General features: G+C 38.7%; 6 protein-coding genes and 1 long non-coding RNA gene across 11 annotated transcripts; 3 read left to right on the forward strand and 4 right to left on the reverse strand.

Moving 5' to 3' along the window:
* Positions 1-975: 975 nt before the first annotated feature.
* On the forward strand, positions 976-77,869 carry MYBPC1 (myosin binding protein C1). 2 transcript variants are annotated; one of them, XM_069859341.1, is made up of 30 exons: positions 976-1,084; positions 21,373-21,411; positions 24,378-24,419; positions 34,808-34,912; positions 35,822-35,970; positions 36,329-36,446; positions 37,742-37,793; positions 39,334-39,390; positions 42,870-43,036; positions 45,240-45,372; positions 46,933-47,057; positions 48,267-48,372; positions 48,678-48,844; positions 50,401-50,563; positions 51,793-51,899; positions 53,168-53,301; positions 54,370-54,526; positions 55,160-55,264; positions 55,796-55,984; positions 57,220-57,354; positions 57,427-57,507; positions 60,884-60,952; positions 62,026-62,193; positions 62,659-62,747; positions 64,122-64,317; positions 65,076-65,215; positions 66,567-66,726; positions 68,278-68,414; positions 69,287-69,473; positions 77,134-77,869. In XM_069859341.1, the coding sequence occupies exons 1-30, from the start codon at positions 1,060-1,062 to the stop codon at positions 77,232-77,234; spliced, it is 3,603 nt and encodes a 1,200-aa protein (XP_069715442.1). In that variant the 5' UTR covers positions 976-1,059; the 3' UTR covers positions 77,235-77,869. The 2 variants fall into 2 exon arrangements, with proteins under 2 accessions (XP_069715442.1, XP_069715452.1); XM_069859351.1 differs by lacking the exons at positions 976-1,084; positions 21,373-21,411; positions 24,378-24,419 and adding exons at positions 30,898-30,929; positions 32,211-32,246.
* A 5,159-nt stretch (positions 77,870-83,028) lies between these two features.
* On the forward strand, positions 83,029-110,473 carry CHPT1 (choline phosphotransferase 1). Of its 2 annotated transcripts, XM_069859380.1 has the most exons (9): positions 83,029-83,282; positions 92,690-92,837; positions 93,761-93,902; positions 104,565-104,649; positions 106,092-106,223; positions 106,612-106,770; positions 108,930-109,055; positions 109,519-109,624; positions 110,300-110,473. In XM_069859380.1, the coding sequence occupies exons 1-9, from the start codon at positions 83,040-83,042 to the stop codon at positions 110,332-110,334; spliced, it is 1,176 nt and encodes a 391-aa protein (XP_069715481.1). In that variant the 5' UTR covers positions 83,029-83,039; the 3' UTR covers positions 110,335-110,473. The 2 variants fall into 2 exon arrangements, with proteins under 2 accessions (XP_069715481.1, XP_069715491.1); XM_069859390.1 differs by lacking the exon at positions 106,092-106,223.
* Positions 110,326-120,371, reverse strand: SYCP3 (synaptonemal complex protein 3). Its single transcript, XM_069859457.1, has 8 exons — positions 119,371-120,371; positions 119,045-119,120; positions 117,529-117,563; positions 115,083-115,200; positions 114,012-114,111; positions 113,114-113,212; positions 110,522-110,626; positions 110,326-110,379 (listed from the first exon to the last, which is right to left on the reverse strand). Exons 1-8 carry the CDS (start codon positions 119,498-119,500, stop codon positions 110,326-110,328), a joined length of 717 nt encoding a protein of 238 aa, XP_069715558.1. The 5' UTR covers positions 119,501-120,371.
* Positions 120,372-124,392: 4,021 nt separating this feature from the next.
* Positions 124,393-167,732, reverse strand: GNPTAB (N-acetylglucosamine-1-phosphate transferase subunits alpha and beta). Of its 3 annotated transcripts, XM_069859325.1 has the most exons (22): positions 167,581-167,732; positions 163,298-163,383; positions 158,847-158,966; positions 157,181-157,222; positions 156,224-156,429; positions 155,469-155,533; positions 155,076-155,210; positions 148,059-148,220; positions 146,156-146,335; positions 144,942-145,112; positions 143,148-143,271; positions 142,218-142,421; positions 140,102-141,207; positions 138,914-139,113; positions 138,419-138,638; positions 137,265-137,378; positions 133,654-133,739; positions 131,972-132,070; positions 128,251-128,418; positions 126,781-126,871; positions 126,126-126,183; positions 124,393-125,600 (listed from the first exon to the last, which is right to left on the reverse strand). In XM_069859325.1, the coding sequence occupies exons 1-21, from the start codon at positions 167,695-167,697 to the stop codon at positions 126,136-126,138; spliced, it is 3,744 nt and encodes a 1,247-aa protein (XP_069715426.1). In that variant the 5' UTR covers positions 167,698-167,732; the 3' UTR covers positions 124,393-125,600; positions 126,126-126,135. The 3 variants fall into 3 exon arrangements, 2 of the variants coding, with proteins under 2 accessions (XP_069715426.1, XP_069715418.1); XM_069859317.1 differs by lacking the exon at positions 126,126-126,183; XR_011337625.1 differs by lacking the exons at positions 124,393-125,600; positions 126,126-126,183; positions 126,781-126,871 and adding an exon at positions 130,439-130,634 and having other exon boundaries at positions 128,284-128,418.
* A 24,224-nt stretch (positions 167,733-191,956) lies between these two features.
* DRAM1 (DNA damage regulated autophagy modulator 1) lies at positions 191,957-209,803 on the forward strand. Its single transcript, XM_069859297.1, has 7 exons — positions 191,957-192,181; positions 197,597-197,664; positions 198,991-199,133; positions 203,562-203,739; positions 204,800-204,858; positions 206,219-206,311; positions 208,513-209,803. Exons 1-7 carry the CDS (start codon positions 192,051-192,053, stop codon positions 208,558-208,560), a joined length of 720 nt encoding a protein of 239 aa, XP_069715398.1. The 5' UTR covers positions 191,957-192,050; the 3' UTR covers positions 208,561-209,803.
* On the reverse strand, positions 195,692-203,192 carry LOC138721835 (uncharacterized). The gene is made up of 3 exons (XR_011337623.1): positions 202,449-203,192; positions 200,667-200,723; positions 195,692-195,982 (listed from the first exon to the last, which is right to left on the reverse strand). It is a non-coding gene; the product is annotated as an uncharacterized lncRNA (long non-coding RNA).
* Positions 209,804-238,542: 28,739 nt separating the features above from the next.
* Positions 238,543-254,559, reverse strand: WASHC3 (WASH complex subunit 3). The gene is made up of 7 exons (XM_069859417.1): positions 254,440-254,559; positions 252,213-252,311; positions 249,946-250,011; positions 248,379-248,507; positions 246,372-246,479; positions 243,530-243,594; positions 238,543-240,341 (listed from the first exon to the last, which is right to left on the reverse strand). The coding sequence occupies exons 1-7, from the start codon at positions 254,488-254,490 to the stop codon at positions 240,257-240,259; spliced, it is 603 nt and encodes a 200-aa protein (XP_069715518.1). The 5' UTR covers positions 254,491-254,559; the 3' UTR covers positions 238,543-240,256.
* Between the last annotated feature and the right edge of the window lie 2,247 nt (positions 254,560-256,806).

Genomic DNA, 256,806 nt, shown 5'->3' on the forward strand with positions numbered 1-256,806 from the left:
GTTTTAATAGCATGAAACCATTGAGGACTCCTTCATCAATTGAACTAATCACTACAGTTTTCTCTCAAAATCCTAAAAGGACATAAGAAAATAAATCCTAGTACCCCTTGATTAACTCGGCCTGCATTTGTATTACCTATGTATTTGTAGTTTAAGAAGGAGTTTAAGAGGAGGGCAGCCCAGTGGCTTAGTTTAGTGGCTCAGTGCATGTGCTACAGACTTCCAGTCTGGTTTCCTGGTATGGCAAAGGCAGAGTGTTGCATCTTCTGGATGAGTGGAAAAGAGAATATCTCATCTCTCAGCAGTGACCTCTCCAGTTAATGACGTAGCAGTGCTGAAAGGAACTGCATAGTCTCTACCAAAGCAAAATTAGGATGGTTACAGAGAAGAAACCTAATATGGTATAGCATGTATAAAGAGAAGAGAGATATGGAGTGTCTGTACTGCTCCAAGCAAGAACACAATAATCCTTTTTTTCTTCGTTAACGGTGCAAATTACTTCTCACGTCATCTTTGCATAACAATTTCTTTTAAAGGAAGAAAATAAAGTTTAACTCCAGGCATTCTGACTATAATTATTTGTCTCTTTCATGTTGTGGAAAAAGGCGTAAATGCATATAAGTAGTTCCTATAGGCTCTGCAGGCAGGAGGGGTTCTTTAATAACATGGCAGTCACTTTTTCTCTATCTGCGTGAGCATGTGTCTGCATGTTACAGAGAGAGCTGCAGAGAGCAAGCAGTGCAGCTCAATTTAGAAAGTTATAGATGTTCTCATCAGCCCCATGCAATGCAGCAGAGATTCCTTCCAAAAGCCAAGGGAGCAGACACTGCAGACAACAGATGTGAGAGGGGTTCCCATAACTGTCAATTTTCAAAGTGTGTGCATTGAAAAGAGAGGAGGTGCTATTTTGATTGATATTTCAGTCGCAGTATATAAAGCAGAGGAATTCATCTTAGCCTCTGCTTGTCATACCGATCTGCACACTCTCTCAGCTGGACTTGGGGCTACTACTGCATCTGAAAGGCTGAAACTCACTGGGAATAAAGAATTCCTGTAACAATGCCGGAACCCACCAAGAAAGATGGTAAGAATAACAAATATTACCGGGACATTTCTTAATTACAAGATTATGAGTATGCACACACACAAAACCACTAGACCATCTTGCACATTTCAGCAGCAAATATCTAAGAGTGATAGCTCTGCAATATCCATTATATCATTACAGATCATCGGTCCTTTTAAACTAAGAAATTACTTTTTAGGTAGGGGTATAGTACAAAACTGTTTGGCCTCCAGCTATTTTAGACAATAAACTATGGCTTTGCAGAGATATTGGGAAACTACTTGATTGAGCAAATGCCATATTCACTTTTTAAAGCCTACAGGATTTTTGTAGGGCAACTAGTGATTTCTCTATAGGTAACATACCTAGACTCTGGAAAACAGGCAATAAGCATTTCTTATGGTTTAAAAAGTCAGCATATTGATATGTTATTCAGAAAGTTTTATAAGTTATTGAATAGAAATGGTGTGTTCATGAAACAGTGTTAAGGCACTGATGAGAATATATTCTATTTATCTAATGCTTAATTGAAGAACGTAGTAAGCTTTTCTGGCCAGGTCAGATTGAAATGATACATTTTGCCACACTAGAGAAATTATTATTAAATATTTCAGAAGTATAGTTAAAATCAATAGTATTGGCCACTTTTGTGATACTTTGAAGTTCATAGCAAAGAAACTGAGTAATAGTCTACTAGCAAGATACAGAATTGTCCACTGGAGGCTGCCCAAAAAGACTTAAAATGTTCACGGTCCATTAATTCATAAATTTTTAAAAGCTAGAATTTGCTTGTTATATTTTGAAAATCTAAGCTAATCAAGTTTTTTATATTTTCAGTATTCCTATAGCCCTTCTTTTATTCTTCTTTCAAATTTAAAAATTTTAGTAACAATTTGTGATAATTATTATTTTGCACTGACAATACACGTATCTACTTCAAAGTCATAAGTGTGCAAACTGTATATGCTTTGCAAGTACTGGCAAACAAGGAGTATACAGACAGGTTCCGTAATGCATTCCCAAATGCAATCCTGAGTTTAATCTTAAAGATAATCTTACGGAAAATATAGAAGTCATTAAATAGCATTTATTTCTCACCAGCTGTGGAAGATCTGATAGGCTCATTTGTGTTGTTTGAATGAGTACATTTAATTTAACAATGACCTTGAATAGTATTTGCTTTATTTTAAAAGTCTTTGAAATATTTTCTGGTTTTGTGGAAGACGAGCAGAGCACTAGGCAGTTTCAACACCTTGTCGGGTTGAGGGATATGAAAACTAAACTTTTTGCACGACTGAGTCTTAAGCAAGTAGTGTTGACAGACCGATGTGATCATTTTACTTAGTGGCCCTCCTTAGTGCTCGAGGACAATGATGGATGAAGTATCCTTCTGAAAATAGCTACACCAAGTGCACATATTAATACAAGAGCCTAATCCTCTCTATCAAACCTAGAGCCAAGCCTCTTCTAGAGTGTCTTATTTGTAATTCAAATGATTTACACATGTATTAAGTGTCCTTTTTATTTGATCTGTTATTTGACTGGATATTACACAGTTTAATCAGAATGCATTCTGTGACTGCCAAAAAAATACCCCTAAAATGTTTCTAAAATATATCATAAGATATGTGCTTTGGAGAAAATTTGTTAGGAAGCTGATGTTTCTAAAGGTTATTATTCTGTTAAAGAGTAGGATGTTTCAAAGGTGTTCTTACAATGCAGTTGATTACAAATGCAGTTCTGTGGTTGTATTACAAAATAAGTTTAGCAACCCTCAACAACATTATATTAAGAGTAGAATAAATTTGGTTTTTGATGAGTCAATATTCAAAAACATTAAAAATATTGGAGTCTTCTGTCCTGATAGAGTTGGAGTTCACAACAAGTATTGAGCTCTGGAAAAGTGATGCATACAGGTTGTAAGCTGGTTGTTCCTTATTGCACCCACCTTATTTGCAGTCAGTATCAGGGTGATAACAGGTTTATCTTATTGTACTTAAGAGATCAGCTGCTTCTTAAAGATTTTTTGTTAATCAAGAACACACCTGACCTGGTGCAGTACTTGTATAGTAGGTTCAAGTACTTACTAAATTAATGGCAGGAGTATTTGGTATCAACAATAGTGCAATAGCACTGCTGCTACTGGTACTAGCTCTACCATTAAGAATTCAAAACCTCATATGCAAATTAAATGCCTGCTCTTGAGGTAATCTCAAGGTGTGAAGGATTGAGAGTAATTAATTAGTGAAGATGAACCTTGGACCGACTGCGTTCTGGAAAATACCACTGGAAGGACTTTCTGAGAAACCTTTGGAGAATTTGTTGTCTGACTACAACAGAAAGCAAAAGGAAAAAAAAAAAAGATGGCTTAAGGCTTCTGCATCACATGGGCACCTAAGAAATATTTTTCTGGCATTTCCAAAAGAAGCAATCTATGTGAATGATCCCATACTCCTTATTCCCATTGGTCCTGCCAAATAAAAAAAACACAAGAGCAAGCAGCTGAGAAATCAGAAACTGGCTAACACTTGAATGTTAAGAAAATCTCAGCTTTGCATATTTTTGTGACTGCAGTCTCTGAAGTACATAGCTAGACTTTTCAGAGGCAGTGCTATAGGAACCTCTCATGCTTTTTTTAAGGCCAAATGTTCTTTGAGCTATTTTAAGATTATTAGATTACCAAAGTGAGAATTTTCCTGACTTGGTGAGAGCGCAGCCTCTCGATGTGCTTTTAACAAATAGGATCACCAAATTAAAGGCACTCATCTTAAAGAAAGTTGCTGGTGCACTTCAGCCTAATGGAATTTGTCACTGTGGAAACAGACTACTGCAACCACTGATTTAAAGCTTTTATTTTATGCCTAAAAAGTTGAAGTCCTATATATTACACTGGCTGCGTCTTCCTTGGAGTGCATGTTCATGTCGTTGTAAGACAGTTTGTCTTGGCCAGTTTAAAATTTCATTTTCACAAGGTTTTTAAAATTTCATTTTCACTACATCCAGGGGTTAACCAATCCCAGCAGATGACTAAGAAAGGACTGTGATGCTGGAGACCTTTACCAGTGCATTGAAAGTTAACGGCCTTTAGTTTTCCTGGTGACTAAAAAAATAATCCTCCCTCATATAATTACTTCCTTTAATTTACTGTAATCACTTAGTTATTCATTCCTCTCCCCTCTTTCCTTTAACCAATAATCATAATAAGAGTTGCCCATTAATTACGTGTCCTCTTAAACTGTCACAGGCCATGGCATTTGGACATGTTTTTGTATAAGTGCCAAGTCCCTCAAGAGCAACAGTTTCAAACTATTTGTGGGCAGCATCCCACAAGGACAGGTGCAAGTCAATCTCCAGTAGGCAGCTCTGTAAATTTGCCTTATTCATTCTCCCCAATCTAGGAAATAACTCATGGCCATGAGTTAAGTGACAATTCCATATTTTAAGCCAAAGCATTTATCAACTGTCTGCCAGCTCCATTTTTCTAAGGGTTTGCAAGATCTGCCTGAATACTGCCTGGAGCACCCATATACTGACAAGGAATAAAAATTTAAAATCAATATGTCTCCTATAGACAGTGTTTCAGTAAAACTTTTTTTTATCTATAAACAGCATAGATATAAAAGTTGTGAAGCAAACTGTGTGCATATATTGTTTTATTAGAAGGACAATCTCTAAAACACGAAAAAATTTGTAAAAGGAAGTGAACAGAGAAGAAGCTGCTTCAGAGATACAATGAGACTTTTCTCTAAAGAAGCCTAGTAGAAACAGCGATTACTTTTGTCAGCTTTTAAACATGACTGGTTTTGTTTCATTGTACTATTCTAGAAGTATATTTGCATTATATTTGTAATATTTAAATTTATTTCACAGTCTGGTATATCAAGATAATAGGCGTTGTCAAACAAGTTTTATCACAGCTACTCATATAAAAGATATAAGCAGACATGTAGAGCAACATTTCAGTAGGAAATCTATCAAGGCTGGATAAAAGATAATTCAAGTAAGAGTTCTTTTCATATTATGTTTTCAAGGCTAGACAATTTCAGGTGTGAAAAAGATGCTAAATGGAAATTCTGCTTTGGTATCTGAATTTGGCTTGTGTCAAAATTAATGGTGCTGATAGAAAATTTTCCTGAAAATTCAGGAACGTTGTATAGGACTTCCCACGCAGAAGACTAGACATATACAATCATTTGGTTATGGCACCAAACTGGGTAGTGCTGTCCTTGCTGCATAGGTACATGCTTCAGACAGGCAAAAGAGAAGCATATGGGCATCCGTCTTCTGGCATCATCATTGTCCCTCTGCAGGACTGACTGTAAAATGCATTCCAATTATTTCTAACTTCCTTCAGTCTTGGAGCCGAATCGCACTCAAAGTCAGGATGATATGTATCATTTACAAGCACTGTATTCAAGTCACAGGTGAATGAGTTTTGATGGGTGAGGGAAGGAGGAAACCCTAACCCTTTATCTTATTTTCCCCCTTCAATTCTTTAGAAAGTGTATCTTCCTCACCTCTAGCTAACAAATTTGAAGCCCTCACACACAGAAAGGAAACTTACACCAAACTGTTGCAATTAAATCCATTAGGGTGGGCCCTGCTCCTGTCCCTAGCCCTACAGAGCATCCTCCTGCAGAGATCTTGTTGCACACTGGGAACTGAGTTGTTCTTAGACTGTCTCTGCCTTCCCAGACCTGATTTCCAAGTGTTGTTCCCACACTTCCTTCTGAGATACCAGAGCATCTCAGATTTATTCTTTGATCTTCTACCTCCACTGCTCCTAAGTTTAAGACTACTTTTCCAATGAGATTTATTTGATTGGAAAAATACTACATTGGCCAAAAGAAATTCCCAAACATGATTTATTTTGGTATTCTTATATTTTGTTTTGTTTTAGTATGATGTAAACTGAAGAAACTGTATTGGTATTTTTTGTCTTATGCAATGCATTGATTTTATTTCAACACTAGTGGAGATGCATAATGCAAGATTGACCTGGTTTACCCTCATTCTTACTTGAGCTGAAAATTTCCTCCTCTCTGTCCAAAAAGTAGCACATCTATGCACAGGAAAAGTATTTAATATGGTCACACTAAAATAAAATGTTTATTTTGTTTAGGAGTAAAGCAGGGAACGGTCTATCAGAAGACCAGAGAGTGCTTTGTACTTGGCAAAACTGAAATTAGCAAATGCTGCCTTTGTGCCTCCCTATGCTGCACCTGTTGGGAAGATAAATAAAGGGCTGCCCAGTTCTTTCCCCTCATACCTCCTAAATATATACTTTAAGAGAGCTTTTTTAAAAAATAGCAATGCTACAGTACCCTTCTGTTCCACAAAACACTGGATGAGTTTCTTCATACTCATTTCAGGGTTCTACCAAGAGATCTGTTATCAAAACATTAGTAGCTGCCACACACATTAACAGTCCTTCAAAACTACATTGAATGAAATATTTCATGTTTTGTGAGGGGACATTCAGAAGTTTCCTTTCAAAACAAGTTTGAAAATAAATTACCTGGGGATATTTCCCTTGGGATAAGGCTAAGTAGTAGAGTTCTCATTTGGGAAAAATGCAGAGATGCCACTGTATTAATGGTCTTAATTTAATAATTGCTCTAGAGTGAGGGAAAATGGTTGTTCTCATCCAGACACTAATATGGCTTCTGTAAAATAAAGGAAAAAGCAAATTATTAGAATCAATAACTTCAGTCGATTACTGTTTTCTCAGTCCCAAGGTAAGCAGCTTTGTTTCTTGAGTGTGAGGGACTGTGTGGCTGAAAACAGTCCCTTCTTTTCCCATTGAGGTCTTCTCTCAGTCACAAATTAAATGCTTCTTCTGAGGACTCAAAGAAAACATTTATCTTTTCCACTGCTGTTAAAGAACCAATATTTGAAGTCATTTTTCTATCATTCACCAGGGGACTTCGATGCACTTTATGACCACTGAGAGATTTTATTCTTTTGCTTTGAAGAGTTGTTGGTGTTTTAAGAGTTAGAGAAGAGAGGACTGATCTGACATGTTCATTTTGATATGTTCAAAGCCATATAAAGATCCTGATGGTCTTTACGCTGCCACAAAAGATCTCTGGGTTAAGAACCAGATACCCAAATGGAGGTGTACGCAAGCAAACTAGGTTTCCCTGCTCCCACTGGAGTCATGGACAGCAGATCATGACAGTCAGTGGAGTCCAGACTGCTGCTCAGCTGACCAGCCAGCAGTTACCTAAACATAGGTGCCTACTGCCACTTGAGACACTGTAGGTTACACAGAATACCCCTTTTGGGCTGGCAGATATGACTCAGGACATATGGGAGATCTGCAACACTGTGGAGTAGCAGCTAGAAACCAGAAGGGTGTGCTAACAGCATCTGAAAGTCATTGACAACCTTTGTTTAGGAAAATCAATTGAGACATAAGCAGTTATTCTATGGTGAATAAAATCTAATCCCATTGATTACAATGGTAGCTCGGACTCCCAGCTCACACCGTAGACACATTCATGTATCTGCCTTTTTTCTGAGTACCTTAACAATAAGGCTACAGAGTCATTCTCCATAATTTGTTCAGTTAGTGTTTAAGAATTTTCCGCAATTAGTAGTTCTATAAGAAGACAAGGAGAGCATGCCACTCCTGCACCATTTACATGTGATATTCAGGTGCTCTCTCTCAATAAGTGAGGGATTATTTGGGTCCCAGATTCCCTTGAATGGAAGAGAGTGCACCCTTCTATAATCTGCTGGATGCACTGATAAAAATAAAAAAAATGCAAAAAAAAAGGTGCTACTGCCTGTTTGTTTTTTTAATTGAGATATCCATATTGTTTTACACACTTTATTTTTTATAAGAAGGAGTCATTATATTTTATTCCATGGCTAAGCTGAGCATTGAAATCAACCCTAAATTAAACTTCTTCTTTTTTGCATCAATGAGAAGAAAGAGAAAGTTTAATTTCTGTTCAAATCAATATTGATTCCCCTTCTTCTCTGCTCCAGCTTACTCTCACTTCCTCCAACAGCTTTATGCTGTTAGATGAATGACTGGTTAAATCAAGGATATTTGTAGCATTTCTGAATATTCTACAATGTGTTCAACAAAGCGCATACAGATTTAGGAATTTCCATGGATTCCTGTTTCTGGAATTTACTCTCTCTGCTTTGTCAGGAGTGGTTTTATCTCCTAGAGCTCACTGAACTAGTGGGTGGTTCAGCCTAGATGAAGATGCTTGCAGAAGAGAGGGAATTACAATGAAAATCCAGTTCTGTGTCAACCAGATTTTATATCCTAGAGAGCCCTTCTAGAAAGCATGTTTTGGTAAAACCTTCAGTTAATCTTCACAACTTCCTGAGCTGTTCTAGGGACAGAAAGAAGTTTACTATGGATTCAATACATATGAAGGTAGATTTCTGCTCTGAGACCTCTCAGAACCTTGAATTGCAGTAATTTTCTCTGGCTTGATTCCTATTCCTCCATTACTTATTTCTGCATTGCTAATGGTATCACCACAGAACAGTCAGTGGGACCTAGCTAAGCAATGCATGATGTCTGACATCCACACGGCTTAGAACTGCCTCTTTTGAAGAAGACCAAACACACCCACAATCCTGTAGTGCTTGACCAAGTATCTTTATATATACTTTCAGTTGAAAGTGCCAAAATAACCTCTGGCCTCTGCTGCAGTTAACCATCGTAGTATTAAGTGTCATAATACTGAGATGCAGCATGTCCTACTCTCTGTTAGTGCTAGATGAGGGTTAATTTACGACATCAGACCTGCTGGAGTAGTGTTGAAAGTTTGTTGAACAGGAAGTCAAATATGGCACTGTCTTGGAAAAGCTCCAAAATTTAAAAAAACTTGCTTTAGGCAAGACCCTCACAAATACGACAACTTATAGGTCAGTCACTTCTTGTGACTCCCATGCAGTGGCAGAGCTGCAGGATGTGGGACGTGGCTGCATGATTCATTCCACTGTTTATACCCATCCCACCTCTCTCCATGTCCCCACGTTCCCAAAAGTGTACAGACACTGCAGCAAGAAGGGAGTCCTACTGTATCTTGCAGTGATGGAACATAGTTCAGAGAGTTATTGCTCTCCCTTCCCTGGAGATTAGGAAATATTTCTTACATAGCTTGCTATCCCCTGGCCGTACTACTAATTGAAAATAACATGTGATCTACCTCTTAGAACAGTTGTCCTTATATGTGATGGCTCCAGCAAGTTATTTTGATCAGGTGATTATTACAAAAAAGCTCTGTTCTAATTTAATTCTCCGTAGGATCAAATGGTGTTTTTAGTGAGCATCTGAAAGTGTTGTTCAGTAGTGCCATGATGCTTCCTGAGTAGGATTCATATTAAAATACACACTCATCACTTTGCAGGCTCAGAATAACTTCCTAATTTTGGTTATAAATGCCAAGAGTAGGCTGCAGTCATACATAGACACAAATGATTATTCCCTTCTCATACAGATTTCTCTTTATAAATCTTAGCTCTCTGTGCATAGAAATAAATTGCAGGCATTTGCTCCTTTTGTTGTTGAACTGAATGGATGGAACACATTAGGTAGGTGTTGAGCAAAAGCAACTCACAAACCAGCAAAAACAGTTACTTTTTTTCTTCAATGGGAGACACGCTTTGCTCAGCTAGCATGCAAACCCAGTCTGAAAGCCTAGTCCAGATTTTGCTTTCTCTCACAGCCCTGATGTGATGAAGTCAAACTGGATACAGATGCAGCTGTAACTGAGAGATTCTAAATGAAAAGCGTACTGGTTCAGTCAGTAGCATAGGTCTTACTCCTTGATAATCACCAACTCCAGTGTGCTAATGGACTAGAAAGACCGGTAAGACACAGTTGTTGAACAGTTGTTGAATTCTGGATATTTTCGTGTTCATTTTAATAACTTTCAGCCACAAGATCTTTTCTATGCAAGAGAAATGTACAATTTATTGTCCCTAGCACCAGTTCCAACTGATCCAGAAGGAAGAAAATCTTCCTTTCATCATTCTGAGCTGATTGTACTTGTGTGGTCAGGCCTTACAGTGTTTTCTCACCTGAAATGAATCATTTCAAACTATCTGCACACCTGAATGTAGGGAGCAATAGATTTCTGTCCTTTTCCAAGAGTTTCATTAATTTCCAGTACCATGAAAGCATTGTTCCTAGCAAAAAATACAGAAAACACTCATCTTTGGTGATGTGGAGAATATCTGTGGCTAGAGATATCTAGGAACAGTCACACAAGACATGCCATGCAGATGGAGTAATTCACTGGCTAATAGCTTCTGGGTCCCGTGCTGTGATATTCATGTAGACAGGGATATACATACACACACTGTAGAACATTCGGTATCTTCTGTTTTTATAAGAACATAGTATCTAGGCCAAACCCCTTATTTTAGACCCAAAGAGGAGCGTAATACCAATGGAGACTATGACTGCCACTCCTCCACAGATGCAGACTCGAGTGAAGGCACAGAGGGTCAGATGCCTGATGACATTTTTTCCATGGCATTCCCTCCAGCCTTACTAATCTTTCATCTAAGCTTTCCTTAGCCCTATTTTTAAAGGGGAAATCTGACCTCTGTCCTCTGCCCCTTTTTCTTTGCCCTTGTTTTGCATTTACTTGTTTTGCAATGAAGGTTTGTCTCTTACCCAACTGCTCTTTTAGCTAGAGAGAAAGTACAGTCAGTAAGCTGTGACTGTTATTCACAATAGCATCTCAAATATATTTTGCTATCATGCTTCATAACAGCTTTCTGTTATGCATATTGCTCACTGATTTACTGATACAAACCCTCACAGTGTGTCTTACCTGCAAACATCCTGCTGTGGTGTTTTTCCTAAAGGCAAAGTTAAGTGATTTTTTTTTTTAAGTGAAGGCTTTTAACTCTCACAATTATCTTCACTGCTGCAGAATGAGATTGAGAGGTATAAAATGTAACAGTATTATTAACACAGAGGGTTGCATGTAATTTTGTATGCCTAAAAGCCACGAAGGGACATATATGACTTTCATGTACATAAATACCCCTGCATGATCTACCAAAGATTTGCCCAGTGCCTTAGGTTTCTGGGACCTTAGCTATCCTAAATTTTTATCTAACAAAAAAGACCACTCTCTCTACACGTGCAAAAAACTTCTAAATGTTTTTCAATGTAATGTTGAATTTCAGATCCGAGCAATAGTAAGTATTTATATGCAAACAAGTTTACAAAAAAATAAAATTCCAAATTCTGTAGACAGAATTCTCATTAAACAAGTTTGTGAGTTTTAAGGTTAACTTCTGATACTTTCAGTGTTTCATATCAGCAATACTGCAACTCTGTTACAAACCCTTCCTGCATTGCCAGTTATGTTTGCAGTTTCCTTAACTCTTCTACAGACTTAATTACAAATCATCTTTGGTTGTCATGTAGTGGAACATCAGCACTCACAAAAAGTAGCAGCCCTGCATTTTGTAGCTAAGAAGTATGAGTTACCCTTAGCAAACTAAGAAAGTTGATGCTACTACCCTCTTTTTTATCTTGAGTGGGTTATTTTCCACAAGCCTGATGACTGAAAATTAGCATTGGGTGAAAGATTCAGGTTGACATAAGTAATGGATCATCAGTAATTACGTACTTCAAATGATCTCTAATCACCTACACGCCTGACAGTCCTGTATCAGGGTTTGTCATTGCAATCCCATTCTGTAAGAAATTATCTCTCAAGAAGAGGCTGAATACTGAAGTACAGGTGACAAGAGAGTGCTTTTAACTGAATGAAGCCTGAGAAGACTCTTCCTTCTTCAAAAGATTACAGAGTATCAAATTATCTGTCACCCACTGTCAAGCAGACTTGAAGCAAATGCTTTTCTTATTTGGCATTTGGACACAGTCATGATAGTGTTTAGACACAGTTGCAGTACATCTTACTTTGACAAAAAGATGATAACAAGCCGATAAATTCAGACCTTGGAAAATCCCAACATGTACACATTTCGTTTTGTCTTGACCTTCAAATTAAAGTTGACGTTTTAAAAACTATGGAATGGAAGTGCCTTTTTCGTTTTAAATTGTTCAAAAGTTTAGTCTAAAATTTAGTTAAAATGAAACCTACTAGTACATCTCAAATCCTTCCTTGAATATGTTAGACTGCATAAATTCACATCACTGCAGCTTTATGCCAACACATTCAGTTTCTCCTAAGAGTCAAGCTCTCTAAATGGAATTATTTCCTGCTATCTCACATACTCACAAGGCTCTCAGCACTAATCTGAATGCACTAAACAGCAGAAGGTGTAGTCTTTTGTGGGAGCTCCCTCCAGTTATGCAGAGAGTATGGTCTATAATCTATTTTCCATAAAACAATACTGCAACTAATTTCCCTGATTCAGAGTTAAATATTTAAGACTATCTCAGCAAAATAGTGTTGTGATGTGGGTTGAGCAATAGTGAAGACATTTTTCTAAACTAAGAAAATGCTTCCTCAGCTGCTCTGGAAATTATCTGGACAACCTGAAAGGAAGTTCTTCACTTGTTAAGCATTCATCTCTTGAAATAACTGCCGTTCCAAATTTATTGTTGACTTTTATTCTATAATTAGAAGTTCAACTGTCTTTGAAAATATGTTGCTAAATTTAAGGAATAAACTACTGTCATTCCTGAGTAGCAGTTCTTTGTTTGATGAAGTTTTTAACCCAATAACCTGGTCAACTTCATTATGTTTGTAGCTTTCAGAAAGGAAGTTAGCATTACTCTGTGTACTGCTGTCTCTGGTATCATGCTGTGGTGTCTTTATCTTTCATTCTTCCAAGGGGAATATATTGAACTAAATGAAAATATTTACTTCCAGAGAAAAATTATTAACAAACTATTGCAAGGAAGGACAGGAAAATGAGAATTAGGTCTACTGTCATTTTTTTTTTGAGAGTCATGCTTTTCTCATGAATGAATTGATTTATTTCAGTAAATACATTAAAAAGATTAATTAGATTCATTTTTTTTTTTTAAAACAAGAATTTCACTTGGCTGGGCTAAGGCATTTTGAAAGTTTGATTTCTTATTAGCACCTGCTGCCAAAACCCCATATTATTTTACAGGCAATTTCACACATTAAAATGTGTCGCAGTATTTAATGAACCTAAGAATGTATGAACTGTGCTATGTGTATATATCTCGTGTTTATGCAGAAAAGACAGTCTCCTGAACATTGGAATTAACGAAACCTGGCTCTCGACTGCAGTAGAGTCTTTTGTCCCTGTAAATACTAAAATACAGATCACTGAATTTTGACTTGTGAGCCAGATCACTAATTTTTAACACGAAGACAAGAATCAGACCTGCTCTGGATCCTTCCCTCTCTCTGGAAATCTGTTATACCCGAGGCTGGGAAGCCAGAGAGCAAATGGGGAATCCGGACAATACTGTTAGCCAGCAGCGCCCCTTGTGGGTCATTATCAAGTGTAGTTTTAGTTGGAAAGCATGAATTTGTTCACAGACCTCAAAGGGACCTATTAAACATATACTATTAAAAAAGGAAGATTGAATACTCACAGCTGAACTATACTATATCGGGAGTGATTCTGCAGAGCTTCCACCACACCTACAGCCCTTTTTAAGACAGTAGAAACCAGAAATCTGTGCTAACATCCAAGACTAAGCAAAGCTAAGGCTTTCCAGATGAAACTGTACATAATACAGAAAAGTTTAAGACTATAATTGAGCTACTATTTGTAGGAAGAAGCTGACTCAGGGTGGAATTTCTGTAGTTTTCACTATGCAAATACTATGGGGAAAATATCTACTAAGAATTTTTTCAGTAACATTTTATTATAAGTTTTGCAATGACAGTACAAATTAAAATGTTGTTTCCAGACATGGAATTAAAACCTAACACATCAAGATAAACAAAACAAAAGATAAATCAATACAGCCACAAACAGTTTCAGGCCTGGAGAATTTTTTGATAGCTTTGCAGCTATAGCTGTGCTGAAAACCTCTTCTAATAAAGGTACAGTTATGGTGGCAAATTGAACTACCTTATCAACAGAAGTCACTTCGGTAAACACAATAAACACATTTCAGCAAAATCCTTCTGCCATATAGATGGTCTAACCAGCAAAACTTTGCCTACAAGATTTTGTAGGATAGATCAGATCCCAAATTTCACTTCTGGAAGTTAATTATTATTTTTAATTATGGACTAAGTTAGAAAACTTCAGCTGCAAAATGCTCAGTGAAAGAAAATTTAGTAAGAAAATTCTAATTATGCGTGGTCCTCAAATAGTAGCCTCCTGCTACAGTCACTGTCTGTTATCTATAAGACACAAGCATGAATAATATTGTTTCTCTCAGATGCACAAGTGCTCAGGAATGAATTTTTATTAATTTATTTGATTTAAAGCAAGATAAGAGAGATGTACTGGAACTAGAAATGGAACTTATTTACTCCACATTGGTGCCTTGTAGTCTGTATAGGTTAAAAATGAGTTTGAGAATGCATGGGAACTTGATAACTAGACTAAAGCTACCAACTTTAGCTTTATTTATCTCTTTTAAATACTGTCAACGCTTGGCAGCCTTCTAGTTACAGTTACAGTATATATACAACTCCAAGACTGCCAAGGAAGTCTTGCACCATCTGATGAGGGTGTTGACTGCTGATGGCTGCCTCCTATCTAACAGAAATTAAATATGGGGAGGTTTAATGCATGGACGACAGTTCTTTACTGGGCAGTCTACTGGCACAAATTTAAGAGAATATGGATATGTAACAACACATTTTACTAAAGAAATTACTTTTAACAGAGGTCATAATTACATTTCTCTTTAGAGATTAATTCCTACATGAAAGTAAAGTTCCCAAAGGAAACGAGAAAGTTGTGGAAGATTACATATGATCAGATTTGCTTTAATAGTATTATTTCAGGAAAATGGGAACTGCAAGGAAAGCACACTAAACAAGCGATAGTTGTTTTATGGACTTTTATAATTATGGATGGCAATGAAGGCAAAATTTGGAGTCACTAATTACACTGCAGCTCCTCAAGAGAATCCATAAATTAATTCTTTAATGTCTAATCTGCCCCACAGAGTTCACTATTACAAGTCTTTTTTTCCTACTGTTCGTTCAGTTTTTCCGTCCTTAAGTAAGTGAGTCCAGAGAAGAGCAACAAAGCTGGTGAAGGGGCTGGAGAACAGGTCTTACGAGGAGCGGCTGAGAGAGCTGGGATTGTTTAGCCTTAAGAAGAGGAGGCTGAGGGGAGACCTCATTGCTCTCTATAACTACCTGAAAGGAGGTTATAGAGAGGAGGGTGCTGGCCTCTTCTCCCAAGTGACGGGGGACAGGACAAGAGGGAATGGCCTCAAGCTCCGCCAGGGGAGACTTAGGATGGACATTAGGAAAAAATTCTTCACAGAAAGGGTCATTGGGCACTGGAACAGGCTGCCCAGGGAGGTGGTTGAGTCACCTTCCCTGGAGGTGTTTAAGACATGGGTGGACGAGGTGCTGAGGGACATGGTTTAGTGTTTGATAGGAATGGTTGGACTCGATGATCTGGTGGGTCTCTTCCAACCTGGTTATTCTATGATTCTATGATTCTATGATTCTGCATTTATCATACAATGGTTTGATCAAATTCTGTAATGCCTAAAATCCTCTGTTATTTGAAGTATTTAGATTATTCCAGAAACAAGAGTATTGTAGGAGAGATTATATGCTAGGAAAAAATATTATCCTTGCTTTTGTTTTTTTTTTTCCTACAAGCAGAAATTAATTATGAATATTTTTGAAATTTAATCATGCACAAAACTAAATTTTTAAGCATATTCTTTATTTCTTCTCTAGTCTCTACCTGAAGATGCATCACTGGATTATGATGCTTTTAATTATTGAATATAAAAATAATATCAGCTTCGGTGATCATGCTGATCTGTTCATTTGTTACAGTAAGAGACAGTATTTAACGTAAGATTGCTATTTTCATCTAAGCAGAAACAGTCACAGTGAGCTAAAACAGGCAGGCTCATCTCTTTCCAACGACATTACAAGTGAAAATAGAAAATACAAATGCATTAGTAAATTTATCAGTCTGGATCCGCAACACTGCTGTCCACAATAATAACCAGCTAGGCAGCCACCAGAGCACCACTGCTTATTCACTTCAGCCCTTTAGAATGACTTTTGATCTCAGGAAGACTTCTAGTCTTAGAACACTTTGTGTAGCATAGGAAATGTTCATGGATAGACATTAAAAACTGGTAATAATTTCATCTGGTATTATAGCTTCCCGCTTCCACTCAGGTTAGGAAATGTCCATGGAAGTTGCACACAAATCACATTATTTCTCAGTGGAGAACTGAGACTCCCCGAGGCAGAGGGCTGACTCTGTCTACAAGACTGTGCTTAGGTTTTGCAGAGTGATGAATATTCTGCTCTTTATTGGTAAGAATAGTAATTACTTCAATTTAAGCACAGCTGAACACATTAAGAGCACTTTTATAATTACAAATTACTTTGAATCAAGCCCTCTGTTTCCCAGCTAATTCCATCTGGGGTCTGCTAATAGTATTGTTTCCCAATAAAATGCTCATCGTGCTCTGGTAATCTCTATAGTTTGTTGAGCAAGTTCTTTTCTTCCAAAAGATGAAGCTATAGCTTAAATTGCATCTCTGATGTCTCTGCGACTCTGTACGGGCCTGGATGAAGTGACCCATAAAAAATGGTTGAAAAATTTGAGCCATTTCTCTTCTTCAGAGCACTTTTTTTGCAGGGAATGTAAGTAACACTGAAAGGAAGAAGCTTTACTGCTTTTCTCTGCTGATGATCTGGGCATGAAGTCCCTCAAGCAACAGTCTCACACTCTTGGTCCTTCCCTGCCTACCTATTTCAGTGGAACATCTACTCCAGGAGAAAACCATGTGCCACAACGGCAGTTCTCACGTATTATAGGGGCCAAGCTCAGGGAAAAATCCTTACACACGACAACTGCACAAGGGCTAGGGTGAGCCATGTTCTCTCCCCAAACTAGCATTTTGTCTATTTTCGTCTGACTAGCAGAGTCAGCACTTCAGGAATGTCTACGTAATAGTTATATTTGTCTGATCCCTTGAGGCTATGTCCGCAAGCTTAATCCACCTACTTAAATTTGACACAAGTTGACAGATCTTTGTGACAAAAAGCATTAAGTGACCATCCTCGTGCTCTTTGACATATGAAAGTCACTTTAGTCCGCTGCTGTTAAGAGACAGATATCATACCTTTATCAATGATGATGCAGCTATAGTCCCGGTTTCCCTTTCAGGTAAATAGGAGTAAGACCTCTAGTCAGACTGGGTGAGATCCTGAATCACTTGGCTGTTCAGATCTGAGTCTTTGCTGGATTGCAGTCAATCTATATCTAACTTCAGGGAGAAATTAGTGCGGGAGACTTTCCTCCTCCCTCTTGTGAATGATCCAGCCCAGTGATGGTGAAATGCTATCTTTAGACTTCGTGCAAGCACTGATTTAATGCTCGAGGTCATTTCCTTCACCAAGGCGGGGGGGAAACCAACAAACCACTCCTCATTGTCCAATATCATTAAAAGTTCCTAAGCCTACCCAAAACAAACCTGGTCATACAAGATGAGAAGTGTTATCCAGCTAGATTTCTTTCCCAGTATGCTTGCTGATAACCTGCAGCTCTCTAATAGTGATCAGAATACTTTGCTCCCAGCACAGTAGTAAAGTAGGACCTGGAGACTGTTTTAGAACTGTCAGCATGACTTGTCATGTTTATGCTCCAATGTGAAAAGCAATATATATGATGTCAGGGAGTTTCTATGCTTGTTCCTGTCACAGGAGCCAGTGAAGTGGGAAACCAGAGCCCTTGAAAACTGGCAACTCCGTAAGCACCCTGACAGTTCCCTGCCAAAGCTTCTTGTAATTATTGCCAGTTGGATGTCAATGCAGCTAGACCTAAAATGGAATCGAATTTTAAATGATGATAGCCCCACTTTAACATGGTTCTTAAGGATTTCCATAACTTTAGCACATCGGTAATCTCAAGGAACTTTTTAAAGCTTAGTTATCTACATGCATAGCAAAAGATTTTAAGTTTTATTTTATCTGAAAAATCTGGAACAGCGATGGAAAACTGTTGGTAATGGGTCAAGTTGCATCTCCTGCTGATTTTCAAGAGTGTATGTGTGCATGTATAATTATAAATCACAAATAAAAATGTCTTGGCTCTAAGTGGTCATATCCTATGTCAAACTGGATCCTGGATGCATCTCATGACATGGCTGAGGCATTAAAGCATTTCTGGAGATGTTATCTAAGTGACAGTTGTGCTTTCACTTTATTTGCTAACTATACTTCTTAATATACTATCCTTTCTGAACAGACATGTAGAAAGAACTGCTAAGTTGGTTTCTTTTCCTGCTGTAGTATTACATATAGCCAGTTGTTTTACAATTTTCACATCCAATGAACAACCTACTGAAATGCAACACTCTTAGCTTCTTAAACAAAGAACTGCAAAGAAGACACCATTACCCTTTGTCTTAGAAACTGAGACAGAAATTAACTTTAGTTGCTTAGTAGAAGGTCCAGTTGACGTTATGGTATCAATCCAGTGGTACCTGAACCTTCAATAGCCTCTTTCCCCTGTAGCTCAAGAGGCAATATTACAAGACACTGAAGAACAGCTCTTTCCCAAGTGCTGGAGGCACCACTTTCTCCACTACCAGCACCCCTGATAATGCCTCAACAGAGCACCATATTAGGCAACGGGGCTGTTGAGAATGGCATCTGGGGACTCCATGAGCATGCCTCCTAGGGAAGAAGCACAACAGTAAGACACTGGTTGAGTGCACGGAGCCCTGCCCTGGCTGACCAGCCTGTTGCAGAGGTCAGCCAGAGAGGGCTATCATTCTTTGGGGAGGTGGAAACTACTCAGTGCTATTAATGGGTTTTTTTCCTGGCTGTCCTCAGGAATGGAGCTGTAAGCCAGGCATGACCATGAAAGGGGTTACACATGGCTGAAAGATTACGTTGAAGTATCTCCCACATCTCTGCCACCTCCGGTGTCTGGAACTCTCCCCCTTCCTTTTTTGCCTTCCACTTTGCTCTTCAGATCTCTACCTTGAGATCTGTTCTTGCCTCAGTTTTTCTAGCAATAGCCCAAATAGCCTTGAATCATGGCTTAGGAAAGAAACTACTGACTTGTTGGTCTGGCTTGTCATCATCCCATCACAGAATTGCAAAATAGTTGAGTCTGGAAAGGACTTCTGGAGACTGTCAAGTCCAACCTCGCTACTCAGAATTGGGTCAGCTAGAGTAGGTCGCCCATGACAGTGCTCAGGTTTTGAATAACTACTTGCATGTCTACATGTATGAGATGAAGTTTAAATACTAAAGGTCTAGTCTTTGCTGTAGATTTTGGCTAACATCTGTGCCTATTGTTATGTAAGCCAAGACTAGAAAGATCTGTGATTTCTGACCAAAACTACTGTGTGATAAAGCATGAAATACCACTAAAAAAAAAACCAAACTAAAGGCAAGTCTATCAAAAGGCTGATAACCCTTTTATCTGAGCCTGAAAAGTCCTTAGTTTGGTAAGCTTTTTTATAAATTTGAGGCTTTTGCTGATGAGCCAGGGACAATTTTCTAATTCAGTGTTGGCAAGAATACTCCTTGTTTCTAGCTATTAAATTTCAAAAAGACAAATATACAGTCAATAATTTCCTGCCACTACTTTTCTTTGCAAGAAATAGACTTTCATGTCACAGAAATGTCATTTTATTCTCAGTGGGAACAGTGAAAATTTCATGGTAGTGAAGGGGGTATGTTCCAAGATGTCCTTTTCATGGTGGAATAAATTGCTATGAAACTAAGTAAAGCTAGTTTATTATAGTCAGTCTCTGTGTCAGTTGGCCTTCCAAACACATTCTCCTTTTTATGTCACATGATGGGTATTGTGACCGGAACGTACAGCACCGAACTCTTTTCCCTACAGCAAGGGATTCTCTTTGGACGTCCTACAAGTATGTGCTATGGCATCCGTGTATGTGGCTGAAAGTTCCTAAACCATATCAAATGCACACACTTGGCTTCAAATGATATTTGTACTAAAAGTATTCCTCCCTTTCAAAAAATCAGTGGATTTGTTAAGAATGGGAAACATGTTTTAGTTGTATTTAGACTTGAATGCAAAGGATTAACCTTACCATCCTTTCTGTGTGACAGAAATTTAAACTTCATTTCCTGAATATGACCTGAGATGGGGTCCCAAATGTTAATATCCATAACATCACAAAGGTTATTAAGAGCCATCTGCTGTTACAGTTAAGGATTTCAACTTTTTCAATATTTGCTTGTTGCAAGTAGTTGAGTTGTAAGTCAATGCACTATCTCTAATAAATATCGCTGTTTCCAAACAGTCTGTAGAGTCCTAAGGATTTCACAGGTTGTCATTAAGTTTGCTTTAATATTTTGAAGATAAACTTTACTTAGTTAATTTTTTCTTATGTTTTCAGATCAGTGTACGTATCATTCCAAAATGATAACATTTAAATAGGATAAAAAGCCTGGTTTCTGTATCACAAATCTGAAAGGAAGTAATTTAGATTCAAAACCACTACTGAAAGAAAAAAAATCCCAAATATACTGTAGGTTCTACACAGAGCAGTCAGGTGGATTTTTTTTTTTTATTTTCTGCTTGCACTGAACACTGAACTTTAGATCTAATGATGTGGTGAAAATGAGACAAGGGTCTCTGGATTCTGAATGCATGATCCTCCTCAGTTAATGTATCCATTACACTTCACAATTAAAAATGCAGCAGATATTATTCCTGTCAATAGAAAGTTTGCTCAAACATGAAATACCTGACAAAAGTGTATTTGTCATGATGCTGATTTGTTAAGTTTTGCACTTAAGCATTGACTCAAGACCAACTGACTTAAATCAAGCCCAAACTTGAAATTCAGATTGGGTTCCCTGATATTCAAGAACTGTCTAAACTGGTGTTGCCAAAATGTCCTGAAATGTACTAAGGCCCATCCGTATAAATTAATGAAAATACATGTGGGTAGATGAGTATTATAGCTCTCCCTTCTGAGCAAGTTCAGTGCCCTCTCTTCATAAAGCATAAGCTTTGTGACTCTCACCACACCACCATGAAGATGCCATGTGTTGGATCTGTAAAGCAAATATAATTTGAGAACAGCATTAAAATATTAAATGAACTCAAACTGTGTTCAAATTCAACAAATATATACCAAATGTGTGAAAAATATTTTATTTTCTTGAAGGTCAATAACTGTTTTCCTCATTTTTCAGAGACTGAAACTGAAAGTGCACCACCACCACCACCACCAGGTTAGTGGAAAGTGCTAATTTGTGCTGTAACACTAACAACAACTGCATGAGACTAAGATACTGCATAGCCATAGCACGGTGTGTGCTCATTATCTTTTTGAAAGTGAGGAGAAAGTAAGAAATGTAAGAAAGCCTGCCCAAATAAGTTATTTTCACTTCACTTTGCCTGAATGCTGGTTTTTCAGACTCAGTTTTTGGTTGTAAGAGGCTTGATGTTTGCATAATGATGCAGATGTCCTTCAGGTCACAGGAAAATGGCAGCCACTTAAATTGTGTGGCTAAATTATTCTATATTCTTCAATGAGCAGTATCTAATTACCAAAATAGTTCCTTTCATTTCTTCCTAAAGGCACATCCCGAGTAAAGTTGACAGAATCAACATGGGATACATTTCACTTAAATTTAGCCATCTGAAAACTAGGTATCTTGTCTAAGTCGTTCAACAGGACTCCAGCTATAACCAGTGGAGCAGATCTTGGGTCATACATGATCAGATGAGCATTTCCTGGGCAATCTATCTAAAATGTCATTGAATGTATATGTACAGGAAATTACCCTGAGAGGTCTGCTTGGCTGAATAGGAGTGGGCAAATAACTTTCAAGATGCCAAAGTTAGGTGGGGTGAAATTAATTTATTAAGGAGTATCCCTTTGGGTAAAGTTGAAGCTCTGTGCAAAGTGGTTACCTTTTTTTTTTAGTGGAAGCTGGAAAGGCAGGTAAGCCTTTGCCTTTCGGGTTTTGATTTGCATTGAGTAACTTGAGTTACAGTCTCAGATGATGGTTAATACAATTATTCATTATGCATGTCTAATTTAACCATTTGATGAGCTCTATTCTCTGTGTGGCCACCTAATCAGCAATACCAAATAGAATAAATACTCTCCAAGTATTAAAACTTCATTTACTTACAGTCTTGCAAACTGACATTTAACAAGGCTGCTCAGTAATTTTTGCTTGAATGATGTACACTTTCATTAAAAAATGTCAAAGTCTGAAGACAATAATATCCTTTGTCACAATATATTATTTTTATGTAAAGATTAACTCATATTGCATATATTTGTAAGGGAAGTTAATTTATATTTCGTTCATAACAGTTGTGTTTTATTTAACTGCAAAATTTGTACAGTTGATATTAAGTAAATTATTTCAAAATACTCATGTAGAGTTTCTTATCTGATGTACCTCGTAGTTAAATTCATGTTCTTCATAAATTTCAACTTTTAAGTAGAACTGAAATAAGAAACTGCTTTTTGTAGAAAGGAAGGAATAGCATCTTTGAAGCATTATATTAAAAATATTTATTAACATTTTCAAATATATGACATCTTCTTTGTTTCTATTTTAATAAGCAGGGTTAAATATGAAATCAATCTTATAAGCTCCTCTTTTTTCCCCATACGTATAGTACTTCTGTAAAACAAGTAAGGTGTCAGTAGGCCTTTATGGTTAGGCACAGCCAAAACTGGGATATTTTTCAGCTGGAAGAGCTAGTTACTTCTCTTAGCTTCCAGCCAGTCACTTCTCCTAACTTCCCTCTGCCTGACTCAAGATGCTGTCATCTTGGATTAACAAGTGCTATCACACAAAGAGGGAACTTGCTTGTTCAAGAATTCAAATGTTACAACATATAAATAGTTTATTGGATGTAATCAGCATCTTAAACTATACCACTAAATTTTTGGGAAGCCATTGTAAGAGCTTCTTCTAGATCTCAACGTCAAGCACTCATGTTGGTACATGATAAGGTTTTCAAAATGGGATTTAGACATCCTACCACCTGCCAAGAACAGTCAATTCTCCCAATCTTAGATCCTAGCAGGAAAGGAGAATTACAGTGGTGAAACTCGCTTTAAAAAGGAACAGGTTTGACCATCTGGCCAAGATGGACAACCTAACAACTGGAGCCTTGAAATTTAAAGAATCCAGACAAAGACATCTGGGAGCCTCTCATGCTTCAAGAATATAGACTTGTCTTCCAAATTTCAAGTTTTCTATTCATAGTCACCATGGCTATGCACATCTGAACAAGAAATCAGGATAATCATTATATCCACTGGCTGCTGCAGCTATTTCCTCCATGGTACAAAAGTTATCTTAGCTTCATCTTGACAAAGTTAATCCATTGACCTTCTATGTCGTAGTTGACAGGTAAGTTTGCCACTGAAAGTAATTTTTCACAGGCAATAGACTATTGAGCGTTTACACCTTTAAGACAGGACAATTCATATAATTTTACAAGTTTCTAACTGGCCTTGTGTGCAAACTGAATGAGATACGAAACCAAAGAGAACAGGAATCCTATCAAATACTGAAACAGAGAAAGCACATAAATTTTTATTTTGTTGAAAATACAGTCCAAGTATTTTTGTACATGTGATGTCAAAGATAAGTCACATTCACTTTTCCTGGAGTAGAGGACAAGCTGGCAAATCTTCTGATGAAGAAAACTAAAACCAAATAGCCTAGAAAAGATGATGATGATAAAGAATTAAGAACACCCTCAATACACCGTCTTCGTGCTGTACCTCTTCTGAAGGATAAGTTGATCAGAGTGACAGAGCTCTGGACATCATCAATATTTGGCAGTCTCTCATGGCTGATCTGAGTTCATTCAAATTACAGTTCCATGTAATCCATTTCAAAGTCTTTTGTAAGAAAACACAAGAACAAAAGACTAGCAATTCCTACTTATAAAACCCTGTTATTTTTCTTCTACTGATTACAGTAACATCAAGCTTATACGACTCCTTCAAAACACAGAAAATGCATTGATATGCAAAGAGCTGTAAAATGTTTTGTGGGGTTACAACTGTATATTATATATACGTGTATGCCAATAATTCTTTGATTTTGGTTTTTCACTACTAGCAGAACCTATAATATTGCTTAATTTTTTAATTCTGTGTAAGTTTTTCTTTTTACTTTAAGATCCTCTCAAAACTATACTTGTACTTCCTACACAGAACAAAAACCAGCACAGGACGGTGAAACTGGGAAGGGTAAAGGTGAGTCTGGAATCATATTTTTAAAATGGGCATTAAAAAGAACATTTGTAAATGCTGTTCTGATGCTGGATTGCTTGAGCTTTAACACAGAATTTTCGTGCCAAGTATCTGAAGTGTGATGTGAATCTTCCTGAATACTTTTTATGCATGACTTATCCAGCATAAGGAAATTATTATAACATACAAGTATTTTCAAAAATTCTGCAAACTAGACTGACACTTGAGCAACAGTATTTATACAGACTGCTTAATTAATTGATCAAATTTCAAGTGATTTGCATGAGCAGAAAGCCATGTTTAAGAGAGCCTGGATGTGGACAATGATCAAGCTTGCTAAAACACTATGCACATTGATATTTTTTAGATAAAGCAGACAATCTCCTGTCATTCTAATATGTTTCCATTTTACCCTTGAAACTTGATGTTGCATGTTTTACCTTTCAGCAAAGTCCAATAGATTTTTTGTCTGAACAAAGAAATCACGTATTCATCTTTCTGTCCTCATTGGGCGTTCAGCAGCTGAGCTCATTATCAGTTCTGAAAAATGTCTTTAAGGACAGTATGCTGTGAACAAACACATAACTGTTCCACTAGAAGTGCATGTAAAATTCAGCTCCATTTTTAATATACATTTTTGAGCTGCTGATATTAGAGTCCAGCTCTGTTGGTAATTCTTCCTGTTACTAAGATATGTTTTGAAGTAACTGGGCCACATTCTGCTCCCTGCCAAAGTGGAATACAAAGAGCTCATCACTTATTTTGAAATTAATAATCTTTTTTTGTTGTTTCTCCGTCTGATAAAAGGCTTAAAAAGACCAAAATATACTTACAACTGATGCAATGCTTGCTTTTCATTCAGCATGGTTTCGCTTTTTCATGGCAAATCAAGAATGGCTTGCTGGAATATGTATTCTGTCTTTCAGCCTCTTACAGACAAACTCTTGCCTTTTAGACAGACTGAATGCATATTTGACACTCACAGATTTATTTGACAAAGATGTGCATGACTTTTTCTCAGCAAAGTCAAAATATAAACACTGAGAGTGTGTAATTCAAGTAGTATTTTGAAAATAAAAATGCCGAACCAGGATTCAGTGCACTTTATTTTGCACTGAGCAATTATTTTGACACGCAAAATTTCATATGAGCAATCAAATCTGTCATCTTGGTAATGGAAACACAATTCAGGAATAATTTACATGACTAATGATAGCAAAAAATACGCAGGTCTTGTCTGAAGCTATTCCAGTAGGTAGTTCCGCTTGATTTAATCTTGATAAGAGAGAATTGTTTGTTCCCAAACTACATGAATGGTGTTTTCCCCACTGCTTACAAGTCTACAATTTACTCAATAAAAAAAGAAAATGTGGTAGGTATCTTATAAAATCCTTCTATTATCTTTGTATATATTACGTTTCTATTTTGAATTTGGTGAAGAGCACAGGTGTTTCCTAAAGGGAAAAATGCTTTGGTGCGTATGTTGTCTAGGAGGGTTTTGCTACCAAAAACATTGTTTGAGATCCTAGCATGGAAAGTGTTTCCAGTTTCAGTTCATGATGGGAGCAGCTATGTCAGTAACAATTCAAGTGGAAGTCTGGATACCAGCATGTAGAAAGAATGACCTTCTGCCATGTTCCAGTGAAACTGTCTCTTCTGCAAAGCAATGAAGATGTCACTGCCAGACACTCAGTAGTAATTTTTTTTTTTTATTTGTGTAGTGCAATTGTTCCTATCGGGTTCTGGTTTGCTACAGAATATCACCAAGTAAGGGAAAGTATATTTTCTGAGAGTGATTCCTTCATGTTTGTTTACCAGAAGAAAGAGTTTATAATCATGAGAATAATTCACAAGATGGGAAAAGGTTCCATTTTTCCAATTTGTCCAAAATCATTTACACTAGAAAATGAGCAGTTTAACAAGAAAATAAGAACACAAACAGCCTTAAGTGGTTAGGTTTTGTATAAACTATTTATAAAACTGTTTCTGTAGCTTTAAAAGTAACTGATTTGGGTACTTCCCTGGATGGGGAAGAGGTGTAAAAGATTTTATATCTGAATTCCATAGCAATTCTACAATCAATACCTATATGCTAGCACTTGTGACCTCTTTACTGATAATTTATAAGAAAGAGCACACTGTAGGAATTTGGGACATCTCTCTGCAGCACAGTCAGGCTCTACTGGAACCTAGCACGCAGGAAAGAAAGCTGGGGCCATAACTACAGAACAGGTGGTCTGTAACGTTCACCTAATTTCTAAGATAAAGTTAACAGCAGAAGTTAGGAAGATAACATATACTTATCTGTGTGTCTGTTTTACTGTTCTATTTCTCTTTAGTAGTGATTTGTCTGTGTGAAATTCTACATTTGTGTTCCTTTATGTTCACTGTAAAGTTAAGTAATATGGACAATGTGATATGTTCTTTGTTATTTTTCTATCATTTTCTGTAAATTAGTAGCTAAAAGCGGCAAAAATAAAATTTTCTTGCATAGAATAATCTTTAATAGCATTTCTAGCTTCAAAAATATCTTAAATTATGCAAAAAGATTACCTGTTTTATTTTCAGCGGAAAAAATGACTCAGCAGAAATCCCACCAAATTTATTATGTTATCCTCTATTTATGCAATTTAAATTCTTCTGCTTTTGTTCATAATTTTAGCATTATCTTACAGATTTAATATTGTGATAAATGTGTTCCAACTTGCTGAAATAATGATTGAAGTTTAATACCAATTTGCTCATTCCTTCTCTAGGTCACATCCAGCCATTCAGAGAGCTATTAAAATTTCTGCATGTTTTACTGATACTTTATTCTCTAGGTTCCATCCAACCATCTACTAAAATGTTTGCAAGTTACATGCCTGTATTTTTCCAGGTTTCACTTATCCATTCATCTCTCTACTAAAACTTCCACTGCTGTATGTATGTAATTCATTTACCATTTCCAAAGGGTCAAGTCCCGTTGCTGGATACTTATCAGATGGGTAATTGAAGGTAATTAAATGTTAAATTCTCAGACAGGTTAAACTCTGCTCAGTAATTTCAGCATAATCCGAAATGATTCAGGCAGTCGGTTAAGTTACTCTGTATTTATTCATGATCCATGAAGACAAGAGTTCACTCTTTGTGGTGTTTATCTGCCTCCTGTCCTAGTCCTGGCCACGTGTTCCAGCGTGTGGTAGCACAGATAAATATTAAGACACTCTGAAGTCACCTGCAGCTGCAAAACAGTGTCCTTCCTCTGCACACCATTCTGTCTGTTTTATCTCTCATGCCAGCTCCCATGGACTTCAGTAAGTGAGAGCAAGCAACAAAGTCAAAGAAAGATTAATTAGTTTACCAGCTCTGTTAGCTGATTAAATCAAGTTTGAGACGCTGCTCCAGTGGAGTCAATTCCAAAATTCCCCTATTCAGTTGTGTAGCACCAGGCTTTTGACATTGACACACGGCTTGCAAGTTTTCTTTTAAACCAGTAAAAACCAGAAAAGTAAAAGTATAAATTAATACAATTTGGCACTTCTGCAAAACATTAAGTTTACCAGCAATGTGAATGATGGCAAAACAGCAGCTTCTGGTTTTGTGTGGTAGATTTAAAATAAAGAGAAATCAAGGGAAAGTAGAAAATAACAGCGGTTCATATAATATATATTCAGAAGTGCATATTATATACATTCATATAATAAATAAATATACATTCATATAATCAGTAGGTATTATTTGTATTTTGACTGATTTTTCTACATTTTTGCTATATCAGCATTCAGAAATTTTAATGCTGAGGTTACACTAACTGAGCTTTAAGAATTTTTACATTAGGTATTTCTGAGATATGGTGCGCTATTTCCTCCTACAATACTCTACTCCTTATGGAGTTCCAAGAAACTTCACCCTCACTTGATGTGATTATTTAGATATAAGAAAATAAGCATAAATATCCTATTTGTTAATGAAAATGTGCCGCAGATGAATAGAAGCCAAAGAATCAAATTCTCTATAGAGTAATCCATCCTATCAATCTACTGTCAATGAATGAATTGATTTCTTCATACCTAAATATTGCCATGCAACAGATTGCTACTCCAGTAAAAGTTTAGTTGCAGAAGGTAAGAACAGTGAACTAATGACCATAGTTCTATTTCCAGGTCTGATTTTTTTATTTATTTTTGTTATCTTTAGTATTTATTCCTAACATAAACAATCATTCATCACTTATCACAATAACATATTATTACAATAACAAATCAGTTACTGCTGTTGAATCATTTTTCATATTTGTTCAATGATCAGTTCATTTCATCCTGGAATCCTGAGATATAAGGAATGATTAATTCATAATTACCCATTTGTCAAAATAATACTACTTGTATATTTTGATTTCATACACTTTACATTTACAGCACAGTCAACTGTGCTTTCGTTCGGAAACTTCTAAAATGTTTGGTTTGATTTTTTTTTGTTTTGATGCTAACATTTTGTTTTAAAAATTATAGATTACCCTGGAGAAACCTCAGTGATCCCTCTGCAAAACTAATAACATCTTTTTGTGTTTTAGTTTTTCAAATGTTTAAAGAGAATATAAGTCAGGTAGAATGATCCTTTAATAATGTGTTTATCAGACATCATCACACAGGGCACATCTCATCAAATGTTTTACACTGATTGATCTTAATAATTTTTTTCTGGCCAGAGAGAATATTCTGTACCTCTTCAAGCCATCATCAACCACAACAGTGAACATATGGACAAAAAGAAATGAAAATACACTTCGTACTTCCATTAAATATGGAGAAAGATTTGCAGTGAAATGACATAGTCTTGCATTCATTTAGTTGTTAGCACAATATTTTAAAACATCTGACATGACTTTATCATTACTCTGTTTTCACTGAAAATCAACATCTTCAACATCTCCTTATGCCATTGGATGATGCAATTGGTGAGAACTCTTCCACTAAACAAATTATTTTTTGCTATGAGTAAGAAATCAGTTTTATAACACATAAACCCTTCATGTGTATGCCTACCCTTTACAACTGGCATCCTCTACTAAAGGGATTGTTAAAAAGAAATGTGATGGATCACTGAAAAGGAATGAATAAAATCCAGTGGCTGAGTAGTTAAATTCTACTAACAGATTTTCACTTACAATCCATTGGTTAAGCAACCATAAAAAATTAATATGACCAGTATTTTAAAAAATGCAACTGTATTTGTATGTGGGTTTGTCATAGTTACTACATTTATACTTGAGAAAATGCAGACAAACTATAGCTTTAAGGTCAAAATCAAAGGATAACTTCAGAATTAAAATTTTATTCTAGAAGTACAAATTTAAAATCTGAAAAAAATCTCTTTAAAAATGTGGGTTAATATATTTCCAAAGTTGTTGTTCTTCAACTGTTATTTCCTCCACTTTGGAATGTTCTCCAGATGATTTTCTGATGATGTATAAAGAAAACATTTTATCTTTAAATCACATACATATTAAATCCTAATTATATCCAGTTTAATGTATCCTTTCAAATGCAAAATTGGTAATTTATTTTTTTTTTACATTTAGCCTTTTAAGATACTAAGGCTTTTTGCATATTTTTATAAGAAACTGGTATCTCTAAGGTTTCTAGTCAACACCTAAACTTCAAATAGATGTAGAAGACACTGGTGAAGATGATCTTTGCCTTACTCTGATTTTCTAATAATCATGACTACAGTATTTCAGGTTTAACATCAGTTTCCTGTGTTTTCAGGCTTTGGATTTGTGTGAATACATAGTTCAATAAACATCATGAGATTAATCATTTTAAAGTACCTGGATAATAACTGATCATAGTGATTGAATACCTGATGATTGTCAACTTTTAGTGTGATTAGATGGAAAATCCAGTGTGATTATAATGATTCTGTCCTTATTTTAGATTATTCTTCTATAATATGGGAAAAATGAATTGTTTATTCCTTGCTATTTAAATTGTCATACTAATACAGAAATTACAAAGTAGAAATACAGGTGACTATTTTTAACTATTGCTTATCATGATTTAATGATGCTGAATGCATATATGGTACACATTTTAATTGCAGGCACGGACATCAGAGAAATGGCATCTTCCTCAGGTCAGATATGTGATTGACCTTGATTTCATTGTGGCTTTTTGTATTTATTGTGGATTACATCTCTAACAAATAGAACCACTCAGCAGCTTTCATATAAACTCATGATTTAATAATAGATCACAGTCCACATCTCATTTTTCTTTTACTTGCTTGAAACATTAAGGTTTACCATTTCAGCTACTGAATTATGCAAAGCTTTCTTCATCAGTTTGAAGCTTCCATTGTGAATGCTCCTGACTATTATGATTTCTTTCCCTTTCTTTCGCAGGTTTTACATTTTCACATAGTTGTTTTAAAGCAGATGATCGTCTTTGGTTTCATTTTCTTTATGTGCTTTTTTATTTGTATATCTTTCCGCAGATGAAGATGACACTTCAGTTAGTACTCCACCAGCAGGTTAGGACTGTCATAGTGCTTTGTGTGTGTATGTATGTATGTATTTTTCTCTTGACTATTAATGAAGAAAGAATCGAACCATTGAACTGAACTCAAAGCTTACTAATCAGAGATGAAGTTTTTTTAAATGCCCTGCATTAAATAAATCTCTATTCAGAAGACCTTAATACCAGATAAGTTCCTTTGCAGTCCTGCCTTTTGGTCTTTGGTAGAGCTGTAAATGTAAGATTGTAAGGTAAAATATTGGTTAGCAGCTCCGACAGCAGCTCCCAACATCTTTTCCTATCAATAAACACAGAATGCATTTTCACTAGTTGTCTTGAGAGCAAATTCCAGAATTACAAATAAAACAGATGCTTTATTAGTTCAAAACAGGCTTATCTACGTAATTCTGTCACCTTACCCTAGGCCATATGACCTACAAAGTAGTTTGAATATACTACTCCAAGCCATTGCTGCCAAGCTGGCAGACAAAACACCTTTGTTACTGGCAGTAAAAAAAGCAACAGCACAGGGGTCCATCATGACAGATGTGACATGGCCAAAATTTCTCCATTGCTTCCTTAATATGTATTTTTAAAATGTGAATGAAATAGGCTTTGAACACTAGAAAATTTTTTGTTGTGTGCCAAATGAAAATTGTGCTCTTAATTATCTTCACTGCTCTACATGATTGTATTTTCTTAATTTCTCCCAAAAGAATTTGTATTATTAACTCTGGGCTGAATGCTATCTGTAAAGTCAGTAGCAGTACATTGATTTAGAGTAATAGAGGAACACATTGTTAAAAGTTCAACGTATAAACAAAATTCCCTAAAAAATAAAATAGCCTAAAAATTAAAGCCTAAAATTTAATTTTAACTATTTGTCATTATTTTGCTCAACCAAGATAAATAAATAGGCTATTTAATTACTTCAAGTACTGTCCCCTAAGGTAAATATTAAACAACACAAATTCATCTGTTATCTGCACAAATCATGAAGAAAAGAACCATTTCACAGAATCCTTCTAAATATGAACTATAAAAAGAAAATCTTGAATGGGAACCAAACTAAACTAATTTAAGTTTTCAGGAGAAAGGAGGTAAGGTTTCTGATTTTTTTTTCTCAGCTGTCCCTTCCTTTTTCTGCTATTCAAGTAGTTCATCATGAGATATAGTCGCAACTATCTAGTCTAATCTTCTTGCATGAAGGATCAGTGTTCCTGAAGTCCCAAATATATGAGGTCAGTTAAGCTGTGATCTCTGAGCTGGTGCCATCTAAATTGCTCTTCCCTTTCAGATGGGATGTCTAAGCCAGCGGAAAGAAAAGATTCAGGTGAGACACCCTGAAGAACATGATGAAACACACCAAAATTTAAATAATAATATTATCATTAATACTTTATTTCTTAAAGATAATATTAGACCTTATTTTCATGGTTTACACAGTATCAAATTGTAACTGTTGAAATGCTTTTAATTACCTGAGCAAATAGGTTTCTAGCAGCTAAATCAGGAGTAAGAGAAGGCTCTGCTGCACAAGACAAGGCGTGTATCAGTATTTTACACATACATACATACCTATCTATCTATACCTATTTCTATATAGATAGATACACAGCTATTCCCTTCCTCCTCAGTCTACAGGGTGACAGTGGCTTACCTGAATCTCACACACCGACCCCAGGAAACTGTAGGAGAATGGCTTCTTCTCACAGCTCAAAGGACAGTGGGGAAAACTTAGCAAAGTCATAACCTCTTTCTTCCTACCCTGGCAGGTAACGCATACTACACCCACTTTTGTGGTTTCAGGATTTGCAGCCTCTGGAACAAAATGAGCAGCAAGTACTTCAACCATGGTTATTGACCTGGCATAGCCGTCTATGCCAGCCCCTGAGCCAACATCAAACCCACATTTTGTTCTGTTTGTTTAATAAACAGGAAAATATTAATATCTAAAGGTGATGATAATATTAAGGTGTTGGTTTATGTGATACTGAATTAATGACTCTATGTAAGCTTCTTCCATTTATTAATATCCTTTTTCCATTTCATCCTGTGGTGTGTTGGGTTTGTTACTACATGTGACTAGGTCCTGTACCAAGCATTGTTACATCATCCTGTTCACACTAGTAACTGTCACTTGTTCTTACGTGGTTTCCATATACTGGCGTGTTATACTGGCATAATCTAAACACCTAGAACATACAGAGAGTATATATAGATGTGTATCTATATATATATATTTGTATTCATGTGTGTCTGTATAAATGTTTTTATATATGTGTATATACATGTGTGTATATACATGAAAGTCTTTACCTGTAAGAAATATTGTACAAGCAGACATTTACAGAGGTGTCAGGCATACCATCCATAATTCACTGAAAGATCGAAAGGCAAAGATCTTATTGAAAAGCTATCTAGCATTTTTACACAATTTAAAAATTTCTAACAGACTTTAGGGCAGTAAAAACAGTTTGGTTGCATTTTCCCAATGAGTTATGCTGCATTAGTGAGCAACAGAAACTTTCATAAGTTAAAAAGATTCCCATAGCAGTCATCTCTACATCTTCTGATGTCTGGCAAATGAGTTTATGCAGAAAACACTGAGCAGGGAAAGGAACTTTTAATTTCAAGGCCAGGGTTTGACCAAGTGAGAATTGTTGTGTGACTGGTTCCTCATTTGTGCTAGTCATGAAACCAAAACTGAAAGAGCATTGGATACACTATAAAAAGCTACCATCCCTTCTGAACAAGGGAGGTGCAGCTCTGATTTGAAAGCAACAGATGGCTTTGTTAATTATAGCTCTACGCTTCCACATTTGCACTGCACTTCAGTATTCAGTAAAGCACTGGCGTTACTCAATTTCCTTTATGCACTGGCGATAATGCCTCAAAAATGGAGATGTGGCAGTTGGACTCTGCAAGCTCTCACTTGGAATATGCCTTATATTCCATATGCCTCATATTCTGCTTTGTCTCTCTGCAGAATGGGAGTGGGCAACAGAGAAATGCTTACTGGCTTTCTCTCCTAGTCTTTTCCATTGGGAGTCAGCTTTGACTGTACTTTTGCATGTATTTACCCAAGATGCGACTGTACAGCACAAAGCCAGGGCTGTTGAGATGAGCAGAAAAGTGAGAAATGTACAGCTGTGCTGGTACAATTCTCTGCCCTGGGGAGACTGCTCCCTTGCTGCTTCTCTCAGTACCGTTGTTCCTTTTCAGTTCTGAAACCCCAATTTCCAGAAGAGAAGGTGCTGTGTCTGAGCATATGACACAATCATTTCCATCTGACACACTATTTTCTGTAAAATATCAGCCAATGTACATGGCAGGACGTGGTAGTGACTGATCCCCAAACTCTCTACTTCTATCATAGTAGAAGAGAACAAAGTTCAAAAGTAAGCTTCATCCTTGCTGTATTTGTCAAAGAGGTAAAACTAGCTTGTACAATTGACTGAGTTTGGCTTGAGAAAGAAAATTATGCATCATGTGTTTCGTTTGTGCTCATAGCTGTTTGTGTTTTCAGAACATCTATCTCTTCTGAAAAACAAAGAGCTGACCTTTGTGCATTGCCTCTGTGAAGCACTCATGGTTGAATGCTGGTGCCATTCAAGTTGCTCAGAACCTGGACCTGGCTGATCAGGTTCCCCACTCTTTCTCCCTGATAGTTTCATTTTCTGTCACCACAGAAGTAGTGTTCTTGCAGGAATTGTAAAATAATGAGACAGGCAAGCAATGGATGTCAGCATGAATAAAAATGTACAACTCTTTCAGGACATCTGAAGAGAGAGGTAATAGGGCTAGAGGGTTTAGTAAGTTCAGGTAAGTGTATTTTGGAGGGAGTAAAACACACTTGGATGATTGACATCTCCCTATCTTTCTGCATCTCAGTATGGTCTCTTGGAGAAGGAGCTCCAGAAGAGGGCGAAAAACGTGATGACTCCCAAAGATCTACTTTATTCGTCGAAAAACCTCAGAGTGGTTCAGTGAGTGTTGGTAAGTGCTTAGAAAAAAAAAAGAAAAGCCACTCCCAGAGATACAGAGACTGAGGCAGAGCCAGGATAGGTACGTGCAGCCCCTTGACTCTTGGCTTCTGCCTTCAGCTGAAAGTACTTCAACTGAGTTTATTTGTATGTGAACAATTAGGAGGTTCACTTCCAAACTGCACTGCTAAGCCAAACTATCATGATAGTTTGTACCTTAAGCAGGGTAGCAGCAATGATGAGATGTTCAGTGCAAACTACTTAATGTGTCTGTTGTGCACTTGGATACGCTAAGATGTGGTCAGATTTTATTTTTTTTAATGCACACTTATTCTCATTTTCTGAGTAGAAAAGAGCATTTTGCAGGGATTTGTTTGGAAAATAAATATAAGGAGTTACATGTATTCCCCTCTGGGGCCCATGAATGTTAGGATGGAAACTCTGCAGGGTGTTCTGAAAATTGAGCTAACTTTACTATTCTCAAATTACTATTTAAAGAAGACTTTTTCCTTGCTTCTTGGATGAAAGAATTGATAATAGAAATGCATGTAGAGCTCCAGGCTTTCTTTCCCAGACTACTACAGGCTACTTTCCTGGTAGCCTGTGCTTGTTGTGAGCAAGAAAATTCAAGTATTGGGAACAATTTGCCCATGACAACACAGAGTTTTGCCTCAACTAATTTATCCTGCTTCTCAGTGTCTCAAGCTCCACACTGAGACTGGCAGAAGGCTTCCAGACCCAAATTCATTAACTTCTGTAACACTGCAGTACTTTCATGTCCTGTGTTACTCCATCTGATTCTTAATGTCATGGCAGAGCCATCATGTGGCGGCTGGAAGGAGCAGTAGTAAAAGAAACTTTGTGCAGATGTGACTGACCAGCCACGTTCCTCAATGACTGCATTCTTGTTTCTTTTTAAAAGGTGGGAATATTACATTCATAGCCAAAGTAGAAGCCAAAGATCTTCTCCGAAAGCCAAATGTTAAGTGGTTTAAAGGAAAATGGATGGACCTGGCCAGTAAAGCGGGGAAGCACCTGCAGCTGAAAGAATCCTTTGAGCGTCACACTAAGGTGTGTCTTTGCTTTTCCTAATTACAGGGGCAAAGCTCCAAAGAGATCTTAAAATCAGTTTAAGACAACAGGTAGAAATTCAAGAGCAGAAGATTCTAATCTTGGCTTCCCCACACATATTTCGATGACTATCTCTGACTCTGCACAGAAGTAGAGTTTCCTGCTCTCCCAGAGGAGGACAAGTGCTGGTGGGGAAATTAAAGATTTCCGTTGTGATTTCTGTGTTCCAACCTCTTTCTAGAGTCCTTTATTTGAGTTATTCCTTGCTCCTGGTTTAGGTCTGAAAGACTAATCTTTTAACTTCAGCTTTATGCAAAGGTATCCCCCACATTAATGAACAATTCTGTTCGATTTTCAGATTCACACGTTTGAGATGCATATCATTCAAGCTAAAGAAAACTATGCAGGGAACTATCGCTGTGAAGTATCTTATAAGGACAAGTTTGATAGTTGTTCTTTTGACCTTGAAGTCACAGGTAATATTCCACTTGTGTCTGTAAGGCTTTATAAAGATTTTTCTTTTTTTTACCTTAAATGACACCTAATTTCTTCTGAAACTTTAAATTAAGTAACGCTTGAAGTGAATATTTCTAGCACAGGGCTCAAAGAATTTGCTTAAGTATCTGTAATTTATTGTTTAAATTAACATCTGTATAGATAGGATTTGAGACATTTATACAAAAATTAGAAAACCTGGCAGCTGAAATTAATATTGAATTCAAATCAGGCTCTGGCACACAAGAGAGAGAGCTGGGCTTAGGGCTGCTCAGAGAGCCAGGCTTCATCTGGCAGCCTCTGAGCAGAGGGACATGGAGTGGTCATGGCTTGTCAGTGCTTCGCACCTTGATGAGGCATAGTCTGATCATACTCCAGAAAGCTATTTCTTGCAGTCTTCATCAAAATAAAAAATAGCACAATATGGAGAGCTCTGGAGTATCATGCCTTTGTCTATTTCTGTGTTATAAAAGGCCCTAACTCTGGCAAATGTTAACCCAGAGGCTTATCTTTTCCTTTGGGAGCAGTTCTGCCAGCAAACCAGCACACACATACCTGCACAACCAGACTGAGAAAGACGAATGTCTTCTGAAATGCCAGGGCCAGCAAACTGTGGACAAAATAGTTCTTCATCCTCATTAAAGCACATCTACTGAACGGCCCAGACCAGACTTCATTCACTAGTCAGGGTAGCCAAGTCCCAGTTAAGGGGACATTTAACACCTGACTGACACTCCGAGGGCCATAGGTAGATATGTGTGTTTGGAAGTCAGCAAGGGGCCAGCCTGGCTGCATATATTCACCATTTGTGGATCAGAACCAATCAATCTGATTCAGACTGGCACAACTGGGTGATTCACACAAGGAGGATTTATCCTTGCACAAAGAATCAACATTAAGTCTTTCACTGCAGAGAAGAATAACTTTTTCCTCTGATGCTGAGCATACCAAGAAAGTGCAAGATGCAAGCAGGAGAGAAAGCATAGGGAATGGGAAGACAAAAAGACCGAGGCCTGAGTATAGGCAGGAAGGAGATCAGAGAAAACATCACAGAGACAGTTCTCCTGTGCAGGACTGCAGAGAGTAGTTCAGAGAAATGCATTAAGTAAACTTAGCTTAGCACTGAACAGCCAGAATTCAGTGCCAAAGGAACAGCACAAACTATGGTTACTAAGCAGAAAACTGAACAGATTTTGTATGTCAAAACACACTGATTACATATATTACATTAATTTCAAATTACATGTTTAATTCCTGTACCACTGTTATTTCATAGAATCTTCCCAAGCTGCTCCATCCATTGACATCAGATCTGCTTTCAAAAGAAGGTAACTTCAAGCGGTGATCCTATGAAGCTCCTCAGCAAAGGATGCTGGTAGCACGTACAGAACCTGCATCAATCTTGTCAGACAATTGTATCAAGTATTTTATAAAAATGTTTTTATAAATACAGGTTAAAGAAGTGAGATTTGAGATAGTTGGTAGTGGGTAGGACGAAATAGTTACAACACAGCCATAGTACATATTATATTAAATACTCTACTGTGAAATTAGTTTAATTGATTTAAGAGAAGATGGAATATTTAAGGAAATTAACTATCTGTTTCTTCAAAGGTTTTTAAAATCATATTTTAATTCCCTAAGATATTGTACTATGTGTTTCCTGAAAATTATTAGTTACATTATGTTAGTTGACAGTAAAAAAGTGTCTTAAGGCCATTGTTACAAAAAGACTGCACCTATTAAATTGCACAGGCAGTAAGATGTGTCAGAAAACTTTTCCTTTGTCAGTTAGCATGGTAATAAAATAGCAATTCAATCTAGTATAGATTTTGATAAAACAGTAATTTAAACCGGTATAAATGTAATCTTTACTGTTCATCAATAAAATTGTCGTAGAAGGACAAGAATTCAGAATGAAAATGTTTTATAAACAGAAAATTAATGCAGTTTGTTAATTTAGACATACAAAAAATAGTTGTAACTTAGAAATACTTGTTTTTATTTAGAAAGATTTGATTTAAAGAGTAAATGCAAACAATGACATTCAAGGTGCACTGCTTTCTTGGGCATATGTTTTAAAATGGCAATATCTATTGTGCCCAAGCAAATAAAGATCTGAATATGTTCTGATTTTCAAAGTAATATCTCACATGCAAAGTCTAGGATGAAATATTGGCATCATTTGACTTAACATTTGCAGGAATTTGCCCTTTTTACTAATATTAAGGGCATTTCTTTTGTCTATCTGTGCTTTATAATAACGTATTAGTCCTTAAGGTCATGTTATAGAAAGAACTGCACCATCGCAGGTCTGTGATTCTATCTGTAAAATGTACAATGTGCTGTTTCTTCTTTTTTTAACTGATTTCTCCCCTTGTTTAAAGAGAGGTTAAATCTTAAGTGTAACTCTTTGCAATCAGTATTTGTCACAGCTATGCATTGTTAAAAGCACCACCCAGCAACGCAAATCTTTGTTCCACATTCATAGCAAAAGATCAGCACAAGCCCTTTGTTTTTATACACACACACTATGGAAATGAAAAACAAAGCTGCTTGTGTTGACTAGTTTACATTTATTTGTGTTACTGAAATCTAACACAAATTTTGGCAAATTTATGTATGCAGTTACAAAAATTTGTCATCAAAGTATTATAACAAGCAATACAAACCTTTGTGTTATTTTTCACAAGTGCCTAAGGAAACATTAATTTGTGTGAAAAAGAATACAAGTTTGTGTTGATTTTATACCATTATTTGTGTGTCCACACAGTATTGAGTGTATGAGATATGTAGAGCGTTTGCAATGTGTGTTGTCTAAGTCTTCCTGTATTAAACAAAGATTTGATCTTTTTCTATTAATAACAGCGGTGATGGACAAGACGATGCAGGAGAACTTGACTTTAGTGGTCTCCTGAAACGTAGGTGAGAACCAAGTGATGCAGTGAGCAGGTGTGGATTGCAAATCATTAGGTTAGCACACAGAAAGAATCAGGTCTAGCATTAATAACATCTTAAGAATATTCTGATTTCTCTTTTTTTTTTTCACTGTTTCTAACTATTATTCTCATAGTATAATAGGCAAATGTTCAGCTAATTGTATATTTAAGTGTGCAGAAGAGAAACCTCAGATCTGAGCACGCTGGGAAAAAAGTGAACCACAACCTAAAGAGGCCAATAACATTTAATTTATTTGCTTTTTCTTTTGTGTTTGCATGGAGGGTAGAGGGGGACAACTTCCTACACAGGGATGAGCAGTTCAGAAAATTGAGTCTGGTGCCACAGGCAAACCCAGAAAGGGTTAAATTTACCTCTTTGGATGTATCTTAATTTGATTTTATAAGCATCCTGATATAAAAACTTATATATCATGCTTTCAAATCATAGGTATTCATATTCATTGTCAGTAACTTTCTGTTTCAAAATATTCACACAAACATTAAATGCTGTTTCATTCAACTTAAACATTCAGAGAAAAGCTTGGGCACATGTTTCTCTGGTTTACCTTGGAAATCTTGGTTATGATAGATATGCCTCTAGCTATTTCTGATCTTAAACCCAGCTTAGTCTTTTAACACACAAAGACAAGATAGTTAGTAATTTTTCTTACATTTATCACAGAAATTCTAGATGCCATGGAGATCAATAGCAACTAACCAGAGAAAACTGGAAAAGGAAATAGATCCTTTATCTCATCTATCACTTACTCTGAAAGAGGAAAATCCAAAATGTGCATTAATTACATAAAAAGATCACAATGAGTTCAGGGTGAGGATAGAATACAAGCAACCAAAGCAAACAGGCCAGGCTAGAGGCCAAAGTAGGCAGTAAAGGAATTACTTAAACAAATTCAAACCCACCAGGTCTTTGGTTTTTTAATCTTCTCATCCCTAATTAGGATCTTCAGTGTGGCTTTTTATCATACTAACACAACTTATCATGACAGTTCTCATGATTGCCTGTGGGGTGTTTGATTAGCAGTGTGACAGTTGCATGTAAGAGGTCTTGGTGTTTTTGTGGAAAGAGAATTGTGATTTAAGAGTCATTATCACTTCATTAACAAGTAACTCACCTGTTTTATAATATAAATGCTGTAGAGCCATATGTGTGGTTAATGGGCAAAGCAAACTTTTAGTTTTTAAACACCATTATTTGATTTTAGTAAAATCAGTTCATCACCTCCTTTCTTCAGACACTGAAATGAAACTTTATACTTCTGAGCTTAATTGAGTAAGATTGCTACTTAAGCTCCAGCGTGGATATTAATCTCTGTTTTTATCATGACAAATACATGTTTTCTTTTCAATTTTTTTCAAGAGGCAATATTGCAGGTGCATTCCTTATTTTTTGTATTACCAAGGAATGAGCTGGAACTTTTCACCTGTGGTGCATATACTTGAAATATGTTTTTTAAAAAAACCTAAATGCATAGAATCTATGTACTGCCTATTTTCTAATTTCGTGCTGGTCTTGCAGGAAGACAGACCAGTTCTAATCTCAGTAAGTCACTCTGTGACTGGTTATGCTTCATCAATGCAATGATCAGTAATGGCACGAAATTCTAAAAGGCACAAGAACTCAAAACCACTCAAACATTTAGGTCTTTTTTTTAAAAAATACATCTTTCAATGAAATGCACATTTTTGGGGAAAAGATCTGGAAGTGATTTTGTGGAGATGTCACTCTGCTTAGGCAATACCAAGCATTGTTTGCCCACTACCTACAGTTGTGGTCTCAAAACAAAGTTGGTTTGCTCCAAGTGTTTATTCTCCAGTTACTCAAAAAGGAAAATAAAATCTGCAATTAATTACTTCAAGCTGGTTGAAAATCAGGATACTCTAACTATCCTCATTCTCAACTACCACCTGATAAAGGGGTATATTATTTCAATTCCTACGAGGTTTACTCTCCTTAGCACAAACAGGCATTGCATAGCCAGAGGTCAGCCCTGAGAGAGGGAAATGCCACCCCATGGGGTATGTTTGCAAGCTGATTTCAACTTGCCACCATGCAGAAGGGATGTCACTGAAATGCCAGTGTTCACTGTACATACTCATCCTCCACAAAACATGAGCACAGATAAAAGCAAAAGGAATTAAACGTAAAAGTACATACCTGAGATTATCTAACGATAATTCCAAGATAACAATATAAGTATTTCAAAGACTGCTCAGTAAGAAGATTTCTTCCTTTTTTAAAATAAGACTGGCTATTTGTGAAAATAAATAAATCTCATGCATTAAATAGCAAAGTGCTTTTCCATAATTTCTCATCAAACCATGCAGAGATTCTCAGGGACCCTCAGTGCCATTTCTGTATATATTAAATAAAATTCTCTATCAGACTTGATAGAGCTCAGCTCTAACAGTGTCTCACTCCAAAGCTCAGTCTTTTTTACTTCACAAATGTTTGTTTTCTCACTCTGTTCTCAAAAATACTGATTTTATTAGGCCATCAAGATAAAATGAGAATTATCCTGGGCTAATCTTAATGAATTTACTGGAAAAAAAAGTGTTTAGATTTCTGATTCCAATTCCTGGATTGTTCTAGCAGTTCACTTTTTTGAGCTAAGCTTTCAATCTCAAAAATTATAATTTTGCTTATGATGTTTCCATTGCTCTCTCCTTTAATGGCTTCCATTGTGAAAATAATTATAGTTCTCTTTATTGGTTGTCTTAGCTTGGAGTTGCAGATAACAAATACAGTCTTGAAACTTCCGTTCAAAGGTGATGCTAGTCACGCAGGCCTCTGAAAACACTTCTTGCTCTTAAGACTGAAATAAACATGGAAGCCAACAGATACATCTTGCAAGTCCAAGCTGGTGTGGAAATCTTCAGTTCCTATGCAACTTTAAGTATCTCTGAGAAGCACTAGTGTAACTATAAACAGATCCAAATGTCCTTAGTTTTCAGTGTTCTTTTATTGGTCACCCCTAGTAGCAGTTACAGGGACTCAGGATTTGAAAGCATTTTTACATAGTTATGAAATGTATGGATTAGATCTAGATCTCAGTGGTGCCATCATAAATAGTAACTGATTCCACTCAGACTCCAACAGATAAAACTGATTTAAGTGGGATTAGCCCATGTGTCATTGAAGTACTACACTTACAAATTGTATTTTTTTTAAAAAATAATGAGGCAATATAAAAGCTGCCGTAACTGATTACATCAGAAAAGGCCAAATTAAAACTTATATGCAAATTCTACCCTGAAGAAATGTAAAATAAGGTGTGAATGTCATTCTGAGGTATTCCTCTTGTATTGAGTGAAATAAGTTATAAGGGCCTTCAAATTTTTATCCAAACATTTCTAAACTCATCACAGATTCAGCTTCATACTTTTTTTATGATGTGATAAAGCTTCACTAACTCTTCTCCCATAATTGTATTTTGCTGCTGTTAGGGAAGTTAAACAGCAAGAGGAAGAACCTGAGGTAGATGTGTGGGAGCTCCTGAAGAACGCGAATCCCAGTGAATATGAGAAGATTGCTTTTCAGTATGGTATCACTGACTTGAGAGGCATGTTAAAGCGCCTGAAGCGCATGCGCAGGGAAGTGAAGAAGAGCGCAGGTATGGATAAGCCAGAATATTCTTATGTTTGACAGTCAAACATAAGCGTCTACCCCAAAACCCCAAACTTGTTTCCTTTCCATGTAAGGAGATTTGCACACTACAACTCAAGCCTTATTACCACAAGGAGTTAATCAGAAGGCGGCTCTGGCCCACTGTGATTAGCAGCCTACCCCACTCAGCATTTACCAAGAGCATCCCTCTTGGGAACAGTAGTTACAACTGGAGCAAAGTCCCTTGGAAAGGTGTTACGTAACCAAAGAGTATGAAATTAGACCTTGTGCTATCATTAATATTTTCTCCTCTAAAATAGAGTCACTCCAGATCCATTGTTTACTCTTTGTAATTTCATTTTGCACCTAATCTGACATTCCTCTGAAATTCCACCTTTACAAGAAACCCTCCACCCTGTGCTGGGTGAAGACATTCAGTCCTGTCTTTCCCCACGTATCCTACTAAATAGTATGAATGATGTAATACATAAATAAATGTAGATATGTTTATAAGTATGTGTGTATATAAAATATATGTATATGTTGCATAATACATATTCACTCATACAGACACACACCTAAATACAACACTCTATCCATTATACTGTTGTGGCATTTGTTTGTTCCTGGACAGCACTTCATAACTGGATGAAATATATACATCTGCTGTTCCACTTGTTTCCTGGAGGAGTTCCCTTGGTGTAGGTAAAACCCTCCACAAATCCAGCTGTAATCCAGCTGCCTGATATACCCTCTGGCCTCATCGTTACCTCACATTATAACTTGTGTTATGTTGCTACACATTAACTTTTTTGTTTAATTTTCATTTGCTGGTATATCTTATTCTGGCCACAGTTGAAGGTGGAAACAATGGAGTCAATGGGCTTTGGCTAAGCCACTGGGGCAATTTCTGTATCCAGTGGGGCACTTTAAGGGTTCTAAGCCCAAGGAAACTCCCCACCTTCTTCCAGGAGTCTGGTGTAGGTCCGGAAGCTGGGGTAGGAATTGCATAAATGGCAGGAGGAGCTGATCCCTGCCCAGGTGCATCACATGGGAGGGCATGAATGTTTTACTGGGAAAGGGGCATCTCTCAGCACCTGGGACCGTTTTTTCTGGTCTCTCTCCCAAGTTCTCTCTTGAGTAGCACGGAGCTGCCAGTCATATCAGGATTTATCAGTGGACAGGGTTTTCCTTATAGGAGGGGATCAAGATGTTAGGAAAAATGTCTATGGTAGTGACAGGATGAGAGTAGGGTGTTCTTTCTTTCACATTACCTTTATTATAATTTGGAAACTTTTATACTGCAACAAAACACACAAAAAGTCTTTTTCAGATTTAATAACTCTACTTTTACTGTGTCAACATATTCAGTCTCCTGCAAACAGACATATGCATGATATAAAACCTAGCAGAAATTAATTACTTAGCTGTAGGCAATTTGTTTGAGGCACCATTTCTTTATTGATTTTTTGAGCTACACATACCTAATCCCCTGGTCTAGCTCTTGTGGACAGCAATAACTAAACGTTTATGTTGAAGTATTTTGAAACGTCTGAGTTTCACCTGGCCTTACTTTGCCCAGAAAAACTTGGCCTACTTTTGCACATGTCAAAGAACCTTTTTGAAAGCCCCATTAGGATTCACAGACTGACAACTTTTGCCTGGTTTCAAATGGGTTTTTTTTTGCAAATGTTTTGCAGCTGTAATATTTATCACAAGTGGAACTGTAATGTACACCTTGCAACGTACAGAAGGAATTAGGAAAGCTAGTTTGGCTTTTAGACAAACCAATGTGTTTATTCTGATAGTGGAAAGCTCAGTAAGAAATTTAGCTTAAAATTCCCTGTTAGCTTGAGTGGCAGTACTAATAGAGAAGCCCTTTGTAACTGATTCATTATAAAGGATTCCAAAGCACTAGCTATATACCATTTTATTCTGATGGCACTTCTCAACAAGCTGTCAGATCTACATCTACCCAATCCACTTAGAATATAGTCACACTGCAAAGTCATTAAGACATACTAGCTTAAATTTGGTCAGAAAAATCAGATCCACATAGTTTTGCAATTATTCTAATGTATAGAGGGATACACAGCATTGTGTGCATGCATTCTGAAAGCTTTGATGAGATTATGAAATGTCATTTCAGGATTCATATTCCTACTTTTTTTCTGATCTTCTTTTATAATTACACTTGGCTTCCACAACAGCTTTTGCCAAAGGTCTTGATCCTGCATATCAGGTGGACAAAGGAGGTAAAGTAAGATTCATGGTGGAGCTAGCAGATCCAACAGTGGAACTCAAGTGGTATAAAAATGGCCAAGAAATACGACCAAGTGCAAAGTAAGTGGTTTTATTGTATATAAGCAATAAAATGGGTACACATGTACTTCCTTGACAAGTGTGTTGCGTAGATCTATCTCTGTTCAGGTTACACCTATTTTACTTCTGAATTTCATTATACATGAAAAGTATTCAAACGATGCTTTATTGCTCATGACCCAGAAAAGTCCACTGTATGCTAACTGTTCATGCAGTAGCTTTTAAAAATTAGGAAGCACTGTGAGTAAATAAATTTGTTGTCCTCAGTACTATGTCTGAAGGAGGTCAGAATCTTTCTACAGTAGTTGGGTGATAAGAAGAGAGATGTTCAACATCATGCACTTGCCCATCCAGCTCATAAACCGCATGAGGAAAGGGGAGTGAGGTTCGTCTCACCTTCCAGTACACAGTTAATGCTTACACTGAAATCAGCTCAAAGTGATTTCAGTGGTGTGCAATCGATCTAGTGTATCCAACCATCTTCGTTATCAGTATCACCTGCAAATTGGTTTACTATCTGGCTTTATCTAGACGCAGTGGCTTTTCAGGTGCAGACACTTGAGTACAGGTAGAGCAATGGCTGGAAGTGGAGCCCGGTCCCTAGTGTGGGCACAACCAGCTCTTACAGCCTGGTGTGGAAAATCCCATTCCACAGTCAGACACAGCTAGGAATAATGCAATGCAACTAGTAATTCACAGCAATGTAATGTCCCTCAAACGTTTCTCAGAAGCACAAAATCCTAGCAATTTTTTCCTTTAGCCCTGTGAAAAAACAATAATTGGCAAAAGCCCTCTTGCAGAGAAGGAGACTTCGTTCTGTTGCTGCAAAGGTCAATGAAAAATGTTGATTAATATTCCTAGTTGACAAAAAAATGCAAAAAATAGAAAAGAGGGTACCTTTTCTTTAGTCCTTTTAACTGCCATGAGAATTTCAGAACTGTTTTGCAGGCATCTAAGTGGATACCTCTCCAGTAGAAGGACGCAGATTAAATGTTCCAGTGCATTTCTTCCAGGCTGCTGAGGCAGCTGTCAAATGCTAATGAGCTTTGGTTATTACCAACCTGGAGCAGATCTAAACTGGTGATGTAAAGGGGAAAGGTTCCATATCCCATTACCAAAACCCCATATCCCATTACTGATCTCTTGTGCCATCTGGCCTACCAATAATGTTAACTTCTTAACCTTGGCTATTATTTTACTTCACAAAAATGTTAAGACTGTTGGAATGAGGATGGTGTCCTGTTGCTGGTTATTTTCATCTTTACTCTTCTAGAGTTTCAGACCCCAAGTTTATTTACCATCCTTCAAGGACTGCTTTTTTTTATGGGTTTTTTTTTTCATATCACTCAAGCCTAGGATTCTGGAACAAGCCAGAAGATGATGTTTCTTGTCCCCGTAAATAATAGCTCTTTTTGCTAAAAGTCTATGAATGTTCTGTTGAATCTCAGAAACTTCTTCCCAGGACTACTTTTCCAGTTCTAAGTAAACACCCAAACTTTCACCTCTAATAATCTTCTACATAAAACAAATGAGGTCCAATCGTTTTGCTAATGTATCTTTGCTGTATTTGTGTTCAAACAGATACATTTTTGAGCACAAAGGTAACCAGCGAATTTTATTCATCAATAATTGCAACATGGCAGATGACGCTCGCTATTACGTAACAGCTGGTGATGAGAAATGCTCCACAGAATTGTTTGTGAGAGGTAACTCTGTCAGCTTGCTTCTGTTTCACCTGCTTTAAATTGATGTATCTTTTGACTACAACAGAAACTAACAGGGAGGATATTGTTGAGCACATTTTTATATTTGATCCTGAGCAGGCCTCAGGATCGCTTTGCATTGCTGTGATCCCTGACCATCTTTTTTTCCCTCATCCTATATTTAGTAATTTAGCAAAAACACTGAAATAGTGATATGGTTGATTTCATCCTGTTCTATCTAGTAGGGCTGTGGCCTCCTTCATAGTTTTAAAGCCATTTGAAGGCTTATTTGTCATAGCATTTGCTTTCTCTAACACTACACTCGTGTACCTGATGACTCTGATAATCTTGGTCCAATGGACTTGTTTCGAGTACCGGCATTCTAGCAGTTAGTGTTCATTCCATCTGCACAGATCTAAGGGAAGATTCTATCAAAAGCTATGAATGGGTAGCTATTTCTTCACCCTCTTTGCTGCCACAGATAGGCTTACTAATAACATTCATGGCATCACCCACATATGTACAACAAAATGAACAGGAAAACAAAACTTACAGAGGTAAAAAAAAATCGACAAATAATTCAAAAAGCTATTTTAGATAACGGACACCATTGCCCCTACAAGTATCATGGGATAACTGTTGTACAATCTCTTACTATTAAATAAACTTGAATTTTGACAGCAGGAATGGGTTAAACCAATAAAGGCACTGTGTTATGTCATGAAGTCATTTTATTGTGTATAAGGGGCTATAGGACCTAGTGAAACCACAGCTTTATGAGAGGGGCCTATGGGAGGCAAGAGGGGCATATCAGCTTCTCATGTCAACCTGCCTGGACAAACTGCAAATAAAAAGGGATGCAAGGCAGTTATTAATCTGAATAAATTATATTATTTTACTTATCACACTGCCTACCAGCATCTTAATGAGCAATTGCTCTTCTGATTTAAGGCAGAAAAAAGCTGAACTGAGACTGATGTTTAAGAGACATGTAGATGTGGCACTTAGGGACATGGTTTAGTGATGGACTTGGCATTGTTAGATTTATGGTTAGACCCAATGATCTTAAAAGTCTTTTCCAACCTAAATGATTCTATGATTTTATGATATTAGAATTCTAAAGTAGTATCATCTTCTATACATGATTTTGAAAACTTCTTTCACGTAGCTTTCTCTCTCAGATTGTAAATGTGCTATTTGCTCTTTTCAAAGATCCTCCAATTTTGGTGACAAAAGGCCTGGAGGATACTAGTACCTATGTTGGTGAACGAGTAGAACTGAGCTGTGAAGTGTCTGAGGATGATGCAAATGTGAAATGGTAAGCCACATTTTGAACAGATACTTTTTTCCTTGAGAAAAAAACCCAAGAATGTTTAAATTGTAGGAAAAAATGCAGACAGCTTTCTATACCAGTAAACCCAAAAATTGTTAAAAAAATACCAAGAAAACATTATTCAAAAATATAGCAATAGCCAAAATATCCTTACACATTCATGGATGAGTTTGTTTAACCTTTCCTTAGGCCGTAAGCCTTATAAAGTCTTCTCTGGATGTTTCCATCTATGAAAGTCTTATTTGTACAGGACTTCTATTGGGAAAATATCATTCTTTGTTTTCTGCTAGGTTTAAGAATGGTGTAGAACTTACCAATGAACCTAAATCTCGGTATCGAATCAAGGTTGAGGGTAAAAAGCACACTTTGATCATAGAGGAAGCTGCAAAAAATGACAATGCAACTTACTCAGTAATGACAACTGGAGGCCAATCAGAAGCTAAACTTTCAGTTGATTGTAAGTATAATATATCTTCTCTTGAGTTTGTATGTCACAGTTTACTAGTTTACAGATGTAAGTAATTTGGTTGCCTTTTCCTGGATCTTCAATGGAAGATTTATCTTCCACAACAATTTCTTTGCTGCAGATCTCCAGAACAATGACTTCCCTTTAGACACTGTTTGTAGTAACAGGCAATGAAACAGTCCCACCTGAAAACTTTCTCTTACTCTGTTAAGATGGAAAACAAAGCTTTCCACCCAAAGATATAATAGCTCAACAAAGCAAAATTTTCAAGGGAAGAATCTGCTTCTCTTTTATCCTTTCAGGATTTCACGGGAAAGGTAAACAAAGGCTTTTTAACCAAATCAGAAAAAAATATGTTGGAAAAAAAAAAGTAGTTCTGTGATGAGGCATACTGTTAACAGGCATCATGGTCACAGGACCTGAACTCATAGCACAAACAAATGACTATGTAGCTCCCTCAGTATTGTTTATGAAATGTCTCTTTAAAACATCTGTGGGTTTTAGCAAAATGTATGCATCATGCTCTAAAGTTATCATACATTACACACAAACATACACTGTTTTGTAATATTTACACAGGTTTTGACTATTTCATACAAATTTGTGTCTTAACAATCAATTCATGCTGTTCTATTATCAAGCTGGAAATTATCCTCCATGGCTATTGAGCTCTTACATCTTTCTTTTCATGCAACAACTTGTTAGGATTTTCCAACTGGTCTTCTTTAAAACACTGCCTTTCCAAACACTCTTTGTTTCCTATGCCAGTTTACAGTCATAGATATTTACTGCATTCAGTTGGTACTGTATGTTGAGTCTGGACTCTGGTCTACAGCATCTAATCTTCCAGATAGTGGAACTGAGGGAGCAGTTCTCAGACTCAAGTTTTACAAGTTAGTAATGTCTGTGGGTATTCATAGTGTGAGTTTGGGCAATTTAGCAAACGAGAGAACACGCTGTGTATGAAATTGGGCTTCCTGGACAGTCAGATTTTGCCACCTGCCTGCCAAAACAGGTTGAGAACTATAGTCTGCACTTGTGAGGAAATACTTTTGTAAGCCTCCAATTTATCTTGGATGAGCTGGGAGAGCTATGAAAGCAGTTAAATCGCTGTTAGATCACAGGCAAGGTGGGTTGTAATCCTTTCTAGCACATAGATCTGGGGACGCAGGTCTTTCATTTCTTGAAAGTTTCTTGCTGGACTCTTGGGGATAGAAACATCCTACCTCTAGAACCTAAACACCATAAAGGGGACAGCATTCAAATTATGCTCCTGGGCTTAGTTCTTCTATTGGAAATATACATGTAGTTCCCTAAGTCAGGGCATGGGGATTTTGGATGACCCTTTCTAAGGCATTAGACTACTTGAAGAGGTTAATTTATGCAGCTTACATGTATATGTTACTGGTATTTTGACTTAAGAACATTACTATTGGAGGCATTTTAATGATTTGAAGACTACTGTGATTGCTAGCAGCAGCTCCATTACAGAATCAAGAGCTATTGTTTGATATTAGCCTTAATATCTCTGCTTCTGTTTTCCTAAGTGAGACCACTGAAGATATCACTTGCACTAGAAGACCAGACTGTGAGGCTTGGACAGGAAATTCACCTCAAGTGTGAAATATCTGAAAATGTGGAAGGGAAATGGTACAAAAACGGGCAGTTGATTGAAGCTAGTGACCGTGTAAAGCTTTATCACAAAGGAAGGTAAGCCTGTTCTGTACTGAATTGACTTTTGATGGAATAACAGTGTAGACATGTACCAATATGTAGGTTACATCACTAAAAATGATCTGGTTATAAAGCCTAACATCTCTCCTTCAAACATGTTTATTTTTATCATCATAAAAGCCATGTCTCCTTGTCCCCTTTCATCTTGTTTCTTCTGGCTGCGGAGGACAACAACCAAACCCTTGATCCATCCAAGTTCAAGCTATTAATTTTTCTTGACATTGTTGCTGTTAGTACAGGATGCTAAGTAGTAAAGTAAAATAATTGTTAGGTATTATTACAAATATATAGCATTTAAATGTCTGTTTTTCTGATAGCTTCTGTTTGTGTCAATTCAGAGCATGTAACTCTGCTGATGCAAAGTATATGGAGATATCAAGACCCTTTGAATTTATAATCTGTCATTTTTCATGGAAAGATTGTCATTTAAAAAAAAAAAACAAAACCCCGTCCTACCTTTAACTACCACCCCCTTCACTTCAGCTCAGCAGACCATTCATACAGCTGGGAACTGCAGTTGTGAAGATGTTCCTAAATGGGTTGTGAAATGTTTGTGTTGACTCCATAATGCTTGCTAAGTCCCAGTAAGGGACAAGTGCTAGCTGTGCGATGACCCCTTGGACTGGCATAAGGTGAATGAGGTCCCCACAACCCATGTAAAGCCCATAGTGTGAGGTGAGGGAAAGAGAAGCACGAAGGCCATAGAGGTGAATCCTACCTGGAACAAAGTGCTGGAAGATGTAGTTGGGTAGTAAGAGTAGCATATGCTTTGTTCTCCAATTTCTTTATTGGAAAGAAACAAATAGCATGTTGGATCCTGTCACAGAGATGGCCTAACAGAAGTCAGAGTGTTCCCACAATGGAATTACCTGAAGATTTCTTCTTGAGCAACCAAATTACAACCTAATGGCAGCAGCATAGAATTCTTGTATCAAAGAGATAACACTCCTTAATTTTTTTACTTATGTGTTCAAACAAAAATATTACAACTGGTTACATTAATTGATGATTCTCTCAATAATATTTTGTACAAATCACACAGTATTTAATCAGCTAAATTACCACTAAGCAGCCAGCAAAGGATTTTTAGGCAGTAATTTTACACACTTGCACAGATCTCCCTAACTTTTCACAGATTTTTTCTTATAGCCTCAAGCAGTCCTCAAAAATAATTTACATTGATTTCTTTTTCAATATTTCTACAGAATCCACAGATTTGTTATAGCGAGCGCTGCTGTTGATGATGAGGGTGAATATATGTTTGTACCAGATGCTTACAATATTAATATTCCATGCAAAGTACATGTTGTGGGTAAGTATATGGCACAATGACTCATATATAACATCTCTTTCTCTGACCCTTGGAAATTAAAAGCAGTGTGAAATGTCCTTGATTATAATCAGTTTGTTTCCTTGGAGAAGGCATTTACCAGAGAAAACAGACCTGCTGCTTTGGTGAAGTGCAAATGTGTTAGAGAGCACTTTGCCTGTGTTCAGGATCTGCTCATAGTTTACAAGCCTGGCGGAGCTCTCAGGGAAGACTTCTTGATGTTGAATTCCTAAACCTAAATCACTATTAAAAGTTTGTGTAAAACACCTGTTGCTATCCTCTTTTCAGATGTAGAGTGTTGTCATCTTTGAAGAATCAGTCTGCTGACATTGAAAAATGTGACTCAGTTTGGTAAAAGATTAGACACATATTTACCTAGTCCCTAAATAAGTTAAATGATATCTAGAGAGCAAAATGTTTCTTGCCAGCCTTTATTCACTCAGTGAAAAAAGGCAGCTTTTTAAGATCCTTGTCTTTCAAACAAATAAAAATAAAAAACAAGGCATTGACTTTTCCCACAACAGTACCTCAGTGGCATTTAACTGCAACCAGCAACTGTGAAGTCAAAAGGAGAGCAATACAAATGACCAAGTTTTAGTGAATATGTTCTGCAATTGAAGCTGAAAGAAGTGGGGTATCAGTATTAGAAAAATATGTCAAGGTTAAGGAGAATGAAGAGAGAAGGGGTACAAGAGGGGTATGGCCACCAATATAACTTCCAATACATTAAGAAGTGTTGTAAAAGGATGTTCATCAATTGTCCTCCATACACACAGGGTACAACAAAATAGATAATTTCATTTTCAGGAAAAGGATTTGGGTTAGGAAAACTTTTAAACTGTAAGAAGAGTGATGTCTGAAGCATGGTAAAAGATGTTGTACAAAGCCTGCAATGGAAATTCTCAAGAGCCACCTCGAGGAAATCTGTCTCAGAATATACAGTATATATATTATATATAAATATACATATGTATATATAAAAATATACATAATTATGCATCAGGAAGATAGATTTTTTTAATGGTGTTATTCTAACATTTCCATGGTATCATATTTTTCATCAGCCAACTATTTTCTTAGAATGACATTTCCTTCAACAACTTTCTTCCTAACAAAAAATCAGTTGACTAAAAATACCAGGAAAATATAAAACATAAAGCATGTTTATTCATGTTGCAGACCTGTGCCAGGTCACTGATCTCTCAGAGTGGAAGTCACATGGCAAATTTGAATAATCTCTCCTTTTTCAGATCCTCCAAAACTCCACCTAGATGGTCTTGGGGAAGGTAACACTGTGACAGTAGTGGCAGGAAGCAAACTACGGCTTGAGATACCCATCACTGGTGAGCCAACTCCAAAAGTCATGTGGAGTAAAGGGGACAAGGTACATCATCATTATACATGTTTTTTTAGCTTAATAAGGGGACTTTTCCTTCAAAATAACCTTAAGCCTTATGAAGACATTGATTTTAGTGGTAGAAAATAAGGAGGGGATACATTTTATCTGAAAACCTCTCCTTGCTCAAAAATGAAAGGTAAAATGGATAAATATTAATGAGTATCTTTTGGACCTTTTTTGAGGAAAGACTGAAATTAATGAAGGAAAAAATATAGTTTTGCTATAAATAAACTGTAAAGGAGATGGGCATATGAGCTGCTGAAGAAAATTAATAAAAATCTACGAAATGGCTACTTCTTCTGCACATACTGCCCAGAATGGCTGCCAGGTTTTGCAAAGAAGTCATGGTATGGACTAGATCTAAGAAATGAATGATGAATTCTGATGGAATGTCAACTCTTGAGTGAAACAATAAGTTGGGCAAATGGTGACTTGCATCTGGTGTCCTAATGCGAAACATTGCAAAGTTCAATCCCTGGCTGTGTAATACTGAAAAGCCAATGTTCACATTTAAATGTTCATGCTGGTGTGTGGAAGCTGGCACAGGTTATTATTACTGGACTTATCAGACCCATCTGGTCAAATCCCTGACTAGTCTTTTGAAAATCTTAATTGTAGTATCGCTACTGTGGACTTGTCCAAATGGGGAATTATTCTAGGAGAGCTCTTACAATAAAATATATACTACCATTTAAAACATGAGGACAAAATACAGACCATTACAATCTCTCTGACATTTAAACTGAACAAACTTCATCTCAATCTGACTTTTGTGAGAATCTGCTACTGTCTTTCCATCAAATTAACGACAGGTGCTGTTGACAAAAGCATATTCTTTCTCACGGGATAAGGGAGCCTACTTCCTCTTACTTTGCAATGCAATGGCAGAACTGAGTACTAAATGGTTACTATATCTTAAAGTTATTTATTTGCCCCTCAGTTATTTTGTCATTTTTGTGATCATTAAGTGACTGAAATACTGAGGTTTAGTGTGTTTTTTTGATTCTTAAATCCAGAAAATATGACTTTTCCCTCACTTACTTTGATTCCTAGTGGATCACAGACAGTGGGAGGATACGGGCAGAAACATACCCAGACAGCAGCTGTCTGGTCATTGATGCAGCTGAGAGGGAAGATTCAGGTCCTTTCAGAATATCATTAAAGAATGAGGCTGGAGAAGACACAGCTGTAATCAACATTAAAGTGGTTGGTAAGTCATTTAGAACAGTGCATATGAGCCGTGTCTTTTATCACAGCTACTTTCAATAAATGCTCCCTGAGGGGCCCCTACTTTTCTGCACCACCACAAGAGACAAATTTTTATTCCTCTACCTGAAGGGTCTCTTCTGTAGACGCCATCCTGCCTAGCTACCAAATTGTTGTTCTCAGAAAACTTCCATTTTCCCATTTGCCTACATTTTCAGATGTGGAATTGAAGTGCAAGGACACTAAGTCCCACTGTTACTGAATGACACAGGAGCTGAGTGTTAATTATCACCGTACTGCTACCTCACACTGCAGGGGCCAAACTTGCGCAGTTGCCTCAGACTGCCCTTAACACTCTCTGTTCTCATTGTCCATGTGTCTCACCACATGCTCTTCAGTGCCTCTTAAGTGTCTTGACTGTGCTGAAGAGCTTGAGATTTATCTTTTCCTAACCACCTGCCAGCATCCACAAAGAATTTGTTTCTCTCTCTCTAGTTGTTACATACTCCTGCTGGACTTCAAAAACTATTCAGATTTGTTTCTTATTTGACATTTTTTATTTCAAGCTAGTCCGAAAGAAAAAGGTTGGTTTGTTGTTTGTGGTTTTTTTTAATAATATATACTTTGTTTACAACAGATGTCCCTGATCCTCCTCAGGCACCAAATGTGACTGAGGTGGGTGAAGACTGGTGTGTTATGACCTGGGAACCTCCAGCAAATGATGGTGGATCACCCATCTTAGGTACATACTTTTTTTGTGATGATGCTCTAATACAGAAAAAAGAACCCCCAAATTATGGACGCCATAGGATCAGAGTTTAGCTCAGGCCCTGGACAGTTGCAACCAATCCCCTTACTTGAAAGACAACCTCTCATAATACAAACTTCAAACAGTTAGCCTATTTGAATGTTAGCAGGAATTTCCGGAACAATTTACTGAGTAAATTAGAATACCTTCTAATATATTGAACCAAGAGAAAAGTCAGAAGGGCCCAGAGACCAGCAGAATCAAGCTCTTCTCACTCTGAACTAAATACAGCTGTGTTGCAAGTGAAGTCTGAAAAAATCTTGTACTTGACCATGAAAGTCAGACAGGTGATTATCAGATAGCTTGCAATCAGAAAAATTTTACAGTAACCCCTAAACCACTCTGAGGCTAGAAAGGGATATTTAGGCGTATTCGTGAAAAATGCCATTAGGTAGTAGAAAAACACTTGTCACTAGCAAACTTCATGCCACCACTTGCTGTAATAAAATTTTGTTTGGTCAATAGGATACTTCATTGAAAGGAAAAAGAAGCAAAGCTCCAGGTGGATGAGGTTGAATTTTGAACTGTGTAAAGAAACAACTTTTGAGCCAAAGAAGATGATTGAAGGTGTTGCTTATGAGGTCCGTGTATTTGCTGTTAATGCCATAGGCATTTCCAAACCAAGTATGCCTTCGAAGTCCTTTGTTCCTTTAGGTAAGTAATCAATAGCAGAGAAATAAATATGCTTTCAGAAAATTATCAGTAATACATTATTACAGTCAACTAATTATGTAACTGTAGTGATTGTTGCACTTGTATTGCTCAGTACTTGTCTTTATTAGGTGCTGCATAAACTGTATGTCAATCCCTGGAGGATTTATAGTCCTTTATAAATGATAAACAAGGATGTCTAGTAGAAAAATTGCGCACTACAATAAAACAGTGAAATAGATGAGCCTGATATGTCAATACTACAGTCAATATATTTTAAGGACCAGAACTAATAGCTCCACATATTTGTGTATCATAGGTACCTCCTGAGTCAATCGAGTCAAAATATTGCTAGTCAAACTGACAATCTAAAGAATCAATAAAGATTATTCACGTATAACCCAAGTATTTCCATTTTAAAAACCCCACATGTATACAATCTACCATAAAGGTAGAAATATATGGAAAAAAATTACTTTGCCCAATATTGCAATAAATCCTATGATAAGATACATTCGAGTAGACCGTAATTTCACACTATACTTCATGAATCCCCATTCGCTGAAGCAGGGGCTTCACATATTGAATCACACATTTTCAATATCCTTTTGCAGACAATCCAGATTAGACCAGGTCGTATTTTATACTATTCTATACTTCATCTTATTGCTTTATATTAATGAAACAGCTAGAAGGCCTTGTCATTCACCTAGTGACAGACTAATTTGATGGCCTTTATATATAAAGAAACAGATTTTGAAATGATTCTGACAACCATAAGTCCCCATAAAATAAAGGTGTCTTGTTCTATAAATCAACAAAATTTCCCACCTTGCTCAGTAGCACCCTCACAATGCAGAGGAGGAGGAGGAAGGCGGCTGTTATTCCTACAGCATGTTCTTCTCTTGCCAGAAAATACCTGCTGTTGTAGAATATAATACTTACAACTTCTCTGCTCTACCTTCCTCTGCGCTTTGTCCTTCTCACTCCTCAGCAAGAACTTAACTCTGGGTTAGGCTGTGAGCAGTCATGAGATGAGATACCTGCTTCTCCTAGATACCTGCTTCTCCTAGTTTGGTCCTCATTGGAAGAGATGTGCCAGGAATGACTGGAAACGCCTGGTAGGCAGGATTTAGCCTGTCACCTATGTTGCCAAATTAGAGGAACATCCACCATAAATTTAAACTTTTAATTGCAATATAGTTTTCTGTCTTCTCTCTGCTGACTGCTTTCTTCAGCTGTTACCAGTCCACCAACTCTCCTGGCAGTGGATGGAGTGACTGATACCTCAGTTACAATGAAATGGAGGCCACCAGACCACATCGGAGCAGCAGGACTAGACGGCTATGTTATAGAGTACTGCTTTGAAGGAAGTAAGTGACAACAACTGTGGTTTGTTACTCATAGGGAAAGTAGTTGAGACTTTCTCCATTTTTTCTCTACAGGTATCAGGTCCTCTCCCTTTCAGGCAGAGACTAATCAGTCAGAAGACCTCAAGCAGCAGGGTTCTGTTCAGGCTTCCTTTGGTTTGTATTCCAGATCCCACACACTGACTGTAGTTCAACCCATCTCACATTTGATCTGAAATCCAAATCAAACATCTAATCTACTGTAGCATACCAAGTGCCGTGTTAATCTTTATCCTCTTTTTTTGAGCTATGTGAAGAGTCAATGCAGTAAAGAGTGGATGGATGAATGAATAGGAAATAATGAATGGCTGTAAGTGTTGTCCAAAATACGTGCAGGTTGGCTGGGTTTTAGGAATAGGAGGTCCTCAGTGTGGTAATCCCTACCTTGACACATTACTAATTGGTTACCTCAAGTGCTAATTCCCACTACTGAGGACAGACAGCCCCTCCAATAGCTGGCTGTAGAAGTTATCTTGGCATGCAAAGTTAATGTCTAGATATTCGATTTATCCAGCATTCCAGTGTAGTTAGATACAGGATCTTTAACTATCTCCATCTAAGACATAAATTTATACAGAAATGAAGGAGAAATATAAAGAACTAATAGATTGGATACATATATGGAAGTAAAATAACAAGGAATAGGGAAATATAATTTATATTTTACAACTAAGAGTTTCTGGTGATTAGGCAGCAGAAACTTAGTATTTTCCAGCATATTTTCTTCTGAACTGGCATCAATGAAGTCTATTTTCAAAAAGAAAAGTCCACCGACACTTTGGGTAAGTATCAAGTAGCCTGGAGTGGTATGTGCAATACCTGAGTCCTTGGGCAAATGTCAATCAATGGAACTCCAGGAATGTTGTGTATTTGGATGAACAGGACACAGTTATCTTCAACTCCACTAGCTCCTACTTTTAACTACACTGTAAATCCAGTGATGACTCAGACGCCGTTTTTCATAAAGGCATTTCTTTCAATGAAAGCTTTTCCTGAATGCAGTCCACAGCCTGAAGAAAATGTGGTAGAGGACAGAACTCGTCATTCACACTGTCACATTTCAGATTCAGACAATTCAAGGAAACAGTAGTTCACAAAAATGGTCAGATACCACAGGAGCAGTGTGTCCTCAGCTCTCACTCAGGAGAGTGGGAGAGGGAGTGAAGAAGAACCACTGGCTTTTCTCAGAAGCACTCATCATCTTGTAGTATTGAGTTGAATATCTGTAAGGAGCAGGAACAGACTGCAAGAACCTCAGAGGTCTGGAGAAGATTACCTGAAGGCAGACACAGCTGGAATGGTAGGAAGGGTTTTCCTTGTCTTTTTGGGAGGGAGCTGTGGGAACAGCTCAGAACAAGTAAGCATGCAGCCTTACATTAAGCAGCAGGATTCCTATAATATTTCCATTGCACAGACAAGATATATAGAAACATAAAGGGGCCTGTCAATGTGAGGGATTTAGTGTATGCTGCGTATTATGCTCTGTTTAGCATAGGGCATTTAGCATAAGGGGAAGGGCAGTAAAAAGCACTTTTAAAAGTGCTTGTTATATACTACTGTCATAAAGCATTTGACATTACAGTATGTGAACCCAAATTCAACAAGAGAGGATGACAAATACATGTATATAGATAACCTAATGCAAACTATGGTTTTCAGAGGAATATTTCAAATCTATCTTGTAAGGACTGTTAAATGGAACAAATTCTTTACTTTTTTTTTCAGATAGGTTTAAAGCATACGAAGATACAATAAAATGGCAGTCAAGCCTGTCATTTTATTCTTACTCACCTCAGTTAAAATACAATGGGTACAATGTATTTTACATAGCTTTCTGAGTGTTTATGTATATCTATATATACCTCCTATATATGCATATACATTTATATATACAATATTGACACTATTTATGTATATATGTTATGAAAATAGTTAGGAAGAAGCAAGCTTAAGAGAAAATACCAAGTTAACAAGATGTGTTATTGGAATATACATCCTTTTCTCTGTGTTCAGTCTTTATTTTCCTTTCTTGCAATATCTCTTTTCTCAGTCCTTACACTGCCTGTTCTGTCTCAAACTAATTTCTTCCATAATGTTTAATAACTCTTTTTAATTCCAAGGTACCTTTTATGACTGTTTATATCCATTTTGCTGTTCTATTCTTCTAGTTCTCTGTTTGTAAACTCATTTGTCTTTACCTTCTCCATTCCTTCATCATTATCAGTGAAGTACTTATAAGGAGGCTTTTTTTGAGTCCTCCTTATCATAGCAATCATTAGGAGAAATCACAAGCTGAAAATAAGAAGACTATATATATATATATGATTGTAATTTAGAAGAATGAGCATTGGTAACATGAGCATTGGTTTGGCTTCACAAAAATTGGTATTTCCATTTGGTTTAAACCTTGTAACTCGACCAACATGGTGGACTCTTGGAATTCCTTAACTATGCGAGCACCTTTGATAGCTTTCTGTGTGTATTACTGAACTGAAGTCTCATCATGAACATCTGGATCTAGCAGCGCATAGGTGTGAGTAATGTGAACATGGAACTCCCACGGCTAGTTTAAAACATCCAACCTGAACTTCTTGCTGTGGTCATGTGAAGTAAACTATATCTTGCTGACACTGGAGAAGTCAGTTCCTAGTAATGTATGTTGCCAACTGGTTCCTGTGTGGCATTCCAAGAGTAATCCAATGAGCTCGGCCCTAGTTTTCCCTAAGATGCTATGTTAATCTGCCTTTAAAGGGCCATCATACCTGCAGATGATCTGGTTTTCCATAGCTAGCAAACAGACTTCAGAGAGTCTTTGTTGGCTGAGATCTTTGCAGGGTACCCATCCAGGGCCAAGCACAGATTCTAAAATAGTATTTTTACTATACTCATAATAGCCAAGTCCAGGATTCCAGAAAATCCAGGGCAGTGATAGCTTTGTCCAGGAAAAAATGCATGAGTGATTACATCATACCTGTCATCACCCATGGTTTTGACCTTGTTTGATTTTCCTTCTGTGTTGCCTTGAGCTAAATGTATTCTCTTCTTCTGTTTCCCAAGTTTTTATCAGACTTCTGTTATTCTGTCTCTCTTAGTCAGGATTCTTCTCTGAATTTCTTCTCTCTTCCATGACGTGTTTTCTTCTCATCCTACACTTTCTCCCGTCAACACTTTCTTTCATCTCTCTCTTCCAAATGTTCATTTAACCTCTTTCATTCCATCTTTCCAGGCCTGTGATCAGGCCCAAAGAAACAACACCAACCTTATCTCCTCTTCTGCCTTTCTTCTTCAGCTTTCCTGTGAGCATCATGCATAACTGCTCTTTGACCTACGTTGCCTCTTCCCATCTCTTTCCTCCCTACAGTATCCCTAAATACAGGTCCCCTAAATCTTTAAAGCCCAGCATCTATCTTTGCATACTTACTAACAGGAATTGCTAACTACTGACAAAATGCTCCATCTTTGTGAAAGTGGGTGTCTCTGATTAATTTTAAAGATGGATTCTCACAAGGTATATCGACAGATCTGGCTGAGGAATTGGTGGAGCCACCTTTTAACCTGGAAGGTACAGTACTCAACAAAGGATATACATCTTCTTTAATGAAAGAAAAACTCTTTTCATATAAGTAAACTCCTGAGAGTGAATTAGGGGTAACAGCCTATAGAATTTGCTGTGGCACATGTATAAAGGGAGGGGGAGGTGCTCAGGAAATGGTCATTGATTGCAATCCTCTTCTGCTCGAAACCGAAAGAAGCAGCTTGGAGGAGAACATAACACCCAAGTGAGACATACAGTTATGAAAATTTACCACAGTATTGCACTCTAAGTCTGTAGGGCTCTCTAGGTCATAATAGTTCTCTTGTCTTCTGTGCCAACTTTACAATGCTGTCTTTATGTGATGTGCAAAGTATTGATACTGACTTGCTACTGCATATATCTGACTCAAAATATCAAGGTGTTAAAATAATCTGGTTTTGGAGGACAGGGTGGAATAAGAAAGTATCATTTGTAAATGAAGATTTTCTAAGAGACTGTACTGTTATGATCACTGTATGGATAATGTGACTGTCTAGATGTAGGATAAAAAAAATCTGAGAATGCTGTACTTAACGTGAATAATACTGACACAGTCTTCCTTTTTTAAAGGCACAAGGAGAGATGGAATTTCATTGCAATTTGTAAATATAATGTGTTTCTCTCAATCCCTGCGCTCTCAGTGGTACTTTCAAGGATGCTCAGCACTGGTTGAAATTAATTGTAAAACCTGTTTCTCTCCAAGGAAGCTGTTAAAACAATGATGAGTGATCTTGGAGATAAACTCCATGCCCCCTTGTTTTCTGTCAGTTGAATTTAAAAACTAATTAGAGTTCTCTGTGGTACAATTAAATGATAGACATATTCTAAAAACTTTTATTTCTCTAAATATAATATACCCTTTAAGGTTTGAAACATTATTCCAACATATTAAAATAAATCAATATTGTATTACAGCATAATTAGAAAAAACAAACTAGAAGTATTCATCAGAATATAATGAATCTATTTCTGTGATGTAATATTCCTCTTCCATGCAGTGGATATATTTATAATTCCCACTTTTTTCAATTGGTCCTCCCCTCCTCTTTTCCCAAAACTAGCTGACGAATGGATCGTGGCTAACCCGGAGCTGACAGACAAATTGAAGTTTACTATCAACGGCCTGCCGACTGGCTCAAAAATCCTTGTGAGAGTAAAAGCTGTGAATGCTGCTGGTGAAAGTGAGCCTAGGTACCACCCACAGCCTATTTTAGTCAAGGAAGTGATAGGTAAGACCCTTCTACCTACACTCGCCCACAAATACACTCTATTTCTATACTTAGTTCTGTTTTTTAAGGATCATACTTACTTCTTGTCGGAAACTGATGATACAGCCTTACAAAGCCATTGTGCAGTTGCTAGAAATTACAAAACCACCTTTAAAAATGCATAGTTCTTTATATTTAGTTTGTTTCAGTCTTTATTATACATATTTCCAAGGCTTTTTTTTTCTGCAGAATTTGATGTTGCTTTTTTTAAGTTGCACGAATTTCCTCACCTACTACCACAGCATTTGGTGTTGCAAAACGCAACAGTGTAACATTGTAAGACCAAGAAATTTAAGATACCTCACTGATTAGTCCCTTCTGGGAACTGCAGACCCCACAGTCTCCTATTTATACTGATGCCCACCAGTGCTGTCTCCAATTAGAAAAGAAGATAAAAGTCAAACAGTAGCTTTTGGCCTTTTACAGAACCTCCAAAGATTCGTCTACCAAGACACTTAAAACAAACCTATACTCGAAGAGTTGGAGAAACTGTAAATCTCGTTATTCCTTTCCAGGTAAGAACTAAAAACACTGATAGGAAAATACCCATTTTTTTTTATGCTGCTGCTTTTTTAACATATTTCTATGTAACTTTGGTAGGCCAATGAGTTAACTTAAGCAGATGTGGAAGCACACTGAAATAGGCACTTGAAATCTTTTGCTATAATGTCTCAAAGAAATGAGGTTAAGACAATTAATGGATTGGGTAACTATCTGTGACAGATAGATTTGTCATCTGTCATCCAAAGATCATGTATAAATCCTCACAGTAGACATTACATGTAAGATAATCATTAGCACAATGCAAATCCAATACTAGTGGCAGTAGTTACATGCAGTATCAAGGATGGGACCATAGCATTTAATCATTTTCTTGTCACAGTAGAGGGAACGGAGGGGAAGAGTGAGCAGAATTTGTCTCCTATAGAAACTGCAACTTTTAAATCCTTGAGATCACATCTATAATATGAATATTTCTAAGGAGACAGCACATTCTCCCTCAGCATTGTGTTAACCTTCATTCCCATACCTTTTACAACGGTGACTGTCTCTCTTCCTGCAGGGTCCTCAATCTTCTGAATACAAGAATTTTGGCAGAATTCATTCAATTTCATGTCTGCACACCTAAAGATACTGGGTGGGCATAATACAGCTTCTACAATGCTGTTAAAAGCCTAACTAAAGCTTGATCAGCAATACACTGCAGATACACTGGTCTTGAGAAATTAAAGGAATATTCTATGGTTATTCTTTAAGACAAGGCATTCAAAAAGGTGTGCGAACACTCTTTTCAGACAGCATCTGCAAATTGTTTGACCCTGGAAGACAAATCCCTTGGTAAAGCAGGTGGAATTCACTCTGAACCAAGTACCTAAATGTGGCTCTACTAGGCCCACAAAAATGGCACACAAATGATGTCAATCCAGCCCACCTAACAACTATTCCAACTGCCTTTGCAATGAAAGAGGACAATTTAGGATCCCTGGAGGTTTAGTCCACTACTTTCCTCTTTCACGGGCAGCATAGAGAATATCAGCACTTCCAGAGGGTAAAATATTTTGTTCTGTATTTTCTAGGTTTTTTTTCTCCTTTTCTTCTAGAAAACTGGAAATAGGTTGTCAAATTGAGCCAGAAAGTTAATTGTCTAATTTAGCCAGAATTTGCAAATATATTCAGTCCCTTGAAAAAAAATAAATATAAACCAATCTGCATTTTAGGTTAATATGACTGCATCTCTCTCAAATGCTGTATGATTTTAAAAAGAATTCTCAGTTTCATTCAGGATGGTTTTTATTTCTTGTTTGGGAAAAATGGGAAATAAACCCATTATCTCTCCCAGTCTTTCCTCTCCCAAAATCATATACAAATTGTTTCCTGGCTTCTTACAGGGAAGACCAAGGGCAAAAGTGTCATGGCAGAAAAATGGTTCTCCAATCGACAAGAACCAAATCAACATCCGCAACACTGAAAATGACACTATCATCTTCATCCGAAAGGCAGAAAGAGGCCACTCTGGAGAATATGACATGAAAGTGGAAGTAGAGAACTTGGTTGACAAAGCTACAATAGATATCCAGATTGTTGGTATGTTTTGAAAAACAGAAATAAATGCATGCCAAAGAAGCAGACTCCAGCCATTCCAAGGCTATAGGAAAATAGAGGAATCCCAAAGAGCATCTTTCCTGACATTGATAATTCTCCACATCCAATTTCTTGACTATAGATCTGTGGTCTCTAAATAAACCTACACAATGGAAGAGCCATGTCAGTCTCTTTCTTTCATTGTTAAACTTTTGATGTTCTTTTCTATCCAGAATGTAAGCTTTTCTCTGTTTAGTGGTATTCAAAGCCAGAAATGGACATAAGTTCATAATAATTTTATCAGAAGTGTAACACAGGAGATATTCTAAATGTTGAATGTACATGAAAGTAGGAAAGATGGACAAGAAAACACATCTCCTTTTCATCTTTACCAGTCTATTTCTCTACCTAGCAGGCAAATTTAGTAGCACAGCCACTATTATGAATGTCTGATGTTGTCCTTTAGGAACACATCTTCAACTGCATTTATCTTTTCCAAAATATCATGTCCTTATGCAATTAAAGAGCATGTGCATATTAGAAATCATACTCACAAAGTGCTCAAGCTACATTTTTCATTAATCTGACATCTTAAATTCAGAGTGTTTTAGTTTGTAACCTCAGGGATTTTTTTGGCATTGGCTTTGGCATGCGTGTGTTGTAAGAAAGAGAGAGAGAAATGAAACCAAGTAGATGAGTAGAGGAGAGAGATGTACAGAGAAAGCAAACAGTGGAAAATGACAACTATTTTCCTGTTACAGATCGCCCAGGCCCACCCGAGATTGTAACTATTGAGGATGTCTGGGGAGAGAATGTAAATTTGTCATGGAAGCCACCAAAAGATGATGGCAATGCTGCCATTACTGGATACACTATTCAAAAAGCAGATAAGAAGAGTATGGTAAGTAATAAGGAGATGTTTATGGGTGGAGGAGGTGCTAAGGGCCATGGTTTAGTGTTTGATAGGAACGGTTGGACTCGATGATCCAGTGGGTCTCTTCCAACCTGGTTATTCTATGATTCTATGATTAATTCTCCCTTTAAAAATAAAAAGGCTTACATACTTCAATTGATCAAGGCGGACAAAGTATTCATTAGTCAGTGTTCAGAAAATCTGCAAAGCACCTCTAAAAATTCTAAAAATCTCCTGTTCACCATATCTAAAGCCTAGAAATGGAAATTTTTTCATATTATGACAAAGAGGAGGACTTAGAAGGAAAGGACAGGTGCATTTGAGGGAAGTAAATTCTGCTTTTTTGCCTTTGTCTCAGTAGAGAAAAAAAAACCCCAAAATATATTAATTCTGAAGTCACTAGATTGCTACTAGAATAAAAACGCAGCACTGCTGTTTTCAAAGCAGTGAATGTCACACTGTACATGTCACTGCCACTCCTTAGAACCCATGACAGAATGGTACATATGTAATGAATGCATAAACTGCTTTGAGATTTACAGATGAAAAATGCAATAAAGGGATGTTTGTTATTTTCATTAGACTAACATGAATTTTACACTTCCTTGAAAGACAGTAGCTGAATTCATTCTTACATTGAACAGTTACTACGAATTTAAACACTGGAAATATAGGCAATATTTTGAGAGCTGCCCTACCTAAGGGAATCTTTTTGCTGCCCCATCTTACACCTCCCCCTTTAATATGTTGATCTGCTTCATGGTCTGATCAATTCATTCTTCCTGTGCTATTATTTGTCTTCCCATCCTTCATTTTTTCTTTCTCTTCAGATTGTAAGAAGAGATAGTCTAAATACAGTGACCAGAACAATGATGTCCCCTGCCTCTAAATTACTGTGTTAAGGAGAAAGTAAAAACAGCAGTGTCTAAGATCCAGTGTGCCAAGGATGATTTAGGCACCTCCTTATCTGAGCCTTTAGGTATCAGAGGATCACTTGCATAAAATTATGCATGTGTGGAACAGAGGGTAGATTAGTGCATTGGCCTTTTGAGAGTACACGTTACCACAGACTAGTAAATGTTACTGCTCTTACCCCTGCAGCCTGCAGTTTTCTTATCTGCAGCAGTGCTTTCTCTGTCAGCAGCACAGACCAAGATGAAGGAGCCTACCTTGCCTTGCACAATATAACCTTTGTAACTTTGGATTTTCTACTATTTTAGTATTCATTAGCACTCCCTTAAAAGAAAATTCTTATTTCTACAGTCTTGACTATTTTTCCAAACAGTAAATGGCTGAGAGGAATGGGTCACTACTTACTCTCTGTGTTTGTGTCTTCCAGGAATGGTTCACTGTGATGGAACACTACCACCGCACCAGTGCCACTATTAACGAGCTTGTCATAGGGAACGAGTACTATTTCCGAGTCTTTGCTGAAAATATGTGTGGCCTCAGTGAGGACGCAACAATGACCAAAGAGAGTGCTTTGATTGCAAAGGATGGTTAGCTAATTATTAATTTCTTGTCAAAAGGGAAGGGGTGTGTTCCAGGTCTGGAAGGTGATCAGAGGGTAAGGCTGTATCTCTAAAGCACTCAGATGCATTTGTGGCCCCAAGATCAGGTGCAGGTAACAGCTAGGGTTTTATTAAGATTTCTATTTCTAAACCAATTTCTATTTCTAAACCAAGAAATATTAGGATTTCTTGGTTTGTCCACATAGCTCATAGTTGCTTTTTTCAATCAAGAATGGGACATTTGTCCCATGTTTTGACATGTTCTATGATCTGGGATCTCATACTCGTATCACAACTGGCAGATCTAAGTTGAGAAGAGCCGGGAGAGGAATAAACCGGCCATCCTGTTAGAAGTGGTGGGTCACTGCCTCCCAGTGGAGATCTGGCATCAACTGTGCAATTGGTCATGTTCCTTTCAGGCAAGCCCCATGTGAAGCATAAACTCTGCTTCACATCTCCTGCAGGTGAAGGTGGACGAATTCCAAATCTCTGTGGTCTGAAAACCTGACATTTCAGAAACTGTCTGTTTCAAGCGGCACTTTAAACTTAACAAAAAAATAAAAAATTACCTGGCCCTTTATGAAAGGGAAATTCTACTAATAGGTGGTTTAAAGGAAGAAAATTAAACCAGATCGCCTGAATTTCTCTAAAAGAAAGGAATATACGACTGTCAAGATGCAAAGTACAGACAACTTGTACAAGTCACAGTGACAGGCTGAAGGAATGAAGGTCCAGGGTACTGGGTCCCACTTCCATTAGTAAGAAGAAAACTACCTCGCTTTTTAAAATGGGATTATGACCCAACGAATGACTATAGGAATTGCTTTTCATTACTGCTTACTTGCACTGTCATGAAGTCAGTACAAGAGCTTGGATCAGGTTTCAGTGAAGCAAAGATGTCTAATAATACCTGTGAAAAATAATAGATGTTAGTCTATCCAGCTGTTTTAAATGACAGCTTAGTTTGTGGGTGACGATGATTTATTGATGGTAATCTCTGTTGCAGAGCAGGGATAAAGTGGCAGTGAGAAATTAGATTTTCCTACCACATTTTCCTTATACAGAAACTACATCTATGCAGGTAGCTCTATTGTTAGTGCACCATAGGAAATAGAAACAAAAATGGATTTTAAGATATACAGCCAGTTTGCAATCAGAACAAACTGTGAAAAGTAATTGGCAATAGCGGGAACATGGCTTGTCAAGGCAGGCATCCCACAATACATCAATCAGGATCCATCCTGTTCTGTAATACACAGGGCACCCAGGCAAAGACACAGAATAAAAATGTACTATTTTGTATACCACCTACTCAGGAAACAAAGAGGATCTCTCAGACATTTACTCTATAGCATGTCCAGGGGCTATAGTCACTTTGGAGGCTCACTTCCAGACTCTTCTACAAGTGAAATTACTAGAGTCAAGTTGGTAGCTAAAGCGGTGCAGATCAGAGCAGACTCTTAGAACCTCTTTAAGATTCCTGGGTACGTAACTACACGACAACACTCTTTTTACAAATGTTTTATTTTCATTTTATAGGTAAAGTCTACAAATACCCAGTTTATGATGATTTTGACTTCACTGAACGGCCACTGTTTACTCAGCCTCTAGTCAACACGTTTGCTGTAGCTGGTTACAATGCTACTTTGAACTGCAGCGTTCGGGGCAACCCCAAGGTAGAGCATTACTCAAAACAGTTCAAACACAAAAGAGTTTAACTTGACAATAAAAACTGTGCTACCATTTTTACAATTTGTCTCACTTACATGCCAGTCTGAAGGCAAAAAGAGTAGTGTGGGTTCTAAAGAATACAAAAAAGGACCTATGTGCCTGTGTTATAGGTATTATAATAGTTACTAACCCCACAACAACTCAGTGAAAGTGTAGAACCTCAGGAAAAGGCTGTGCTATACTGGGACCAGCATTGACAACTGTGAAGGTAATATATCAGGATGGGGTTTTACTAAAATAAAACCATAATGATTCCAAAAAAAAAGCTAATTATGCTTTAAGAAAGCACATTGCAGGAATATCCTGGGGACCATGCTGGTTTTCACTCCACTGTGTAATTCATCTTCTAGTTTCTCTTGAGTTGTGTCTTTTTTCGGTCTGTTTTCTGTTGTGAAAAAGCAAACTGACCTAGTAAAATGAGAACTCAGAAGTGTTTAAGAACATGGTTGCTGCTCACTCTTCACCTTCACAGTTTCTGACTGTTCTGTGTGCAATGGTGTGACAAAACATGCTTTTCTTATTGACTTAGCATAATTGGATGTCAAAAGGAACTATTACACAGCACCTTTCACATTGATAATAGGGTTATACTTATGACTTTAATTACATGATAGAAGTTACACTAAAATAAATCATGCTTAAAAACAGATGCATGATATAGCCTGTATTTATGTTTTAGTTAAGAATTAGTTTCCTTTATTTTATCTATTTTGTATGATTCCTGGATTACTCAACTTCAACAGAATATCATAAGAAGTGATAAAATATTTAAAGTCACAGGTTTCTGCATGTGTATTTTCTTCTGTTTCTACCACAGCCCAAAATAACCTGGCTGAAAAACAAAGTTGTTATAATGAATGACCCTAAGTACCGAATGTTCAGCAACCAAGGTGTCTGCACCTTGGAGATCCGCAAACCTAGTCCCTATGATGGAGGCACTTACACCTGCCGAGCAGTCAATGAACTTGGAGAGGCAGAAGTCGATTGCAAACTGGAAGTAAAAGGTAATGGTTTTAAATCATTGTAAATGTCCAGTTTGTCTGAACACCATCTATACGGGAGGCAAAAGCATGCAAGGCAAATGCTAAAGGGAGTTCAAATACCTTTCCCAGACTAAAATAATAGCATAGTTAGGACAAAATAAACTATACTGGTTGTCTTATTTTCTTTTTGAGGACCAATGTTCTGTGCTTATGCTATAATGTCCTTTTTCTCCTCACTCCAATTCACGTATGCAGTGATGGTGAGGACTTTTTCCACAAGTGACAGAACAGTACACTATACCTCATGGAGCTATGGCATTTACCTGAAGAACTCTAGTCAGAGCAAACATTAAAAAAAACAGCTTGCATAACAGACAGGTCTCTGAATGGGAGAAGGAGTGAAGGGAGAATGATTAGTTCCAGGCAGGCTTTTTCTGCCTTAAAATTCTGTATTAAACAAACATCTCCTTTCAAGGAAAACTTCTTAACATAGTTTGTTAGCAAAATCATGTAATAAAAGGCAGTATTGTTCCTAAGGACACAATCTAGTCGATATATTTGCTGTATTTGCTTTAAGAACAAAGTAATCAAACCCATGGATTTTTACTTTTTTTTAAAAACAGGGAAAGAGAAACAAGTGGGTTAGCCTTCTGCAACTGAAGACATAACTTTATTAATTTCAGGTAGTTTAGCATTGATTTGGGTATCATGACTGGCAATAGGATTTGGATTGGACTACTAATAAATACTGTTTTTTCAGAAAATTACTTCCTAGGAAAAGATGGGGTCATATTTAGCTGGACTAACTCCCACCAAAAGCTTTTGCTTCAACTGTGTAACAGGCTAAGTATTTCTGAAAATAATTAATTTGAGGTTATAACTAATGCCTAATGTCAGCTGACAGGAAGTACCTACCTCAGGAATTTACAGGAAATTTAGGCTAGCTGAATATGACCCTAATTATATTACTTGAATCATTCCAGTCTATACTGAAAACCATACTATTTAATAACCTTATGGATTGTATTGTGTTTCTTTTTTATTTCAATTTCCACTTTCTGTATTTTCTGATGTATTTCATCCCACAGCTCAAATCTGCTAGCAAGAAGCCAATGCAACACGTAGTCTTTGAAGCTGAACATTTAACTAATGTAATAAAAATATGCATACTATGTTTCTGAATTTTTATTATTTATTTCTGAGACATTGTGTTTAAAAGGTGATGTCCTCATCCTGGAAGTATGATTGTTTTCCTTAATCACCAGCATACTCTATTTCACAGTGTAACAGAAGACCTCATCAGCTGAGAAGGCTGCTTCACCTACGTTTTTATACCAAAAAGCCAAGTTAGTTTGTTTTTTCATTAAACTTCCTAAGTTCTTGAAGTCCTAAAATTGTTACGCACATTCACACTCAGCAGTTTGCTGGTGGTACAATCAGATCCTATATTTCAAATACAAGAAGATGTTTATTTCTGTCCTTTGTTTTACATAGCATTTTTTACATATAATGTGCAGAATACTGTGAAACATTTTTAAGATAAGAAATAATTTAACCAACATCTCTCCATTTTAGGAAGTTCAAAGTCTGAATGTTACCATCGATTATGTGTTATGCTTCAGTAATTTCCTTTCCAGCTGTTGTAAAACGTAGGTGCTTCTGTAGATCTTAGAAATTTTATTCACTGAAATCAGGATGAGTTAGCTTGCTGGTTTTGGAGGGTAATACAAAACACCACGTCTTCATTCAGGCTCTCTTTTAAGAGTTTCCAAGAAATCTTTCACCAGCAGCAGAAGCTGCTATATGCCCAAGTTTAAGAGAAGTGTGGAGAGATTTTTGCCTTTGATATCAATGTATCTGAAATAAGCTGAGAATGCTTAGATCCTTCTCCAGTCAATTACAAGTAATGTAACTAGGAAAAAAAAGCTACAGTTCTGTTTATTAAGGTTATTACTAGGTACAGCTGAGATATATCCCTGATGATTTTTGCTGACAAATGTTTATTTAACTTTTATAGGTCCAGTTTTCTGAATAGTGTTCTGAAATAGAGAGCACATAACATAGTATGTTGACAGGCTGCCAGGCCTCTCTCATTCACACCTAATTCTTTCCATAACAGCTGCATTAAAGATTAAAACAAAAAACTATATCTGACAACATGGCAGCAAACATTTAGGGCAGCCAACAGTCAGAGCAGTAGAGCAGATTTCCTGCAAAGGCTGTAGAGTCTTTGGTACCAAGAACCTTTAAGAGCAGCTTAGGAGAATGACTGCAGACCAATTTTTTAGGATTATGATATGCATTAAATGACATCTCAAGATTGCTTCCAACACTGTGAGTCTGAGATTTTTTAATCAGTTCTTGAGAGTGAAAGACATACCCTAGCACCTCAGGCATATTCAAGTATCCCCCCGGCCATTCAATCCACAGGAAACCCTAGATGGATGTGTGAGCTTCGCATTGGATCCTGAGGGCTGTATTAATCATCCTATGAGCAGGTTGCAGCATGTCCTATGGTCTCAGTTCATCTGATACCTTATCTTGGGGTTGCAGTTGAACATACTTTTGCTACAGTAAGAATGACAATGTAAGCGTCATTCCCTTCAGACAAAATTTAGTTCACCCATCCCCACTTTTAAAAAAACCCTCTCACAGATTGCAAAAGGCTTGTAGCACAGACATTTAGTAGACTCAAAAAGCCTTCTTCCTTCATAAAGAAAGTAATACGTACTTTGAAAGATCAACTGAAAAAGAATTAATACTATGTCATAGCCACCTTACTCAGAGCAGTACTTTAGCTCTGCTTGACACCTGGAAGAAGTCCTAAAAAATGCAGGCTGCTGGGATCCTACCTGGGCTACGTATTTTTTCTCTCCTCTTAGGTATGTGATGGGCTGCTTCATTAACCTATATACCACCTCCCCTAGTTAATGGTTGGCTCCTGAACTCAATCTTATCTCAACCATCACCTGGTGCAATCCCACTCCCACCGAGCCTGGTATTGTGGTCACCTTTGCTGAGATTCCTCTTTCCATCCTGGCGGGTTTAGCCATTACTTTAGACTCCTTTTTGAAGACTGCTTAGACCAGCAATTTGTAGGGCTTAGATGCAGGACAGCTGTTGCAAGGGTTCAGTGCCGATACTTAATATGACTGGCAGTTCAGCTGATGAATTCAAAGGGAATAGGATTAAGTGAATAAAGCAGCTGTAGCTTGGCAAAGCAGGGTAGGCTCGGGGTTTGCTATATGATACGGACAAACACAAAAGAGTATTAAAGAGCTGGAGCATAAAAACATAATCAAATCTTATTTCACTCTCCTATTGACTTATGTGTTGAATTATCATTATCTTAAGTTTCCCAGGCCTGTTTGTTCATTTAGGAGGGCTCTTCGGATGACTGCTCAGCACGCTGACGCACAGCAAAGAGTTACAGATTTCTGACTCACTGGAAACAGAGTGCAGTGTGTGTGTATGTGTGTGTGTGTTTTCATTTGTATAGCTTTAAACTGGTTCAGCTTTTTAGCCACTCACTTTTAGCGTCAAATTAAAACCACTAGCTGTCACTTAGTTTCACACTTATTTCTTGAAAAATAATTAATGATAATTATGAGCACAATAATAACCATAGGAAAAAAAAAATCTTATTCTATCCTTGAAAAAAAAGGTGAGGATGCATTTACTGCTGTTATTTCAGATGGACAGTACATCATTCATCTGTCTTCAGTTTTGCCAATTGAACTTAAAACAAACCAGTTACATGAACTGCTCAGAACAACTGGGTGTACAATGGCTTTTTTTCATATATATAAGTGTGCTGAAAAGTCAAGTAATAGATCTTAGATGAAAGAATAACTCTACCTCACGTATCTTGAAAGATGATGCATATGCAGAATCTAATTGTATATATTATATAAGGAAAACTAAGAAATATATATCTTTTGAGGTACATCCGTAACTACAGCTGTAAATCTCTCATACAAGCAGTAAGGAACAGATTCCTTATCAATTTCACTGAAGTCAATGAAAAAATTCAGACAAACCACTGTGCTCCTTTAATAATGAAACAAATATTTTTTGAGAATGTTTAACTTAAGAGCTAAATCAAGGTTGATGATGACTCTAATAGGTTGACAATAGCAAAGATGCTGTGTTAGAAATATTAATAAATAAGGTGTTAAGATCAACTGGGAAGTATTGCAAATGCGAATAAATACCACTATGAATATTCTAATTCTGCAGTGATATATCATGGAGTAATTAACCCAGGAGAACCATTCTTCTTGGCGGGGAATAACCAGGTTTATAATCAGCATATCCCTCTGGACATTCCATTTCATTCCCTTCCTTTCTTTCCACATGCAAACGGATTTTCTGCATGCAAAGTGTGTATTCCTTTGCTTTTTAGATTAAACTAGCTAGTGGCTCATGGCATACAACGTCTATGTCATATGAGCAAAGAAGGCCAAATTAATCAAGAATATGGGTATTTAATATCAGAGTTACAAAGGTTTCAGACATATTTCTGCTATGCCAATGCGCATAGAACTTCCTGTATCTATAAAGAATTTATTCAATGACTGTAACTATCTTTGACCAAAAAACTTAACCTTTCCAGGAGACAGAAATTTGCACCTAAAAAAAAGAGCTCTCAGTTAGTTTGTAGAACTATTGAAAGAACAGAAGTATCATAAAGCCACTTGCACTACTTAAGAGTCATTTTTTATTGCAGAACTACAGTCTTTGGTTACAAATTAGTGCTCAGAACACTAATCTATGCCTGAGCTTACACTAGAAAATCTAAGGGTGAAATCTTGATCCAGTTGAAATCGGTGAATATTTTTTACTTAGAAGCATATAATTTTACTTCATTTTCTCCAGAACTTATTTTAAATTCAGGTTTGGTGGGATTAAGAGAATGGGGCTCTTTCTATAGAAATGTGTTTGCTTGTAATCTTGCCAGCATAGTTTAAAATGACAGAGATGCCCAGAAACTACTCTCCAGTATATTATGCATCTAAATGTACTATATCAAACCTAAAGCATGTTGAGAAATCAGGCTAGATAATGTTTCTGTAGCATTTCAAGCAATAAGGTATTTATCTTAAATGGCTACAACAGGTACAAAGTTGAGTGCTTTTATATATAGATATATACATATATGTTTTAAAGAGTCAAAATGTTTAATTAAATGAACAGGTTCCTATGGAGTAAGTAGCATGCTTTAAGTAATGTAAATGTGGATATGTGTCAAGGTAAACATACTTTAGTGCACAGGTATGTAATTAGTCTGTACTTGATTATTTTGCCTTATAGAGTTTCAACACATATATATATGTGTATATATATGCTTCAGTGTTATGTGTGTGCTTTTTTTCCCCTAGTGGAAAATACTATATATATATGTGTGTTAGCTTCTTTGAAGCTACATTTGGAAACTTTTATCATAAATGTCAGTTGTGTAATTTGGTCCCAATCTATACTTTAGACTAATTACAGGAATTATAGTTACTTGTACCTATTAATATAACTTTTACACATTAATGATAATTTTGAAGTGGAACTGGTTCCCTACCTTTCACTCTTCATGTGCTTCTATTCCTTCATATTTTACATGACTAAGGATTAAAACAACATCTTTACATAATTGTAAGCATAATTTTACTCAACATATGCTCTCTACTTTTGTGTTTGCGATTCTATTGTTACTTCTCTTTCTCTCTCTCCCTTAGTTACACAGTAAGGATTTTTGAATGTATATTGTCATCTAAGGTAAGCTTTCATATGGTTCTTGCATATGAAGCTTATGTCTGTTTACACGTCATACAATGTTTGCTTAGTATGACATGATTCACTTAAAAAAAAATTTTAATGAGTAGCATGATAGACTTAATGCATAAAAGCAGATTTTATTATAATTCCTTGTTATGGTAATTCCTCTTAGTAGTACATCCCAATACCTTCTAATAGTGCATATTGCAATGGAATTTAACAGTGCATGAGTTACCATGACTAAATAGCATGAATAAAATGCAAGCAATAAAAGAGCATTTTGCATTTGCAGTCAGTTATTTTCATATAGGAATATACCTCTTCATAAATGAAACATTTATTCCACAGTTCATTTCATTTAAAAATGAATGATTCATTCACAACTTGCGCTACATGAGTTGAAAAGAATGCTAAAAAGCATGCTTTTTTTTTTTGTTGTCTGTATTGTGCATCTACCTAAGGTCAGGAGCAGACAGTTCTGAAACAATGATAGTGTTAAATGAGACAGTGCAGCCTCATAATCACTAGTAACGAATAGCACTTGAATTGGATAATTCTTCTGTTAATAAAGGTCATAAACCCCTAAAATCTGCACTCAAGATAAATGCTATATCTAAGTAGCAGCTCAGCTGCATTTAGTTGAAGCATTCAGACACTGTGATTTCTTTGTCCTGGCAATGCGCTTTTGCTTTAAAGCTTTTATTGTGTTCCAGAAAAGGCTCCAAAGGTAAGTGCAGTTATTAGCAGGTGATTTTGCAACTTGCTAAACAGAATACTCATGCAGGTTTCCAAAAGGAATAGTAATGGTACATAGCTTTCTTAGAAGAAATGCCACCCTTCGCCTTGAGAAAGGGCAGACTAATGCTTTAGCAAAATATTTACCTTTTTTCCACTGTTCCTTCCAAATGTCATCTTATTTCATTAAAATTAATGTAAATACCTATGCATTTAGTTTCCATTACATTTTTTTCAATGGCATGAAATTCCACTCCTAATTTGGATTATTTCTATTAAATTACTACTTCTGCATCAGAGGGATCTGGAGTGCCCTGGCTGGTGAATTAGACACTACATACCTGCTTTTCTGGGCACTGAAAGAAATATTTTGGTTTGGATTGCTGAAATTGTTAAATGCTCTTCAAAAATCTTCTGCCCTATCCCTTTTCCCAGAACACCAAAGAAAACATTGAGTACTTCCAACGGCTTCCTTATAAGCCCAGGTTTCTACTGTATCAGTGATTCAAAATTGGTTTGGTTCAGTTTTTCACTTACGGTGGCAAAGCCACAATCATAAAGCACATATACCTAAAAGGCTGGGCAGGGCTAGAGGAAACACTAAATACAAAAGGTCCCTGTTTATCAGTGGGCTTGTGAGCGTGGACATGCGCCACTGCAGCTAAGGAAGATCCTGACCACAAGCGTGGTTCAAGCAACATGGTAAATATTTTGCTAAATACTCATAAACCATTATAAGATCCAGTACTAGAATCATTTGAATGCCCCTGCATGTTTTCTACAACGCATTGTTGTCAGCTGTTTTTTACGTTGTTCCCTCCGGGCTGACTTCCATCTCTGCCAATACTCGATCCAACCTGATGGAAATCCAGGAGGGTTATTTAAGGTGAAGCTTATCACAGACTATTGCATGGGGTGAGATAAATGACTGAATATATGATATTCTAGAAATGAAATTCACCCTGCACAAGAGGACAGGAATGTTTTGTATAGTACAGAGATTAAATAATGGTTAATTCTTGTGCTGTTCTTTTGAACAGGGATGAATTTTATCCCATCTCAAAATGAAGTATGCAATAGGGACTGATTAAATCTTTGTCACTTATGCCAGAAAATAAAGGTATAAAGCTCTTGCTCCAACCATCAGCCTGAAGATTGTTTTATTCCTTGTTTGTAGGTGGGCTTTCGTTCTTCAGACTATTGATGGATGGAGTGCCTCCCCATATCATTGATTCATATATGCGTGAAGTACAGGCAGACAAAACTGAGGGGAAGTGAGAGTCCGTCCACAGTGTTTCCTCCCACTGCACTGGAAACTGGTAGCAGAATTACAGCATTTTAGTTCTTGCAATGACAGAACAAATGTGTGGTTGGGGGTTCTCTTTTCTTTTCTCTTCTTCTTTTTCTTATTTGTTCTTTTGTTTTCCCTACCTGCTCTTACTGAAAAGAAAGAATACGCATGGATTGCTTTGGGGTTGAAATGAAATGAAATGAAGACAACACACATTTTGTAATGTTCAGCTTTATTTTCTGTTTGATATTGTGTTCTGTGTTTTAATGAGGAAAGAGGAGAAGCTGTGTAATAAACATGACGAGGCAGTCAAGAGTTTGTACTCCATGGTACAAAGCATCTCTTTCTCAGACTGAAAGTACATGGATTAGCCAGTAGCTGTGCAATAAGGCCCTTGGAATACATACCTCTTTGATAATGTATCTTATTGACCTGAGAGTTGTTTAACAGAATATGGTTTTACTATAACGTAATTAATACATATGTACTTAATGATCATTTAAGCAGAACATACCTTCCTTTAGAAGTTTTGCTTTCCTAAATCCAACCCATCAGACTCTCAACTGAACTGAAATTGTTTAATTTAATGTACAATAAAGATGAAGTGTTTAAGACCTGTCAAGTCCTTGTTGACTATTTTGTTGTTTGTTTTTCTGTCTCGTCTTACCACATTTCTTATCTAATTTCCACATACTGTAAAGCAGGTTCTTGAGCCCACCACAATGAATGGAAAACAGTATCAGGAGCCACCAGACCCAATGGGCTTACACTTTAAGATACATGGCACAGAATATGAGTGAAGATAAATGCTATGGATGCATGCAATTTTGTACCTCTATGTTTTCAATATTTTAAATATTACAAATGCCAAGCATGACAGCTTTCATCATTCTGGATCTGCCCCCTTCCTCAGAAATTCATGAAACTCCTCTAGATATCACAGCAGAAAAGGGACTCTGACCACATTGCTACTGAGTTTACAACACAAGGCAAAAATACCTTAGGAAAGGTAAAATGACTACATTGCTTTTCCTACTCTAGCATCGTTAAATTCCAAATATTTCAGGAGTGGGCGTGATTGTAAGTCTCCAGCAAACTCAGAAGCATGTGAGATAAAAGTTCACACATGTTCTAGCCAGGCTGTCAATTCTCTGTTGCCCTGTAATTTATTTACCTGTTCTCACTCCGGCTGTATAGACAGGGTAGGTTATGTGCTTACTGACTAATGATTGATCTTCAGTTACAGTTTATAAAGATAAAGGTCTACTTAAAAGGTACATTACAAGATGTCAGTGCATTTTCAAACATCCCGTAGTCAGTAATTATGCAATAATAAAATAATGCATTACTATGAACTGCCACTGCTGGTGTTTTCCCACTTGGATTACCACTTCTTTCATCTTGGTGATCTGACTGCATTTTCTCACTTTGTTCTGTGTTCTGTCTCACTCTTTTCCTTCTCTCCCTCCTACCTTTATGATTTTCCCTGTGCTGCCATCTAAGCGAAGAAGTGATTGTTCATTCCCAGTGATCCTGGACACCCCACCCCCCTGGCATTTCATCCTGCTCCTGCCACAATTCTCTCCTACACATTCATTCACACCTACACATGGAAGAAGGCATAGACATTTACTAAGAAGAAAATTTCATAAAGAATTAATGATTCCTCCTTTTTCTGCATGTCACCAGTAAATCAGAACTCCTTTCACCTGTTTTGAAGCACAGAAGGCTGTGATAGAGGCTGTTTGAATACATACCATGCAGGTTTAAGCATTTAAGCACATGCACATCACTTAAAATAAGCGGTCTGTTGAGATATATTATAGTCAGCACCAAAACTTATGGTTTGTGCTTTTCAGTAAGCCAACAGGGATGGACATAGCCATCTGCACTTTGTATGTAATGACATTTACAGCTTCAAACTTCTGTCTCCTCAATCTTAATACACCATACACGGTAACCTGGAAGGCAGCATAAATCTCAACTTTTGCAGGCTCTCTGCTGAGGGAATTAGCTACTCTAATTTCTAACAGATGCCAGAAGTGTTAAAAGACAAGCTGACCTAAGCTACTTTTAAGCTGTGGGATACATAAGCATTGTATTTGGATGCCCTTAATTCCTCCCTAGTTGCGTTGCCCAGCATTTGAGATTAGCTGTCCCTCAGGCTTGGGACGCACCACACCAATAGGAAATACCTGGGTATGGAGCCACAGATGGAATTGAATTGACATGAGGCATTATTATGCTAAAAATTAATACTCTCATTAACTCTGCTGATCAGCAGAATGTTAAATAGAGAACAACAAAAAATTAAAGGTTTTCTTTATGATGATTTGCTTACACACACAGCGAAAGAAGAATCAAAATTAATTTTAAAAAGCATTATAATTTAAAGAAGAGAGGAAAACATTTTGTTGTCTCTTTATTTGTCCTCCTTGTCTATATAAGGGCATTTGGCATATAAATGTTACTGTTCTATAAATCCACTCTCAAATTGCTGTATGTGAACCTTGATACAGGCACTGTAGTTAACCATTCTCATTGAAAGACTATGGCCGATGTCAGCCCATTTTTCCCTCACTGAAAACAATCCCACAAATATAGAAACAGAAAGAGAAAAGCCTGTGCAAATCTTCTAAAGAATGCTTAAATTGGGATATACTGTTTATTAAGAGGTCTTCACTGGGAGTCATACATTTAAAAAAATACTTTTTATAAAAAAAGTGTTTCAAGCTTCCTGTACTTCCTTTGGGGGGGAAGGAGGGGCAAAATAAAATGTTGCTACCTTTTAGGGAGCACCGTGAGAGGGGATTTACTTTATGAATGTCTTTTGTTGCATTTTGAGATTCTGGGGCAAAAGGCGTTCTATTTTAAGCACCGTGTACTTACTGCCACTTGATTTTCATGGCCTGCTTTCCTGACTGACAAGTAAAGCTGCAGCTTTGCAGAAGCGGAGAGCATTTGGAAGCAAATGTTTATCCTGAAAACTGAGGAAGCAGTGGAAGTCTAAATGCACTGGACTTTAAATTCTATGTTCTCTTGTTCTATGCTTCATTGCCAAATATTTTTTAAATTAAAACAAACCCTTCCTCAAACTCAGTGATAAATTCAGTAGGGAATCCATTTCTTCCCTTTACTCATGTGGCCCTCACTTTTTACACCACTTACCTTTCCCCTCCTCTTCTTTTCCTAGTTTGTTTTCTCTTCTCTTCTTCTTGGTATCACAAAGACCTTAAGAAATCTCTCCATAAATACCAGTACCATTATATTCTTCAACTACAGCAACATTCAAGGTATCAAAAGAAATGGTGTTTTATCTCTTCCAAAGTCAGTGATTCCAATGGATTGGGGATCTTGCTGGTTGTGGACTAATAGTCGCATTTCCCTTTTGGCCTTTCTAGTTGTCTGTCATTGAATCTTTACTATATTATGTATTACCCTCTTCTTTGCTGGCAGTTTTTCTCTTCTGTGTTTTGGTCCCCAATCCCAACTGCCGTATCATACCATATTTAGTGATGTGTAAAAGAAATCAGCTGATGCATAACATAGCACTTGTGTATGTGAGGCATTCCTAACCTTTGTAGTAAAGAAACCTATCAGAAAACATATTGTCAGACAAAGTGAATTGGCTCACTTTGAATAACAGAATATCCAGGCTAAATCCAGGTAAAGTCAGTCTCCGGTAACACAGTGTCCAGGTGCCCAGTAACATGTCAGACTGCCACACTCCAGGTAGCGGATCCCCTCCCAGCAGTGGATGATTCCTTGGCTGATAACACTCAGAGATCTCCTCCCTGCAGACATGGCTGTGGTGTCCTGCTGACTGCAAGGAGGTTGCCTGCTACCCAAGCCCTGCCTTTAATGCTTCGCTCTGGCAAAAAGCCTGGCTGGCCACCAAGCGCATTACACAATGTGTGAAACAAAAATAAGATGAATGAGGAATTATGCAGAAAAATCATGGGTGTTACGGGTATTCAACCCAACCTGTCCACACCCAGAGGAGAGGCTGCTCGGAGTCCTGTGCATTTAGACTTCCAGTGCTTCCTCAGTATCCAAGGATGAGATGTGGGCGCTCAAGCCCACCACACCAGCCACAGACACCAGCCACGGCTGCCCACGGGCCTGGGCAAACCACAGTGGCTTGACTTGGAGGGGACCTTGAAGACCATCCAGTTTCAACGCCCCTGCCATGGGGAGGGACACCTCCCACTAGATTAAGCTGCTCAAGGCCTCATCCAACCTGACCCTGAACACTTCCAGGGAGGCGGCATCCACAGCTTCCCTGGGCAGCCTGTTCCAGTGCTTCACCACCCTCAGAGTGAAGAAATTTTTCCTAATGTCCATCCTCAATCTTCCTCCTTCCAGTTAAAGCCATTCCCCCTCATCCTATCACTCCATGCCCTGTAACAAGTCCCTCCCCAGCTTTTCCAAGGTCTCCTTGGAGCTTTGTCTTCTCCAGGCTGAAAAACCCCAACTTTCCCAGTCTGTCCTCATAGCAGAGGTGCTCCAGCCCTTGGATCATCTTTGCATCCCTCCTCTGGCCCCATTCCAACAGTTCCATATCCTTACATTGGGGATTCCAGAACTGGACACAGTACTCCAGGTGGGGTCTCAAGAAAGCGGAGCAGAGGAGAATCTCCTCCCTCGCCCTGCTGGCAACACTCCTCTGGATGCAGCCTGGGATGCAGCAGCCAGGAAGGAATCATAGAATCATAGAATCATAGAATCCCTAGGTTAGAAAAGACCTTTGAGATCATCAAGTCCAACTGTCCCTGTCCACTACTCAGTCATATCCCTAAGCACTTCATCTACCAGTCTTTTAAACACCTCCATGGGCAGCCTCTGCTTCTGCTTGAGAACCCTTTTGATGAAGTTTATCCTAATGTCCAACCTGAACCTCCCCTGGTGCAGCTTGAGGCCATTCCCACTCATCCTATCACCTGTCACTTGGGAGAATCATAGAATGGCCTGGGATGGAAAGGACCTTAAAGTTCATCCAGTTCCAACCCCCTGCCATGGGCAGGGACATCTTCCACTAGTTCTGGCTGCCTAAGGACTCATCCAACCTGGTCTTGAACATCTCCAGGATGGAGCAGCCACAGCTTCCCTGGGCAACCTGTGCCAGTGCCTCACCACTCTCATGGTGAAGAAATTCTTCCTTACATCAAGCCTAAATCTGCCCCTTGTCCTGTCACCACAAGCCTTTGTAAACAGCCCCTCCCCAGTTTTCTTGTAGCCCTTTCAGGTTCAGGAAGGTTGCTATAAGGTCTCCTCGGAGCCTTCTCTTCTCCAGGCTGAACAACCCCAACTCTCTCAGCCTCTCCTCGTATGGGAGGTGCTCCAGCCCTCTGATCATCCTTTCAGCCCTCCTCTGGACCTGTTCAAACAGTTCTATGTCCTTCTTATGTTGAGGATTCCAGAACTGGACACAGTACTCCAAACGAGGTCTCACAAGAGGGGAACAGAGGGGCAGAATCCCCTCCCTCGCCCTGCTGGCCACTCTGCTTTTGATGCAGCCCAGGGCACGTTTGGCCCTCTGGGCTGTGAGCGCACACTGCCGGCTCATGTCGAGCTTCTCCTCGACCAGCCCCCCCCGAGCCCTTCTCCGCGGGGCAGCATCACATCGTCCCCCAGCGCGTACCGAAGCTGGAGATTGCCCCGAGCCCGCGTAGGACCTTGCACCTGTCCCCGCTGAACCTCAAGAAGCGAGACCAGCCCCCTCTCCCCGCCGCTGCCGCCCGGGCGGGGGCTCCGTGGGGGCGGGGGCTGCGCGCGGCTCCTCCCGGCCCGGCATGGCGGCTCCTTGGGCCGCGCCCGCGCCGCTGAGCCCCGCGCAGCTGAGGCGGCTGGAGCGGCACCGCTACCGCGCGGCCGGGCGCTCGCTGCTCGAGCCCTGCCTGCAGCCCTACTGGCGCTGGCTGGTGGGGCGGGTGCCGCCGCGGCTGGCGCCCAACGCCATCACCCTGGCCGGGCTCCTCCTCAACTGCCTGGCGGCGCTGCCCCTCATCGCCGCCTGCCCCAGCGCCGCCGAGCAGGTACCGCCGCTCCGCGCCCTCCGAAAGCCGCGGGGACGGCCCGGGGTCGGGGTGGGTGTTGGGGGTCTCCTCGCTGGCGCCCGGCTGAATCGTAGAACCAGTAGGTGGGGAAAGACCCTTGGAGAAGAGAAGGCTCCGGGGAGACTTTATAGCGACCTTCCAGCACCTGGAGGGGCTACGGAAAAGCTGGGGAGGGGCTGTTCATAAAGACTTGTAGTGATGGGACAAGGGGCAATGGGTATAAACTGGAGAGGGGCAGGTTTAGACTAGATGTAAGGAGGGATTTCTTCACCATGAGGGCGGTGAGGCGCTGGCACAGGTTGCCCAGGGAAGCTGTGGCTGCCCCATCCCTGGAGGTGTTCAAGGCCAGGTTGGATGGGGCCCTGGGCAGCCTGGACTAGTGGGAGGTGTCCCTGCCTGTGTCAGAGGGATTGGAACTGGGTGATCTTTAAGGTCCCTTCCAACCCAAACTATTCTGGTTCTATCATCATCGAGCCATCATAATTGTCCACTACTAAATCATATCCCTAAGCACTTCATGTACCCATCTTTTAAAGATCTCTAGTGACAGTGACTCAATCACCTCCCTGGGCAGCCTGTTCCAGTGCCCAATAACCCTTTAGCTGAAGAAATTTTCCCTAATGTCCCATATGAACTTCCTCTGGAGCCACTTGAGGCTGTTCCCTCTCACCCTGAGCACAGGTCCCTATGGGGATGGGGCTCTGACCTGGTGCTTGGCCCAGGCAAGACCCCAGTCTCCTTCAGGGACCATCTTGGTTGCCGTGTGTGTCTCTCCTCGAGCAGCTTTCTAGGAAGGAGATGAAGCTGTACCAACTCCTTTCTCAAGAGGAAGGCTGTAATGGAGGGGCTGTGGAGGTAGGAACAGCTGCCAGCCAGGAGAGATGGTGTGGGATGAGCACAGCAGCAGGGCAGCACTGGCCATGAGGCATGGCTGACACTACTTCAGCATCGCTTAGTTCAGAAGCCAGGTGTCACAGGTGTGTTAGGTGGCAGTAGCTGAAATGCTTCCAGTCCTTGTATGGGAAAAATTCTAAGTGCTTTAGCTTCTGGAGGGAAAACAGGGCTGATGCTACTGTTGCTTAAATCAGGTTGAGTATGTTTTCACTGACAGTTTAAGGAGCTCTGTCAGAGCTTCCTAGCCTGTTACATTTCCCTGTACAGAATCTTCATGGTAGTTAAAAATGGGAAATAGGGGAAGATTGCTTCGTGTAGGTAAAGTATCTTGGAGGCTTGCTGCTGTTTTTCTTCTGATGGGCTTAAATCCTAATGGCAGAGGTGGCAGTTGATCAGGTTTTTTTAATAACTTAGATATACTTTAGTGAGTGTTCATGTTGGTGGAAGCACACTTCTTTTTCTGTAGTAACTTCACCCTTTGTGTTGTCTGAGGTGTTTGTGACAAACGTATCAGGAAGGTGATCCAGATAAAAATTGCTTGGTCTAATCCAAATCAATTCCCTGATTTGCATCACCAGGTAAAGGTGTTTTGTCGTCGTGTTTCATTCAGTAAAACGGGGAGTAGAGAAGAGAGTGAATGGCAGGAAACCACAGATTGTCTTTAGGGGTCCTTTCAGAATCAAAATGCTTGTGGAACTGCTGCTACTGTTAGCTTAGTTTTGCGATGGATTTCAGTCATGAGGACCCTTGTACAAAAGGAAAGAGGTTGTGTTGCAGACATTCAGGAAACTACTCTTTCTAGGAAAGCCTAGGTGTAGTGTTAGGAACTTTACAGGTTTTTTTGATTGGGGAAGCTGAATTTCATGAGAAAGTACAGCTTGAACTAAACTTCCTTGTTCGGTTAAGAGAATATCCTTTATAAATTCATAATGTAAAGCCAGACTCCTTGTCCTATCAGGGTTTTTTTGTTGCCTCTGTGCCATGCGAATAGTCCTTGCTTTCTTCTGCTGTATCACTTAGGGCATCGTTTCTCACTTTGGCTTGTTTAATAACTCAGCTTGTCATCTACCTAAGATGTCACATGCCTGGGTGGCTTTCTTAAATAAAAAAAAAGCTAAAACAAGAATAGTGATATATGTACTGTTGTAATAATTTATTTTGTAGTTTTGACGTGGATGTGTAGGCTGGAAGGGCCATAGAGGGAAGGCAGAACTGAAAATTATGTTAAAGATGGTTGAATCACAGACTAACTACTAGCATAGTGCACTTCAACGTCACCTCTCCATACTGCTGAGCCACCTCTTCCCTTCATAAACAAGCCTTGATTACCTGATGGACTAAAAAGAACTACTTATGTTCTCTTAGTGGAAGTGTAGGAGCACTGGATAGAAGACTCAGGTAAAATAACAAGCACGTTTTGGTTCTAGGTTGGGTTTCTTTATGAGTTGGTTTGTGTACTTGGGCTTTTTTTCCCCCTGTCAGTCTTGAGTAGGCCATTTCTATTAGTCCTTTATTGAACACACTGAAGTCTTAATGTTTGTACAAATTGTCCAAAACAAGTAAGACTGGTAGCTGAAATGCCTCGTAGAGCAGCTGCTAGCAAATGCTTAGAAAAAGAGACCTTTCCCCTATATACCCTTCCAGCTGCCAAAAGAATGTCGTTTAGGGGTTTCCTGGCTAGAACAGCAACTGATGGGTCTTTTTCCTTACTGATGCCTTCCACCTGACAATTTTGCCTTTTGAGTTATTTGTTTTGAACCTGTTTGTACTTTTAATTTCCATTATGTCCTACCATAGTGAATTCCACAACTTAATAATACTTCCCTTCCCCCCTCAGAATACAATTAATGCCTAAAACCAGACAATACTCCTTTGTTCTCTTATTGTGTAGCCATTATTTCCTTGTACACTGCTCTTTTTATTTTCATCGGCCTCAGTAGTCACTAGAAGCCAGTTTTGTTACTGACTAGCACCGTATATTTTTGCTTTATAAAATACTGTCTGCTTCAGTAATGTTTTCATGTCTAGTAGAAACATGGGTTATAACACTGTATCCTATAAATGCACATTTTGAGGTAAGCTGTATTATTTGTAGCTAAGTCATTAGCAGACTGCACCCTTCAAGCAGTGTTGTAACCAAAATCCATGTGTGTAGATTTTTATAGACTGTTTGGCCGATTTCCTACTCAGTATAAGTTAGAACAGTAATCTATAGAAATAATGCACAGGTCTGCTGCACCAGGATTGGTGGTGGGGAGGACACTGCCTGCACGTTCCACGTTGTGTGTCTTGAAGTATCTTCTTAATTGTGACTACAGACTTGGCTTTTTTTTTTTTTTTGGCACTAATTATAAAAGGAATTAAAAGGTTTGTTGACTTTAAGTATGAACAGTGTGTATTTGCTGCATTGGAGTGTAAGAGGAGCACTTTTTGTGTGAGGATTTCCATTTTATCCCCATTGTTCAGCAGTGAACTCTGGCTCTACTGCATGCTAACTGATCTGAAGTAGGTACAGTTTCTTCATTAGGTTTTGCACATGGATTTCTTAATATCCATTCCCATTACAGGGAAAAAAAACACGTTAATTTTTTCCTTGTATCAACACTAGGGAGAAAACTGGCTAAACATAATTCTCTGTCTTATTAAAAAGGAGAAAGAAAACTGATCTTGCTGCTTGAATGGTTGCTCATGGAGAGGGCTAGCTTCTGTAATCCTTCAAGCTCAGCCACAGGTCTCTCTAAAACACCACGGGAGGCCAGAATTTTAGGGCAGAAGTTCATGCTAGCAGTAATTGTTACTTTTTCATAGATATAAACTCAATACAAAAAAGAAAAACCTCACAGCAGTTATAAGAGGATCTAAGCAAAGAGCCTGTCAAACTGATCGGAGTATTTTCATCCAGTAATAAAGGCTTATCTTGCTTGCTCTCAACTTACATTCCATCACATCTAATTTATTTGAGGTGTTGTTTGTTTGTTTGTTTTGAGGCGCTTGTTTATGCTGTCTGTAATTTCATGGAGATCACTCAGAACAGAGGAAGATAGGAGAAAAGCATGGACTATGGATTTGCAGTTTGGGAAGTTATGTTGAAAGGACAGAGGTTCAAAAGTTCTGGTGCAGAGAGCAGAGCTGGGGGAGGGAATGGGGGCTTTGGATGGCTAGCTCTGTAGAATTGCATGGAAAGCGGTGTAGTGCATTTGTAAAAGAGTTCTGTACCTTGCTGAAACATGCTGTTTAGAAAGCCATGCATACAGAGAGACCAGAAAGCAAGGGAGGGTCTAGGTGGCTCCATCTAGCTCTACTTTTAGCTGCTCAAAAGGAGAGGAACACCTGCGGGGAGCTGTCTCTTTAACCTTTTAAGCTGAAAGAGGGATTGATTTCTTTGGGTTTTTTTCCTGTCAGAGGGAGAAATGAGGGGAAGGTACTGACAGGCATGGCATGTAAATAGCAAAGGCACAACTGAGCTTTGTGGGAGAGGCAATAATGAAGTAGAAAAGAGAGTGGACTGGAGCAGCTCCTGTGGGGTGTAAAGGAGGAAGCATTGAGTCCCTGACCTGGTAGAGGGGAGGTGTGAGGCACCCAGTGGGATGAGGAATCCAGGCAATACCCTCAAGTATAGAACAGAGCACTCAGTAGTGAATGGAAAAAGGAGTTATTTGTCATAAAGGAAGACAGGAAAGGTTCAGGAACCCCAACACAGAAGGACAGGAGCTCTTTCAGTGGGAACTTGTTGGGGAGGGGAGGATGCTAAAGGAATGGACGGAATCACTGATGGTGTATGAAATGCACTTGGGCTGTAGTGTGATCGTTATTTTATTTTTCTTTAGTCCTTGCCTTCTCCCTCTGCTGTAATGTAGGTATAAACAGCCCCTTCCCTTCTTCTCCTGTTAGTACAATTATACATAGTGCTTTGTGCAAAACCAAAGTGAGGGAAGTGGTCCACGTTTGGGGAGGCAAGGGAGGAAGTCCAGTAAAAACGTCTCTCTTCTGGATCTCTTCCAGAGAGGGGCTGCGTAAACTAGAGTGAAATTAGTTGCTGTGTTGTTGGACTGAGGAAGTGAGATTATGACGATATGTGCTGAGTAATTAACGGAGGATCAGTCTTTAGATGTTGCGTAAGCTTGCACTGTTGAACTCTCTGATCTTGAGAGCTTTGCTTACAGTAAATGGTAAGGGATCTTCTAGGCACATCATCATTGCAGCTGTCCATGCTCTTCCATTGTGCAGAATCACAGGAGCAGAATGAGGACTGCTGTTCAACCTACACTTTTTACTGAAGGAGAGGCATGCCGCGCATACCTGTCAAACACTACATGCACATTGTTTTGTTTTGATGCCGTCTGGTTCAGTAGATGACCAAACCTGCTGTACCAAATCTGTTTGACAAGATTCTGGGCCTGTATCATCTTTCAGGCATCCCTTCTAATTGAAGCAGAGAAACTTTCTTCCCACCCCCAGCTTTGTGTTCTCTTCTGGTTCCATGAGAATAGCATTAGCTCTGGCCAAGTAATACATTTGCTTGGACAGGATATATCTTTGGGCAGAGATAATAAACACCTCATCAGTGAAAAGCTGATGATTATTGGGAGCCTCCTGACCTTTCTGCTGAGTCTGTCAGCCATATCGTCATTCTCAAATGCTCCCACTTCTCTAATTTGCAAACTACTTGGGTCTACTGTGGGAAGCTGGCAGGGGACATCCCTGGGTGGAGAGCCAGGCATGTAAAACGGCGGAGGAGATGGCAGCTGTAACTGTATTGAGAGGGTGGATAGCAGAAACAATCTATGGTTATCAGAAACTTTTGTGCACCTTTGGTGATTTAGAAAACTGCATTTTACCAATTAAAACATTAGAGCATTAATTTAATCTGCTAAATGCATAATTGTTGATGAATGATCATTGGTTGTTACCACTTTGGGTTTGATTTGAACTGACAGTTTAGGGATGAAATGCTCCAGATTGTGTTCTAAGCCCTCTCAGACACCTGTTCCCCTGTTCTGACTAGAATCTTCTTCCCTTCCCTGCAGCTGTGAGGACACAGATGCATCTGGTACAGGTGTTAATGGGTACAAATATCTTTATTGGGAAGAGGATGAAAACTTCCCCCTCTCTTTGCAGATTGTTAATAAGCAGAGCATGCTAGTTTTGGAGATTGAGGGGATTGTTGCTTTGATTTGTCCCAGTAGGAGTTAATGCAAACAGACTTGGATCAGCAGTCTTAATGATTATACCTGTACAATCACTTGTAATTAGGCAAAAGCGCTTGCTTTGTCAAAAGGACCAAATAAAAGAGGTTTGAGTTGTTGCTTGTTTGTTTATTTTTACATTTAATGTGTTACAGTTGTTTTGAGGTGAAGTAAAAATAGAAGATTTTACCTTGAACAAAAATTGTTGCCTTATGTTCTGTGGGTCATGGAAGCTTCCGTAAGCTGACCGGAGTGACCAGCATGCAAGCCTTCTGTTTTGGTTAGGATTGAGGCTATATTTCATGGAGCTTGCATTTCAAAAGACTGTGATAATACCAAGCATACAGCATAGAGCACAAAGGCTAATGATAAAAAAATGCACCACAGCAAATTTTTGTTCCTGAATGATGTTTCAGTTATGGAAATGATCCAGTTAAGTAAGAAACTACCCACTCTGGCATTTGACTGAATTGGTGATGTGCCCTACACTGAGGAGGATGAATGGGTAGGGAATTTGCCTAGCATATTTAGCACTGGATACAGGCTACTTTTGTCCATGATACAGAGAACTTGGCGTCTTTAAAGCAAACTAAAATCTATTTCAGTTGTAGGTAGATGGCTGGAAAGGAGGGGAGCCTAATGCAGCTAGTGGTGTCTTGGACAGAATTGCCAGTTGTGGTCTGGTTTACTTGCCAAAATCCAAGGACTAACATGACAGGTGTCAGTAGATTCTGAAGGTATCTTTTTCTAAGTAGAAGTATATTGCAGTGAGGATACCTCCTGAAACACTGCGAGTTACCTCTGTGGCTTTTCATAGTAATATTGGTGATAAAATTGGAAATACCTTTAAAATACTGTTTTGAAGGACTACAGCGAAAGCAGTAGTTTCTCCTAACATTTTTGTTTGTAAAGCATCACGCAGGTCTGTGTCAGGAGCTGTCTTGTTCAGGAATATCTGTTATTATCAATACAACAGTTACTCTGAAAAAGACAAGATAGCTACTGCGGTAGCATTAGGATGTGGATTATATCACAAGTGAAGTGTTCTTACATTCAACAGGGTCCTATCTGTGCTTTTATGTTCTGAAATACCTGAGAAATGGCTGGTAGCCCTCTGTTTTGGAAAGGTGGAGAGCGATAATGGGGGCTGACAGATAATTGCTGCCTCCCTGCAGAACATCTGACCATGTGAGCTTGCGCTAGGAGAGGCCCTGGAGTGCTCTGTTCCTTCACGTGGCTCTTAATGATCTGTGAACCCAGGACCACAGTAGGCTTCTCCTGTTGTCCACAAGCTCTGCCCTTCCCTCTTTCTCAGAGAAGAAACACTTTTTCCAAAGATGGCTAAGAACTCAGTGCCTGGTTTAAACCCATCTTCCAGCACAAAATTCCTGTGATGAACTGGACTAACAAGAGAGAATGGACCTGAATAAGTCAATTAAGTCCACTGGTAAACATCAAACAAGTAGTACTGTCATCACTTCACCTGCATTTCTGTAGTGTGGTCTTGGGGGGAAGTGGGGAGCTACCAGACACCAGTTTGTTAAACATCCTTTGGAATAAGAATATGTACTCATCCTCTTTCACCTGCTCAAGATTTCCAACATCAACTGTGATTACAGTTTTTCTTTCTTTCCTTGGATTAAGGGGAAAGACAGCCTTGCTAGTTTTGAAGTATTGTGAGATGTTAAGGTTTCTATATATGCACAAATCCTGACTCCAGACTGGAGTCCCTACTTCTTTGACTGTCTTTTGCTTCAAAGCTGGGCGAAGCAGCCAATCGTTTGACTTTAAGTGGTGGAATGTTTTATTAATTAAATTATAAAAATACTGGATAGCAGGAAAATAATACATTTGCTGACAACATTGTTTTCATATTAAAAGCATAAAACTAAGTGATAGCATAGTGCATCAGCCAGCCTTGAATACATGAGAGAGTCTCAAACAACAAAAACGCTGTTCAGAACTGCACTTCATTTAGGCATGCTGGTTCTTGGGAAGGATGTGTTTTGTGATCAATCTAACTGGAGGCATTAATTTATTTCCTACCTGAGATCTGAGTGAGTATAATGATGATGAGAAAACAACGTCCAGAGGAGCAGCTCGCGTCATCTTCATTCTTATTGCTGCCTTTTCCTGCCCCTGCCTATGAACTGATCGGCCACTGTCATGTTTCCTTTTTCCTCAGCCGTGACGCTATGTGAGGGCGGACAAATCTCAGCTCAGAGATCTGAGTTATCGTCTAAATCTACTTAATAGCCTTTACTGGATTTAGGAAATACATGTCATGATGTTGGTCTATTTGTGCTGCAGGGGAGGAATTACAGACCTGTAGAGCCACAGCAGCTGTCCCTTACCTGGGAGTGGGAAAGGATTTATCTCCATGACTGCCTGTGGCTGTTCAGTTGTTTAACTTACAAGTTGCATTTCCAGCATTAATACTGAACTTTGATTCTCTTCATGAACCATGCTCCTAAGTGTTAAAAATACCCCTGGAAACTACTTGAGGCAAAAATGTTACCTGTACTTTTTCAAAAGGTGTTATAAGTAATTTTTTACTGAAACCTGATTCCTAGACAAGCATATACTGACTGTGCATATGAAAACAATGTTTTTGAAAGGTACTACTGTAGGACAGCTCCTTTGGCTCTGAGACTGCTGTTAATGACTCACAGCTTGTTTTGAAATTCTGATAGTCTTTGTTTAGAGAAGGTAGTTGCTCCTTCGTGTTTACTGAATGACTTAATTCTTCAAACCCTTGATCAAAATGCCTATGTAATCAATTTTTGTATTTTGGAAAAATCACTTGCCCTAAAAGCTGAAGTCTTTATGTAGTAAAATGTAGAAGGTTTTTATGTCTATATGTTGTAAATCTCAGCAAATAATCTAAGCATCTATCACGTAAACTCTTGAGAACTTTGGTAAGTGCCATACTACTGTTTTCTTTTTTGAAGAGTGATTTTATTGTCATAACATTTTTCATCGCAAAGAATGCAAATCATTGCAGAAATACTGTGGTTTTAAGGTGGAAAAATATGTCAATTGATGCAGAAGAGAGGTTAAAGTTTTTTTGTTTATTTGGAATACATAGGACCTGTGTTTCACTAGTGTATCTGGCGTAGTTCTTATTATAGCTACTACAGTTCATGTACAGGCTAGTGCACAGAATTTGATTTGTCCTTTAACAGAGTAACAAATAGCACAATGTAGTGTAGTTTTGTACTGAACAGTATTTTACCTTCAACAAAATAGATTATCGGCTAAGAAATCAAGAACTGCCTAGTGACCTTTCCTGTGACTCTCTTTCAGGCACCTTCTTGGGCATGCATCCTGGGTGCATTAGGACTTTTTGTCTACCAGTCTCTGGATGCCATTGATGGGAAGCAAGCCAGAAGAACAAACAGTACTTCTCCTCTAGGAGAACTCTTCGATCACGGTTGCGACTCTATTTCCACAGGTAGCCTTAATCTACTGTTACCCATCCTAGTTTTAAAAAAGTTACCTGTTTTCAAGGGGACCTGATTAATCACAGATTTGATGAAGTTGGAAAAGACCTCTAGATATCATGTAGTCTAGCCCACCCTGCTCAGAGCAGGGTCAGCACGTTCCCTTTTTCTAGGATAATTTCACCACCTCCTAGTCACTACAGCCAAGGCTGCCCCTCACCTTTGCATCCCTGACCAGTATCAAGGAGGATATTTCAGAATTACCTTTGACAGATGTTGGGTACTGTGCGTTCTGCTTGCTCTTCTGTGCATCTTCACACATAGTGTTCTTTGAATGAACTGGATAGTGAACAAAGCTTAGAGATTTTTTACTATACATAGGCTGTGTTTTCCAGTAGGATACAGATGATGCCTAATAAAGGATTTTAAGGATCCAAAAGACTGACGCTTGTGAAACTATGGCTTGTGAAACTAAGGATTCTGCTTTAGGAGTTAGATGCCAAAACATCAGTTTGGTAATATGACATCCAGCCAGGCCCTTAGAAGGATAATTTATATTCCTTATACGAATGAGTTTTAAAAAACATTGATTTGGAGCCCTTAAAAAGTAAGCCTTGCTCCATTTTACTTTCCATAACGTAGCTGCTCTTGGTGGGAATGCCTGTAGTTCTAAAAAGGCTTAGCAGTTGAAACGTTTGCCCTGGCAGTTCAGACACTGTTTAAGCCTCACTTACCAGAGAAGTGCAGCTTGGAAGAAAGGGAATCTTGTGTTTTGGTCTCTCCTGCCCGGACGGTTAGCTACTCAGTAAAATATCAGTCATATCATTACTTTGTTATAGCGATGTAAAATGCCTTGTGATTTTTATTTATTTTTATTCCTCTTAACTGCACAGGAAGAGGGTATATGACTAACATGTTTGTTTCTGCTTTTCAGTTTTTGTTGTCCTGGTATCCTGCATAGCAATCCGCCTAGGAACAAATCCCGACTGGTTGTTTTTCTGTTGTTTTGTGGGACTGTTCATGTTCTATTCTGCTCACTGGCAAACATATGTATCAGGCACCCTAAGGTTTGGAAAGTAAGTAGGTATCTTTAGAAGTACCTGTGGCTTAACATCTGAGACTGCTACTACTTGATTTCCATTTCTTCTTTGTTTTTTCGCTGCTCTCTCTTTCTCTAATCTTTTTCCTCACATCTCTTCTATCCTAATAGACTTGTGTTTTACCTGGAAAGAGCTTTAAAACTCTGCATAATACTGAGCAGAGAACTTATTGTTTTAGCAGCTGGTTTTAGCTACATATGCTTTGTTTGCTTGTGTTTGGCTCTTTGGTCTGCAGATTTGTTCTCAAAACCCATACAAGCTCCATGCAGGCTTAGGCCAGAGGGGTCTTGCCTGTGGTGTAAACAAGTGTTCTGTGTAGAAGTAGGGACAGAGTAAGCATCTACCCTACCTCTTTTCATAGTCTTCTAGATGCAGAACAGTTTCAGCCCTGGGGACTCTGAACCACATGCATTTTTAGAGAAATTCTCCTCCTAATAGGTTTCCATACCATAGACATCCTCAGTGTTCCTTCGAACAAACTCTCTGCATCCATTTACTCCTTTGGCAAGGAGTTTCACAGAGCTATGTCACTGCTTGAAGAATTACCCCAGGTTTACGTGGAGGCTTGGCTTTTCATCTCGCTGATAGTGGTTTTGATGTTCCTTAGGTTTTGTGTTAGGTCACAGTTCTAGAGAGTTGCTGTGATGCTGCTCATGTCTTAGTAGATATTTCACCTGTTCTCACTGCGGTGGAGGAGGAGGAGTCATGACACCTTCACGTAGAAGACGACAATTTCAGTTTAATTCCTAATATTGTAGGGATTGCTGCATCCTCCTGCAGCTCTGGTTGTGCCTGCCTGTGGCCTTTTGCTCTTTTTGAACAATAAGCTGCACTTTGGTAATGATTTCTGAAAAGAGGAAAAGATTGGAGACTTCCTAGTAGCAAAACTGGAAATATGTGATAGATGGGAAGGCTATGCTTCTCATAATTCTGGTCACTTGCTAAGTCACCTGTTTACAGTCCTACTTAGCTCTAATCTGCAGGAAGTACCTTAGCAAATTTGAGCTTCACTGGGCATGCAGGGTAGTGATCAGCTATCCCTGCATACTGTTCAATGTCTGTATCAAAAGACAGCTGTCTCTGTGGTAATGCTAAGAGCTCTTTTTTTATTTGCCAGTTATGCCTTTTCCCTCACAAACTCTAAATCCTCTACCTGCCTACCCATCCTAGTTTTTTAAAGGACATCTGCCGCTGTAAACAAAAATAGGTGCTTCAAAGTGATGGCTGAAATTGGATGATTTCCATACATGACAGTGGACTACACTGAAGGAAGATGGCCTATGCCGTGAGCTCTGGGGTTTTGCATACATAATTGCTTTTCTGTGCCTTTCATTCTTGCATGAAATGAGAGAATGATTTCCGTACATCAGGAAGACACTGAGAGTCCTATACCACATAAAAATTTCTTCATTAAAAACTTAATGGCTTCTACGTCAATATAGTGCATAGTACAGGGAGTTCACAATGGCCTGGTGCTCCATGATTACTGTTTGAAGTTAAATAGACCCAACTTTTCTCCAAGAAAACTTATTTCTGTTCAGTGAAAACGGGTCATAGATTTTTTTTGAAGGCTTGCAATTTTATTTCTCTTAAGTATAGAGGTGAAAGTTTAAGTGAAGGTAATAGTATATTTCTCTAAATATGATAATACATAATAACAAGCATTCACTGATGCTGTTCCTGAGTTAGTGGCACTTGATTTTAGAAGTCTAGAGTGCTCTGGTGCTGATGGCCAGGAAAGATCAAAGGAGCTGGGTACTGTGCCACTGTCAGGTTATGTAGAATACCGCACAGTATCTGATTAAAATCTTTGGGCTGTGTTGCAGCCAACAGCCTGAGCCTCTGTGAAATTAAGTACTGAACTTTGGCACATGTTATGACTCAACTTCAAGTGTGACCCTCCTCCCCTGAGCTTAGAAATGTAGGTTTTAATAGTACAGAGTGTGACCCCTGAGCACTTGGACTTGCATAGGGATGTTTTTGCATGATGTAATCAACAAGCTCAGTGTGCAGCTTCAGCAATGACTGGGCAGATGTAACACTTCATCCCTGGTAGACGGAAAAACCTCCTCCCAGCAGCGCTGTCCCATTTTCCCCCTGCACAGGGTTCTGTCACCTAACTTCAAGCCAATTCATGAAATGGGCAGAAGATTAAAAACCTGCACTAGGCTAGCAAGCTGAACTGATTCACCTTACAGTCTGATGAGCACTGCAGCTAGTACAAGTGAGAGAGCACAACAGAATGGGGGCTCCCCATTCCAATGGCTTTGAACAGTGATGAGCACCTCAGCATATCGTCTAATTGCAGCTTACATTTTGGCATTTCTAAGACTGAGTGTCTGAAGCTTGTGATGAAACGTATCATATTTTATCACTATCTTTCTGATGAAAGAAGAGTGTTTAATGTTACTTCGATTATCAAAATCAGATAAATGTTTCTCATTAGTCAAGAGTTGATTCCTATCTCCCTTTAAAAACACTGTTTCCTCCACAAACAGTTCATGTGGTCATAATACCTTAAACCAGCAAATTTATTCTCGCTGCTTAAAGCAATGTTGTAATTTAAGCATCCGTTGTCACTGCTGGTAACTTCACAACAAAGATCAGGTACCTGTCTCAAAACCATTGGTGGCATAAAAGGTACCTTCAATGTGCACATTTATTATAAAGCTTTATTGAAAGTGTAGTTTCTTTCTCTTCAGCCTGTGAGAATTAGGCTACTTGTGTTTTTATGAAATGGAAGTTTAGCATTAGAATGGAGAGTCTTGCTGAACTGAACTTAGAACATTCTTGCAAAATATGATTGCATAAGCTGTTTTTTCACTAAGAAATGGCTGAACAAGTAGTTTGGAGAAATGTTATCTCCTGATACATTTCTGATACGGTACAAGGTATGCTTAGGAATGTAAGAACTTACAGACAACAGGTTGGGTAAAGAAATCCAGTATGTATAAGGTAGCCTGGTAAACACCTGGTAGGAGCTTTGAGATAGGTTGTAAATTTGGGGAGAGGGTGGTCTTGACCTGAAAGAAAAAGTATATAAACTACTTTGTTTTGCAACAAAGGTTGAGCACTTTCTTTCTTGCCAGGAGCCGCTCCTGTGATTTCAATCAGGAATAAATAAATAAATAATGCTGCTTCACAAGCAGCACCCTGAAAGAATTCAGAGAATTGTGCAACTCCCTCTTCCCAGAACAAAGAAGGAGTTAGGAAAATTTTAGGTTTGATTGGATACCATACATTATGGATAGAAGTATGTGCACAGAAAGCAAAGAAATGATATATCAAAATATCAGAGGAAGAACCTAATATATTGAATTGGAAAGAAGAAAAAAAATAAATGATAGAAAAACTGAAGCAAGATCTGACTACCCCACCAGTTTTGGCTCTGCCTGCTTTGGAAAAACTGTTGTATCTTTTTATCACTGTTAGTGAGGGTGTTGCCATAGGAGTTTTAACCCAAGAATAGGGGGACAAAAGAAAACCCGTAGCATACTTACCTAAGTTGTCAGATCCTGTATCTCTGGGATGACCTGTGGCAGCAACAACTTTATTAGTAGGAGAAAGCAGGAAATAAACTTTTTGGTGAAAATTAATTGTTGTTACTCCTCCCCGAGTAAAAACAATCTTCACTCAGAAAACCGGAAGGTGGCTAACAGATTCTAGAATACTTAAATATGAGGCAATATTGATTGAAAAAGATGTTTTAACTATAATCACTGACTTGATCTTGAATCCCAGTTCCTTTTTAACAAGGGGGGCTGAAATGCAGGTGAAGTGGAACATAACTGTTTAGATCTAGTACATTACCAAACACAAATAAGGTTAGACCTGCAAGACATAGCTTTAGATGAAGGGGAAGTACTGTTTGTAGATGGGTCATCCAGAGTCATAAGTGGAAAAAGATCATAGAATCATAGAATAACCAGGTTGGAAGAGACCCACTAGATCATCGAGTCCAACCATTCCTATCAAACACTAAACCATGGCCCTTAGCACCTCGTCCACCCGTGCCACACCTCCAGGGAAGGTGACTCAACCACCTCCCTGGGCAGCCTCTGCCAGTGCCCAATGACCCTTTCTGTGAAGAATTTTTTCCTAATGTCCAGCCTAAGTCTCCCCTGGCGGAGCTTGAGGCCATTCCCTCTTGTCCTGTCCCCTGTCACTTGGAAGAAGAGACCAGCACCCTCCTCTCTACAACCTCCTTTCAGGTAGTTATAGAGAGCAATGAGGTCTCCCCTCAGCCTCCTCTTCTCCAGGCAGAACAACCCCAGCTCTCTCAGCTGTTCCTCATAAGGCCTGTTCTCCAGCCCCCTCACCAGCTTTGTTGCTCTTCTCTGGACTCGCTCCAGAGCCTCAACATCCTTCTTGTGGTGAGAGGCCCAGAACTGAACACAGGATTCGAGGAGCGTTCTCACCAGTGCTGAGTACAGAGGGAGGATAACCTCCCTGGACCTGCTGGTCACGCCGTTTCTGATACAAGCCAAGATGCCATTGGCCTTCTTGGCCACCTGGGCACACTGCTGGCTCATCTTCAGTCGGTTGTCAACCAACACCCCCAGGTCTCTCTCCTCCAGGCAGCTTTCTACCCAGACTTCTCCTAGTCTGTAGCACTGCACAGGGTTGTTGTGCCCCAAGTGCAGGACCCGGCATTTGGCCTTGTTAAAGCTCATCCCATTTGACTCTGCTCAGCAGTCCAGCCTGTTCAGATCCCTTTGCAGAGCCTCCCTACGCTCCAGCAGATCAACACTTCCACCCAGCTTAGTGTCATCCGCAAACTTGCTAAGGGTGCAGATGTAATGGTTATGCAGTTATCTATGGGACGGACAGGGAAGCAGAAGAAATGGGAAGTTTACCCAGTAAACCCAGCTCAAACTTGTGAACTATATGCCTTGAATCAAGTATTGAAGTTATTACAAGGAGAACAGGGGATTGTGTATACAGATTTGTGACGTGTATGGTGTGGTACGCACATCTGGAAAAATTTAAGAAGATAAGGTGTTTAATAAATAGCAGAGGAAAGGGATTGGCTCATGAGGAATTAATCAGACAGGTTTTAGAAAACTTATTACTACCTGAAGAAATGGCACATATAAGGGTATATCAAAGAGGAAACTCTCTAGTATAACAAGGAAGTAGAATTGCCAATGAGAAAGCAAAGGAGGCTGCTTTATACTCTGAAATTATAATGAAGTTGTCCCTAGTGCTGGAGAAAAGAGTCCCTGCCTGAAAAGCAAATGCTCAGCAAAAAGGAGATAACAGCTTTCAAGGAGTTAGGGGCAGAGGAGTCAGAAGGACAGTGGATTCTTCCTGATGGAAGAAAACTGGTAAACAGACCAGTGATGACAAAAATTTTAACTATTCTGCGTTAAGGAAGTCATTAGGGAGTTTGGGCAATGTGCAATGCTGTATTGAGAAAATACGCCTGTATAGGATTGTATACAATAGCTAAACAAACATGTAACAGTTGTGTAACATCTCAATGAGTAACTAAGAAAGCTATGAGAAAACATCCTCCAGGTAGATGAGGACCAGGACTGAGACCTTTTCAGGGCATCTAAGTAGATTTTACTGAATTGCCTAAAGTAGCAAGATTTAAATATCTGATTGTATTAGTAGATCATGCGTCAGGATGGGTGGAAGCTTTTCCTTCAGTATCAGCAACAGCCAGTGTAGTGACAAAAACAATTCTAGAACAAATAATTTGTAGGTAGGGGATTGTGGAAATATAAATTCATACAGGGGAAGTCATGCTTTTTCACATATTCTGCAGGAATTAATGAGAATTTTAGGGACAAAATAGAAGTTTCATACTCCATGGCACCCTCCCTCTTCTGGAAAAGTAGAGCGGATGAATCAAACATTAAAGAAACATCTGTCAAAACTGGCTTTAGAAACAAAATTACCGTGGACAAAATGTTTGCCTTTAGCTGTCAGGATTGAGACTGCTCCTGGAAAGGATCAGATCATATCATATATCATATCATGTCACCATATGAAATGTTGTTTGGATTACCATGCCTAGGGGGAAGTGGTGAGGTGCCTACTCTTGAAACCAAAGATAAGTTTCTTAAGAACTATTTACTCTGATTATCTTCTTCCTTATCACCTGTTAAGGTTCACAGACTGTTAACCCAAACCCCACCTTTGGAATTTCTAGTACACTCATTCCAGACAGGAGAGTGGGTCCTGATACACACCTGGAAGGAGTCACAGCTTCAGCCTGAGTGGAAAGGACCATTTTGGGTACTGCTATCCACTGAAACAGCCATGAAAACTGCAAAAAGGGGTGGACTCACTACACACGAGTAGAAGCCTTGACAAATCCCAATGCTTGGGGAGCAGAGGGTTCACAGAGGTAGAGATTGATAATCTTCACCCTGGAGAACCAGGGAGAACGAATGTAACCTCTGATGGGAAAGAAGGACTAGCGTATATACACTGATAGTGTCCCCAAGGACCATTATTTGTGTTCTTAATTGTGTGTTTGGTTGTACTCGGAATAATAATCTGCAAACCTAAATTCCCTGCTTTCTGGTGAAGCTGGGGAATTCAAAGGCTTCTCCGGTAGTATACTGCCCCCTAGGGGTAGTATTAAGATACCATAGGGAAATTTGGAATATCCATGGGATCCACCCGTCCTTAAGAGAAAGGGTGAATCAGGATATTCATTCTGGGGAAACTGGGAGTTGGCCAAGGGGACCAGTAAAGGGATTCAAATGCTTTTGTGAGGAAATAATGTTTAAAAGCCTTTGTTGGTTTGTGGCTTTTGTTTTCTTAAATGAGCTACATTTGTAAACCAGTCTGTTGTTTATGGACTGAATCAGGCGTTTGGCAAATGAGTCCATATTATTATTGTCCAAATTGAAGGACAAAGTGCTGCTTGGATTCAGTACTAAGAGGTATTTTTTTTTAATTGGATAAACAAAATTTATAATGAAGGAGATAATATTTCTGTTGATGATAATAGGGAAAGCCTATCTATAGTGAAAAATAACATCACTTTCCCTAGACAGGAATGGGAAGTAGAAGCAGAGGATGAAGGTCAGCCAATTCCCTCTTCAACAGAGGACAATAGGGACACTTTTTTCAATAGGATGCCAGATTAAAAACCAGTGAGTGTGCAGCAGTCTCCCAAATTACCATAAAGTATCTTGGGGGTGAGTTAAAAGATCAAGTACGGGCTTGTCCACTTGAACCTGAATGTTGGTGTACTTTTATTGCATCCAGTGCTTATAACTTGTTCCTGGACCAGTTCTAACATTCATTCCAGCCTGGTGTTCCAGATTGAAGTCAAAGTTGAGCACCTATTTGAACCAACTTAACCTCCGATTCAATTGACTCCCTGTGTGTCTAATACAAGTCTTCACATAGTCAAGAATACAGGGCAACAACACATGTTGCTGAACCCTGTATGGTCTCTTAAGTGAATAGAATTACTAATGAAGAGCAATATTTCTGCTATTCAGCCTGCTTTTACCTCATTCTGGAAAACTTCCTATGAAGGATGGATAGCCTGGTTACACAAATGAACTCTTTCCCCAAGGAGTCAAAGAGAGAGAGATGTTACTGGTATTTTAGGAACAGGGCTGGGTGTCTTAAACAGCATTGACTCTGAACTACTGACGAATAAGATGTCCACAAAAAACTGCGGATTTGAACAAGTTAGAATATCCCTTATGCTTTTCTTTTTTAGCATTGGGCAATTGGCTATTATCAGATACATTACCTCAGTAGGAGGAATTTTGTGAAAAGGATCATCAGTTGCTGGCAAATGCACAGCAAGAGAACAGCAAGGATTCATTTATTGAAGTAACACCATCAGAGCGCAAGACATCAGTCTTAACAGTGGTCCAAAGGTGTGTCACTTTGAAATACACCCCGACAAACATCCTGGAACTGTCCTGGCTTATACAGCCATTTTGCTTGTAAAAGAATACTTTGTGATTTCATTATTGTAGATGATGTCATTGTGAATACTAGTAATCATGCTAATCTCTGCATTTGCAATTTCACTAACATATTAGGATGCTACTTTTGCAGCTCCTGTCACATCATATCAGCTACTACAATCTCACTACACACTAATTCAAAATTTATTACCTCTGCATGTTGGAATGAATCTTACACTGGTGAAGAAATTATTATGGCATGAGGATCTGGAGCAGTGGCTGCGGAAGGCCAGAGAAAATGGACAAAGAACTCTGATTGTAGTACATCATGATGCAGAATAAATACATCATGTTTTGGAGCGAGTAAAAAAAGGTGGGGAACACCGGTGATGGGATATGCTTTTTGGATGGTCACCCACTACTACAGGGCTCCCTAATAAGATGCTCCATCCTATTGTAATTATCATGTTTTTTAATATAATATGCCTGCTTTTGATAATAATCCTATATATTTGGGTTTGGAAAATTGCAAAAGAAATAATATTAACATCTTAGTTCTAATAGATAGTGATGTTAGTTCTTGTGTAAAAACACAAAAAGTAAAAAGAGGAAATTGTGAGAATTAGGCTAGTTGTGTTTTTACAGAATGGAAGTTTAACATTAGAATGGAGAGTCTTGCTGAACTGAACTTAAAACAGTCTTGCAAAATGTGAATGCATAAGCTGGTTTTCACTAAGAAATGGCTGAACAAGTAGTTTGGAGAAGAGAAATTTTATCTCTTGGTACGTTTCTGGTACAGTACAAGATATGCTTAGGAATGTAAGAACTTAAAAACAACAGATTGGGTAAAGAAATCTATAATGTAAGAAGTAGCCTAGTAACCACCTTGTCATAGCTTTGTGATAGGTTGTAAATCTGGGGAGAGGGTGGTCTTGCCTGAAAAAGAAACAGTATAGAAACTTCTTTATTTTATGACAAAGGTTGAGCACTTTCCTCCTTGCCAGGAGTCGCTCCCACGATTGCAGAATAAATAAATAAATAACGCTACTTCACAAGATGCGTGCCTCAGTTTATCTATTCAACTTGTTTCTCTCACAAGACTCTGCTTAACTTCTTTTGTATATTCAGGTATTCTCAACATTTCAGCAGTCAAATACATTAATGAAGAGTTGGCTTTCTTGTCTTGGGAAAAAAAATGGTGCAATACAGACTTTAGAATTTAGGGGGCATACAACCCCACCTGTTTTAAAAATGGTTTTATGGAAAAAAGCAAGTTTTCAATTATATGTCCTCTGAAACAGGAGAGGTGCTTAGCTATCCACTGGCTCAGCCCTCAAAATACCATCCTTCTGTTTTGTAGGCTGTATCTGCCAAGTTTTCATTATATGATAGCTTAGAGAAATCCCTTCTGTCCCAGCCTGCACAGTCCATACTTTTATATAATATGCTGTATGGTCAGAGCATGGCGGGGGTTGAAACTTCTTGAAACAGGTGATTCTGAAATGTGCCCCTGTGCCACCACCGGGTGGGCAGTGTTCCAGGAGCAGACACGTGGAAGGACAGGTCTTGACTTGTGACCTGATCTGCCACCTGAACCAGGTGAGAAGCAGAGATAGAGGGTGTAAAAAAACATGGGCTCACCTGTCACCTCATGGTTATACACCATCTTCTCAGATCCAGAGGACAAAGAAAAATGTGCCACAACTCATGGAACCTGGAAGGTGGTGACTGTTTCATTTCTGATCTCTTTTCAGCTATCTCTTGTCTCCATTCTCTTTTCCTCTTTCCTTGTAGTAAGTGCAGCTGCAGTGGGCAGGCAGTGTAGCAGGCAAAGTTGTGGATTGTTCACAGAAACATGGGGCTTTTACAGTTTTCTTGTTGGTGCTTTGTTGCATACAGGTCATTGATTGTTTTGTATCCAGTGTTCGGGTGATTTGTGTAACTGATGCTGTGCTGATGATTCTAAAGAGCTCTTCTAAGCCACTGCTTTAAACAGGATGGGACATACAGAGTCAACTAGAGGGGAGACCTCATTGCTGTCTACAACTACCTGAAAGGAGGTTGTAGTGAGGAGGGTGCTGGCCTCTTCTTCCAAGTGACAGGGTACAGGACAAGAGGAAATGGCCTAAAGCTCCACCAGGGGAGGTTTAGGCTGGACATTAGGAAAAAAATTTTCGCAGAAAGAGTCATTGGGCACTGGCAGAGGCTGCCCAGGGAGGTGGTTGAGTCACCTTCCCTGGAGGTGTTTAAGGCACGGGTGGACGAGGTGCTGAGGGGCATGGTTTAGTGTTTGATAGGAATGGTTGGACTCAATGATCCAGTGGGTCTCTTCCAACCTGGTTATTCTATGATTCTATGATTCTGTATGCTTTTAATGGAAATGTTTACTTGTATTTACTATGAGCTTGCCTTAAAGTTTGATTTGATTTTTAGACAGCAACAAGTCTAAATTTAACAAAATTCTCAAATAGTTAACAGTGTACTCATTAAAGATTTTCTCACTATTAAAATTATATGTAGTGTGTCTTCCATAGGGAGCATAGGTTTATTTTTAACTCTGAACCAAAGATGTGTGCCCATAGACATTGCCATTCCCAGTCAAGGAAAATCATATCCTATATACACTGATGTAATTTGAAGTACTCCTAAGGAGATAAAGTCACTGTTTTTTTATTCCCTGATACTCCCCACTGCCTTACACTTAGAGCAAAAACTTTGAACTAAATCTCCCTTTTTTCCTTCATAGAATTGATGTAACTGAGGTTCAGATAGCCATAACAATACTGCTCTTGATATCTGCATATGGTGGAACAGCGATATGGGACTATAAGGTAGGTGTATGAAGTATTCAGAGTTCCTGTTGTATATTTGGTTCCTGTTAAGTCTTCACAGTTCCTACAGTATTTGAAGCTATCCTGTGCAAGAACTATCAACACCTGCTAGTTGTCTCATGTTCTGTTTTAGCTTAATGTACAAATGTAGGTTATTTTTATGTTGTAGTTAACTTAGGTATAACCATGTGACTTCCTATGCACAAATTTAGAGCTATCTAGAGGAAAAAAAGACCCCATCTGCCACATATAAACTTCTGATCTGGAACTAATACACTGCAGATACTTAAGCTTTAACAAACGACTAGTCAAGTTTTATTTCTTTTGTATATTTTATCGTAAGACATATTTCTGCTCATTTAAATGGTTTATAGAATGCTTTATTTTAAAATTTGAAGATGAAATGTAAATATCTGTGGTTAAAAAAATTGTTATCTGCCCAAAAGCTTTTTCCTGTCTCTGATTTTTATTCTGATCTGAAAGATGCACTTTATTTATATTAGATTAATACGTTCATACTTTCTAGGGTCTTCACTTAGAAATGCATTATAGGTCTGCTTGGTTCTAGTGTGTAAAGAGCTGAGACTGTTCCATGCAGACAGCCAATGCAAATTAATCTAAATATAAACCACCAAGTAATTAAAAATAATTAATGAGTACACGCAGCAGTTTGTTTGGCTAAACTTTGTTTTCTTTTCCCACCCTGCAAGATGCTTTTGTTCTATTTTCAAACATTTTATTTTCATGTTGGAAAATAAAGTAGGAGCATTAGACTTTAATTAGGATTGATTTTTCTTCAGTATTAAAATCTGTGGTAGTTATGCTGTATCTCAAAACAATCTGTATTCAAAAATGTAGTTAATGGTTTCAATTTATTACTGCTTCTGTTTTTTTAAATCCTCTGCTGCCTCTGGAAGTTTCCTTGAAATTGCAGTTGATTCTGAAAGGTAACTATTTAATTAAAATTTGTATCTGGAGACTAATCTAAATGCAAAGATACAGCATACAAATAACTGTATCAAAACACAAAGCAGGCAGATGGTGTTTGTGTTTCCTGCGTTTCACTATTAGTGTTACCCAGTGAGCAGAAGGAACTACCCCTCTCCCCCTTCCCCCGCCTTGATGATGTGGTAGTCTGCGTCAAGTCTTTGCTTATGTAGTAAAAATATTTAAGTAACATTGTAAGGACAAACAGAGCAAGACCTAGTTGAATTTCAAGACTGGAATAAAATACTGAAAAGTTGAGTTTAAACATTCCTACAGAAATCTGTCATCTCCTTAGTAAGGAAACAAAGCCCAGACTTCTCCTCTACTTGTTCCCAGGAAAGCAGGAGTTCAAATAAAACAGTTGTTTAGTAGGTATTGGTAGCTTTTTAAGATAACTTTTTTAAAGAAGTATTATCATTGACTTTTAATATCTTTCTCTTGTTTTTCCTGCTAAGGTCCCTTTGGTGGGCTTAGAACTGAAGTTCTTTGTGGTTTTTGGCATACTGTGTGGAATAGTGCTTTCTTTTTTCAATTACTTCCGTGTTATCTTTGGTGGAGGGATTGGAAAGAATGGATCTACAATAGCAGTAAGTTGCTTTAAAAACCTGAATGGGGTTTGAAAAATTGATGCCCGTAATTTACTGCATTTCAGATGATCATAAGGATTTTATCAGTTTAACCATTTAAGGAGACAAGCATATGAGTGCTGGATGGCTAAAGCAAAGACTTCATTTTCTATCTTCTCTCTACTTGTTATAGGCTCTCTTCTGCCACAGGAATCAGCAGTGAATTTTCTTACAAAATTGACTTATTAGTGGTCACTGCAAAGGATACTGGTGACATTGGCATAATGCTAATGGACTTCCCCAGTTTTAACAACTCTTGCTTTATTTAATGGGATTTGCAAAACATAAAATCTGGACTATACCACATGACTGAAGCCTAAGACAAATCTTCTCTCTGTTCGTATTTCAGGGAACAAGTGTTCTTTCACCAGGCCTGCACATCGGACTACTTATCATGCTGGCCATTATGATCTATAAAAAGTCTACAACTCAGCTGTTTGAAAAACACTCTTGCCTGTATGTCCTGACATTTGGACTTGTGAATGCTAAAATCTCACAGAAGTTGGTGGTAAGGAATCTTGTTTCAGTCCTAAACCTCCTAAATATAAACTGGTTCTTGACTTAACACTTGCTGGATCAGCGGGCGCTGTGCAAGCTTTCCCGTTCTGCTTTGCCATATGATTATAACTGAGACACTAAAATGAACTCAGGCTTCTACAGAGAGATTATATGAGACACTGATGCAAACGCAAACTTATTGTTGAATATATTGGCTATAACTTTCAGTTTTGTTTTGGCTAGAAATACCCCGTCTGTCTTGAATGTCATAACTGTGGTTCCTCAAGCCTTACTAACATTGCTAATTTAATTATCTGAAATAAGAATTTACTTTAATCATGAAAATTAAGAGGTAAACTTTTTTGTCTTTATCTCTAATTAAAAGCCTCATCAATGTACTAGCAAAAAATACAATCTGCCTTACTACACATTTATCATAGAAACATAGAATCATAGAATCATAGAATAACCAGGTTGGAAGAGACCCACCAGATCATCGAGTCCAACATTTGTTAACAACAAATAACAGTAACCCAGCCAGCTGATTTCACACTTCTTTTCCAAATTTTTCAAACACTGGAAGACAGATATTCTGCAGGCTTTATTGCTAAACAGAAGTTCACATAGTGAGCTGCTAACTTGTGGTTTAAGAGCAAGAACATTGATAGGAAGACTGAGCCTTAAGCTTGAACTTGAGGCAGTTTATCTATTCTGTTAAATCACCTTGGCTTCCTTGCTCAATTCAGAGGACACTTTATTGTGTAGCTTTGAGGGCAGTCTGCTCCACAGGCAGATCTGTAAAGGAGTGGGGAATGGGTTTCGTGGGTTTTGCTCTCTTCTGTTTTTCTGATACTATTTCGGGAGTCCTTGTACTTCAGACACTCCAGAGTGCAGTAAAAAGTTAAGGCTAGACCAGGTGGGAGGCCCAGTGGAGATGTGAGCCAAGGTCTGTGCAGTTTCTGTGGATGTATCAGAGCTGCTGCATGGGCACTAACCCTGCATAGCTGTTGCACATCATGCTAGATGTGAACAAGGAATTGCTTCCTGCAGTGGACTCCTTTGCTAGCTTAGAGTGGAAGGCTCTGTCAGCTCTCCTCTGGATGTGAGCCTTTGTGGTTTGTCGTGTCTTTAGACGGGGACACTCACAGGCTATTCTGTGAATTCTGCTGCTAAGCAGAGTTGAACATGAATTATATTATGCTAAGAGACCACTTTGTTCACAGGAACCTCTCAGCACCTTAATCATACTTGCCAAGTGACAGGGTGATTCCTTAGGGCAAACTTGGCACCTTGACTACTTTCCTTCTACCATCTTTGATGTTCCCAGGATGAACTCTTGACATGTCCTTTATTAGATTTCCAACTTCTTACAAAAATGCTCTTCTTCTGTCTCTCAATTAAAGGTGAACTTAAATTGTCTCAAAGAATGGTGAATTGGTTGCACTTAATGATCTCCAAGGTCTTTCTCAACCAAACTATTCTACAATTCTATGAAATATGGAAGGAGCAAGATGCATCCTCCCATCCACTCTTAGTAATCTTCTTCTCTTGGTCATTCTGTAAAGTGTCTCCACATTTATGTTACTATCTCTAGTGATACAGTGAAAACAAGTCTTGTCACTTAAGCAAAGGCCTAGTTTCTAGTTAGCTTTTGGCTAAATAAAGCAAAAAATTTTCAAGTTAGACTTGAAATTAACATTTCAAGTGAAATTAACATTTCAAGTGAATAGTATTTATTTTCAATGATAACAGTTGCATAGTCTGATCCTTCAAACACAGCACTTTAAAAACAGAGAGTGGAACCTCTGCAAATAGCTAAAATGCACTGGTATAGATGGAACTTACACAAGAACATTGAAGGACATGTATGTGTTTATTATACTGTGAAGTCAACAAATACAAACTGATAATTCACATAGCTGTTATACCTGATGGAAGCGCTATACCGACTCAGTAACCACGAATGAGGTGACTTGGTCCTTGGGAAGAAACTGTCGGGGAGCAGCAGGCCTTGAAGGTTTTGTGAAGCCCTTGGCCTGCCTGCTAATTGCTTTCTAAGAACTGTGGACAGCTGGCTGTTCCTGGGCAAGAACATCACACCAGTTTTCTGGTAATTACACTCATCTTGCAGTGAGGCAATTTTGTGTCTTTTTTTTTTTTTTTACATAGGTGGCTCACATGACCAAAAGTCAAATCTCTCTTCAGGACACTGCATTTATTGGGCCAGGACTTCTGTTTTTGGACCAGTACTTCAACAGCTTTGTTGATGAATACATTGTTCTATGGATAGCACTGGCAAGCATTTTGTTTTATAGTTTTCATTTGGAGCATACTTAAAGGAACTGTCCCTGTCATTCTGCTCTGCCTTGCTCAAATTTCAGCTGTCACTGTGCAGGGAGTGCCAGGATACCATATAAAGGTGTATTTTGGCAGCTGACTGGTTTTCGTTCCTTGGAACAGAGAAGTGAAAATAGATTTACAGATCTCTCTTGTAACATGCTTTAGTTCAGGTGATTTGTTTAAATTTATTTTGGTAATTGCATACTAACACCCTTTGTTTATCAGACCTCAAGTGTTTAATGCTGTTTGGGTTTGGGGATTTTCTTATACAGACCACTCTATATGATCAAGTGCTTGTTAAAGTTGTCGCTTAGATAGGTTGCTTAACGCATAGATGAATTCATAGTAGAGAATTGTTTAAAAATGTTTTTTGACTGTTAAGGGTTCTTTTAACCTGTTCTGCTTTGTTCTTTTTAAGTTCATATCCTTGTTTGATATGCTGAGATATGCCACTGGTGTATGCCTGCAGATTGCTGCTCATCTTCATATACATGTCTTCAGAATTTCATCGAGCTCCTTAACAGGTTCAAAACCATAATGACTCATTAAATAGGTCAAGGATGAGAAGCAGTTAGGGGAATGTTGAATGAAGCAGCCTCTCTTTTGCGGGGAAGACAGACTAAGCTTCTCAAGAAAAGATTTTATGAGAAAGCTTACTCTAGCCCAGATGTTACCAGATGTTAGAATTACTAAAGTCATGCAGATTCTATTGTAATCAGTACTTTTGATCACAGAATGTATTTCCCTCTGTGTTCTACACTGCAGCTGTTACTTCACACTGTGAGTAGCACATTTGAAACTTGCCATTTCCTGTTAGGTAATCTTAATTCTCTACTTCTGGTTTGTTGATTACGTAGAGTGCAAACCAAGGTGCTACCAGCCAGACTTTGTAGAGGAATTTCACTTTTCCCTAGACCAAGTGGGAACTACTGTGAAGTGGTAGTCCGGGGTGTCACTGTGTATAGGACTGTACTGCTGACTCGACAAATGAGGCATCTGTGAGGTCAAACTACTCGTTAATCTCTGTTCTAGTAAGATGGAGGAGGTATAGCTCAGGAAAAGGTAATAGACATTCTTACAGAATTTATCAGACACAAGATTAGAACAATCCAAGAAAGCACTGAATAGGAACTTTAAAACATTTAACTCTTAACATACTTCTCTGTGGCTAATGCCTATACTTGTATCATGTTACTTAGGTACAAATTGTTTCTCCATGGAGCCATCAGAATAACATGGATTGAAGAGACTTCCGAACGCTTGCCATCTCCTGCTGTTGCTGTCACAAGAAAAGGAGATAAAACTGAACAAATGCCATATCAACAGGATTCCTTTGATTCATTAAATGAATGTCAAACTACTTTTTAATAGAATGTTCTATTTTTGCATTTAATGAACTTCTTCATACATGTGAAACTTACAGTGTCCATCATAATTTTCTTCTGTAACATGGTCATTTCTTTGCGAAGTTCACTTTGTGCACCAGCTAGAAGACTTTCATTGCTCTTCTCCAGCTCTTCCATACTCTGAAGTTAACAATAATCTTAATTCAGAACTGTTCAATGTCAATGGGTTAATTTAAAACAAACAAACCGTTATGCAGACTACAATTTAATTTATATAGCAGCAGCAGCAGTCACTGATAATTGACAAGTTTTGTCACAAACTTGACAGATAAATCATACAGGACTTCGCACTGCAGTCCACATTCCTGTTTAAACACTGTGGACCCTGTGAAGGAAACCGTTCTCTCCAGTCAGCATCTGTGAGGTCTCAGCTAGTAATCCTGCATTTTAGTAAAGATAGGAGTTCTATAAGAATAACCAGACATCTGTCAGGAATTACAGCGGTTTAGCACTGTGACAATCTTGAGAGACTTGAAGTAAGGACTATACAACCCATTAAATTTCCTTCTCTTTGCACACTTCTCCCTAAATACACCAAGTAAAACTTGCTGGTTATCTTCCCTTTTGTAAATACAACTATGCCTAACTCCATATATACATGTGTAGTTGCATTTTCCTTGACTTACATTTAGTTAAGCTTATTTGAGGTTTGATTTCTACCTTTTCATCGTCTTTGAGGAAAAAAGAAAAGTAATGCTCAATCTTCTGTTCGATCTTTCATCTTTGATGAAGACATTTTTGACATTTTGGTACAGTTATTATTTATTAATGCTTCTGCAATACCCTCTGTAAATTTTGACTATCTCAAACTAAGAGATGCTGTATTTCAGATTTATTTTTCAAAGTTTCCAGACTAAAAAAATAAATAAATAAACCAAACATATCATAACTAACTGAAATTGCAAAACCACACCAGTTAGGAAATTCCTTGAACAGAAATTGAGGATTGTTACTCTGCTCTGTACTGGTGAGACCACACCTGGAGTGTTGGGTCCAGGTTGCAGACTGCTCAGTACAAGAAACATGGACATACTGGATAGAGCCCAACAAAGGGCCAGGAAGATGATTAAGGGATGGGAGGGTTTCTCTTGTAAGAAAAGGCTGAGAGAGCTGGGACTTTTCACCCTGGAGTAGAGAAGGCTCAGTGGGGATCTTATCTATATACATAAATACCTGAAGGAAGGCAGGCCTGCAAAGATCAATCATACCAGAGGCAGTGGGCACAAAGGGAAAATACAGGAGGTTCCCTCTGAATAGCAGGGAACACTTTTTCGCTGTGAGTGTGACCAAGCACTGAACAGGCTGCCCAGAGAGGCTGTGGAGTCTCCATCTTTTGAGATACTCAAAAGCCATCTGGACATAAGTCCTGGGCAGTTACCACCTGCTGCCTGGAGCAGGCAATGTCCAGAGGCCCTTCCAACCTCAGCCCTCCAGTGATTCTGTGGTACTGTGCTGCTATATTCATTACAAAACCAGTTGTTAGGGTACTTCCACTTTACTCACAGCTTGGGTTTATAATACTGTACTTATCAAAATAGTGGGGGAAGGAAATTCTAGAAATAGTGTGTTTTGTTCTTAGTGTAAAAGGACAGAAGAAAACTTTTTGTTTTCCAAAAAACCCAAACTTTTGAGTAGTTGTACCCATAATCATTTTTTGTTTGCTGCCTTATGTGTTAGCTACTCTGTTTAAAAAAAATCAAAACACACCGGAGTTGATCAGTATGAACCACATGTGTAAAATAAATTCTCTCTGTAAGCACTGCCCAAAACATGATGCTTGTAGGGACTTCCAGCAAATAGAAAAATTGTATGTAAAGCAACAGGAAAGTTAATCAGGACTGATTGATTACATAATGATCCAGCTGGGCCTATTTACAGCATAGATCATTATTTCCATAAGATTCTTCCTGTTGACATTTTAGGGAACACTTACTTTGAATAACAGGTCACAGAAAGGAAAACCCTTTCTAATGAGTGTTACTTAGGAAGAGATTAAGGGAGTTCTAACTGGGCAGTTTTAAGGGAATTAAAACTGATTTCCTTTAAGAGTCACTCTCCTTACACAAAGCAGCAATTGCTAGAAAGGTTAATGATGGAAAAAAATTAGGATCTAATTCCCACTGTGGGGGATGCACCTGCCAGTAGTAATAAAAGCAGTAAATTGCAGCCTAAGGTGTATTTTTAATAGCTTATCAAGTTCACTTTTTTAAATAAATACAGAAAAAATTAAGGAAATAATTAAGACAAAATCCTGATGATTTAACTGACTTATATAACCTCCAAACTGGTACAAAACTCTGTTCTGTTTAGAAGTTTGCTCTGAGGGTTATGGTTAAATATTTGAAATAAGTGGGCCAATAAGATCCCTGTGAGAATGCATTTCATTAAATCATTTATTAAACAGATGCAATGTGTGTGCATGTACAGAGAGAACAAGCCATGTTCTTAACAAATAAGGGAAAGATACCAACATGAATATTCATGCAAGGCTGTTACTTTCCTTAAATTAGCCTCAAATCTCTGTATTGCATATAAGGTGAATTAATACAGCTTTCTTAAGTGATATAAGAAGGATCAGGTGCCTTCTAAGAAGAAAAATTACTGTACCTTTAAGAATTGGTCATAGAGTTGCTTAATGGTTTTCAGTCTCTGACTCTGAACTATTCTTGTCTGTTGAAAAACTTTTTGTTGCTGACGGAACATATTCTGAAGCATAAGTAAAAGTAATCACATTAGTTAAGCAAAAGCGCTTGGATAGCAATGCTAATGTCATTTACTACAATCAGAAATTCGGTCTTCACTGGAAACGTGGGTCACACAATGCAGACCTTTGCTTAGGGATTTATCCATGTTCTTATTTAATAAAAGAAAGAATGAAGGTTGGATTAAGCCCTGAGTCACCTCCTGAGGTCCTTCCAACCTGAATTATTCCTACGAGGACTGCAATCCAACACAGCTCTCACAAGTATTCCAGGAAAACATGCTGCCTGGGGAAAAGCAAAACTTGCCGGTGTGTTGGGAGTAGAAATACAGCCACGTCATGTGCTAACATTCCATTGTACAGCTCTTATTGCCTTTCAGTGATCAGTATTCCCATACATTTATTTATATACAGACATATATTTAAGCAATGCATGCTAGAAGACAACTAACTACCTTACTCCTTTGTTCCTTGAACCCAGTGGGTGCACACAAACAGCACACATCTTTCTTCTCCGTAGTCTTGGCTTTTCTCAAGCCATATGCTGGCCTAGGGCATCACTTCTTGCCATTTACAAACTTGAATAAGTTTATAACTGTACCCCTCTTCACTTTAAAATATATCCCAAAACTTAAATATTTACTGTTTGAGAGCCACCAAACTTGAATGAAATTTTTTAATCAAGGCAAAAAATTGTACGTTTGTTTAAATAACATAAAAGTGGTTTTACATTTTCTTCAGTGTCTAAATAATATTCCCTCCTTGTGAAAATACCAAGAAACACATGCCATGCTGGAAACCCACCGCTAGTTTTTCTTCCTGCTCTTCTGCTTTCTGCACATCTACATCCCATTGCTGAAATAAAGTCAGGAACTGCTGGGAGAACTCATGATTGAGCTTCTGCCTATAAACAGACACTAGCTGTAAGTATGACAAATGCTACCAAGCAAACTTAAGGTTCAGCACACATATGGAGTAGAATAAAAGGAACTGTCATAGATTAAGAAACAAGCTGTTTTGACATCTGGCTCAAATACTGTATGTTTTGAAAAACTGAACACACATGCATAAACACACACACACACCCCCTCTGAGTGAACATGGATTATCCTCACATGAGCAGAACAGCTCCCATACACAAAGCTCAGGCTAAAAAAAATTTACAACTTTTCTTCCTAACAGTGCCGGGTTTTCTGAGATTTACTATGTTTTTCTAACCCAACTGCAGTTCTTAGTTTTAACATAAGATTATGATCTATCTCATTCACTAGTTCATGATGCTGTAGTCTCCCCATGTAAACTTAAGTTTTGTGAATACAAGTTTCAAATATTGATATATATATACACACATATATAAAACCAGTTATAAGTATTGCTGACTTTCAAGGCTTAGCTCTAATTTTTCGGTTTGCTTTACCTGTAGTATCAGATGTAGCAATTAACTACCGATCAAGAGGTGAGAGGAACTTTATGTAAGGTGAAAATTATTTTCTTTCTTAACCAGAATAGTATAAAAATTTCACTGAATATTTTTCAAGTTGAAACAGAAAATTCCAACTGAAGTAGAAAAAATAAAAACAGTGGTTTCAAAGACAAAAACAGAGGTAAACCAAAAGTAAAACCATCTCTTTTTAAGCACCTTGCTCTTCAAAATCTTGTTTCTCCATTCAAAAGAGAAAGCACTACGCTAAACCACTACTGTCAGTTTAAGCAAGTAGACAAAACTGGAGGCAGCAGAAACAAATCACCTGAGTGGGTATTCAACTAGTGGACACGCTACTTGCTATGTAACTGCAAGAATTGAACCAACTATCCATGCTTTGACACAAAAGAGAACTTGATTTCACACATTTGAAAAGCAAGGGTCAATATTACCTTTGTTCTTGCTGTGTTTTCCAAACATGTTCAATCTTCTGGTTACTGGTTTTGAGTGAGGCTTTTGTATACATTTCTAATCTTTTCCTCTTAGCTAAGAGAGCTTTGTTAATGTCAGCTGAAAATCAGAGTATTTAGAAATTAGCATACTGAGATACATGGAGCCTTTCATTAAATATGCTGATGAGTTACACTTTGGAGAAGTGAATGAGGTGTGTTCTAAGTGGAAAGAAGCCAATGTGATTTGGGCTCCTGGCTGCTGTGTTTAGAATGTCCCTCAACCGGCTGTTTGTTGGCACTGGTGTGAGTGCTGCTTCCCCAAAGTCTCCATATATCCTAACCGACACCCGGCCTCTGGAATCGCTACTACTCATTGCCAAGCCCCACCAACTACCCCAGCACCTGCTTTGAATGCCACCTCTCCCAGGAGCCACATCGAATAGGACCTACCGTGATGTGACTCAGCTTTAGGTTCTTTTATTCTGGGCAGGATGGTACTGGGTACCATGTCAGACCGCCTCTGAGAAGACACAGAGTCAACTGAAACCATCCAGCAGTTTGAACTCAGGGTAGCTGCAGTGCTTCTATTATGTACATTTAAATCTCTTCCTTATGCACAATCATGATGTGTTCCCCTAGTGATTATTATGGTCCAACATGCACTTCTAACATACAATTAATACAATAAGCACAACATGTATGCTTGAAACACTGGAAGCACCAGCCAGTCGGTTCTCACTGTGTCTCTTCATTCCATTTGAACATCCCACAGTCTGCAAATCCTCCATTCAAAGCTATAGATACCTTGCACAAACCTAACTCAGTACAGACATCTTCCTCTTTAATATATAACGGTGTATTAGTCACACCATCAAAATCCTCATTACTTTAGCTGCATGACTGCAGTGCCAGCTCAGTTTCCAGACCTTCAAGGAATTTAGTTCAGACACTTTTTAATTTCCTAGAAAATCACACGTTTCAGAGTAACATTCAAATTACTTTTAGATTTTAGAATTAAACGTAGTATGTGATTACTAACACTGTGAACATATGGAAGGAAGGAATGACTAAGTGTTCTTCCTACTGAAGAGAAACTGCATGCTTTTTGAAAAATACTCAATATAAGTTAGTACATTAGTTTAATTTACATTAGGAGATTTAACAAACAAGTCACACCATAAGGTTAACACAGCAATTTCTTTTCCTTCTCACTGCAGATTTCAAGAAACATCTGTCAAACCTCTCTAATTTGCAGAGGCAGCTGCTCCTTCTAATGCCAAACCTAATATTTTTTAGTAGACAGCATCCTCTCTCTGATCCATTCATTTTCCTTCCCTCTATCCTATTCTTGAGTATTCAATAACAAGCAACCTTGGCTTTGTAACACTGAAATCCTCCTCCTATCTAGATCGACAGATCTACAATAGCAGTCTCAAATGTACCTGAACAGCAAAAAGTCTTAATTCACAGATTAAGGAATTTCTTGAGCTCCTCTTCCAACTTGAGATTTACATGCAAGTAATAACTTTTCTTATCCATAAAGGAAAAGTATTAACCACCTATTGAGTATGTAATACTGGCATTAAGATGGTGTCCCTTCCTCTCATGGCTTTTTGATGCTTTGTTACACTGTGATGTGTTTCATAAATTCTCTACATGTAAAATGTGTTTTTTCTCTAAGCCGTCAGCTATCTAGAATTCAGCTGGAAATTTAAGTGTCAGTAAAGCCACCTGAGAATCTGATTGTGACTAAAACTAAGTCCCCCTGGGTGACATGCATAAATCTGTCCTGACTAGGCGGCTGGCATTACTCACCTTAATTCTTTAGCCCTTCTAGAAACTTGTACTGTCTTCCTGACTGCTGAAATTCTTTTTATACCGAGTTACTGTTCTCTAGATTTCTGGGGTGTGGAATACATACTACTTTATAGCTCATTCTGAATCACGGCTACAATCTACTTCCCAAATTCCCTGTCTAGAATTAGAACGATTTGTTCTATTTAGCTTCTCATATTAACATTCACATGCCCCTAATTTATCACTCAAGTCATGCAATCCCCAGTCTCTTCTAGGTCAATGCAACAAAAAAAAGAACAAAAGCTAACTCACATTATCCCTTTTCTCTACAACGGAATGACTACTGATTACACTTCATCTTAAAATTGGAATTGATAATCAAAAGCACTCATGCCTTTTTCTCTTTTTCCTTTGTAATTACCTACAAGAACACATCTCACTTTAAACACAGTTATTCCCCTGTCTTCTTTATCTTTGCTCTGCTTAAAGGTATTACAAATGTTTTTTTTTTCTGAAAACCATCTTTTTTTAGAAATGTTGAAAAATGCTACAAAGACTGGTCATTTTATGAAGATCTTGGAAGTTATTTTACACCAATTCTCCAATGTAAACATGAAATTGCTTTTTAATTATTAGAACGTAAACTTACCTCCAAATCTTTCCAGCATATTCTGTACTTCACCCCTGCAAAACAGTATTTAAGAATTTTTATTTGACCATTTCATGACTTTGGACCAAGGCTGTTTGTATATGCTTAAAACTAATTTTATTCACGTGCCTATTGCTTGTAAGCAGTGGCAGAACTGCTAGTGTTCTACAAGATAATAAATGACACTCTTTTCCTCCTCCTTCAAAAGCTCTCTTTTTTTAGACTAATTTGCTGGGATGTTTTTAAATTTACTAGAACCTATTAACTTCCTCCCCAGTGAAAAGCAGTATTAGGCATTTATGGGGTCCCGAGTGAGAAAGGATGATAAATAAAATTGATCATTCCCTGTACAAAAATAAAACACAAAAAGTATTTGGAACATTGAATGAAATAAGGTCCAACATGGTTAGGATGACTGGCACACTAAGAAAAATCCAAGACAAATAATATCAGGGTTGTTTTTACACCACTTTTAAGATGACACCAGTTTATAAGGCAGTGGTACAATAGCTAACAAGTCCAGAAAGGGAATTAAAAAAATGTTTCTCTTCTTTTTTTATCATCCTCTCCACAGGATATTACTTTCTTTTCTGAAGAGTGTGAGAAATACTCCTTCACTGGTAAAATATTAAAAAGGACAAAGTCTTCAAAGCAAAGATAATATTTTTATTATACAATTCAGCGCTGAATTGGATGCCCTTCTAAAAAAGGCATAAAGTCCTACAAAAACAGCGAGTATATATACTAGTTTTAAACAAAGAATATAAATCTCGTCAAGGCTGCTCATTATGTATTTTTTGACATATTCAACCATGTCCGGAGACTCCTGTCAGGTTATCGTTGCCAACTATATCTTGTTAGATAGTTAAGCATCCTGTCTGGATATCATCTACATATTATTTCTTGATACGTGACAGATTTATATGGCAAGATAATTAAACATGGACACCAGCTGCAGCAAAACTTATCAACTAATTCCCACAAGAGTAAAAACAAAAATGGTAAAAAAATTATCTTCAAATCTACAGCTATAATCTTGCTAAAAATTATGTCAACATACACTTTTTTACACCTTCTATTACATTTGAACTGCCCATAAATATATATTTCATAAAATTTGTAAAAAGAATTTATTACTCATGCAATAGTTATATCATTTAAAGTATCACTAATATCTTCAACTAAAATCTGAGGGAAAAAAAGGAAATCATAAGCAATTTATGACAAAACTTAAATCATGTTTAGAAAGAAACAAGAGTTTTAACAACTCACATAAATATATCCATTTTTTATGGATGCTCAAAAGCATCTAAAAATAAACCGCAGAATTATTTATTTTTAAATGTTACATTTTCTCTTTTTACCTACAACTACTGTATTGCCTGTGACCTTATTTATTTAATCAAATAATAATAAACAAAAAACAAACCAAGCAAACCAAGCATAATGAATAACTGAAATCGATTTCTGTTTCAGACTTGCTTATTTGGGGAAAGAAAATAAATCCTAGCCTTACCCCACATCATCCGAAACCACGTGAGTAGTTACCAAAGGTCTTTTCTTTCCATGCTTGTCCATTATTGGTGTTTCACCTTAATACAAATTTCAAAAATATTTACAAAAATATCTTCTATTTTAGGGGGATCATATGAACTATCAAACATGTAATTACTTTTCTGTAAGGCTGCTACTCTGAACCAACCAAAATTACACAATAGAAGTCTGGCTATCAGAAACATGACGCACCATGCTTTGTCAGACACTCGCTAACACATAAAGTGTCTTCATTTCCACTTACAGTCATAAATATTATCAACTTCAATTAAAAAAACATATTAGCACCTTCTTTAATATCTTCCTCTGATCCACTCAGCTCTTTTCTTTCCTCCTGAAAGTCATAAGCAGGTATGGCTTGATATTCCTGTGCTGGCTTAGCAGCCTTTCCTCCGTGCTTTCTTCCTGATGGTGCCATAATGAGATTTTCTTCCTACTGAAATGGTACGTTTCAGTTGTTATGTAACTTTTCCCACCATACTTTGAAGATAAGTATGTTTTCATGCTTACATTCACCTGTTATGGACACCCCTGTAACAGTCTCCGCAGGTAAGGATGTTCAAGCAGTCAAACGGTTTTAGTTTTGTGGTAATCCACAGGATTACTCATCAGTGCTGCTTTTAAGAACAGGATAAAAAAGATACTGGGGTAGTAGGAACATACTTGATTCTGCTGAATACTATGGAAGTAAATTATATGCTTCCTTAAGGAGCCTGCCTGCTCGGCTTCCATAATGATTATTATGGAGTTTGTCATATCCCACACTGCACTGCCCAACAGCTATGCCAAAATTCTATTTTACAAAACACAGAAACAATACATCATAAAGAACAAACTGGTTCTACAAACCATACCACACTAGACAGACAATTACACACACACATGGATCATTTTAAAAAAAAATGGGCAGCTTTCACTTTCTGAATTAGCTTTATTTTTAGCTATTATGCCTCTGCTTTCTATAATGAAACTAATGCAGTTTCTCTGTAAATGTTTTACAAATAGGCTGCCCTGTTAAAAAAAATAAGTAGCAATTCTAATTTTTGTATAGTCTATGTATTTTTATAAATAGTCAAGAAGCATGATATCTCTTTAAAAGGAAAAGAGCATAGTTGTAATCATTAAATGCATGACTGACAAAATAAAATCCTTATCACTTCATCAACAATAGAAATACTACTAAAAGCCAATAGGATGTAGCAAGTTCCTGAGTCCTTGCTGAAACTGATAGCAAGAGGTGTGAAGCATTAGAAGGGTCATATGACATATACTGTTAAAAGTCCTTCCAAAATTAACATGGAAACAATACAGGGAAAAAAAACATCAGCAGTAGTACCCAGTTTCCCAAACTGAGCAACATTTGACTCAGCAGTGGATAAATTTCTCATTCCAGGTGCAATTCAACTCACCTACAAAGGTCAATAAGTTTTCTACAAGCCAAGGCAAAGACAGATTTGAAAATTAACTTCACACATTGAAATTCAGAACTCCAGTAAAGACCTTTTGAGTTTCCTGGACTGTGAAGTCTCCCCAACATTAACAGCTGCCTTGCACACCTGAGTTTCCCATTTGTTTTTTGGTTTTTTTTTAATTACTTGTCCATAGCTAAGAAAATATGTTTTTAAAAAACAAATACAATGTGATCACACTAAGCTACTAACGAGGAATTCTGCTTTTTAATACCCAGCTTTTTCTGTGATTGATGCTCCTTTATAGAGTGTGAAGTAAAGATTTTTAAGACCTTACAAGTGTCTTTAAAAAAAAACAAACAAAACTTATTTAAATTATTAACTGGAAAATCAAGAAGTCTTGCATTAAAATTATCCTGAAATGAGAGAAAATTTTCAAGACTCATTCTGCTTTTCAGCTGCTGCGGCTGTTAAAAGTATGATTTAAGGAGGAAAGCACTGGTACGGCACCCGGTTGTGCAAGTCTATGTGCAGCCAAACAAAACTAAACTGCAGATACGAACAGGTTATTTACTTACATGTATTTTATCTCACACATGGGGACCTTCCTTTGTACTGAACATCAGCACACAAAGCGTAACTCCTTAGCTCCTCCAGACACTGCAAAGCAATCTTGCCACCTGACAACCTCACATAGCCTTCACCGACCCTGTGTAGCTTACCTGCTTTAGCCAATTCAGGAATCTTCGATCCCCAGTTCTGTTTTTCACAATTTTTCAGAGAAATTAACCTCCCTTGTTTTGTCACCCTGCCTAAAAACATATGAAATAAACCAACAGCTGTCAATCTCCTATGTGGGGCTTTTCACCACAAGGACCCACCCATTTCTACCTCAGAGCAGCAAGGGAGACATAGGGCCACACTAAACCACCACCTCAACAGGTTTCTGAGTGGGAAGCTAACAAGGTGCCAGAGGCTGAAGCAGCACCCCTGCATCCTAAGGCTGTTCTTTACTCTCCAACCAAAAACCTCTCATCCCTCTGCCCTGCTACAGGGCCCCTGTCAGAATCATAGAATAGTTTGGCTTGGAAGGGACCTTAAAGATCATCTAGTTCCAATCCCCCTGACACAGCCAGGGACACCTCCCACCAGATGAGGCTGCCCAAGGTCCCATCCAACCTGGCCTTCAACACCTCCAGGGATGGGGCACCCACAGCTTCCCTGGGCAGCCTAGTCCAGTGCCTCACCACTCTCATAGTAAAGAAATTCTTCCTTACGTCTAGTCTAAATCTGCCCCTCTCCAGTTTACACCCACTGCCCCTAGTCCTATCACTAGAAGCCTTTGCAAACAGTCCCTCCCCAGCTTTCTTGTAGCCCCTTCAGGTACAGGAAGATCTCCTCAGAGCCTTCTCTTCTCCAGGCTGAACAAGCCCAACTCTCTCAGCCTGTCCTTCTATGGGAGTTGCTCCAGCCCTCTGATCATCCCTGTAGCCCTCCTCTGGACCCATTCCAACAGCTCCATATCCTTCTTATGCTGAGGATTCCAGAACTGGACACAATACTCCAGATGGGGTTTCACAAAAGAGGAACAGAGGGTCAGAATCACCTGCCTCACCCTGCTGGCCACCTTCTTTTGATGGGAGCCCAGGACAGTCAGGGCTGTGAGCGCACACTGCCTGCTCATGTCGAGCTTCTCGCCCTCCAGCAACTTTCCCCTCTTTACCCCACAAAGCGAATGCCACAGGCATCACCTGCTCACACGGAGGGGACCCCACGGGGAAGAGGGCGCCTCACACAGGAGGCAAACACCACTTCACAGCGTCACAGAATGAATGGGGTCAGAACTAGATGGTCTTTAAGGTCCCTTCAAACCCAAACTATTCTATGATTCTGTGAATGACCTGAGCTGGAAGGGACCCACAAGGACCATCGGATCCAGCTCCTATCCCTGGACAGGACAACCCCAACACTCACACCATGTATCTGAGGGCATTGTCCCAACACTTCTGGAACACTGTCAGGCTTGGCACCGTGACCGCTTCCCCAGGGAGCTGCTCCAGTGCTCCACCACCCTCCGACTGAAGAACCTTTTCCTCATGTCCAACCCAACCCTCCCCTGGCACACCTTCCTGCCGTCCCCTCGGGTCCCACCAAGCTTCGCTGGACACTCCCTTCTCGCCTCGCCAGCACCGGATCCCTCAGGACGCCCCCGGCTCCCCGGAGCACACGCTGCCCCCTCGCCTCAGCGATTCCCGCCCCCGCGGAAAAGGCGGGAAACCGGGCGGGGCGCGTGTGGGACAACGCCGGGTGGGGGGTGGGGATGGGGGTGGGGTGGGGTGTGGAATCGCCTTTAAATCGATGGAAACAGGGACTATTTCTCCAGTCAAAATAATTCTACAAACTGCATACTATATGCTTCAGTTCTTTTCTACTTTTTCTACTGCTCTTATTGGATTTCCTGAGGTATTTTGTCCTTTATTTACAACAACCAAACAAAACTATAAATACATAAAAAAACCCTCCATCATTGTATCAATCGTCAGTCTTATTAACTTTAAATATTTCATAAGTCTTACCTGGTGCAAACTGCATGCTTTATGTTTCAGTTTTTTCTGCTTTTTCTACTGTTCTTACAGGATATTCTGAGGTATTTTTACTAAAAATGGCCAAATAGAAATATAAATAAATTAAAACCCCTTATCATTATATCAGTCTTCTCATAAACTTCAAGTATAACTGCTACCTGGTGCAAACGGCATACTTCATGTTTCAATTTTTTCTACTTTTTCTACTGTTCCCTCGGGGTTTTCTGTGGTATTTTACTCCTTACAACAGCCAAAATAAAAATAAATTAAAAACCCCCATAGTTATATCACTTTTCAGTCTTCTCATTAACTTCAAATATTTTGTAAGTGTTATCTGGTGCTATTTCCTTAACCAAGTTCAGGTTTTTGTCAGGTTCACACCTGCCCTGGCTCTGGTGGGGGTGACAATCAGCTTCTAACCCAGCAGCCCCCGGAGCGGTTTGACATTGGCAATGAAACCAGCAGTGGAGCGGGAGCGCAGGGTCCTGCTGCTGTTCAGCAGGGTCTGCAGAGCATCCAAGCCTTGCTCTGCCTCCCCCACCAGCCAGGAGTGGGGCAGGGGGACAAACAACCAGGATCACTAACCTGGACCTAGATAATTCATAGCATACAGCATCAGGCTCTGCCATAAAACCTGGAGGGTTGGTCCTTCAGAGGTGGCTGTTGCCAGGGAAGGGTGTGCTTTTGGCAGGTAGAGCATCTCAGTATTTCCCTTGGAGTCACTTGGTTGTGTTTCTTCCTCCCACTTCACTCGATTAAACTGTCTTTCTCAACCCACGCATTTCTTGCTTTTAGTTTTCCTACTCCTTCATCCACAGGGCAGGAGTGAGTGACTGGCTGCAAGTTGCCACCACACTACTGTTCATATATTCTCTTGCTTCTTTCCCCCAGGTACCATGCTAACAAAATTAAATGCTGATTTTCAGTGGATTCTTCTAGAAGCTTATGCTGAACCAAAACTATTTTGAACAGAACACCAAATATAAATTGAATATAACTTTGAATCTACCTAATAATAGTTTGAAGCGTAAGAAGCTATGAAATCTTTCTTCTTTTTCTTGAATTGTCAAATTGTCTGCTAGCCTGAAGTACTGTAGATGTAAACTATTTATCTTCTATGTTTCAGCATATTATTGCTAGCATGAAATATAGCCTTATTTAAAAGTTTGATTCTACTTTGAGAACTCATTCTTCAAATTAATATCACTACTGGTGGAAGTTTAAGGAGAAAATACGGACTTTGAACATAAGAATTTATAAGCACCATTCACTAATTTATCAAAATGGGCGAGTTGTGGTTTTCTTTAAAACAGAACAACAGACAAAACCTTTATTCATCAGTTTCAAAGCAAACCAAGTATCTCACCATACATATGCACGTACATTTTGTACATCATGTGATTACAAAAATTAATGCTTTTTTTGAATACTGCTAATACAATTAGCTGCAGATACACCACCAAAAAATTCTGCTTGAAAAACTCAGTATCCTTTCCCACATAATATTCAGATGTCTCAGCAAAATACAGGGCCAAACCCTGCTGAATTTTAAAACACCAAAGCTTCATGTCAGTACAAATATTGTTGTCTGAAGTGAAACACTGTTCCCATACACTGTTACATTACAACAGTTTGTTGTCCATTCATATAGAGAGGCACTTTTGCTTTTATATTTACAATGCTTGTAAAATACTATACCTTCAATCATTTTCATTTGATTACATACAGCCCTCTCTTTGTAATCAATTCAAGAAATAAAACCATTGTATTCTTTGGAATATAGTACACCAGATATAAAGTATCTTTCAAAGATATAAAGTATCTTTCAAATAAGCATTAGTTGTTCTTTTACTGTATATTTTCTTATTAGCATAAATTTCTTCCAAATCCCAATTAAATATTACATATGGGGAGTGAATTGTCACTGTGCTTTCGAGAATGTTAACATCAATAAATGTATACTAAATCTAAACGACAAGTTACACAATCTGCAATTCTCCCCGCAGGGCTAAAAAAATGCAGCAATGACAGAAATTTGCAAAATGCTTTGGAATACAAGATAAGGACCTGTTAAGCTGATCCCAAACAACTTTGCTTTCCAACATTTTATCTAGTTGGCAACATCCACTGCAATAAATGCAGCTACATTTCTTTAAGTAACCCTTTTTATAAAAAAGGATAGCATGGCCTTGAACTAACAGTTGTAAAGTAAGACCTGTTGAAAATTGCCTATGTAGACGTTTCCCATCAGTATGTTTCTTGTTGTTTTGCACTGTCACAGCTCCAGCAGCTTGTATATCATGACTAGTACTGTGGAGATTCCAACTGCAGATGCATGATTTTTTTCTTCATATCAATGTAGTTAAATGTCAAACCATAAAAGACACTTAAGACTTTAAACGCTTATCACATCTTGAGGTAGACTGATCTCCAAAGTAAAGCTCTTCTACACTTTGATTTGTTCATGACCAACTTCCTTTTGGATCCTTCTCCTTGGCAAAATCTTTCGTTTAAGTGCAATTAGCTGAGGAGAGAAAAAAAAAAATCAATATTTAGTTATCTTCTGGGCTAGAGGGGTATAGCTGGTCAGGCTTTCATCCAAGAAACTATAACATCTGTACCATCCATGGTAATTAAGTCAATACGGTCCTTTTTTTTTTCCCCACCGCATTGGAAGAAAGTTATTTACCCAAATTTACCTATAAGGCGTGCACATTTCCACTTGACTTCTCAATAACCAGAATACAAGCACAAAGTCAAAAGTGCAGAATGCCTATAATCTGATTACTTAAAAGTTAATTTATGTATTTAAATTAATATAACACCAAGCTACATTCAGTTTCTAAAAGATTCTATGAAGATCAACAGAAAGCTGGCATCTTAAAATGGTATTTATATGCCCTAGCTGTACTAGTGAGTTAAGTAACCCCTTCCAAAACCAAGTTACTTATGGAGGGCGAGTTTTCTAATATATACAAAAGGCTGAAAAACAAGGGAAAGATTCATGCAAAAGTTATAGATGGGAAGAAAATAATAATCAAAAGCCAACCTTTCAAGAATTATACACTCTTCATCAGACCACGGAAAGGGTTACTTAAGGCCCCAACCTGCAAAGAATTACCCAGATGATTTGTTCCATTGACTCCCTCTAAATTTAGCAGGATTAATCATGTTCAAGAAAGCCATTTTATGCTTGCAGAAGTGGAGGTTTTTTTTCCTTCAAGTTAGATTCAAAACCTATTGCATTCAATAGACATCTTTGCAATTACTTAGGGACACCATTTATATAAGACCTCTAAATACCTTAAGATCCTCTTCAGAATTAGAGTATTAATATTATTAATACTTTAATTTCCTTCCTGTTAATATTATGCTTTTTATGTTAAAAGACAAAAAATCTCAAAAACAATTACTGATTTTGAGCAACCAAATTCATCACACTGATGATGGACTTAAAGGTCACAAGGCACCTGAAAAAGGAATAGCATTCTCCTTCCCCATATGACTCTTTTCAAGGAAACTCAACAAGATGACTTAAAAATTGAGCCAACCTAATCATCAGTCATGTAATATTTTTACTTCCTTTATGAAGGAAAAATCCTAGCTACTCTTTGAAACCTATTTATTAAAACCAATTTTATGTTACCTTGAAGATACAACAATCTATTAGGTGTTGAGATTTGACAAGAAGATATTAATTTTACCTGTTCAGCAAAAAATGAGATGACTGTAAATACAATAAGTGTTACTAGAACACAGTGGGTCCAGAATTTGAGCTTGTCTCTATATGCCCTCCTACAAAGAAAGAAGGAAATAGAAAACCAGCTTCATATATTATAAACACAAACATAGAAAGAGTTTCCATAAACAAGCAAAGAAAGTTTTTTCCAGTACTTAAAAGTGTGGCTAGAATGTGGACAGAGGCTCTCTCTTCACAAAGAATCACATGGCGAAGACATGAGGCAACAGGTACAAGTTGGACTGGGAGAGGTTTTATCTTGATATCAGAAATTTTTTTCAGTGAGAACTATCTCTCACTGGAACAACCACCCCAGGGACATAGCAGAATTCCCACCGCTGGAGTTTTAAAAGACATGACTGGGCAGGGTGCTAGGTCATCTCATTTAAGGCTCCCTTTCATACAATACGTTGGACCAGATGGTCTTTCGAGGCCCCTTTCAACCCAGGTTATCCTATGATTCAGTCGAAAATTTTGATAAGCATGGATTTCCACCAGCACTTCAGCATGCTATAACCCACTGTGGTAGAAATCTGCTTTGGGTATAAACAAGTCAAAAAAGTATCCTCTTGAAGCTAACAAAATCTTGATGGATGTCCTAAAAAAGGGAGCCAACAATACATCTGCTCCTCCAGACCAAATTTCTACAGCTAACCACTGAAATGGGTTTGCCCCCTACTCTCCCTGCCACTGGTACAGCAGTGTAGCACTACAGTCCACACCTATTCTTGTCACCTACAATCCCCTTCTGGTTCCTTCAACAGTTCCTCTTATATTCTCTTTTGTTACTAACAGCTACTTCTCATAATCTGCTGATTAGCAACAAAATTTCTATACTAGTCTTCTTGACTCATTGTTATCACTGTGCCTGCCAACCTTTTGCTTTTATTCTTAAATCAGCTACCCCAGTTTCTGAAGGTATTATTGATAAAATAGCAAGAGGTAAATGCACAAAAATTTCACACATTACGTAAAAATGAGGCACACTTAATCTTTTCTGGTGATTATCCAGCTGACTATTGCTGTCTGACAGATTAAAAAAATAATTAAGTGAGAAATCTAACTGTTTATACTGCCCCTATATAACAGGCATTCCAAACAATGGGGTAGGTTTTTTTACATTTAAAGAAATCCATAACTCATTAATTACTTTAAAAAAAAAAAAAAAAAAAACAAAACAAAAAAACCCCAAAACATAAAAGAACTTTTTCTCTGAAGTACGTTAGAGCCAATCAATGAAATTTTAATGGCTTTGAGCACTGGAAAAACCTAAATCCTGGAAACCTCAAATTTTAGTCCATTCAAATATTTTCACATTATTTTCACTGTTAACTCCTTCATGACAGTGCTGGGGGAAAAAATGGTTTGTACCAAAATGTTCTATAATTTTATGCTATCACACTATAATAACTCAAAGAGAAATTGTGTAACATACCATTCTTGAAGTTCATGCATATGAAGAAAACGATTCCGATATTCTCTCGGAAGTTCAAATTGGGAAGGTATTGGAAACATTGATTCATAAAAATCCCTAAGCACTGCTTTCACTGTCTGAGCATCCTTATGATTGTGATCAATATTGTCATTTAGACAAACAAATTTCCTAGAAAACAAGAAGTCACCGTTATTCGTGAATAATACAGCAAAGGTATTGGCAAACAAAGAACACAAATGGAATCCTTTTGAACAAAATGGATATAGTATCTTTTTAAAATCAAAACGATATATTTGATAACTGCAATCTGTTTCCTTATTGTTGCATTATTTTTAATTGATTTTGCTTCACTTCTAAGAGCAGCAAGGCTGACAGTGAGCCAAAACCACTGAAGAATCCAAGGACAAGCCACATTTCTCTCTCTTCTATTCATATAATGCTGCCATCTAATGGGCATTAGTGAGCATTATCCTAGAGGCCACCACTGGATATGGACAGCAGGTTAGGCGGCCAGCGTTATGATTTGGCTAAGGGCTTTCATAGTTTTAAATACATTACCATGAGCAAACTATCTTAAATAACAATGACCTCCACCATAGGAGGTAAACATAATTATTAATATTTTACTGTGCATGCTACACTCTTCAAGGAAACTCAACATAAAAACTATAGAAGATTGTATATGAGAAGGCCAAGTTTGATCCCAAGCATTGAGTTACTGAGAACACTATGTAATATAAACTCTGTAGAACATGACTTGAATCAGAGACCCAAAGCTGAAGTCATATAATCAACCAAAATACAAACAACCACCATCTGGACAGAATTTATATGGAAAACACTGTGACCAAATTAGCATGCTCCCAATAATGCCTCTTGCAGAGAGTTATTTCTCATATAAGAAACACACAACTATTTACTGCAAATTACTGAAACTCAAGCAGCAGCTTGTGTACTTCACCACTATGTACCCTTGGCCTTTATGACCTAGAGCTTGACAACAAAAATTCCCTTTCCCACATACGGGCATGGCTATGTGCTTTATTTATATTGTGAGATACAACACCCTTACATTTTCCTCAGAGGGAGAAATTATATCTGGTGACATATGTCTTGTAATTGCTAACCTTTGTAAGTAAGTAGTTCCGTCAGCTGTATTCTCTATAGTATGGCGTGATCTTTCAAAGAGCAAAGTTCAGACTTCCTACATGAAGCTGGAAATAAGCAGAACTCTAGAGCTCGTGAATCAGCCTACAGAGGACATTACCACTTTTCTGCAGTATGTACTGAATCTGGCACAGTTGGTAACCTTGCTTTAGACAATTACGTGCAGGGGACAGTTATTTCAATTGCTATCTCTGAAAAGAACAAAATACACCTCTTCGAAGATAAGCAGACTATGCCTACACTATCAAGTAATACTATGCAAAGCAGCTGGTTATGGCAATCATGTGTCTGTCTACCCTATCAGCATTTTGGGAGCTTGCTCTGGACTATCCCTGACCTTGTCCCTTGGACTGGCAGTTCATTAGCCCTGGGAATGCAGTAGCTGCGCTCCTGGATTGTGTGTCCCTGTTTAGCTTCATCTGAAAGAGATGCAAATTTACAGACAGAGGCCGCTACACAGAGCAAACCAAAGCACTGCAAGTGGGAATGATGAGGATATTAACATGTTTCCAATGGGAAGACTGTTGTAATCCATCCAGAAGAAACCAAATCTGACTTTCCTTTAGATATTCCAGAATTATTGCCTAGACAATTAAGCTTCAATCTTCCTTAAGGATGTAAACCAAACATTTTAGCCAGATCAGTGAGTGAACAATACATTTAATTAGTCCCAAGAGAGGCACCGAATACCTATTTTTAGAGACTGACCATAATTATTACGTTTTATATGCAGGGAAGGCACAGCAAAGAGAAGGAAAAGGCATGACTATGTAGCTCTCCTTTGTTAACAAGATATGACTATAGTACCACACTATACTTCACAGAAATACAGCCCAAGCATTTGACTCAACCTCACTTCACGAGCCAGCCAACAATCTGGGACTACAATACAATACTTTATTGTTCCATTAGAGAGAAAAATCCAAAACGGTATGTATATATGGAGTCTCAGGCTGAGTCCACGATATCATGCCAGTGCATCATATAAAAATTAGGGAAGATTCAAGACAGATCAGCTCACCTGCCTCATCTTGCCTGCTGAGGTTCCTGAGACAACAGACTAGACACCCTTACTCAAAAGCATCCTCATCTAAGGATGCAATCACTCCACAGAACAGGCAGTTCCATTTTAAGTTGCTAGAAGTTCTCAGTCCATTAGGCATACTGATACCACAACCGACACAGCGTCAGGATCAAGTCTGACATCAGCAACCACCCTTCAAAATAAGAAGCCAGTGATTGCAAGCATGAACTTGAACACTAAAGGTGAGAAACTCATGTTACTGGCCTAACAGAAGGCTTAAAAATCATACCTACATTTCAAGAAAAAGTTCTAGCCAACAGATACAAAGAAATGGAGAAGGAAAGGGAAGTGGTGGGATGGATTAGGGAACTGCCCACTTTTCTTCTGAACCAGGTCATTGTGGGGACTGGAATGCAGGAGTTGTGTGGCCAAAGGGCACTCCTGTAAGGCTGAGCAATAGATATAAACCCCTGTCAGCTGCAAAATATCTGAAGAGTAGCATCCCCTTTTCTGAATGAATGACCTAGTAAGCAGTACAGTGCAAGAGGCACATGACAACCTCCTCTTATGCAAGTGGTGTAGCTTTACAGGCAGTGTAGATTACCCAGTAGCTCGCTGTGACCTGCAAGAAGAATTTTCATTTTCCTTGGCACAAGGTACCTGGTCCTACTTTCCTCTCTAATTTTCTGAAGACAGAAGCAAGAAGCAAGACAAGAGTGTGCAACAGGGAGGGGAGGGAGGGAGGTGGAGGCAGTATCTCATTTTTAAGACTATTAAATTATCTCCACATGTCTTGTTGACCTCCAGTCTTACGCTGTGGCCTCAGGACTACAGTTAAATGCTTCTGTGAAGCAGATTCAGACTCAAGTCTCAAATACAGCATCCTTAGCTTTGCAAGTCTTCCAGGAGCCAAATTCAACACTACAGAGCCTACTCTCAGATTAGGGTATCTAAACATTTGACCACTGCAGAGTGGAGAAACAGAGGACTACCTTCTGGCTTTGAATGGTTTCCCATTAATGGGAATGGTTCCCAAACATTTAAGAAAAAAAAAATTATACCTCTTGCCATGTTGTAACAGAGCACAAGATCTTAATATACACGCCAAACTGATTTTGTAACAGAATAATCCACACCTAAGTTTTATTTCAAAATTGCCACGTAAAGCAGATAAAATGCTTTTCCTTTAAAATAAAACAGCAATATAAATGTTTGCCCTCTAGAATGGCAAAAATGAAAGCATCAAAAATATCTGAAATTATCTATAAGATTTCAAATGTTTTACAGAAATAAAAGTGTAACAGAAATTAATGAAATAATCCCTAGCATAACAGAGAGAATAGTCACTTAGCTTCAGTTACATAGAAAAAATGAGAAGTACTTTTGGTTAAAAATTGTTTTGCCTTGTAACACATGATGTAGAAATACATTGCAATAAGTTTTTTTTTTTCAACGCACTAACAGTTTGAACAGCTGAAGCAGAAAATAAAAACTACCTCAAAAATTGATACAAATGAAGAAACAGGATACCTGGGATTTCTTCGTATGTCATCCAGCTGACCAACTACGTGAGAAACATTAGTACGAATCATTTTGAAGGCAATTTCCTCTTCTCCCATGATTTCAAACCTTATTGTTAAAAAATATTTATACATTAATAGAACCTACAGTCACATACAATAAATATTAATTTCATATTTAATAACTTTGTTCTGACTGTCCAACCTTCATTAGAATTTATAATTTGATTTCTATTAGTGTATTTACATTTTTCAGCTAATGTTCTTGTACAGAACCACTCTCCTGTAGGTTTGTAAGTAGCCACCCATAAACCAAAGAACTGAATACTAATACAAATTATGTAAACTACACGTTTTGGCATAAGAGTAACACCTCACCTGTACGTAAACATAATGCTTACTATACTTTCTGTTTAGTAAACACACAAAATTTACAATTGTAATTCTTGATTAGATCTCACACATGAGAAAACACGTCCTTATTCAATCACCAATCCCAGAAAAATCTTAAAACAAAATTACAGAAAAGTACATAAAACTACAGCCTTAAGTACAAATAAAACCTTCTTCACGCACCTGATCAATAACTCGCAGACAAAACAAGTATAAGAAATGCAGAAGTATATTTTTTCTGAAAGGTATCTTGAGTTTAAAAGGGAGTTAAACACTTTTTCAACAGTCTTACTAGAGACACTACCCTTAACATTTTTCAACTTTCATATCTTGATATAAATAAAGACTCTGCCTGCTCCTTGAAGTCTTGCCTGAGAACATACTTTGTCTATTAAGATCACAAAATGAATAATACAGTTATTCAATCCTGAAGTTCAACAGAAAAGAAACAGCGACTTGTATCTTAAACTAACTTACAGTGTAAGCGTATAAACTCTCCTGGAAGGAGAGTTATTTATAAAGCTTACAGCACAACTTGAGGTACTAACAATTAATGAATAATAATGTCCTAAAGCTGCCCCAAACAGCATCGGTAACCTTCTATTTGACTTGTAACCACTTGGGGCAACTGCATGCTTCAGAGACTCTCTGCCATCCTCCACTGCCCAACACTGCTGGTGAGGCACCAGATAGGAGCCAAGGCTATGAGCTCCATGCCAGGAAACAGCCTTGTTGGCAGGTCATTGGTTTGCAGGTCTTGGAGAAGAAAGATCTGAGCGAACTGGATCTCAGGCAGATCTCAGCAAGTACAGTTATTCAAACAAACCTGCATTTACAATCATGGTTTATCCCATCCATTCCAAAATGGGATGGAAACCTTTTCTTGTCCCCCTCCCTCCCTGTCACTCTTCCTTCTTGCATGAAAACTATAAGTGAGTTAGGGCTAAAATGCTTTTTCTTTCTTTACACTTGAGTAGAAGAAAGCATGAAGCAGATTTACAATTTCTAGGCACAGGACAGGCTCTTTCCTCCTTTTGATGCTAATTTACTAGACAGAGTCAGTTTATACAGCCATCTAATGATATTCTGGCTTATTCTCGTACAACACAAATTAGGATCTGGCCCAAGATGACACAAGTGACACAGACCTATTCAGTCTCCTAAATAAGAAACTATGAAAAAACCCGACAACTTTCTGCACAATGAAGCATACATAAGTAGATACCAGCATGTTCCTTCAATTCCACTGTTAAAATAAATTGAGCTAAAATTTGTTAACATACTCATGTAACAATATACCTGTATTTGTTTTTGTCCTTGTAGGCCTTACGAATTCTGTCAGTCACAGGTTTGCAATTAGTCACTAGGTTTTTTGTTACTGGAGGCTGGAAGAAAACATTGTTTAGATCACACATTACTGCAACCTACAGAGCTGTTATAAAGACTTATATTACAGCTAGAAATGCCCGTGTATGCTTTACTTTCCTGGAATACTAAAAAACAGTTTCTTGATCAACTGTTGAGGGGGAAAACCAATGCAAGATACTGGTATGTAACATCACAATTTTCTATGCATACAAATATTATATGAAAAATACAGATTATTTTTGGCAAAAACATTGTGACTTCTATATTTCATCCTTACTAAAATATACAGAAATTTTAGCTCATTTGACAGCTGTCTCTGACATTCCTATGGTAGAGGCTGCCAGTAACACTGGCCAGGAAAACTCTGCAGAGCAGCTGATACATATTAGGCCTTATTTCTATCACAAGCTATTTTGAAACAATTCTGGGAAATAACATCCCTACTCTCAAGGGATATTTCTATGATAGTATACTCATTCCAAGAAATTTAGCTGTTGCAGACAACAGAAGTAAAAATAAATTAGGCCTCTGTGCTAAACACTAACACAATTTTGTCACTATTTGAATTGACTAATAACATTAGTACATTCAGCAATACTGCTTAGATTATTAATATTTTACTAATAACTCTCCAAAAACATTGATTTGATATTATTCCCAACCACTGAGACTTATTTTAAAACCCATTTTAAAATGTATTCATGGCAGCCATCCTTTACTACTATCCCTCAAAGTTTTTACTCCACAGAATTTTACAAACTGAATTGCAAGTCATAAAGAGGCAAAATGGAGTAAGGCTGCACTGGAACTGATGTCCTCAGACCAATGTAGACTCTCCAATTCTCATTTCAATTTCCTCAAATGAGGCTAACATGGTTTTATTTGATATATGTAACTTGGATGGAATTCAGACTTAGAGGAAAATATGTCTTAAATCTGCTCAGAATACAAGGCAGACAGGTGTCCAAGGGCGGAGGAAATAGTCAATGTCTATATATATGTATCTACCCATGCACTGTAGGTCATCCTCTATACTATAATTTACATGTGTTTGGGATCAATGTTGCTTTTCTACCACTCAACAGTTTGTGATCTGTACTCCTTAAAATTATTTTTGCTTTGATATTATATTGGTTTGAAACTACAAAACTCTAGGTCATCAACTTAGCAAAGTACATGCACATACTTTTTTTCCAAACACATAGGTCACTGGACTTGATCTTAAAGGTCTCTTCCAACCTAAATGATTTTGTGATTCTGTGTTAATGCAGGAATTAAATTCTCATTGTAAAAGAAATCTAAGTATTAATATCAGCTACAAAGATTCTAAATTCATAGAACAGTTTGGGCTGGAAGGGACCTTAAAGATCATCCAGTTACAACCTCCCTGACATGAGCAGGGACACATCCCACTAGTTTAGGCTGCCCAAGGCCCCATCCAATCTGGCCTTCAACACTTCCAAGGATGGGGCAGCCACAGCTTCCCTGGGCAACCTGTGCCAGCGCCTCACCACCCTCATAGTAAAGAAATTCTTCCTTATGTCAAGCCTAAATCTGCCCCTCTCTAGTTTATACACATTGCCCCTAGCTCTATCACTACAAGCCTTTGTAAACAGTCCCTCCCCAACTTTCCTGTAGCCCCTTTCAGGTACTGGAAGGTCGCGATATAAGACCTCCTTGGAGCCTTCTCTTCTCCAGGCTGAACAAGCCCAACTCTCTCAGCCTGTTGTATGGGAGGAGGTTCAGTTCTCCTATCATCCTTGTAGCCCTCCTCTGGACCCGTTCCAACAGCTCCATCTCCGTCTTATGCTGCGGATTCCAGAACTGGACACAGTACTCCAGATGAGGTCTCACAAGAGAGGAATAGAGGGGCAGAATCACCTCCCTCACCCTGCTGGCCACGCTGCTTTTGATGCAGCCCAGGATACAGTTGGCCTTCTGGGCTGCGAGTGCACAGCACTGGCTCACACAGAGTTTTTCATCAACCAGCACCCCCAAGTCCTTCTCCGCAGGGCAGCTCTCAATCACATCATCCCCCATCCTGTACTGCAATCAGGGATTGCCCCAACCCAGATGATGGACCTTGCACTTGGCCTTGTTGACCCTCATGAGGTTTGCATAGGCCCACTTCTCCAGCCTGTCCAAGTCCCTCCATTTCCTAAGTTCTAACAGATTTTAGTGAGAATTTAGCCACTGAAATAAAAATTAAGGACTTAAATCCTTTAGGAACACCTAGTCCTAAGATCTCAGTTTTCACAGAATTACAGAATAGTTTAAGGTTGGAAGAGACCTCAGGAGCTTATCTGGTCCAACACCTCTGCTCCTGCAGGGCCACCTACTGCCAATTGCCCAGGACTATGTCCAGATGGCTTTTAAGTATCTCCAAGGATGGAGACTGCCCACAAATGGGCAACTGCACCCATGCTTGGTCACCTTCATAGTAAAAAAATTATCTCCAGATGTTTAGAGGCAACCTCATGTTTTCAGTTTGTACCCATTATCTCTTGTCCTGTCACTGGGCACCACTGACAAGAGTCTAGTTCCACCTCCTTTGTGATATCTAGTTCCACCTCCCTTTAGATATCTATATTCATTGATGAGATCCTCCCTTGAAGCTACTCCTTCTTTAGGCTAAGCAGTCCCAGCTCTCCCAGCCTTTCCTCATAACAGAAATGCTCCAGCCCCTAATCACCTTCATGGCCCTTCACTGGACTCCTTCCAGTATATCCATGTGTCCCCTGTACCAAGGAGCCTGGAACTGGACATGGCACTCCATGTGTGGCCTCACCAGTGCTGAGCAGAAGGGAAGAGTCACCTCCCTCTACCTGCTGGCAACACTTTGTCTAATGCAACCTAGGATAAATTAGCTCTCTTTGTCTCAAGAGCACACTGTCAGCTCATGTTCAACTTGGTGTCTGCCAAAACCCCCACGTCCTTTTCTGCCAAGCTGCTTTCCAGCTGGGTAGCCACCAGTATAATACTGGCATACAGCGCTGTGCCACCCTAGGTGCAGGATTTTGCACTTCTGCTTGCTGAAATTCATGAGGTTCCTGTCAGCCTATCTTTGGAAGTTAAGGAGCTAGTCTGAAGCCTTCAAATTAGGACGAATTATTCTAAAAATGTCCATCTGATGATTTGGTGGGGTTTTGGATTTTATTTTGACTTTTTTTATTTTTAAATACATCAGTTATAATTCAGATAAAGACTTATTAGAAAGTTCATGTCAGAGGGGTATATTATAACTTGCACTTGCAGTTTACCCTCTTCCTGGTTCACAACAGTGAATTTTCTTAACAAGAATGACTTTTTAATTCTCATATATAATAATACTCTAAAGCTCAGCTTTTCTCTATTTTTTAAGGAAATTAATAGCTTTATAAGTTAGGAAGTGGCTTGTAAACTATTAATTTTAAGGCTTAAAGAACACACAAGTAAAAATTTTTGTAAATATTTTCCTTATAGAAATCACACCAGCTTTTGAAGCATAGTAAATACACATTCGGGAGAGAAACCAAGTATCTTTTAAGACCAAAGCTTCTTACCAGGTTGGGATCATAATATGCTTCCTGAGTTGGTGGAATAACATGGATCTGAGTGATGTTTGCAGGAAGAGATCTAGAACAATTTATTAGCATTTGTTCTAGACCCGTCAAATCCTAACAGGAAGAGAAAAAGAAAAAATATATAATTCCATTTTCTCACTGCCAGAGTTCTAAAAATCCAGGGTGCACAGACATATTTATCTACATAAATTTCTGTGCTGCTGTTGGAGAAACATGACTTAATACTCAGCAGATGCTATTAAGTAACTGCTGAAGTCAGTGGGACTCCCTGTATGCCCAAAGTAAAACAAACACACGGTGCATAGTTGAACTGAGACCAAATAAAGCATGACATTTATTTTCATTAAAAAATGGAAAACACACTTTTACCAATGATGCTGGAAGAGTACAAAATTCCCAAACCAGCAGTGGTGTATTAAACACCAAATCAAGTAAACAAACAGAAAAATTACCTGAAAGGAAAGGAAGAAGCTTTTTGGACTAAGGTAGAGGTCAGGAACACATTAAGGCAGGGCTGTGTTCCAGCTATGCAAGTTATGTTATGCGCCATTTCTAGAACAAATTTATTTTACTGGTTTGTGCAGATTCCTCTCTGTAAAGCAGGAATTGTGCACTTTGTTCTCTATTGTCTCTAAGAGCTCAAGGCCCACAAAGACCATGTCTCTTTTTTTTACCAGTTCTCAGAAACACAGAAACGCGAATCTTTGTACATGGTCATAGTATTTACTAGTATGAATTCTCCACTATCCTTTTTCTCACTTCTTTCTTCAGGCCACAAATTTCTGAAGGAACTGAATTTCACTACGTGCAACAACAAGAGTAAGCACAGCAGGATCCCACTCTTCACAGTAGCTTTTAACAGTGAACATCTTTTCTGACAAACTCACACTAGCTTTCTTGAATTTGGACACCAGTGATCAATTTTTTCTTATGCTGCTGGAACTCAATTTAGCTGTTGACTCCGTATAACAATACAGTGTAACACAATGTTATATATTCTCCAGGTAAAATTTAAGAATTGACAAATGTTACAGATGCCATAAGCATGGATAAATTAAAAATTTGACACACTTTACCAGCTTTGCACTTTAAAACTGAATTTACTCTAAAAGTTATTGGTAAGAAAAGAGCACCTGTAAACTTAGTGGTAGGTCATGGATTCTCGTGGCCAATGTACGAATCTCTCGGTCAGACAAAATGCCTGACTGGTCTGTATCAACCTCATCGAAGATCTGAGAAATGTTCAGGGGCTGGACTGCACTCATAAGATAGTAGAAATATGAAAAAGCAAACTGCATATCTTCTGAGTGTCGTACTTTGTGAAATGATGTCTTGTCAAACTCCTCAGGAAACCTGTATAAGAATGTAAACAAATTTAGTACTCATATTTCTTAAAGGAAAAACATTCCTTACCTAAAAACAAAATCTCATTTAGAATTTTTAAAAGGTCATCAAAAGCCTTTTTATTTTAGCACAACTGTCATGTTGTAATAAATTCCCTGTGTCCTATTTCAAAATATAATTTTAATTAGTAGCCATCAACACACTGGAAACAGATACAGGAAAGCATCAACAGAAAGGCAGTATTAACTACAGTTTTACATTACTCCAAGCAAAGATTTACTCACATATCCTGTAGCTCTTGCATAACATTGCGGTCAATCATGTGAGGCATATGAGCAGGGACTTTCCGAGATGTAAATCCGAATTTGCTGTTTAAAAGCTTATTTACATATCGAAGGGAATCAGCAAATGTATCTTTCAGCTGCCTTCCAAAATGTTTACCATCAGTAAAGTATGACATTTGTTTGAGTAATGATTCCTCTTCCTAAACAGCAGGACAAGCATAAATCAAGGTTACATTACCAAAAAAGACTGAAAACATTAAACACACAGGAAAAATGACATTTCAGCCAGGTGCCAACTCTTTCCAATATTTGAAAATGGGAAGTCTTGAATAATTTTTCGTCTTATTCCTTCCTCATCTCTTTAAAAAGAAAAAAGGTAACCTTCACCTTAAAAATTTCATGCTTTAAAGAAAAGTAGTCTGTAAAAAATTCCTTAATATCTGTGCTCTGACACCTCCCACACACACACTAAAGTCTCTGTATGCTATTAGATTCGTAATATTGCCTCCTTTTTGCTGATTATTCATCAACATTTGATAAACTGAAATGCTATGAAGAGAAAGATTCCTCTTGCAAAATCCAATCTCAGATGAACAGAAAGAGGTAGCCTTTTAAAAAACAAAGCCCCTTTGCCATTTTCAGTAAAGCAAAGCAGTAGCTACCAACTGAAGCACAGTCTATCTTTCTCTAATAGAGGTTTTCAAAACTCTGCCAAAATGCTATGGCTGGAAGCAGAGGAAGCATCCTACAGGTTTTCTTGACACAGTCTGGACATTCAATTTTGTTGGTAGACTTTCAATTTAACTTTTGAAGCCCAAGCCCATATGATTACATGTATTTTTTACATTTTTTAACCGACTGGATCAGTATTTGCATAAAAGCAATCAAAACAAAATTTATGCTTTCTATAGGACTCTACCAAAATGCAATAAATACAAAGTGAATCTGACTGGGAAAAAAAAACAGAAGCAGTAGAAAGAGAACAGAAACTGCTGTTCGGCTTTTACCACCTAGCTAAGAGAGGCCCAGACCATAAACAAATTACATTTTACATGAAAAGGCAAAAGGAGCTTTAAGACAATCTCAGTGTTTGCCTCAAAGGCAAGACTCATTTCAAGTTACTGATTACATTAACAGTATTCCACTAAATGCAGAAAGATGCAAGTACTCCAGTATTAAAATACTCACATCAAGAAGGTCCTGGAAATACTTCTTTTTCTCCCATGGCAAAAAGCCTTGGTAACTTCCAAAATAAGACTGTAATTTTCTTCCCACTAGCCCCTCCCTTACATTTGCATCAACCTGCACATGCCCTTTTCCTCCTTCCATTCTCTGTGTGTCTTCTCCAGTATCTAAATTCCCAGTACGTTTTGATTTCTGCGTTTCCCTTAATATGAGTGCATTCAGTACTTTTTCTCGAGTTTCATTTTTATTTCCCATGCTCTGGGAGGGAAGTGTGGATTTAGGCTTTACTTTATAAATAGGTTTACTTGTGTTTGTGGTCATAATAGTCTCCTTTGTTCCTGTAAGCCTTGAAGGAACTTCTTCATTTGCTTTTTTTGTTATTTTGCCATCATTTACATCTTTATAAGGCTTCTGCCAGTTGGTATGGTTCTTCTGTTCTTCTGAATGATTATGCACACCCTTCTTTTCCAGGCCTATAAAACTCCTCACTGTAGTTAAGAACTGGAAAGGTCTCAGGAGGGCAGCCTTGGATAGGTTAAATCCTTTCTGAGTGATATCACCATTTAGTAATTTTAAGTCCAGGTTCTGTAATGCTCGCTGAACATCTTCAGGAAGGAGAGACACATTTATCGATGGTATAATCACCTCTTCATGTAGGCTCTCTTTTGTGCCATTTCGATGTCTCCTGACTCTTGGGAAACGTTTTTCTTCAGGAATATCCTCAAATATCATTTCAGCCTCTGGTATGGAAGTTATAGCTATAAAATCAGAGTTGGATTTTTGCACGGAAGTTGTGTTCAGTTTTGGTTCCTCTCTAGTATCAACTTCAACAGCTACCTGCATTTTAAACTCTTCATCATTTTTATTTAGAAATGTAAGGTTAAAATAGATCACAGTTGCATTCATGCCACTATGCATTATGAGGTGGATAGTCTTCCATTTGTTAGCAACTGAAGCATGTCGGATAATTGGATTATCACTATATGAACCCTCAATTCCTTTCTTGGCTATTTCACTGAAGCTGAAGTAGGGCAGACATTCACCTTTGGGAACAACATAGTAGGTCTGATTGAGCTGAAGCGTCACCTTGTACATCTCTTCAAAGTGATCTGGAAAAAAAAAAAATCTAACAAATTTCTGCTAATTTGAAGTGTGACGTGTCTTTCAGCCTTTTTTAATTGTAAAAAGCCCAGCTAGATTCAGTATATTAGCAGGGAGACAGTTTTGTGCCAGAACACTTACTGTAGCTTCCACTTTCTTGCTTAACATAGTCAGATATATAAAGCTGCCAAACATTCCAGTGGTAATTCTAAAAGCTAGTATACTTTACCATTCTTTCAGTCTCTACCTGAAGAGTTTAAGTGGCTTATTATCACACATCACTTAAAATTATGCATCTGTCATAAATAATACATCCATACTACATTTTTGCCCCGTTTCAGCAGATTAATGTTACAATGGTTGTATTTCGCTACTACATTGCATCTTGGTATGAGACTTCCAAAATCAGGTAGGCTGAATGGAGCTTCTCCCTCCCACAGCAGAAGACAGACAGTCTGTCAACTCTCACATGAACAAAACCTACCAGTAACTGCCAGTAATGCATTTGTCTGACCACTGCCTATACCAGACAGCACTCTCGATCACTTCATTCACTCCTTTCACATCAAAATAAATGCCAAACAACTTCAGAGGTGACAAAATAGCCTTAGCAAGAAGCCCAGAGCCAGGCTTGAACTTGGCTGCCAACATCAAAGGGGTTCTTTAAATTTCTTAACCCGTACAGACATCAAGTCAGCTGTTTTTATTTGGAGAAAGACTGTTTGCATAGCTTAAATGTAATTTCTCTACTTAAAATGTAAGCCTTGATGCAAGGAGTGTGATGCTTGCTGCTCTGTACACTATCAAGCACCACACGCATGCTTGGTCAATAATGGTTTTATCACATAAAAGAGTATATAATATTGATTCAGGTTTGGATTAGTGAATAGAAGCAGCATCTAACTTTTTTCTGCAGCTGCTAGCAACTCTCTTCCACAACTGTACATGGCATCTTAACTCAATCAGGTAATTCAAGAGAATCCCTACAGAAAGTTTACCTGCGATGTATTTTACATACCCTGGCCACAATCACCAGCATCAAATCCGCAAGACAGGACATTGCAGGCCTGATCACAGAATTTGTCTGCTAGCCAGGAATTAGCACAGCCTTGGTTACAGTATGAAACTCCACTTATTCCTGCACCAAACTGCCACGGTGGTCCATTCCCAATACCTCCAACGGCACCTCCACCAGCCACATAGCGACTACCCCCACTGTTACCTACAAGGAGAGAAAACAAAAAAACCCAGTCATTTGAAATTCTTATTTCTAGGGAAAGGTACATTTTAAGCCAGCATTAAAGCTAGACGGAAGAGTCAATAACCTTATTTATCACCAGCTAAATTAAAATGGGGCAAATGTTAACTAGACCTCCGTGAGTTAGTGTAAAGACTGAGAGCCTGCACTATCTCACTGCACAAGTTTAGGAACCAACTTAAAATTGCAACAAAAATTCCAACATATTTTGTCTTAACTTCAAAAAAGACAGGCAGAAAACAGACTTATTATTTCTCATGCTTGCAACCTTTTACAGACCCCACTTCCTCAATCCAGATGTACAAATTCATTTTCTTACCCTGCAATCCTGAAAAATTCAATCTAGTAACAAATGGTGCAGCTTCCCAGTCCTGTTACTTGGATTCCAAGTCCAAATACTACGTAATATCTATATCATACAATTATATGTAATAATTTGAATTCCAAAACCCCTTCCTTTCAGCTAGTCAATTTAGTACCCAAAGGTAGATTATCCTATGCCCTACTATTTGCTGTCATTTTCCATAGCAATGTGTAGTTTGCAGGAAATGAGCTTTTCATCTGTAAGCTAACTTCTTTATTATTAAAAGAGGCAAATTTTGTAGTTATAGAAGAATGACAAATTACAAAATTATTCTTATAAGAAAAAGCAAACAATTTATTTTTCTAAATTTTACATTGCTGTCTTACCAATGCAATCACCTCCATCCCAATCACATGCTGAGTTATTACAGGCTTTATCACAGTAACCATCTTTAATCCATGAACCAGGGCATCCCTCAGCACAGTTTGGCACAGGCCAAGTCAGGTAAACCTGGAACAATGTTACAGTCTTGAGACAAGGACAGGCAAACTGAGCTTCTTTCTTGAAGTACAGAGACTTAAAATAATGCCTCCCTGCACATAGTGCCTTAAGTATTCATAAAGCTTTACAAACAGTATTTAAACTCTATCACTTGTGAAGTAAATGTTATCCCTTTCAAACAGAAGTAAGAACTAAAGAATTCCCAAGGCTGTATAGCAAGGCAGCAATGGTCAGAAATAGAAAGCAGGACTTCCCAAGTCTACTTCCACAAACCACATTCCAATGAAAATTACTATTTTATCAGATAAGAAAAAAGAACTTAAACTCTGAAATAGCTCTGCAGTTCACTTGTTCTCCTGACTCAAAATGTTTCATTACTAACCAGTCATGAGATTAGCCGCACAAGTTGAACATAATTCCCAAGGTATCTGGTCTTCTATGCTTAAAATAGTGCTAAGAATTGCCAAGAACAAAAAAAAAAAAAAAGTGTGGGGATGTATGTATTTTCAGCTAGGGAGGCACTAAAACCCACACACATTAAATCTTTATGCCTTACTGTTTCAAGATTTTAGCAGCACATCTCCTGATGAAAACGCTGATCATGTTATCATAAACAAGATTGCACCTGACTTTATCATCATAACAGAATAACTGAAGAACAATATAAAAGCACTAACAATACAATTTTGCAATTATATGCCTACATCCTTAAAGATCTAAACCAACTAAATGCCTCCTAATGTCCTCAAATACTGAAACAGTAATTTTAAGGTAGCTTAAACTAATTTTGTACATCCCCTCTGTATGTGTACTCAAGTATGCACATCTGCCTGCACACAGTGGTCTTGTGTACTTACTGCTTTAATAAAGATAGTAAGTATAAATCTTAATTTTTTCCTCTTTGCCACTGTTGTAGATCAATCCTATGGATGAAAAGTCTGCCGGCAATCTTTATGCATGACTATTGCTAACGTATCCTCAGCCTGCTTTCCTCGCTTAAGCCCAGTTGCTGATATGAGATCTGCTGAAAGACTAAATTACTTAATTTTCATGAACATGCAACAATATTATATATATAATTGCTTACTAAAAAATAGATATGATTACATATAGATTGGGCAAAGATATTATGGGCATCTTAATGGTAAATTTAAATATCAGAACAGTCGGAGTGTCATCTGACCTCAATATTTCCACAGAAAAATTGATTCTGTTTTGTTCTGAACATTTCTCACAAAACAAAAAGAATTTATATGGGCAGGAAGACTGACAGCTGCCAAACATCACATCAGTCTTACCAGTGCTCCAACAGAAAGTGAAGGAATTAAGAGAACAACACTGATAAACTAAAGCATGAATCCTTACAGAAGAACCATTACACCACCAGAAACCTGTGAATGAATACAAATAAAAGTATTTCTGCAACCCAAACAACCCAAACACAGCACAGACATTAAAAAAAAAGGCAGAGCCCTTCCCACCCTGCACCTTTGCTAACAATTGTTAAGAATAGTTAAGAATAATGAACCTTTAGGGGTGAAAGGAGGAGCAGGGAACAAAGGCAAATTGCCTTATATTTGCTCTCCCTTTCAAAGCAGTATTTCTTTTACTTTCATTATATTGGCATAGAAAAGTTTTATATCTACTTCTGGTAAGAAAATCCTTTCATCACGTCTTACCTTTTGACCTTTAGAGTGACTGTAAAAATCATCAGGCCAAACATCCTTCCCAAACATAACATCATCATTGAGATAGATAAACTTCTGAGAGAGGCCACTGATACGATGAATGTGACTTTCAATAGCTGGTGAACTGAAGGTAGGTAAGTGACTCAAATTCTGAAATATTTCCTAAAACAAAAAACCCCAACAACCCAAAACAGTTTCAGAAGGCAAGAATTATTAACACCTTCCCCTACCCAGCCATAAAAGGTCAGGTACGTCATATATATTTCATACTTAGCTACTAAAAAAAGTTATGCTGAGAACAAGAGACTTGTAAGACAAAAAAGGTTAAAATATTTTAGGGGGGAAAAGAAATTGCTGTCTCATTTTTCCCACAAAAAAAATCATCTTTGAGTTAGCTGCTTAACTAAGAAACTGCACCTGGTTCAATACAAAGACAGAAACCTCTCTTTTACTGGGTGTGAAATTTATGTACACATTTATATTTCTCATGCAGTACAGGCTAAACCAAACCTTCAGGCAAGTTGAACATGTTCAGCATTCAAAAAGTCAGGATTCTTCCATCTCCTTCAAGTAATTTCAGAAGCAGACAGCAATGAAAGTTGAATTAGTACCTTGCTACCACTTATGATGCTCAGGTCTCCTATGGCATGTTCAGATACCAAAAGCACTCTTCGTAATCAGAAGCCACTAGAGTGTTCTTGTTTCAGATATTCAGGAAGCTTAAAGGATTCACCTTCTCTTTTTATTTAAGGTTTTTAGAAAGTGTAGCTACTTTTTTTGATGCCATCTTCTTAGTTCCAATAATTGCTGTCCATCCTATCTCAACACAAGCTTATGAGTTATTACTGGTCCTGAAAGACTGCTGATGGATTCAGGTTACATTTTCTTCTCCCTAGGTTTTTTCATAAGTAGTCTTTATATGGATATTAGACACAGGTATACATTAACTGAACATATAGGAAATCTTCATTTAGTCCACCTTTCCAAATACTATCAGCTTAATCAACATACAAAGACATATTGGGGTTTAATAAAACCATGAAGAGGTGGGGAAGAGTCAGTCACTTCTACCTTCCACATAAATGCAGCCTTTAGCTGAAACATAACAACTACATTTCAAAACAAACACAGAACCTTTACTAGTGGCACTTCCATGCTGGTATTTTTGGTTTGGGTTTTGGTGGGGTTTGTTCTTTGGCTTTTACCTGATGTGTCACTATGGTTATCCGAGGATTATCCAGGTTAAGCCAGGAAGGAATCTGCCCATTAGTGACAATGAAAATATGCCGTACCCAAGGGGCATGCCTCTCTATTGATCTTAATGAGTATCTCAGCTCCTCATTATCTTCAAAACGGCTGGCAGAAATATCTTCATCCTGTTTAGACTATAAAAAGAAAAAATAATTTCTTAGATTTTAAATAGAACATTCAAGTTCTGATCCAGGTAGGTAGCAAATGTGCTTTAGCACATGGATGCATATGCTTTTGAGGACTCAAGACATTAAAAAAAACCCCATGTTGATCAAGCACTGTTATACTTATCATACTCTTCAGAATTATCAAAGTGAACAATACAGTCTTCTGACATCAATGGCTGACTGCCTGGTATCATTAGGATGGTCTGCAGACCACGCTGCAAGATAACAATTCCTTGTGCGATCCCAGCTCTTGAAGAAAGAGCCCCAGAAAACACACATCCTTCTGTTTTCCTGAATTATTAGTCTCAATTCTTTCCCAATCTTGATCAAAAGCTAAGTTGCATTTCCAATTCATAACATCACCTTTCAGAAGAGGCTGAAGCCTTCCAAGTTCATTGTATCATAAGCCATATATAAATGTCACCTAATATGGACACACCAGAAGTAATATAGCAGTTCTTCAGTTATCCCCTGCTCTTTTATTTTAAAGAACTTAAGCAGGAGAAAATAAACAAAATTGAGGCTAATATTCAATATCAAATAGCTAAATGTTTCCACATGTTGTTAAAAAGACAGCATTTTAATTAGAAGCTCTTCAGGTTAAGTTAGGTCACGTGACACAGTAACCTGTTTCTTTTCCCATTTATTCAAACTTAACGATCTTATCTCAACAGAACAATTAAAACTGTCTAAAAGGAACATTTCTAAAAGAAACATGCCCAACTGAAACAGGAAACTCAAGAAAAATTTGAAAGATTAACAATTAACATTTTCATCACAGATTCTACACACTGTAAATAAGTCTCCTTCTTTTCTAATATGTACATTAGCACAGCTTATACATTTTTAAAAACATAAACCACGAAAACATTTCAGCAGCACATGCATCCATTGGCTAGGTACCCATTTACCAAATAATGCATAATTTCAGTATGGAGAAGTATGAAATTTGAGTTTAAGGTTTGTATTGACAAGGAAAAGCACTCCAAAAGCCAGGTTCACAGGATACAAAGACAGACTGAAAGCTTTAGTAGATGGGGTACGTTTATTTCACCCATGCCACTTGACATTTAGTATAAAATTAAATTCTAGCAGGACAAAGCACCAAGATTTTAGAGGCTCTTATCTTGAAATAGACATCTTGTTCTTTTATTTCCTTTTGCTAAACCAAAAATCCTTCCTTGTATGAAAAGTACTCAAAGTAAACCACCTTTCCTCACAGGCACCTGTATTTCAGGTCTTCAAAATTTTGGAAAGCAAAGTAATTAGCATTTGCTCAGCATTTTTGATGCTGCAAAGCAAAAACTGTCCAAGAAATATACCAGAAAGGAGATAATAATGTTTGCTAATAAAGCCCTCTGTCTCCCGCACACAAGAAGTCTGCTTATCTCCCAGTTAAGGCTTTCAGGACTTGACTGCACGCAGCTTTATCAGAACATGTGCATAAGGGCTAGATTTTGCACTTAATGGAGAACACAAAAGTTTCAATTAAATGTCACTCTGACCCTTTTTCCTCCTTGATTTCAGAATTCTTGTTCTTGTGATATTTTCTTACAACAAAATAAATATGGCTTCTTAACACTTCAAAACTTCTGGAAGAAGTCCCACATTCCTTGCCATTGACCAGTCAGCCTCTACTTGCAGTTTTAAAATACTACAACCTTTACATGCTTTAACAGAATTTACATACCTGAGTGACAGAGCTGAGGTCCCATAGTAAATAAGCAGGATTAAGTGTCAGTTCTTTTCCATCTATAGTCATGTTCTTCTTTGCTTGCTTGCTCAGTTCTTGGAAACCCTTAGGGTTATTCAGTTGCAAGAGAGCCACGCTGGCCTCTGAATAGAGCTGCAACTATACAAGCATAGAAAATAATTTCTGGCACGCGTCCATAACTCACAGCCACACTCTTCCTTTGCCAATTCCATCTTTTTGTTGAATTTCTCTTACTAGAGTTTCTAATAAGAATGACTGATGAATGCTGTATTTATAGAATTATAATTTTGTAATAACACAAAATTTAGTAGTAAAACGGGAAATGAAAAACATCTAAAGACCCAGAACATTTCTAGATGCTTAATTTTCATTTTGCAAAGAAAATTTCTCTTTACAGAATGACACCATACCTGCAAAGTTGTCCACATTCTAAGCCCCCCTCGATACACTCTCACTCCCAGTAACAACATTCATATTTTGTTAATAAATTATAAGCCTGAATGATACATTTTTCCATCTTAATCAAGCAACGCTTTTCTCAGAAAATTAAGGTCATCAATTCACTTGCTGTCAGAAGCGTGAAATTTTCAGAATGGTTTATAGATCAATCTACAGCTCAGAAATCTGAGATACAAAGGGTTCCAAACCTAATCCATGTGGGTCTCCAAGTCCTTAATGACGGTTGCCAATATGCAGCTAAGGTCATTTCTTAGTTGGGGACTGTTTGATCTGTTTGCTGTTTTTATCTCTTGCCACTATTAAGTCTGTATATCAGATTTCATAATGCAAAAGATAAGAAGGGGTTTGCACTACATGCCCTCTCTTACAGCCAGTACAGCTTACGAACTGCAGGGCACCAGAACATTTCATCAGAAATAGCATTTTATTGGGTTATGCTGTATGTTTACCATACAAAGTAGCATGAGAGAGACAAATGAGCTAAGGGCAGAATTGCACTTTGATTCTTAATACTCATGCATTCAACAGTCAGATTGAGAATAAATGCAGTTAATCATTAACAATGTTTATTAGATGCTAGGCTTAATTTTTGTTCTTTCACGCAACAGAAGACAAATAAAGCACATCTACCAGATTTTCAGTTGCATAAGACCTGTAAAAGCAATTAAAAACTTTAACACTGTCCTGTCCTAAATCAATAAGACCACAGTTTATTTCATAATACCCTTAAATGATTTTTTCTTTATATTTACTAAATCTGACCCTTTCTGCTCATTTTAAAACAACACTTGTCCCAGAGTTAGCACCCTTTCCCTTAGCAAGACCAGCTGTCCCACTTGTGACATTTTAAAGCTGTTGATGCTTTGACTCATATGCTATTTGAGATCTTTCGGTCTGACTTATGAGGCCTGACATTAGAAAAATCTGATAAATCTCAGACCTTCCAGGGAATCATCTGAGCCTACGGGTGGAAAGGATGGCTTCAGTAGCTAAATGGCTGAGGTATAGTTACGGACTGCATCTAGCAGCCTCCAAAAATACCAATAGTGAAATGCTACAGATTGCAAGGCTGCCATCAGTGGGTATGCGCTTTATTTAGGAATACAACAGTGTCACACAGTCACTTAGAATCTGTCATTTAAAACATGCATATAACAAACCAAAAATATTACCATTCTAGAGCTTTGAAAGCATTTAAAAACATTTAGTTTCTCTTTGTTTCCACCAAACTCAACAAAATAGGTACCTGAACTACAGATTCCTAACTAGATATATTACAAACACTTCCGCTTTCCCCCCACTAACACAGCGTTCAGTTCTATGATTTTAAATATGTAACAGCCCTGGCACAAACAAGCACTGCACTACTCACCGTTGGAGTTAAGATAACCCCTACATTGAATAGATTATTTTTATTATGTCGATGTTTTTTTTCCACTGACACTTCTTTCAGGGAAAGTCTTTTCATAAGCAGAGCTATCAATAACATTAGATTTCAATTAAGTTATCTGGTGACATAACTAACTAGAGTCTAATAAATTGCAAGCTCTGCTCTAGGCATTTTGTTGCTGATGTATCCAAAATAGAATTCTCCCCAGGCAGATTTTCTAGTCTCACAGGTATTAACGTCCTCTCAGTGGGGATTCATGTGATTGCCCGTTCCCTTGAAACAGTATCTACTGGAGAATATTTTCATCCTGACAAAACAGGTCAGCAGATCAAAAGATATTGTGAAAATAGAACAGAAAAACAAGCAGGCTGATGCACAGAGTCAGCACGATCAGGCAAGCTTCTGCTTCCAACACATGCAGGTGGAAAAGACACCACGCAGACACACGCCTAGACCAATACCCCTACGTGTTTATATCACATACTTGAATATGGGACAGGAAAACTGCATTCTCTCCACCAAGTAACTTTAAATGCAGGTTCTCTGTTGCAGCCAGCATGTTTGGTAATGCTTGGACTTGACAGACTAGGAGGCAGGCTGGATGGGCCACACCACTCTGCCCAGAAGTAAACACTTTCACTTCCGTGTTCTCAAGGTAAGAGACTCAAGGGCAGATTTTTTTCTGAGGGGACTTGGACTCTTAAGCAGTCCTTAAATTATTACACTTATCTTCTTAATGACCAAAGCTGATTGTTAAGGAAATTAAGACGCCCCTTTTTTCACACTCTAGTATAGATATTGAAAAAAAAAAAAATGTCCATATAACAATGAAGGGCGTACAGTACATGTTGTGTTAAAGAGCTAAAAGACCACTTTTATAAATATGAAACACCGCTGTCTTTATATACTTATCAAGTTCCTTTTTTGAGGTAGGGAGGGTCATCTCAGAGCCAAAACTAATGCAATGCCCTAGGGTATGGGTTTTTTCCCCTACAAAGCTTACTTATTACATCCGTGTGAACACACAACACCAACTCCTGAAGCCACCTGTCTGCTCCATCAACACTGACAAGAGCAGTAGTAAAACCCGCCCCCCCCCCCACCCTCAAGGCAGTGAGGACAGCAAACACCAAGCATCTCTGTGCCAGCAGGCTCCTATGTTGATTTTCTTCTGCTAGAAAGACAAGGTCATTAAAACTCATTACAACCCTTCGTTTCCAACATAACTTCCCCATATATGTTTCTATGTGTGCACATGCAGATTAAAGAGGAAACAACCCAAGGAAGGAGATCTGCAAGATATCATTTTTCCCTGGAGCAATCAGGATGTTAAATCTTGAAGCAAAGTCACCTTCCTCCAAAAATTTTCACTGCTGTATACCACACTGTTATAGCATGATAGGCCCCCAAAAACCCCAAACATCTCAAACAAATCAAATCTCCTTGCCCTTTCAATCCTTCCCTTGACAATCTTTACATCACTACCTAGTTGTTAAGTCACAAGTGTCCCTTTTAGGCTGAACAATGATAGTTTTCCTTAGAAATATAAGTAACCAGCGAAAGGAAAACTGAAAATTTATTTTCAGTTCTTGTTCTTCAGGTGCAGGTACAATGTAACATCTTTACACCCCTTAGAGGCATACGGTTCAGCAGCAGACAGTCACACAATCAGAGTAACACCTCCATCTAGTGGCTCACTAATGCAGTGTTAAAGCATGAAAAACAAAAAGCAGCCAAATACCATTTTCAACCATACCTGCCCTAACACATACACCTTGGAACAGCAAATGTGATCAGCAAACACACTGCCGCTTACCTTTCAGATGGAAATAAACTTCCATACCACTACATTACACTGCAGGCCGTAAGTACAAAATTACTGTAGACCATAAAATATATAATTCACCTTGGAAATCGATTAATTATATATTAAATCTTTAAAATTTAACCCTCAAGTTGAGCTCAGCTGCTTTTTCTCAAAGATTTTTTGAACAAGAAACACCTGACTAAAATGTCCCCAGAATTTTTGGTCCCGTTTGGATTCAGAAGTGATTTCAATCAGTCTAATTAAATCAGCATTACCAGCAGGCAACACAAACACACCAACAACTACATTTCTCCCTTTCCCACATTTCTTCCCTTCTAATAGCAACACTGTTGAAACTTTTTATTTTATTTTTTTATTTATTTTTATTTCCAGCATTGCACTAGGAAACAGCCACTTAGGGCAGGCAGAAACACATTAAGTGTCAAGAGTCGGCTGTGAGACCCAGGTCTAACCTAAACTCAAGTGCAACTTTCTTCCTCTCCATCAGGCATCTTATACTAAAGACTTCGGATTCTAGAAGTGATAAAAGCAGACGAAATGCTGCAAATTTCAGTGGAGATTGTAAAAAACCAAATTTTTTGCTACTTAACTGTAGCATTAACCTAGCAACTCTCTCCTTGGTAAGAAGAAAACCATACTTGGTTATGTTTACCATAACTGCCTACCTACAACTTCCACTGAACAAAAAAACAATTCAGAGCTAAAATCTTAGTAAATGCTTCTATAGAAACAACCTCATCCACACTTCATAGTTAATGATTTTTATCCTTACAAATAAAACATTTCTTATATACATATCTTCCATTATAGGTACAAAATGGATAAATTGCTACTATCAAGAGCAGAGAACCAGTTGGGGAAGAATGCACTGCTGTGACCACAAAGGGTAAAATAATCCACTAGGAAAAGAAACACAGCCAGCCATGATGACTGGATGGAGAAAATGCAGAATGCTGTGGAAACCTGACAAAAATTGTTTTTATACAGAGATGTGTCTAAGCAAATTGAAGACGAGCTGTCGGGAACAGATAATGAACTGACCACAGTGCTAATGTTTACAAAAAGATAAGAACACATCAAGTAAAAGAGAACCAGGACAAAGATTTGTGATCAACTGGATGATAAATGACTGATGACAAAGAGAAAAACACAACCAAGACTGAGAAATGAAAAAATAATGCAGAAAGATAATAGGCATGGGATGTTGCTTCCCCAAAAGCAGTATATCTTAAACACCCCAAACACGCAGCCTTTATGTGCATCTGGGCAGCAAGGCAAAACCAGAGAAACAACAGCATTTTTAAGATGTGCTAAAGAGCTAAACAGGTGATCAGCATGGATACAGACAGAATAGCCATCTGCTTAGATATGAGTAGCAGAACTGAAACCCAAAACAAATTCATTCATCTTGTTTCTTGCTGGACTAATACGACTAGGAGATGCTACTGGAATGGAAAAAGAGACGATCAAAAGGATCATCCAAGGAAGAAGAAAAAAGACAACTGCAATCAAAAACTTAAGGTCCATGCAGAATCACTCCATAAGACTTAAAACCACAGATAATAAAAAGCCCACAGATGTCTCAAAAGTAATTAGGAGAAACCTGGCTAGTATATTCTTCCAAGGTGTCCATGAAATTGGAAGGCCTCTATTACAAGCACAAAAGACAGAGGCTAGTCCAACAATAAGGTCTGTGGCTTGACACATTGACAGCAGAAATCTTATTCTATTCTAGTATATATATGTATACACCTGAGAGCATTGGCTAGGATGGTGCTCCAATATATTCCCAAATGTGGAAGCATAGATTTATTTTCCACCAAATAATCTCTAAACTGATACAGGCAGTATTATTTCAGATACTAACTTAGTAATTAGTGAGACCATTACAGAAGAGTTGCTCCTGGCAAAGAATCCTCAGTCAAGAAAACATAAGGTAATTGATTTTAAATTAAAACAGAAAAATATAACTAAGAAATATCCTGCTACTAAATTTCTTGAACGCTAAAGGGCAAGTTTAACAAATGCAAAGAGCTAGTAATTGAAGTCAAAGGTATTATGAGCTCTTCAGCTCCACTAAGTCAAATGTGTTAAAACAACCAGGAACCTGTAATGTAACCTGCAGTAAGAAACTAGAAAAGGCTCCAAACCCATACGGATGAATGTGCACTCAAAGAAGATTCTTCACATGGCTCAAAGTCAGGAGGCACTTAACCAACAACGTTCCTCATGCAAACTTGAAACGAAGAACACAACAACTCAGACAGCAAAACGGAAGTACCTACTGCAATTGGTTAACAATCCCATTTCTCTACAGAAAACACAACTTCTTTAAAGTGATTTAAAGAAACACCCATAGCACATAAAACAAGCATAGACTGGTAGTTTGACCATATAAATATCCACTACTGTTTAATCAATGTGCCACTAAGAAAGAGAAGGAAGAATACCTTGGCCACGTCAAAGCGTATCTGCCATCACTCAGAGAAGATGCGACAGATGGATGATAGCAAGATAATTTTTATGAACAGCTCCAATACACAGCAGTGGAAGGATGCAAGGGAGGTTATACAGAAACACTGGCAGCACTGTTTGCAATGAGCATATTCTAGCATACAGCAAGTCTCTGATGGTCTGCTGGCCTAGGGTTAGCTACATACTACTTTTTTCCACTGTGTAAAAAGTCCTGGTGACGCACAGTTTTAAAAAGTACAAAAGTCAATTGTGTTGAAGGCAGAGAAATCCACACTGAGAGTGGCAGGAAAGGGCTGTCAGAAGGATCAGAGGAATGAAGAGCCAATGCCGTGAGAGAGCACTCCCTAACTTTGTTTTACTAAGGCTAGGAAAAGCCATAGCCATTCTCTATGAATACATGGCATATGTAAACAAACATAAGAAAGCCATTAGTAGTACCTTAAGTAACTGTTTAAGAGCTCTCTCTGTTAAGCCGTTTAAAGGAAAAGAGGTACAAAAGTGTTTACTTGAGAGGTTTCTGCCATTACTGAGATTCTAAGACAGGCTGTTAACACAAGGTAAGACCAGAAAGAAGAAATTGAGTGTGACCAGCCTATGAAAGGGGTTGCAGGCTAGCAAATATGATGCCTAATAACTTGCAGTCAAAAATGGACAATCGGTCTTTTGAAGGCAACTGTTTGAGTCGTTATCTACTACTCTTTGCAACTCAAGAAAAGAGTCATGCAGAAAAACAGACTACAATCAGAAATATCTTTTAAGTCTCTTAGGTGGGGAGGGCTCCATACGTGAACCATTCCAAAAACCCAATACAACTAAGTTACTCTTTTCTTGAGACCCTTACCAGTTTTACTTTAGAAGCCAGGCTCTCTGGTAGTTTTGCTCGTAGCTGATTTGTTTCCTTGAAAGTAGCTGGAAATCCACTAAGGAAGGCCAAGTCTTGCATTAATACTAGACCTGGAACTTCTTTGTCTGTAGTCTAAAATACAAGAAAGGGGGTATAAAGACTTTTTGAAACTTACAGTAATTCACATTTAGCTGTAAATCCTTCATCAGGCGACAGATCTATTAGTGTTTGTTTTGTCACTTAACCCAAACTTAAAAATTGAAAAAAGCATTATTTTGAAAGCTTTCATGTCTTACTGCATGTGAGTTATGGAAAAACAATAGTACAGAAACATTTTCTCAAAACGTACAAGAGGTTTAACATATACAAAAGCTAATTAAAAATACATACCAAATAACCCCTCCATACTATCTGTTTGCTGTTGTCTCTTAACATTCCAGAATGGGCAGCTTCAACTAGAATACATAAAATGCATTGCAAATCAAAAACTGAAAGTCACTTCTTCTGTATTTTGTAGTAGCTAACAAATACTTCTGCAAATTTAAAATATATGGATATTTAATGGTGTGAAGAGTTGTCTTTATAACTGGTAAATAATTCATAGTAGTAAAATAAAGACCAGAGGTTGGGTTCATGGGTGGCAGAGGTCAGGCATTGCATATTAAACAAAAAAAGAAGGCCACACCTGCTCTAAGATCCTACTTATGCATGCTGAGCACATGGAAATTTTGTTTCAAGGTACACAATCCTTTGAGCAAAGGCAGAACTTATTGCACAACACTCAAACTAGAACTCACAGCAATTAGAAGAGGATTTCTAAAACTAATCTTCCTCTGCCTGAACCTCAGTGTTCTGAGATTATCAGTGCAACATAGATATTCAGATATCAAGCCTGTTTTGCAACAGTCTTTTAAAGCATGGAGATCTAATCATCTGTAATCAGTTGTCTGGGAGGTAAGCAAACAGTATAATTAATGTCATCATTTAGAGAAAGAGACGGAGGGCAAGAGAAGCTGAATGACTTGCTGAAGTCAAACAGAAAATTAGTAGCAGTCAATATTGGAGAGGAAAAAAATTAATTCACAGCAGCTTTCTAAAAAGCTTCCTCTAGAAAACTGGCTGGAATTTGATAAATAGTTTCTTACCATCCTTAGGACTATCAAAAACAATTACTGTCACGTTGGTAGAAGGATTTTTTGGTTTTGCTACAAAGAACATATTGTTAGCAGCTTGTAAAGCAGGATGAATGGAGAGCAAGTCTTTCAGTGTGACGTTGGAAGGCAGCGCAGGATCCAGAACAAGCATTGGCACTTTGATGCAGTGTGTCAGCAAACACTCCAGTTGCTTCTCACTACAGCAAAATACCAAAAGTATATTTAACAATAGTAGAATGTTTAAGGCAAAAAATATCAACATTAAATGCAACAAGACGTGTTTTTGTAAAATCTGATCAATTACTTCTAACATCTGCTGGGACTGGGAGAAATTACTAAGAGCATACTTATTTGCTGCCCAAGGTGATTATCTGACTGTTACAGTTCAGTTCATTCCCATAACTGTCTTTTTCAAAAGTTTCCAAGATTTCAAAGTCTGCCCACACAGGAACTCTTACAAAGATCTCCAAGTAGCAGCACAACCGCGCTAAATGAAGAATGGGACAGAGCCAGCCCTGCAACTTCCTGGCAGCAGAGGCACAAGAGGTTTGGACCCTCCACAGACAACTATTTGCAGTGTCATGTACACAAATGGCAGGTGAAAGCAACGCTGAAAAAATCTTATGCTTTTGAATTATAAAACTCCAGGTATACAGGTACTGAAAATCCACTCAGAACAGGAACTATGCTGAACTAGTGACAAGGATATGCTTTCTGAAACCATCACGCTATAAGAAGCTTGTTCATACATGTCACAATAACATTACTTTTATTCAACATATATATATGTATATTACCATGCTATCAACTTTTCCTAAGTGACATAGAAGGGAAGCATGCATAGGCTATAGAAAAACCAAACAATCTCCCTAACCAGAATCTGATTTCAGTTAACAATGAGTAGGATATCATTTATTCCAATTTATGCCCCAAACCACAAAAACTCACCTCTTCTTTGTTGGTTCTGTTGTATTCTTTCCAAGGATTTCCCTATTACAAAATTAAAATAACTACATTAAATAACACTGAGTTGACAGCAAGGACTTCAATGTAATTTCAGATTGTTAATTGAGTCAGGAACACATTGTGAAAGCAGTGATAACCCAGTTATAAAACTGCCAAGGCCTCAACATTGGCATTGCCAAGACAAACACAGGCTCACACACATGCCCCCCACTCTTTACCCTCATGCAGTGTAGGTGAAAAATTCTTGGTTGTGCTGACAGCTGTGGAATTGTTTTTGCTAATAGGATTTTCAGGCTTTAGTATTAGATTACTTCACAAAACTGATGTTGATATGAAGAACACTATGAAGAAACCAGGATGGAGTGACCTAAAACCAAGCTGACTTGATTGTTTTGCCTAACATACATATTATGCATTTGCCATGTGCTCACAGAAGCTAATGAAAATTAATGTAAGTTAGTGCAGGGCTGATACTAATTAATAATCATATTAATATCAGAGGGTACCCTTCAATGCACACCAACAGAAAGAGAACCACCATCCATGAAGCTACTCTCTCCCACTGAAGAATAAAGCAGAAGTACCATGACTAGCTCAATTCAGGAGTATCAACATGTAAGTTGCAGCTTATCAAGTTTTGCTATACGATACAAAATATACACTTATTAGCAAAGATTTATAGTATCCCTGCCTTTGTCTTCTGCAGTTACCTTGATGCCATGAAACAGCACTTTTTGTAACAGTGTTAACTGACTTCAAAGTTTGTGGAAAAAGTTACGTACAAGCGAGAGAATTAGGTGCCCCTGTAGATAATGAATACGGCATGGACATGGGTCTTAATCATAAGCTTGACACCAACTTTCCAAATCAGCATCATGGAAAAAACCTACATGTTTTTTTCCCTTTGAAGAATGGGAATCGCAGCATGAGTGATGACAAAGCTAAACCCACTAATATTAGCTAGATGAACTACTAGGAAAAAATTAATATATATTTGAAAGCTTTTCAGAACAGAGACCATGTGTATGTTTAAGATGTTTAAACTTAATACATTTAAAGTAATACTAACGCTTTCATTGTTTAGGTAGCAAAACATGAATAAATTATTTTCCTCTTTCTCAGTTTCGGTGTTTGGGAGACTACAAATCTAAAAATAATATAAACATATGTTTCTTAAAGAAATTAATTTTAAGAAATGAAAGTTCTTAAAGAAGCATACGCTTAAGATTTTATTAAGCCCCCTATAAAAAGAAAAACTGGAGGGAGTGAGGAGGAAGAATGAGATGAAGAGCAGTTATACATTTGAGATACAGTTTTTAATTATTATTATTATTATTTACAAACTAAGTACAGAAATCGATACAAAATTACAGACAAAAAGCACAGTTTTCTGCATAGCATTTTACAAAATCAAGACAGAACAGCCTTAGTTACCTTAAATTACTATGCTTTGTATCTTAAACAGTATTCTGATTTGACAGTACTTCACAGCTCAATGTAGAACCAAAACAAGGTTTTGAGAATAATCGGATGAAAAGGGGAAAAATGTGCTTTGAATTTTCATGTTGAGTAACAGGGGAGAAAAACAAAGACAGCTAGTACTACATTAGATTGCTGCTGTTGGCTAAAGGGGAAAAATACAGATTACCTCATTATTTTCTGTTCCTCCTCCATCTGTTCTCTGACCTGTTGCAGTTCTTTGATCAGTTCAACATCTGTGCCGTTCACCCAGGTGTACACCACATCAATCGGCATGGGTAAACAAAGCCTACATAATTCAAATGAAAGCTACATAAGCTGTTTAATATTACATTACAAGAGTTTGTGGCATCCTACAATAGCAGTTTCTGTCCAAACAGAAATACTTGGTGTCAGGACTACAAACACGACAGCAAAAGCTTCTCTTTAGCTATATACATACACTCTTAATTGTACACAAGCGTTCAACAAAACAGCACAGACATAAAACCAAAAAGGACATAAAGTGGCTGTACCAGTTCAGTAAGTAAATGAAATCTGAACTTTATGCTCTACATTTCACCGACATTAGCCTATAACCCTTTAAACCCATATAAATCAGTACGAGCATCCAGGCACACCCCCTTCACAAACTACATGAGAAAGGATAGCACAAAGTATAAAGAATTAAACCATACTTGCTATTATTTAATTGTACAGAGCCAATAAAGTCTCAGAAGGACCAGGTCTCTATCATAGGAATGACACTTAAATATTCATAACAGGGCATGTCATAAAGCAAGAACTTAAGTACATGAATCAAGACTCTGAAGAAAGCACTCAAATTCTTTACTGACACAATTTAATATCCTGGAGCTGTTTCTGAACAGTTATAGATTTCAAGGCACAACTAAGGCAAAAGAGAAGAAAGGGCGTTGGCATCTTTTTTCTATTTGTTTATGACAATCTCCCCTAAAAGGCCCACAGCTTTGTTTCAGCAAGTACTCTAGGCTGCTGCCACAGGTGAACCTTTCAGCCCAGTTGGAATGCCCTAACAATTATCTTCAAAAGTTCCAGAGTCAAGCTATTTGATACCTTCCTAAACTGTAGGTGGTTAAGCAAACACTGAGCATTTCTCTAATGCCAAGATTCATGGAGTCACGCAATGAAGTTTCCATAGGAAGGTTTTCCCTCTTCATCCACTGCCTCCTTCAAAACAAATTCAATTAGAGACAGAGATTACAGGCATCTCCTCCACTTCCCTTTGACATGCAGGCAACCTCCACTCAGCTTCAATTTCTACTGGCTGCAATTCAATAACTGAAGTACAAAATTTAGTAAAAGGGCAGCCAGTAGCTGTTCACAGCACAATACACAAACATTTTGTACACAATCCATCAGTGTTCCTAACTGAGCTAGGACACTTAGGATAACAGTGGGGCATTCTGAGACAGTCTGAATATCTAAGCAGCAGCACAGCCTTCCCCAGTAGCACCACCCAGAAAGTCTCTCTCACCTCTGGCATGCAACACTGCAGGAGGCTACTCTCTCAACTGGCAAAATAAGTCAGATTACCGAATACAACTACTGTCCTGATCAGTTATTTCACTACTTTCTCAGGAGATGATTCTGGATCATTAACAGGTGGGACTCAAGGCACGTTTTGAACTAAAACATCCCTCTACATAAGTACCATTTCCTCCAATGGAAAGGTCTTCTGGCTCTTCTACATTTGCTGTTGTGGGCAGTTAAATTACTGGACTGACAATCTCTTGATTGCTACAGCAAGGTCAGAGCATTATAGGTGGAAGCACCTGACTCAACCCAGCTGACTTAAAAACATGCCCAACCGTCAGCCTTCTGAGCAAAGTGCAGAGTTTATTTACCCAGGCTTCATAGAAGAACATAAAATGTCAAAAATGTCTCAACTGCAACTCTTTCTAAGGTATGAGGCAATTTTGATTCCTGTGAAGCCTCTCCCCAATTTATTGTTTGCTAGAACTGTGTTTCTATGCAACAGCACATCTAACTATACAATTTGCTGCACTTAATTTTTAACATTAAAATGATGTCACATACAGCCAAACACTAATAAACTACACAGAAGAAAGGCATTTTTGGTCAGATGCAGATATGTCAGCTCTGAACTTACCCTGGCATGGTAAGCTTATTCTTCATTACCAAGCCAAGACAATCTGCCTAAATGGGAATTATGTAACACCTTTCTACGTAAAAGAATCCATTTTCCCACATGCTACAGCAAACATGGACTTTGGAAACCTCCTTGGAGACTTGCAGATAATCAGTAAGTTGAGGCTTGTTTTGGATACCCCTTTACATTTTCCTGTTTAAAAAATATACCCATTTTTTACTTGCAAACCTAATAACATGAATAGAATCCTGCTTGAAGACAAAGCCAGAGCCACCAGCTCTCCCAGATAGGAGATGAGACATACTGCCTCTTCTACATACCTGCCAGGAAGCATTTTCCATACTGGTAACATTTGTTTACATATGAGAGCCATGCTTATACCAGAGATTGCAGCTGGAAGACAAAGCCTCAGCAGCCTCTGGATCTCTCCCAAGCTACCATATGGTGATCTTCAGCCTTGCTGAGCCTCTTTCTAGATAAGCGTAAGTCTATTACACCCTTAAGCTCCCCAGTGTAAACCTTGCAGCACTCCTGCCTGTTACATTACTGTAATTACCCACCAATGGCAACTGAGCTGTTCCATTGCTGTTCACACTCCAGCACCTCTTGGCTGCCTAATTTGTGCGTATTTTCCTCTACTCAGCCTCACTCGGCACAACCACCGATGGTTCTCACTTGCTGTACCATACTGATGTATATACAGTCCGTACATTTTAAAAACTAAGGATTGCTCCCTCACATTCTGTTTCCATAAATATTTTTGAGTTTTAAGTATGATTTGGCCATGTCCTGGAACAGCAAAACTATACTTCAGCATTTGCCACAATGCAGAATTTGCTGGTGGAGACTATTAAAACAGAGCTCTTGTTCAAGACTCTCACGCGTGCAACTCCATTAGTTTGTTTCCTTCTCCTCCTTTTATTTTCCTACCAAAACTAAGTCTTCAAAAAACAAGTTTGGATGAGGTGGCTTGGGAAAAAGCCCTGGCATTTCTACTCCAGCTCTCAAGCTCCATCAGAGCCAGGGTAATATAAGTACGAAGTTCAGCACCTGGTGCGACTGCTTGGCATGTGGCACAGCTGGGATACCAAAGGACATGCAACAGGAGGAAAAAGGAAACTGAAGCAATTGCTAAACTTCAGGACAAAATAAAAAGTCTTCCTTGGTCTAGCAGAGAAGAGCATTCAATAAGTACAATTAATTATGCCAGCAACCTCACTGGTTTTGTGTCACTCGGAAAGAAGAGCTTTTTGAGTTCATAATCATAAGGAGCTTGACCACCTACACAAATTTGTATACTTTTTACACTAAGAAAGACTATAAAAGTGTGTAGGATTTACTGACACCATGCAGCATTCTTTTGCAGAGTTAGCTCACACCAGCTAAAATGTGACAAACCGACCTGATGATTAAAGGAGGCCTACAGGAAAGCTGGGGAGTGCAGTGACAGGACAAACAGTAACGATTTTAAGATGAAAGAGGAGAAATTTAGATTAGATATTAGGAAGAAACTTTTTATTGCGAGGGTGGTGAGGCACTGGAACAGGTTGTCCAGAGAAGTCACAGATGCCCCACTGCTGCAGGTGTACAAGGCCAGGTTAGATGGGGCTTTGAGGAACCTGATCTAGTGAAAGGTGTCCCTGCCCACGGCATGGGGGGTTGGATCTGGATGATCTTTAAGGTCCCTTCCAACACAAACCATCCTGTGATATCTACTGTCCCATGATTCAACAAACCTCAAGGCAGATTAAGCATCTGTTTTCAGGGCTTTTTTTTTTTTTTCTTTCCAGTTGAGTGTATCAACACTTAGAGTCAGATGGTATCGCCTTAGTAGCTGCTTCCACCTACTAATTCACAGTCCACTGACTTCCTGAGCAACAGACCCCATGACTATTCACACATAAATGATGAAACCACAAGAAGTCATGCAGCAGTTAATACAACTGAAGCAAATGACCCATATGACTTGGTTTCCAACTTGTTGTGAGTGACTTTTCCCAAGCACTCAAGTTTAAAAGGCTTCTTACTAGCTTTGTGACTTCTCTGCTAAATAATGTCTCTCATGAAATGTGACAGAAAACGTAAGTAAATGAAAAATAACTTTTCAAAACACTGAAAGTTGGAATTCTAAGCATACAGGAACAGTACTTATTTTCCGTATTAAGATAGGAAAAATACATGTCTTGTCCTCCCTTTATTATTAATATTGCTACTATTTTGATTTTTCATTAGAGACTGGATGAATTAAATGCATTTAAAATGTAAATCGCTGTATGACCAGAGCTTCCAAATATCTTCCAAGCTGGGATATTAAGCACTAACTCACAATTTTAAACCCACTAAGTTAAAAATTTGCTGCAGATTTAGAGCCCATACAATATTGTCCTACTCAACAGTATGTTACTTCATCTAGAATATTTGATTTAAATATTTGCAAATTCATTGAAGCAGTAAAATGTGCAATATTGTCAACTGCAAGTAAAGCTCACCGATTCTGAAATGATTTGCCAGCAACATTGTCTCTGTATGAATCAAACATAACATGATACTGGTCTCTACTCCACTCCAAGACAACCTGCAAAGGAATAAAAAAAACAAAAAACACGAAATGTCAACACTTTCTAAAGTTAGACACTTAAAATTTCTCCTTTTGAAATGTTTAATGACAATTCAATTATATTCAAACTGATCTATGCAATAAGGCACAACTGACCAGACCTTAATCCAAACTAAGTTATTACACAGAATGAGCAATCAGATGCACATCTTAAGAGCACATTTGATTTAAATTAACTTTGGTTTTCCTCTGCAAGAAATGATTTCATGTTTTATGGACACACTTTTTAAGCTACTATTCATTTCAGCTACCTCTCCCCCCGTCTCTTAGCCTTTAAAAATTCAGGAATATTTCCCCAAAACTGAGACATAAACCAAATCTATTTCAATAGAAGCAGGAAACTCCTACCCCTCTAGATAATTTTGCTCATTTTCCTTTTTGTTCTCATACAGGACATATATAAGTACACACACCTCCAAAATACAGGCTCTGCAAACTGACCTGGACACAAACTCAAAACACAATAATAATCTTTCCCAATACAGGTGATGTCTTACAGTGCAGCCAGACTAACCCAATAGCAAAGTATTTCCTCAGGCTGTGGCCCCTCTTCCATCTCCCTGCATTTCTACCATCCTCCTTTAGCTTGACACAAGTTCAACCCTGTAGTGAGCCACATCACAGAGCTAAAACAACAGAAATATGAACCTTCAAAAACCAGAGCATTTGATCATACTCTAACTTGGATGTTGGAGCAAATGAGAAACTCTGGGAATACGCAACTGAAGGCAGAGTTGTCTTCCTTACTTTCATCCAGCCATCAAAGTTACTTAGCTAAAACATCAAACTGTGCCCTAATTAAATGTCCTCTACCAGTTGTCTCCATTCCTTGGCATTTTCATAAATTAGCTAGATGGGAAACCAGTCACAGACTGGTTTTTACTTTTGGAAAGCTACAACTTAACATTATGTTTCCATTCTTAGATGTACATACATACACACAAAACAAAGGCACTTAGTCATGCTTCCATTACTAACAAAGCAGCTGATGTGATGGTTCTAACCAGAAAAAAAAAAAAATCAGACTTTTCAACACTAAAAAAGCTTAATATGCTTTGATATAGCAAAAAGACCCAAAAGAAATCCCACAAAACCAACTAAGTAACGAGATAAAAGTAATAAAAAACATTAAGGTTTTACTCCAAAATAAACTTGCTATGATATATCTTACAGTTAAAGTCCAACCTTATAAACTACATTGGTATCTTGTGCTGCTTTACAGATGAAGGCCTAGTGGCTTATTTTACCTCGATAAGTACATATTTGTATGCACTGGAGAGGAAAAAAAAATACCAGGTAAGGATAATACTTAGTTTACACCATTCTTTCTAGATTTAAATTCTACTATTTCTTATTCCTTGTGTTAGGGAAACTATGAAACATACCATTTCTCTAAGACAGCATTCGAAACCAAAACGTAGAGACTATCTCTCTCCCTTTTAAGAAGATACACATCTCTACAAAGCAAATAACACTAAAGCAAAACAAAGCCTTCTAGAGGGAACCCCCACCATGTGGCTGGATGACAAGCACACACAATATTCCTGCAAAGCTGTAAACAGTCTCATTGTAATCAAGATCACACACCCACAAGTTCATTCCCCTTATACAAAGGACATATGATTTCCCAGGTAAGCATAAAGTCTCCTCCCTTAAACACCAAAGTCAGGAAGTGTCTTCAAAAGACACAATTACATTTTTTCATAAGTAAGTCATTACAATCTTCTGCCAAATACACATCGTTTAATACAGCACACACTGAAAGATATCGACACAGAAACGTTTGCTATGAATAATGACTAATCGACACACACTGATCTGCTTCTAGAAGAAACATATATGTATATGAGTAAGAATGGAATTTATTATATGAATAATATGGCCCTCCAGAAAAAAACGTTAACGATTCAAGCATTTGCTTTTTGTCTTGGTGCAGCTATAACAAAAAAGACTCAGAATAGTTCTCTTCAAAAACACATTTAGGAAAGAAGTTAAGTTCTTCCCACCTTATACTTTTTTTTTTTCCTGCAACTGTTTCCTCCTGACGCATTATTTACATTGCTGTAATGCCTGCAGGGTGCTTTGTTTCAACTTCACATACTGATATTATAAAACCACTGAGATAACAAATTAAAAAATGGGAGATGTACCCTCTGTTAAGAGATACTGTATCAGACAGGTAATAGCAGTGGCTCTGGCATGTTCCAGCGATAAAACATTTCACAAAGCCAAGTGATGTATGGAAAAGCAGCCAAGAAGGGTTCAGAATTAAACCATCCTAAAACTGATGGTTCATCTTATGATTAGGTTACAGCCTTGACTTAGACCTGGCTACTCTGTACATTTGTGCAGAAAAGCACCTGACACACATTTAATGCACTGTTATTTCATTGAGCTCAAGTTTTTTTCTTGAAATCAAGCTAATTTTCACCTTGAGGCTGTGAGGACATCATTACCAACCTCAAATTATTTGTCCCAGCCATTCACTTTTATGCCAGCAATAATACTGATATTAGCATGAATCTACAGAAGCAGATCTAATTTTGCTTACTAGGACATAAAAGCTGGCTCCAAGGGTGGAGGAAAAGCAGAACTGCAAATGCCACTCAGACACTAAACTCTGATAAGCATTGCTTTTTATTGCTTGACAGTTGCCCACAGACTTAAAACTGGTTGACCTGATAATTACTAGAAAGATTCCTGGTTTCATTTTTATAACAGTCTAATATATTTTTATTAATTTCTGCCTTGCAGACTCTGCATTAAAGACGTATGTTCCATTCCCACTAAAGGTGTCAGAAGATGTCTACTACTGCTCACAAGCCTACTCACTTGTGAATTCTTAAGCTACCAAAACCATGCCACCTTAAATCATAAAAGAGCAAAACGCATGCAAACTTCTCTTACCATGCTCATTTACCACCATTGGGAAAAAAAAAATAAAGCTTTTCCTGTATTTCAGTAAGGTCACTCCACAAACGATTGGGGGGTTGATGGTGTTTTGTCTTGTTTGGGTTCTTTAAACATTTCTCATAACTCTCCTTTTTTCTTAAAGTTTTAAAGTTCAGTCCCACATGAATCTATCAGTTCTTTGCTCACTGTATGAACAGGATCTAAGTTTTCCAAATAGCTCTAAAAGGGATGGAAGTGGCAAACTAAGATATGGTAGAAAAATAATTCCAAGCAGCAATTCTGGATGACTCTCAGTGAAATCAGCCATAACCTGGACAACTATTTAAGTGTTTTAAAAAAACCTTCAAAGTTCAAGGGAATCCTAGCGCTGGGTTTACATCCCCATTTTGAAGAAGGGCAAAAAATATACAAGTTTCACAGCACTAAGACATACACTCCTATCCAAATTGATAACCACATAAAAACAGACACCTCAGAGTACTAAAAAATTAGTTCACTGATGGCTTTCAAGTGTTTCAGGAACTTGAAAACTCTGTAAGACAGCAGGATTGAAATACTTTATGCAAACATGGCCAGATACAGAAAAAAGAAGTTCTGATTGCACTGTGCTCCAGAGTTTCAGATATTAATCTTTATGGCTCTACATTATTCTTTCTATGTGTCAGGGGCTATCAGAATAAAACAGGGAAGAAAAAAAAAAAAAGAACCAGAAAAAGGAAAGGAAAAAATATAACATTTTAGGAATGAGGAAATTCCAGTCTGTTTGCGTTTAACGCTTCCATAAATACTTTAATTCCTTGAACACTTCCTATGTTCTCAAACACCACACTGAAGCAGGATTGGTTTTTGCCCCTCCAGATTCTTTCACTGGTGACTTCCAAACAAACCGATCAGAAACGAAGGTTTAAAACATACATCTGTCTAAAGCCGTTTCTTCAAGAAGCAGAAGTCAGGGCGCATCCCCTGCAAAATCCCAGGCCAGCGGAGTCCCAGGAGGGAGCGGTGCCACACAGCCTGGGCTGAGGGGCTGGCAGCGTGGAGAGGCTACGCTTAACTCCTTAAACTCCAGAAAAAAAATAAAATTACAAACTGCACGAGACAAGGGAAAGACCAGCTCTGGTGGAGCGTGCAGGTTTTCCCTCAGCTCCTCCTCCTCCTCAGCCCGGGGGGTCACCAAGGTGCTGGAGCAACCCCCTGGGAGGCACCGAGCGCCACACGGGAAGGGGCCGGCGCCGTACTGACCTCCCCGAACTGCAGCGCGGAGACGACCACGAGGACGAGCCCGCCGAGGCAGAGGCAGGGCCCGTAGCGGTGCGAGAGGCAGGTGTAGGTCTGGCGCTGCAGCAGCTTGAGCAGCATCGCCCCGCGGCGGGGCCCGGCCGCCCCGCGCCCGCCCGGGCGGCTCCCGCGCTCCGCCCCGCCCCGCCCGCTTCCGGCAGCGCCGCCGCGCCCCCTGCCGGCGGGCGGGCTAAGCGCAGGGAGCCGGGCGGGGAGGGAGCTGGGAGCGCGGCCAGGGCCAGCCCCGTCCAGCCTGGCCGGGAGCGCCTCCAGGGATGGGGCAGCCGCGGCTTCCCTGGGCAACCTGCGCCAGTGCACTCTCAGAGTGAAGGAATTCACGGAATCACTAGGTTGGAAAAGACCTCCAGGATCATCGATTCCAACCATTCCTATCAGCCACTAAACCATGCCCCTCAGCACCTCATCCACCCGCCTTTTAAACAGCTCCAGGGATGGCGACTCAACCACCTCCCTGGGCAGCCTCTGCCAGTGCCCAATGACCCTTTCTGTGAAAAATTGTTTTCTGATGTCCAGCCTGAACCTCCCCTGGCGGAGCTTGAGGCCATTCCCCCTTGTCCTGTCCCCTGACATTTTGGAGAAGAGCTCAGCTCCCTCCTCTGTAAAACCTCCTTTCAGGTACTTGTAGGGAGCAATAAGGTCTCCCCTCACCCTTCTTTTCTCAAGGCTAAACAACCCCAGTTCCTCAGCCGCTCCTCGTAAGACATTACCCGCTCCTCCTATCCATTTAATGGGAATGGTTGGACTCGGTGATCCAGTGGGTCTTTTCCAACCTAGTGATTCTATGATTCTATGATTCTAAGACTTGTTCTCCAGCCCCTTCACCAGCTTCGTTGCTCTTCTCTGGACACACTCCAGAGCCTCAACATCCTTCTTGTGGTGGGGGGCCCAGAACTGAACACAGTATTCGAAGTGCAGTCTCCTTATGTCTAGTCCTTAATCTCTCCTTATGTCTAGTCTAAATCTGCCCCTCACCAGTTTATACCCATTGCCCCTCATCCTGTCGCTACAAGCCTTCGTGAACAGTCCCTCCTCAGCTTTCTTGTAGCCCCCTTCAGGCACTGGAAGATGACTAGAAGGTCTCCTCAGATCTTTCTCTTCTCCAAGCTGAACAACCCCAACTCTCTCAGAATCAATGACCGGGGTTAGAAGGGACAGGTCTCAGCCTCTGCCGTCCCCTGCTCTTTTGGGGTATTCCTCTGCCTTTTCAAATGGCCCAACGCCAGAAGGCAGTAAGGGGTCAAACTGCAGGATTCTTTACTTCTTTGACCTTGAGTGCCCAAGGCTTCGACCTGTAACACTAGACTCAAGTTGCACCAAGGGAAGTTTAGATTGGATATTAGAAAAATCGTCTGTACCGAGAGACCCCTGAAGCATTGAAAGAGTTTGCCCAAGGAAGTGGTGGAGCCTCCTTCCCTGGAGGTGTTCAAAAAGGGTGTAGATGTAGCACTTTGGGACATGGTTTAGTAGACACAGTGGAGTTGGGCTGAGAGTTGGACTGATTGATCTTAGAGGTCTTTTTCAACATTAATGGCCATGATAATGGTGCGGACCTGCCAGAGGTGGCAGATTGTCCCTGAAATCTCTTGATAAATCATCCAGATAAAGAAATCTGGATCCAGAACTGTGTTTGCAGCAGGTGAACCATCAAATGTGCCACACCCTATGCATCTGCAGTGCTTGGCTGACAATGCTCCCCCAGACCTATGAAAACCAAGAACAAAAAATTACAAGTTCCATTTCGTTGTCATGATCATACTCGTGACTTTTCCCTCATTACCTGTAGAATAAAATTTAAATGTTCTGGTGTATAATGTCCTAGGTGATCTTCTTGGTATTACTTACCCGCAAGACAATTTTTGTGTGCATGTAAACACCACTCCAGCTGTGTCCAGCAGATCTGCACAGTCCTGTCGTGATTCCTGATATGCTGCAAAGAAAATTTGCTTTCCCTATCTAAGAAGGACTGGAAGGACTCTTGGTTATTGTAAGGATACAGTAGAGCTGCATGCTGAGATTTCATTAAAGCACTTCCATGCATGTGAAGTGCGGGGGTAGGTTCATGAACAGGAAACCACTAAGCCAGAAGAAAGTTATTCATGGAGTTCTTGAAGAACGGTTCTTGAGGCAAAAAACATGATAACAAGAAAGTAATTACAGTTCACTAGCTGACAGCAGAGTCTGCAAGTCCTTAATCTGCATCAGTTTGATTTCTGCCACGGAGTTCAGCTGTCCACATAGGACATTGCTGGTATCACCACTGTCAAAAGTTTTATCAGGCAGGAGCACGTCTGGTTACCAAAGCAAAATAAAGTGGCGTCATAGGCCCTCATGAGGCCAAGGATGGTAGCACCTCCATCTGTTATTCCTTTATCCCTGCATTGAAAGCTTGTCTTCCACATATTTCTTACAAGTGGCTGCAGTAACTTTTCTGAGTAACAATCATCACCTACATGTTCTTAGTTTTACACGTGTAAAGAAACAATGCCTGACCATTTCCAGAAATTTGCCCTAGTATATTTACATATTTGTGCTGTGAGAGGACTGCACCTGATGGTACTTCTTTAAGAAGTGTCCAAGAGCGTATGGCTCTTTGACACAGCTCTCCCAGTCCACTGAGACCTACTCCTATTTACCTTTTTTGGTGTCGCAATGTTTTTCCTTTCTTCATGGGCTCTGGAACAGGATGGCAAATTCACTAGGGGCTACCTTCAGAGTCTCAAGAGTCCAACACACACTGCTATGTTCCGCCTTCCTATGTGTTATCAGCATGATTATACTTATTTGACCCTTTATGATAACAAAGCCCTCCAGTTTTGGTATGCAAAAACCTCTAGCTAAGCTTTAATCACAGCCAATACTTTCTCCTAACATGTGCAATCTTATTCCTTCATACGTTCTCAGCAATGTGCCAAAGTACTACCCTGGAGGAATATAATCTTTACTTGTTTTCTAGTACTTCCCTCACCTGCACCTCATGTTCAGGCACTGCACTATTATTATTATTGAGCTATTACTACTGAATGGGAACATTTCTTTATCGCTGCCCACAGCACCATGGCTGCAGTACTAACGATGGCCTGGTAGTCCTAATCCACCTACTGAGGTTTCCATTGAGAACTGAGGTATAGCATTTATGCAGATTATGAAAACAAAAACATTAGTTCTGGTCAACAATACAGCATAAATGCAGATGTGGACTAAAATGTGCTGAAGATACAAAGATGAGAAATCTTGCCCAGGTGGCCAAGAAGGCCAATGGCATCTTGGCTTTTATCAGAAACGGCGTGACCAGCAGGTCCAGGGAGGTTATTCTCCTTCTGTACTCGGCTCTGATGAGACTGCTCCTCGAATACTGTGTTCAGTTCTGGGCCCCTCACCACAAGAAGGATGTTGAGGCTCTGGAGCGAGTCCAGAGAAGAGCAACAAAGCTGGTGAAAGGGCTGGAGAACAGGCCTCATGAGGAACGGCTGAGAGAGCTGGGGTTGTTTAGCCTGGAGAAGAGGAGGCTGAGGGGAGACCTCATTGCTCTCTACAACTACCTGAAAGGAGGTTGTGGAGAGGAGGGTGCTGGCCTCTTCTCCCAAGTGGCAGGGGACAGGACAAGAGGGAATGGCCTCAAGCTCCACCGGGGGAGGTTTAGGCTGGACATTAGGAAAAAGTTCTTCACAGAAAGGGTCATTGGGCACTGGAACAGGCTACTCAGGGAGGTGGTTGGGTCCCCTTCCCTGGAGGTGTTTAAGGCACGGGTGGACGAGGTGCTAAGGGGCATGGTTTAGTGTTTGATAGGAATGGTTGGACTCAATGATCTGGTGGGTCTCTTCCAACCTGGTTATTCTATGATTCTATGATTCTATATAACACCAAAGTAAATCAGAAACTCAGCCAGGGAAAATTAAATGACTTCAAAACCTGGACTAATAATCAGAGCAAAGTGTGGGATGATACATTGATAGAGACTAATAAATACTTCCATATAAGACCAATGTGATAAAGCCATTAAAATTCACATGATCTTTACATAATTTTATAAGTTATCAGCCAAAGTACTCCACTAGATATATAGATGTAAAAAGCTACTATACAAATCACAATGGGACTATATCTGTCCTTGCTTATAGAATACTCATGTTTAAGGAATATATATTTAAACTGAAACAGATGCCCAAAACGGAAGAACCAGATCCTGCCTTCTGAGAAGACACTAAAAGATTTTGGCTTGTTCATATCAGAGGGATGAGGATCAGAAATTTATTTAAAACCAAAACAAAGAACAAAACCAAAACAACAAAAAAACCCAACTAAACAAACAAAAAAGGGAGAGACAAACAGGTTTTGGAACATATTTGAAATAGGAATAGCAGAAACACCTGTCAAGCCTCGAGAGACAGCTTAGCCAGCTTGTGACAGGAGATGGGGCTCTATACTCAAAATTTTCCCCTATATTCCCATTTTGCCATGGGTTTATACACTGTTGCCATCTTCAGTCCAACAAATACTTAATTATTCCATGCGACACAGAAAGGATAAATGAAAACAAAGCCACCCTCAACTTGCTAATTAACTACAGGTTGTAGGGGACACATAGATGCAGATTCAAATCCTTTTTGAGCTAATCTGAATCCAAGTTGCTTGGGTCCTTTTACGTCTGTCACTAGAAATTCTTTCCAAGTTAAAAACCAGAAACCATATTAGGAGCCTTGCATCACTTTGTAGCTAGCTTTGTGAGCATGATTCAGGCCAAATTCTTCTTTCATATTTTATCTAATACATTACTTAGGCCACTGTCTGGGTAAGTATCTAGCTCTTTTATCCAAGAATGATATATTTAACTTTTTTCATTTTTCCCCAGCCACTGTACAAGCAGATGAACCCAGATATTCTGCTTGGAGCAAATAATTCCACTAGATGATAGGACATCTAAAAACTAGATGCTGCCATTGGGATCAAACGTGTACTTAAGGGCCTTGCCAAATCACTATCCACATAAACCACTGGGCTCTTGGAATAATCTACTTAATTCTACTTGTATTAGCTTTAAGATGTACATAGCAGCACTTAAAGCAAAGGCGTGCCTTCTGCTGAATATGAAGTAATCTAAATAAGAATTCAAATAATTGTAAACACACTTGATCATGATTTTCCACAAATTGCCTCCACAGACATTTTCTGTCTCTCAAATCTCAGAAAGCTCTCTGAATTTGAGATATTTTTCTTACTACGGTTAGAACATTTTTCAAAGAGGGGGTATAAACTACTTTAAAAAGTAAAGTAATAACTACTTCCTTTAAACAGAGCTGGAGATATCCTGTAATGTTCAAAGCCTTGAGGACAGCAGGAGTTCCTGCTGCTTTTCTTTGTGTGTACCCTGTGAAAACAGCAATCACCCACACTGTTCCTTCCTTAGAAAAGATGAACTATTGTAGAATACTCTTTCCAAATCTTTTGCATGGTAATTTACTAGGAAAGGAGAAGAATAAGAGATAAACATCCAAGCCAATAATGTAATCATCTTTTGTTGAAGCAGAAGAGCAGAAACAATCAACCTAGCATCTCCAGCTTCTCTGTTATATTCTAAATTCCTATTGATTTTAGTGCAATCTAGACACCTTCCTAAAAGCCTGTTGCATAATTACTCTTGTGCATCTGGTCCAAACGGTCTCTTTTCAGTAACATTTAAGAAAAAAAAGTTATGAAAACAGTTTTGTTAGTATAAATATAATCCAGAAATCCTCCTAATTTGTATTTGGATGTCAGCACCTACCATTGAAAGTTCATCTCTATATTATGCAAAAATGGCATGTGCAATTTTCCAGGATATCTTTGTCCTGTTTAGCAGAAGATGAATAATAGTGAAGGTTTGCCAGTGAGGACTTCAGGGCAGGTTGCATGACCTTATGGTAAGAAGCACATGAGTTGGTAGGCTACAGCAAAAGCTGTATTGCCAGATCTTCACAACTAACATGATCTGTAGCAACTGGTTTAAGACTAGCTGAGTTGCAGCATGACAGCTGAGCAGCTGGGCCATCCCTCCATGCAGCTCTGGCCCATTTCTTCCCTGCCAAAGCCTATCAAAGGCTACCCTTGCATGTTCTTATTTTATATAAACATACTCTTTAGGACCAGCTCCTATAAGAATTTGTGTATCTTCTGTACACCTAGGAGCCAACAGAGACTTTGTAGAGGGCTAGGCCCTAAACAGCAGTTGAAACAGGCTGGTGTGCTTGTCAGGATTTTAAAGACTTGCATTAGAACTTTCTATGGAAAGAAAATTGGAAGCAATAGGGCCTTCTAGGACTCCTTTCACCACTTCTCCACCTCCCAGAAATCTATATCTGAATGCTAATACCTATGTGTCTGCAATTTAAAGCAGTAGCCTTAGGTATCAGTGAATTTGGTAGCACCACTATCCCTCAAATACAGAAATTAAATCACATTAGTCATTCAGAACATAAAACAGTAAAAAACAGTGACCAAGCTGTATTCTATCCTTCAAAAAATCATCTCATTTTGACTAACCATTTGTAGAGATATTAGCCTTTGATAAGACTCAATCCCACTGATGTTACCTCTAAAACAGAGAATGAATATAAGTGATCATTTTCTGAAAGATTATGTTAGAACCTGACATTATGTCTTGTAGTGGATTATCTCTAGATCAGTCTGGAGTAATGAGAAAATGCATTCTGGTTATATGCTGCTAGTAAATGTTTTCACTTAGCACTGCAGCAAAAGTGGAAATTTGAAAATCGTGTTTGGTTCTTCAGTGTGTCACTAGTTTTGAAAATCCTCAGGTGTTCAGCTCCTAACCCTCTGGATAGTTATGCAAGAAGCATTTATGACTTCTTACTTGAAAACTTTGTTGATAGGAAGTAGAATCCTTGTTTTTGCTTCAGACCTCATTTGTTTACAGGAAAAAGCATTTTATTATCTCTTAAGCAGCAGTCATCCTACCCTTCACCCTTCTTTTTTGTTTGTGCAGATACTAGAAAGGATATTTATAGTAAGCTGAAGAGCATGGCTGGTAAATATGACGTGTAACTGAAGAAAAAAAGGAGAACAGAAACAGAAGAAAGAGCACTGACTGGAGAGCAAAGGATTGGAACAATGGCACTTTGAAAATCTCTGAAAATGAGCATCCAGATGAGGCTGAGGCAGCATGTGCATCTGGCGTCAAAATCAAATTTTCAAACATAATATTCATCAACATCTAACTCTGAAAGACCCCATTGTTTTCTGAGCACTTCAGACTAAACTGACAAATGCCTGCAGAAAGCCAGAAGGAAACTTGGAAACTTTGCAGATAGCTATACAATGTAATTGTGGTTAAATTAGTGGGCAAGTTGGTCTGATTCAGTTCTGCAGGATGCCAATTGCTCTGTCTCCTGTGGAAGAAAGGATGAGCCATCAAATAATGAAATTAATTAAATTAATCAGGGAGTTAGGCGGCATAATATTTAGCACAGAACAGAGCAGAACAAAATAGAATATTACAGTTCAGTGGAAAAGGATCCACAACAATCATCTAGTCCAACTGCCTGACCACTTTAGGGCTGACCATAAGTTAAAGGATGTTATTAGTTGTCCAAATGCCTTGTAAACACTGACAGGCTTGAAGCATCAACCATCTCTCTAGGGAGCCTGTTCCAGTGTTTGACCACTCTCACAGAAAAGAAATGCTTCCTAATGTCCAGTCTAAACCTCTGCTGGTGCAGTGTTCAATCATTCTCACGCGCCCTATCACTGGGTACCAGGAAGAAGAGCTCAGCACATCCCTCTTCAAACTAAACAAACCCAATGTGTTCAGCTACTCTTCACAGGACATGCCTTCTAGTCCCTTCACTAGCTTTGTGGCCTCCTGTGAGCTTACATGACGACCTTAACATCTTTCTTAAATTTCAGGGCTCAGAACTGCACATAGTGTTCAAGGTGAAGCCACACCAATGCTGAATACAGCAGAATAACCACCTCTTTTGGCCAGCTGGTTATGCTGTGTAGTTTGCCCTTGTGGATGCTGGGGCACGTTGCTGACTCATGTTGAATCCATTGGCAACCAGCACCTCCAGATCCTTTTCTGCAGGGCTGCTCTCCAGCCACTCCTTTCCCAGTTTATACTTGTGCCTGGCATTACTTTGTCCCAAGAGCATAAACTGGGATTTGTTCTTGGAATTTTTTTGGTTGGGTTTGCGTTGGGTTTGGGTTTTTTTTATAGCAAGTCCTAGCTTTTTTTACTCCTACCAACAGGCTATGACAATTTAAATAGATTATGGCCTTCAGACCAAACCATAGCTGTATGTCTGTTTCCAAAGTCCCTAATGGAGTGGATGAAACTGTCCCCAAGACATGATTTAATATGTATAATGTATATTTAAAATTGTATATTATGTAAATATAATCTTAATTTTTAATAATTTAATTTCATCATGCTTTTGAAAAATATACGTTAGAATTCATTATCCTTGATATTCAACTATTACTTGAGAATCAAATAGAATCAAATCAAATAGAACAGGCCAGACCATATGAGAATTTCTCAGAGTAATTCTGGTTCTCTGAAAATTTTGATTATTCTAAAGAGTAAAGAGTTATTATTTTGTATTTTAACACTAAAGCAGACTGTATGGATTTGATGGTTAGGGCAGGGTAGTCTTAAATACACTCAGCAGAATACTTGGAAGAAAAAAAATGGAAGTGTCTGCAGTGATTTGCAGTGGTCAAGAAGATTTTGTGCCTGTATCAAATGGTGTGTACTTTTTACATGACAGTGGTAAGATGGAGACTCAACTTCAGAATAGCATTTAATTTTGGTTAGTTAGCTCTCAGTCTTCTGATATGGATCACAGTATCAGAAGGATTAAATAAATAAAGGCCCTGTTTGGGATTAATAATTTTCTTTTTTGCTTGGCAGTATACTTTCTATGTCTAAAAATGCTTAAAAGACTATAAAGAGAGTAGACTGGAAATAATTACTAGAGGATCTTTTTGGAAAGTCCTGTTAACTGCTGTTCTTCATGTCTATTTTATTTCAGAACATGATAAGAATTCATCCTCCGTCCTTTGTTTTCATGTATGCTGTGACTACAGTGAATTACCGTTATCCCCAGAAAAACCGGATTTTGAATTCTTGCTCCATGAGCCTCCAAAGAACAACCTGAATCTCTGAGTCTGCCCATGGAGAAGGTGGCATATCACCCTCCTCCCCCACCCTCCTGGAAGCTGCTGAAGAAAGCTGCTGCTCTGCTGAGTCCCAGGCTGGAGAGCAGCCAGACAGAGGTCTGGTGGCCACTCCACATCAGCAGCCATATCAAAGCCCACCTGTGCAGCAAGGATGAGTGGGGGAGAATGAGGTCACCATTATGTCTCTGCCACTCCTTTGCCTGTCAGGATGGCTAAACTGGCTCCTGGTCATCCCCTCCCTCCTCAGAGTTACACTATAGCTGCAGAACAAAGACTCAGTGGTGATCCTCAAAACAAAAGCATTCATAAGGTTTGTGAATAGAAATCTACATATGTTGTACTTGGATGATTTAGTCTATAAGGGTTGTTTTTTGTGATGGAAACGTCCTGATCTATGACCCTGGAGTTTTCTGGATTCCCACACATTGGTGATGGTTGCACTGAAATCCACTGTGTCTCTTCCCATCAGCACCACTGACAAAAGATAAAGAAGATAAGGAGATGGGCCGACTGATACCCCAGATGTTATCACTCCAGAACGGATAGAAGAGAATGAGAGGAGCAAACCTTAATTGGAGCTCCCTCTCAGCTGGTCTGAGACCCCCGCCAACGACATCAACAACCAACCGGAGCGTTTGGAGAAACTTCACTTGCAGCAGCTTCGAGGAAACATCTAAAGACTTTATCACTGAACTCTGTACAGGTCGTATAGTCCTTCTTCAAACGCTTATAGGATGCTAATATTGGTCTAGACTTAAGTCTATGCTTTTGACTTAGAATTGTAACATTATAGGTAATAAGCTAAGTGTTTAAATGTGGTTCTATTCTGTCTCCCTTGGGGTGTGACAGAAATATTGGTGCAGTGAGCAAGGTAATGTAATTAGTAGCACAGTATTTTTTATATTTTAGGCACACCTTTCTGCAGGGATGGTTGCTCGATGTTTACCGGATAGATTTTGTCACAACTGAACATTGTGCAGCTACTCGAGGGTGGTAGACTCTACTGCCTGACCTTCGGGTCTTAAGGACCGATCATGGTTTTGGGCTTTACTGAATAAGTTATACGGTCCCTTATCCGCACCCATTTTCCAGTCTGTCTAGACTAGCAGGCTTTCTGTTCGTTAAAAGGGGGAAAATACCCCAATTCCACTGTGCTGCTTAATTGAGACTGTACTTGTTTAATTGGACATCACTGTAGGTGCAACTCCAGCCACCCCCAGCACCCCAGGCTAACCCCTGAAAGTTGTTGGAATGCAAGGGGGATTGCACCTAGCCAAATTGGTCTGGCCAAACTCAAACTATTTACATTTTTGTTCTGTTAAACGGAGTTTTCCCCAGCAATCCTGGGAGACCAACCTTATAAGCAGTCTGCAATGTTGCTAGACATGCTCTTGGAAAAATTCAAATGTAAACGCTCCCCGCAAGGGAGAGATTGGGCAAAAGATGACTGGAAAAATGAAGACGAAATTGTCTCACGCATTGAGCAACTTCACCAGGAAAACAAAGCTAAGAAAGAAAAAGGTTAAAAGGTTGTTTGTGCAGTGTTACGAGCCTGTTTGTTTTGTGCTCAGAAGGAGGCTCCAGCTTTTGAAAAACCAACCCCCTCATATAAGTATCTATAAGAGGAATTGAACAAAACAGTGTTGAATCGTTTAAAGGAGGAACTAGAATTGGAAGAGCAGAAAGCTGCAAATTATAAACAGGAATCTGAGAATTTAAAGCAGCAAGCAACTACCTTGGGAAGTGCTCTCAAAACTTATAACTGGGAGCTTGCGAATGTCCAGCAGGAGAAGAGAAATCTGCGGCAAGCTGAGCTTAGGGAGCAAGCCTTAAAAACTCAATTAAAGTTGTTGTTATCCCAACTACCGTTCTCTAATGCCCCAAAGAAAATACAGCAGTTGGTGGTGGCAGCTGATCCCAAAACATGGGATGGAGATATCTGGAATTCAGATAGCAAGGACGATCATAGTGATATAACTAATAGCACAGTGACCCTGAGGCCTATTATCCAAACGGAGACTACAACCGAACCGGCAGCAGATGGCGTTGGTCAGGGTCAGAACAGCCCTGTGGTCACCAGCTGAATTAGCCAATTTACAGGAGAAGTTTGCAAGGAAACCCCAAGAATCAGAGACTAAGTATGTGTGGAGAGTTGCTGAACCGGGGGGAGATCATATAATGTTGAGTGATCAGGAAGCTGGTGGATACTGGGGACCTGGTGTGTTTCTAACTTTAATTCCAGGGCAAGACAATAGGTCTCTGACAGCCTGTGTGGCTTATTGCACTGGAGGTATTGATCAGCAGGAGCTTGGGGTTCCCTTAGTAATCAAGACCCCGTATTTTCCTGATTTATCAATGTCCATACAGAAGGCTGCATGTATCCAAGCTATGTATGAACGGAGGCTAATACATAATTCTCCCACGCTGGCCCCAGTGGATCCTGACAGGCTGACCTCACTGGTTAGAGGGTTACTGGATAGTCTGAAATCATACGTGGCAGGCATTCAGGATCGGATACGGCAGGCGGTGCAAGCTAGGGAATTTGGTAGGGATGCTCAGCAACAATGAGCTCAGACCATTCCTACATGGAATGAGGTAATCCAGAAAATCATATATTATGGTAGGAGAATGGGGTAGTTGATCACTAGTTAGCCACGTGAGCCCAGGGAATCTTATCGGAAGATATAATTCCTGGATACTAATATTGCTAGAGGCTCCAATTGATCCCTTCAAGGGAATCATGAGTGGCACCATAGAGCTTCTGCAGCTACTTATGGTAACAAAGCTGTTTTGGGATTGAATTATCTTTATAGGCGGGCGGTCAGTGCAGGCATGCCAAAAACTATGTTGCAACAGGCTTCTGTGGCAGAATAAACACAACTGCTATGGGCTGTGACAGGACAGTTTCCCAAACGTCCTGACTTGCCCTCTGTCCCCTCTGCTCCTTCTCTCCCAAGGTGAGCAGAAGAACAGGGGAATTTGATCCAGTTGGAGGACTCTAATCTAAAAAACTCCATTTCCCAGGTCATGCAGAGAGCCATCCTGAAGCTTGGGCACTGGCCGTACAATGGCTCAGAAGACCAGTATGCGGTGCTAATACTTTTTTAAATACTCCTTCCCCCACTATAGTTTTACCTGTCAGCAGGCAGAAAACTTGTGTTGAATTTCTGATAGGCACGGGCACACAAGTAGCAGTGTTGTCACAAGAGACAGGTACATTATTAGGCATAAAAGGTCGCTGACCTTACATTGAAGTTATGGGAATTGATAATATAAAACACCAATTTCTGCATGGATTATGATAGAAGAGGATGTAGATGATTGGCAGAGGTTGTTAGGGTGTTTGCATGTAAAACGGGGACACTTGGGCACACAAGATCTGTATCAGGAGGCATTGGCTAAAGGATGGCCAGCAACTTGGGAAAAGTGTACCCAGATAGTTACAGGATGCGCCTCATGTCATTTGAGATTAACACAGGATCACACAGCAAAAGCTCCGCCTTTGCATATTTGTGATCAACAGACACTGTGGCAAACTTAGCAGTTAGATTATGTTGGCCCATTTAGACCCTCCATTGGCAAGAGATATATATTGGTGGGTGTGGAAGTGATTTCAAGAATTTCCATGGCTACTCCTGTCCCAAAAGCATCAAGTAATTACACAGTGCGGACTCTCCAGGAATGGTTTGGAGCACTTCTCCTCCCAGAAGAGATAAGAGTGACAATGGCTCATGTTTCACTGCCCAAGTGGTACAGGACTGGGCAAAAGAGGCGGGGGAGTGCATTGGACCTTTCATACTCCATACTACCCACAGGCCAATGGAATAGCAGAACGCATTAATGGTTTGGTCAAGAAGTATGCTAAAATAACTGAGGTGAATTGGTACCTCCGTGTATCAAAAGATGGACTGGTGGTGGGAGCCCAAAAATGAAAGCCTTTTTGTCCTCAACACCAACCCTAGTTTCCCTAGATAACAGGATATCAGGCCAATATCCTGATAAATATAATTCTGGACAACCAATCTTAGTAAAGCTGCCTCATATTGGCAATGTCCCAATGATACTGAGAAAACCCAAAAACGTTTATACGTGGAAGGCTCAGGATTACTCTTGGAAATAACATTGAATCTTAATCAGATGGATCTTCCCCTCCTTTTAATGGGACCGAGAAATTTTTCTTTTGTTTTACAGGAAATGAATTGTACCAGGCACAAAGGACTTAACTGGATCAAGATCAACTGTCCAGCAGGACAACTTCTGGCTGCGTTACTTATAGTTGTCACCTTAATTGTAACCGTAGTGTGGAAATCTAAGTTTTAACCTGTTAAGAACAACAGACATGGTTTATATATGTTTTATGAAAATTATGTGAATAGTTTTATGGTTAAGGACTGGTGTTGATAGACCTAATTGGATTAAGAATTAAGCAATTTTTGCTATGATTATGTATCAAAATTTTGTATTAATGCTAGCAAGTGTATATTTCGTGTTGTATTTGAATGACATGCCATTTAAGATGAATTGAAAAAAGCAAACTGATGAGGTAATAACTGATAATTTAGCTTTTGATGTGGCTAAGGGGTTTATCCGTTTGATAAATTTGTCTGGTGGAGGGTTGTGTGTAGAGTTACCCAAGAGTGCAGGCAAGGGAATACCATTTGGAGCACTTGATATTGACTTAAGATCAATATACGATTCATTTAGACTGACAAGCAACACCCAAGTGTTGTGGGAGACTTGAAAAATTTAGGGAATGAATCTGCAGCAACAGAGCTCAGAATGGATTATTGGAGCCAGAGTAGCCAATTTATCAGGTAGTTTACAGTGTATCAAAGAAGATGCATTTACCAAACACTTTCATGATGGCACGTCAATAACAGTGGGGGGAAATATCACTGAAATGTGTGAAGTTTTTCCTTGGTGGCCTCCTAGTGATGAGTTTATGCCACTTACACATCCATACACCATACAGACTAACTTGACCTGGTGTTTTGATTTCCCACACACATTGGGAAAGGATTGTAGCTGGCCAGGTAGGAGTCATCAGTATGGTTATAATGTATCAGCTGATTGCATCTGGTCATTATATTTTTGGACAGGATTAAAACCACAACAAGGACATCATCCTTTTGACCCTCTTAACCCTAAATCAACAGAGGTTAATTTATCACATCCATTGTTTGCTTGTCAGACTATTCTAAATTGTTCTAATTTTGGGAACTACATTAAAACCATATGGAAAACAAGTGCATTAGTCACTGCGTTCCGACAAGCTTGTTTATGTTATAATCATACTATACCATTACCCGAGAAGCTGGATCACTTGTCCCTATGTAACATGACTTTAGGTCCTGCGGGAATGAATAACAATGTATTTGAGTGGAGTAACCTGACAGATATGTGTAAAATCCCTTGGAAACCTCTTATGACAAATCCCGATGGGACCATCCATTGATGATCCACTGGAACAGATGAATCTAATTGTGACACAGCTCTTTTCCCAAGCCCAAAGGGGACATTGTGGGTTTGTTCTGATGGAAAACTGTATTCTCACATAAATCCCAATGAACACTCTGGACTCTGTTGTGGAGTTGGGCTCCCAACAATGAGTCCCTCTAGAATATTATCACATCTTCAATTACCCCTGTCAAAGAGATGCAAACAAGAGATAGGACACTCTTATTTTGATTCATGGACGATACTCAATTATTACTCATTTGGACAAAAAATTTCTTTGGCCTTTAGATCAAACTTTATGTTAGGAAGTTTGATTGAGGTACATCAGTTTGCCATTGAGAACATCACTTGGCAACAGTCACTATTAAGTAACTGGTCACAGGTAACCTTTGAGGCTGTGAGCCATCAAATACAGGCTGTTTCTAAAATTGCTTTACAAAACCGGTTAGCATTAGATATAATTTTGTTAAAAGAAAAGGGTGTACGTGGGTTTTTGAATTATTCTATTGATGAGTGTTGTATTGCTATACCAAATGTATCATCAGCAGTGGAAGAAGCTCAAAGGGCTTTAGCAACCACTGGAGCCCATACTAGCGAATTGTTTGTGAGAGCACAACCTGAAACTGGTGGCCCTACTGGATGGGTTGCAGGGTTGTTACAAAAATTTGGGATTAGTGTTCAATGCTGGTTACCTTCACTGGTAGAATATATGGTAGGTTTGGTTATTATCATTGTGGTTCTAATAATTGTGACAGCTTGTGTTAAGCAATTGTTTGTGAATCTAGTAGTCAAACATGTGAATGCTTTGATGATCTCTTCTGAATATGACATGATTCCTATTGCTGAGGATAATTATCATGGCGTTTGCCATGATACTCCTCAATATTTTGACATGCTCTGATTAAATTTAATAGGAATACGAGTGACAAAGCCAAGGGGTAGAAATGACATATCACCCTCTCCCCCCACCCTCCTGGAAGCTGCTGAAGAGAGCTGCTGCTCTGCTGAGTCCCAGGCTGGAGAGCAGACAGACAGAGGTCTGGTGGCTACTCCACATCAGCGGCCGTATCAAAGCCCACCTGTGCAGCAAGGATGAGTGGGGGAGAATGAGGTCACCATTATGTCTCTGCCACTCCTTTGCCTGTCAGGATGACTGAACTGGCTCCTGGTCATCCCCTCCCTCCTCAGAGTTACACTATAGCTGCAGAACAAACACTCAGAGGTGATCCTCAAAACAAAAGCATTCATAAGGTTGCACTGCAATCCACTGTGTCTCTTACCATCAGCACTGACAAAAGATAAAGAAGATAAGGAGATGGGCCGACTGATACCCTAGATGTTATCACTCCAGAATGGACAGAAGAGAATGAGAGGAGCAAACCTTAACTGGAGCTCCCTCTCAGCTGGTCTGAGACCCACCACATCAACAACAACAATCTACGAACACGGAAGAGACACCAAATCGTTTGGAGACACCAAATCGTTTGGAGAAACTTCACTCGCGGCAGCTTCGAGGAAACATCTAAAGACTTTATCACTGAACTCCGAACAGGTCATATAGTCCTTCTTCAAACCCTTATAGGATGCTAGTATTGATCTAGACTTAAGCCTATACTTTTGACTTAGAATTGTAATATTATAGCTAATGAACTAAATGTTAAATGCAGTTCTGAGTCCTACTTTGTCTCCCTCGGTGTGTGACAGAAGGACCAAGGTGGGGGTTCTCCAGCAAGGTAGTGGCGGATAGCCCCATGAAATGGACCAATGTGCTTAGGTGGGCTTTAATGAGCAGCCTCTGGCCACTGCTGCCTATGACACCACTTCCTGCCTCCCATTGAACCCTGATAATGGGCCATAACAATGTTAAACCTGAACCTCTAAACCTGAAGCCATTAATAGGTGTAGAATAGCTGGTACAGACAAGACACATGTATAGGTCATGATCTTTTCTTTTGGACTCCCTGTGTTGCTCCAGCTTTTCTTCAATCCATGGTTCCTCATTCCAGTAGGAAGTAGTGATGCTTTGCTCCCACAGGTTATCACAGTACTCATGGCCAGGGTATAAAGGTGAGCATTTGCTTATGCCTTATGATAATGATTTTACTGCACTTTTATTGAACAAGAACAATCTTTTTGCCTTTATTCCATATTATTTGTGGTCTTACAGAATTGCTACACAGCACAAACCTAGAATTAAAAGGACTAGCAACCTTCCAGTACCTGAAAGGGCCTTACCAGAAAGCTGGAGTGGGACTGTTCATAAAGGCTTGTAGTGATAGGATGAGGGGGAATGCATATAAACTGGAAAGGGGCAGATTTAGACTAGACATAAGGAGGAATTTCTTCACCATGAGAGTGGTGAGACACTGGCACAGGTTGCCCAGGGAACCTGTGGCTGCCCCATCCCTGGAGAAGTTCAAGGCCAGGTTGGATGGGGCCTCGGGCAGCCTGGTTGGATGTAACGTGTCCCTGCCCACGGCAGGGGGGTTGGAACTGGATGACCTTTAGGGTCCCTTCTAACCCAAACCGCTCTATGATTCTGTGATTGGCAAAGGCCAAGAATTAATAGAAAACACAGTTTGTTAAAACTGAAAAGGCAAAACTGGGCAAAATATTTAGGTTTTGTAAAATTACATTTTACTAAGTAAATCTATTTGCTACATTTATATCACCTTGAATCAACATAAACAGATTTTGTAATCCTACCCTGAAACACATTTAGCTGCTCTCTGTGTCCTTGTTATATCTTAGTATCAGCTGTGACCAGGGGCGAAAAATGTGTAGGAAAGGAGCAAACAGTAAGGCAGCCAGCAAAGTGCAAAGCATGTTATAACAGGAAGAAATAGTTGAATGCCCCATATTTAGCAATATGCTGCGGTAGCAGCAGACAAAACAAAATCTGTAAATTGTTCTGCAAAACTAGTTTAACATTTTTCAGCAGTGGTAGTCCCCTTTTCCAAGAGCTTTTTATGCTGAAGCAGATCATTAGCCACTTCTGATATTGAGAAAAAGATATTTTTGATAGCTTTTCCTAGGACTGATCAAGATCTCTCAGTTTAGACTGAATCCTTTAATCCCTCTGCATCCTAATTGGGCTCAAGGTCATGAGTTTCATTACTTCCTTTTCCTGTTCAGCAAGCAACTTACTCTCAGTTACTGTGTTTCACTAATGAACTGTAAAAGTACTTCTCTCCGATGGCAAGGCCACATCAAAAGCTACCATTTTGCTTTGAATGATTGCCTTTTCCCTAAAAATGTGCTTCTTCAGAAATGTAGCTCCAAAATTATAAAAATGCTAAAGCAAAATTCACCCACTAACTGCTTGAGCATGTTGACTACTTCATTTAGAGTGAGGGAGAACAAAGTCACTGCAGAACAGTCCATCTGCAGCTAAAGAGTCTCTTTCTTGCCCTTTATAGCCCACACCAGTCTACAGCTCATACATTCTGGAAAAAAAGACTTCTCCCACCAAACCTTTTCTTTTGAGAGACCTCTCCTGAAAAGAAAGTGAAAATAGAGAGTAGAAGAGAGAAAAATACACGTTTTGAGAGCTCATCTTCTCTAGGAATTCTTTTCAGATCTCAGCATTATCAGGAGGTATCGATACAAATCTGTCCCACAGCACAGAAAGCTCTTATCCTTTTTTTTGGAAAGAAAACTACACAATTTCAACCTAGTAGTTACCTCTCTTTATTCTTAAGGGACTCATCAGTATTTTTGACTTGCCCACTCTTTTTGACAGCTGATACATCTTTGTCAATAATCTGGTTAAACAATCGGTTAGATGTCATAACCTAGCCAACTATAGAGGGAACCAAAACAAACTAAGCATACCAAACCATCTTTTCTCTTTAAAAGTAAGAACTTACAGCTACTTTGTAACTATAATAAATCACATCACTTGCTAGAAATATTAACGTAATGCCACAGATGATGTAAGTCGTTATTACTGCCATTCTGAATCTCATGTCAGAAGTGAGAATATCTTACACGTGCTTTTGTTACTGAGAGGTTACAGACATTTGGCGTGTGACCAAGGGGGAGAGGAAGAGATACCACAAACCAGCCTGAACCCTTCACACAGTAATCTGCAGAAGTTACAGGTAGTGTGTTTGATTCTTCCTGTAAATGTTCTGAAACAAACCGTGGCTAGCAACTGTTTCCTTCTTTTCAGCCAATATCCATCTTCAACACACCAGTGCCCAGCTGCTGCACAGCTGTCACACCCTCCCTGACTTCTTTTCACCATAAACTGCTTTTCTCTATACAAACTCTTCCTCTTCTCTCTCACTTGATTTCCTGGCAAGACTTAGTTCTGCTTATGAGCAGTTTTAAGTTATGTCATTGTGGTGAAGCTGGTTACATACATAAAAACAAGTAATCTCTGAGTGCATAAACTGTAGACCTTTTGTTTTTTATATTCTAAATATAATCTCCTCCAGATTATTAGGGGTTTTTTTTGGTTTTGCTCTACTGGAAACACTTTCAAGTTTAAAGAAAGGGTAAAAGTGCCAGGAGAACCATGAAGTAAAAGCCCAAATTCAAATTGTATTTTCAGTTTTAGAGGTTGCCTGTGTATGACAGTCAAAGGAAGCTTGGGAGTTACCCTTTACTCATCTTTTAAAAACACACATGATGTAAGACAAAAAATCACTTGGCTTTGCTGTACAGTTTGCTAAAGGATTGGCAGGTGTTAGTAAAAATATTTAAGCATTCCATTCATGGATCAAGGCTGTTTTTAACTAGTGCTTGCATATAGCAAAATAAAAGGTTTTAAGAAAAAAACAAAATACTTAACCTCTCTTTTGCTCATGTTTCAGACTTTCATTACATGTTCTCCTCCAGCTTGTCTTCCATCTTCCAGCAAGGTCTTTACCAGATCAGGGAAGTAAGAGCTACTCCAAGTATTCTGCACATGATCTGTCTGAACACCATGCAGAGGTATTGAAGACCAACCCCTCCTTTGAGGAGGAGTTCTCCAAGTAGGTCTTTAACGTTCCATATCACTTTATAACAAGTGAGTTTGGAATTACACATTCCACTTCCTTGTTTTGTTTAGATCTCTTTCAAAATCTGCCTAAATTAAGCTATGCTGCTCCTCCATACCTTTAAACAGCTTTCTTGTAAACACAGTTCTCAGCAGTGAGCATTTTAAGTACATGAAATATGATGGGAAAGACTGAAGCAAACCAGTAACAGGACCATGCTGTTACAAGAAAGACCAATGTAGTGCCTGTCACAGCTTCTCTAAGGAAACCAAGACTATTTTATCAGCTAGTCCAGAAAACCCAGCCTCCATTGTTTAAATACTAGAATGAATTTACTAGAAAAACATTGTCTAGATGTGAAAGATACATACCAGAGAAGTCAAGTGTGCAAGTAATCTGTCTAGATTTAAAAGATACTGTAAAATATTCTTTTTATCAATGCCCAGTGAGATGCTTATGTCTCCAGAAAATGTGATTGCCTCCCTGTTGCTTCAGTTCCTGAGCCTTCAAATCAGTTCTTCCTCCAAAATTGTTTTTACCTACCTGTGTTTTCTCTTAGAAAGAGAATGCCTGTCAATGGCAAATAAATATATTTTTCATTAGCAACTGAAAATGTCTATATATGTTTAAAAATCAGTGTACAACCATTCTCAAATTGGAGGTGCCAAGGCAAAAATTATTCTAGGACACAGTATTTTAAAAACTGAAAAGTGCTGTGTAGGTGACAACAAAACAATAAGCTTTTTGCATGACACTTTGCACACAAGACCTCTTCATGTACCTTAGGTAATTAAAATTAAGTGACCTTCCTCAGAAGGTAATGTCATAAAGAAAAGAGTCACAAATAAGAAATATGAAATCTATGGAAACCAGATTGTGAACAAAATAGGAGAAAAGTGGTGATACAAGTACCACCAACATACCTTATTCTAGATCTCTTCCATGACTATTTGCTTTACCTCCGTATGTTTTCAAAACACTGACATGGATGTTATTATTTACATATTCTGACATATCTTTTTTCCCGATGATTGTAATATGATATTGCACTGACAAGCATAAATTTGTATCAAAGTTTTAAATATATAGAAAGTAGTCCAATCATTTTGTTAAACAACAGAATCATAGAATAGTTTGGGTTGTAAGGGACCTTTAAAGACCATGTAGTCCAATCCCCCAGCCGTAAAAAGGGACATATTTCACTAGATCTGGTTGCTCAAAACCCCCTCCAACCTGACCTGGGAACATTTCCAAGGAGGGGGCATCCACAGCTTCTCTGGGCAACCTATTTTTGTGCCTCACCACCCTCATAGTAAAGTATCTCTTCCTTATATCCAATCTAAACCTACCCTTTTTTGGACATGACAATCTTCAAGGTCTTTTCTAACCTAAGTGATTCAGTGTCTCCATGACTCTCCCAGTTTAAAACCAGTATCTCTTGTCCTCTCACTACAAACCTTGGTAAAAAGTCCCTCTCCATCTTTCTTATAAGCCCCCTTTATCTACTGAAAGGCCATAATAAAATTTCCCTGGACTCTTCTCCAGGCTGAACAGCCCTGACTCTCTCAGGTTTTCTTCACAAGAGATGTGTCCCAGGCCTCTGACCACTTTTTGTGGCCCTCCTCTGGATTTGCTCCAACAGGTCCATGTCTTTCTTGGACTGAAGACTCCAGACCTAGATACAGTACTCCAGGTGGGATCTCACCAGAGCAGAGTAGAAGGGCAGAATCACATCCCTTGACCTGCTGGCCGTGCTTGTTTTTGTGTAGGCCAGGATACAATGGGCTTTCTGGGCAGTGAGCACACGTTGTGGGCTACTGTCTTATTTTTCAATATTAAAACCCAGTGAAGCTACATTAAAATTCAGAGTTATTTTATATTTTTATACAGTCAGAGTTTTAATATAATTTTCCTAAAGCACAATAAATCAAAATACATACACCTTGTTTGGAATACCACACTAATGTTCTCATATCCGGCATATATAAAGACTTCCCTGAAGTTTGTGGGTAACCTGTATTTGTTACTTGTTGCAGGTCCTAATGATCTTTTCAAGAAAAACATATTAATGCTGCTGAAAAAAACACATTAAAGAGCACCACTCAAATGATATATTGTTACTAACTACCTCCTACAATAAACGTACAAAGAAACATCACATGAGCTGTAATAAATGTTTACATAGCAGCAGAGTGACTTTGCTAGTGATCACCAAACAGTAAGTCACCACTTGCTTGAGCCAAAGACGTGTCTTTTTCTTTCGCTCCAAACAATGTCCAGCCACTGTAAAAAGTCATGTGAAGAATTTAAATACCCAACTCTCATCTAAGAGTCAGTTATGTACTACTTACAAAACTAGAGTTAGTATAATGTGATTTTGTAGAATGGTGCATGAAACATTTTTCCAATAATGTGACTTAAATGTTGATGCAGTAAATTAAGTGAACTACCCTGTGTACAAGGAGCTAAAGTGAATACTATTTTACTGAAAAAAAAATTGTCAAATTCTACTTCTACAAATACAGTTAAAGTCGATACATTCCTGCAGTCCATTTATTTACTAAAGAGACTAGACATTATGCCTGTGTAGCATTTCTTCTGATTCTTCAAGGGGGAAAAAACCAATACCCAATACTGAGTGGTAATTAAACAACAAGTATTACATAAGCATGTATTAAGACAGCTCAAACATAAATTCTGTTCCATTATTTTTGCATCTCTAACTTAAAAAGAAAAAAAAAAGCAACTCTTCTTTTCAGCCAGATATTTCTGCCACTGAAAATTACTAGGAGATAGATTACCTAAGGAAAAATTAAGTATGAATTTGTGGTTTGTCTTTTTTGTTCTCCAAAGCCTTGCTTTCTCTATACCTAAAAATCCTCTTTTTCAGAGTGGCACAGAAGCATTAGCCAATATGATGGGCTTTTTAATTTTAAAAAAGTGTTTGAATGTAATCATGAAGTATCAGTGAATTATTAGACTCAAATTATACGTGAGAATGTGAACAACATGCTACTGCCAAAAGACATACAGTGTAGAGTGCCTCCAGTCTTAGCAGTAGAAGAATTTTATGTGATTACTTTTTTGTGCGTACACTGTACTTACTCTTGTACTTACATTGTACTTACTTTTAAACACTGTCTCAAGTCCTTTTATTAAATTTCCATCTTACTTCTCAATATCTTCAAAGGTATGCAATGTACTCACTTTCTAACTTACTATGTTTCCACAACTTCCCTGGGCAACCTGTGCCAGTGCCTCACCACCCTCATGGTGAAGAAATTCCTCCTCATGTCTAGTCTAAATCTGCCTGTCTCCACTTCATACCCATTGCCCCTAGTCCTATCACTACAAGCCTTTGTAAACAGTCCCTCTCCAGCTTTCTTGCAGGTATTCTTGTAGTATTCCAGGTACTCTCCAGGCTGCCCAATCTTGTGGAGCTGATGAACACTGCAGAAGGAGGGTGAGATCCATCCTTCTTGCAAGACAGCAGCCAGCCTGCAAAGCCCACAGTGATAAAAGCAAACGCTGGACGCACTTTGTAGACCTTTCCCTGTTCTTTTTACAGAGAACTGTTAATATCTTCATCAATGATACTGACGAGATCAAGTGCACCCTTGGCAAGTTTGCAGATGACACCAAGCTGAGCGGTGAAGTTGCCACAGTGGAAGGATGGGATGTCATCCAGCGGGACCTGGACAGGCTGGAGAAGTGGGCCTGTGAGAACTTCATGGGGTTCAACAAGGCCAAGTGCAACGTCCTACACCTCGGTCGGGGCAATCCCCGATTTCACTACAGGATGGGGGATGATGTGATTGAGAGCAGCCCTGTGGAGAATGACTTGGGGGTGCTGGTCGATCAGCAGCTCGACATGAGCTGCCAATATGTTCTCACAGCTCAGGCCAACCTTGTCCTGGTCTGCATTGAAAGAATAGTGGCCAGCAGGGTGAGGGAGGCGATTCTGCTGCTCCATTCCTCTCTTGTAAGCCCACATCTGGGGTACTGTGTCCAGTTCTGGAATCCTCAATGTAAGAAGGATATGGAGCTGTTGGAACGTGTCCAGAGGAGGGCTACAAAGATGATCAGAGGGCTGGAGCACCTCCCATACAATGACAGGTTGAGAGAGTTGGGGTTGTTCAGCCTGGAGAAAAGAAGGCTCTGAGGAGACCTTATAGCGACCTTCCAGTACCTGAAGGGGCTACAGGAAAGCTGGGGAGGGGTGGTTTACAAAGGCTTTTGGTGATAGGGATAATGGGTATAAACTGGAGAGAGGCAGGTTTAGGCCAGACATAAGGAGGAATTTCTTCGCCATGAGGGCGGTGAGGCACTGGCCCAGGTTGCCCAGGGAAGCTGTGGCTGCCCCATTCCTGGAGGTGCTCAGGGCCAGGCTGGATGGGGCCTTGGGCAGCCTGGTCTGGTGGGAGGTGTCCCTGCCCATGACAGGGGGGTTGGAACTGGATGATCTTTAAGGTCCTTTCCATCCCAAACCGTTCTATGATTCTAACTGTGGCCGCACGGACCGCCGGCAGCCCCAGGGGACAAGAAAGCGAAGGGGAGGGCGTTTCGGCCTCCACCAGAAACCTCCCGCAGCGCCGCGGGTCGAGAGGCGGCCGGGAGCGCCTCGGGCGGGGCGGGCGGGGAGCGCGAGCGGAGGGCCGGGCGGCGCGGCCGGGAGGCGGCCGGGGAGACACGCGTGGGAGGCGGCCGGGAGCGGGGAGAGGCGGGTCGCGCGTCCCGCAAGCCCTCGGTCGCCGTCTGGGAGCCGAAGCCGGCGCCGCGGAGCCGCCGCGGGGGATGCTCCGCTCCCTGCCCGGCGTGGCCGGCGTCCCCGCTTTGCTCGTCGGCTGGTCCTCGGCCGCGTTCATCATCTCCTATGTGATCGCCGTGCTGGCGGGGCACGTCGAGCCCCTCGTCCCCTACATCAGGTGAGGCGGCGGCGGCACGGGGAGCGGCTGCTGAGCGCGAATGGGGCCGGGGGGGCTCCCCTCGGGGATGCGGGGTGCCCTGCGAGGAGAGGCGGCCGTGGCGGGGCTCCCCGGGAGGAGGGGAGGCAGAACAGGGACCGAACAGGGACCCGCTGTGCGCTCCTGGCACCTGCCACATCCCCCGCATCTCCGAGGAGCAGATCGTCCCTCGCATCTCTAGCCCTGTCACATCTCTTAGCACCCATCACATCTCTAGCCCCCCTCACATCTCTAGCCCTGCCACATCTCTAGCCCTGTCACATCTCTAGCCCCATCACATCTCTAGCCCCCCTCATATCTCTAGCCCTGTCACATCTCTAGCCCCATCACATCTCTAGCTCCCCTCACATCTCTAGCCCTGTCACATCTCTAGCCCCGTCACATCTCTAGCCCCATCACATCTCTAGCCCCATCACATCTCTAGCCCCCCTCACATCTCTAGCCCTGTCACATCTCTAGCCCCATCACATCTCTAGCCCCCCTCATATCTCTAGCCCTGTCACATCTCTAGCCCCATCACATCTCTAGCTCCCCTCACATCTCTAGCCCTGTCACATCTCTAGCCCCATCACATCTCTAGCCCCATCACATCTCTAGCCCCCCTCACATCTCTAGCCCTGTCACATCTCTAGCCCCGTCACATCTCTAGCCGTGTCACATCTCTAGCCCCGTCACATCTCTAGCCCTGTCACATCTCTAGCCCCCATCGCATCTCTAGTGCCCGTTCCATCTCTAGCACCCATCGCACCTCTAGCACCCATCGCATCTCTAGCCCTCTCCGTCACATCTCTAGCCCCGTCACATCTCTAGAACCCGTCACATCTCTAGAACCCATCACATCTCTAGGACCCGTCACATCTCTAGTACCCAAGCATCTCCGAGGAGCACAGCACCACAGCACTCACCGATGGGGTGGAAATGGGCTAGGAATGATCCTAACAAAATTTAAGGCGTCTTCTCTGGACTCAGTGATGGAAATATAGTTTTGTTGTGTAACTCCAGAACTTGAGCGAAACTCAAACGTTGACTGGACTTGAAGCTCTACAATAGCTTTTGTAGGGGACACGCACCCCCAAACATGTGTTTTTAAAATGTCAGCATAGGAATAATGAGGCTTCCCAAGAGATGACTGGCATCTCTTTTCTATAATCTTAGTCATTTAAGTGCAATTCTGTATAAATCATTGTCTATACATGACTTATGTTAACATAAGCTGTGGGATTACTAGTACTGAGCTCTTAATAGATGAAAGGTAAGCCAGAAATCCAAGAGTGACCTCTGATATGTCAAAGATCTAAAAAAGACTTTAAAGTGCATGTATGAAAGATACATCTAGACCTAATTCCTTGAAGGACTCTTTATGGATGTAATTTCAGAAGACTGCTAACCTGATTTGCACGTATATGTAGATGTGATTGAAAATCAGCGTCTGCCGACTTCAGAAAGTGTGATGATGTAAATGACACTGCAGCCCACAAGGGAGTTGAGCTTCATTTAAATTAAGCTAAAGGATGTTGGGCTTCATGCCTATGTTAGCAAAACTTTTTAAAATTATCTGCCCAAATCTGGACTCAGCTCTTGGAAACCCTTATTCTTGTTACATGAATGAATACCCTACTGCCTTAACAACTGTGGTTGTACTCATGCTCTTCCTTGATTACATATGCAGTTTTTCTGATGCAAAAGTGGTTGCAATCAATGCAATTCATCCAGTATTAACCAAGAAAAATAAACAATTTTAATAACTGTGTCCACACTTAGTATGTGGTTTGTGCTCAGAATGATTTTGAGGTCCTTCAGTAAGAAATTTGACAAATGGTGTTTCTTATGTTGAAGCCATGTCCTTGAATAAAACGTGAGAGAACAGGATGGTTTTTTCTGTATAGCTGTGTTTTCAATCCAGTTTTTGACAGCCCAGATATCTCAATTGTGTCATTCTTTTAAAGAGGTAGACTAAACCTACAAGTCTCATCTGTAGAACTCTCCCAGCTGCCATGTTATATCAATCTAACTGAACGTTTCACTGAAAAAAATTATTCTTTTCCTTTAACTAGGGAATCCAAATAAATGTCCCCATACCCTAGGTAAACCCAAGAAGGGTGAAGCTGTGTCAGTGTTTTTTAAAAAACCAAACCCACTCACATTTCAGGCCCCTTGCATTTGCTACAAAGTTTTTTGAAAGACAAATGTTTGGTTTACATCCTTTTAACACAACATATTGGACGAAGGATATACATTGACTATTGGTGAACAATGTGTAATAATTCTAAAGGTGTATGGTCTAAGCATATGATCTTTGTAGAAGTTGTTACACTAATAGTCATACCATGGTTCGTATTCTTATTTAGCCTAAGAAGTTGAATCATGGGATTAAGAATCTAATTTAGTGAAACTTAGATAAAAAGAAAGAGGAAGAATGTTGCAACATTTTGGTTGTGCAATAGCCTAAAAAGAACTATAAAAATTAAATAAGAGTTTGTACGGGGAAATTCCAGTTACACAAAAGAGAAAAATATTGAGAAACATTTCTGTAGTTCTTATTTACATTCCTCAAGTATCCTGTGTATGCCTTGAGGTAACTTGTTGATTTTATGTTTGCTGTGTAACAGCTGTCACAGTGAGAGAAGGACCACCTCTAAATTTGTCATTGAAACTGTGCTAATATCTCGTCAAGTAAACTATATAAATACATTTCTGGGTAGATAGAAATGAATACGATTTTGTGATTTATAGCAGCTGAGGCCTAAAAGGTGATTTGGGGGTTCCCAAGTTCGTTCTTTTGCTCACAGTGCTCAAAATTCAAACTAATTTGGATGTGCTGGGGTGGCTCTTTGATGGTTTGAATTCTTAATGGAACTGTAAAGGGAATTTTCCTTAAGGTATTTGCTGCCAGTTTGTACCTCTGGATCAATCAGAATCCCTGTAGGCAGAACATAATCTTCCTGCTTTAAAAACTGGAGACTTCAGTTTGTAGTGAAATAGTTTATGATAGTTATGAAGAAAATTTTACGATGATGAGCCATTTGACCCTAAAATACTTATTGCCCCTCTGGCCTCTTGTCTTTCCACTCTTCAGAAGAGGGTAGAGTTCCGCTGCATGAGGTGGTGGCACAAATGCTGTCATTTTCTAACAGGGTTGCTCATCCTTTCCATGTGGCTTGATCACCAATGCACCGTTGCAGATGAGTGAGCACGTTTTTTGTTTCATATGTGCCACTTGCTTTATTCTTTTTCATGAAAAGAAAGTAACTCTCCCTTTTTTCCCCTTTTTTCCCGAAGCAGCAAACCAGAAGTAAAACAAAAACATACTTAAGTCTTTCAGTGGAGAATAAGGCATTAAAAGGATTGTGTCCCTGAAAGTTCAGTGCAGTACTTTGTAAATACATTGTAGATATCATATAGTATCCTTGGTATGAAATTCTTTGAGAGCATACGTCCAGGATTACTGAGTTTAAAAATCAACAGCACCAAAATTCACCTATAAAGCTTTGGCTTGAGAGAAGTTTTAATAAAAAAAATGGAGTTCGGTACAATTTCAGGTTATTTGGATTGCTCTTATGATCTGAAGTGTTCCAAGAACTTCAAATGGCTTTCTTTGCATGTGCCGATTCCATCCTCTTCTCACCTGAAGTCCTTCAAAAGCTTTGAAGTGATCGCAGTCCTGTACTTTGCATCAAGCAGTTTGTGATTTGCAAAAGTCCTTTAAGATTGTCACAAGTGGCCCACTTTTTAAATGAAGTCTTTTGTCATATTGAAAACATTCTAGAAACATGAGAAAAAGATGTGAAGTTCAAGGTTGAAAAATGGGCTAAAAGAAACATGGATTAAGATGATTCTCAGAAGTGTCAAACGAAGAAAGAGTTACTGTCATGTTTTTATCAATTGCACTATCAAGGAGAAACAAGACTAACCGAGAGTACAAGCTGAAGCAAGTCTTCAGAAGGCGTTACAACAAGAAAATACAGGTGAATAGGGATTTTTAGTGCTTGAGAAGTTGTAAAAACTTGTCTAAAAGCCTGACCCAAGCTTTCGTTGTCACAGACTTTGGAACCAATCTAGAAAAAAGAAATACAAGATTTTTTTTTTTTTTATCAGTTTTTCGTTGAAAAGGGTTCTCCCTTCACCCTAAATCATCTTAGTAACCAATGACGCAAATGCTTCTGTACCACAGAAGGGGGTTGAGAGCAAATATTAATTTGTAAAAACTTAAATCTTTTGATATGGTCATACTTCTCTGGTTTGAATTTAACAAAACTGTCAAAATCTTTAAGAATGATTGCTTATGTAAATAGTGCTTTCTCTTTGGGGTATTAAGAGCCCTGACATTCATCCTGAGCACCCGTTGTTTTGGCTTCACTCAGTGACAGAGAAGTTTACCAGTGAAAACTAATCCAGTCACACTGTTGGAGTGAAGAGTACTCATCTTGAATCACATTAAAATAAAATCTCTAGCTAGTACCTACTTGTCCCATTAAATACCTAAAAGAAAGATTTGTTCTCAGAATCTTTGCTCAGTATCTACTGAACTTTGACATTAGCTAAAATCCTTTTGTGTTAACTTTTCTGAAAGTGGAGTTCCTTTGATGCCTCATTTACACACATAATTGTGCCTTTTGGTACTGCTTGAACCCGCATATTCCCAGGAGTATGTCCTTCATGTGAGGAAAGGGCATTCTCTGGTGTGGGTGTAAGGAAAAGAAGAAAAAGGATTCTATGATGAACGTATTCCAATTTCTACATAACATATATTTTGTACATATGATATTTTTAATATAAATGTATGTATATCTGTAATTTCTGTAGATACTCTCACACTCACGCGCTGTCTGTCTGGCCCAATAAACTTGTAATTTTTTCCTATGAGGGTGAATTGCTTCAGCAGAAGAGACTTACAACACCTTGGATCTAGAGTACTCTTGAGCTGTATCTATATCAGTAAATTAAACAGTGCCTAGGAACGCTCCCAGGCTTTGGAATGCAATTGATTTCATAGGGTAAAGTCCTTTGAAAAAAAAATCAGGAAATGAAGCCAAGTTCTCTCACATCTTAGGATAATGAATGACATCAGATATGTTTTACTCTATCACAGCATTAGTTTAACAGATAAAAACAATGTAATTTCTAAAATGTAATTTATGTAAATATTTATGTCATTCAACAGCAAAGTCACATCTCCGAGTATTGTATACAGAAATGGAAGAAATACAGTTCAAATAGTATACTCTAAAAATATTAGTTCTTTCTAAAAAAGAATATTCAGTACTATAAATAGTGCTTAAGTGTGCGGCTGGCAACATTCAAATTTATATATTGAAATGTCCTAGGTTTCACAGCTCTCAATTAACTTCTAATTTCTTCTCTCTCTTCCTGCTTTAGTGACACTGGAACTAAACCTCCAGAGAGCGGTATCTTTGGGTTTATGATTAATATTTCAGCCCTTCTAGGTATGTATGAGGTACTTCGTTTGAATACTGCAAAGAACTGAAAACTGGCAAAAGCTGTCTGGTTATACTGCAGTCCATACAATATTCTGAAGAAAAAGTACTCCACAGTCAAATGGTAGCATCAAATAGATGGAAATAATATATAGAGGGCCAGGTCCTTAGGGGTAGTAAGTGTAGGCATAGAGGCACTTCTGCCTCTTACAAGCACCTCATCAGTGCAAAGAAGTCAGCACAGCTGGAAATAAAAAGTGAAATAAGGATAGCAAAAGACTGTAAAAACTGTACCTTTGATGTAGGGAGACATTAGGTTCTGGGATACTGAAGGAAAGGGAAGAAGTGTTGAAGCAACAGTTAGTTTCCTCTGTAAGATGCCTGCTCCACCACAAAATGTCTGCTGGCCTTGAATCGGGAAGTTTGGCATTTTCTGTTCACTTCTAGGGGTTGCAGGATCAGAAGCTGTGTACCCCTTTATGCATTTAGTCCATTATGGCCTTCAGGCAAAGTAAAAGCCATATATTTTACCTTTTCTAAGAGCATAATTCAGTCATGGTATCTTGGTGTGTTTCATGTAACCTCATGGTGCCTGAACAAAGTTACCTGATTGATATTTCTAACTGTAGGTGGGATTAAACTGTATTCTGTGTTATTGAACTGTGGAATCCCATCTACAGCTTTTTATGTTCTGATGAACGACAATCTTATAATTCAGTAGAGGTGGTTTTCAGGAGTGAACTGCATATTGGGGTCACATAAGCGGCAATAAAACCTGTGTGTAGTGGTTTGGGGACTGTTTTATACTAAAAAGCAGCCAGAATAGGCCCAAAGCTTTGAAAATATTTTCTGCAGGAACAGCTAGTTATATTTGTTTTCTGTTTACTCTCTACAAAAACGTATTAATTCTTCAGGCCATCCATTATAAGAGATGAAGTTCTAGTACAAGACTGTATCAGAGAATAAATTCTCTCACTTCTATGTGATGGTTCATCTCCCTTTAGCAGCTATTCCTAATTGTGGAATGCCAATGCCTTTGTGCCTAAAACTCACAGGAGAATGGGATTTAAGTTAGTGTCTATCTTGAAGTGATGTGCAGTTATTTCTAGGTGGCATTTGTCTGCGATATTTAGACCAAGATAATGTTAAGATAGTTCTGTCTGAAAGTTATACAGCTGAAATTCACTACCTTTCTTCTTCATCCCCGTGGAGTTAAAGGCAGCATTACTGATTGTATCATGCTTATGATTTTATTCTCTATGCAAATATGTAGCAGAGCAAGGTGTTAAAATGTAGGCAATGTATGATCATTATACAAAATATTTTTTTTTTCAGGTGCAATTACAATGTACATCAGATATTTATTAATAGAGAAGCAAAATGAGTCATCACACTTTGTTAGGTCTCCTTGCAACATATTTTCATTATGCATTGGATTGATGGGCTGTACTGGAATGGGCATAGTTGCAACTTTTCAGGTATGACCGTAAGTTTCATATTATAATTTAAACTGAAATTGGTTTACCAGTTAAAAATATCAAATAGATCAGAGTGGTTGACATTATCCTAGTGTGGGTACTTGGCAAATGGAGTAAGAATGTCTTTCATAGAATCACAGAATCATAGCAGCACTGCAGGCTTGGGGGAGAATGGCTGGAAAGCTGCCTGGCAGAGAAGGACCTGGGGGTGTTGGTCAACAGCCAAATGAACATGAGCCAGCAGTGTGCCCAGGTGGCCAAGAAGGCCGATGCCACCCTGGCCTTTATCAGAAACAGTGTGGCCAGCAAGCAGGACCAGGGAAGTGATCACACTCTTGTATATTGGTGAGGCTGCACTTTGAATACTGTATTCAGTTTTGGGCCTCTCAGTACAAGAAGGACATTGAGTTGCTGGAGCAGCTCAGAGAAGGGCAGCGAAACTGGTGAAGGGGCCGGAGAACAAGTCTTATGAGAGGCAGCTGGGGGAACTGGGGTTGTTTAGACTGGAGAAAAGGCAGCTGAGGGGAGACCTTGTAACCATCTACAACTACCTGAAAGGAGGTGGATGTTGTCTCTTCTCCCAAGTGCCAAATGACAAGATGAGAGGAAATGGCCTCAACTTACAGCAGGGAAGGTTTAGATTAGATACCAGGAAAAATTTCTTCGCTGATAGCGTTACCAGGCACTGGAACTGCCTACCCAGGGAAGTGGTTGAATCACCATCCCTGGAGGTATTTAAAAAATGGGTAGATGAGGTGCTCAGGGTTTAGTAGTGGACAGGTACAGTTGGACTAGATGATCTCAAAGGTCTTTCTCAACCAAAGGATTCTATGATTCTATGATTCTATCTATGATTCTATGAAAATGATCTTTGAGATCATTAAGTCTAACTGTACCTGTCCACTACTAAATTGTATCATTGAGTACCTCATCTACCTACCTTTTAAATACCTCCAGGGATGGTGGCTCAACCACTTGCCTGGGTAGGCCGTTCCATCGGTACCTGATAACCCTTTCAGTGAAGAAGTTTTTCCTAATATCTAAACTAAAGCTCCCCTGGGGCACCTTGAGGCCATTTCCTCCCATCCTTTCTTGCTTCTGCTTTTTTTTTCAGTAGTTTTAAAAAGACAGGTTCACTTTTTCCCTATATAGTAGATTTTTTTGCTTTTAGTTATGTCAATAAGTGGTATTGTGTGTGCTTGTCTCATAATGTGACTGCACTAGAAAAAAACTTAATATAGATGCTTTTGCTGTAAAATTTTTTACTATCAAGACTCTACTGTAAAAAGGCTTTGTTATTCTGTTTAGTTTGCTTACATTCAGGTAGGACAGCTTAAGTCAGACTAGTAAGAGCACCTGTATTTTTATGTAAATGATGGCATGCACACTAGAAGTATTTTCTGTAGAATAAGCTAGACTTACCTGACCGGTTTAAACATTGAGCACAATGTTAGCCTATTGTTTTGAATCTGTAGGAGATAGCATAACAACATGTTAGGTCTTTTGATAGAGACATGTAGAATTACCACTTACTTTGCCAGAAAGGATGAGGCATCTCATTATGAATCAAATAAGTCTGGCCCTCAGCATCTGAAAGAAAATTCAATAGAGAGGATAAATATTGAAACAGATTGTTCTTTTTGCATTTCCTAGTGAGGAAGCCTGTAATAGGGTAGATTCTGATACAAAGAAGCATTAGGACAATTACACTGAAAGCTTCAGCTGAGAATCAAGTCAAATTTAATAGGCAGGTAGTTTGAGATATTGCCTTTAAATCTATGGAAAGCGCTGAATTGTTTCTTTTAAAGGATGGTCTTACTTTGGAGAACATTTTGGTAAATATTGTGCTCATATACTGACTTGGCAACACAGAGAGAAATTGAAAATAAAGATTGTCACACTTTCAGCTGCCAATATAATTCTGCATGTAATTTACATGGTATTTTCAGACAAAATCATCTGCCTTAAACTGGTATCTTGCTCTTTTTAGTTTTATATCCAGTCAGTGTGTGTGTATAGCAAACACTACAGGCACTGCGGACTATTCTAAGCATGCTATTCTACTTTTTAATATCTGTACTCTTATATATTAGATTTATATGTAGCACAAAACCCCATGTTAGATGATGGGAAACAGTGTTGCTTGACTGAAATAGAAAACAAACCCAGCTTCAAAAAAGAAAATACAAATCAGGAATGCAAAATAATATGGGAGAGTCAGGGAAATAGAAACTTTCATCCTAAAGATTCCAAAGGGGGTTCTTGACAATTATAATATTGTTTCTTATCTTATCTCTGTTGTATTTCTTTGCCTGTTCATAAACTCCTTCCTCACCTGATTTCTCTTTCCTCTGCTTTGACCTTACTTTCCATGCTAGTTGAAGTTTGCTGGAAGTGTTCAGAAAACAGTGAGGATCTAATCTAGCTAAGGATAGGATCCAGCAGATTTTTGAGCATCTTTAATTGCCCAAGAAGATGGAAATGGTGGCTTGCACGTCTTTGGTCTTTTACCTGTATGGTATACAATTAGTGAACAGTACACTGTTATCCCCATTTGCCAGCAGAATAGCTGAGACGTGAAGACTGTGAGATTTGCTCAAGGTCAAGTGATTGTTTCAGGTCAGGAGACCAAAGCGAGTTTAGAATTGGAAGTTAATTCTTTGGCATTCAGTCTAGTCCCTCTAATCAGTTGGTCGTGCAGAAAATTCACATTTATATGCACTACCTGTTTGTTTCTTAACACTTAATTTTCCCTATCAGTTAAGCTAACACCATATCCGATTACTGTACTAGAGCTGAACATCTGGTTTGTTAAACAGGCTCCAGTGTGAAATTATGCTAGAAATATTTAAGGTTTATTTTTATTTGCTCAAATATAGTGCCACTTATGGTAAGTCTTTTAAGTAGCATAATTAGCTGTATGGAATTTTTTTCACACCTTTTGCCTCAAGGTAAGATATAGTAGGTAGCATGGGGTTTTAAAGGTATGGGTCTCTGAACACTTAGCAGAAGTGAGAACAGGGTGGGAGATAACACTAGGAGTGTATCCTCTAAAGGCAAAAGAATTTCTGAGAAAATAAGTAAGTATTTATTCTCTGTTTTAAATAACACAGTGCTTGAAATACAGAAATGAAAGACAGTGGAGGGTTAGCTTTAAGAAGATTATTGGATGTGGAAGGAAAACTCCCATAGTCCTTAATGAATAAGGCAAAGTGAAACCACAGGTCTTTGCAGGTCTGGTTTTGCCTATTAAACGTTACACGTGATTTAAGGAGAGATCTTCCTGGTTTTGACTAGAAAGCTTCGGAGGCTTACCATAGTGACAGCAGCAACATTTCCCAGGTTCCGTAGGGGCTGAGTGTGATGGGCTTTTTAGGGAAGCTGTGGCAGTTTGGTAGGAGCAGTCTGCTGTGTATGGGGCTAAAGCAAAAGCCAACAATTAAAGCTTGCTTAGTGCTTTCCACACCAAATCCTGTCATTCCTGTATAGAAGGCAAAAAATGGGACAGAGGAGAAGAAAATGCAAGTATAGATGAGATGCCACTCAAATACCTGTGTGAGAAACTTGCTTTAAAATCTGACAGAATTTAATACATCACAGAGGGATAGAAGGGAATGAGTACAAAGAAAAACATGAGGGAAAAGAATTTAAAAGAGCATGTGAACATAATCACCATTGGAAGAGAGAGAGAACAGTGGCCTTCAGGCAGGAAAGATGTTAAAATATGTAATGAAAGGATATAGATGTGTTTTCATGAATCACTAAAATAGAACTGTAGTTCGTCAGTTCATAGCACATGTTTTTCTATGCTCTGGTGACAGAAAGGAGCTTTAAAGCTAACTTACCTGTCTGATATTGGATTCCAAGGTGGAATAACTTTGTATTTGTAATCATTTGTATCTGTAATTTGCTGCTTTATTTTCTGAAGACTTGTGGCTGGCCACTGGAGGGTGGGAAATGGAGCTGTAGTAGTCACTATTTAGGACAGTTCCCAAGAAACTTTACTGTTAGTTAGAGTGTGGCCACACAAATGCAGATTAGAGTTTCAATGCAAAGGGATGATCTTCAGCAGAGTAAAGGGAAAAAGGAGGTATAGAAACCTCTTAAGAAATCCACAAGCTAGTTCCTGTTTGTGGAAACTTTAATTGCTACTAGGCTAGCTGTTGAACAGCACTAAAATTTATCTATGCTTTTATAGGAACACAGGAAAGGACTTTGATCTGGTGACTTTGGACATATTTAGTTTAGCTCTCTTTCATTCTTTCCCCTTTTTAATTCGTCTTTCCTGTGTGGACTGTTGGGAGAAGGGACTGTTTCCCACTGCTTGTATGTGCCCAGCATAATGTGGCTGCCATCTTCTCAAGGGTCATTGATTACTACCATTGTACAAATTGTAGCAGCTAACTGTTATGTTGATTCTCTTTCCAGGAGCTGGCTGTTCCCAGTGTCCATGACATAGGAGCTTTGGTGGCATTTGGCTCGGGTGTTGTATACATTACACTTCAGTCTATAATATCTTACAAGTCTTGTCCACAATGGAACACTTACTTTGTGTGTCATGTAAGGATGGCCATATCTGTAGTATCATGCATTGCTTTCATTCCCAGTATCCTTTATGCTGTATCTATCTCATGGTTTTCCCTTTATGCATTCATTATTTTCATTTTAAGTTAAACCATTGCTGGTAAGGGATAGAAATGGGTTACAGTCTTTGCTGAGGTCTCTCTAATATCTCTGCTATAATAGTGCATACAGCACTTTGACACACCATTACTAACATAAAGACAAGTTTCAGAGTCTTTCTAAAAAGCTTCTTCTTTCAGTAGAATATTTAAAACTAATGCCCCAGTCTTCTTAGTAGCATCCGATGATAATTCAGATATGACAGAACCTCAGCAAGTTAACTAGACTAACTTTCCAATCTCCTTCATTTGAAGAAGTGTATGGACAAAGACCTGCAAAAGGAGGACACTGCTCTTAAAATGAACCTAGCAGACATATAAAATACAGTTGGCATACACAAGATTTACTTCAAGCCTAGGCAGATACTTTGGCTCATGTTGTTTGGTGCTTGTCTTTATTAGCTGCTTCCTCTAGAGATACAGTCAACACTCTTACCGTCTTTTCCCACGGCCTGCTGAAATCAGTAATTCCATCGATTTACTGGGCTTTGGGTGCTCTGCCAGTTTTGAAAAGTGGTCACAGCAGATCATTGCACCAGTCAGTCAGCTTCAGCCTGCTATTGATTTCAGCAGCTGTGAAAGGGATTTTAAAGACGGTCCCAGTCCTGAGGGAAAGTTGTACAAATATATCAAGGCACCTGTTCTGGACCAATAGAAATGAATGTGGTTCCCCTTCCAACAATGCAGGACTCTGATCCCACAGTTCTCAGTCACGAATGTGATCTGAGTTTTGGAGTGTCTTCTCTTACCCTCTGTGCTTTGGAAGAAGCCACAGAGACATTTATTTATGCAGAAATTTGTTTTGTTTGCTGCTATCGGTTACCTTTCAATAATATGCTTGTCTTCTTGATACTTTGATTTGATATTCTGGTTGTTCAGGATCCTCTGTGTTACAGAGAGGGGAGATAGGCTCTGTTTTTGTAAACAGATATTTGCACTATTACTCACTAAACATTTAGTTTCCTTTACACAGTATTTTTCCAGTGATTGTGTTTGCTTCACGAATTTCCATGACAAAAATTGATTGGACTCCAGGTGAAAAGGTAAAATCTCATTAGGTAGCCAAATTACCCTATGTCATTTTACTTAGGGTATGTTGTTATGTTTGTCTAAAAGTGCATAGCATTACTAACACTTCAGAGACTTTAATTAGTACATTATTGTGAATGGATTTGTGACATTTCACCCATTTGTGCAATGCTTTTTTCCAGTTATTTTTTCATTAGAAAACTGGCTGCAGCTTGGTTATGGAAATTTGCCGCAGATGGGTAAATCTTCAGAGAGTTAAACTTTCATTTTAAGGAAACATTTCAAACTTACCTATAGAAGAAACTGTAAAATATGAAAAAAAAAATAGAAATCTGCAAGTGAGTTGTTCCACTTCCTTTTATTGTCACACTTCTTGGAAATTAACTTCATACAAGTGACAGAGGTGGACCAATTTGATTCTGAAGTTTCAGAGTTTTTTTACAACATTAGTTTTCTCAGCTTTTTTACCATTCTTTATTAAATAATGTGTAGCATTGTGATAAACATTGGAGGTCCAGATTGAAGCATACTGAAGTCACTATCAGATATTTGAAATTATTTCAGTGTTCTCATAATGATAATTATGAAAGCTAAGTTTTCTTTTTGGACAAACTTCACCTCATGGAAATATAAAAAAACCAGGTTAAGTAATACAGAGAGTGTGTCCTGCTTGAAAAGCTTAATGAAAGCAAACTTGGCAAATGTGCCTCAGCCAAACTGTGACAAGGAAGTAGAGATCAATCTTCGTAAGTTACACAATCTTAGCAATATCAACTCTTCGCTTTTTATTTTTACCTGAGATGCAAGGATGAGAAAAGATTTTTACTGACGCAGATGACAGATTTGTTGATGGCATTTTAAGAAACACTTTACATTCTGTGCCATATTACATAGGTTTTCTGTGATGGTCTACTTAAAAACTAAGGTCTTATCAGGAACTTTCATAGAAAGATAGCTCTCCATTTTAAGACATTGTGACAATTTGCTGTAAGGGACATTACTACTGAACTCAGTGCCTCTGAGTAGAAGTTTTGAATATGGGCACTTAGGTATCCTTCACATAAGAACTCGAATTTTCAGGTACAAATTATTTTCAAGCTATGTTTTGATCTTGTGCTAATTGTAGTTTCCTTGTACTATTTTTTGTGTTAGTGCACAAGGTGTTGCACATATGCAACCTTGATAGATATACTTACTATTTTGTAAAAACTAAGGCTGAAATGACTTTTATACAACAAGGCACTGGCATAATAGGTCGTAAGTGTTAGAATATGGTTTGAATTTACAGAAGGAAATGTCTGTTTTTATAGCATTCCACAGTTATTTTGTTTAGCTCTTTAATCTGAAAATTTGTTTTATGTCTCATACTATCAGGATTATACTTACCATTTTCTGAGTGCAATCTGTGAATGGACAGTGGCCTTCGGTTTTATCTTCTTCTTTTTAACGTTTATTAGGGATTTTCAGGTTAGTATCTGTATATTTTAGCAATGACTAAGAAGTGCTATGAATTGTATAACAACAACTGCAACAGAAGATTACCATGCTTTATCTCAGCTAGATATATGAAAGCTATAAAGGAATAAATTTTATCAGTCACAGATCTGATTTCTGTCTACCTAATGGATATTTTTCCTCTGAGTTTTGAAACATAGAAGTTAATTTTAGAAATAATTTTAATACTTTAATAGGTGTCTGGTCTTGAAAATTATTCAGTGAATTGATATTTTTTACTTATTCACCAAACTTTTTGTAGACAGAAGCCCTCAAAAGGTGACATAATACCAAAATAAGTGATGCAACTAAAACTGCATTTCTTTCTGCTTGAGTGATTTTATATAATAATGCAATGCATTGAAACCATAGGTTTTATTTGTTAAAAGAAATGCATATTTTGGTATATGTCCCCTCAACAATGCAAAGAATATAAAATACTTTTTAAAAAGTATGGACATGAAAACCTTCTGGTTTGGGTAGCTGGGTCTGGGGATTCATCAAGCCTGACTTTAAGGAAGAGAGACTACTAGATTAGTTAAAAAGAAAACACTGTCAATGATTTCTGAAAGGCACGCCTTGAACTTACTTTCCCAAACCTTGCCCCACAACCTCTTGTTGTTTACACAGCATGTTCTAGCTGAAATGATTCATGGGATTTTTGTTTAGTACAAGGATACAAAATGCTGAAAATACTGATGTGCGAGACTTAACTTTGGCAGAAGAACTTGAAAAAGAATAATTAAAGAAACAATGCTTACATCAAGCGCCTTGTGGAGATTAGAGGACAAAACCTCCTCGATATTACCAGGGGTGTTCAGAGAATCACAGCCTCCTTATCCTTCTTAGACTTCTGGATATTTGGTTTCCCCATAAAGTAGCTGGATCTCTGTAAGACTGGAGTAGAGAGCTTAAGGTAGAAAAGAACTTTATATCATAATTACAAACATGGACTAACTCAGTTGTAATAACTGTAGTTATCATAACCCATATGCAGGCCTTTCATACATACCATTGCCTCACATAAGCCCCAGAAAGTCGAGAACTAGATCCAAACACTTGCGGAACTGTAGAACTAATAATCAAGATCACATATGTGAGCCAATGTTTCTGTGATAAGTTGCTGGAAACCATATCCAGAATTCATGGAGGTGTGGGACAGGAAAAATAGTGAGAACCATCTAAGTCTTCTGGCATAAAAACAAAGTTTGACATCATATCATGTAAAACTGCAATTAATTTACTTGCTTCTTCACTTATTTGCTTGCTCAGCATGGGAGTGGTTAATAGGTACTTGTAATCTGCATATAACTTTCATAAACATATATAGAAATCAATTTTAAACTAATGATTTGGAGCTAACATACATTTTGCTAGTTAATATCAAATGTTTCTTCACCCATTTGCTTTTGACTGATAGTACTGAATAGAACAAGGCTATAGAGCTTTTCCTTATTAAAAAAAAAAGCTAGGTTGTTCAGAATAAAATGCTCTTTAAAAAAAAGTAATTGTTCAAAATTACAAAATACATTGTCTTAAAGGCATATAATTGCCTTCTAAATCTGACAAAAATGTTTAAGTACTATTCAGAAATGCATGCATCATTACATGTACCATTTTTGGGAGGAGGTATTTATTGCCAGTTCATCACTCTCTGATGGCTGCATATATGATAGTAACTGTTTTATCAAAAGTCATACTCTTCCCTTGGAGATACATATTTGCAGGCAATAGTCCTCAGAGTAGTTAAATAAGTTGATAAGTCTGCTTCATATCACAGATCACAGTGTTCAACATTGGAAGTTTAACTATATATAAGTATTGTAAACATAATAAATACAAGAAAGTGATGGTATTAAACTAAATAGTATTGCAGACATTTTAATTTGCAGACTATAAAATAGGATGAAATCCAATATTAGTATTCGACAATGACAAAGTATTTTTAGATTCTATCCCTCTTTTGTCCTGAGCAGTGCTCACAGAAATCCAGTCTTTAATTCAGAAAAACTAACTGCCAAAACTCTAAAAAAATAAGCCTTCTCTTTTCTTTTTATTTCTCACAGTATGTAGTTCACATAATTTTTGTTTCTTTATTTTATGTCCTTGTACTTTATATACAGAACTGTAAAATTTATTTATCTTACGCTGATCTTGTTTTATTTCTCTTTTAGAGAGTTTCTTTACGGATATCAATAGAAATACATGAAGACTCCTGGTAGTGGAGAAAATTATTTTTTATATATATGAATACTCTAGGTTTCTTTTTACTTCCAGCAAATGTTGCAGAGTGACAAGGATTTTCAAAATTCTGTAAAAAACCCATGCCATTAACTCTGCAACATCTGTAACAGCAACCACTAAAGCGTTTTAAAAGCTCACAGCAATGTTCCTGCTGCCTTTTTGCAATATTTTGTAATTTTTATACAGTTTGATATATTAAAAAGTCTCTAATAAAAACAATCTGTAAAAGCACTTGAAAGTCTTTCAAAGACTGATCTCCTCAGCTCTTCCCTTTTGGACATATCCATAGTTTTTCATTTGTAATAGTCTGATTAGCAACATTATTTTTTAACTTGAGAAAGTGTATTTTGTAGATACTTAGGAGAGTCAAAAGAGAGCCAAAAACACTAAGGCCAAATTCCTAGTCTGTTAAATTGCAAGGACTGTGGAGCAAGGTGTGAGCAGAAGTGGGAATCTTGAACTGGTCTTTTGTCACGTCAGTGCTCAGCCAGTGATCACCATATATTGCATCTTTGTTTTTTCTCAGAAGGTATTCTAAATTTTTATTTCTGATCTGCTCAGTTATTTCAAGAAATTTGATTTAGTAGATTGTGACACTATGCTACGTGTCTCTGATAGTGGACAATGGTGTACAAATACAAATCCTAGGAGAAGTTTAAGTTATGTTGCTTAAAAATGTTTTCTAATCATCACTGCAATGTATGTTGTAAAAGTCTACCCCTTTCTACCCTTTATGCACTGCTGGGCAGAGGAAGCTTAAAACTGAAGTGGGAATAGAAAGTAAATTTACATTAATGCACGATGTGCTAAAGAGAAATCTTGCTGTAGTTTGATAAGGAGAAGTTTTCCAGGCTGTGTTTTAACCTACAATAACGGAATGATGAAGGCCTCCAGAAAGTCATTAGGAGTGATGGAAAACAAGAAGAGACACCAGTAGTTCTTGAGTGTTCGATTAGATGTGAGTATATGTGTGTGTGTATATATATATGTAAACTGAAGGAAAAAAACCTCTGGAGAGCTTATGTGGTGAAGATATGGCATATTTGCTGCTATAAACTTACTTCTGTAATGAAAGACTTGGAGAAGAACCAGTTGAGAGGTCAGACGTTTCAAGTATCTGGAGTCTAAAAGGTCTTTTGTGAACTAATTCACTACCTCCATTTAACGCATTAGCTACTTGGCTATCAATCAGGTTCTCTGAAAATTACATTTGGTGTGGTCTATCACAGTTTATGCAAAAATATTATTTTCAGTTGCTAATTTTCTATAAGATAAAAAGAAGTGTGTTTTGGAGACTGATGTCTTAAGACTATTCATCTGTTGATATTTCTTTTAATATGCATTTTAAACTGTATGAAATACGGCTGTTTCACAACTTAAAGAGTCCATATTTTCTTTAGAAATTCTTCTAAATAAAACAGTGAAAATGTTTTTCAAGGGAAGTTTTGTTTTCCACTGTATTCAGGTTATCTTGCAGAAGTTTATTGTTACAATAATGTTAAAAGCCAAATCTAGTACTGACTAAATGCAAGAATTATGTCTTCCTGATTAGTCTCCTATAAGGGGCCCACATTCCTTCAAGTGAATATCAGAAATACAAGAAAAGGTACAGCAACCACGAAAAGCAAATGTCTGTATTCCGTAGTGTGTTGTATATTGTTCTTTTATTGCTTGTTATTCCTAGTTTTCTTGAAGTGTAAGGAGCTTGAAGTTGTCATTTCAAATTATATCAGATTTCAGCTCATCAATTTACTAAACCTTTTATATGAAATTAAAGAATTAAGTTAACTTGAAGTTCAGCCTTGACTAATATTAGTGTGTTTTTGCAGTGAATCCAAGTACACTTAAACAAGAAAAAAATTATTTGTGTTGTTCTGATTTAGGCAGGAAATCACCACAACAAATTTTACAAGTTTCAAGGTGAGAGAAAAGTAAGAAAACATGAAGTCATCATCTCCTGAAACAAGTTTACACTTACTTAATCTCTAGGTACTCTGTCCTTGAAAGAATCATATCCAGGAGCTTGTCAGCCTTTATAGCACTTACAGTCTTCTAAAGAGAAGAAAAAATGAAAAATCTTTTCAGAAAAAAGTAGTTGATTAAGATAATCTTGTTTGTTGAAATCAAGATGTTAATTCAAGTATTGAAGACCTACTGGATTAAATCATTCCCATTTTTCTGAGCTTTATCATGACAGATTTTTAAATGAGTTACATTCACAATGAAAACAACGCATCACCAACACTTTGCTTTTTAAGTAACTTGTTAGGCTAAAAACATCAACATGCATCTACACGCAAGTGGAGGCAGTGGATTATTACCTATTCATTTGTGCCGTGAACAATTACTGAAAACACTTTGATTCCCTGGCTACAACAGTTTGTCAGTCAAGATCCTAATTATTTTTTCAATTGAAATATGAGTTGACATGTTGCAAACAATTGGAAATTATTATTTTCTACCAACTTGTGCCATTTTAGCTGTGGATGACTTGTTAAGCAATCCTGTTTAACTTTTTACAATCAAATGTTCTCTACAGATTAGTACAGATAATGTCACAGTGCACTTCTGTTCCTTTGCAACAGATCCTTTTTCTGTATTTTCCCATTTCCTAGCAACAAGAAATAGGTTTTTTTCTTGGGAGCTCTGCTAGAAATATTTTTGCCACTTACTCTGTTTTCATGCTGTTTTCTATTTGTAAGCCCATCATGAGTGATTGAGAAACTTCTTTTGCATAAACTACAGTAAATCATGTGACAGTTATTTTTAGTGTTTATGCTAAATCATTGCTCTACCTCTTCCAAAAGTGAAAGGCCTCATTTTTCCAGGTTATGCATCTTGATCCACCGATGAAATACTGCTATTGCAGTCTCTATCACAGTTCCACACATAAGGATGAAACTCGATCAACTCAAAATACCTAAACCCCACTTTGTCTTAGGACACTGTCACTCTCTCTGTTCTTCCCTTACATGTAAGGCATGGTTCTTTGGGGCATGGTTTAGTGATTGATAGGAATGGTTGGACTCAATGATCTGGTAGGTCTTTTCCAACCTGGTGATTCTATGATTCTATGTGCGCTCAGCCAGAGATCACCATATAATGCACCTTTGTTTTTTTCTCAGAAGGTGTTCTAAACTTTTATTTCTGATCTGCTTGGTTTGCATACTGCTTTATCTCTGACAGTAGTGAATGTCTGATAGTAGTAAGATTATCTTCATGGCAAGGGCTTTATTGTTCAGTAGTAATACTGGTTGCAGAAGTTGCAAGCAGACTAGAGAGATTATGGGAACGTATGTTACTAACTTTTGGACATCTCAGTATGACATTTGTGAAGACATTCAAGAGCTTGGTGTTTCAAATTGCTTTTAAGTACAGAGTCTTAATACTGACACCACATTTTCATGAGCCTTCAGGTTTTATAGGGTCTGCTTGAAGATTTCAGAGTGTTTGGGTTCAGTGAGTTTGCCCTACTAGTTTGCAATGTCCACTACAAATGTTCTTTCTGGAAGAGCTGTTCTCCTCCAAGAAATGGAGAAAGGCAGCATAGTGCTCGAGTTTTAGGAAGGGGCGATGTTTGTTTCCTTGGAAGATGAGTTAATGTCCTTTTATTTGGAAGAAATTTGACATAATGAAGTTGCAATAGCTTTCAATTTATAAGGTTTCTGTAGTGTTGACTAAAACTATCACAGCTGGGTCTGTCTTTCACTGCATTTGTGTGTGTGATCCCATGTGATCCACATATGCATACACAAACAGTATTGGCATCATGAAGCCTGACAGGGGCTAAAGTCCTGCATGTTGCTGTAATACATATAAATTATAAAAAATGCTGTATTATATAAAAAGCAGAAGTGATTACATGAGCTTTAGCTATGTTTTGGTACTGTAACGCAAAGAGAGTATTTATTGCATTTTAAAAAGAAAATAGGCAACTTCTACCTTTGGTATCTTGTATTTTTCCCTCTACACAATAGATGGCACTAGCAGACCACATGATCAGGGTTTATTTTTAGCGTTCAGGGAGAAATTCCTGTTGCTGCTAGCAAGTACAATAGTGTTGTAGGTAGCTTTGACTGTTTTTAATAGTCATCTGGAGACCCAGTTAAATGATTTTTTTATTATGCCTGTGTGGAAAACAAGTCAGATCTAAGTTTTCTTGCCATTCCTTCCTGCCTTAATCTAAGTAAATATGTTTTGCTACTGCAACGTGTAGTTTCATAGCAACTTCAATATTCAAATTAATTTGTCAAAAAGGAGCCACTTGCTGTAGTTAGCACTGGCACAAGCTGCAATTCAGCAGCTATTATTAAGCCATTTCCCTTGGGGAGATTTTCCTAGCCTACTACATAAAAGACACATTTTACTCAAGCTTTAGCAGAGTTCTGTCAGTTTGCAATGGAGCATTGAAATACAATATAGACCTTATTTTCACAGGGTAACAACAGAAAAAGAACAGGATTTTAACATTTCAAAGTTATAGCCATTCTGCATCCAGAAACAGTGACATGTCAGGTAGCAAAAAGGAAATTCAGAGGCAGCACCTATATCTATTTTAAATCCATTTTTGTTTACATATAACAGGTCTGGTTTCAGTTATATCCTTGCCTAACTAAACACTTGGATAGCATTTTTTGCATGTCTTCTATGAAGTGTAGCAATAATTCAGGCCTCTAAACATCTATTATTTTACCTAGAATTATAGAAGTTCAGCATTCTCAGTCTTAAATAAACCACGCTGAGCACAGATATTCCTCTAAAAGCTCCAATCAATTGTTGCATGAATTTGTTAAAGTAAATATGGAAAGTGCTTTATGGAAGTATGAGAACTTTGTTATTGATAGGTATCTTTAACATCGTAGAACCTTCTTACTCTACAACGTGACTCCTCTCCAAACACACGCTCAGAAAATTCATTATAAGTGGAAGAGACATTTAGAAGAAGGTTTCTCTGCTGAACATCTGGACTTTCATCATGATATCTCTATAGCCCTAACCTTTATTAGCAATAATAGCAGCTGACAGATGTTTCTGCAAAGAGGTATCTTTCCTTCCTCTTACACTGCACAATAATTGAAACACATTAGATGGTTTTCATGGACTTTTTTCTTTTGAGTTGAATTATTCAAGAGTATTTTGCTGTGGCAATAGAAAGGAGAGTGGTGGCAGCACAGATTAACATTAGTTTGGTAAGGTGGCCACAGCAGGTGTCACTCGAGTGTGCAGTGTCTCATACAGAGGTAGGTAGGTGTGAGAAGATCATCTGTCTGCAACAGGGGTTTTGGTCTGTATCATTTTACTTCACAGAGGTGGAAAGAACACAAAATGTCAATGTTTTAAAGTTAATTTTAACAGTCTTGTGGATGACTAGGGAAATTCTTACCAAGGAAAAAGGAAACAACAGTGGTAATGAGACGTAATATGTGGCATAGCTTTTATCTTAGTGCACAAAGGCTTTTTTTTTTATCTTTGGTAATTTTAGCTAAAGCTGAAATTTATTTTCTGTTTATCTGTGGGTGACTGGGTGATGCAGCTCTTGAGCAATACCACAATTCAAAGGAATTATTTTGTTTAAATGAACCAACAATTAACCAACCCTTAAACATCTAGTGTGTAGATAGTTCAAAAACTTGACTACACTGCAATCAAATGATCTGAAACAAGGGCTTACACAGCTAGGCTTTGTCATATCCCAACATTTCTAGGCTGGTTCTATTTTTCTAGTAATCTGTAATAGATCTAATTAATTTAGATGACCTGGGAAAGTAAAAACTTCTTTTGGGTTTACCATAAATATTGTTTTATATAATTGCTAGTCTCTTCTCTTGGATATTTTTTCATAGTTATTTGTGGGCTTTTTTCCTTTAAAAATTTACAAGTAGAATTATGAACGAATTTGAATTTTCACTATGATGATACCTAAAGTCTTGTCTTTACTGCTTAGAACATATTTTGACCATGGCTCTTGATCTCAATGCAAAAATGTAACGTTCAGAAATTCTCCCTGGTGAAATATCACTCTATTCCTATAGACAGCTACTTAATTTTTGAAGATCCAAATTCAATGGGAGATAAGAACCTTCACTTAAAGGGGAAGTGATCTGCTTACTTTTAATCAACTAAAATGAGATTGCAGGCCTCTTACTGGCTTTAATTGTTACTATTTCTTGCTCTGCTCAGCAAGTGCATATGTTGTTTATAAAGCCTGGGGATGTTTCCTGGATTGCTTCTGAAGTCAGTGGAATAACCTCAGGGGTGAATCTGGAAAATAAATCATTTCTCTGCAAGCAGTTTGAAGGAGACATCAAGCTTGAAGACTGATTGCTTGTTCTAGTTTAACCCAACTTTCTTCCCTATTGAAGGAACGGAAATGGAGTGATCAATGTGAATGCTTAAACCTAAGGTATCAGAATTGATACCATAGATAGCAAAATGATATTGTTTCGATTAAACCTCTAATAACATTTAATTCAAAATTCAGTGCAAAAGATGTTATGTGTAGAGATCATTTCACTGTGGCAAGATCTGAGAAGTCTCCAAGCAGCTGTGTCAGTGTTAGAAGCAGCGGAAGAACCAGGACCCAGGCTTCAGCCAGCACTCGTTTTCTCAGGAGCGTGGAAGCTTTCCATTGGCATGGCTTCCTCTCGGTTTTGGGGGCACAGAGATGGCGCCATTTCTTATTTCTCCCTTTGTCCTCTGTCCTTCTGTGTTACCTAATACTCAATTCACACAAATTGTGTTGGCAAACAGCTCTCCTAGTATGTTAGTATTAGGATGTGGTTTCTATGATTCTGTTCCAGAAATCATCTTTCTTCATGACAGTCAACAAATTAGCCTTAGTTTCCTCCATTTTGTGGTCTCAAGCTGATGTCTAGGGAATTTAAACCTATGCAGGTAGTAAGTCATGGGTGCCCTCTGGCCTGACTGCTGACCAAAATCAACTCTCAGCTGAGATCCTGCCTAGAGCTGGCACGACTGGTTAGCTTAAAAGTGTTTAAACCAAACATTTGGTGTAATTATAGTATTATAGCAGATTTTAAAGGGTGATTGCCAGTGCTGTCAAAGGGTGAAGCTGACATTTTTCAGTACCTCTCCTTGCCAAACAGCCTTAAAATTTAAACATTATTATTGTCTTAGCATAGCTTTTTAGTCTTGCACTGAATTTAAAACATACTTACTGTTTAGGGTAGGCAATACAAAATCCCTATTGCTACTTTCCTGGAATCACAACCAAAAGGAATGGTACAACATTATATAATCAGATTTTTTAAAAATCAACTTGCAGTTTTACATGGCATCTTGTGTTTGCTCATGGCAGCCAGAACTGAGCGTTGCCATTGAAAACAGAGAGTCATGACAGTATATTGACTCCAAAAATACCTTCTGGTTGCAAAAATATTTAACGATGTTAGGGCTAAAGAGGAGTGAGAGGAAACTAAAGAAAGACAGGGTTGGAAACTGTTCATTGCACTGTCAGATAAAAATGCAGTATGGAAAAATGCACAAATAGGCAAATAAAAAACAATTTCTGGAGTAAAAATGCAGTCCTGCAGACCACTGAGCCTTCTTGAGTAGGGATTGAAGGATGAAAGGAGGTTGTTTCTCAAACCACACAGTTAAATTCAATGAGCAGAAAGAGCTGTGTATCAAACATTCAACTCAGGACTGGGGACAGATAAGTCTCTCCTAGGTTTCTACAAAGAATGAAAACACTGCCTTTGTGCATATGTCAGAAACCTCTCAAACCAAATCCTAGCAATGTCATGGATGGGTTATTGAAAACATCCTGTAAATCATGGTAGCAGTTAAATAAAATAGCAAAATGGGAACTAACAATCTCTCCAGTTTCTTCAAAAGGAGCTGGAGGAGTTTCATCATGTGGGATAATAAATTATGTAACTTTTTGACAGAATCAGCTGTTCACCTGTGGTTTTGTCACTTACTCCAGGCATGGAGACTCAGAAGTAGATCTAATGTTCAGGAGCTAAGAGAACAGGTAAAAAAAGAGGTGAGTATCCATACAGTAAAAGAGAGGAAGGGAAAGTCAGAACTACAAGATTGCCTTGAAGCCTGTGGAAATGACCATGCTACTTGTTGCTGGCATCAATGGAAATAAAGAAAAACATAAAGAACTTGAATATACAGTCAATTATATTAAAAGACAGCACATTACATAGAGGGAACAGGAGAAGCAATACCTTGACATGTTTCTTAGGAGCAAAGTTATATTATAACTGCAGTCACGGACCTGGAGAAGAGGCGGATTGCCGTGGATTAGTCAGAGACAGGAGGATTTCTCCCATCTGGATTTTCTGTAACAGAGGATCTTGATTGCTTGTAAAGGCCTCCATGTAGCTTCTAGTGATAAGACACCAGCTTGTTTGGCAGCTTCATGGGGAACACAGATTTTTTTGCCAGCAGAATGACAGAACTAGGAAAAGAACAGAACCTCTGAAATGAAACACAGGAATGAGCTACACAGGAAAGATGTTTATGGTGATCTGCTTCTGTATCCAGTGACATGGGGGAGGTTCCGAAAAGGGTGCCACTGTGGGTGCAAGGGAGTTTTGCTTGATTGTGATGGGTTCTCCACTACTGTCAGCTAACTAATGGCTGAAATGCATCTCAAAGGGTCAACGCACAACAAACCCTCACATCACAATATGGGAGAACAGAAACCTAAGTCAGGAGCCCCATGCTCATCACTGAAAATTTCAAATAAATAAATAAATAAAAACAGGAAAGAAAAACAGTTAAACTGGAAATGAAACATACAGAACTACAAAGCTCTGGTGATTCTAATGGACCAACACTGGTATGCGGAGGAGGACAGGGAAGAGAACTATGGTGATGCAATTGGAATAGCCACAAGGTAAACGACCACCCATCCAATAATATGTAATGAAGTCTTAAAACATATGTTTACAATCAGAAAGAGGATAGAGACTCCAATAGAAAATGGGTGGAGATGGCTTTTGTTATCTGTGTTTATAATAGGTTGCATTCAGATCAATTACATGTCCTGTTGTACTTCATTGAACCAAACCTATGGAATTAAGTCTCATCAAGATACTTCGTGGATGGGGGTAGTTCTGTTAATCTGCTGAACCACTGTTTAACATAAAATATTGCTAATCTGAACTCACTCCTTAGCATGATGTTGCTGCCCAATCATTTATTTTTGGTCTATCGTGAATTGTCAGTACCATTTTCTTTAAACAAGGGAGCATACTGTTCAGAAATTACCAAACAACGTCTTTATCGTTATCATGAAGTCTCCTATAGAGAGTTTCCTGTTAACTTTCATAGTGTTTTGAAGAAAATTCTTCTGAAGGCTTTTGTAGGCTCTTGTCCAATGTAGCTGGGGAGTCTGTTTTTCGACATCTAGTTTTACTCTTTACCATTTACTTATGGCCTCTTTGGTGCCTTTAGCTTCTTAGGATTTTAAAGTATTTTTTAACCAACTTATTCTTCTCAGATTTGCACAAATTTGAAGGGAGGCTAGCTGATTAATTAGTAATTAAAGTATAATCACAAAACCTGTTCTTAAACCGACTTCATTTACAGATTGAGTTCTTCTTTCAAACCCTGTCCATGAACAGGCACAAGTTTTGGCCATGTCAGCTACACCAGAACTGTGCAGGTTAGAAACAGGTAGCTATAGTGGCTGAAGTGTGCAGCAGATATTGTAAACAGGATGTGAATTCTAGTGCAAGTTCCTTTCAGGAAACCTAGCCACTTCTAGTCTGTTTTGTTGGGTTTGTTTTTTTTTTCCCCTGGCTTTGTTTTTAAACCTGCTTCTATTTAAAGGATACCAATTGGTGTAATCTTCCCCCCGCCCATATTACTAACACCCCTTATCAGAACTGCACTTTAAGATCCTGGAACAAACTGGAATGATTTAGGCTTTTGTTATTTCCTGGCTGCATATAAAGGTCAGAGTAGCCGGCTCCTTCTTGCATCTACATTTACAGTGATGGGAGAAATTTTTTGTAATGAATCCTCTTCAATTTGAAATACAAATCTAGTCACATTTTGGAACGTTCATTCCCTTCAGATAATCTCATGTTTGCTGCTGCTTTCGATTCTCCATATTGTTCACAGTAATTATTCTGCGGCTGCAGTGTCAACTACAGTTTTCCTCTGCCACTCGACTCTGTGCAAAACACACTGCTTTGTATATGACTCGTTGTTTCCTAACATCTACTTCTAAACAGGGATAGTGCTGTTTCAGAAGGCAGAAATGACTAAGCCCATGATACTACTGCCCAGGTAGCATTAAGTCAGCATGTCTTTCTGCAGATTCTATTGCACTTTACATCTGGCACGCCACACAGAAAGAAAGAATTCTTTGCCTAGTGGTTGAAATGTTCTCAATCAGTAAATACTTAAACGTAGCTGGAAATTGGCAGAATTTGAGGGGCCTCCTGTTAAGTAGGACATCTGCCTTCAGGATATTCTGAAAGAAGGCCCTAGGAAGGGAAATTACAAAGTGAGAAATCGTTTGTGTTAAGGCTAAAGTGTTCAAAAAACAACTATTGTTGTTAGATCAGAATTAGCTCCTCTGATGTTACATCAGACTTTATTAACCTTGTTTTAGCAAAAAGCTAAGGCTGTTGCTTAACTTTCTGGAATGAGCTATGAATTCCATTGTTTTTCAGAGGCTGTGGTTTGATTCCCAGAATCAAAATTAATCTAATTCTTGAGCTGGCATATACCCTAGATTAAAGTATTCCTAGATTAGGGCTCTGAAAAGAGAGGCTTTTGGTTTCAAAGCCTCTTCCACATTAATGGGTTCCTTATGGGTGATAATGGTGTAATTAAGAGAAGTTAAGAATCAGACTAAGCAGTGGGCTGCACAGCAGTCACCCTTTTCAGATTCATTGGAGAGAAGGAATATGGGGATACTTAAATTTGACCTCAGGAGGAAATCAAGATGTCCTAACCATACTACATGGTCGCTACTATGTTAAGAAGGCTGTTTACAAGAGGCTTGTTCAACACCATCAAAATCCCATGGAATCTTTCCACTTTGTATGAATTTAAATCACATTCTGTTCCTGTCATGCTTATCCGCTCTGCTCTATCTCAGAGTTGGCCTTCAAGAGCCATTTACAAAAAAAAAATAAATAATTCCTGCTTACTTTTTTAGTTGATAATAACTTATGGTAACAGGCAAACAGCAGTGGTAACTGATATCACACTTATCTACTACTTAATTACTCAGTGTGTACATGTTACTGGTGGGCTGGTCTGTCATCATCTGTCCAGCAGGTGAATGCCTTAACTAAATTTTTTCCTCAGTTCTACAAATATACACATATTTATACCTGAGCCTAGGTATGTTAGAATGGCTGGCCATGAGTTCTATGCACTCCTGTTTAAAACCAAATGAAAATTAGCTTCTCCTGAAAAGAATTAACTACCTGTGTTAAGGCCATTGCAGAGGTAAGGTTGAATGGCACCATGTGCTACCTAGACACACTGAGTCAATTACCAAATTACAAGTGGCACTCCACTCATCATCAATTTCAATCTCTTATCCAGAAATAGTGCTTCATGTAAAGCAAGACTGATAAAAACATATTAATTTGCAAGACAACCCAGAGCCAAAGCTAACATAAGATTTGTGCTTATTTACACACTGCCAAAAACTCACAGGCTTTGGAGTGTGTTGATACCTTAATGGCAACTGTGTTGAAATGCCTGGCAGTATTGGCAGTCTAAGTTTTTAGTGCTCATAAGGCTGCAAATATTCAAGTCTTAGACAGCTGTCTTCATCAGTCCAATCTACGTATTTGACCTCGTCTTTGGCCTGGCTGTTGGAATAGTGTCAAAAAACATATCTTACCTCATTAGGTAGCAAACAGAACTAAACAAATGTGATCTGGAATATGTATTCAGATTCGACAATAAGGGCTGCTGGATGTAAAGTTTCAATGGTATCCTTTGCGTAACATCCTTTTGAATGACTGATACTCCTCCATCTGATGCAATCTAATGAGTAAATGTTTGTCTTGGTTTTCATGAAGTGGTATCCAAATACGTTTTCTCCATTTTTTTTTTTTAAGTTTCAGTCCTGTATTTTAAATTATTCTATGCTACATGGGGGCAGAAAACTAATCAGAGCTGATTGCAAATACAAACTCCCCAGACATCTGTTGTGATTGTAGTAGATTAGGAAAATTTGTTTATGGACCTGAACCAAAACTACTAGATCTGTTTCCTGGAGGTGTTCAGGACAGTGAAGATTCAATATTCATGTAGATGGAGCCCTTGAAGCCTATTAGGCACATGGACTTCAAAGCACTTGCTTTTATTGAGGAGGGCATCCCAAAGAGTACAGCTACATGTCTCTCTTACCCGGTACATAAGCTTTCTCCCACTTTTAGAACATTTGCTGTCCAGGTTCACGAGGCACAGTGTGTCACCTGTGAGAGGAGTAACTAACACCTTCATTCAGAAAACATATCATCCCATCATACTGCACAGGAGTAGAAGTAGCAATGAAGAAATTCTCCCTGGCTGTGTTTTGTATAACCTAATACTGCTCAGTACCAAATCATTTTTCTTGAAGGAATTCAAACATAATTTCACCAAAATTCAATTAGACTAGAATAGAAAAGTACTATAATAGTATTATTATTATTTATTAAAGCCAAGGAAAGTCTTTCCTGGGAATGGTGGAGTTTGGGTGATACCACTCTCCTTAGCCAAGCACAAGGCTGCATCTCATGAGATGAAATAGAAAAGCTATCTTTATAGGAATTTCTTTGGTCTTTTTGAGGAACAAATGGCAACAGTCCAGGCAGGCAAGTGCATTCATTCTGAAAGTATACACCTAAAACTAAAAATATTTATTTCTTTTCTGGAGGTGGGCCAACCAGATGAAGAAAATAAAATTGCAAATTCCATGAACTTTGTATAATGCTGAGATTTGTTTATTTATAACAAAGCAGAGACAAAAGGGGCAGGAGCACCTATCTTGTAACATGAACTTTAAAGTGTAAAATAAATACAAAGCTAACAATCAGTCAAGCCCAGGAATCCAAAGCAAAGTTTGTTCAAAACGTGAGCAGAGGCACAGCTGTCACAATGCTGACTTAGCACTATTCAGATTTCAAAGGGAAGTCAAGTCCATCAGTATTCCCATATCCAAGTAAATTGATACCTAAGCCTTAGCTGCAGACACTGCACTCATTCACACTCCTTCATCAGAGAAAAAAACAGAATGTCAGTTGTCCTTGGACACAAAACAACCCTCTCTCCAAACCAAACAATACATGAATAATTGTACAGTGATATCATAATTCTGCCTCTCATATAGAAGTCAAATTGGAGTTACAAATTGCCATAATTTTAGTTACAGGTTGGAAAAGTGATTCCCAGGCAGATTTTGTGGACTAGTTATCTACTGCCACCCTCAGAACCACTGATGCTCCTTTTGTTAAGGACAAAATCTGAAGGCTGACAATAGCTCATTCCTTTAACTTTTTAAATTACTACTGACTTAGAATAATTTTTCTTTCATTTTTTTTTTTCTCACAAAACCAAATTCTTTTTGCAGTCATTTAGTTATTACATAGACTTTAATCTACAGCATGTAGTTTAGGAAGAGTATTTTTGTTTTCATTACTATGTACTCAGCTACTGAAATCGCCTGCAGGAAACTTAAAAATAAGACAAGTTTTTCAGAGGTGACTAATGCTATATCTGGAGAAAACAGGCTTTATTTTGTACTGTCTACATCATTTCCTTTAAAAAATGGATGAAAGTTTACATAGTGTATTTTCAAAATGTTAATATGTTGATGGATCAGTAAATATAAAAGCTGAAATGAAATGAGATTTTGAGTAATTCACTCCATTTGACTGGAGAGATAATTTTGTCTCCGGATACTTGCCTTTTTCAAGTCAGAGGGTGGTGGGATTAGTTTCCAAAGGTTTGACAGCAGATGAAGGAGGACAGGTATTTCCATGTCTGGCCAGGCTAACAGTGGCAGGAAGGATGGAACCACGCTACATTTACTTTATCTTAGTTCACTAAAACAAGGTTTTAGTTCACTAAAACTGCGGTTTTAAAGAAGCAGAAAACAAGAACCATCCACAGCAGCAGCTGATGAGAACCAGAAAAGAGGGCATCCTGTTGTGAGCCAGATGGAGGGCTATGTGGGTTTGTCTCCAGCGGGCTACGATAAAATGGTGGCTGGAACAGACACCTGCAGGCTCCCACCTAGCAGAAAGGTTTGTGCTGAATGTGACAGGGACAAAATCCCAAACAGGGACCTTTGCAGTACACCAGGAATAAAAAAACACAGTCATCTTTACTGTTGCCCTCATCCTAACTTCAATTCATCACTACAATAATCTTGGTGTGCAAGAGAATATTTGTCCTGTGACCTCCCATTCTTGTTTCTGCTTGCTCAGTTTTTGGTGTCTTGCTGGCAATGCTTAGCTAAGTGGCTTAGTTAAGTGGCACAACTCCACTATAAATCTCAGGTACCGCTCTGCTCCCAGCATGTTAGACCAAATGGCAGCTAAAACTCTGACAGCTCCCAGCAGCCGGCCTGTGCGAGGACTCCAACTTTTCCTGCGTTTGGTATATCAAAATCAGTGGGAGGCAATTATTGTTATTTTTAGCAGAAAGCAGAGTGCAAGAACCATAAACCGGCTGGAAAGGTCTGAAATGTGGAAAATCTGAAATTATACAAAGATTTGTTGTCAGTCCTCATTTATTATCATAAAGCAGCAAAATCTGATTCTCTTCCTATCATTAAAGCTTTCTCATTGACTCATCTGCCACATTTCTGTTGGCACTTCTCAACACAGGTGTCCTTCATCCTAGGTTTGTATCTGTGATTCAAACCATAATGAAGGAATGCAAATATTTTAAATACTGAATTACTGTAGATTGAATGTGATTTTTGAGCACTTTTAAAGGTTAAAAGAAGCAAGAAAGAAGCAAAGTAGAAGAAAATCCTCAACTTTTAAATTTAGATTTCTACACTAAGATGATTAACTCTCTTGCATCTCATTCCTCCAGTCACCCCGTGTTTTCACTGTAGTATTTGTGCTACCACTTTGAGAATAAGTTCCTTTTGATTTTGCTTTGTGGAAAACTATGCGCCAGCTTTAAAGCTTCTACAGTAAGTTTTTATTTATGAGTCATTTGTACCAAAACCAGACACTTTTGGAACTGAGTGTTGCCAAGTCAGGACATCTAAGGAAAACAAAACTGAAAAATACACATTAAATCTTTTTAAAGTTCCTTACAATGATCTGACAGCGGAAAAGGTCCTGCTTCTAGTATATTTGGCATTTCATGTTTTGTCATGTATTTGCCTAGCTATATTGAAGGAGTCAGGCAGGATAATTTGTATTTAGATAGCAAGTCCATGCTCCTGCATCAGTTTATGCATTATGTACTTACTGTTTTAAAATAGGTGATAACAAGCAAAGTTTTGGAACAGTCACCCTTTGGCCACACATACACATGCGCTGATGTGGGACAAAGGTTTTTTCAATGGGAGCTCATACTTTCTGCTTTACCCATACCTACTGGAGACCTTAAAGAACACTAATAATGCTGGTCTAAGTTGTGCTCGCTCTTTCTGTCTTGCCATGGCGAGTATATGATCAGAGCAAGAGATACCAAAAACTAGAAAAGTTCATGCCTTTAACACACTGTTAAACATTCTCATTTTTACCTTGTCTTTCACTCCCGTGTATACAAACCATCTTCTACCTACATAGGAAAAGGAGCCAATGCAATGATCAGTGGAACTTTGTCAACCAGAAATTGCTTCCAATGAGTCATTCAATCCATCCTTTTGCAAGGATAAGTCTTTTTACTGCAAGTATGCTAGGAAAATCAATAAGCAGATGTTACAGATCTTACTGATGATGTTAATAATGACTAGAAAGACTTAGGGCTTTTCAAATGGGCAAAATCATATAGGAAAGGGGTGACATCAGGTTGGTAGCCAGTCTCTAGTGACATTCCTCAGGGCTCAGTTTCATAGAATCATAGAATAGTTAGAAGGCCCCATCCAACCTAGCCTTAAACACCTCCAGGGATGGGGCATCCACAACTTCCCTTAGCAACCTGTTCCAGTGTCTCACCACTCTCATGGTGAGGAAATTCTTCCTAATGTCTAGTCTAAATCTCCCCTTCTCCAGTTTAAACCTGTTCTCCCTCATCCTATCACCACAAGCCTTTATGAATAGACCCTCTCCAGCTTTCTTGTAGGTCTCTTTCAGGTACAGGAATGTCAGAATAAGATGTCCTCGGAGTCTTCTCTTCTCCCGGCTGAACAAGCTCAACTTTCTCAATATAATCTGGTATTTCCTATTTGCATGTTTAAAGTATAAGACAAAGTATGGAATGTCTTGATCATTCAGTTCCTCTTTGGTAATAAAATGCATCTGGATTAAGTATGAATTCACAAAATCATAGAATCATAGAATTGTAGAATGGTTTGGGTTTGAAGAGACTTTAGAGATTACCTAGTTCCAACCCCCCTGTGATGGGCAGGGATGCCTTCCATCTAAAAAGAACAAATAGGAGTCTCTCCTTTCTATTTTTGTTTTAATTTAAGACAGGATTGGGATGAAAAGGAAAGCAAAAACATCTCACAGCATAACATAAAAAGTACAAAATATATCGTATCTTCATTAAGGCAATCTCAGCAGCTTAACACAGCTATTTCTGACTGAACATAACAATTCATAGTATTCCTAAAGGAATGTGACAGAAACTCTTTTTTAAAAGTTTTGTACAAATCCATTGTACCTCCTTCCAAGTACTTTGAAGTCTTTTGAAATCAGAAAACTGGTTAAAAAATGTTCTTTCCAGATCTTTCCACTCAACATTCACTCTGTCAAATAAATTGAACTCACTTGCTGAACACAAAACATCTACAACAAACAAGGAAAAACATTTTTACATTTGTGGAATTTAATCTATTTGCCCCCTAGAGCTCAAATGAATGACACAGAGTCATACCGGCTGTCGTTTTACTACATTCCTTGTTTGTTTATTTGTGTGGTTTGTATTTAGGGAAAAACTAACTTTTAGTGTCTCTGTGGTTTCACCTAACTAATTAGAGAAAACTTGCTACTGTATGGGACGTACATCACCACTTCTGTGTTTTATTGTTTGGTGCTATGCTTTTTTACATTAGGAATCCAAGTCACTAAGCATGTTAGATGGAAAAATACAAGTTTACTGAAGGCTGCAACTGAGTTTTGACTCTGAGAAAATGCAGTTTAACTCATTTCCTCAAGTGCTTGCCTATACATTTTGGGATGGCCAAGTCATACAGTTTATACCACTCAGGTGTTTTCCAGACATTCGAAGTGGGATGCAATTTTCTTTAATCCTGGATTTGTCCATTTTTCTACTTCCTCTTCTAAAAATATGTTTAGGGACCCATTACAGGTGTCCATGACAACTGGGTCTGTTCATTAGGGCACCAGTTGTTGCACCTTTTTGCTGCTCTGTCAGAAATCTATTTCTTTTTATTACAGTAGGAATTTTCAGTTTTCTTTCAAGAAACCCCATCCACTATTCAGAGAGCCTTTTGGCGTGTGGTATTAGTGCCAAAAAATAAAGTTTTACCAGACCTCTTCCCAACATCTAATTTATATGCACCACTGCCTCTTTTTTATTAGGTGTTATTTGGTATCTTTTCCACACTATCCCTCCCCACACAAGAAGAATGAGTCAACATTTTTCTCTTGGTCTCTGCTGCTTATACGTATTAAAATTTCAAGCCAAACGTGGGCTTTGCAACCATCATACGTTTTTTTCCCATAAACATACAAGCTGTAAATTGCCAGTTTTAAAATTACCTGTGTGACAGTACAGTCCGATCCTCCTCTGCAAGTTTACTGCCATTCATCTTTTAATTTTGCAGTTATGCTCTGTATTTCCATAGGGAGCCTCCCATTTCGTTATTTCTCCTGGACAGTGGCACACAGCAGCCACTACTTTAATGATTTTGCTTTTAAGCTGAGTGGAGTTAAACAGAAAATGTAGTAGAAATTGTCAGGGAAATCCCTGCCAAGAGCTGTGCAAAGGTATTGTATCCTTCCCTGTCCAGTGAGTTATGCTGGGCCAGGTACTACCACAGGCACCATCTCTACTCAGCACAAGGGGAAAACGGGGCTTGCAAAGATTTTACTGAAGGTTGTAAAATTCTGGCAGGGCTGGACCTCACTGGGAGGAGAGAGATGATTGAGGAAGCCAATCACTGGTCTTGGAGCTCTTCGAAAAAACCCTTGGATGTGATTTTCTAGCTGGATTTTCCTCCACGCTATGAATGTGCTTGATGAGCATCAGACTGTGTAATAAGCAAGGTGTTTCTCATTGGACTTGATCCTGAACCACAAATTCAACTTAACCTCAAACTTATCTCATCTCTATGGACTTGCCTGGTGATCTGGACTCTCAGTCAAATGTGGGTCTCGTCACTGGATCCTCTCTGCTCACCCTGCCCAGGGGCTGTGGGACTGCACCTGTGCTGGACAGCTTTGTGCCCTGCTCCTGCCTTGCTACCAGCCTCGGCTCCTGGCTCATCCTCCCTCAGGGAAAGGGAACCCGCCCTTGCTGCTCCCTAACCAAATCTTCTCCTCTGATGTAAATGTGAGGACACTGAAGCTTCTCAAAAATAGCAATTTTTTTAAAACATAGAAAAAAAGAAACTGACTTTTTCTCCCTAACTTTCTTAAGAAGATATTTTAAATGAAACTTTTCAAAAACAAATCATCCCAAGAATGGCAACTGATCTGGAAGATTTTGCCTCAGTAATTGAAACATGGCAAGTCTAAAAATCTGCTCTAAGTGGTGCAGAATATTCATAAATACTCCTGCGCCATTTTGCAAGAAGCAGATGAAGGGAACGAGGAGAAGCATGGAAAGAGAGGACTGGGCAAGGCAGTGCATCATGAAGGAGCTAGAGAAAGCAAAAGGAGAAGAAGGTTGGTCTTTCCTCCCCGTGAGCCACACTCATTTCTATGAAAGAAATGTTAGGTGAAAATTGACTCAAACTGCTGCAGCCAGCTCAGATTCACTATCACAGTGTAAGAGAACAGACAAGAATTTCGGGTGGCATCTTGACCAGCCACACTCAGAGATGACATACTTCAGATAAATATGAATGAACACTGGTTTAGAAAGCTAAACATTATTCCTGCTGTTGGCATGGAATTGCTTTTGCAAATGAAAGTCATGCAGAAAGGGTTTAGAAGGAACAAACTATGTGACAGCACCCAACTCAAGACACAGAACTGGGTAGTAGAAGTGAAAGGGACTTGTAATTCACTCCTTAACTTTAGCCTTTGTTTAAGCTCAGTGACTGATATGACTGTGGGGAAAAGAAAGACTGTGTTAATGACTTCATCCTTTGCCTTTTACTGAAAGAGCTTGCACATATAACATGCAAAAATCATAGAGAAACACTGAGAAATATTAACACTGATGTTTCTTATATTTGAAATTTGTTTGTAATTATGTCATCATGGCAGTAAAATGGAGCTGACTGATAGTGCTTGAAGCAGCTACAACTCTCCTCTCCCCATGTACCAGAGAACCAAACCTCAGAGACCTCCTTCCTGGAAAATTAAACTTTTACAAAAAATACTTACTTTTTTTGTGTTCTGTTCAGCAAACTTGGGGGTTTTGGCTTTTGTTTGCTTGGTTGGTTTTTTTCCCCCTTCCTTCTTTTGCATGCAGCATAGACCATTTACAAAGAGAATTACAGGTGTCCTCTGGAGAGAGATTATTCAGAAGAGGAAAGAGACACCAACCATAGGATGTTTTCTATTTACAAACCCTACCCAAGAGATTTCTGTTCCCTCTCATGCAGCTTTACAAAACTGCCTTGAAAACAACAACCAAGCCGCAAAATTATTCAGCTATTACTTTCCCAACTTTGCTATGAAATAATTCAGATATTGCATGCCCTAGTGTTTTGGGGTTTGTTTCTTTATTTCTTTTTTTTTTTTCACTTGTGTTTTTTTAAAGATTGATTTTTGTAAGGCTGACCTAATGCATTTGTGATTTCCCTCTGGGACTCTTGAATGGAAGTGCTAGGGAGGAGAAACACTTTTATGTGGCTTTCCATTCCCCATTCTTTCTTTGATGATCTAGAACCATCTGATCTTGGCTTGTGCCTAAAGGCAAACAGACCAGAGCTGTAACTGTGGTTTCAGTGATTACACAGAAGAAGATTTCACCACAATGTTCCCCCTTCTTCCCAAATCTTGAGTAACAAAAAGCCATAAACCTAAGAAAAAAACCCACTTCAGAGTAAGGTGAGGAGAAGCCAGGAAATGGTTTGTGATGGCAGGAATTAGGGGAACATAATTGAAATTAGGGATGCTAATGTGTGTTACTATCACTCCATGACATAATAAACTTCAACAACAAGCCTAAACACTTTTAAAGGCCCTTGAGACAGCAGAAAAGGAAATGTCTGATCTCTGAAAACACCAGAGAAGTTTTATTGGTTTTTTCTCCCATCAGATTACCAGCCGCTATGGTTAAAAACAAATCCTGCCATCATCTATTTTGTTAATTCTTTGGAGTTTCAGAAAAAGAGTATAATTTGTAGACCAAAACCTTATGTAGGTCACTAAGGTTGCATAAAACACTGTGTAAATGCTGTCATAAACCCAAACAAAGCAAAATTATTCTGCCGTAAATAACATGTGGTTACCATTTGTTTACAATTTAGCCCAGCTATCAAAACAAGCTAAACATTTTGATAAATGGTTCATAGTCATTCTGTGAAGAGCACAGATTATGGGAGGTATATCCAACATCTGCTTCTCTAGTGTCAGCAGTACTGCTGAACCTCAGCTTCCTCTGCCTGGGCAATTTGTAAGCTACCAGAGTGCTCTGGGGTCAGTTAAGCTACACAGGCTAATTGCACATGCTGCTCAATGCACTCTTCACTGATAAGCTGATTCCACTGAAGCCAGCCTAATATTTTAAAGGAAAAGAAAGAAATGAAGTGAATTCTTTCCTCATTTCATTTAATTCTTTATCAAAGAAAGGATTTATAAAGAGGAGTGGGATTTGGGGTTGACAACACAACATTTTCTGAGTACACGGATGACTTAAGATTAGCAACTATAATTTGTCTGGAGGATAAACATGAAAATAATTTGTGCTAAAGAACTATTGGAAATGATGTGCAGAGGGGGAATGTCTGGTTGCCTGTGGAGGCTGAAGGGAGGCTTGCTTCAAAGCCAAGTTTCAGATCTCATCTGTTTCCATTATAACACTATATAACAAAACAAGTTTCAGCAAAATTTTCATTTAAGTGGAAGAGAATTTAATTTTTATGCTTTTTTTCACCATCATCTCTCTTCTAATTCAGAAAAATGTTTGAAGGAATTTTGTTTGCTTGGGTCTTGGACGCAAATAAAGAATGTGCACTGCTCAGGAACTAATGAAGTGTTGCAAATTGGAACTAAAAATGTAAACATTTTGGGAAATTAGGAGTGTGTATGTGAGAATGTGTAAGCGTGGATGCATTTTTTGTGAAGTGAAAGACTTTATGTAATAAAAACTTTCAAAGTCTAAGGACAAAGACTGTCCATAATCAAGTTAACCATCAAGAAACTTTTTTTTTTCTCCCCAGTTCACTGTGTTTTCATATGTAGGCCAGAGAAAAAGTCAAGTGAAACTATTAAGTGAAGACTGGCACTAAATCAAATCTGCCATGCAAATCTAAGCTTGGAAATGTTGTCTGTCTTCTAGCTACGTATGAAGTGCATGTGTTATTAGAGGAAAGACAGAAACTGCATTGGTGGACAATTGCTTGCAACAGACAGATACAAAATCTGGAAGGGGTTAGCAAAATGATGGGCGCTCATTAGTTTCTCTCTTATGGTAGGGTGCCACTCTTGGCAGGTGATTCCTGTGTGATATGGAATCTCACACAATAAGGATGCATACTGAAAAATGGCCAGTGTGGCATTCAAAGTGGCACGGCTGGAGAACAGGTCTTACGAGGAGCGGCTGAGAGAGCTGGGGTTGTTTAGCCTGGAGAAGAGGAGGGTGAGGGGAGACCTCATTGCTATCTACAACTACCTGAAAGGAGGTTGTGGAGAGGAGGGTGCTGGCCTCTTCTCCCAAGTGACAGGGGACAGGACAAGAGGGAATGGCCTCAAGCTCTGCCAGGGGAGGTTCAGGCTTGACATCAGGAAAAAATATTTCACGGAAAGGGTCACTGGGAACTGGCACAGGCCACCCAGGGAGGTGGTTGAGTCACCATCCCTGGAGGTATTTAAGGGACGGGTAGATGAGGTGCTGAGGGGCATGGTTTAGTGATTGATGGGAATGGTTGGACTCGATGATCCAGTGGGTCCTTTCCAACCTACTGATTCTATGACTCTATGATTCTATGGCTAGTACCTGAACTGACGATGTGATGTTAATTGTGGCTATAGCTTGACTGTCTGCTCTGTGTATGATTAAAGTGATAGTTAAGATATCCAACAGAGACTTACTAAAAGATAACAGCCAAAAAAAATATCATAACATCTTTTAAGAAAGGGAAAAGGGAGCCCTCATGGGGGAAGGTGGGGCTCATGGCTCCTGGAGTCAGGTTACTTGGTCAGCAGAGCCCCATTGTACATAGTCTGGCAAACCTCAGTACTGACAGCATGTCCATTACTTATCACACAGCCCTGGTGAAGGCATCCGATGAAAGAATCCATTGTCAAATACTTGGGTAAAATTGAGCAATGCAGTCCCTGGGAGACGTGAAATTAGCAACACACCATGCAGCAGCCAGTTGGGGCCTGATGATGGGTAGCTGTACTTCGTGCTGCTGGTGGCTGAGAGTTATTGTACTGCCTGGAAATCCTGTGGAGGGCAACAGCATGTAAGGGAGCAAAGGGATGGATGCCCAGGAGAGGCAGATCCTGGAAAAAACCAGCTAGTGCAGCCTGTGCTGATACGTATGACGATACAGACAAAATAACTGAAATGGAAAAAACATCCAGAACAGGAGAAAGACAAGTTCAGTTATGCAATCCACTTTGTTTATACAGCAAAAGGAAAGTTTGTACTCCCACCTGATTTTCTGAGGACTGCCTTACACAACGCTAGCACAGTGTGATCCACTCGTGAGCACAGTATAAATAATTCCCAAAGAGAACTGTCCTATTGTTCCTGTTCTCTCTGCCAAAGCTTCACTTGCCACAAAAGTATGGCATTTCTCTTCATCCAAGCTGGTCACATTTTGAAATGCTTTCTGGTAACTGTATACTAAAAGCAAGAAGTTCAGGGAAATGAACAGAATTTGATTTCCTAGGGACCTCAAGCATGTGCCTGACTGGCTTTGATTTCTAACACGCAAGCTCTACGCGTACATTCCCTGCAGCACAGCTACAGACCATAGACTAACACTCACAAAAACCTGTTGGAAACAATGGAAATCCTGCTTAGTGAACCTCAAACTTTAGCTGCTGGGTAGGGCGCTTGCCACTGGCTATAATCTCACTGGTTGCCACTGGTTATAATCTCGCTGGCAGCATATCACCATTGTGCTGTTCTGCTGATTGGCCCATTGCCTGAATAAAGAAAATCCACGAGACAATCTTAGAAATGAGCTAGGGCTGTAACTAGAGAAAACCAAGGGTATCCTGGGGCGCATCAGGATGAGTGTAGCAAGCAGGTCAAGAGACGTTATCCTCCCCCTCTACTCTGCCCTAGTGAGACCACATCTGGAGTACTGTGTCCAATCCTGGACTCTCTAGTTCAAGAAAGAAAAGGAACTACTGGAGACAGTCCAGCAGAAGACCATGAAGATGGTCAGGGGACCAGAGCATTTCTCTTATGAGGAAAGGCTGAGTGAGCTTGGTCTGTTTAGTCTGGGAAGGAGAAGACTGAGAGGAGAGTTTATCAATGCTTATAAATATCTAAGGGGCAGCTATCAAGAGGATGGGGAGAGACTGTTCTCAGTGGTGCCCAGTGATAGGACAAGGGGCAATGGGTACAACCTGGAACACAGGAAGTTCCATCAGAACATGAGGAGAAACTTCTTTATGAAGGGTGATGGAGCACTGGAACAGGCTGCCCGGGGAGGCTGTGAAATCTCCTTCTCTGGAGATACTCAAAACCCGCCTGGACATGTGCATGTGCAACGTGGTCTAGATGAACCTGTTTTAGCCGGGGTGGTTGGACTAAATGATCTCCAGAGGTTCCTTCCAACCCTGACTATTCTGTGATTCTGCGAAGTCTAAAGGCTTCTGGCTCACAAGAGGGTCTAAACTTAGGAGAAAAGCATACATGGGTGCTTCATAACACCACTTTCTGACATTAATCACTTAAGATCTAAGAAGGCTTCAGCCAGAGATGGAGCCTTTCTTCAGGTCAGGTGCTCTTATGTTATCTCTCCCTTATACCCAGTTACCTATTTTCATCAAACGCAAAGGGCCCCTGATCTTTGAGATGAGTTTTTTCCTCTCTCCCCTGACAAAACGTGACTGAAATGAGTCAACAGATTCCCAAAGTTTAGCAAAACTAAGGACAGACACATGCACAAAGTGATGGCGTTTTCTTAGTAAATCAAGCTAAAACACTTTCCACAGTTAAAATATTATGCAGAAGCTATCATAGAAGCATCCTATAAAATGGAAGAGCTCAAAAGAGAGACTTGCATGGTTTTAAACTATGGTACTAAGTCAACTTAACGATGTTTGAAGAGCAAGGATGCCACGAGGCTGGATGAACAATAACAAAGCCTAATATTTACAATTTCAGAGGAGGCAGACACAAAGGCGAAGTCAGAGGCAAAGAGAAGTGACAGTAGGAAAAATACTAATAATCACCCTGCCCATGATATTTTAACTGTATTCAGCTGTTTTGAAATTGTCTTCTTGATATATGCTTTTGTGCAGACAGGCAAGCTTTTGACATCAGTTCCCTAAACCACACTGAGCACATGATAAAGCATTATGAACCATTTTTCACCTAAATCCATTATTACAAAAACACTGGCTGCCGCCTATTTCACCCTTTGCTTTTGACGATGCCAGGCAACATGCTGGGCAAATGAGACAATGTTGAACAAGGTTACTTGGAAAAAAAAAAAAATCTCTGTTGTTACTATTTGTTAGTTCCCTAAAAGCACTGCACTGAGAAAAAAAGCAAACGATGAAACAACTAAGAAAAACACACTCCTTGTTTTCTCTGCTCATCTCCCTCCCTACTTCTACTCTGCTTTAAAAGTAGGTGAACTGGATCCATAAGATCGTAGGATCACTTCTGCGTGCAAAAGTACTTCTTTTCAAAGAGCTGTTGAGAAGTGGTATAGAGAAATCAAGACTGTAAGATATTCACTGTAAGCAGCTCAGCTCTCACTGGGGATGGACTCCCCAGGCCCCTAAAAGATGGTGTGGACTGTGCTACAAGAAATCACACAAGGATTATGGAATCTGTTGGGAGCATGGAGTCAGCTGAACTTGAGAAATCATTTATTTGAAAGCAAAAAGGAAAATCATGATTCTTAGGCAAGTTATCATATAAAATGGGCCTTACAATTTTTTTCCACTGTCCAGTCCTTCGCAGCAGGGTAATAAAGTGTACTCAAGGTCTCATCACTGCAAGTGACATAAAGGGTAAGGATTATTAAACAGTTGATGGTAATCACCTATAAAAAGAACTGCTCATATAAATATATAAAATTGCTCCAGATCCCTTTCTTCTGATCCATCCTTTTCAGCACTCTGATGTGTGCCCTACCCAATAATCGATCAGTCCCAAGCCTAGCATCCACTTTACAACAACTTCTGATTCCACAGACCAGGACACAGGGCAAGAACAAGGCACAAGAAAAGGATTTCTAGTGCACATGGAACAGCAGGAATATTTGTTCAGAATTTTCCTTTCCATCTACTTACCTGAAAATGAGAAATACACTGAATGAGAAAATAATCCACTTGTTGAAGGTCAAGACACTGAGTCAAACAACTTTGAAAAAACCACCCAAATGAAACTCTATCTTCACTCAACTTACATTTTAAGTAATACCCACTTAAATTTATTTCCTCAAAATGAGTTTAATCACGTGGAGACACATCCTATGCTGAGCTTGTTTCTGTCACTCATTTTCTGAATGGCATGGGGCATGTTATTTTAATTTTCTGCTTAGTTTCTCTCATAATGAACTACCCCATGGAACTCCCTTACAACAGCAATGTCCTAGCAAAGTTAGACAGTCAAACACAAGGCAGGAATACCCAGAGTTTCCTGAATTAATGCAAATGTTTTTGGAAGCACTAACAAACTTGTAATTTAGCACTGAACATAAATCTCGGCTCACAGCTGGAGTAAAATCTTGGTGGCAGGAAAAGGGACTGCCAGAGCACTGCGGTATTCCTCACGCCTTCTGGTAAAGTATTGATTCTTACCACAGATAGAGCTGCAGGACTAAGCGAGTTGCAGGCCTGAGCTACTGTGGCAGCTCCAGTCTTGCCTGTGAAGTGATCTGAATGGAGACACCGGCACTTAAAGCATCAGAACAATGCTTTGGGCATTAGTGTGGGCAGTTGTCTCAGACAACAGGTTGCCACAGTTTCTGAAGATTAAGAAAACATGTTCCATTTTGCAGACAGATCTGTTGTAATGCTGTAACCTTCTATCAGCTTTTCAGAGATAAAATTGGATTCCCAGAAAGCTTAAGACCATGATGATCTTCAATTTCTTGCTACACAAGGAAAAAGTGACCTGATCACGCATAACTCAAAGTGCTGAACTTAGTGATGTTCTCTTTTTCCAAGTACAGGCTATAGCTTCTTCTGAATTTTTTTTTCACAGAATGTCAAACTATACACTTAATCCCTGATGTAAATAACACACACTGGAAAGAGAAACAAGACGGAGGAAGAGACTCAGCTTGGAAAAAGATCCATCAATTTTCTCTTCAAATATAGCTAAACAGGAGAGTTGAGATGGGGCAGATTAATGACTAAGAGCACTAAACTAGGACTTCAATATAAAGTTATTATCATGTCCAGATGTTGGTTTTGCCTCTGACAGTTATTTGAGGTTTTACTTACATAAATACAGATATGCATCTAGCCTTAAGGCACCTACATGCATTTAAAATGCCTGTAACGTCTTTAAGAAAGCGACCTCTATGCATTCTTCATTCCAGATCACCTGAAAACGAGGAAGATGGTGATGGGGTAAAATAAAAAATTTTGTTTAAACACCGAGTACACCATTTACTAACAGCACATGATTAGTACATAACTAGCATCAACAGATGCATTCAATAGTTTTTCCAGCAACAAGCCAAAGTAGTTCTTATGCTTACAAATTGTAATATTGCCCCAGGTGGTTTTAAATCCCTGTAAAGTATAGGTAGATGCTTATGACTGACACCTCATAGTGTGTACTGCATCTTTCAAAAGCTCATTGCTGTTGGAAGCTTTTTAAAAATAATTGTCACTTCTTCCCCTGAAAGCACTATGTATATCTGATTACTGTGCAGCCAACTTGAAATATTTCCTCCATCTCCTATTCCAAAACAGATGGCAAATAATGAGCAAGTTGGAATATTCTCTGCTTATAGTATTTAGCTTGTGGTTAAGGGCTTTCCAACTTTCTGTGTTAACTCCATCTCTCTAGAAAACTTATGTAGATCAAGGAGCACTAGCACAGCTAACAAAATTCAGGCTGAAACCAACTTTCCCATACTTAATAGCTTGTGTCAGCCTCTGTCCTAAACTGAAACATCTTGGATTGAATTTGGCTACAGCCTAAGAGTATGGGGATGTGTTTAGCAGATGAGACTGTCAGGAACAGCGGAGCTTAATGTAGTCAGAGGTTCCGAAGGCAGTGGAAGCACTATGGCTGCTGATGTACTGAGGGTAAACAGGGAAGGTTTTATCTTTCTCTCCCTGGTTCCTCACAGTTCAGACACTTGGATTTTTACTGTGCAGTGTGCCATGACTTCTGTGCGAGAGGAGACAAAGAGGCAATATTTCTTTTAACGTTTCTGCAAACGTACCAAGATTGGACTATTGCAAAGTAAACAGCTACCCTGAGAAAAACCCACAAGTCTTAAGCAATTAAATTCAGCATGCCTGTTAATGAAAGTGCTGTTCTGTGATATATGTAATCATCAATTAATTAACCTCTATTATAGCAAGTGACAGTTAGGATAGAGGCCTTCTCTTTAATTTCCCATAAAAATACATCTGTAGTGGTATAAAAGACAACTTTAGTTTCTTCAGGCTAAAATTACTTTACACAAAAAGCTTCTTCAAAATTATAAACAATGGAAGTCACCTGCTTAAATGTGTTTTGGTAACATTGTTTATTTATTTGAAAAAAATAACTAACAACTATGTCTCAGGTTAACTCTTTAAGACATGTTACTTCCTTATGTAAGTTAGAATCATAGAATCCTTTGGTTGGGAAAGACCTTTGAGATCATCTAGTCCAACTGTATCTGTCCTGAACTAACCCTGAGCACCTACTAAACCCTGAGCACATCATCTACCCATTTTTTAAATACCTCCAGGGGTGGTGATTCAACCACTTCCCTGGGTAGGCAGTTCCAGTGCCTGGTAACGCTATCAGCGAAGAAATTTTTCCTGGTATCTAATCTAAACCTCCCCTGCTGTAAGTTGAGGCCATTTCCTCTCATCTTGTCATTTAGCACTTGGGAGAAGAGACAACATCCACCTCCTTTCAGGTAGTTGTAGAAGGTTACAAGGTCTCCCCTCAGCTTTTTTTTCTCCAGTCTAAACAACCCCAGTTCCCCCAGCTGCCTCTCATAAGACTTGTTCTCCGGCCCCTTCACCAGTTTCGCTGCCCTTCTCTGAGCTGCTCCAGCAACTCAATGTCCTTCTTGTATTGAGAGGCCCAAAACTGAATACAGTATTCAAAGTGCAGCCTCACCAATGTACAAGAGTGTGATCACTTCCCTGGTCCTGCTTGCTGGCCACACTGTTTCTGATAAAGGCCAGGGTGGCATCGGCCTTCTTGGCCACCTGAGCACACTGCTGGCTCATGTTCAGTTGGCTGTTGACCAACACCCCCAGGTCCTTCTCTGCCAGGCAGCTTTCCAGCCATTCTCCCCCAAGCCTGTAGTGCTGCACAGGGTTGTTGTGTCCCAAGTGCAGGACCCAGCACTTGACCTTGTTCAACCTTGTACCATTGGCCTCAGCCCATCGATCCAGCCTGTTCAGATCCTCCATGCCCTCAAGCAGATCAATACTTCCTCCCAGCTTAGTGTCATCCACAAACTTACTAAGGATGCACTCAATCCCTTCATCTAGATCATTGATAAGAGATACTAGACAGAACTGGATCCAACCCCGATCCCTGGGGAACACCACTTGTGACTAGCCTCTCCAACTGGACTGAACTCCATTTACCACCCTCTGAGCCTGGCCATCCAGCCAGTTTCTCATGAATACTGTGAGAAACAGTGTCAAAGGTTATACTAAAGTCCACGTATGCTACATCCACAGCCTCTTCCTTGTCCATTAAGCAGGTAACCTTGTCATAGAAGGCAATCACGTTGGTTTGGCAGGACTTGCCTTTCATAAACCTGTGCTGACTGGGCCTGATCACCTGGTTGTCCTGTGTGATAGCACTCAAGATGACATGCTCCATGACCTTCCCTGGCACTAAGGTCACCGACAGGCCTACAGTTCCCTGGATCCTCCCGCCAGCCCTTCTTATTAATATCAGTTCAAGAATGTCAAACAAAGTTTTCATTAATTTCAGTCTTCCTTAAATTTTCTTGTAGAATAGGATCTATTGTTCAGAGTGCTAAAGTGGCTTAGGTTAAACTCCAACCCACTATTTTCAAAACCTTCAGCTAGCAGACTGATACAGTTTCAGCATAACCACTTTTGGAGAAATGTGAATTACAGAGACTCCAGAAGAATTTTGATCATGTTTAAAACAACATATGGGAACAAAACAGAACTACGACTTTGGCTTACAAAACATAGCTTTAATTATACAGATTGCTCCAATGAGTTTTCAAATATAGACTTCAAAAAGTAACCAGTGTTTTAATATATGCTTTCTGAAATAACATTATAACATTTACTTTTTAAATACTTATTGCTACTGTTAATATTTGTCAAGTTACCAAGTGTTAACTATTCAATATTTTTGTTTAAGTGTTCCATAATAATTAACTCATCATTGAAACGTCATCTCTAGACATTTGCTAGTGCATCTATGCTTTCACAGGGATTCAGGTGTCACTGATTAACAGGTTACGAAGAACATAAATGTGTCTGCTAGACTTGCATGGGAGCCATGCTTAAGTTACAGAAAAAACCCCAAAACAGCTAACCTACTGAAGTGGCATCAATAACTAAGAAAGAAGACAATGACTTGGTCTTAAAAGCTAACATATTTATATTCTTAGAGGTTCAGTTATAGTTTTTTTTTCCTTGGTCTGGAAATACCAGAAAGTCAATGACTGCCTGGCCCATGGCATTCTGGTATAATCGCAATAATCTGGGGAATCCAAATAAATTATGAGAAATTTCAGGTGTAACAATTATATTAAAGAAAATTCTTTAAAGAAATGTCATTTTTTACTCAGGCAGTAGATTAAGCACTTCAGAGGGAAGTCAGGGCCAGTCAGGCTCCAAGTGAATTTCTCCATATTGTTCCCCAATACACAACTAAAGAGACAGCAAAGCAAGTTTCACCATTATACAAAATGAATTTTGGCTTCTTTGCTGAAATTACCACCAATGGCACCAATTTGGAGGTGATTTCTTATCCTGCAGAAACTGCTCAGCCACAGCTCCTTTGGAGTAAGCCCAATAGCAGTCAGAATGTGGTTTCTACTGACTCATGTGACAGTGAACACGTAGTGATGATCTGATATTCCATTAATGGTCTCCCAGTCCTTTGCTTCTTTGACAGTGCCATTTGCTTGTAATGTTTGTGGCTTTCTATACTACCATAACACGAATTTGATAAATCAAGTATTCTACAAAGCAGGAATTCCATTAACAGCTCTGTACAGACTCTAATGTGAATTTGAATGGCAGCATATACTTTGGGAACATTCACACTAATATATTTTTCACTTGTTTTTTAGTTTCTCTCAAAACACAGTACCACTGATTTGCAGTCACTATGATAGTTGACTTCTGAGAGCCAACTTCTGCGTAATTCTTGTTGTGTCACCTCAGAATATAATATATTAGTAAAACACACAGCTCATCAGATCACAATTAAACAATTTAATTTTGAAAAGTTACTTTACCTGTATGTTATGGGACAGAAAAGAAGGCAACTTGGGTTAGAAGTGTTACGTCATAGCAAATCCAGTAATGACCAGGATGCAGTCTTAGAGACCTGGAAGATTAGAGGCATGGAATTTTTAAGAGCTTTATGAAGTTATTTCAGAGGAATCGGGAAGGAATCTGAAATGATGCAGTATAAAAATTGCAAGGCTCCCATGATTAATTTTCACGGCGGAAAGCTTCAGGCTGAAACACGGTGCTTGTTCAAACTTTCTCAGAGGCAATGAAGGATCTTAGTTCTTAAAAATGCTGTCAGATAAATCATGTCACCCATGTGACTCATGCAAAAACATTGTCTGTTAAAGCTCCAAGCAGATTAGCACTCAAGAGAGGTTTCCAAAGGCCAACATCAGTCTCTTTAGTCACTAAATGAAGATTCACTATCAGAACTGTCTTCTGCTTTCCCATTATCTCCCCAGGCAGGTACAGGAGCATCTGGCGTCCTGCAGGAAGCAAAAAAGTTGTGTTGCAAATCCTAAAAGGTGGCTGAAAACACAAGCAACTCAGCATGTAATGCTGATGTCCTTTCACTACAATTGCATACACTTTATAGCCACAACATGCAGCACATTAGCCATTGATGGTTAACAAACTCACACCTTACTGGTATTGCTTCACTTACAATCTCTAGTTTTTATCCTTTAGGTGTAACTCACTGGACATCAAAACTCTGTAGAGCCTGAAAACACACCTTTGAGGTTATCAGAAGTAATGACAGATCACTACAAAGTGGCAAACACTTGTAGAAAGAGTTGAAAGCAGACCATATTGATTAATCATATATTTTTTTTTCAGTCTTCAGAGGTTCAAGGACTGAAAGGAACATGCTGTACACCATTAAGCAGTGTAAATAATACATGAAAAAAATAAGACAGGAAATGAACAATATTGTATCCAACTAAAACTGCAGGGATAAATTAGAGAAGCAAAAAAGAATTACTCAGAGTGGAATTTGGCTAGAACACTGGGTTAAATCTGACATGCAGGAACAGCCATGGAATTTTTATTGACTATAAGTGATCAGATCTCTTGTATTCAGTTTTGAAGAGAATATTTAAGATGGATCTTAACATTGTGTCAAAACACTTGCTCAGGGAATCTACTGGAAATGAAAGGGAGAGAAGCAAGCCATCTAAAGACTCAAATACACTATTGACTGAAGATGCTGCCTCTGCCTGCAGTATCCCTCATAAGTATGTAATAAGTGTGACAATAACAAGCAAGCCTGAGCCTGGTAAGTTCTGAAATCAAGGCAGAAAATATACATGTGATTATACTCTGAGAAGAATAAGCTTCGCAGAAACTAGCTTCCTGCACGATAGTTAACTGCTCTCTTTCATAAAATATTACATTTTAAACCAAGCGGATGATTCTATTATTTGTCCTGTTGTTACTTAACTTGGGGCTGCTCCTGTGTGTCATGACACATAATTTCTTTTCTAACTTTAGTTCTGTTTATAATAATAATTGTAATAATTTCTCTGTTGGAAATTCCTAAGGTACCTTTAATGTGTTTCTAAACATTTTGGGCACAAAACCGAGAAGTTCATTAAAGAACTGTAAGAGATCCTTCTCCCTCCCCCCTGCACACCTCCAAAATAAAGTAAGAAGGCACTTGCTTTCTTATGCAAATACTACTTCACAATATTATTCCTCATTGCCGTGGTAATGACAAAACAAAAAAGCCATGCAAAGATACGTGATCTGGAAAGACTCGTGCAAAAACTCTCCTCTAGCAAGAAGAGGAAGATGACAATGCACTCTTTTAGTAAGAAATAAAATACACTTAACATGCATTTGGTAAAACCATGTTTGATAACGCATCTCAGACTTGCACAGATGCTCACTTATGTTCTTTTCCTTATTCCTCATTCGATCAGTAAAAGCATCATATGAAGAATAACTACTTCAGGCTTATTTAGACACCAAGAGTAGCTGGGGGATATAGTGACTCAACATATGACAATATGCAGTTCTCCTGTACTTTTATTTATTTTATTAAACAATTCGCTAGTTTCAGAATAAGCCTTTCTAAAATGTAAAAAGACTCCACTGGAAGGGAGAAGTGGATTTCCTAATACATTGACAGTTTCTGAAGAAGATGCAAAAGTGTTTCAAACAGTTCAGTGGCTATAATGTAACAAAGAAAGTTAATAATTTCATCAGTTTAACAAATTCTGTCTGCTTATGTCCAGAGAAGTAGCTCTGAAATTGAGTATCTACTCTTACTAGTCTTCACATCAGCTTAGTTCAATCAACAATCATGATTATGAACTGCTGAATTCAATTTAGACTGTCAATACTGAAGTCAAGTTGCACACTCCATCTACTGAGGGAATCTGGAAACAACTGTGTTGTGCCTCATGCATCCAGCAAAATAAAATAGATTCTGTTCTTATTAATCTACAATTATGACACTTTTTATTGAAGCGCTGGAAGAAAATATCTTGGAAGAACCTTGACAATACGGTAAAATTGGCTGCTAATGTATTATTTTATTCCCCATCACTACATAGACATTGTCAAACATTACCTCATCATTGCTATAACCTTTTCCTTAAACTGCACCACCTCTACTTGGCTTGGAAGCAGTCCTTCCACTTCCTGGCTAAGCAAAGAACGGACTGAAAGAAGCCCAAAGGAGAAGGACTTGCGAGTGTTGGTTGATGAGAAGCTCAACAGGCTCCAGCAATGCGCACTTGCAGCCCAGAAGGCCAACTGTGGCCAGCAGGTCAAGGGAGGTGATTTGACCCCTCTACTTGGCTCTGGTGAGACTCCACCTGGAGTACTGCATTTAGTTCTGGAGACCTGAGCACAGGAAGGACATGGATCTATTGGAGTGAGTCCAGAGGAGGACCACAAAACGACCAGAGGGCTGGACCACCTCTCCTGTGAGGACATGCTGAGAGGGTTGGGGTTGTTCAGCCTGGAGAAGAGAAGGCTCTGGGGAGAACTTACAGCATTCTTCCAGTACCTATAAGAAACCTGGAGAGAGACTTTTTACAAGGACGTGTAGTGACAGGACCAGGGGTAATGGCTTTAAACTCAAAGTGGCTTTAAGCTGAAAAAGGGCAGATTTAGATACGATATCAGGAAGAAGTATTTTACTGTGAGGGTGGTGAGGCACTGGAACAGGTTGTCCAGAGAAGTCATGGATGCCACATCCCTGGAAATGTTCAAGACCAGGTTGGATGCGGCTATGAGCAACCTGATCTAGTGGAAGGTGTCCCTGCCCATGGCATAAGGGTTGGCAAGGGATGATCTTTTAGGTCCCTTCCAACTCAAACCATTCTATGATATTCTGAATGGTGAAGTCTCATAATTTTCTGTTTGGTCAGTACTTACCCATATACATTCAAGTCACTATTTTCTGGGCCTTGCCTTGGTCTAGGCAATACCGTAAAAACAGCTCATACATGAGATAGCATCCCTTCTCCTTTGGTACCGATCACCTTCTTCTAACACATAAAATGCAAAAAAAAAACTTTCATGGAAGACTTCAAAACCTGTTTTAATGATGATAATTTAGATGCACAATACTATAAACAAGATTTCCTAAGCATATTTTTTTCCCAAGTTTTTTAAACACAGGGTTGAATTCCAGCCTTAATGACAGTTACAAATTACTTACTCAAGAAGATCTGGATTTAGTCCTTCAGAAATCATTTTGTTTCGTATTGCCATTACAGGAACACCCTGTGTAGGAGGAGGAAGAATAATATGAAAGTTCTGAATACAAACAGGTGAACTAAAATCCACAGGTTCTTTTGGGCTACAGTTTCTTATAAATTTACATACATCACTCGTTGAACAAGAGCATGGAATGACAACGTCAGCTGCCATCAGTATGAATCTAGAAGTGAGAAACTGCTGAGGTCAAAGGCCCTTTAAATTTAAATCCTTCTTACATTTATGGCCAAACATCCTCAGAAAGCTGCAGGAAGAGAATTAAGAATGGACAGATATATTTGCCATTCATGCAGACACAACCAGGAAGCTGATGTTATGTGTATGGATGACAATGTGAAGAAAGCACAAAGTAGCACCAAGACAGCAGAGAACAGTTGTGCTAGAAAGATGAAGAACACTTGGACATGCCAAAGGCATAGCCAAAGAGGGAGGAAAACCAGGAAAGTGCATCTGCTCCAGGCCTAGAAGGATACCTTAAGGCAGTGCTAAAAATTAAAAACAGTCTTTAAAAAGCATACAGAAAAAGGCAAACAGGACATGAGAACAGAAGCACAATTTAAAAGTGACTCTTGTGAATACAAGTGCTTGTACAGTCAGGCTTGAATCTTCCATGACTTGTGGACTAGTTTTTAGCCAAATACGTATATGTTAAAAAATAATTAAAAAATCCTTCCTTTCAATGCAAGTCCTTCCACAGCTTCTGCATTTTATTTTATTCAGCAACACCTAAACATCCCCTCATCTTGGATCGCATAGCCAAGAACACTTGGATCGCATGGCCAAAACCACTTGGATCCACATCATCTTAGGATATAGAATCCAACAAACTGCTCCTATGTTTTCACTAGAGTTGTTCAAAGACAAATTGTTGCTTTGCCATCATCCCCTGTTGCAAACCATGAGAAATATCTCCCGGACCACAGCATGACAAAACCGGGGTGGGTGGGTGTGGGGAGGATGAGGGTACAAGTATTGATTTCCAAGGATAAAACTACTGGTGGTCTAGGAAACTCAGGAGAGGCCTCACAACTTAACTGGAAAGTAATGTAGCGTTCTTTTGGCACAGAACAAACATCTGTTGTCTAAAGTAATTAAAATAATGATAAAATAAAGGGCAGCTATGACTAACGTTCCAGAGAAGCATGTGGTACTAGTGACAGTTGCAGTAGCTAACCTGGCAAAGTGAGAGCTAAGCTAACTGGCTTACTGTGTTTTTCTTGTGCAGTTTCACAGTAAGAATCACAATCAAGACTTTTGCTTGAAGATTCTGGAATAGCACATGAACAGGTAGGTAGTTTTAGCAATCTACTAGCCATATTGCCAAAAATGTGACTTGAATAGCTGTGAGGCGTTAGTTTGTAATAAAGAATTTCTCAGTAATTCACCACTAATGTACACTACAAAGGGGAAAATGTTTCAGTATTTCACGACAGCTTAAAATACTCACTTATTCTAGTATAGATTTGGACACCATATCTAGTCTAAAAGAAACATGTCTTCACAGTGCTTCACAGTATTCTTAACTACTACAGATATTGTAAGCAATAAATAGATGATCAGTTCAAACAAATCTTCACCTAGAAATGTCATTTGGGCAAATAAGAGACATTAACTGAAATAGTTGACTGGACGAGAAGACAAGTCTGGCAAATACAAACACACACATTAATTTGTAGTACTTCAGTTTGACTTTCCTACCACACTGTTTACAACTTGCAGAGGAGTTGCCAGGAACTGCCAATACAAAGGATAAATGTGGAAAGTGAGATCTCACTCCTCTAATAGTCATCAAAAAAAAAAGTAATTGAGGCCATCCAGCACTTTCACATCCACTTTGAAGCCTGGCATTACATCAATACATTAACAGAGTGTCCTAGTCTCTGCTACTACCCTACTGCTAGGTTTTCCAAATGGTTTGTAATAAGCTCCCCGTGAAGTACTAATTTGTGATTGAAATTTAAAATAAGGTCTGAAACATTATACAAAGTGCCAAACACACCAATTCTATCCTCTGAAGAGGGAGTGAAAATATGAAATCAGTAAAATTTTGCTTATGTTAAAACTAATACTATGAGATAGCAATGTTTTCTAGAATTCTAACATACATTTCAGAGGAAAATTTCCACTGACAGCTTGAAAGTACAGATTATTTTCTTTGTTTCCAATCGCCTGATGTGAAAAATGAGCTCCTAAAAAAATATCACTAAGTCTCCCATTCAGTTTTTAATCCCTTTAATTAGTTTTAACTTGTGAATACTGAGATTACATTCATTCGTTTCCTATTTATCTGTAGAACAGTCCACAAACAAAACCTGCATCGTGAATGACAGGAAACTCAAGTGGAATCAAGTAGCAAGGCAATTCTTATATCTCTGAACTATACTGGCAAAGCTGCATTTTGTACCCTACAGCAAAACCAAACTGTAATCGTGTCTGCGTGTAGGGAATGAAACCAATTCTACCAGAATAACTACACTTTCAGTGTCATCTTCTGTGACTCCAGCTAACATCACTCTGCATTTACACATCTTCACACCTTCAGCTAACAAGTATGTCTGCAGAATTTTATAGAAAGATCTTGCCTGAAGCTGTCTGAAGGCATAGTATATTACATCAATTCATTCAATAGAGAAGACATGCTAGAAATATTGTGACGTTATCATAGATTAAAGATTACTGATGCAATTTATGCCTTCAGATATTTAATGTACACTTAGAGCCGTGTATGATGTTCTACCTAAAAATAACAGAGTACCCAAAGAATGGCAAGAGAACTGACTTACCACTTGTACCATTTTGAGGTATCTTGCATATCTTGGATCCTTGGCCACAGTTCTGACATTTTCTGTTACCACCTCCGTTTTCGGTAATCCTTCTTCATGTACGTTTTTCTGCGGTATACAAAGAAGTTAACACTTTAACGGTCAGGTAGAATCACAGAATGGTTTCAGATGGAGGGGACCTTAAAGATTGCCTAGTTCCAACCCCTCTGCCATGGGCAGGGACACCTTCCACCGGACCAAGCTGCCCAAAGCCCCGTCCAACCTGGCCCCAAACACCTCCAGGGATGGGGCAGCCGCAACTTCCCTGGGAATCCTGTGCCAGTGCCTCATCACCCTCACTATGAAGAATTTCTTCCTAATGTCAAATCTAAATCTTTCCCCTTCCAACTTAAAGCCATGCGCCCTCTTCCTATCACTACATGCCCTTATAAAAAGTCCCTTCCCAGCTTTCTTGTACGCCCCCTTCAGGTAGTGGAAAGCTGCTAAAAGGTCTCCCCAGAGATCTAGTATGTATGCAGACCAGAAGCATGGAGACATTTCAATTAACAAAATTTGTAATTTCAGGGTAAAGTGCAACTCTTCTGGCATCAATATTATTCTGATCTGCCATACATTACTAGATTTTTCCAAAACGTACGAGTACACACACCCCAGCTCTTTTGTTACTATTATGAGTGTGACTTTCTACTTTTTAGTTACAGTTTTATGCTATTGCACAATATGTGAAAAAGAGGAGCTTATAAAAGCCCATGTTAAGTTTGTTGTATTTAATAAATAAGAGTTCTAAATTTAAATACTCAAAAAAATAACTTCTTAAAGATGATATACAGATATTTCCCCTAGTTGGTCCAGCATATTTTTTCCTCAAAATAATTATTTCATTACTTGACAAATGTTTCATTCAGGTGATACAGCTTTTAAAAAAAACTTTTTGATATAAACCATTAACCCAAAGGCTAATATAATGAAATGAAAGAATCCTTGTGATAAATTAACTAAAAAATTTTGAAAAATTACAAGAAGCTATAGCACTATTTAAAGGACCACAGAAAACTGTAGTTTTGCTATTAAACAACTATTTGAAAGCAGCATTGGAAACCTCCTTTCAAAAATATCTGTCCCTACTATAACACTGAAGAGGAGGAACATTCTAAAGAAAACAAAATAACCAGGAGTCACTCTCTAACATGACCGAAACATGCAGTGTGAACCGTCTATTCTGTCTCCCATGTTACAGGCTGCATATTAAAGTCATAATCTTTAACAGGCAGAGAAAAGCAGCAGAGTATTCTGCTCCACAGCAACTTCCATCAAATGAGTGAAAAAGCAGAGACTAAAATTGGAGATTCCAAAAGAAACTATAATAGGAAACTGGAGAAAGAAATACATCTACAACAGAGCCAAAAAAGCCTCACTTTATGAAATGGTGATCACAGGATTCAAGTCTGGCTTAAAAAATATCAACCAAACACACACATAACAACAAAAAATTAATTGTGCGGATAGCACCCTAATGTTGATCACTTACAAAAAGATGGCACTTCCTGTACATAGATTATAATATACAGAAAACATTCACTGTAAGAATCTCTTAAAATAAAGTATTCTAGAAATTCCAATTTGAGCTGAAAGCTCACATTCTCACAGGAGAAAAGAGTTGGAATTATGGGATTCAAACTCCTATTTTCATTCATGACCTTTCCAGCTCCCTGATGTAATCCACATTAATATTTTAATTTGATTGAAGAAGAAGGAGGCATTGACCACTAGATTTGAGATAGTTCTAATTATTTAAGCCATGTATTCAAGAAAGGGTATGTCTTTTTTTGTTTTAAGCCACTTGTCAAAAGACGTTTAATTAGTGAAAAACGTAGTTCTAGATCACAGCAGTTGATTGCTCTCTTCCAATAGACTCATTTCTTCTATCTATTTCAAGTGAGACTAGAAACTTTAGGTTTCATGGAGAGGTATAGCCCTTCTATGCATTAGTTTTACTTCATTACTTACTTCAGATTGAGGTGATACAGCTGTCTGTTGATCTGAAGTAGCTTGTGCCACAGGACCATTCGTAACACTATTCGTATTTGCATTGGACACTTCAAATTTCACATCTTCTAGGCCAGGAATAGAGGATAACTGAATGCACAAAACATGCAAAGAACATATCATAAGTGTACATGTACAATAAAATCTGGTATATGCTGCTTACCACGTATTCCCCAGGTAGGTTTCACATGAGTAAAATCATAACTTTTTATGACTAGTTTTGGCATTTTATCTGGCAAACCCCACCTTGATTTTTCTATTCAGGTGGCTTCTACAACAAAACTCCCAGACCATTCAATACGAGCTTCCACTGTTAACATAGGATTGCAGTGCAGAAAAGGCTTCAACACCTTCCAGAATTTTGCTAGTGCACTTACCAACCACAAAAGAGCTGTGTCATCTCCTCTGCTACTTCCTCTACAGTGAAAAAAATCATGACAAAACCAGCTTTATTACCTAGATGGATATCACCAGAGGGGAGACTGGTTATAGATTTTGCAATTTTTTGTATCTTTTGCTCCTTTATGAAAATGCTGAGAATGGGTATTAAATATGCCAAATATTTATTTAAAGAAATTTTATTTAACATTATTATGAAGAATTCTGCAAAAGTTATCAACACTGATAACTTCTAAATATTTTGAAATAAATGAGTTAGTAAGCACTGTTTGTACTACTACAGTGTTTTCTTCACAAAGACCTTCATGGATAGTTTCAAAGTGCCCTACTCCTGCTCTAAGAAAAGCCGGCCGAAATTGCTTCCATCATTATTGAAAGTATAACTGGTTATAAGTGTACAGTGGATTGTTTTTTTGGTTTTAGGTTTGGGGTTTTTTTCTTTTATTTTTTTCTTTTGCTTTTAGCAAATTAAATGATAATACATGACTATAGATTATATCCTCCTATCATTTTAGCTAAAGAAGATACATGAAATGCATTTGTGTTCGCTTAAATCCAGTCCAGGTCACATCTCAATATCACAAGGTTTGCAAAGCATCTATCCAGTAACTTATACCATTTGAAATCCTTACAGTCCGGTAACAGTTGCAAAGAGACTTTTTTGCTCTTCAAAGGAGCAAAAATTTCTTACAAGAGTTTGCATGGCGAATGCAGTTTTGTACTCCAACCCTGCAACAGAAGTTGCATACTTTAATACTGGAAAACTTCCCGCCATTTTCTCAAAACCAAACATTGCAATAAAATCAGGACAAGTAAGCTGCCGTATATTTCAGTTGCCCTTTCAAGATCCAAGTGTTCCTTTCCTGTTCAAAATGCTTAACAGAGACAAAATCAACATTTCCACTATGCACTGTGGGATCCTTTCTTCCTTATCAACTACATGTTTAAATGTCACACACCCCCACGGCAAGGAATACAAAGAGAGAATTCACCATGCCAGCATTTTGTATTAGCTACTTCAAATCATTATGAAAATTTACTTGCTCAATTTAGACTATGAAAACCAAGCTAGTTCATGTAACCTAGAAAGCTGTCACTGTTAGAAGACAAAGTCTGTATACGTACAAACCTTTGCATCCAAAATATTGAGTGTTGTTTCTATTTGCTGGATACGGAGAGAGAGTGTTGACAATTTCTAGAATAGAAAACAATTTAGGATGTGAGAAGACCTCTCTAGGCCACTTATATGTATCAAACAGTCCACATCTAGCTAAAGAAAACCACTTTAGTCTCCTGCCAGCTGAAGGCAGAACAGAGTAAATGAGATGATAATGTTATGAAGTAAATGAAGCAATGGCACCCCTTTTTAGTATAATAGCTACACTGGATCAAATTTTTAAAATTATTTTACTAGGCAGTTAGTTTTCCCAGAAAATGACTGACAGAAATGAAGACAGATTAAGTACAAAAGGCAAGTATTATTAACAGGGTATTACTTGGGACAACTAGAGAACAATGGTAGGCACATTGTAGGCACCATTTGGTAGGCACCATTTGCTAAACATCTTTCTTCAAAACTTTTTGCAAATGCGGACGATGAAAAGGTGCGATGCACGAGTGTGTGTGTGCGTGTAACAGAGCAAATACAAAGTAGAAAAATTTGATAATGAATACAGCAAGTGACTTAAAGCCCTCTGCAGTCAAAATGCACAGTGAACCAAAACTAACCAGAAGCTTTACATGCTCCAGGTGCACCTCAATCAAATTTTGACACTTACGTTTTTAAAAAAATTACAACTTAAGTTTTTCTAAATTACTCTGTAAGAACTGTCACTCTTTTAACTAATCACTACCATACTTCACCAGACCTGTCCAAGTGAAGTTGGCTAGCACGCTGGCTGGCAGATATGTACCACTGACAGGCTTTTGGCACATTAGCAAGATTCTGCCTGGCTCTGAAGGAGAACTTTTAACACCCTAAGCAAATGGCAGCTCTGCCAACATGCTAGAAGAAGTAAAAAAAGTCTTTTTGACGAGTGCACTGACTTGTTTACAGATGGCTCTTGGGTCATGAAGAGGAGTTAGTTACTACTGAAAAGAACTATGTGCCCTACATGTAGCTGTGTAAAGGGCAGGTGTATTTTTTTTTTGCTTCTGTTGATTTACACTGGGACATTTCACACTAAAAATACTTCTGTACTTCATAAATACAAAAAAAGGAGTTTATCAACCAACTAGTCTCTTGCATAACAACACATTTAGATTAACTAATTTTTTTTTATTAACTAAACTTCATAATGTTGCTGCACACTCAAGATGGCTTTGTGTTCTGATTTCCATAGCACCTATGCAAGAGGCAATATCAAGATGACGTGACAACTGAGTTTTGGACAACTGACAACAGCATTCCCAGGCATTTCCGCTGTTCCACATATCAAGTTACAATAAGTTACAAATCTAGAAATACTTTTTTTCCTCTGAAGCTCCATGCATTGATGTGGCAAGCCAAATTTTACACTCGTCACGAGTCTGGCTCTAAACTTTACTAAAAAATAACAGAATTTCTCAGATTACATGGTTCAGTCTAATTGGATTTGACTGCTGTCCTAGCTCTGCTGGCTAGGGCTGTATAGTCATCTTTGTTGAATAAACTAGCGAGCAGTTACAAAAAAACCACTAACGACAAAAAGGTTAAGCTCAAAGCCACATTAGGAAAAACCCTTCAACAAGGGAGGAAGTACCCTTGTCCTGCTTAGTGTACAACTCCAGTCCTGTCAGTCTGGTACACTTCTGTTGACACTAAAGTCACCATAAACTTACTAGCACTAAATATTTTTACCTATATTTTTTTTAACAAGTTATTTAAATCAACTGCTTCATGTTCCATACTAATGACTTGTTAAGAATGATTCTTTTTTTCCCACATCAAAATTATTTACATATACTTTGCATATCACACTTTTAATTTAAAGGTGCTAAAATAGGAAAGGAATTTTTGACGCAATATCCTAGAACATAGATGAAAGGAATACTGACTGTTAGAATGGATTCAGCACCATAGGATATGGCATCCTTCTTCCAAAACAAGATAACCACAGAAGGAGATGCTTAGAACAAATTTCATGTATTAAAATGTACAAAGACTTTGCCAAACACAAAAGCTTAAGGAAACAGGATTAAGTGCAATAAAATCAGCACTTCATCTAGATATCTTAGGGGAAAAATTTTTAAAAAAAGTCTGTTTTAAGCACTTACTCAAGAGAACCCCTGAACAGAAAGCAGACTAAATTTTTGGTCTAAGTTACCAGTATTATTGCATCAAAAATATTTAAGTGAATGGTTCTCATTTCTAGGATTTTTTCATTGTATAGACAGCTGGGAAAATAATAAACATACCTCTTCACAAACAGTGGAAAATCGGTTGAGAAATTGCACCGTGTGAACCACAAACTGGTTTAGAAAGGCTACAGTTCTTTTCTGCTGAATAGCAGGAACCTGTATTAAATAACATAAGAAAAAATAAATTATACATAGATGTTAATTCTTACATTTAGATGCAAAGGCCTGTTAAAAATGCAATTTTTTTGAATAAATTATTTTAGAAATCTGCCTTAACTGTGCTTGCTATGAATGCATATATATACAAACTTTTAATATCTATATACATATATATGCATACAAATCCTTTTTCACAAAAACTATAACATGACAATTGAAAAGGGTACACATAAAAGGCAACAAGATTCACATCTTATTATATGTTATCTTATTTAAGCAAATGCTTTTAGATGAAATGATGAACATTCCTGAAAACTGGTGGCAAAAACCTTCAAAAAACAGAAAGGAAATCAAGTCTTTCCTTCTGAAGGTTAAGAAGGAAAAGAAAACTTTGTCATCCATACAACTCATTACAACCAACATCATAAAAAAAATAGAGAGTAGTGAAATTGCTGTCTCAGTCTTTGCTAGATACCTGTATGTTTTCTTATTTGCAAGCCTAGACTGTCGTAAAATTACATCCAAGTCAAATCCAATGCACACATACTTTTCAGACTACAAGGCAGAATGTTATGTTTGTCCAAAAAAAGTCTGGTGCTTGCAGCATAACAGACCGTTGGCATTTTTATTTAAACTGTTATACAAGACTAGAATCAGGAACAGTCACACAAATGTTTATGTGTAAAATTATAGCGCCTCAAGGCTGGACAACTGTTTAAGTCTTAAACTTCACAGAGGAAATTACTCTATGGAATCGTAATTGGTTAAAGTGAAAGATTTACAAGGAAAAATAGTTGCAGCCAAGCTTCAGCTGAACTGAACGGTTTGTGAATGTAGTGACACTCTCGTCTCCATCTCTTCTTTGCTCTTCCATTTGTCACCACTTTCTCAGTCTTAAAACATCCAGATGTTTTGTGTGAATTTCATTGCTACTATCTCAAGTTTTCAGCATATGCACCTGTATGGCAGAGTTTGCTACAGTTCAGTTCTGCAGTTCCAAAATTGTCAAAATGATGCTTACGAATTTATCAGAATACCACGGTGTAACATAGATCATGGAAGGTTCATTCAGACAACTAGAACTACTCTATATTTACATTCTATCATTGAGAAACAAAGCCAAAACCCTGGTTTTGTATCATTAAAAGATATGACCAAGCAGCTTTGCACTGATTTGCCCCGCTGCTCTAAGACTGAAACCCCTAAATGTAATGCTATCACAGAACTTGCAGTGAAACACCTCTGGAATTAATTGAGCACTCCAGAAGACATGTCTTAATCATAGAGCAGAATTATAGTAATTGAGGTTGAAAAAGATCTCTAAGATAACGAAGTCCAAATGTCAGCACACGACCGTGCCTATTAAACCATGCCCTCAAGTGCCAAATCTACATGTTTTTTGAACACTTTCAGGGATGGTGACTCCACCACCTCACTGGACAGCCTGTTCCAATGCTTGTCCACTCTTTCAGGAAAGATTTTTCCTAATACCCAGTCAAACTCTCCCCTGCAACTTGAGGGTATTTCCCCTCGATCTGTTGCTTGTTACTCGGAAGAGGCCAAGACCTGCTGTTCTACAACATCCTTTCAGGTAGCTGTAGATGGCACTAAGGGTTGCTCTCAGCCTTCTCTGGGCTTAACAACTCCAGTTCCCTCAACTGCTTCTCATAAGACTTGTGCTCCAAACCCTTCACCAGCTCTGCTGCTCTTCTCTGGACACGCTCCAGCTCCTCAAGGTCCTTCTTGTGCTGAGGGGGCCAAAACCGAACACGGAATTCAAGATGTAGCCTCAGCAGTGCCCAGTACAGGGGAAGAATCGCTTCCCTAGTCCTGTTGGCCACACCGTTTCTGATACAAGCCAAGAAGCCATTGGCCTTCTTGGCCACCTGGGCACACTGCGGGCTCATGCTCAGCCGCCTGTCAACCAGCACCCTCAGGTCCTTTTCCACCAGGCACCTTTGCAGCCCCTCGACCCTAAGCCTGGAGCGTTTCATGGGGTAAATCAAGACGAATCGCCTGGGCCGCCGAGGCAGCGGGCGCTCCGGGCAGGACGCCGGTGGCAGCGGAGTGATGAGGGGGCGAGTTTCACCCAGCAGCGGCGGGAGGACGCGGGGCACCCCCGTACCTTGGTGAGGTCGATGCCGGAGCCCACAATGGGCAGCCCGTCCTCGTCCATCCCCGCGGGGCCGAGGGACGAAGAGCAGCCCCGCACCCGCCTCCCACCGCAACCCTCAACGCTCCAACCCGGAAGCGAAACTTCCGCTCCGATGGGTGCTGGGGCGTGGCCCGCGCGTATGCGCATGCACACGCCTCGCACCTGACGCAATGCACGATGGAACTTGTAGTCCAGGTTGGGTAACCCCACGCACGCATTGTGGGAGTTGTAGTCTGGGTGGGGAACGCTAACCCGACGCAATGCATGGTGGGAGTTGTAGTCCGGGTGTTGGGGGAAAGGGGACATCCCTCCCCCGCCTCCGTGTAACCCTCCTTTGTGGCCGGGCGAGGAGGCGTGCCGAGGTGCTCCTGAAGTATAAATGCACTGGTTTTCCCAAAACTTATAGAATCATAGAATCACCAGGTTGGAAAAGGCCCACAGGATCATCGAGTCCAACCATTCCCATCAAACACTAAACCATGCCCCTCAGCACCTCATCCACCCATCCCTTAAACACCTCCAGGGAAGGTGACTCAACCACCTCCCTGGGCAGCCTGTTCCAGTGCCCAATGACCCTTTCTGTGAAGGATTTTTTCCTAATGTCCAGCCTAAACCTTCTTTGGTGGAGCTTGAGTCTTGTGTGGTTTGCTCTGTCCCTGTTGCTGAGGGCCCCTGGGTGTGGTCCTACTTCGGAGCACACGGCTTCGTAGCAGCCCTGCGCCAAAGCCCCGGATAATGCAGGTTGCGAGGATTAAGCGTCTTCCCCAGCAGTCAGACATCAAAGTAAGAGTGACACGCACCAGTGGTGATTTCTCCATTCTTTAGGTGTTGAAGGGCCACACTGTAGACATGGAGAACAAAAATAACCAGAACCGAATGACCGTGGGTTGTTAAAAGATAGAAGCATGGCTGTATTCCTATTAGGAAAGCCCATCCCATTCCAACCCCCTGCCATGAGCAAGGACACCTCCCACCAGACCAGGCTGCCCAAGGCCCCATCCAACCTGGCCTTGAACACCTCCAGGAATGGGGCAGCCACAATTTAGAATTGATGCCCCAAAACAAAGATAAGTCAAACCACCATAATAGGTTGCATCATCAGAAAAGGTTTCCCATCCCTCTCTTGCCGCCCGCTGATGGTTATGTGCAGTTATTTTTCCATTTGTCAGTTATAGTACGTGGTAGTAGGAAGGTATAGTAGGTAGTAGGTAGTACGTATAGTAGGAAGGTATAGTACCTTCCTTAAGGCAACTCAAACTGCCACCTTGGTGGAGAACTAGCATTAAAGAGGGGTCTATTTTCTACTTGGGTTATGTTTTGAATCAAATAAGCCAAAGGTACATTGAAGACCAGAGTTTGGTGAGCAGGGTTACAGATTAAGACCTTAAATGGCTTTGGTAGCAAAAATACAGCTAACTCCGCTACCTCATGCAACTACACCCATGACATTTCAGAATGGCAATGGAAATACACACATCTGATCTTTTCTGTTGTGGCTGATTGAGCTGCTGGCTGAAACAGGTAGGCAGTGTGAAAACTTACGAAAGTGACCACATCTCCTGGTACTGCCAATTTATCTACCATCTGTGCTAATAAAATTTTGAATATGATATCTGCAGTTTCACATAGTTGCATCATGAGATTGTGAGTTGAACATAAAGTATATTTGACCCCATCTTCTACATCTTCAATGGGTCTTCTATGAGTCAAGACATCTATTCTCCAGGACAGCCAGAGAACTGACTGGTATCAAAGCCATTAAAGAACAAGTCATTAACAATTTAGGAGATTTTATCTCCATGGAGAGTCAAGAATGGCAACTGCATATAGATCATGCATCTAACACCCAGGCTGGTTAGCTATGAATGAAAGATGAGAAGTTACCTTTAAATACCCAAAGACAAGGCTCCAGACAAAGCATTATACACCCTTCCATTTGTTAGTAAACCCCACCTTGAACAGAATATGGAAGTTACAACTAATGGGTTATTCCACGAAAACTATTGTTGACTCTCAGAAGTTATTCTCATGTTATTGAGGGACAATAAATTCAGAAAAGAATTTGTCCTTCGGAAAAGGAATGGGATGTCAAACTGAATGCTGAATTCACAGTTCTGATGTCTGGGTTAAGTTTGGAGAATCTAGGCTAAGCAACAAAAAATCCTAGAGTGATCACATGTGCTATGTTTGTTATAACATTGGAACAAAAGATTACACATAGCTCAACCTTCTAGGTAAAACTTTACTTCATTTAAATTCTAAGGTTGGCTGGTACTGGAAGGCAAGACAAATCAGGGTGATTTGTGGTCCTTGTTTACAGCAGTGAATCCAACTAGG

The sequence above is a fragment of the Phaenicophaeus curvirostris genome, chromosome 1 (assembly GCF_032191515.1).
Source record: "Phaenicophaeus curvirostris isolate KB17595 chromosome 1, BPBGC_Pcur_1.0, whole genome shotgun sequence".
Lineage (NCBI taxonomy): Eukaryota > Metazoa > Chordata > Aves > Cuculiformes > Cuculidae > Phaenicophaeus > Phaenicophaeus curvirostris.

What these genes read in the sequence shown, in the direction of transcription:
- CHPT1 (XM_069859380.1), top strand. Translation starts at nt 83,040, where the DNA reads ATGGCGGCTCCTTGGGCCGCGCCCGCGCCGCTGAGCCCCGCGCAGCTG. An exon ending in GCCCCAGCGCCGCCGAGCAG is followed by an intron (nt 83,283 to 92,689) that starts GTACCGCCGCTC and finishes ACTCTCTTTCAG; the next exon opens with GCACCTTCTTGGGCATGCAT. An exon ending in CAGCGATATGGGACTATAAG is followed by an intron (nt 104,650 to 106,091) that starts GTAGGTGTATGA and finishes TTTCCTGCTAAG; the next exon opens with GTCCCTTTGGTGGGCTTAGA.
- DRAM1 (XM_069859297.1), top strand. Translation starts at nt 192,051, where the DNA reads ATGCTCCGCTCCCTGCCCGGCGTGGCCGGCGTCCCCGCTTTGCTCGTC. An exon ending in TAATATTTCAGCCCTTCTAG is followed by an intron (nt 197,665 to 198,990) that starts GTATGTATGAGG and finishes TTTTTTTTTCAG; the next exon opens with GTGCAATTACAATGTACATC. An exon ending in CGTTTATTAGGGATTTTCAG is followed by an intron (nt 206,312 to 208,512) that starts GTTAGTATCTGT and finishes TTTCTCTTTTAG; the next exon opens with AGAGTTTCTTTACGGATATC.
- SYCP3 (XM_069859457.1), bottom strand. Translation starts at nt 119,500, where the DNA reads ATGGCACCATCAGGAAGAAAGCACGGAGGAAAGGCTGCTAAGCCAGCA. An exon ending in TATGCTGGAAAGATTTGGAG is followed by an intron (nt 115,201 to 117,528) that starts GTAAGTTTACGT and finishes TCTGATTTTCAG; the next exon opens with CTGACATTAACAAAGCTCTC. An exon ending in AGCAGGAAGAAAAACTAGCG is followed by an intron (nt 113,213 to 114,011) that starts GTGGGTTTCCAG and finishes CTTATGCTTCAG; the next exon opens with AATATGTTCCGTCAGCAACA.
- MYBPC1 (XM_069859341.1), top strand. Translation starts at nt 1,060, where the DNA reads ATGCCGGAACCCACCAAGAAAGATG. An exon ending in GAGTGGTTCAGTGAGTGTTG is followed by an intron (nt 34,913 to 35,821) that starts GTAAGTGCTTAG and finishes TCTTTTTAAAAG; the next exon opens with GTGGGAATATTACATTCATA. An exon ending in CACAGAATTGTTTGTGAGAG is followed by an intron (nt 47,058 to 48,266) that starts GTAACTCTGTCA and finishes CTCTTTTCAAAG; the next exon opens with ATCCTCCAATTTTGGTGACA.
- GNPTAB (XM_069859317.1), bottom strand. Translation starts at nt 167,697, where the DNA reads ATGCTGCTCAAGCTGCTGCAGCGCCAGACCTACACCTGCCTCTCGCAC. An exon ending in GGCAAATCATTTCAGAATCG is followed by an intron (nt 158,967 to 163,297) that starts GTGAGCTTTACT and finishes TGAATTATGTAG; the next exon opens with GCTTTGTTTACCCATGCCGA. An exon ending in GTCACTCTAAAGGTCAAAAG is followed by an intron (nt 143,272 to 144,941) that starts GTAAGACGTGAT and finishes ACATTGTTCCAG; the next exon opens with GTTTACCTGACTTGGCCTGT.
- WASHC3 (XM_069859417.1), bottom strand. Translation starts at nt 254,490, where the DNA reads ATGGACGAGGACGGGCTGCCCATTGTGGGCTCCGGCATCGACCTCACC. An exon ending in CTGTATCACCTCAATCTGAA is followed by an intron (nt 246,480 to 248,378) that starts GTAAGTAATGAA and finishes TGTATACCGCAG; the next exon opens with AAAAACGTACATGAAGAAGG. An exon ending in CTAAATCCAGATCTTCTTGA is followed by an intron (nt 240,342 to 243,529) that starts GTAAGTAATTTG and finishes TGCTTCCTGCAG; the next exon opens with GACGCCAGATGCTCCTGTAC.